At 42.0% G+C, this 282,360-nt stretch overlaps 30 protein-coding genes and 5 long non-coding RNA genes across 50 annotated transcripts; 21 read left to right on the top strand and 14 right to left on the bottom strand.

Moving 5' to 3' along the window:
* Positions 1-2,753: 2,753 nt before the first annotated feature.
* Positions 2,754-6,047, top strand: Cyp4d1 (Cytochrome P450 4d1). Of its 2 annotated transcripts, none has more exons than XM_015169948.3 (3): positions 2,754-3,378; positions 4,921-5,553; positions 5,618-6,047. In XM_015169948.3, the coding sequence occupies exons 1-3, from the start codon at positions 2,754-2,756 to the stop codon at positions 5,965-5,967; spliced, it is 1,608 nt and encodes a 535-aa protein (XP_015025434.1). In that variant the 3' UTR covers positions 5,968-6,047. The 2 variants fall into 2 exon arrangements, with proteins under 2 accessions (XP_015025434.1, XP_002057349.2); XM_002057313.4 differs by lacking the exon at positions 2,754-3,378 and adding an exon at positions 3,890-4,508.
* On the bottom strand, positions 3,296-4,993 carry LOC138911308 (uncharacterized). The gene is made up of 3 exons (XR_011416821.1): positions 4,858-4,993; positions 3,443-4,610; positions 3,296-3,373 (listed from the first exon to the last, which is right to left on the bottom strand). It is a non-coding gene; the product is annotated as an uncharacterized lncRNA (long non-coding RNA).
* A 222-nt stretch (positions 6,048-6,269) lies between the features above and the next one.
* LOC6633489 (uncharacterized) lies at positions 6,270-8,731 on the bottom strand. 2 transcript variants are annotated; one of them, XM_002057312.4, is made up of 2 exons: positions 7,529-7,547; positions 6,270-7,461 (listed from the first exon to the last, which is right to left on the bottom strand). In XM_002057312.4, exon 2 carries the CDS (start codon positions 7,452-7,454, stop codon positions 6,561-6,563), a length of 894 nt encoding a protein of 297 aa, XP_002057348.1. In that variant the 5' UTR covers positions 7,455-7,461; positions 7,529-7,547; the 3' UTR covers positions 6,270-6,560. The 2 variants fall into 2 exon arrangements, with proteins under 2 accessions (XP_002057348.1, XP_015025703.1); XM_015170217.3 differs by lacking the exon at positions 7,529-7,547 and adding an exon at positions 8,589-8,731 and having other exon boundaries at positions 6,271-7,461.
* LOC6633488 (uncharacterized) lies at positions 7,688-8,761 on the top strand. The gene is made up of 4 exons (XM_002057311.4): positions 7,688-7,930; positions 8,014-8,304; positions 8,365-8,540; positions 8,605-8,761. The coding sequence occupies exons 1-4, from the start codon at positions 7,763-7,765 to the stop codon at positions 8,672-8,674; spliced, it is 705 nt and encodes a 234-aa protein (XP_002057347.2). The 5' UTR covers positions 7,688-7,762; the 3' UTR covers positions 8,675-8,761.
* Positions 8,762-8,864: 103 nt separating this feature from the next.
* LOC6633487 (putative ATP-dependent RNA helicase DHX57) lies at positions 8,865-13,211 on the top strand. The gene is made up of 5 exons (XM_002057310.4): positions 8,865-9,025; positions 9,094-11,174; positions 11,231-12,192; positions 12,257-12,458; positions 12,522-13,211. The coding sequence occupies exons 1-5, from the start codon at positions 8,958-8,960 to the stop codon at positions 13,085-13,087; spliced, it is 3,879 nt and encodes a 1,292-aa protein (XP_002057346.1). The 5' UTR covers positions 8,865-8,957; the 3' UTR covers positions 13,088-13,211.
* Positions 13,212-17,044: 3,833 nt separating this feature from the next.
* Positions 17,045-35,313, top strand: Ork1 (open rectifier K[+] channel 1). Of its 3 annotated transcripts, none has more exons than XM_015169949.3 (7): positions 17,045-17,280; positions 26,476-26,654; positions 30,720-31,021; positions 31,093-31,344; positions 31,428-31,531; positions 31,694-31,841; positions 32,810-35,313. In XM_015169949.3, the coding sequence occupies exons 2-7, from the start codon at positions 26,513-26,515 to the stop codon at positions 34,892-34,894; spliced, it is 3,033 nt and encodes a 1,010-aa protein (XP_015025435.1). In that variant the 5' UTR covers positions 17,045-17,280; positions 26,476-26,512; the 3' UTR covers positions 34,895-35,313. The 3 variants fall into 3 exon arrangements, with proteins under 3 accessions (XP_015025435.1, XP_002057345.1, XP_015025436.2); XM_002057309.4 differs by lacking the exon at positions 17,045-17,280 and adding an exon at positions 17,419-17,980; XM_015169950.3 differs by lacking the exons at positions 17,045-17,280; positions 26,476-26,654; positions 30,720-31,021; ... (1 more) ...; positions 31,428-31,531; positions 31,694-31,841 and adding an exon at positions 32,446-32,539.
* Positions 35,301-35,914, bottom strand: LOC6633461 (uncharacterized). Its single transcript, XM_002057308.4, has one exon. It carries the CDS (start codon positions 35,835-35,837, stop codon positions 35,478-35,480), a length of 360 nt encoding a protein of 119 aa, XP_002057344.1. The 5' UTR covers positions 35,838-35,914; the 3' UTR covers positions 35,301-35,477.
* A 171-nt stretch (positions 35,915-36,085) lies between these two features.
* Positions 36,086-42,976, top strand: LOC6633459 (acid phosphatase type 7). Of its 4 annotated transcripts, none has more exons than XM_002057306.4 (4): positions 36,086-36,492; positions 39,662-39,828; positions 39,899-40,242; positions 40,316-41,131. In XM_002057306.4, exons 1-4 carry the CDS (start codon positions 36,330-36,332, stop codon positions 41,010-41,012), a joined length of 1,371 nt encoding a protein of 456 aa, XP_002057342.2. In that variant the 5' UTR covers positions 36,086-36,329; the 3' UTR covers positions 41,013-41,131. The 4 variants fall into 4 exon arrangements, with proteins under 4 accessions (XP_002057342.2, XP_015025438.1, XP_015025437.1 ...); XM_015169952.3 differs by lacking the exons at positions 39,662-39,828; positions 39,899-40,242; positions 40,316-41,131 and adding exons at positions 37,380-37,546; positions 37,623-37,969; positions 38,035-39,529; XM_015169951.3 differs by lacking the exons at positions 39,662-39,828; positions 39,899-40,242; positions 40,316-41,131 and adding exons at positions 41,296-41,806; positions 41,871-42,432; positions 42,676-42,976 and having other exon boundaries at positions 36,091-36,492.
* LOC6633457 (uncharacterized) lies at positions 42,892-44,041 on the bottom strand. The gene is made up of 3 exons (XM_002057304.4): positions 43,887-44,041; positions 43,492-43,822; positions 42,892-43,426 (listed from the first exon to the last, which is right to left on the bottom strand). Exons 1-3 carry the CDS (start codon positions 43,896-43,898, stop codon positions 43,002-43,004), a joined length of 768 nt encoding a protein of 255 aa, XP_002057340.1. The 5' UTR covers positions 43,899-44,041; the 3' UTR covers positions 42,892-43,001.
* Positions 44,042-50,462: 6,421 nt separating this feature from the next.
* LOC6633456 (RNA-binding protein 33) lies at positions 50,463-61,536 on the bottom strand. The gene is made up of 7 exons (XM_002057303.4): positions 61,130-61,536; positions 60,255-60,352; positions 59,387-60,139; positions 58,658-58,861; positions 56,838-58,438; positions 56,640-56,768; positions 50,463-55,907 (listed from the first exon to the last, which is right to left on the bottom strand). The coding sequence occupies exons 1-7, from the start codon at positions 61,141-61,143 to the stop codon at positions 54,933-54,935; spliced, it is 3,774 nt and encodes a 1,257-aa protein (XP_002057339.2). The 5' UTR covers positions 61,144-61,536; the 3' UTR covers positions 50,463-54,932.
* Positions 61,537-61,680: 144 nt separating this feature from the next.
* ATP7 (copper-transporting ATPase 1) lies at positions 61,681-75,470 on the top strand. The gene is made up of 4 exons (XM_002057302.4): positions 61,681-63,289; positions 70,671-71,917; positions 72,160-72,945; positions 73,793-75,470. The coding sequence occupies exons 1-4, from the start codon at positions 62,248-62,250 to the stop codon at positions 74,546-74,548; spliced, it is 3,831 nt and encodes a 1,276-aa protein (XP_002057338.2). The 5' UTR covers positions 61,681-62,247; the 3' UTR covers positions 74,549-75,470.
* A 260-nt stretch (positions 75,471-75,730) lies between these two features.
* Nrd1 (Nardilysin) lies at positions 75,731-80,658 on the bottom strand. The gene is made up of 4 exons (XM_070208612.1): positions 80,247-80,658; positions 78,002-79,774; positions 77,642-77,926; positions 75,731-77,541 (listed from the first exon to the last, which is right to left on the bottom strand). Exons 1-4 carry the CDS (start codon positions 80,516-80,518, stop codon positions 76,368-76,370), a joined length of 3,504 nt encoding a protein of 1,167 aa, XP_070064713.1. The 5' UTR covers positions 80,519-80,658; the 3' UTR covers positions 75,731-76,367.
* A 362-nt stretch (positions 80,659-81,020) lies between these two features.
* Positions 81,021-84,801, top strand: LOC6633453 (myotubularin-related protein 10-B). The gene is made up of 2 exons (XM_002057300.4): positions 81,021-81,320; positions 81,561-84,801. Exon 2 carries the CDS (start codon positions 81,820-81,822, stop codon positions 84,397-84,399), a length of 2,580 nt encoding a protein of 859 aa, XP_002057336.1. The 5' UTR covers positions 81,021-81,320; positions 81,561-81,819; the 3' UTR covers positions 84,400-84,801.
* A 259-nt stretch (positions 84,802-85,060) lies between these two features.
* On the top strand, positions 85,061-85,686 carry LOC6633452 (uncharacterized). Its single transcript, XM_002057299.4, has one exon. It carries the CDS (start codon positions 85,291-85,293, stop codon positions 85,627-85,629), a length of 339 nt encoding a protein of 112 aa, XP_002057335.1. The 5' UTR covers positions 85,061-85,290; the 3' UTR covers positions 85,630-85,686.
* Grx5 (Glutaredoxin 5) lies at positions 85,639-86,404 on the bottom strand. The gene is made up of 2 exons (XM_002057298.4): positions 86,007-86,404; positions 85,639-85,942 (listed from the first exon to the last, which is right to left on the bottom strand). The coding sequence occupies exons 1-2, from the start codon at positions 86,311-86,313 to the stop codon at positions 85,758-85,760; spliced, it is 492 nt and encodes a 163-aa protein (XP_002057334.1). The 5' UTR covers positions 86,314-86,404; the 3' UTR covers positions 85,639-85,757.
* A 3,553-nt stretch (positions 86,405-89,957) lies between these two features.
* Positions 89,958-154,144, bottom strand: norpA (no receptor potential A). 3 transcript variants are annotated; one of them, XM_032439632.2, is made up of 16 exons: positions 154,052-154,144; positions 153,492-153,667; positions 139,202-139,239; positions 109,125-109,882; positions 108,980-109,039; positions 101,031-101,177; positions 100,857-100,936; positions 97,001-97,237; positions 96,174-96,340; positions 95,796-96,100; positions 95,568-95,732; positions 95,134-95,497; positions 93,221-94,484; positions 93,003-93,159; positions 92,343-92,432; positions 89,958-91,161 (listed from the first exon to the last, which is right to left on the bottom strand). In XM_032439632.2, the coding sequence occupies exons 4-16, from the start codon at positions 109,302-109,304 to the stop codon at positions 91,093-91,095; spliced, it is 3,285 nt and encodes a 1,094-aa protein (XP_032295523.1). In that variant the 5' UTR covers positions 109,305-109,882; positions 139,202-139,239; positions 153,492-153,667; positions 154,052-154,144; the 3' UTR covers positions 89,958-91,092. The 3 variants fall into 3 exon arrangements, with proteins under 3 accessions (XP_032295523.1, XP_070064717.1, XP_032295522.1); XM_070208616.1 differs by lacking the exon at positions 100,857-100,936 and adding an exon at positions 100,365-100,444; XM_032439631.2 differs by lacking the exons at positions 100,857-100,936; positions 153,492-153,667; positions 154,052-154,144 and adding exons at positions 100,365-100,444; positions 149,520-149,923.
* LOC6633378 (uncharacterized) lies at positions 144,702-147,773 on the top strand. 2 transcript variants are annotated; one of them, XM_070208620.1, is made up of 5 exons: positions 144,702-144,890; positions 145,005-145,394; positions 146,068-146,424; positions 146,492-146,625; positions 147,036-147,773. In XM_070208620.1, the coding sequence occupies exons 2-5, from the start codon at positions 145,113-145,115 to the stop codon at positions 147,319-147,321; spliced, it is 1,059 nt and encodes a 352-aa protein (XP_070064721.1). In that variant the 5' UTR covers positions 144,702-144,890; positions 145,005-145,112; the 3' UTR covers positions 147,322-147,773. The 2 variants fall into 2 exon arrangements, with proteins under 2 accessions (XP_070064721.1, XP_002057331.1); XM_002057295.4 differs by having other exon boundaries at positions 144,961-145,394.
* Positions 154,145-156,173: 2,029 nt separating the features above from the next.
* mRpL33 (mitochondrial ribosomal protein L33) lies at positions 156,174-156,696 on the top strand. Its single transcript, XM_002057294.4, has 3 exons — positions 156,174-156,325; positions 156,395-156,498; positions 156,552-156,696. The coding sequence occupies exons 1-3, from the start codon at positions 156,285-156,287 to the stop codon at positions 156,599-156,601; spliced, it is 195 nt and encodes a 64-aa protein (XP_002057330.1). The 5' UTR covers positions 156,174-156,284; the 3' UTR covers positions 156,602-156,696.
* Positions 156,697-157,173: 477 nt separating this feature from the next.
* On the bottom strand, positions 157,174-160,211 carry NO66 (Bifunctional lysine-specific demethylase and histidyl-hydroxylase NO66). The gene has a single exon (XM_002057293.4). The coding sequence runs from the start codon at positions 160,092-160,094 to the stop codon at positions 157,371-157,373; it is 2,724 nt and encodes a 907-aa protein (XP_002057329.3). The 5' UTR covers positions 160,095-160,211; the 3' UTR covers positions 157,174-157,370.
* A 495-nt stretch (positions 160,212-160,706) lies between these two features.
* Positions 160,707-225,041, top strand: mei-9 (DNA repair endonuclease XPF mei-9). 2 transcript variants are annotated; one of them, XM_070207042.1, is made up of 6 exons: positions 160,707-161,033; positions 161,098-161,259; positions 161,327-161,923; positions 162,009-162,163; positions 162,228-163,063; positions 224,802-225,041. In XM_070207042.1, exons 1-6 carry the CDS (start codon positions 160,768-160,770, stop codon positions 224,847-224,849), a joined length of 2,064 nt encoding a protein of 687 aa, XP_070063143.1. In that variant the 5' UTR covers positions 160,707-160,767; the 3' UTR covers positions 224,850-225,041. The 2 variants fall into 2 exon arrangements, with proteins under 2 accessions (XP_070063143.1, XP_002057328.1); XM_002057292.4 differs by lacking the exon at positions 224,802-225,041 and adding an exon at positions 164,171-165,873 and having other exon boundaries at positions 160,708-161,033.
* LOC6633374 (uncharacterized) lies at positions 171,486-172,265 on the top strand. Its single transcript, XM_002057291.4, has one exon. It carries the CDS (start codon positions 171,588-171,590, stop codon positions 171,873-171,875), a length of 288 nt encoding a protein of 95 aa, XP_002057327.1. The 5' UTR covers positions 171,486-171,587; the 3' UTR covers positions 171,876-172,265.
* LOC6633372 (uncharacterized) lies at positions 185,518-188,129 on the top strand. 4 transcript variants are annotated; one of them, XM_015169956.3, is made up of 2 exons: positions 185,518-185,668; positions 185,983-188,129. In XM_015169956.3, exon 2 carries the CDS (start codon positions 186,004-186,006, stop codon positions 187,735-187,737), a length of 1,734 nt encoding a protein of 577 aa, XP_015025442.1. In that variant the 5' UTR covers positions 185,518-185,668; positions 185,983-186,003; the 3' UTR covers positions 187,738-188,129. The 4 variants fall into 4 exon arrangements, with proteins under 4 accessions (XP_015025442.1, XP_002057325.1, XP_015025441.1 ...); XM_002057289.4 differs by having other exon boundaries at positions 185,523-185,668; positions 185,995-188,129; XM_015169955.3 differs by having other exon boundaries at positions 185,578-185,672.
* On the top strand, positions 192,187-192,956 carry LOC26531652 (uncharacterized). The gene is made up of 3 exons (XR_001449922.3): positions 192,187-192,283; positions 192,381-192,563; positions 192,618-192,956. It is a non-coding gene; the product is annotated as an uncharacterized lncRNA (long non-coding RNA).
* LOC26531538 (uncharacterized) lies at positions 196,959-197,972 on the bottom strand. Its single transcript, XR_001449920.3, has 3 exons — positions 197,813-197,972; positions 197,210-197,752; positions 196,959-197,144 (listed from the first exon to the last, which is right to left on the bottom strand). It is a non-coding gene; the product is annotated as an uncharacterized lncRNA (long non-coding RNA).
* LOC26530536 (uncharacterized) lies at positions 201,824-202,340 on the top strand. Of its 2 annotated transcripts, none has more exons than XR_004305103.2 (3): positions 201,824-201,987; positions 202,046-202,112; positions 202,169-202,340. It is a non-coding gene; the product is annotated as an uncharacterized lncRNA (long non-coding RNA). The 2 variants fall into 2 exon arrangements; XR_001449919.3 differs by having other exon boundaries at positions 201,828-201,987; positions 202,042-202,112.
* LOC116652158 (uncharacterized) lies at positions 218,111-218,832 on the top strand. Its single transcript, XM_032440117.2, has one exon. The coding sequence runs from the start codon at positions 218,302-218,304 to the stop codon at positions 218,599-218,601; it is 300 nt and encodes a 99-aa protein (XP_032296008.1). The 5' UTR covers positions 218,111-218,301; the 3' UTR covers positions 218,602-218,832.
* A 7,780-nt stretch (positions 225,042-232,821) lies between the features above and the next one.
* Positions 232,822-235,712, top strand: LOC6633370 (mediator of RNA polymerase II transcription subunit 15). Its single transcript, XM_015169957.3, has 2 exons — positions 232,822-233,039; positions 234,069-235,712. Exon 2 carries the CDS (start codon positions 234,392-234,394, stop codon positions 235,445-235,447), a length of 1,056 nt encoding a protein of 351 aa, XP_015025443.2. The 5' UTR covers positions 232,822-233,039; positions 234,069-234,391; the 3' UTR covers positions 235,448-235,712.
* Positions 235,713-236,073: 361 nt separating this feature from the next.
* On the bottom strand, positions 236,074-236,661 carry LOC6633802 (uncharacterized). Its single transcript, XM_002057286.4, has one exon. It carries the CDS (start codon positions 236,562-236,564, stop codon positions 236,169-236,171), a length of 396 nt encoding a protein of 131 aa, XP_002057322.1. The 5' UTR covers positions 236,565-236,661; the 3' UTR covers positions 236,074-236,168.
* Positions 236,662-243,815: 7,154 nt separating this feature from the next.
* On the top strand, positions 243,816-244,326 carry LOC6633801 (uncharacterized). The gene is made up of 2 exons (XM_002057285.4): positions 243,816-243,975; positions 244,038-244,326. The coding sequence occupies exons 1-2, from the start codon at positions 243,921-243,923 to the stop codon at positions 244,298-244,300; spliced, it is 318 nt and encodes a 105-aa protein (XP_002057321.1). The 5' UTR covers positions 243,816-243,920; the 3' UTR covers positions 244,301-244,326.
* Positions 244,327-251,806: 7,480 nt separating this feature from the next.
* LOC26531134 (uncharacterized) lies at positions 251,807-252,493 on the bottom strand. Its single transcript, XR_001449918.3, has 3 exons — positions 252,295-252,493; positions 252,127-252,232; positions 251,807-252,040 (listed from the first exon to the last, which is right to left on the bottom strand). It is a non-coding gene; the product is annotated as an uncharacterized lncRNA (long non-coding RNA).
* A 7,662-nt stretch (positions 252,494-260,155) lies between these two features.
* Positions 260,156-261,396, top strand: LOC6633799 (uncharacterized). The gene has a single exon (XM_002057283.4). The coding sequence runs from the start codon at positions 260,431-260,433 to the stop codon at positions 260,797-260,799; it is 369 nt and encodes a 122-aa protein (XP_002057319.1). The 5' UTR covers positions 260,156-260,430; the 3' UTR covers positions 260,800-261,396.
* Positions 261,397-266,827: 5,431 nt separating this feature from the next.
* LOC138911301 (uncharacterized) lies at positions 266,828-267,281 on the bottom strand. Its single transcript, XM_070209504.1, has 2 exons — positions 267,194-267,281; positions 266,828-267,130 (listed from the first exon to the last, which is right to left on the bottom strand). Exons 1-2 carry the CDS (start codon positions 267,231-267,233, stop codon positions 266,955-266,957), a joined length of 216 nt encoding a protein of 71 aa, XP_070065605.1. The 5' UTR covers positions 267,234-267,281; the 3' UTR covers positions 266,828-266,954.
* Positions 267,282-267,846: 565 nt separating this feature from the next.
* On the bottom strand, positions 267,847-268,393 carry LOC6633798 (harpin HrpN). Its single transcript, XM_002057282.3, has 2 exons — positions 268,254-268,393; positions 267,847-268,188 (listed from the first exon to the last, which is right to left on the bottom strand). The coding sequence occupies exons 1-2, from the start codon at positions 268,291-268,293 to the stop codon at positions 267,977-267,979; spliced, it is 252 nt and encodes an 83-aa protein (XP_002057318.2). The 5' UTR covers positions 268,294-268,393; the 3' UTR covers positions 267,847-267,976.
* A 975-nt stretch (positions 268,394-269,368) lies between these two features.
* Positions 269,369-271,443, top strand: Muc4B (Mucin 4B). Its single transcript, XM_032440095.2, has 2 exons — positions 269,369-269,851; positions 269,971-271,443. Exons 1-2 carry the CDS (start codon positions 269,752-269,754, stop codon positions 271,308-271,310), a joined length of 1,440 nt encoding a protein of 479 aa, XP_032295986.1. The 5' UTR covers positions 269,369-269,751; the 3' UTR covers positions 271,311-271,443.
* A 1,729-nt stretch (positions 271,444-273,172) lies between these two features.
* On the top strand, positions 273,173-273,965 carry Femcoat (femcoat). Its single transcript, XM_002057279.3, has 2 exons — positions 273,173-273,271; positions 273,330-273,965. The coding sequence occupies exons 1-2, from the start codon at positions 273,220-273,222 to the stop codon at positions 273,863-273,865; spliced, it is 588 nt and encodes a 195-aa protein (XP_002057315.1). The 5' UTR covers positions 273,173-273,219; the 3' UTR covers positions 273,866-273,965.
* The last annotated feature ends 8,395 nt before the right edge of the window (positions 273,966-282,360 follow it).

The following is a 282,360-nucleotide window of genomic DNA, read 5'->3' as shown; positions in this document are numbered from 1 at the left end:
TTTATTTTTAAATGCGCGTCACACGTGGCGTATGCGCAATGCAACCAAATTGCGCATACGCAGCTTGGTCTGAATCATCAACATCTACTTCGTATGTCATATTTTCATTATTACCTATTATTATTATTATTATTATTATTATTATTATTATTATTGGAATATTTTGGCATTATGGCGCAGAATGTTTTGTTTTCTTGCTCTTGTTTTTGATGGCCCAATGCTTACATCTATATACAAAAAATGCGTGCGTGTGTGTGGCAAGTGCTGAAAGCACTCGCCAAATGACGCAAAATGTGTTGCGCCAATGCGATATTGTTATTATTATTAAAATTATTTATATTATTGTTTTTAGCCACGCAGAGTCCCTATTATAATTTGGTCAAAACATGTGGCCATATACATATATACCTGATCAATAGCTGTACATAATGTCGAAATCGGCCGAAACGAATTACCATATCATATACTAGCTGTCATGACTTATTGCACTGATTTCTTAAGTAAACTGTGCAATTTGCTTATGAACAATATTTCATCTATATCGGACAACTGCAACATCTAACTCTATGGTAAAAATCGTTTCGATCTGAGTTCAGAAATTGCTAATATCCTTACATACCTGCGGAAATCTGTCATAGAGTATTTGAATATCGGTGTGTCGCTCTCTCTCTCGTGCACCTATTGAAAACGGGTAAACGGGGTATGATAGGTTTGTGCATATGCATGTAACAGGCAGAAATATAGATACCTGATCCACTTCAGCAGTATGCATCGAAAAACTGTTAAATAAAGAATTTGTGAAGTTAGAGCCGTGGACTTTCTGGAGCATAAGGATCGGACTACAAGCAAGTGTGTGTGTGTGTTGTGCAAATGTGCATAGATGGAAAGCTGGCATATTTGTATTTGGCTCAGGGTATCTGTGGGTCGGCTATTCCCGTCGTGTAGAGCGCTCTCGTCATTTTTGCCGTTTTTCACTTTCCACTTGCTCGCACAATGGATTCATCTAGTTGTTGTTGTTGTTGCTGCGTGCAGTTTGATCGAAACGCTCGCATTGAGCACTCCATGTGGCACGTTTTGGCCCTGATGGCCCATTGGCCATGTGCAAAGCCAATGCCCAACAGATGACTCCAGGAAATTGCGGCTCTCCGGCGTCCCGTGCCGCACGCTTCGCTGTGGCCCGTCGCTGCATGCCTGATCTACGGCAAATACAATCGATTGAGTTCAAAAATTCCATGCCGCATTGAACTCTGTGGCCTGCGGCGAGCGTACGGAAAAATTACAAAAAAAAAAAAAAAAAAAATGAACAGCAAAAAGAAATAGAATTGCGAAGATATCAAAACAGAAATTCAAAAAGAAAACACACCCAAAATGTACAAAATTGGAAATGCCAATGAAATTCCAATGCGCGCACACATCGACGATCTATAAGGAATGTATTTATATATATGTATGTATATAGAAGCTATACAGATTCGACAGTGAGAAATCGCCAACTCTTGTAAGACATGTGTAAATATTTACGTTTCAATTGTGGCCGGGGGCGGCAAAATGACGTCGACGTCGACGTCGACGACCGACGCAAGAATTTTGGAATTTGGCATGCTTGAAGGACGCCTACTACTACTGATACCCTGTACTCATTGAAACGGCAGGGTATTATGGGTATTTTCTAATTATCGACGGCTGCAAAATCGATTAATTATCGGCTTGCAGATTCGTTTCTTTGAGCGGAATGTAGATCTCATAAAGTCTACACAGATCCGGAATATTTTTGAAATTTTGAAGACAGTCTTCCAAGCTCCCTTTCCTCCCATTTACAAGGATGTTATGTGTTTCTGCCTTGTCTAGCGCAATCAAGAGCTGCATACAGGGTATCTTCAGGTGAGGTACTCACCGCAAGCTGCTTTATGGCATTGTTGTTGTGTACGTAACGATCCAAATCGCGTGGGCCGCATACGGATTTTTTGGATTCGAATGATTCAGCTGGCGCCCATTGCGAATGCATTTCGCATTGGCCAAGCATTTCGCTTGGTTGCGCCCAGATCCACTTGAGTAAGTCACAAGTCCTGAACTGTTCTGTTCCAGCATCAGCAATCGTAATAACAAGACATATTTCTAGTCCTATATTTATCTTCTTATTTGCTAATTGATGTGCCTAATAAACTACACAATCTGTTGAAAATTTGCCGTTAGATGAAATACCCTCTAAAAAAGAAAACAAACGGAAATGTGAATGCTGAATGCTTAACAGGTTTCCTAAATATTCTCTACACCTATTTCCTTTTACCAATAATGGACGTTTGTTTCGAACGGGTCAACAACGAGTTGTTAGGCTAGCTGCGCACTTAAATAATATCGAATATTTATAAGTATATTTATGCATATTTACGTTCGCCCTCGCCGTCAGCTCTTTCGCTTGTGCCTTTTGCAGGCGTTGCCAGCTGGACCAAAATGGCTGACACGCTAGTGACGTCACAGCTGCCTGTTGAAACCAATAACAAAGCCTGAAAAACTGTAAACACCTAAACACCCACTCGCCCATTCCGCCCAGCGTTGCCAGCCCGGACGTGGCGTCACAGTTGCCACATTTCTGGAGCTATTTTTAGTCGAATATTCTAAATTTGGACGCGCCATGTGTCAGATGCGAATAACGAAAAAGATAACAACAAAACAACTTGAACTTGACATGGCCCAGCTAGCGGATAACCTTCTAGCGGCTGCTGCAGATAACGAGAACTTTGGCCAACAATCAAATGCACTCACTCAGTCGCAAATTGTCTCTGCTCCAAGGTGAAATGCTGTACTGCCTGCCGCTCATCATCGCCGCCGTGTGCATTGCCCTGGCTCTGGCCACGCTCAGCTGGCTGCCGTTGCGCCCGTGGCTGCGCCGGCGCCGACGAGCCCACGAGCTGGCCGCACTGCTGCCGGGACCGCGTACGCTGCCATTGATCGGCAATTTCAATATGTTTCTGGGCTTGGAGCCGTCACAGTTGCCCCAGCTAATTGGCGAACTGGCGGACAAGTATGACGGCACCTTCAAACTCAAAATGGGCACCAATTTTAGCGTTATGATGTTCAAGCCGCGCGACGTCGAAACTGTGCTGGGCAGCACCCAGCTGCTGGACAAGGCCGTTGAATACAATTTCCTAAGGGGCTGGCTCAACGAGGGCCTCCTGGTCAGTCGTGGCCGCAAGTGGCACAAGCGTCGCAAAATTATAACGCCAGCCTTCCACTTTCGCATTCTGGATCAATATGTCGAGATCTTTGATAGGCAGACGCGTCTGCTTGTCAATCACTTGGCCCAGGCTCGTGGCGATGGCAGCAATTTGGTTGAGCTGGGACATGCTGCGCATCTATGCGCCCTGGATGTCATCTGTGGTGAGTATAAAATGCGGGCGATATCTAAAGGATCCGTTCACTTCAAACAGAATTGAATGCTTACTGTGCAGATGTGTGTTACAGCCAAAAGGCAGCAGCTTCCACGCCATAATGCATACATATATGATCCTGATCAAGAACAAGTTTTGGGTAACAACACTCGTACCCCCGACTGGAGCTGTCATCTTTGCCATCGTTTGGACTTTTTTTTGGAGCTATTCGAAATTGACCTCGACCCAGACCCACTCTATCAATAATGTGGGTACGCACAGCTTGTTAACTCGTCACCGTCCAACGATTGGGCAAAGTGCAGCCGGGCGGGCGGCTCGTAAAGATGCTCTCACAGCGATTAGATAGCCGGGAACTCGAGCAGTCACTAAGTGTGTCCGTGCCGATGGCAGTTTGTGGATAAGCAGCGATTAGATTTGTGTCCATAAATATTGCTAATGTTGACGCCGACCAAAATAGCTGCAAATGGAGCAATTGAAGGGGTTTGGACTAGATATAGCTAATGATCGTTGTTTTGGGCTTTAGTGTAGAATTGCGTTGCGAGTGCTGCAGTGGAATGTTTCTAGCACTGGGTCTCTTCTTGGCCAGCGCCCTCTTTTTGGGTTTGCTCATCTACCAGCTGAAGTTCAAGCATCTCATCGAGGTGACTCGCGATTTGGCCAGCCCGCCTGCGTGGCCGCTATTGGGTCATGGCCATCATTTTATTGGCAAGGAACCGCACGAGATGATGCAAACACTTGACGATTTCATGAGACTCTATGCCAGGGATGAGACGCTCAAAGTGTGGCTGGGTCCAGAGCTGAACATGCTGATGGCCAATCCCAAAGATGTGGAGCTTGTGCTGGGCACACTTCGCTTCAATGACAAGGCCGGCGAGTACAAGGCCCTGGAGCCGTGGCTCAAGGAGGGTCTGCTCGTCAGTCGCGGCCGCAAATGGCATAAGCGCCGCAAGATCATAACGCCCGCCTTCCATTTCAAGATTCTCGAACAGTTTGTCGATATTTTTGAGCGTGAATCGCGTGTGCTTTTGCACAATTTGGATAAGGAACGCCAGCGGCAGGGCCAGACTGGCTTTAATCTATACGATTGGATCAATCTCTGCACCATGGACACCATTTGTGGTAGGTAAACGGCTCCAAAGGGCTCCCAGCTCAGGAGCTATCTTCGGCCCCATTAACATGAATCCACCATCAGAGCCTTCTATGGCACGTGCAGATAGTTTGCTGAAAAATTATCGATAAATTATCGATATATAAATGATCAGTTATCGAAATGCGGTCTTTTAAAGCTACGAAAGTGAATTTAACTTTCTAGATACCTTGGGATTTCACATTTTTATGCATTGAACATTTTCGAAAGATCGGACTATAAACTCCGAACTTATAGTGGGGCAGAGGGAAGAAGCTGGGTCTAGTTATAATTTGACGTACCCAAATGAATCCTATCTAATTTAAAACAAGTAATACATACCTATGATTTGATCTTAATCGGAGTTTGTCCACTTTTAAACAACTTGCAAATTTGTCCGTCCAGAAACTGCCATGGGCGTCTCCATCAATGCACAGACGAACGTGGACTCGGAGTATGTGCGCGCGGTGAAGACCATTTCGATGGTGCTTCACAAGCGCATGTTCAACATATTCTATCGGTTCGAGCTGACCTACATGCTGACACCGCTGGCTCGGGCCGAGCGCCGAGCGTTGAATGTGCTGCACAACTTTACGGAGAAGATCATTGTGCAGCGGCGCGAGGAGCTGCTGCGTGCGAGCAATGCCGGCGAGCCTAGTGCACAGAGTGCGGACGATGCTGACGTTGGTGCTAAGCGTAAGATGGCCTTTCTGGACATATTGCTGCAGTCGAGCATTGATGACAAGCCGCTGACCAATCTGGACATACGCGAGGAGGTGGACACCTTTATGTTCGAGGGCCATGATACCACCTCCTCGGCCATTATGTTCTTCTTTTACAACATTGCCACGTATCCGGAATGCCAGCGCAAGTGCGTTGATGAGATTATCTCGGTGCTGGGCAGGGATAAGGCGACGCCCGTCACATACGATCTGCTCAATAAGCTACACTATGTCGATCTATGCATCAAGGAGACGCTGCGCATGTATCCGTCGGTGCCACTGCTGGGACGCAAGGTGCTCGAGGAGTGCGAAATAAGTGAGTTGTGGCACTTTGCACTACCAATCCATCAAATGCACTCATTCTTTTCATATCCAAACAGATGGCAAGATCATTCCAGCCGGCACCAACATTGGCATTTCCCCCTTATATTTGGGACGGCGCGAGGAGCTCTTTAGCGAACCGGACACATTCATACCGGAGCGTTTCGATGTTGTCACCAGCGCCGAGAAGCTCAATCCGTATGCCTATATACCCTTCTCGGCGGGGCCGCGTAACTGCATTGGCCAGAAGTTTGCCACACTGGAGATTAAGGCCATTGTCGCGAATGTGCTGCGGCACTTTGAAATTGAATTTGTGGGCAATACCGCAGAGCCGCCAGTGCTCATTGCTGAGCTGATCCTGCGCACCAAGGATCCACTCATGTTCAAGCTCAAAGAGCGCATTATTTAAAGACGCCTTCATGTTGTTTTTGTTCCGTTAAAATATTGCAATAGAGATGCGTGTGGATATATAATAAATACTGAAAACTATCGATAATTGATTGACTATCGCGATAAGCGATAAGTATCGCAAGATATTTGAAATAGGGTTCAAAGTAAAATTAATTAATATGCAATTATTAAAAAATATATGCGACAAAAATAGGACTGGACAAAAATATAAAATAAATGTAAATCTAAGATGATGAATTGAGTTGAGACATACAGCAATTGAGCAAGATTGAATACGAGCTATAGAGATCCAATTTTTCGCAAGAAATATTTTGGTTGCATCAAAATATAAAGTTTTTATTCCTCAAAAGACAGAAAGAGGGTAATTGACCTAAGGGTTGGACATTAAAGCTAAATCAAAACACATATTGTTGTTAGTTTTGCCGCCCCATTTGTTGCAAAAAGTCTCGCATCCTTTTAGAATTCGTTAGCAATGGAGGAACTAAAACAAAAAATTTTTGAAACCCATTTTGAAATTGGCGAAAGCGAAGAAAATGAACAAAATATATGGAGCGCTGTCGGCGAATCGATAATAACGTATATATCAACAAATCACTCCGACTCCGAGGGATCATCCTTGGTGACCTGATCGTGAATGGCATAACAAAGTGTCTCCAGAAATGCTGGATCCATTTCGCGAATAATACTGAGTGCCGAACTAAGCAAATTTGAATTGCGGATCACGCGGCGCTGGTCACTTGTTGAACCGTTGCTCGAATTGGATCTGGCACTGGAGAGTGCTGCCATACGCATATAGGGAGCCTGTTGGCGGGCAACAGCATCGATTGCGTCCTTGCGCAGCTGGGCAACTACTGTGGCAGCAGCTGCTGCGGCAGCGGCTGTGGCAACTCGAACGTGTTGATGTGCATGCTCGTGCATTTGTTTCACCTGGCGGCGATGCTGCAGGTCATCGCTGTCCTTTGGCCGGCGCTGGTTTATGTAATCGTCCTTTGGACGACGTTGATGCACATGCTCGTCCTGGAACTGACGCTGTTGCATGCTGTCCGGTGAGCGGCGACGCTGCTTGGTCTGTTCCGGCAACAGGCTTGGTTGCATCTTGTCGTCCGGCTTGCGGCGTGGTGTTATATTGTCATCCGGCTCGCGGCTTGCCAGCACGTTATCGTCTTGTTGCCGCCTTTCTTTCGACAGTCCTGGTGCACTAGACACCAATGTTGTGGACTGTTCCTTGCGAGAGATGGGCGGCTGTGAGCTGGGCCGCATGTTCACTTGTGTTTGCCGTTTCGGTGAGAGAGGCGGCATCAATGTCGATGGCTCCTGCGGCGGCACTGGTTTGATTTCTGGCTCAGGATCGCGCAGCACTTTGTTTGGTTTAGCTGCGTTCAACATCTGCAGTTCCAGCTCAGATCGTTCGCGTTCCATGCGAAGTGCTTTGCTAGCAACGCGCTTGAACTTCTTCAGCGGCAAGGATTTGTTTCTGTTTGCCATGTTTGGGCTGTAAATAGAGTATATGTGAATTGAACAATTCAATATTTTTATGAAAGTTATTTCACCAAACATACACACACACACACACGGACACACACAAACAGCATAGACTGTTGTACGTATCTGAATATATGTGATGCTAATGCGAAGTAAATTTCAGTCATTTTTGAATAGGAACTCGATTCCTTATGGCGTTGCCAACTGTTATCGATAGGCAATACTATCGCCGCAACAGTTTCGATAGCAATTTATTGCGGCGCGCAAGAAGTTTGGCTTCTAATAATAAAGCATTTAATAGACAAAATAGCATGTCGGACTTTGATGATAATGCGACTGGCTTCGATATGGACAAGCAATTGGAATACTCAGACCAGCCGATGGAACTAATTGGAGCTGAAGCCAATCAGAAAAGCGTGGACATCCCTGAAATTACGCAGTTATTGAAACAATTTGCAGGGCTATGCCTAAACTATACGGTAAATATACATGCATACATACACACACATACATGCGTGAGGTATTAAATTTAATGCATTTTTAATAAACACGCCTTGTGCAGGATTCGGATAATAATTGTGTGCGTCAGGTGGTAACTTATGATCAAAACATATCCTCAAAAATTCTGGAAGAAAAAATGCAACTTTTGTGCAGCCTAAATAATTCAGTTAGCATTAAATTGTGCACAGTGGAACGAGTAGACAATATGCACAAGCAATTATTGCAACAATTTCACGATTTATTCAACGATGAGAACGAATATGTCCGTGCCTATGCCGAACACTGTGACCAGGCAATCAAGGCCAAAGAAGCGATCGCCGATCAAAGCGAACATGACGAATATACCGAAATGGTTAGTTTAACTGTGAAATGCTCATACAAACATATATAACATTTGAATTTGATCGACTAGCCGTACGTCCGTTTGATGGAATGCATAGCTGAACTGCAAACTCAACGAACTGCCATACATGCTGGCACTGCGGATATTGTGGCCAAATATAAGTTGCGGCTCAAGGAGAGGGACATGTTGTATAAGTCCATGTTGGACGAGACGGCAACTCTTGAGAAATACGAGCTGGAGGCAATGTAAGTGCGCTGCGGATATACGATGCAATTTGAAATTTGTTTACTTACTTATCTGCCATTACAGCGAGCTGCTCGAGCAATTGGAGTTGGAAAAGTGTCCACGTGCGTTGAACCAGGAAACACAATTGAAATAATTTAATTCTATTACACTTTTTCACACACAATTTCAAAACTATATATCTCTATATAATACATTAACAACATACACACATTTAAACTGACTTGAAATATAACTGTTACTTTTATGTTATTTGAGTTTAGTGGCAACGCTGTACCTATTATCGCCGATGACAGTTAAGTCAGCTGCTGCGCTGTTATCGATAACCATTTGGCACATTGCTCACTTGGTAGTTGATAATGCTCCGTAGGCCGTTGGGTTATTAGCTTTAATTGTGAAATCGGTTGTTAATTGTGGGCATGGACGAATCCTCACGTCAACGCATTGAAGATTGGCACCTGCGCCCGCCTAGCGATGCGCGCACAACGTGAGTACATGATTATTCCAGTCGTCAAAATGGGTTAACTCCTTTAATCCTGCTCTTCGAATGTGCAGGAATGTGCCGGCGGCGCCAAAATCAGCGCCGGATAACAAATCTCGCAAAACGGAGTTGCATGTGCTGCGCCTGAGCGATGAGTCACAGCAGCTAACCATGGACACGTTGCGTGCCATACACGGTCCAGACTTTAAGCTGGACGATATTGGCAAATACAAGGATCGCGGACGTGGCGGCAAAGGCATTAAACATGCCTATTGGGAGGATCGCGGCACACTGCAAGTGCAAAGTGTTCAGGGCGTTAGTGGGCCCAGCAGCACCGCCGATGACGATCGACTGCGTCGCTATGCGCTGCTCAAGCTGGAGAATTATGGCTTCCATCCCGTCCATTGCCTGGAGGCCTATGAGCATTGCTCTCACGATACGGAAGCGGCGCTGCTGCTGCTCTATAGACGCTATATGCGCGTGCCCAGCGATGAAACGCCCGAGCTAGAGCCGCCCGATGAGTCCGCGCTGTTGGACATGCGCGCCGACGAGAAGGAGGCGCTGCAATCCATCTACGATCGTGCGTACGAGGAGCGCGAATACAACAGCGTCTGGAATCTGAAGTTTAAGATTGAACATCTGCTGGCACACAGCCCCTCAGAGGTGCGCAAGGCGCGCGAAGCGGCCCTCGCGGCGACAGCGGCCGCCCGTCAGGCGGCATTGGACAAAAAGAAGAAGGCGCCGCAACGTTGTCGCAATTTCGATCGTGATGGCACCTGTAAATTTGGACCCAAATGCCGATTTGCGCATGTGCCGCCACAGCCGGAAGTGTCTGGGACGCCGGAGCGTAAGCGTGCCGAGAATCTGGATGAGAATGAAAATGAGCTGTGGTTCCATGTGGAGGTGCGCTTTCCACCCGGCAGCCGTTATCCATACGAGGCGCCCTACATCTACCTCAAGACCACCTGCCACGATATACCGCATGAGCTGCGGCTGCGCTTTGCGCGGCATTTGTATCGTGAGGCGCGAGAGATTTGCCGAGATGGCATACCCTGTGTTTACAGCGTCTGCGAGCTGCTGCAAACGGATGAGGGATTGGCTGGCAGTCTGGACACAGCGCGTTTTCCCTCGCCCAAACGCTCGCTGTTCTTCGATGAGCCGGCGAATGGCGCCGATTTGTTGGATGCCAACGGCGCTGCTGCATCAGCCCCACGGCCCAGCCACTATGAACGCGGCCAGACGGCGCGCAGCGACGGTGGCGCCCATCAACGCAATGCCACGGAGCTGGCGCGCGAAAATCGCCGACTGCTGCAGCTGTTCAATGAACGGCGTCGGGACGAACGCTATCACAAGCTGATCGAGGCACGCCGTAAGCTGCCCGCCTTTGCCGAAATGGAGCGCATACTGGCGCTAATTGACAGCAACCAGGTGGTTGTCATCTCCGGTGAAACGGGCTGTGGCAAGAGCACCCAAGTGCCGCAGTTCATACTGGACAATTGGTTCTTTCGGGCAACACAGCTGCCGCCCAAGTCGGATTTGCCGCATGTGGAGATTCTGTGCACACAGCCCCGCCGGTTGTCGGCTATTGGTGTGGCGGAGCGTGTCGCCGCCGAGCGTTTGGATCGTATTGGCCAGCTGGTTGGTTACCAGATACGGCTCGAGAACAAGATCTCGCCTAGCACACGCTTGAGCTTCTGCACAACGGGAATACTGCTGCGCCGGCTGGCCTCAGATCCCCTGCTGAGCAATGTCAGCCATGTCATTGTCGATGAGGTACACGAACGCTCACAGGATTCGGACTTTCTGTTGCTCATACTCAAGAATATACTGCGGGAACGCAAAGATCTAAAAGTAATTCTCATGTCTGCCACGCTAAATGCGACTCTCTTCTCCGATTATTTTGGTGGTGCGCCCGTGCTGGATATACCGGGACGCACGTTTCCTGTGCAGCAGCTTTTCCTTGAGGACATACTCGACTGCTGTGATTTTGTGATGGAATGCGATACGAAATACTGTCGCAAGCTCAAAAAGAAGGAACAGGATGTGTTGGAGCAATTGCTGGAGTTTGCTGATATTCAGGCATCCGGCGAACCGCCTGGCCAGAAGGTCAAAGACGAGAATCTTACACTGGCGGAGACATATTCCCGCTATGCGGGTAAGTTTTTGCCACAAACCAAATCGATAGCTACTCAATGCTTGATCCATTGACAGACTACAGGAAGACGACATGCAAGAGCATCTACCTCATGGAGCCCATGATGATTAATCCGGAGCTAATTGAATCCGTTCTCAAGCACATTGTGGAGGGGGAGCACGAGTGGCCGCGCGAGGGCAGCATACTCATCTTCTTGCCGGGCTTCCAAGAGATACAGACGGTGCACAATGCGCTGCTGGACAGCGCAATGTTTGCGCCGCGTGCTGGCAAATTTGTGCTGGTGCCGCTGCACTCGGCTTTGTCGAGCGAGGATCAGGCGCTGGTCTTCAAGCGTGCGCCGCCCGGCAAACGTAAAATAGTGCTAAGCACCAACATTGCCGAAACATCTGTCACCATTGATGATTGCGTCTTTGTCATCGACTGCGGCCTGATGAAGGAGAAGGGTTTCGATTCGAATCGCAATATGGAATCATTGGATCTGGTCTGGGTATCGCGCGCCAATGCCAAGCAGCGTAAGGGTCGTGCCGGACGTGTCATGCCCGGCGTTTGCATACATCTGTATACTAGCTTTCGGTATCAGCATCATATACTGGCGCAGCCGGTGCCAGAGATACAACGTGTGCCGCTCGAGCAGATTGTGTTGCGCATCAAGACGCTGCAAACGTTCGCATCGCGCAACACACTCGCCGTCCTCCTGGAGACACTGGAGGCACCCAAAGAGGACAGCGTCCTGGGCGCCCTGATGCGTTTACGTGATGTTGGCGCTTTAGATGCCGAGGATCAGCTAACACCGTTGGGCCATCATTTGTCCGCATTGCCCGTAGACGTGCGCATTGGCAAACTGATGCTGTATGGCGCCATCTTCCAGTGCCTGGACAGCGTGCTCACCATTGCCGCCTGCCTAAGCAATAAGTCGCCCTTTGTCAGTCCGCTGAATAAACGCGTCGAGGCCGACAAACGCAAGCGTCAATTTGCGCTCGATCACAGCGATCATCTGACCGTGCTCAATGCCTACCGCGTAAGTTGATGGACACGATATAAAGACTATAACTCACTTACACTGAATGTTGGCTCATCCACAGAAATGGCTGGCCGTGGCCAAGCGCGGCCACTATGGAGCCAGTCGGAATTATGCGAGTGAGAACTTTTTGTCGATCAATACGCTGGAGACAATTGCAGATCTTAAGTATCAGTATCTGGAGCTGCTCGTCTCCATTGGTTTTGTGCCCATCAATGTGCCGCGCAAGCGACCCAATTCCAGCGACAATATACTCCAGTTAACAGGTGACTTGGCTAGCTGAAACGTCCTCTTGCATTCTCAAACAAATCTCACAACTTTGCCCGCAGGCCACGAACAGAATGTGAATGGTGAGAACAATCGCCTGCTGACATCGCTGCTCTGCGCCGCTCTATATCCGAACATTGTCAAGATAATGACACCGGATCGCATCTATATACAGACCGCCGGTGGGGCTGTGCCGCGCGAGCCGGGCCATCAGGATTTGCGTTTTAAGACGCGCGGCGATGGCTATGTGCGCATACATCCATCATCGGTCAACTCTCAGGTGGCCGTCTTCCAGGCACCGTTTCTTGTCTACCAAGAGAAGGTGTGCACCAGCTCCATATATATACGGGACTGCTCCATGCTGCCATTGATTGCGCTTGTGCTCTTTGCCGGCTCCGATTTCAAAGTGGAACTCCATGACGGTGACTTTCTCTTTCTGCTCGAGAGCGGCTGGATCATATTGAAGGCGCACAATCATGAGACCGCCGAACTGGTGCAGTGTCTGCGCACCGAGCTGATCAAGCTGCTTGAGGAGAAGATCCGTGATCCGTGCCTTAATTTGCTGCACCACAAGAACGGCTGCAAGATCATCGCCAACATTACCCATCTAATCAGCAACAATTACTGATGTCCGCTTACATTTTGTTTTTTATTTTTTTTTTTTTTGTATTTGTATTCGTATTTGTATTTGCATTTGTACAATTAGCCAAGTTAATACATAGCCAATTAAAGCCAATTCATAGAGTCATTAACATCTGTTTGCAAATCATTTTTTATATTTTATACAAGAGCACAATGCAAATATACAAATATACAAATACAGAGTCGAATGTTTAACCAAAGTTTCTGGCGTCATTTTAAAGGGTGCAGCCGTTGATTTGTTTGGCTTTGATTGGACTTGGCTTACGCTCAGGTTTCCCTGCTTTAGCATATATTTATTTTGACGATCCCTAAGCAATCTAATTGAAATCTAATTGGGCCCTGTTGGAAGACTCCTGATTGGATCATCTTTTCATATGTCATAGAAATAATCTGTCGAAATTTTGAAGTTCTGGATTTGAGAATTCCCTATAGAAATCTGAAATAATATTTTTCTTAAATAAATATACCTTAAGATTTCAGAGCATAAAAAAAACATCGAATTTTCGACAATAAAACTCGTTCATATTTTATTTGCTTGATTGATTTGATTTGAATTTTGAATTGTCAACTTTTAGGCGCAGCTCGGACATCAAAGCGAATCCAATTAATCATGTTGGAATGTCGTTGTATTTAATATGAAACACTGCCGATCGATCTATAAGTCAGGTACATGCTAGGTGTCGCACTTAAAACTGAGTTGAAATTTCCCGGGCCCATCAATTACAATTCATTTGAATTTATTTAAATACACTTGATTCGCTTTGGCGCGCTGGTTTTATTTGTTGATGTTGTTGTTTTCTCATTAGTTTTTAAACAGCTCGAAATGTTGATATCAACGTCGATACATCAAAGTATCAAATGCACCTAATACGATAGTAATTAATTATACTTATCAATGATAAGCGCAAGAAATGTGCGCTCAATGCAAATGAATCACAATTCAAATCAGAATTGGCTTGCGAATTGTGAATATTTAAATTGAGCATAATGTTATTATTAACAGTTCCAGTTAGAGTGCCAGCTCATGTTCCAATTCCTGCCGACTTGCGGCTTGTCAAATCTGATTGGAATTCGGTTGTGAATATTTATGTATGTATGCTAGGCATAACGGTTAACAGCTAGGCTCTCAGTTAGCATTCGCTCTCATGCGTTCTCTTTCGCCACTACTTCGACCCTATTCATTTGTTGCTTTTTTTTTTAATCTCAATTTCGCACTTCCTTTGCTGCATCTTTTAGCACCTCGTTGAGTTATTTGCACGCTCTGATTTCGGCTTATCGGTTTTGTGCCCTAACCTAAATGCATGCGGGCTTAACGATCGGAATGTGAAGCTTGTAACATATATGAACACATATTATTTGGCATTGTGCAACACTTAAGCACTGTTAAAATCTATTAGAAATAGACAAGGAAACTCAATAAATATTAAAAAATGTTGATTGAAACGAGCTGTATTAATAGAAATATTTAATTATTGTTAATAGCAATAAGGACATTATATATTGACTTAATCAATCCAAAGAAGCGACAAGCTGCACCAACAAAAAGTTCGAAGGTTTCTTTCTAATAAACGAAAAAAGAAAAAAAATAGCTGACAAAACAAAAACATTGTTAATTTTATTTCCAATGTTTGGGGGGATGTTCAGTCTGGGATATCCAATTTTTTGTTGCCATTCTACGTCAACTTTAATTATTTCGATAAATTTCTAATCATGCGTCAAATGGCACGTGAGAAACGTTAAAACAATTATTAATCATGTGGAATTTTTGTTGTGTGTTGTTTTTTTCTTTTTTTTTTTCGGAGGGGGGGGGGGGGGGAAATACATTTCTGAAGATTTCTGTGGCATGGATATGCCGTGGCTAACGTAGGGCATTAAATGCTCCGGGCTGACCAATTGCCACCGTTCCGATCGGCACCGTTTGCTCTACTTTTTTGTTGGTTCTATTTTGTTTCTTACATATGCCTATACATACATATATGCATATACATACATATTTTTTTGCGGCTACCACTTAAGCGTGAGTTTTGTTTGTGAGCGTTAAGCTGACGCTGGCTGCGCTGCACGCTTTGGCAGCGGCGGCGGCGTCTGTTATCCAGTCGCCGAATGCGAATGTGAATGTAACTCTCGAGTGTTTATTATCAACACTATCTTTTGTTATAGATGTACTGTTGCTTCCACTTCTTTCTCCTTGCTGCTGCTGCTGTTGATGCATACACATACATACATGCACACACACACATACATATGCATTTATGTATGTGCATACACCGCTATACGCATACGTGTACAGCTATCTGTGCTCAGGTCTTGGGTAAAAACTGAGTCAATAGATTAGACTCCGAGGGAAAGGGAAATATAAAACAACAACGCTGCGATAATTCAAGTCGAATCATCAGTGTCATCAGTCTTATTATTGGCAGATGCAAGCGGAATGAGCGCTGTGCACGCGGTGCACGCGGTGCACGCGGTGCAGCAGGCACAGTGCTTGCAAGCACACTGAATTCGCTCTGAAAATCCCATTGGCTGGCTACGCATGCGCCAGTGTTGCCAGATCGAAAACTGATGACATATCATCATCATCATGTGATGAAAGCATTGTTGGATGGGTTGAACGGTGAAGGTGGGTCTTGGCGCTGCCGTTTAAAGTGTGCGCCTTCGTCGTAAAGCACTAAATCCGCAGACAAAACATTTGCGCTTCGACTGTTGCCGTGTTGTCTTTTTGCTGGTGTTGTTGTTGTTGTTGTTGATATTGTTGTGGGTGTGTTTGGGTTTGGCGTTGGCATCGGCGTCGGCATCGGCATCGACGCGTCGACGCCATTTGGGCCGGGGGAGGCCCATGGCCCGGCGACAATATAGTAGTAGTCCGGGCCCGCTGTTCGGTAAATACACTGACAAATTTTTTGCCATGCCAGTGAAAATAACAACAAACACAACAACATCTAAAGAGCATAAGAACAATACAAAGCCGAAATCAATGCCTCACTGTGCACACTGGTTGCTTGTTGTGAGTAGAGTGTATGCATGCTTCCGATTCGTAAGGCCCATTTAGCTGGGGTTGGAGAATGGCTTACACTGATGGGTAAGAATATGATTGATTAATAAAGGTTTTTGATACCAGGCTTGGGTATATATATATATATAGCTTTACAAATAAATGATCATTAAAAATCGCTTAATTATTATCGCCACACACCTGTATGAGAAAAAAAGAAAGGCTAAAGCATACATTGGGGCAATTAAAACAAAAGGATTTCAATATTTGATTCACTTGAAACACGTTTTCGTTGAAATGCGGCTCATGTATGCATGGCTATGACTTATTTTATTTTATATTGTAATTAACACTAAAGTAGGACCCAATTTAACCTATATAATTAATTCAGTTCTCACTAGTTTGCCAACCTCATTCTTATAGTTTTCTTATACAAAGCATATCTATCGAGCACGATTCTAAGCTTAAATTATTTATCCTTAAGCAGTTTACTAGTTAATAGCCACAAACAGGTTTTCATTTGCATTGAACCACTGTGCGATTGCTCTACTACCGTTCGTTGGTAGCAAAACGTAAGTTCAGCATGCTCGTATTGCTGTTGTTAAACTATGGCCATGGGGGGAGGGGAGGGCAAAGGAGATGGCGAAAAAGTGCTCGCGATTTTCGTAGTTGTCTTTTGTCGATCGCCGATTTATTTATTTTGTTTCTTTTACATTTGTAGTAGTTAGTCGTAGTAGACAGCAGTAAGCCGTGCGCTGGCTGAGCAGTTTGTCTGTGTGTGTGTGTGTGTGTGTGTCTGTGTGGGTGTGTATGCCTGTGAGGGGGATTGATGGGGCGGGGGTATGAAGTGCAGGTCGGTGCTTACTCGTCGCCGCTTGATACAAAGCACTCACTCAAATCGAGTCCCCCTTGGATCGCAATTGTCACATTCCCCGTTCGGATTCACACACGCGCACACTCAATGCGGGCGGGCGCCTTTTGCTTTGGAAGGCGCGATTAGCTCGAATGTACTCCGAACGGGGTTTGAGCTACATATTTCGGCTCAAAGTGAGTGAGCAGCGGGATCAACAATTAAATGAAAAGAAGAAGAAGAAGAAGAAAAAAAAATACGAAATCAAATAAAATAAAGTATAATAATAAAAATCTCACACATGGTTTACAAAGCAAAAGAGCGAAGGAGAGAGCAGGTGAGTGAGCGGTTAAGCGAGTGCACGAGTGCCTGTGCGTGTGTGTGTGTGTGTGTGTGTGTGCGGTAGACGAAGACGATCGGCCGTCAAAGGAGGTGTTGATAGTCGGACTTGGCTGTAACTTTAGCTCCGGATACCCGGCAGTCATATGATGGACGTATCGCGTACCGTAACGACGAAGCGAGCGTTGTGCGTTGTAGGGCAATATAGAGCATAATAGCTATAACCGTTACCGTTTCTGCCGTTTACCGTTAAGCGCGCATTAAAATTCTAATTCCTATTCGTCAACGCTGGCTGCGCAGCTGCTGCGAGCAGTGGCTGTGGCAGAGACGTGAGCTTCCAAGCATTTCAATTTAAATCAACGTCAAAACACACACACACACACGCGGCCCACACACACACACACACACACACAGACAAACATCGCATACAAAAGTGTCAACCCGCTGCCTGCAGCGCTTCAATTTCAATTCAATGCGCGCCGTGTAACGGTAACCGTCCTGTTCGTCGCGATCAACGGTTATATGCATTTGCGTTGTTGCTGCATCTGCAACGTTGTTTTTTTTTTGTTTTTTGTTTTTTTTTTTTGTACTCGTCTTCGTTTTTGCTTAGTGTTTGTAACGGTGCAAACGTAAGGAAATTTTTCACGTGCTGTGCGAAAATTTTTGATATTTTTGTTTGGTTTTCGGTTTGCTTAAGTGTGGGTATCAACCTTTATATTACAACTAATATAATTAAATAATGTTATTGCCAAAAAAAAAAAAACCCCAAAACGAAACTCCATGTAAATTGTTTGCCAGCAGGAACGCAGATCCTGTGCTAAGAGCACTTTTTGCCAGTGTTGATAACAATAAAAAAATAAAATATACATATAAATATATTTATATCAGTTTCATTACAAGTCCCATTTCTCGGTGCTATATCATTGACGGAGAGGCTAACGAACTCGGCTCCAGTAGTACATACATATACATATATAGGCAAGATCTATTGTATTCCAGCGTTGTCCAATGCAAAAGTGCGAGTGTCGAAATTAATCAATTGTATTATCATTACAAATGTGCTTACTTACAGTATGTCAATAAAGTGTTTTGACTAACGAAAAAAAACTAATTTTTTGGGTTTAGTTGAAAATAAATGTACCTAAAAGTGAGAATTTTTTTTCAATTATAATTTATTTCGATTCTATATTTCTCCTAGAACTTAATGGCAAAAAGAATTGTTAAATAACATTACCCAAACATTTTATAAAATTAAAAAACTAAAAACATTCAAATTTTATGCTGTCAATAAAGTGTTTTTACACGAAACTTTATTACTAAATAACAATGTTAAAAAAACAGGAATATTTTTTTTTAATACTTTGTGTGGCTGCCATTAGCGTCACATACAGCCTGCAATCGCCGTTTCATTGAAACAATAAGGTTTTGTATGTATGTTTCTGGAATCTTCTGCCATTCTTCCAGTACAGCAGCTTTTAAATCAGTTTTTGATTTTGGACTCCGCTTTGCGACTTTTTTTTTCAAATATGACCACACATTTTCTATTGGATTCATATCTGGACTTTGTGGTGGAGTGTCTAACACCTTTCCACAGTTGTACAACAGCCAAACTCTTACCATATGAGCTTTATGCTTCGGGTCATTGTCCTGGTAAAATTTAAAAATTGGCTTATTGTCCTCATAGAATCCAAATTTCTGTGCACTACTGACGAGATGTGTCTGTAAAATGCTCAGATATTGTCTAGCATCCATGGTATTCTCAATGAAGGTCAAATCTCCTACACCCTTGCTCGAAATACACCCCCACACCATCACTGATAGTTTTCCGAATTTAACGGTTGGAATAATATTGCGGTTTTCCAACGCTGTTAGTGGCTTTCTCCAGACTCTGGATGGCCCATCGTTGTAGAATAGCATCATCTTGCTTTCGTCACAGAATATGACGTTACTCCAAAAATCGTTCGAACTATTTACATGGACTTGAGCGAACGATAGCCGCTTCAAAATATTCGCCGCCGATAGTAGAGGTTTTTTCCTGGCAACTCGTGATGTGTAGTCATTGGAATTCAGTAATTTTCGGACAGTTTCATGTGACACATCAACACCACTTTCTTCCTTGAACTCCTGAGCAATATCCCTAAGCGAAATTTGTGGATTTTTCTCAATTTTTCTCAGAATTTTTCGCTTATCTCTGTCAGAAATTTTGCAGGGTCGACCACATACTGGCTTTGCCTCTAGCCTATCTTCCTTATTGGCTCTGTTTAATATGTTGTATATCGTTGCTTTTGATAAATTAAACATATCAGCCAGTTCCGAGACTTGACGTCCCATCTGATGGTTATAATACACCAGCTGAGCGACTTCAAAAGTTGTTCTTTTTCCTGGCATTTTATTTTTCATAAAATTAAAGCAAAACGTTATAAATTGCAATAGAAAATGACAAGAAAAGTCGAAGACACAAGAGAAGCCAAAACGCATGGGCCCAAATCTAACGGGATCACCCAAAAGAGAACGGCAAAACAATTTACCGTAGCTGTAAAAACACTTTATTGACAGCATAAAATGTGAATGTTTTTAGTTTTTTAATTTTATAAAATGTTTGGGTAATGTTATTTAACAATTCTTTTTGCCATTAAGTTCTAGGAGAAATATAGAATCGAAATAAATTATAATTGAAAAAAAATTCTCACTTTTAGGTACATTTATTTTCAACTAAACCCAAAAAATTAGTTTTTTTTTGTTAGTAAAAACACTTTATTGACATACTGTATATGTGAAATCAGCATGGGTCTGCAACGGCTGTGCTTCTGGTCATTTTGTTCAGCTTATCAGAGAGGATCCGCATTGCTCCATTCGACATAATAAACATATTTACCGAAATTTACACATTTACAGTTGTATATTTACAAATTTAAACTCGATGTTTCTGTCTCAAAAGCTGCACCGAATTGATTTTGTGCTTGAGCTGAACGAGACTGAAAGTTTCTGTTTAAAATTACAAATACTTGTTCTCTAATCAAAGCTAAATGCTTAAGATTAATACAGTTACTTTACAACGGAACAGGACTAGTTCACATAAAGTTTCGGGAGTTTAAAGAGAACCATTTCTTGGTAATCCAGTCAGAACTTTACATTTCTTATAAATATTTTCTACTGAAGATCTTAAAATTTAAAGCCAAGGCTCAATTTTTTAAATTTCTCACATTTGATTTGATTCGGGAAAGATTTGAATTCTTTACGATCCCGATATAATGAAAGATAATGTATTAAATGCGAGACTTAAGCTTCTAAGAGACTTAAGTACTTCGCTTGGAAAAAAAAATCTACTCTAAATAGAGAGACTAAGTTTAATATAAACTTTTAGATGGATCTGTCTATAAACTAAAGGCATGATTGTTTCCATATTATCGAAGAATATTTTTTGAAAAATCTCAAAGCCCCACCAGAAACGAAGAAAAATTTTGTGTATTTGTGACTGGAAGCTAAAATCTATCCTCTTGATGGCATTCAAAATGCTTGAATTCAATTTCAGGCACGTTTTATTTTCTGCCGTGTTCGATTCTCAATTTGAACAATCTAAACGATCTTTAAAATGCAACCGTGCTCCAGTTGAAAGAGAGCACGTCCATGTAGAGCTCGCACTTATGCTACTATATATGCACACGGTTATACAATATAAGTATCTCTATCTAAGTAAATGGCTGTAATCAATCAGTGTGAGGGCCTTTAACCCAAAGACTTGTGAAGAATTGAATTTCCCATGATTGCTAGCGAGAATCTTTAAGCGGACAGTCAAAATAAAATAATAACTATTTCTATAAAATAGATACTTTTCTGGCATTTAGTATTTAATCTGTGCTAATGCCTTGGGGCTGGCCAACCGTACGTCTTATCGCTGCCAAGGCTTCTTGGCGCTTTAGTATGTCAGTTGGTTGGGCATATTAGTTGCTGCCATCAATCATGTTGCCGGCAACAAATGTTGCTAGGCGCCGTGTTGCTAGCAACATGTTTGATTGCCATCAAAAATCCTTCAGGCCGTTCTATGCCTATTGCGTACCGAGTTGATGTGGGGTATGCTCGTTTTTTTGCAGACGCTTGTAACCGTTCGCTGAGTTGTTCTAACTAGATCTAGATTAAACTTAATAAGTGGGGACTTGGAATGTGAATTATTTATGTAGATACCATACGCAGTTCCAGTTTAATTCATTTTGGATCGTTTTTAGGCATCGTTTTTTGTTTATGGGGATATGTCGCATATTTTAAGGCTGCAAATCAGCCATGGGCAATTATGAATTACTAATTGAATTCTTTCATTAACATTTTAAAAGAGGTAGCAAAACAAGCCAAGTCTTGCAAAAAATAAACTAGAAAATAAACTATATATACTGAAGTTTAGAAAGTTTCTTTCGAGTTCTGATACGAATCGTCGCTCGTTTTTTTTCGATAAAGGGTATGACGTAGTCGAGCAGTCTTTTGTCGCTTAGCTATTTGGGTCGATCGCTGTTTTGTATTATCGACATTTGTCGTGTCGTGTCAGTTGGCATTATTAATTGTCGTGTTAGTCTAGGCCCTGGCACTACGTCAACTGACAAGCGGCATCAAGTTAAGAGTATCAGTCGCCGGATTCTTTCTTTCTTATCAATGGCCCGAAGACAACACGGGAGAGAGAGACGGGAGAGAAGACACGCTAAACAGGGACATTGATAGATCGAAATGCAATTAATCATGCATGTGAATTGCTTTGTTCAGCAATGTCAACATAATTAGCATTGCCCACCTCCCCAATGCTACCCATGCATGCCATTTATCCAAAAGATTCTAGTGGTTGGGTTCGTTTGGTTTGGTCTAGTCACATCTCATTCCTCATGCCGAGCAACCGGCTGCCACGTCATTGGAGTAAGCCCGTGCTGCTTCGTGGACAGCAGCAGCAGCAGCAGCTCTCTGTACGTTGAAGCGTTGTGATTATTTACTAAACGTGTTCATTTGCATTTGTTGCTATTTATTATTGATTATGCGACTGTTTAGCGTTCAGTATATGTAAATATTTTTTATTCATTCATTTCTATATTCATAATAAACCAAAAAATGAGCAAATCAACTAAATACAACTAATAATAATAGTGCATGATCATTATCATTCAAAGTGCCCGACTTAAGATTACTCTACAGTCAGTTGCATGCTAAGTTTTTGACTTTAACATGCATCTGGCTGTTAAATATTTGACATGAAGCACGCAAAGTGCCTGACTAAAGGTTTCTCTACAGACAGTTTTTATGTATTCAAAAGTTTCTTCTGTGCCTGTCACAATTTAACTGCATCTGATCTAATTACTGTTACTCTCTGACTTTAACCTGCATCTAGCTGTTAAATATTTGACATGAAGCAGGCAGGCGTTTGCCTGTCTAAAGGCTATTCTACAGCCCCGTTTTTATGTGTTCTAAAGTTTTTTCTGTGTCTGTCAGAATTTAACTGCCTCTGATCAAATTAGAGTTACTCTCTGACTTTAAACTGGATCTGGCTGTTTGTATATATTTGACATGAAGTTAAAAGCTTTGTGTAATAATAGCTGTAAGATATGTCATGCAAGATTATAGATTATTTCTGGTCCCTAATTTACATTTGAATATAACTGGAACCAATTCGATTAGCTGGCTTCAATGTCAAATACCAAGGTTACATATCATAAATTATGTAAGTTCTTAAGTTGGAACTTTACTTAACTTAATCCTAGGGTAACACCCTTATCGATAAATTGTCGGCCTTTCGTTTTTCATTTCATCATTCCGGAATTTCTACTGAAAAGATACCAAGACTTATATATTTTTTTGTTGCTGCTTGGTTTTAGACAATTCGGAGTATTCGTGTTCAACATCGAATCGGTTTGCAGCCCTGGTATTTATACGCGCATCGAACTTTTGTTTCATTGAGAAACTGTACACAAGCCGGAAAAGTTAATCACTCGCTTTGATCGCATCGATCGCTAGAACTTGATCTACAATCCTTTTCTTGGCTGCGATTGATTGCCATGGGCCGTGGGGGCCAGCACGTTGCACGTTGGTTATCAATTAGTAACCTTTATATGGCTATATTAAATGTTCTGTTGTTTTTCGCACTTAGCAAATCAAACATTGAGCAGATTAATTTACATGATCATAGATTTGGTCTTCGTCTTGGGTCGATTGGGGCCACTTGCTGTCATTTATGGGCTGCGAGCGAATTGTTAGCTTTGCCCAGAAATCGAGTAAAAGCGCACAAAAGAAAGCAACTTTGATCTACGCTTCCGTGTCCATACTATATATATATATCTCTTTTGTATATGCACACTTTTGTGGTTTGAAAATGTGAAAAAGATCGGACTTTATGCACCGAAACACATCGCGTACAGATTTTGAGCGAAATTCAAAAGAAGGAACTCATTCTCAAGGGCTGGGCCATATTTGTGGTCTGACATCATGGCACCTAGTCCGGCACACCCGACTGGAGCTACCTTATTTTGCATTTTTTTTTTGCAGAATTTTCCATTCCATTGAAAATACGGCAAGCCCAAAAATCAGGGCAACAAATGGGCTCATTAAAATGTTTGTTTTTATAAAAATTAAATAAAAGTCAAATCAAATCAAATACAATAAATGCAAACACTTCCATTGAATGTCGCGTCATCATTGACAAAACGCGCCCAATAAATGCCATTTTTTTTTTTTTTTTTTTTTTTGTTAATTTTGTTTTTGTTTTGTTATTGTTAACCAAATGCTTAGCCCAGTTTGTTGGCCATAAGCAATGCCTATTGACTTTCAACTGAAAACAAACACATATCATAGATAATTTCGGAAAAGATTCTCAATACTTGTACTACTACTATAAAATTGATAATTATAATTGAATAAATGATATTGTATGCACTGAATTATTATCAGCTCTCCACTTGACTTCAATTGCAACAACAATGGGAATCGAAAATAAATATGTATATATGTAATAGATAGTTGATGCCTTGAGAATTGTTTGGTAATGTTCCATGTATTACTTGAGTACTGGGCCAAGTTGTAATATGAAAGAAAACTAATTAGAGGAAATCAAAGAAATATCTAGAAACTAAACTAGGTTCGGAGTTAGGTCACACCAGAAATTTAGAGTAATTCCTTTTATAACATCAGTTAATATAAAATAATTATATGAGTAATGCTGATGATAATAATAATGATAATGATAATGATAATGATAATAATAATAATAATGATAATAATAATAATGATAATGATAATGATAATAATAATAATGATAATAATAATGATATGAATAATCATAATGAAAATAATAATAATAAAATTAATAATAATATTAATAATGATAATGGAAACTTTTAGCTACAAATATCTGGGGACCCATTCATTGGATTTGTGTAACCAAATGGGTTAGACGCCAATTTTGGGCAGAGGTCAAATATAGCCCGCAATTTCTTGTGAAAATATCTACGATCGGCAATATTTTCGGTAGAGCGCGGGCATATATAAATTAAAACTGGAATTCTAGAATTAGTAGCTTAATCGAATGTCAAACGAACCACCGACTTCTCTTGTGATAATTACAGGATATTTGTCAGTCCAATATACCCGCTTATCGCATTCCTATGCCCCATAACACTTATCAATTATGAGCCGCACACTCCGCTAAGTCAAACTTAAGATCAAATATACAATTTCACGTAATACTCGAGCACCTGTTGGTAAAACTCCTCCGTCTCTCTCTCTCTCTCTCTCTCTCTCTCTCTCTCTCTCTCTCACTCCCTCTCCTCATCTCTCGCTCGTTGCGCCTGGTGACAAGGTTCATAAAATGTCTGATGGGCGATACGATTAAAGAGAACTACCTCAACATGAACTAATTACGTTTGAAAATAGGTGAAATAATCTTTATGATTTTGCAAGAAGTGAAGCAGGCATTATGATACTTATTATCGGTAGTATTAATACTTGTTATTATCGCTGCATTATTTCACAAAATAACTAAAATCGAAGCATGTCGACAATTGCTGACACCCAACCGGTGCCAGAGTTGTCAACCTATCGAGCCGCTAATTAGACGCGATCGAGGTACATTTCCAAGCAGCCAAACACAGGCTGAACGCTGGCATTGTCATCAGCCTAATCCCAGACAGATAACAAGCCATGCCCATCCCATCGCCAGCGTTTGTTAACAGAAAGCGTAGAACTACGTACAAATTAGCAGCAATACTCGGCACTTACGTCTTGCCGATATGATTAGATGTGTCAATATGCTAACCCGGCCGCTTTTCTGCTCCAAATGACGTCCACTCTGCAATGCCCACTGTGACGTCGCGACTGTGACTGTGACTGAGGCAGGGTTGTCAACGTTTATCATAGACATAATAAAAAAATGCAACCAAACAATCTTAAATATTAACAAACAAGACGGAACGAAGAGATTAGCTACGGCACGCCGAACATTGAATACCCTTCTGAAGATTTTTGGAGAAAAACTGAATAGTTTTCCATAGGGAAACTCTTTTTTTTTTTAATATATATGATAAATGTATATATGTGATATAATATTTGTGATAATATGATATATAATGTATTGTATATGATATAGTAAGTCCGATGCTCATTGAACAACTTAGATTTTGTCCTATAGCAGCTATATGATATAGTTATCCGAGTTCGAGCCGGGTTCGAGCCGGGTTCGAGCCGGGTTCGAGCAGAGTTCGAGCCGGGTTCGAGCAGAGTTCGAGCCGGGTTCGAGCAGAGTTCGAGCCGGGTTCGAGCAGAGTTCGAGCTGGTTTCGAGCAGGATTGGAGCACTACCAAACATTTACTAGAACTTGGAAAACTTAGTTATACTCAGACCCCTGTCATCGAGGGCAAGTTCGAACGTACAGATCTTAAAGCTAATGCCCAACGTCGAACCCATAAGACTTTCGCCTTGCAGTGTAGCGTAGCAGCCCAAAGAATTTCATACGAATATTTATATATATACAGCATATATATATATATATAGATAGATAGTTGAGCAATCGCAATCAAGCGTCGATTAACGTTGATACAACCATAAATAATACTAATAATAACAAGAAAACGTTGACATACTTGAGTTCCCAGCCTAATGCGAGCAAACAATTTACAAGGTGTTGCGTTATTTCGTGGCTGAGAGACTCATTTGTTGGCTTCTCTGCTTGCAGCCGGATCCTCAGAGCCCAAGGAAGCGACAGGTCGAGCATGTCGCCAAACCGTTGGATACTCTTGCTCATCTTTTACATATCCTATCTATTGTTCGGCGCCGCCATCTACTATCACATCGAGCATGGCGAGGAGAAGGAGGCACGCCTCGAGGAGCTAAAGGAACGCGTTCAGATCTACGGTGGGTAGCACTTGAATATATTCCAGCAGCAGCGTCTATCGTCATCAACATATAGCATGTGTCTCAAATATCGTAGACATAAATATATTTATTATAGCATGTAAAATGCCACGGAACCGTGTGATATCTCACAACTAAACTGTCTGCCACGAATTTTTGGCCAGCCAATCGCCCACAAACTCAACTAAAGATATCTCAACATCATCACAGTTTACGTTGTATGTTAAATGCACTTTCTGCGAGCAGCTAACACAGTTCTGTCAAGCCGTTTGTAAGGCTGGTAGAAAAAATATAGTCAGTATATAGAGCCCAGCATCTATCAGGAATAGAACTTACAAGAAATACACATTAAGACACCTTCGTCTTGTTATTGTATTATTATCGAACATTTCATGAAATGCGCACGCATAAACTGGCTATCATTAGAAAATCAGTTTCACACGAGAATAATTCATGAGCTGCACAAGCGCCGTCAATCATTTTGATTAAGATATCACGAAATACACGGCATAAACATAGCATTATCTATATTTAGACACGAGAGTTATCCATAAACCATGCCTGATGTCTGAGCGATACGGATATCATGAAATCCATGGCATAGACTTAGTCAATCACTTTACGAAATTAGCACGCATAAATTGACTATCATTAAGAAATCAGTTCCACACGAGAGTTATCCATAAACCCTGTCTGATGTCATGAATTGCTAAAGAGCGATAGCGATATCATGAGATTCGTGGTATAAAGGTGCTCTACATATTGTGTATATATCGACAGCGGTCAAGCATTTCACGAAATTAGCAAACATAAACTGAATATCATTAAAAATTAATCCGATCCACACGCGAGTTATTCATAAACAATGTCTGATTTCGTGCACTAATCAAGCGCAGCCAACTTAATGTGCTAAAAACGATATCATCAATTGCATGGCATAAACGTTATTTCTGATCATATTGACTATTTATATATATATTTTTAGAGCATACCTAATTCGGTGTGTAAAAAGCGTTCGTCAATATTTACCTGGCTTTATTTTTGTTTCGCCAAACGTGCGTAAATGTTGGGAAATGTGAACTTTATGAGTTAGCAAGTGTGCGAATCTGATTCGTGATTAATTGCGTTTATACGATTGTGATGTGATTTACATGCTTCTCCCTCTCTCTCTCTCTCTCTCTCTCTCTCTCTCTCTCTCTCTCTGTTTGTGTGTGTGCTTGTGTATATCATGCACATAAATCTCACAGCGAACGTATTTATTTTGAGGGTTATTCCACTATAATTGCAATAAAATCAAATTTAAATACCACATAAAATGTGCTAATTATGCAGATAAATAAACTATAAACGCGAATTAGACACCGTCGGGCCAAGACGTGCATCGATATCTATATAGTATGTATGTACCATCAATGCGAAACGATCAAGCGATTGCACAAGTCGTAGGTCATTCGGTCGGGTAAATGACACAGCAAATACAAATATGTATATATGTATAGATATATATATCTATAACTTCTGGGTTAAATCAGTTAGCAACATTCACGATGAACGAGTTCAAGTATTCATATGAACACTCGAATCGAATCGCATCGAATCGGAAGGGTCTTACACTGAGCCCCTTTGACTAGCTGTATCCGAGGGTCTTACCATGGGTCTTAATTTGGTTATGCCCTTTCGGCAGGAACAGGCTTTATCAATCGTTCGCGTCGCCAATCGGTATCAACATTAATCTATTGGGCTTCAAAAGCACTTCAATGTCGTATAGCTGACATATCGGTATGTACCTGGTCTAAGACCATGGATCACAGTTCGCTCTGAACTGTGCACAGACATGTGATGATGGCATTTGCTGTTAGTCAGCCAAACGTCAGTTTGCTGATAGAGGCCATAAACAATTGGTTTAATGATCTAGGATATAGATATACATATAGATGAAGATTTATATACTTTTTACGTTTTCATTTTTCTAGAGTCTCAGTCTCAGTCTGAACGATCACATCCATGCGCCCTGCTGATCATTTTTTTTGTGATCCATCATATCAAATCACATTTAGTTACTTGCTCACATTTGAATGCTGAATATGATCTTGTCAGATCGATCGACTGATTTTTTCTATGGACCTTTCTTCATCACGTTCTCCTATTATCGCTCTCTTAAGAAAACTCCTTAAATTAAGCTTTTCCTTCTTCATATTCAATCTTGACTCCGTGCTGATCTTTAGGTGATCTTAAGGCTTCAGTGTTGTATGGTCTGATTTGGCTTATCGGGTTCATCCTCATATTCTCTTGCTCTTTCTTAAAATTGTCCTCGAACTCGATATCTTTAAAGTTAAGGCTTTATGTGATCTTGCATAACTGATTTTTGTCTGATCTCGACTGTTTCGATTGAGGATTGTCTAAGGGTTCTATACTTTCTCGACTTTCTCTCTCTCTAGCTGTCCCCCTAGCTGGCACACTGTTTCTATCTTTCTTGCCTAGCGATCATTAATTAAGTAAATTTATCAATTTGTTTGCCACAAACATTTCCGGCGCACGAGATAATCAAATTTAACAACAAAAGCGACAACAAGTTAATCTCATTTAACGTCAACTATTCTGTTGCTTGCTTGTGTACCGTTAAGCTTCAAAGATTTACAAGAATTTGTGCTAATGATCGACGTCTACGAACAAATTGCCGCAATCACAATCAACCCGAGGGGCACCCACAGCGACAACGACAGCGACAACGACAACAAAAGGCGACAATACCAGATCGGTTCGTCCGTCTCCTCCCATGTTGTCCCGTCGGAGAGACAGAGAGATTACGATTAGATCTACATAGAGTGCACGGGGCGAATTGCCCGCAATTGTGCACCGCCCGCTGGGCCCCTCATTGGTCTCCCTCTCTCTGGGTTTGGCTTTGTTAAATATCTGGCCGTAGCATTTATTGAATTATGCAATTCGTTAAAAGATTACGGCTAAAATTGTTGTCAGTTTTGCATTTGCCAGTGGCTTAAGGTTTATTGAATGATTGCACTCAGTTATGAATGCCAATGAATTGCACTAAATATGCGCGCTAAATTTGTTTTTTGAAAGTTAACTATGTGATATAACTGCATAGATAGTTAGATTGCATCTCTAAAGTGCCTGGCTTCACATCTGCTTGTCAGGCACATTGTAAGCCTTGACTGGCAGTTAAATTTCCCTCAATGTTTGCTTATATAAAGATGTGGCAACGCCAAAAAAAAAACAAAAAATACCTGATGCTGCCACATGCGCCTTATTGTACAAGCTGGCAACACTTCGCTGCTAACTGCTTGGTAAATATTTAACAGGTACATAAATGTTCTGCTTAAAATTAAACCAACAATACAGTTAAAGCTAAAAATAAAGGCCATAATTAACACTTTCTGAAGTTGTTTAAATGCATCTCTTTGCCGTAAACCCAAAAAAACTATATAATACGAATATCTGATCTTCCATGACGGCGTGACTTTCCTGCAGTAACTAAATGTTAATACTCGAATTGTTGTTCAGTAAACTTCAGCTCTCCGGACAATTTGATTAGCTTTAGCTTTTCATTACATTTGACGATCTTATCAGAGCACGATCAAAATAGCGTACACCCCTAATGATCCGTACGTTCCCTGCCTGCATACCACATGGTGGGCCGCATTTTAAATAGTTATGTACGCAACCGGATCAGCAATGCGGGTGGCAAATGCCCGGGCTCGGGCTCGGGCTCGGGCCCGGGGTCAGGGTCAGGGTCAGGCCCCCCTCCCCCCGTTTGTTTATTTTTTTCGATTGCCCCGATCCATGTTGTTTTCTTCTATGCTGCTCTCTTTTTTTTTTTTTTTTTTTTGATTTTTGCTTTTGATTTGTGTTTTTCGCAAAAGCGGAAGGTTAAATGGCGTTTGTAACGCGATCGCCCGCTTCCGGAACACGTGTAATAGAACTAATTAAATTTGATTTGATTTGATTCGAGTTAACGCTTCATTGCGTTTTGTATCAAAGTTTCGATTGGTTTTGTTGAGCGTTTATCTACTATGTATTTGCAATATTTGTATACCCAATACCCACCAGAATACCTAATGGAGGAGCTCTCCGATAAGAATGCGAGCACACAAAACGAAATTCTCGAACGGATAACGAGCTATTGCGGCAAGCCGGTTACGGATCATACAAAGGATGAATATGAAATACCCTATACATGGACATTCTATCATGCCTTCTTCTTTGCCTTCACCGTCTGCTCGACGGTCGGCTATGGCAACATATCGCCGACAACATTTGCGGGTCGCATGATCATGATTGCCTATTCGGTGATCGGCATACCGGTGAATGGTATACTCTTTGCCGGTCTGGGCGAGTACTTTGGTCGTACGGTATGTGCTATGGAGATAAATAACCTTTAGCTTTTCCATTAACTATTACGATTAACTGCATCTCTATCCAGTTTGTGGCCATCTATAGACGGTACAAGAAGTACAAAATGTCCACGGACGATCACTATGTGCCGCCGCAGCTGGGCCTGATTACGACCGTGGTTATAGCGCTTATTCCGGGCATAGCCCTGTTTCTGTTGCTGCCGGCCTGGGTGTTTACCTATTTCGAGGATTGGCCATATTCGATATCCTTTTACTACAGCTATGTGACAACAACGACAATTGGCTTTGGTGATTTTGTGCCCACCTTTGGTGCCAGCCAGGTGAATATTGCAGAAAACCAAATTGTCAAAAACTTGTCTATATTGCCCTTTTTTTTGTATTTGTTTTTTTTTTTTTTTGATAGCCACGCGAATTTGGCGGCTGGTTTGTGGTCTACCAAATCTTTGTTATTGTCTGGTTTATATTCTCCTTGGGCTATCTGGTCATGATCATGACATTCATAACACGGTAAGTTGGCCGCATGGATCATTGTATTGCATGATTTGGGTTGCGTTTCGTTTGCATGCGTTGGGTTTTGCCAATACATCGATCTAAACCCCATATCCATCATTCAACGCTAACATATTATTCTTATTCCATATCATTATCATTTACATATACACCATACAGCGGTCTGCAGAGCAAGAAACTGGCGCATCTGGAGCAGCAGCTCTCGTCCAATCTGAAGGCAACACAGAATCGCATCTGGACGGGTGTTACCAAGGACGTGGGCTATTTGCGACGACTGCTCAACGAGCTCTATATACTGAAAGTCAAGGTAATGCCACAACACAAGCATATCACACTAGATGAATTACCGTTACTTCAACTATAATATCGGGGCTAATAATAAACTGAATTATGCATATGCATATGTATTATATTTAAATTAGGCTATGTGTATGTAATTGAATAAGCGGAAGCATTTATTTTGTTATTTATTATAATTATCAAGTATTAATTGGAATATGTTTTGCTAAAACCTAACCTTACTTTCGGACGCTTTTTAATGCGTCTGCGTCATGCGTCTGTTTTACCGTTGCGCGCGTCAGCGCCAGGGCTGCAAGCGGCGCGCGCACAACTTTTCAAAAGAAAACCAAAAACTCAAATTTACTAACACACACAGAGACACCATAGAACATGTGTGTGTGTGTGTGTGTGTGTGTGTCTTTATATATGTATTTATGTATGTTTAAGCAATGGCGTGCACACATTTCCGTTACGTTTGCGTCTTTGCTATGCGTCACAACAACAACAACAACTATCAACTAAATGTTTGACTAAGCGGGCGAACATTAACCGTAACTCCAGCACTACCCCAACCCCCCCCCCCCCCCCCTTGCAAGCACACTTCTTTCCCAACGCCAAAAAAGTTAGTTAACAACAAATGTGATATTCTCTTTTTGTAGTTTTGTCGAAAGGGAAATAGAAAGAGCGCGAAGATTAAGATTAAGAAGACGCAGAAGAAGCGCAGGCGTAAGTAACAGAAATATATTAACATTAATAACAGGATCAGGATAGCAGCACAAGCCAGGGCTAGCGAGAGAAACAGAGACAACAATAACAACATTGAAAACTTACACTAATGCAACGCATATGCTGCGCTTTCTTTACATGTACAACAACAACAACAACTACAACAACAACTACAACAACAACAACAAACACGCACACACACATGCACGCACTCGATACCGATAACGATAACGATAACTGCACACGATATTCATCGTTTAACCAAATCAGCCCGTTTACACCGACACAGAATTTGGCTATACACTGCCCCGGTCAGCCTCCTGCCCGGAGCTCAGCATGTACCGCATGGAGCCAGCACCGATACCAAGTCGAAAACGTGCCTATTCCGTTTGTGCCGTTGTGGCAGCCAGTCAGCATCCATCTGTGATGGTGCACGCCAATTCCGATACGGAGCTAAGCAAATTCGATCGGGAGAAGACGTTCGAAACGGCCGAAGCATATCGCCAGACAACGGATCTGCTGGCCAAGGTGGTGACAGCATTGGCCACGGTCCAGCCGCCGCCGGAGGCTGATGATGCGGCCACATATGGTGGCTATCACGGCTTCTCCGATTCACAGATTTTGGCCAGCGAATGGTCCTTTTCGACACTAAACGAACAGACAACGCCGCGTCGTCCGCGCGGACGTGCCAGCTCCGATTTCAATATCGAGCCACCAAGGCGTCCGTTGCGTGTGCCGCACAATCACAACGAATGGACCTGGAGCGGTGACAATCAACAGATTCAGGAGGCCTTCAATAGTCGCTACAAGAGCCAGCTGAATGGCGCCGCCGGCGAGTCGCATGTGGTGCAGCTGGATCCGGAACCGGAGCCGGACAGCGTTGAGGAGCAGCTCAAGAAGAATAGCATGGCCGGTGCTGGACGTGTCAAGAAGTTCTCCATGCCGGATGGCCTGCGCAAGCTCTTCCATCGCAAGCGACCCTCCCAGGATATTGAACGCAAGCTGTCGGTGGTTTCCGTGCCGGAGGGCATTACGGCGCTGCCGGGCCGCTCGCCGCTGGACTACTACAACAACACGATCACGGCCAGCGCCAGCCAATCCTATTTACGGAACGGTCGCGGTCCGCCGCCAGCATTCGAATCGAGCACAAGTCTCGCCTCGAGCACCGGCAATGGCGGCATTACCAACCAGGGCTACCAGCTGGATGACTCGGAGCAGGCAACATTCAGCTCCACCGGCGCCTATCAACGCAAATCTGCCGCTGCAGCTGGCAAACGTCGCCGCGAATCGATTTACACACAAAATCCGGCGCTGGCCGCACGTCGTGGCAGCGTGTTCCCACCGACGGCAGCGGCACTCAACCAGATGCAGCGACGCGGCTCCGGCTCGGCGGCAATGGCAGCCGTTGCGGCACGTCGCGGCAGCCTGTTCCCGGCGACGGGCGCCGACATGAACGGCACAATGCCACGTCGCTCCAGCATCTTCTCGGTGACCTCCGACAAGGATATGGATGTACTCGAGCAGACCACCATTGCGGATCTGATACGCGCCTTGGAGGTGGTGCACACCCATGCGGCGCTGGACGAGCACCAGCACCAACAGCCGCCGGCGAGCGGCGGCAAATTGAGCAAGAAGCAGCGCAAGCTAGGCAATGCCGGGCTCGATCCGCCCCAGCTGCCGCCCATATTGTCACTGTTTGCCGGAGATCAGACGCGCGCCCTGCAGGCAACAGCCGCCAATCGTTTATATGCGCGTCGCTCCACAATTGTCGGCACCATGTCGCCGCAGGGCAGCAGCGCCAGCCAATCCTTGGCCTTGGCCAGTCGTCGTCCATCGGGTGTGCAGATATTGGAGCCGCCGCCCAGCTATACGGAGCGACCGCTACCGTCTACAGCGGCCAGTTCCACGCCTTTGGGACAGACCAAATTCCGGCGCCGCTTCAGCGTGCGACCGACCGCGCTGCAGATACCGCCGGGCCAGGCGCCGCCGCCGGGTGTCAGCCTCAGCGAGGAGCCCGCCCAAATGTCCAGCTCGCAGACGGCGCTGCAGCGTCGCCTGTCGCTGCGTCCCTCGCCGCTGGCGCGTGAACTGTCGCCTGCCGCTGGCCAGGATGAGGCTGGAGCCGCGCCTGCCCGCCTGATGCCAGCGGCGCTAATGCGGCCCAGCACCAGCAGCACACACTCTCCGTTGTCGCGCATTGTCCAAATCTCGCAGGCGCAGCGCAAGAGCAGCATGCCCGAAGGTTTTGCCATACGCAAGCCGAGCACAAATAACGGCAGCGGAAGCGGAAGCGGTGGTGCAACCGGAAGCGGAAGTGGTAGCGGAACCGGAAACGGAAATGCCAACGATAAATAGTTGCCAGCAAGTCTCTCAAGTGTTTTCTAGTTTGTAGATCAATTATTCTTTCCACCAATTTGCCTATTTATAAATTAACATTCCATTATAATATATTTTCGATCCGAAATGTTTGTCTAACTTTAGATAATGCCAAGAGAGAGAGAGAAAAAATGATGTTAGTGTCCATCGAAAAGGTTGCCTATGTTTACGTTTGTTATATACTATTATCCCAATTAATTGTTATACTATTATTTACAATAATTTAGAAATGTTGCTATAATAGATTAAGAGATTATACGAGCGAGCATGAACAAAATTCCGTATCATAACTAATGCATATGTCAATTATACAATTATCAATCAAAAAATATAGATAAATAAATGAAATATATATAATATTTGTATATATATATATATATGCATGTAAATGGAATGAATTAAGTGCAATTTTATTGACTGTCAGATTTTGAATGAAACTGGAAACACGTATAATGGGAATTGAGCTTGGGCTTCTCGTTTCATATCAAATTGTTGGAAATGGGAAATAATCATCTTGATTTTGGGTAAGGAATTTTCGGCCGAGTTTTTACCAAATATTAGGCTAGGGCGCCGCTGTAACAGCCTCTTCATTTGAATGTTGTTCCAATAGACTTGGTTCGCGAATGGGGGGCAAGAGATATTCGTGGGGCTCCGTAACTGGCGCCTCGTAGATGTATTCCTCGTAGGCTTGCACCTCTGGTACACCTGGCTCCTCGATGGGTGCATCCTCTATTTGGGCCTCCAATTTCGCACGGTAATTGCGATAGGAACGATAAACGAGCACGCCGCAATAAATGCCAAAAAGTGTAGCGGCCGTTATATAATTTCGTGGTTTTGGACTATGTATCAATGCGCTGCATTGTTGTACACAATTCAATTGTGTTAACGTTATAAAGTCCTCTGATAAACCAGCCATACCCATTCTATAACTTTTATTTTCCAAATAAATTTTGTTGTTCTTCCCAAATTGTAATGCCGGAAAACTATAATGAAATACTAAGCCAAATCGAAAGTAACTACAACAAACTCCCAGGGCATGCTTAGTTTTCAAATTTGTATATAAAAAACCAAAAAGTGCGCGCTGCGTGTCTGGTAACTCTGTCAACTATCGTTTGAAAATATCGAACTATCGAGGGTATCGATAACAAACAACATATCCAGTGCTACACAAGTCTTTTGTTGTTATTCTATAAATTGCTGGATGTTTCAATATTCTTCGCTCATTATTTCTGCTGCCGCCAGCAATAATTTATATATAAAACAAAAAAACACAACGTAGTTGAAAACAATTAAATACTTTGCTGCCCTATATATTGCGTGTACTGATTTGGCAATGCCATTAGATGTGTCTCAATAACTAAACGTGAATATCTAAGGCAAATAGAAAAAAAAATAAAAAACAAAAACAACAGCAATGGTAAATTTGACCTTGTTGTTCCTGTTGCTGGCGCTCTGTGTGGCCAGCACAGTGCAGCGGAACTTGGAGCTAGAGGAAGATGCAAACGTTCAGCAAAACTTGGCACAGGATCTGCAAATAGTGCACTATCAGCCAGAGCAGGTGCATCTGGCATTTGGAGGTATGTACCAAACAACAGTTACTTATATATTATACCATAGCTTTAAGCATATGCCAATTATATACACACACACATGTATATACAACTATATTTGTGTGTAACTGTAAATTTGCAAGAAGCTTAAAGTTCAAGCGCGAGTTTCTTAACCTCCAATCCCAAAAACTGTCAGTGTGCCGAAAATTGAGTGCCCTATTAGCGCTGATATCAGCGAATTGTTATAACTTAAGCACTTTTAATGTATGTTTTCATACAACTTTTTGTCATTGTCGAAACTGCTGCGCAATAGTTGCGGCCGTTGATAGCGTGTCTAAAGTCCTCACCCCCTCCCTTTCGACGCACACTTTGCAATATGCATTTACAGTTGCAGTTCCCGTTGAGCCATATTAACGCCCCTAACACAAACAATAAAAATATAAAAAAAATAAAATAAAAAACAATCACAATAGAAATGCGCGGGCGCGTCATCCGTTGAAGCAGCCACAAAACGGAGCTAAGGCTGATTTAGCTGATAAATGCGCTTAATATAGTATATACAGTATTTACCAGATTGCTAAGAACTTGTGTGTTAGGTATATTAATCATACGCTAATAAGGTCACACTCTAACTTTAGTTTAATTCTGTGTTTGTGTGTGGTCCGATCCCGGCAGGGGAGCGCGCGCGTTCGCGATAAGCAAACAAACGAGAAGCGAAACAACAAATCGAAAAACATGCCATAAAAACAATTTCAGAAGTGCGTATGAAATTTTGTTGCACTGCACGTTAGTAAAAACCTAATGAAAAACGAGATATATACAAATTTGTTATTTTGGCCAAAAACTCAAGAATTGTTTTCCTTTTTGCATTGTCTTCTCTTCCCATTTGTACCGTTTGCCTGCCGCTGCACCAGAGCGCACCGCCAGCGAAATTGTTGTCACCTGGTCAACGCGCGGCCTGCCGCCCGATACAGAAAGCATTGTCGAATATGGACTGAACGATCTAACGCAGCGTGCCGACGGCCGGGCCATTAAGTTTGTGGATGGCGGTCCCAAGCAGATGACCCAATATATACACAGGGTACGCACACACACAATCACACACGAATACACACAAACACACAGATCACAGACTTAAGATTCTGCATTCAACTTAGGTTACGCTTAGCCAGCTAAAACCGAACACCAGCTACGTCTATCACTGCGGTAGCGCCTACGGCTGGTCAGCCAAATATCAATTCCGTACAATCGCCAGCGCCGATGCTGACTGGTCGCCCTCGCTGGCCATTTACGGCGACATGGGCAATGAGAACGCCCAGTCGCTGGCACGCCTGCAGCGGGAGACACAGCTGGGCATGTACGATGCGATCATTCATGTGGGTGACTTTGCCTATGACATGAACTCAAAAGATGCCCGGGTCGGGGATGAGTTTATGCGCCAGATTGAAACGGTGGCCGCCTATGTGCCGTACATGGTTGTTCCGGGCAATCACGAGGAGAAGTTGTAAGTTGGCCAGCTGTGCGAAAGCGTAGATTGTTAGCTGATCGTTTATTGGATTCGCCTTGCAGCAACTTTTCCAATTACCGGGCACGCTTCAGCATGCCGGGCGGCACAGAGAATCTCTTCTACAGCTTTGACCTGGGCCCCGTGCACTTCATTGGCATCTCCACGGAGGTGTACTATTTCCTCAACTATGGCGTCAAGACGCTCGTCTTTCAGTACGAGTGGCTCAAGCGCGATCTGGAGGCGGCTAACATGCCGGAGAATCGGGCCAAGCGGCCCTGGATTATCATCTATGGCCATCGGCCGATGTACTGCAGCAATGAGAACGACAACGATTGCACCCACTCGGAGACGCTGACCCGTGTCGGTTGGCCATTTGTGCACATGTTTGGACTGGAGCCGCTGCTCTACGAGTATGGCGTTGATGTGGCCATCTGGGCGCACGAGCACTCATACGAACGCCTCTGGCCCATTTATGATTATAATGTGCGTAACGGTACACTGGGCTCACCCTATGAGAATCCGCGTGCGCCTGTCCATATCATAACCGGCTCGGCCGGCTGCAAGGAGGGACGTGAACCCTTCAAGGGCAAGATACCCGAGTGGAGCGCATTCCATAGCCAGGATTATGGCTACACGCGTCTCAAGGCACACAATCGCACCCATTTGTACTTTGAGCAGGTGTCCGATGATCAGCAGGGCGCCATTATTGACAAGTTCTGGCTAATTAAATCGCAGCACGGCGCCTACAGTAAACTCTAAATAGGCGAAGATCCTAGATCAAGCAAATGGACGGACGCACACACACACATTCACACACACACACACACACACAGAACTCTAGCAACTGGCAGTATTAGCGCACATTCTTTTATATATTATATAGCTCAATTTAACGCCTATTTAGCACATTTCTGTTGCCAAACAAAACCTTAAACACAACTGCAACTGCAACTGCAACTGCAACTGCAACTGCAACTGTTGCCCAGTATAAGCCCAGAACAAACTGTATTTGAATACTTTAAATTAGCCAATTTTAACTGCATGTATTTTATGTTGACGTATATATACATCGTGTTGTATATGTTTATTTGTATATCTGTTAAGAGGTCTATCCAGTAATATCAAGAGTTGTTATTTTAACACTTTCACAAATTGAATACTTTGTTTTTTCTTGTTCAATCAATGTTACCCCATAAGTTTTTTGCGTCAGAGGGTTCGAATATATATTCTTTATATATTCACCAAAGAACTGCCTTCAAAAGTGTTTTTTTTTTTTATATACGAATTGTTTGCCTTAAGCAACCTCAAATTAGGAAGGTCATAGCATCTAGTTTTGTTTTAAGAATAGAAAGACTTTCCTTTTAGCCGCATTTACCCAATAATCATGCTCTAACTTAAGTTCTGCATTGAAGAAGCGCTAACTACCGAAAATAATGCCAATTTTCTAGCATAAGTTTTGGGTACAAGACGGTGTCCAGCGTCTATTTCAATTGTTCGACTACTTTCGTGTCCGAAACCCAATTTAAATGATAAATAAAAGCATTTATCAATAACTAACGATTTTGTAAGATCGTCTATCGCAATATGTTAAGCGGTTATCGATAACCGATAACTGATTATCGATAACACCTGATTGTGCATATATCGACTGTGAATAATGGCAAAGTGTGCCGTGTGCGCTTCTCCCAGAAACTGTCCTGGACATTGTCGTCACCTGGAATACGCGCGACAACACAAACGAATCGATATGCGAATACGGTATCGATGGCATCGCCGAGCAGCGCATCAAAGCGCCCCATGGACCCAGCGCCTTTGTCGATGGCGGCGCCAAAAAGGCCAAACAGTATATCCATCGCGTAAGTAGAGATCCGCTGGCGCTGGCGGCACAGTTACACGACACTGGCACTATAGAAAACGCTTCCACAGGTGACGCTGGCAGAGCTGCGGCCAAACACCACGTATCATTACCATTGCGGCAGCCAGCTGGGCTGGTCGGCGATCTATTGGTTCCATACGCCGCACAATCACAGCGACTGGTCACCCTCGCTGGCCATTTACGGTGACATGGGCGTGGTGAATGCCGCATCGCTGCCGGCGCTGCAGCGTGAAACGCAGCTGGGCATGTACGATGCCATTTTGCATGTGGGCGACTTTGCGTACGATATGTGCAACGAGGATGGCGCCGTTGGGGATGAGTTTATGCGTCAGGTGGAAACGATTGCCGCCTATGTGCCGTACATGGTCTGTGTCGGCAATCACGAGGAGAAGTAGTAAGTGCTCGGTGAAACTACAGAAGAAGAAGAATTGATCAATATTGATTAAAATCTGCTCCGCCTGGTGCAGCAATTTCTCGCACTATGTCAATCGATTCAGCATGCCGGGCGGCACAGATAACCTGTTCTATAGCTTCAATCTCGGACCGGTTCACTTTATTGGCTTCAGCACCGAGGTGTACTATTTTACGCAATTCGGTCTCAAGCCAATTGTCATGCAGTATGATTGGCTGGAGCGTGATCTGATGGTGGCCAGCAGGCCAGAGAATCGCGCCAAGCGTCCGTGGATCATCACCTATGGCCATCGGCCGATGTACTGCAGCAATGACAATGGCGACGATTGCGCCAATCATGAGACTGTCGTGCGCAAAGGTTTGCCCGGCCTGAATTTCTTTGGCCTGGAGCCGCTCTTCTACAAGTACGGCGTCGATGTCGAACTGTGGGCCCATGAGCACTGCTACGAGCGCATGTGGCCAATGTACAACTATACCGTATATAATGGTTCGCGATCGGAGCCGTATGTCAATCCGGGTGCACCGGTGCACATCATATCGGGCGCTGCCGGCAATCATGAGGGACGCGAGCCATTCTTTAAGCATATGCCGCCCTGGAGCGCCTTCCACAGTCAGGACTTTGGCTATTTGCGACTGAAGGCCCACAATGCCACCCATTTGTACTTCGAGCAAGTGTCCGACGACCAAGGAGGCGCCATTATAGACAAGTTCTGGGTCATCAAGCATAGTCACGGGCCGTACAGACCTGCCTAAACCTATACCTAATATTCTAGTATCTTATCTACTTATATATACATATATATATATATATCTTTTACTGATTGTTGTAATTCAATCCAAAGCATTCAATAAACCGCAGTATTTACATGCAACTGGACACAGTTTAGATTCTATGGAAGCATTTAATGCTATAGGCTTTGTCCGAGCTTTCACTAATTGGGTTTACACGCTTTTTCCGCTTGTTATCGTGGATTTTCATAGAAAAAATATTCAGCTGAACCATCAAGTTGATTGTTGTCCATTTGATTCCTTGCAGACAGCCTGCAGGACATTGTGGTGACCTGGTCGACGCGCAGCTCGACCAATCAATCGATCGTCAACTTTGCCCAGGACTATGTCCACGACAAGCTGAGCGTGATCAGCGGCAGCTGGCAGCTCTTCGAGGACGGCGGCAAGCAGGCGCGCACCCAGTACATACACAAGGTGACGTTGCCCGCACTGCAGCCGGGCACGCGATACGAGTACAGCTGCGGCAGCAACCTGGGCTGGTCGGCGGTCTACAGCTTTAGGACACCGCCGGCGGGCGACAAGTGGTCACCCTCGCTGGCCATCTACGGTGATATGGGCAATGAGAATGCACAGTCGTTGGCGCGCCTGCAGCAGGATACACAGCTGGGCATGTACGATGCGATTATCCATGTGGGTGACTTCGCCTACGACATGGACACAGACGATGCCCGGGTCGGGGATGAGTTTATGCGCCAGATTGAGACGGTGGCCGCCTATGTGCCGTACATGGTCTGTCCAGGAAATCACGAGGAGAAATAGTACGTATAAATATGGTTGCCTTGTTGACCAAGTGAACCAATTCGATGCTCTCCTGCCCTGCAGCAACTTCTCCAATTATCGGGCACGCTTCAATATGCCCGGAAACGGTGACAGTTTGTGGTACAGCTTCAATATGGGACCAGTGCACTTTGTGTCCTTCTCCACGGAGGTGTACTATTTCATTAACTATGGCATGAAGCTGCTCACCAAGCAATTCGAGTGGTTGGACCAGGATTTGGCTGAGGCCAATTTGCCAGAGAATCGCGCCAAGCGACCCTGGATCATCACGTTCGGCCATCGCCCGATGTACTGCAGCGACGACAAGGAGTACGACTGCAATGGCAAGCTGGAGACATATATACGGCAGGGATTGCCGACGCTCAAGTGGTTTGGACTGGAGGATCTGTTCTATAAGCATGGAGTTGATGTCGAGTTCTTTGCACACGAACATTTCTATACTCGCCTGTGGCCCATTTATGATTTCAAGGTTTACAATGGCAGCGCCGAGGCACCCTACACAAATCCCAAGGCGCCCATACAGATCATAACTGGCTCCGCCGGCTGCAATGAGAACCGAGAGCCCTTCTCCAACAATTTGCCCGATTGGAATGCGTTTCACAGCAACGTAAGTAACGGAATCTACATTCGATAACTGCGTGTCAAGTATGTCCAAAACTATCGCATTGCAAACTATCGATACATTTCCAACACACGGGCTAGCAACAAAATGATCGATACATGTAGCACAACAATCGGCTTTGCAACATGTTGCGAAGCGCTTTGCCTATTTTTTTTCTTTCAATTTTCAATTTTCATTTCTGTGAAATTATTGTCCTTAAACTCTGTTCTGTTCTTGCCATTCTTTCAGGACTACGGCTACACGCGCCTCAAGGCCCACAATGGCACACATTTGTACTTTGAACAGGTCTCCGATGACAAGGAAGGCCAGATTGTCGACTCCTTCTGGGTCATCAAGGATAAGCACGGCGCATACGCCTAGAGAGAGAGAGAGAGTCCTGCCTCCAGTTAGCAACAAGTTATACAATTTTCTGCTTCGCTTATTTTGTTTAACATATTTCAAATATTAAGTTAGAAAAAAATATATTTATGTTTATGATAGAATGGGAGACAAAAAAAAAAAAAAAATAATAAATTGCACTAAACTTAAATGTGTTCCATGCTATGCGCCGCATCCTAGTAGACCGTGCCCGAGATGCCGGCACCATAATTGTAGCCAGCGGCGCCGGCGCCAATGGGCGGCACACCGCCCAACGCCCCCAAACCGCCGCCCACCACGCTGTTGCCATAGTTGCTGCTGTAATAGCTGGAGGGATAGCCTCCGGCGCCGAAGCGTGTATTGTAATACGGGTAGCCAGTGCCGACGCCTACGCCGGCGCCGGCGCCCAGGCGTGAATTGTAATAGGACAGCGCATAAGGATTCGAATTGTAACCGGCGCCATAGTAGCCAGCGCTGCCCAATGATGAGCCGTAGCCGCCCAGCGTGGAACCATAGTTGCCCAGTGTGGAGCCATAGCCGCCCAGTGTGGAACCATAGCCGCCCAGTGTGGAGCCATAGCCGCCCAGTGTGGAGCCATAGCCACCATAGCCGGCAGCACCATCTAGTGTTGTAAAATGCCAACAGAGATTAGTACAGTTCGCGGATTCCAGTGCCGCCCATGCTCACCTAAGCCTCCGAAACCGCGTGCGCCATATGGATTGTAGTAGCTATCCACGCCGCTGCCGTAGCCGGCGCCCAGCGTGGAGCCATATGCTCCATAGTTGCCGTAACCAGCATAGCCGGCATTGGTGCCATAGCCAGCATAACCACCATAACCACCGTATCCACCAACATAGCGCTTCTCCTGCTTCTTCTCCTGCAGCGGTGCATAGCTGCTGGCGGCGCTCAACTGATCAGCCGCTGGCGATGCTGCCACCTGCTCCTGCTGCTGCTGCTGCTGCTCCTGATCCTGTGCCAGCGTCTCGCTCACCAGCAGCATCGCTGCAACAAATACGATCTGCAACCAAATCGAATTTAGTAACGGGCTAATCCGGCTATGCGCCAAATGGCGACGCTCTTACAAAGCACTTCATGTGGTGGCTGCCTGGGTGTGGATTCAATTGGATGTGGCTGCTTCGACTGCGGACTGTTGAACCTTGCTAATGTGCACGCGTCGCCTGACACTTGTCTAATGCTCTGGCTGCCCCAAAGCCAGTCGCTTTTATACACCTGCCGCACACACACACACACACACACACACACACGCAACGAGACACTGCGAGCGAGAGAGCAAGGGAGGGAGCTACAGAGTTGGAGCGCCGCTTGCGGCTTGTGGGTGGTTTCTGTGCCTATGACACATGCCGCGACCCAATGTAGCTTCAATGTATCCATGTGGTCAGGTTATTTGGCTTGGAAAACGATGTTGGTTTTTATTTGCCAATCAAATTGGGCGTAGATCAAAAGCGCCAGCAATAAGAGAATATACATACGTACATACATACATACGCATGCATACGCACACACATGCAAACATACTCACACACATGCATACACACATATATAAAAGGAAGATGTGCAGCTAACTTAGTTGTCTTCATTTGCTTGAAAAGTTGCAAGGAAAACATGCTCGCAGAACTAATTTCCCAGAACAGAATTTCCCCTCTGAGAGAGAAAGATTGAGAGTGAGCGCGAGTAAGGGCATAAAAATGTCCCTAGCAAAAATGTGCCCAGCTTTATACAGAGGGAAATTTTAAGGCATATAACCACAGCTCTAGCCAACACACCCCCCCCCCCCCCCCCCCCCCGTTCACTCTTCCAAGTTGCCAGCGTTCCGTGCTTGGCGCGTTTTATTGCTTGATTTGATTTTGAAATATTCGCTTTTAAGACAGTGCCGTGTCACGGAGCTTACGGGTATTATCAATATTCCCACGATCTACGACAATTACGAACTATTGCCAACGAGCGCAGCGGCGATGACAAATGCTAATTGAATCATTAACTTGACCCTGGCTCAACTAATTGCCCAACATAAAACAAAGCAAAACAATAACAATAACAATAACAGCAACAACAATAAAAACAACTATAATCAGAGTCTTTAAAATGGAATCGGTGCCAGAAGATAAATAGCACATATTGCGCCTAGAAACGGATACGAAATGTGGGTCGTGAGTCATTTCGCAGAGTTTGCATTTTCACTTTTCAAAAAAAAAAGAAAAAAACAACAACAAAAACGCTCAAGACAAAAATGTCATAAAATAAAAAAGAAACTAGCTAATTTTTATTTGTTTTTCCAATTTTTTGTTTAACTTTTTTTTTTATTTTGGCAACTGTCACACAAAGCACGCAATTGTCAGCTACTGCTTCCAGTTGGAATGGTCACTGGAAGTGCAACTCATAACGGTCAGCCAACAGTTCAATGAGCAGCTCACAATCGAGCGATCACTGGAATGGCAACTGAAAGTCCTTAAGCTCACAATGAACAACAAAAAGCCCGGTTTTAGCTTTAACTTCCAGTTGAAGTTGTGACTGGAAGGCTACAATCCAATGAAAGCCGTTGGAAATATTTCAATTACCACATGTGAGCGTTAAGCTCTTACTGGAAGTGGGCCTGGAGGCAGAGGTCAGATCGGTCCACAATACAATGGGCAGTGGAATGCCTCGACTAGAATTGTGACTGGAAGTGAAACGCCAGGTCCCTAAGCAGCTCACAATGGGCAGCAAACTTCCAGCTGTAACTGGTCGAAAAATATTCATCATATTGCTAAAGCCGCAATCCAAGCCGAAGTGAAACGTATAAAGTAGTTCCTGAGCTTCTTTTCTAGTGAGCATTAGCTTCCAGCTGGAATTGCCACTCAATTCGTTGAGACCGCAATCCAATGGGCAGTGGAATGCCTAAAAATATCAAACGCTTAACATTGGACAAGAATTGTGACTGGAAGTGGAGCTCAAGTCTTGGAATGTAAGAGCTGCTAGCATCAACTTCCAACTGGAAGTGAAACTCAATTCAATGCCATTTCATTGGAAAGCAAGAAAGTGTTACCTTCCAGATAGAATTGCAACTGGAAGTGGAACTCAATTCGATTGGGCGACAGTCGCATGATTGGAAATAGAGGAGCAACTGGAAGTGGAACTCGCTACGTTCATTCAAAGTCCACGATTCAATAAGAAGCGAAATGTTAAAGGTAATTCGTTGGAAATGTAAGAGCAACAACTAAATAAATACTTGCCCATATAAATAAGGTATATGATATATGCACACATTTACATATAGACATCTATATATATATATATATTTATATGTATATATGAATATATATGCCTATGTAGAAATCGTAATTGTCATAGATGTCAGCCACGAATATGAGTGCCGCACATTGTTCGATAGATGTGAAAAGTGTTAACTCGCTTTGTGGGCGACGGCTTGGTCCGGGGCATGCCCGGCCTCAGTGCCAGCTCAGCTCGACATGGCCCTGGGAGTTTTCTCCCTCTCTCTCTCGGTCTCTTTACCTTTAGCCATAGAGCCAGACAATGATTCTTTAACGTGAATCAAGCTGCGCGGGCAACGCGCCATAATTTCTTGGGCATACACACGCACCCGGTTCGTATACGCAATGTGCACTGAGAGAATTTGTGGCGAGTGTGCCAGCCGCAAAATGCATGGCTCTTGTTGAAAAGAAAGTCAGCGGCCAAATTTTAATTCCAAAGCTTGGAAAAATTCTGAAATTTATTGTGAGATGCTGCCAAAACTTTAATAAAACACGATTTCATTAAGCTCGCCAAGTCTTTTGCTAAGTGTAAGGCTTACAACTTGGCTAACTGTACCGTTAGACCTTATGGCCCAAACACTTTTAGGCCATTTGGCTGGCTTTTAAGACCTGCACTCTTTGGGGTATATGGGTTCCAGGCAAATGTCTGTGATATATTTCGTATCAGGCGTCGATAAGCTGAGGCAATCCAGCCAAGCCAAACTGTCTGTCCGTCCATCTACTTGAAATTCAAAGTTAAATTTTCCTCTTTATCGATTTTGTTTTTGTACTTCAACGTAGCTCGACAAACTTTGTGGCTGAATGCTAAGGCAGGCATATAAGTATAAGCACTGAAAATTTCAAAAAGATCGGATCATAAGGTCCGATGTCAATCAAAAATGCATTTGCCTTGTGTGCGTGTGTATGTTTTTTTTTTTGTAGGGTATCAACTCGCCTGTTGCTTGATTTTCAGCTGTTGTGCTACTAGGAATATGTTTAATTTTTTGGCAAAGTGCAAACTGCGATTCTGGGCTGGGCGTCGTCGAGCTGTCTGACTAAACAGGTGAACAGCAATTGCGTTGTTCTAATTCAGCGAGCAAATCACGAACAGCAACAACATTGCCTCAATCGCCGTCACATTTCGCACGCCCACCAATTATATTTACAAACCCATTTTTAATTATAATTGAACAACGTCTTAAAAGAAAAAATAAAAAAAACAGCAGCAGCAGCAGCAGCAAAAACTGAGCAATTCGAACCGCAGTCAATTTCCAGGCGTCAGCAAATGAAGCGGCTAAGGGCAAGGGGCGTGGCTGGGCGGGGCGGGGCGTTGGCCAAGAAAATTGTAATGAAAAACTTAATGAAGTGAATGCCTTGATGCTTCGCGTTGAACTTGCACTTTGCATAATTGCAGTGTGTGTGTGTTTATTTTTCTTGATTTTTGCATTTTTTTTTCTTTTTTTTAAGAAGTTTCACACAATTATCCATTTATGTGGGCATTAATTCTTGTGCGAAAAACTCAGAAAACTCAGCTCACACACTTGGACTTGGCCCTGAGATTGCGACTGACTGCAGCAGCAGCAGCAGCAACAGCAGAAGTTACTGCAACTGCAGCCAAATCAATTTTGCAACAAACATAAATTTCGGAGAGTGTGCGAGTGTGTGTGTGTGTGTGGGAGTTGTCAATCGGAGTAACTACCCACCACGCCCCTCACAATTCAAGCCAAATCTAAACGGTTTCAATATATTCTGATACACTGAACAAAATGATATGCTTCCCATTTCAGGCAATTTACATTAGATCATTGTGGAATGCAATTGATCAAATGTCGGAGAATCTTTTCCGATAATCTAAAAATCATATACCATATACCTTACCTTACCTTACCTTACCTTACCGCCCTTAAATCGGAGAGCTGTTCAACGTATTTCGGAGTTTTTGGATAGCGTTCGGAGTTTTTGGATAGCGTTCGGAGTGTTTCGGAATGTGCTTTATATTCACGAATTATTTAGCAAATATTTTGAAGTTGTTAGCGTTCGGAGTGTTTCGGAATGTGTTTTATATTCACGAATTATTAAGCAAATATTTTGTAGACTCTATATTTAATTCGAGCGAACTTTTACTCTTTGAACATTTGATTCACTTGTCTAGACATGAAATTTGTCTTAGAAGTCGTCTATGTTCAGTGGATGGTTTTTTAATTTTCGGAACTGCTTTCGAATCGATTTTCGGAATTAGGTAAATTATGTGGGCAAGCCTTTGTCGCCTGCTCCGACTACAGGGAATAACATTCGGTCAAAGTCCGAATTCGGACTAAAAATACTTTTTGAACATTTGATTCACTTGTCTAGACATGAAATATGTCGCCTCTGTTTGGTGGGTGGTTTTTTAATTTTCGGAACTGCTTTGGAATTGATTTTCGGAGTTAGGTAAATTATGTAGGCAAACCCTTGTCACCTGCTCCGACTACAGGGTATAACATAGCTGCCGTCTACTCAGCTCTCCGCCATTTGACAGCTAACCGAAAATATTTAGTTGAGAAAGACATTGATAGCATAAGTGGATGCGGCTCTCAATCGAAACCCCCCTTTTTAATATACCCAACAATTTTGCCAGTTGAGCGAATTTGAATGGATCGTTAGAAGCCGCAAACAATGCCTGGGGCCTGTCTGGGGCTAAGAGCCATATATGTATGACATTTTCATAAATCTTTTGTCATGCCTGTGAGAAGAGCGAAGCGAGCATAAATTGTCATGGCATTGTCTTGACAGTGATCGAATGTCAAGTTCGCCGCGAACATGATTCAGAGTTTCTGGCAACCAAGTTTCCCAACAATATCTGAAAACCAAAATATATATATATATATTGCTCCCTGGACTGCGGATTTTGTGCAAAAGGTTTTCCTTGTATTCAATATATATAACTAATATTTAAATTAATCTAAATTCTATTCTGGCGGTATGAAAGTTTTAAGTCAGTTTTTGAACGTGCCACGGGCATCGCCTGGCAATATTATTCTTGGTCTTAAACTCATATTAAATACATATGTATGTACATTCATACACACGCTTACATACATACGTAAGAACATATATGCATACATACATACAAACATACATACATACATACATACATACATGCATACATGCATACATACATACATACATACGTACATACATACATACGTACATACATACATACATACATACATACATACATACATACATACATACATACATACATACATACATATATACATACATACATACATACATACATACATACATACATACATACATACATACATACATATATACATACATACATACATACATACATATATACATACATACATACATACATACATACATACATACATAAATACATACATACATACATACATACATACATACATACATACATACATACATACATACATACATACATACATACATACATACATACATACATACATACATACATACATACATACATACATACATACATACCTACCTACATACCTACATACTCACTTACCTGCGCCTCCTGCTCCGCCCCCTTGGTGCTCCTCCTGCTCCGCCTCCTTGGTGCTCCTCCTCCTGCTCAGCTCCCAGCGTTGAGGCCGCCTGCGTCTAATTCATGGGTGAAGCCTGCAGGCCTTACTTACATTTTTGAGAATCGAGGAGGAGGGCAGTTTTATTTTCTTATTTAAATTTGCCGCGCAACAAGACAAATTCATCTGCTGTTGCTATAGAAGATAATTTGCATGCATACCTATATAGGCTCATACATACATACGCACATACATGTTTACGCACATACATACATACATATATACGCACATACACTTATACATACATACATAATTACATAGACACATTAATACATTGTTTTTATTCACACATTCATACATTTGCACGTATACACAGACATACATACATGCATGCATACATACATACATACATACATACACACATACATACATATACACATACACATACATATAAGTAGTACAAAATTGAATTGGCATCTAAATCCGGCAACATTATTAGTCAAAATTCATGTTATCCTCAAATATACTTGGGTAAAACTTTGCCAATAGCTTGATCAAATCTTATATATAGCTAAGTCCATATAGTCGCAATCAAAGGCTATAATTGGCCCTTATATAAGAGTGAAGCCCATAACGAAACGTTGCCTTGTTGCCTTTGGGACACGGCTGTAAGTGGTTGAGAATTCGAAATGAAAACACAATTTGCAATTGGAATGCTGTAAAAAATATACATGTACACACACATACATATGTATATATGCAAGCATCCAGCGCCCATGCGTGCATATATGCATATGTACATATATATAGATCGGTTGTATATATCAGTTTTATTAAGTCTTCTTCTTTAGCAAGCTGCGCGCCGTAGTCCTTCGTATGGCATTCATTTTGAACTATGCAATGTATTTTTGTTTCTCTTTTTCTTTTTTTTTTGTTTGTTTTTAATTATTTCTGTTTTTGATTTAAATTTTGCTTTTTGCAAATAGCTCTTTTCTCTCGTAATTGGTTTTTGTTTATTTCTTTTTGATATCGTATTTTTTTTTTTTTTGTTTGGATTTTGTACGTTTTTTCATCGCGTTTTTTGTACAGAATTTCGTGCTGAAAGAAAATTAGTTTATGGTTTGGTTTTGTATTTGTTTTATGGCGTAAATTTAACATTAACTTAATGGCAACGGGTGCGAACGAGACGGAGACAGCCCAGCCACAGACTAGAGTAGCCAAGCGTTAGCCAAGTGCCAGCAGAGGGAAAGAGATAGTCGACGCTCGCATTGGCCAGGCTACAAACTTTTGAGGTTAGGTTAATATTTGTATCATTTGTGCAAATGTTGAAAAAACCGAAAAAAAAAACTTGTATGTGGAATGGTTTGAGTGGGCGCGGCTTGTACAACAATTAAACAAATCAGGTCAGTAACAAAATATAACAAATTAAATAAATACGACTAAGTTATTAGCTAGACTAGTTAGGCTCTACAAATCGTAGACACATAATCTTAAATAATAAATATGTATATATATATATATATATATATAGCTAAATATCTAAATATGTACGTTTAATTGTGCACACAACGAATTTACCAAGTTTATAACAATTTCTTCGTGTTTGCATTGTCTTGTGTAGTACACATGTTTATAAGAATTTCAATTTTCCCAATTGGATCAAGAAAATAGTTGCTACTGTTTCTTCGAGGTTATGTCACCCGAAAGCCAAATCGAAATCGAAAACGAATTCCGTTTTCGAAATCGAAATCGTTGCGTAAAATTGAAATATTCGATGTGAATATATGCGGCTGATTTACAATTATTCGAAATGAGTTTGAGCATCGCAAATGGCAAAAAAAAAAAAAAAAAAAAAACAATAATAATAACAGTAGAGGAGAAATATAGAATAGAAATGGATAAAATAAAAATTAAAAAAAAAAAATATGATTAAATCTACTTACACATAATATCAACTAGATTTGTTTTTGCTTTATCACATTTATGTGTGTGTGCACTTTTCAATTGTAACTATGGACAACACATAATTTACCATTTAAATAGATATAGTGTATGTGTGTGTATGTGTATGTGTGTGTGTATATATATGGAACTTGTGTATGAATGAATGTGCATGAATGTGCGGAATTTGAGTTCTTATAAAGCAACGCATTTTGGTTTGTTTAGTTTTTGTTGTGCTTAGTTTCTAGTTTTGTTGTTGTTTCGCTTAAGAAATAATAAAAAATATATATATATTACGAAACGTGTGAGAGTTTTAAACAATTATAACTAAGGCATATGGAATTGTAAACGTAATTTAAGAACAATCATAATCATAATTCAAATATATCAAAAAATTAATCACAGACTCGTTTGGTTTACTTGGAATACTAAAGTCTCCTCTACGATTTCAACGAGTGTTGTTTTTTTTTTCTCACGGAATTCGTTACTTTTCGTTTCTCTTACTCGTTAGTTTTTCGTTTCGTTTCGTTTTTTGTTTTGTTTTTGTAAAGGAATTATTTATATACAGGCTTGTTTTAAGGTAATAGGTATATTATATATATATATGCAATATACTTTCGTTTTTATTAGTTCATAATTTATATATATATATATATATAAATATATATATATTTGTTTTTATAGTATGTGTGTAGTGTATTATTGAATATTTATAAGACTTGTGTTTTACCAACACACACACACACACACACACACGCTGACACTACTTGTATGTGGTATTTAGGATTTTTTAGATTTGAACATTTTATAAATTCACAAAAAATTAAAAAAAAAACATCCACATTTATGTTATGTTTTTTTCTTTCTTTCTCTTTAAAGCCTTACAATAGATCTCTATATGTATATATATATCTGGGCAAATCGTAAATTTTCGCGTCACTTAAGCTAAAACAAAAAAAAAAAAAAAAAATGTGTTAAACATGTTGAGAATATTTCTCACAGCTATAAATATAAGTATAAATTAAGTATTTATGTATATATTTAAGATTTGCCTGGGCTTTTTTTTTGCTCTTACACAATTTCTAAGCTTATATAAATCTCAAGACTTGAATATATATATAATATTTCAAATACAATATATATATTTATATATGCATAAATATATATTTTAATAATTGTTATTTAAATATTGTTTTCAGTTAAGCTTAAATTAAATCTAATTTAAATCTCTTTATGCTTAAAACTAGTTTTTCGATTTTTTTTTCTCTTCTTCTTTGCTTTCATTTTACTAATTATACAGTTTATCTTTAGTTAATTGCATTAAAATTGAAATAAAATTGTATTTGAATTGATTTTGTTTGGTTTTTAAATTTAAATTTGCAATTATTTAACAATTTTCTTGTCTTTCTATATGATATCGTTATTATCTTTGTGTAATTTTCTCTATGGCTCCACACACACACATACAAACTGACACACACACACACTCTCGTGTGTGTGTGTGCGTGTTGCATGAACATCAACTTAATATTATTTATAGCCCTACGTATATATAATTATGCATGTATCTTTAAGTATGTCTATTTTTCATTAATTTTATTGATTTTTTGCATTTTTCGGATTGGTTTTTCTTTTTTTCCAGGAACAGAAAAAACTGCATTATATTGCGGTTCTAACGGATTTCCCTAACTTTTAACAGGCCATTATGGTAATGCTTTTTTGTGCTCCGCAGTTTTGGAGACACATATTTTTTTTCATATCTTTTGTTTTTTTTTTAGTTTTTCTTGTTTTTTTTTTTTTGGTTTTTTTTTTTTGTTTTAATATGGATTATTATGGAGGCCACAACATGACAGCAAAAAGGGAGCAGGAACCGACGTACAAATACAAAACACAAAATACAAAATACAAAGAAATAACACAAACATATGAGCACAGACAGAATTTCGGTACGGATCAGGAAAACAAATCGAATGAAATAAAAATCAAATAAAATGTATACACTTTAAGAAACTCATCATCTATTGCTAATATTTTGTGGATTTATATAGTTAGAAAAAAAAAATAAAATAGAAATAGAAATAGATAGTTAAAGAAAAGTTAAACATAATATTCGCTTGTTGCGTCTGGTCATATAAAATCTTTACGTGACTTAAGACTAGTTTATATCTCTATATGTCTATATGTATATGCATATAATATATCTTAGCTCTAGTTATCTATATAGATTATACAGTTATTAATGGATAGTTATTTTTAAAGTCATGCAACTAAATATTTATATTTGTGTCTCTGTGTCTGTGTCCGGGTGTGTTGTGTGTGTGTGTGTGTGTGTGTGTGTATATCTGTCCAGTTGCGGCGCTTGAAGCGCGCGAATTATATAATTAATAATTAAATTAGTCTATTGTATGATATAATTATTTTTAAATTAAATTAAATACAAATACAAGTTTCGTGGCATGGGCGTGGTCGTTATCAAGTTGGGCTTGGTTGAGATATCCGAGGGTTGTTAACAACAAAAATGTCAATTTATTAATATTTATGGTATATATATATATATGTAAATATATATATATAAATATTTAGTATAGAGATGCGTATCATTTAGTACTAGCTTTTGTGTTTTTTCTTTTGTACAGTTACAGTTAAGTTTATGCCTAATGCTAATGGTATACATACACATATATGTATATCAGATATATATATATATATATTCTAATATATATATTCGTTAATTCCTATCGTCAACACATACATCAGCGTATTCAATTAATAATTACTTATATAGTTTTTTTTTTGTTTATCATCAAGCAGTTTATAATTTTACTTAGGCCTAACATTTTCTGTTCCGTTTTTCCTGCTGTGACGCTTGTCAAATCAGATTTTCCCTTCCCTTTTACTTTTCTCTTGTTTTCTTTTAATAATGCTTCTTGTGTGTGTGTGTGTGTGTGTGTGTATATGGGTGTGCATGTGTGTGTGTATATATACAATTATAATTAAAAGGTGTTGTATGAAAAATACGTATAGCCAATTAGCTGTTGTTTGTTTGTTGGGATTAAACATTTAGAAAGAACATAAATAAATCTGCGCTTAGTCTAAGCCTCGCCTCGCCTTGCCACGCCTTGCCTCGCCTCGACAGATCACCGCTGCAGCAGCCTCTGGCCGGCAGTCGCCGCCGCTGTCTCGCTTGATCCGCTGATGCTGATGATGATGACAATTCATCTTCATCTTTATCTTAACATACACATAACATCTTTTATATATATGTCGTCTATCTATATATGCTTAATACGGATTGGCGCTTAGGGCGCTTTACGGATTAGTTCCTCGCGGCGTCGTCGCCTGCCGCCAAGTAGACTGCTGCTGCTACTGTTGCTGCGGCTGCGGCTTAATCATGCTTGAGGACAATTCGCGTTGGCGCTTTGCTGCGTTGTTTGCCGCCGCTGCCGCTGCCTCCGCCAGTTGAAGCTTGTCGCTTTTCCAAACGATCAAAGATTCCGCCACCAGCTCCAGACGTTCCAGCGGTGCTGCTGCTGCTGCCGCCGCCCTTGCGCTGCGTTAGCTGCTGCTCCTCGCGCTGGCGACGCTCTCGTTGCCTGTTGCCGCTGCTGCTGTGCGAGGATTGCTGTTCAGAGCCACCGCCGCCGCCGCCGCCACCGCTGCTGCCATTGCTGGAGGTCGGCTTAAGGACTACACGCCGTTGGCCGGGTCCAAAGTTGGCACCCGATGCCGACGTCGCGCCGCTACTGCGCACAATTTTGTGATTGCGCTTGACCACCAGCAGCTCCGGTGTGGCGGACCGCTTAACGGCACGCAACAGCGGCGGTGGCGGCGATGGCGTGGCCAGCAGCCGATCCTCCTCCTCCTCCAGCAGCAGACCATCATCGTCATAGTCCAGCTCCACCTCATCGTCGCTGGGCGTGCCCAGGCGCAGCATGCCCTTATTGGCGCTGCTGCTGCTGCTGCTTGTGGGCGGTGTGCCGCCAGCGGCTCGACCTGACATCGCTGATCCAGCTAGCTGCGCCTGCTGCTGCTGATGCTGCTGTTTGCTCGAGGGCGCCAAATGATCGGTTATGCTGCGCTTCGCCTCCGGCGCAATCTTTGCCGCCGTTAGCTGTTTGCGTCCCGTACCTGGCTGTTGCTGCTGCTGCTGCTGCTGCACTTGCTGCAACTGGTGCCGGCTGCTGCGGCCGGTGCTCGGCTCGGAGTCATCGCGACGCTTCAATGAGATAACCTTGCGCTCGCTGCCCAGCGCTGCCTGGCGCTGTTTTTGTGCGCTGCTTGGCGCTGTGCTCGCCGCCTGTCCACTGGCTGCCTCTTGATCCTCACGTGGTGCCGGACTGTGCTGCTCGGCGCGCTTTTCCTGCAAGGCGATTGATTAATGCTTTTTATAAGATCCGCCAGATTTGATGGAATTGTGTTATTAGAAAGCTAGTTTCCTTTTGATTTTGCAATAAATACACAAATATAGCCATAAAACAAGCAAGAATATCCTATCCAAATATTAGAAGCACAAGTTTTGATTTAAAGCTCGTTTTAGAGCTATTTCATTTCAGGTTTGATTCCTTCATCGTGTTATCTTTCACTAGCCGACATTGTCCAGCCAACTTTCCAAATTTAAACTGCTCCAACTTTCTCTGGAAGCTCTCCTCAATTGGTTTCTGACATCCTTATCAAGGTGTCATTCTTGTTCACAAACATCAATTCGACTCTCATGTTAAGGCCAGAATTTGTTTGGGTTTCATCAAGCGTTGATCCGTACACGACAAAGATCCTTTAAGAATCTTTGATACGACCTCTATACCGGAGTATGAATCATGTAACTGCTCACCACAATATTATTCTATCGAGTGAATCCGTGCAGATTGAGATCCTCGTGTGCGGTTAACTCCAGTCATACTCCAGCAGACTTTTGATGATTAATCTTTCTTCCTCAATTAATCGTAGAACCAAGCTTGGCGTAATATTTATTCATAAACTAATAACTGGTGCAATCGACTGCCTGCTGTTCAGGATGCTCTGCGATGATTATCACAAGCATTACAGAGTATCCTGTTCAGAGGGAAAAGGAAAATAAATATGGATGTGCACTCACCTCATGCAGTTTCTCCTCGGCGGCGCGTCGCCGTTTCAGCTCCTTGTCACGCATGATCTTCTCGCGCAGCTGCTTCTGTTTCTCGATCTCGAGGCGATAGGCGCGCGTCTCCTCGTCCTCGTCGCTGGGCTGTAAATTGCGAAGCGTGTGAGCGCAAGCTGAATAGAAATAAGCTTGGATTTAGGGCCAAGCACTTACCAAGATGCGACTGCCACTGGCGCTGCTCTCTGCGGGCCGGTTGCGCGGCTCGCCCGAGAAGGGATTGCGCGGCGCATTTGGTGAGCCGCTGCGACGACGTTTTGGCGCTGCGGCACCGGTTCCACCGCGATTCTCATCGCGCTCCCTGCTGGCGGCGCGTCGATAGCCACGATTGCCACCGCCGGCTGTTGGACGTGTTCCACCGCTGCTTCCACCTCCGCCGCCGCCTCCTCCTCCGCCAGCGCCTCCGCTACCGCCACCATAACGATCACGCTCCCGATCTCGTTCCCTCTCACGTTCACGTTCACGTTCACGCTCTCGCTCCCTCTCACGCTCCCTATCCCGCTCCCTATCGCGATCCCGTTCACGTTCACGATCAGTGCGCTTCAGAGAGGACGGCAACGGTGAGTAGCTGCGTCCCCGCGAACGGCTGCGTGTACGACTGCGCCGTCGCTCACCCTGCGCTCCAGACAGTGCCGCCGCTGAGTTGGAACTGGGCGGCGGCGGTGAGCGTTCCATGCGACGCTTCTCAAAGTATTGGCGATTCTTGTTGATGAACTCCTCTTGTTGGCGCAGCAGTTCCGCATCGCTGTTAATGGCCGGCACAAAGTGTGTCTCCTTGATGAACTTGTTGGTTGCCGCCTCGACGCCGCCCTTGAAGTTCGGATTGATCAGCACCTTGCTGACGACGCCCCGTGGTACCGCTGAGGGCGGCACCGATTGATGCTGCTGATGCTGTTGCTGCTGCTGGGAGCCGGGACCGCCAGGTACTGAGGCCTGTGCCGCTGCCTGTTGTTGGGCTTGAGTGGGCGCGCCAGGCGGTCCAGGATTTGGCTGCTGCTGCTGTAGATGCGGGGGCGGAGCGCGCATATTCATGCCATTCATATAGCTGGGCCCGCTGGACATCAAATGCTGGGGCAATGCCTGCAACGGGGGTCGTGGCATGCGCGAGCCAGGCGCATCGCCCTGTGGCCGCCAGCCGTTGTGCGGTCGCATATACTGACCGCCCAGATGCGGCTCATAGCCGGGCCCGGGTCCGCTCGGGCCAGGACCAGGACCAGGTCCAGAGCCTGGTCCATGCGGAGGTCCATAGCCGGGAGGCGGTGCATTACGATAGGGCTGTGGTGGACGCATTCCCGGCGAATGTGGCGCAACTGGCGGCGGATGTGGTCCCTGACCAAGCAGAGCGCCATTGCGATAACCGGCATTGCCATACGGCAATTGCAATGGCAACGGGGGCTGCAGCAGGCCCACGCGCACCTGGTCATGCGGATGCGAATGCGAGTGCGGATGCGGCAATAGATGCGGTGGTGGCAAGCCGTTGGGACCACCGCCACCACCGACATTATTATTGTTGTTGTTGTTGTTATTGTTGTTGTTATTATTATTGTTGTTGTTGTTGTTGTTGTTGTGTTGCTGGTGCAGCATATGAGGATTGTGTAGATGCGGGGATGGAGAGGAACCGGGACCGGGACCAGCGGTGGGAACAGGACCTGCATTGTTTGTGTTGTATGGCGACTGTTGTTGTTGCTGCTGTTGCTGTTGTTGTTGTTGTTGTTGTTGTGTGGGTGCTGACGGTGGTTGTGGTGGTGCATATTGGCCTGGAATGAATGCAGTTTTGTTCTGTGTTAGTGTTTGTTGTTGTTGTTGTTGCTGCTGCTGTTGCTGTTGCATGACGCTCGGCGTCAGCTGATGATGGCTATTTAGAGGCGTGGCCGTGGCCAAAATGCAAGCAGCCACCGGCGTTGCAACCACACCTGGCGGTGCCGCCATCAATGTGGCCATATGTGCATGTGCATGTGCATGAGCATGTGCATTACCCGGCGGCATCAGGAAACGGGCCATCGGCATGGCGCCCAGCATCCGCGGCGGATTGAACATGTGCGGTCCAGGATTGCGCAGCAGATGATGTCGTGCGCCCATCACGCGCTTATTGTTATTCTGGTTCTGGTTGTTATTATTGTTGTTGTTGTTGTTGCCTGCCATAAAACGAGGTCCGCCCGAGCCGCCCATGCGCGGTTTGTCTACAAGAGCAAAGATAACATTAATAACAGAAACGAAGCCTTTTAGCCAGAAGTGCCATTGATTAAATACTCCTGAAGCCACTTAGCCTTCCCATCTATTGAGCTATTGTTGATCTATGTTAAAAGCGGGACTTAACTCGTAAACGAATCTATATATATATATTGCAAGTATAATGGAGGCAAAATTGATGCTATTGTTGCCATTGTGCACGAGTAGAGCTGATCTTCAAATCAAAAATTGACGGAATACCGAAAAAGGGTTAAGCACAAATTGAATTTCCTAGAGATTTCTTAAAAAGTAGTTTTGAGTCCAACAATTCTCAGCAATTTTTCACATTACATTTGGTAACTTCTTTAGAAATTTCAGCTGAGAGTCAATCAAATGGAAAATATATATATATATATCTATATATAGATAGTAAAGCTCATCAATTGCGATCAACAGTTCACCTGGGATATGACACATCCTGTGGCAACACAATGTGGCAAGGGTAAGTACACAAAGGCAATTGGCAAGACATTTACCTGGATGGTGACGCCTTTGCATCTGTTGCTGCATCGAATGCTGTTGCTGTTGCTGCTGCTGCTTTTGGTTGTCGGAGCGTTCGCTGGCCGTTTTGAAATTGGTGCGCTCCTCGCGCTCGTCGTCGTCCTCGCGCGGATCGGCCAGCTCGGAGGCGGAGGCGGAGCTAGCGCTGGGCAAGCTCTCCTGCGAGGAGGCCAGCAGTGAGGTGAGCCCACCGTCCGGTATTTCGGCATCGCCTAACTCTGTCTCCGGTTTCGGTACCGGCACCGGTTCCGGCTTGTGCTCCACTTTGTTGGCAGCACTGCTGCCATTGTTCACAGTCTGACTGCTATCCGTTGCTGGCTTTGCGGCAGGCCTGTGCTCCGTCTCCGGTTTCCTAATCGCTTCGTGCCGCACTTGCTCACCGCCCGCTGATGTGGATGTGGACGTTGATGTTGATGTTGCTCTTGGTGTGTCTGCAGCCAGTTCAGTGACCTGGAGCGCTGTTTCGCTAGCAATTGGCTCTGGGTTTGTCTCGGCTGCAGTCACAACAGCAGCTCGCGTTTCTTTGGTTGCTGCCTGCGGCTTTGGTTGCTCAGCAGCGGCATTTTCAATGCCAATTGTATTCTCCTGCTGGTGCTGGTGCTGCTGTTGCTGCTGGAGTTTTGCTGCCGCCTGCTGTTCCTTGTGCTTGCGCAGCTGCTCCTGTGCCCATTCCTCGGCCTCGGCGCGCATCTGCTGCTTCACCTCGCTGGTCACATCCTTTTCAAGCTCTGGTCAACGAATACAAATACAGTCAAAACTAGGAACTAGCAACACCTGGCACACACACACACACACACAGAGAGAGAAAGACAGACACACACACGCGCGCGCTGAACAACTTACCCTCATCGGAGAGCAGCAGCTCATCCTCGTCGGCGCCAAGCAGCGCCTGGTCATCAATGTCATCGCCCAGGCCTAACTCATAGTTGAGCAGATCGTCGCTGCAATGAGATAAATTAATCAAATTATATCGATTCTATAAACTTATGTCTTTGCAATCAAAATTTCTACTGCTTCAGATTTCAATATATTTCATTTGATTTGATTTCAGATTTCAGCTAAATTTAAATGAATTACAAGGTTTGCAATTGCTGAGCCAATTTGATGTGCTTCATTTTTCTTGAACTGCCAAAAAATATATAAGAAAAAAAAAAAACAAGAAAGAAAATGTATCCAATGTCACAGTTAACATATAGTAATGAGCTTTATGCTGACAAATCGTTGCACACAATAATCGATAATACTTTTTTTTTTCTTTATTGATATCCCTGTTATTTTGATAAAAATAGCTGCCAATGAAAAAATACGTGCGTATGGAAGAGTTCCTGATGCTAGTATAGGAATTGTCTTGGCGAGAGTCTCAAATTTTTGTATGCACTGCGTATGTATGCTGGTTTATGTATGTTTTTCATGGCATGCAGGTTCTACTGGGCTCTGCACCCACACGCAAGCCCACACACACACACATACATACGTTCGCAGGCAAATGCCTTGAAAATATGTGTATGCGTGCGTATGCATGTGTGTATGCAGTATGTATGTATGTATACGTATATGTATGTACATTTAAGTGCAATCGAAATGCTGCACATTTCACTTTCTGCAGTTGCAATAATTAAATAAGTCCGTAGCCTTTGGCCTTGTATTTGTCACATTCGTTTTTTTTTTTTATATACATTTTTCTTTTTTGCAATTATTTGCATTTTCACGCAACTTACTTAATGTCCGACATTTTGACTGCGGGACCACCACCAACACCGCCACAAAGGCAGAGAGGAGGCAGCGGCAGCTGTTGTCACTCAGCGGCAGCGCAACTAAAGCGCGCGTGTGTGTGTGTGTGTGTATGTGTATGTGTGTGTGTGTGTGTGTGAGGGTGAGTGGTTGTGTGCGTGTGCGCGTTATGTGGATAAAGTAGAACAACGTTTGTCTACTTTACGTAGGCCGATTATAACATGTTTGTTTGTTTCTTGAGTTCGCACTTTTACTTAACATACGCATAAACACACTGCACGTTAACAATTATAAATCAAATATATCGCACGTAAAATTAACTGAAAACGCTGCGCTGCCAGCGTTTTCCACACGCAGTTTTTTTTTTAGTTTTCAGTACTTTAGTGAAACACTGCTCAACACTGAGTTTGCGTTGCAGTGATGCCAGATCAATAACTAAATACGCACTGTTGATTCTCGGTCTGGCGTCCATATCGATACATCGATAAGAAATGCGCTTGTCAAACAAGTCGATGTTTCGATGAGTTCCTTACATGACTACATAGTTCCAATTGGCACACGGTACACAATGTCGAGCGCCAGCAGCTGTGCGCATTAATTAGAAAAATAAATAATCGTTTCGTGCGAAAAAATTTGACAAAATTCTTAAGTAAATCGATCCGGATGTGTGGCGTAGTCATAAAACTGGATATGAGCGTCGTGATAAACGCAATTAGCTAAACTGTCTCGCCTCGAGTGGTTTCAAATCCAGCTAAAAGCGGAGAGCACACAAAAAAAATTACAAAAAAAAAATATTCAAAAAAAAAAATAATAAAAATTTATTGTGTTGCAGTTAGCCAAGTTACGACAAGAAACACAGACACACGCACACACACACACACACACCATATAAATAAATTATTTCGGCTATTTAATAAATTATTTTTTTTTTATTCATGAGCAAGTGCATTAAAACACACACAAACAAACATACCACGCACACACACACACGCGCGCGCGCCACTGATAAATTGAAAAGCAACAATAAACAAGAACAAATAAAAGTCCAATTAGACCAACAAAACAAACACCAATACGAAACGAGTCAGTGAAATGCAAATTGAAAATGAATGACGACCAAATTGCGAATGCCAAAAATGCGCACGCCACAACCGAACAGCTGACTAATCGGGCGCCAACGCCAACGCCAGCAGCGCTGCAGCCTGTTGCTGCCACCAACATGGCCAGCGTACGTTTACCCATTGTGGGCATGACCTGCCAGTCGTGCGTGCGCAACATTGAAGCGCACATGGGCCAGCAGCCAGGCGTGATTAAGGCGCGTGTCCAGCTGTCGGAGAAGGCCGGTTACTTTGACTATTTGCCCGGCCAAATGGATGCCGCACGCATTGCCAGCCTGATCGATGAGATGGGCTTCGAGTGTAGCTATCAGCCGGATGTTAGTCCGGCCAGTGCTAGCGCCAATTTGCGCATCCTGGGCATGACCTGTCAGTCGTGTGTGCGCAACATTGAGGGTCATGTGTCCAGCAAGCCGGGCGTGCAGCACATCCAGGTGCAGCTGGACGAGAAGAGTGCCCGCGTCCAATACGATCCCGATCAGCTGACGGCCGCAAGCATTGCTGAAATTATTGATGACATGGGCTTTGAGGCGAGCGTGGCCAATGAACTGACGCCCACGCCCAAATCTACGCCCACACCCAAGCGAACGGGCACGCCAAGGCATTCACCTGGCAAGCAACAGGTGACAAGCACAACAACAAATGGTGCTGCCACATTGGTGCCCGTGGAACAGGAGCTGCTCACGAAATGCTTTCTTCATATACGGGGCATGACCTGCGCCAGCTGTGTGGCGGCCATTGAGAAGCACTGCAGAAAGATTTATGGCCTGGACAGCATATTGGTGGCATTGCTCGCCGCCAAGGCGGAGGTCAAGTACAATGCGAATGTTCTCACCGCCGAGAATATTGCCAAATCAATAACCGAGCTCGGCTTTCCCACGGAGCTCATCGATGAGCCCGACAACGGTGAGGCCGAGGTGGAGCTGGAAATATCGGGCATGACCTGCGCCTCCTGTGTCAACAAGATCGAGAGTCACGTGCTCAAGCTGCGCGGCGTAACGGCCGCTTCGGTGACGCTGCTAACAAAGCGCGGTAAGTCTGCAGCTGACAATTTACATGAATATACTTATGTGTGAATGCTGACTGACTAGTAGATACCCTCTAACTAAATTGGAAGAGATTTTCAATTTGAAGTCCCGTTTAAGTTGTAGAAAAGGACACGAGTTCAAAGAGCGTTTGATTTTATTTTTGCTCACGGAACTAGTTCCAGGCAAGGTCTTACTTCGATTTGACACTGACTAGTTGATACCCTTCAATTCGATGTCTTGTTTAAGGACACGAGTTCAAAGAACGCTTGATTTTATTTTCGTTCACGGAACTAGCTCGAATTGCATCTGTCCTTTTCGTGTTGTATAACGACAAAGCTTTCTGCTCGGTTCATTGAACTAGTTCCAGGCTTGCATATGAGTTTCTTTCTAGTTCCAAGCAGAACAAAATGGCTCTTTTGATCAAAACATGCGATTTATTTGCTAAACATTTTGCTGTTGACACATAAAATGACGGTCAGCGACCTTTAAAATCGACTTAACGACTTTTATTTTGCAGCCAGTGTTGCATAATTACTTGACAATTTTTTTTATATACTCGCACTTTCAACATGCTTTAAATCAATATTTGCAACGCAATTTGAAACAATAGCACCTGCGCACCTGTGCACCTGTGCACCTGCATCATATGCCCCACACGGGCACGTCTGCTGCTCCCCATGGCGTAATACTATATACATATGTATGTACATGTATGTATGCCAGGCACCTGTTGCTCGCATTGTTGACATCACGTGCCCATTTCACAAAACAAATCGGGATGCATATAGACAATGACAAAAATGACAAAAATGACAAATATGACAAATATGTGATTAAATGCGAATGTACTTGCTGAATTCTAGGTTTAATAAAATCACAAATAGGTCGATATTGATATTAATGGGGTTAGCAGACTTTTTAAAATTGTTCCTGATTCGATCAAATGTAGAAATCCATGATTACATTTAAATTAATCATTTCTCGATTCTTCTTCTTTTTTTTAAATGCAACTGTGCCGTTATATTAGTTCCAAGTAGTTGGTAGCTGAAAATTGCAAGTCTCTCAAGTCTTACAATGCAACAAAGATAAGATATAAAAAGAAAACAATTCTCCTTGTAGAGTCGAAGATAAAATACTCTTGCACATAAAGAACTCCACATCCTATGCCAGCTATGATATACAATACGCAGTTCCGAACTAGTTCGCAACGAATCTGTTTCTTTAAGGGAATCAAACAATACAATTTTGAGAATACAATAATGATAATACTTAATAATAATAATCGAAACAATGCCCAGCTATCCAGATATACAGATACCCAATGCTGCCTGTACGATATTCATTTAAAGGGAATGCCAGTTCTTAAGAACTGTTTGCCTTTAACTAAATAAATACATACAGATACATATGTACATATGTATGTACATGCTAGCTCTTAAGTGTTACACAATGAATGCCTTTTACATGTTCAATTTCACATTTCTACAGAAACGATGTGATAAGCCGGGGCTTGGGGTGGGTGGGGCACTCAGTTAAAGTTTTAGGTACAGCCCATTATATTTAAGAGTCATCGAAAGCCCAAAGAGTGTTGAATCATTTAACAACAATGCACTCTACGCACATGTGCATGCATGTGTGTACTTTATGTGATCACAGATACGCATGCCCGTATGCATGTTTATATGTACATGCATGCATGCACACATATGTATACATGTATGCATGCATGCATGTGCATACATATGTATACATGTATGCAATCGAGGGCGCATTTGTTTTCTGTGCTCTCGATCGGATTGTTGCCTTACAGATACATGCATAAGCAGCTACGGATACGATTAGCTTTACATATATGTACATACATATATACACAGATATACAGCCAGACGCACACACACACGTCAATTGCAACGGTTTTCGTGGCCTTTTCGCCAACAAACGGTTTCTAAAGCCTTCAGCTAAAGCTTGGAGTCATCATTTTGCATTTGTTCATCCGTTCATATGAGCTGCTAGTAAAAGAGTCTCGCCCTCTCCTGTCCGCCCCATCGCGCTGTCTCCCTTCCACTCGTGCACATGCAGCATGTGTGTGTTTGCTTCTCGTCTTTTCGTTTCATTTGTTTGGATTTATTTTTGTTTGGTGCTCTTTAGCTATTTCATTCGCTGCGCATGCGCAACGTTCACGTTCACATTCACCTTCATTTCGTTGTTTTGCAGATTTGCGCTTTTGCTTTCTGGTAGATAAAAGCGAGCGATACATATTAAGTTATGCAAGAGCAGGCACCTCTGTTAGAGGTGGGCGCGTGACGTGTTTCCTTTGCGCGTACGTGTTAGGCACGAATAATAAGGAAATTATGAAAAATAAATAAATGTATTAATATATATCGTACATTTTGTTTGCTTTTGATTCGACATTTTGCCAGAAAGTATATAAACTTTCACATTCGTGAATATCAAGTATTTTTGTGTTTTTTGTTGGGCTTTTAGAGACTTAGAGACTTAAAGCCACAAATGCCTTTTAGTGTATAGACCGATTCGTATTTGTTGACATTTCTTATCTCTCGAACTTTTTATTCAAGCGAACATATTACTTGTTGTTATTTATAAAAATATACTTATATAATATAACCTTATCAAGCATGATGAATTTAAAAAGGATTCAAAAACCTCTATGAAAACTGTAATAAAGCTGGTTACATATGCATACATATACGAATGTATGTACATATATGAATGTATGTATGTATATATGTATTCATATTAACCAGCGAACTGGCAGCTGTGAAATTGTTTTGCTTTAGCTATTGCACACTTTCGTTTTAGCCTGCAGTAATTAGAGGTAAAAGCGTGAAAATTTCAACCGTTGACTGACAGCAGGAAAAGCGATCCTCGCTGCGATATATGCATGTACATATGTACACACATACATGCATGCATGCATACATACATGCATACATATGTGCATACAAATAAATAAGCTTTTCATACTTATGGCACATGCGATTTGTTATGAAATACGGATATGTTGATATAAGAGTCGAATATTTCTCATAGATACTAAATGGATAATGTGCAACTTTTCGCTTTTATGCCGATATATTTTTGATATTGTCGCTAACGTAAGCTGAGAATGGAATTTTTTGTGCATCGGATACTCCTTGCAAAGATATTGTATAAGTCGCATTTTAATCGAACTCATATTACAGACTGGATTTAAGTCTCACAAACGCAAAAAAATATTGAAATTAGGCGTTTTTGCAATTTATTATCATTATTTTACATACATACATGCATGCATGTATGTGTACATGTTTGAGCTTGAAATCTGGTTCATTACACGCACATGCATACATGCATACATGTGCTCATTAGCTTCTTATACGATATAAGAGTCACGGCATGAAGGTTGAACAGCAGCGAAATAAGCGGGAAACAAACTCATTACAATCCCAAAGAATTGTGTGATTTTTCTGGCTTTTGTGTGTTTTTTATCAAAACTTTGCCAACAACTGCGAGTTTTTTAGATTAATTGCAAAAATTCTTTTTGTTTTTCTACATTTTTTCTTTTTCTTTTTTTTGTAACCAATTTACGACACTTTTTTGTGTGTTGTGTCAAATTGGCCCACAAGTTGGGAAACTAAAAAACGTAGTGGAAGCAGAAAAATTTGTGACTTACGGTTAAGTTGTTCCAGTTGAGAGAAACATATGTTTTGCCTGCCGATGCTTATCAGATAAGTGACTCGGACGGGCCGCTAGCTAATGGGAATACGGGGGACAACAACAGTAGCGACTACAACAATGGGAAATGTTCTAAAAATGAAAACGAATCGAAGCGATAAGATGCAACAACAACAACAACAACAACAACAACGACAACGCCAGCAGGAACAGAGCAACAAGAACAACAAACAACGGTACAACGAACGGTGCGAACCAAGCAAGCAGCAAATTGAAATAATGTCTAGCATATGCGAGAGAGTAAGAGTTGGAAGCGCGAGAGGAAGCGAGATTGTCGCGCTTGTTGTATTTTGTGGGTGTACAAGATGTACACGCACACATGCACATGCAAACAAACGCACACACACACACAGAGAGAGAGAGAGAGAGAGAGAGAGAGAGAGAGAGAGAGAGAGAGAGACGAACAGCACAAAAATGTTGATTATCTTGGCTAGCGTTCGAATTGAGGACAGAGAATCGATCGATTCGTTTCGATCGATCGTCGCTATTTCGATTTGCTGATAATTAGCATTAAAAATTCGAACATGAACAGTTGATATGGTAATCCCTGCCGCCTCCGCTCGGCGCCAATGCATACAATTTTTGCACACGCCTTGCCACTGTTCAATTCGTTTCCATATCAATGCTGTTAAATACCCTGTAATTAACTACAAAATGTTAAATAGAGTACGCAGCATGGCTTCAGCAGATTTATGTCAGAGTTTCGGTTCCAGTTCGTACCCTTTTTTGATTCAAACATTTTCGAAAACGGATCTTCGTTTATTTTTTACTATGCACATCATTTAAGTCGGACATTTGCAGAAAGCTTTGATACTCATGCGTACTTGCAAATTTATGGGCATGTACTCAAAAATACTCGCAACCAATACACACTTGTACACGTTCTTAAAAATTGACCCTTTTCTTGCATTTAGTATTATGACATTTTGGAATTATTCAAATATGGTCTAAACGTATCCAGCATATCAAACTACTATCAAATATTAGGTCTATTATAGCTTATGGAAAATGTTTAAGCTTTCAAAGATATAGACTCTCATACAGGGTAAATTGCTTAACTTTTTAGATATCTTTCCGCAAGAATTGAAAATTTCAGAAGCACAGCAATGGGCTTCTGTATATAGACAACTTTGTATATCAAGTATAAGCCCTGAAAATTAAACAAAAATCTAACTATAAAGACCAGAGTTACCTAAAAGTTCGAATCCTTGTAACAGCAGCTCGCCGTTGGGTTCAGGGTATTTCCTCGGGCACTCTTTCAGAAAAATAAAAAACACATCTGCTGCAATTCGCCTGGAAACGTTTACAATGCAAGTATAAACGATTGCAAATGTCTTCGTTTTCTCATAATACCCTGTTGTGCAGTGAACAGGGTATTTAAATTGGACAATGATGGGCCTATTAATCCGCCCTAGGTAGTTTTTTGCACACGATTTGTCAAAAAAAGATGTGTATATGTATTGTATATATATATATATATATAGGTCTATATGTATATCTGAAATAAAATGATTGATGTAAGTCCCCCGACCCGGATGATTCGATTGTTGGCATGCTGAAATACTCTCTTATCTGCCATGATTCAGAGAGTCTGGACGTGGGATTTTCTTTTGTGGCAACCACAAATGCAAATTAGCTTGTGATTTTTCTGCTTATCTCACAACTGTAGCTTGAACGAAAATAACTGTACTTTCGCAGTGCCCCAACTAACTGACAATCTAACTATTAAGCCGCGCATATCTGGCTATGCATGTGTATGCATGTATGTATGTATGTGTATGTAGAAATGCGCGCCTGCAACTCCTAACGGTTAATCAGCGTCTGCAACGACAACCCCCCCCCCCTCTCTCTCTCTCTCTCACTCTCTCTCACACACACACAGACAACTATAACTAGAACGAGTTCAACTATCTTATCGTCACTTTATCTCGTATCTTAGCTTACAGCAACAATTGTCTGGCAATGCGACAATCCCCGAAAAAGAAAAAAATACAATTTGAAATAAAACATGTGGAAACTTGCTAAGCCGAAGATTTAATACCCTTGCCTTAGGTCTTGTGAGGATAATTGAGCTGCTGAGCTTTGGGGAAGATAACTTCAAAGAGAGAAAAGTTGTTCAGAGAAAACTCAATATATCGAGCGATTCTTAGTAGTCTATCTATATGATTAAGTTGATTTAGTTTAGTAGCTATAATACCCTCTAATTGTATACATTAGCTAGCAGCAGTGCCAGATTTGCCTGTCGCTTTTGCTAAGTTCAACAGCCCGTTTTGGCCCAGACACAAATACATACATAAAAACGTACATACATACAGACATAACTACATACGTACGTACATACATACACGCACACATACACAGACGCAGAAGTGAATGCATTGAAATGAAAGCCCGTTACTCGAGTGATTAACGATCTGTGTGCGACGTGGATAGAGAGTGGAAGAGGGGCGTGAGTGGGGATGGGGTTAGTTTATAGACAACCAGCTTCAGTTTGCAATCGAATCCGGGCAATGGAACCGGTTAATAATAACACAAAATCTCTATAGTAAAAAGAAACGGTAACAAAAATGGAACCTGAAAGCCAGTTGAATATGTTTGTGCTCCAATTCCAATTGGAATTGTCAAGGCAGCGTCGAAGCAAAGAGTTTTGCAAGTACAAGCACAGGCATGGCCATAAAAGTGTTGACACTCACGCATAATTCTAAAATATCAATAATCTGTTGTATTAGTTAATCCGAATATGTCAGAAGTGTTCGTAATCTGCTTTCTAGCTGCTCTAGCAGCCGTTGGAAACAGCTCTTGTTCATTAAGATAGTTTTTACGAGTTATTATATTGTTTTTTCCTTTTCTAATCTTATCTAATATTGGTTCTGCATATACATACATATTTATACATACTGTAGGTCACCTAGCCCAATATTTCATTTGTTCTACAATTGAAGCACACAAAAATCTGCGCAAATAAGCTTTGGTAAAGCACATGAAAGCTTTAAGATCAATTGTATGTGCAAAGCTGTCCATGCAATAAAGCTTCTAAAAGCTCGTGACAACTCCAAGTAAAATTGCATGTGTACTGCATATATTTAAGCTTCAATCTATCTCTGTGTGTTTCTTATTAGTTGGCTTCTAAAAGCTGATTATTAGTTTTAAGAGATTTACGAAAAATGAGCTTTAAACACGATTCATTGAGCAATACCAATTTTTAAATATAACTAGTTGGCAGTTAAGAGGAAGTACTTTTCTCACGTATCCATGGGCTGCTTAGAGAAGCAATGGCTTTCTACATGCTCAACTTTTTAGTTTATTAATGAATTTACCTTTCTGTACTTTCACTTTAAGTTCGATGTAGCAGTAGGTAGAAGGGTGGAAACGTGCCTGGCGCAGCTTTTCGTTTCGTGGGGTTCGCAGAGAGCATGACAACTCTCATGGACGCAACTGTAATGTAAATCAATCAAGCGAGTCGGATGTGTCCGACTGGAAGATACCCTAAGCACTGGACTATCGTAAGAGAATTTGTTGTTGTCCTTACCTTATATGAACATCTTATTTAAAAATCGATTTTTATCGATAACTGGCCCATCGATTATTGCATAGAAGAAGCTACGGTTAATAAGGTTAAGTCTCTGACCTGTTCATGTTGTCTCTTACAGGCAAATTCCGATACATCACCGATGACACGGGACCTCGGAGCATCTGCGAGGCCATCGAGGCGCTCGGCTTCCAGGCGAAGCTGCTCAGCGGTCGGGACAAGATGGCGCACAATTATCTGGAGCACAAGGAGGAGATACGAAAGTGGCGAAACGCCTTCCTAATCTCGCTCATTTTCGGCGGGCCGTGCATGGTTGCCATGATCTACTTTATGCTTGAGATGAGCGACAAGGGTCACGCGAACATGTGCTGCCTGGTGCCGGGCCTGTCCATGGAGAACCTGGTCATGTTTCTGCTGTCGACGCCGGTTCAATTCTTTGGCGGCTATCATTTCTATGTGCAATCGTATCGGGCCATCAAGCACGGCACCACCAACATGGACGTGCTCATCTCAATGGTGACGACCATCTCCTATGTATACTCCGTGGCGGTGGTCATTGCCGCCGTGCTCATGGAACAGAATAGTTCGCCGCTTACATTTTTCGATACGCCGCCGATGCTGTTGATCTTCATCTCGCTGGGCCGCTGGCTGGAGCATATAGCCAAGGGTAAGACATCGGAGGCGCTGTCCAAGCTATTGTCCCTGAAGGCAGCCGATGCGCTGCTCGTGGAGATCTCGCCGGACTTTGACATCTTCAGCGAGAAGACCATCTCTGTCGATTATGTGCAGCGTGGCGATGTGCTCAAGGTTATACCCGGCGCCAAGGTGCCCGTTGATGGCAAGGTTCTCTATGGTCATTCCAGCTGCGATGAGTCCCTCATCACCGGTGAATCGATGCCGGTGGCCAAGCGGAAGGGTGCTGTTGTTATCGGTGGCTCCATCAATCGGAACGGTATGCTGCTCGTGGAGGCCACCCATACCGGTGAGAACACAACGCTGGCCCAGATTGTCCGGCTTGTCGAGGAGGCGCAAACATCCAAGGCGCCCATACAACAGCTGGCGGATCGCATTGCCGGCTATTTTGTGCCGTTCGTGGTGGCCATATCGAGCGTCACGCTCATCGGCTGGATCATAGCCGGCTTTGTCAATCCCGATCTGGTGCCAGTTGCCATGGAGCATAAGATGCATATGGATCGCAATACAATTGTCATCAGTTATGCGTTCAAGTGTGCGCTCAGCGTCCTGGCCATTGCCTGTCCCTGTGCCTTGGGCCTGGCCACGCCCACCGCTGTCATGGTTGCCACCGGCACCGGCGCCACCAACGGCGTCCTGGTGAAGGGTGCCACTGCCCTGGAAAATGCCCACAAGGTGAGCACACTAATCCAGCTGCACGTCCATGTTCTCCTGCTCCATAACTATTCCCGCTTAATTTCCTTCCATATCCAATTCTTTCCGCTCCATCTCCTCCATTATCTCATCTCCGCTCGAACTCAATCTCCTCCTACATCATCTCCTCCTGCATCATCTCCTCCTGCATCATCTCCTCCCACACCATCTCCATCTTCGTCTGTAACTCTAACGGCTTCATCATTCATTCCCCCTCCATTCAGGTCAAGACTGTGGTCTTCGACAAGACGGGCACCATCACACACGGCACACCCATGACCAGCCGGGTAACGCTCTTTGTGCCGCCCCAGGTATGCAGTTTGGCCCGCGCCCTGACCATCATTGGCGCCGCCGAGCAGAACAGCGAACATCCGATTGCCTCGGCCATTGTGCACTTTGCCAAGGAGATGCTGAACGTGCAGATTAGCTTTGGCAAGAGCTCGAACTTTCAGTCGGTGCCCGGATGCGGCATACGCGCCACCGTCTCCAACTATGAGCAGGCGCTGCGGCAGGCCTGCAATGCGGAGCGGATCATCAACTATGAGAATCTGTGGCGCACCCATCCGCACAGCGAAATCGCTGTCGATAACGGCGCCAGCATTGACCAGCTCCAGCTGCAGCAAAAGTTCGTGGAGCAACAGCTGCTGGCCCTGGACGGTGCACTCGATCTGGAGCAGCAGCTGAGGCAACAACACCAGCACCAGCCGCAGGAGCAACCGCCGCTAATCGATGGACCCGAAATCCATGTACTCATCGGCAATCGCGAGTGGATGCAGCGCAATGCCATCGAGGTGCCGCTGGAGATCAGCGATTGCATGACCCGCGAGGAGCACAAAGGACACACCGCCGTGCTGTGCGCCCTGAACGGTCAACTGGTCTGCATGTTCGCCGTCGCGGACATGGTCAAGCCGGAGGCCCATCTGGCCGTCTATACGCTCAAGCGCATGGGCATCGATGTGGTGCTCCTGACCGGCGACAACAAGAACACAGCGGCGAGCATAGCCCGAGAGGTGTGTTCCAAGTAGTTGCTTAACTGTTAAACTCTTTCTACAGATTGATTGATTCACTGATTGAGCGAGCCAGCTTTAATTATCACAGTATTTGTTTCACATAATTCCACCTGCAACTGTGGAATATAAGTGGAAAGTGGTTGGTTTTAAAATGCTTTCAGGCTGTAAAGCCGGCTTGTACCTTTAATCTTTCCTTCTTTCTGTTGCACTACGCAATGTCTGATTGATTAACTGATTGATGATTGATTATCATAGTATTTGCATTACGTAATTCCACCTGCAACTGTGGAATATAAGTGGAAAGTGGTTGGTTTTAAAATGCTTTCAGGCTGTAAAGCCGGGCTGTACCTTTAATCTTTCCTTCTTCCTGTTGCTCTACGCAATGTCTGACTGATTAACTGATTGATGATTGATTATCATAGTATTTGCTTTACGTAATTCCATCCGCAACTGTGGAAAATTAGTGGAAAGTGGTTGGTTTTAAGATGCTTTCACCCTGAAGCCGGCTTGTACCTTTAATCTTCCCGTCTTCCTGTTGTCCTACGCAATGTCTGATTGATTAACTGATTGATGATTGATAAGCATAGTATTTGCTTCACATAATTCCACCTGCAACTGTGGAATATTGGCGGAAAGCGGTGGGTTTTAAGATGCCATTGAGGGTGTAAGACAAGGGCTCACATCTTGTATGCCTTCAGGGCCATGGGTGGATTCTAACCCGGCTGTTGATATGCCGGGGTTCGGATATGGCAGATGCTGTCTGTTTTGTGTCCCGTGCTAGGACTTGGCCCGGCCAAAGCCGCGCAATATTCGCCCGAATTGTCGCTGATCTTTCGTTCCGTTGCAGGTGGGCATACGCACCGTCTATGCGGAGGTGCTGCCTTCACACAAGGTGGCCAAAATCCAAAGGATACAACAGCGCGGCATCCGGGTCGCCATGGTGGGCGATGGCGTCAACGACAGCCCCGCCTTGGCCCAGGCCGATGTGGGCATAACAATTGCCGCTGGCACAGATGTGGCCGCCGAGGCGGCGGACATTGTGCTGATGCGCAACGATCTGTTGGACGTGGTCGCCTGCCTGGATCTGTCCCGCTGCACGGTCCGTCGCATACGCTACAATTTCCTGTTCGCCAGCATGTACAATCTGCTGGGCATACCGCTGGCCAGCGGCCTGTTTGCGCCATTCGGTTTCACATTGCAGCCCTGGATGGCATCGGTGGCCATGGCCGCCAGTTCGGTTAGCGTTGTCTGCTCCTCCCTGCTGCTCAAGATGTATCGCAAGCCGACGGCGAAAACGTTGCGCACCGCCGAATACGAGGCGCAGCTGGCCGCGGAGCGTGCCAGACGCTATGGCTCCTCCGAAACGGAACTGGACAAATTGTCGCTGCATCGCGGCCTCGACGATCTGCCCGAGCTATTGAATGGCAAACGGATGGCCGCATTTAAGCGTTCCAATACCTCGCTCATCTCGCGCATCTTCAGCGCCACAGCCAATGGCAATGCCAAGCACGAGGAGGGTCTGCTCCAGGATGCCAACGAGCGGACGCCAAGGATTCTGCAGTCCCGTTATCTGGGCGATACCACCGAGCTGCAAAAGCTCTGAAGCGAGCCACAAGGGATGAGCAAGAGGAAGAGCAACAGCACGCACTGCATATATGTCCATATAGAAATCCTTAACTATAAATCAAACTGTATATATAACAATCAAAAATTAACAAAAATCAAAAATCAACAACAAAAAAAAAACAACTTACTTTACGTTCATTTTTTTTTTTTCCTGTATACATATATATATTAATTTGTTGTTATTTCTCTACTCTTTTTAAGTATTCCTTTTTTTTTTGTATTTTTTTTCGACTTGAGTTTTGTTCATTCAACGTTTATCCTTAAGTTCAACTGTGAAATGTGTGAACAAAAAAAAAAAAAAAATAGGTAAAGAACAAGGACGACGATCTTAAGCAGCATAAACAAATAAACTATTGACTATATTGTTACTTATTGTTAAGTATGCAACAAAATGAAAAATGCCCCAAAAAACAAACCCTCAAGCATAAAGCTCATATCTATATAGCTGCATATATACCCATACCCTTATCCTTACGAAACAATCGAGATTTGTCCTATATACATATACATATACATATATATATATATATGTGTGTGTGTGTGTACCTAGCTTGTATTTACATATGGCATATATATTATTATTCTGGCCAGCTGCGCCCAGTAATTGGGTTGTTAAATTGTTAAACACAGACGCATTTGCTGTAAACAAATATTATTATTAATAATACTGTATCATAATCGAGCATAATTGCAAACTTTAACGAAATTAAATTGATGTTTTTCTCTTTTACTATTATTGTATTTTTATTTTTTTTTTTGTTGGTTAAAACGAACTTTTCGTAAACGCACACCGATGTAAATAAACACAAACACACACAAAGGCACAGACACGTTGTTGAATAAAGAACAAAATATATAATAATAAAAGAAAATAAAATAAACGATCCCATGCCAGCAAATCAACGTGTTATCAATTAATATTGGTAGGTTTTATGGCAAGACTGCGAACTTGTTTGGAAATGGAAAAATTGTGTATTGAATTAAAAATTGTCTAGTTAGAACCAGAATATTGGTTCAAAGATGTGGAGGCACCAGCCAACATATGTTGGGCTTACAGTCATGGATTATGTTACACAATTCGTAACCAAATCCGAGATTGAACTGCGAAGCCCCTTATTTTGGTCATGGGGTTCTCCTAAAAAATTCACAGTGATCTAAGTACTTTAAGCACAATATAATATTCCTTAGTTTATTGTTTAAACTTAACATAGATGGAAAATAATAAGAAAGATGGATGACAACTTATAAGCGACATTTCATGAATTCACAAATATTCGAGCTTTGCCCGAAATAAAACAATAACATTGCAATCATCAATCAATCCGCCAATTTTCCGCACTAGTAGGCGGAATTAAAAATGTAAACTAATCATCAATCAGTCGTCAGTCAGAGCTAAATAGTTTTTTTTTTTTATGGATAATTTATTTGATTTATATAATTTAATAACTGATTAAGGTAAATTTTGTTTTTTTTTTTGTTTTTTTGTTTTGTGTTAAATGTCGTCAGTTACAAATCGCGTGGAAATCGCGAAAGGACAAATGCATTTCTCTAGTTTTAAAACGTCAACAAATGTGTGTGCTTGTGTGTGTACGTGTGTGTGCGAGTGTGTGTGTGTGTGTTAACCTTGGCTAAAAAGACGACGTGCATTTTGAAAATGGCGCGAGCTTTTTGATTGCATTAATTTTACTTGAAAATGTCCCTTTTTAACAATTTGTTGCTATTGCTTTTTGGTGGTTATGTGTGCATTTTGCAGGGTATCTGATGTCGGTGTGAACGGAGTGCGCAAAGTGAGACGCTCACGTGTTCATAAGCGCATCCTCGAGAAGTGTGGTCTTTGTATTGTCCTGCTGATTGGGCAGGTTCGTGGGGAATAGATCCAGATTCGATTTGAAATCGGCAATATCCACAATGGTGGTGGCATCGCCCTCCTGTGGCAGGAACACAACATTTAATTTGTTGGCCAACGCCTGGAAGAGCTCATCCTCATCTTCGTCGGAGCTCTCCATGTCCTCGTCGTTATCATCTTTGTCATCATCATTTGGCTCGGATTGGGTTGGCGTTTTCTCCACATCCGCATCTGCATCTGCATCTGCATCCGCATTCGTCAGCGGCTTTGTCTTTGGCTTGGACGTCTTGTCGGGCAGGTGTCCAATGATCTGTATGGAAACTTTGCGCATATTGGTGATCTCGTTGTCCAGCAGAAAAGCGACTATTTCGCGCTTGGTCAGATTGCGCAGCACCTCAATTTGCTGCCGTCGACGGTCGAACATGTACTCCTCGTTGACAATTTCGTTCCAATTGCGGGACACTTCGGTTTCCAGAGCATTGTCGACGACCTGCTTAAGCTTGATTAGAGAGTCGCGCGTATGATCATAATCCTCCTGGGACATCTCCTCGAGTATTTGCAGCATATTGTTGCGGAACACCTCGATGCGTTTCTCCACGTGACTGGCACTTGTGTTTGTCTCCTGCGAATTAACCATGATCGAGTAGCCGGCAATGCCATAATTCATGCGGACCGTGGCGCCAACATGATAGCCCAGCTGTTCCTTGGTGCGCAGCTGATCGAACAGCGGCTCCTCCACAAACATCATCAGCAGATCGAGAATGCACTCGAGCCGCACATTATTGGGCCCGATCTGATAATAGTTGGTAATCACAGTGTTTGTATCCTGCTCGTTTAGCGCATGGCAGCGTATATAGTGGGCACCTTGTGGCAGCTGCACCGTCCGATCTTCCACATAGTAATGCTCCTGAATGGGCTTACAGCCGAGCCTTTTCAACAGCGTGTTCATCACTTCTTGTGCATGCACCTCCTTATAGTTGCCCTGCACCAGGGCCTGGACGTACAGCTGCTGCGGGAATAAACCAGAAAACTCCTGCAGATCCTTCAGCGTGATCTCATTCAGGCACTTGTACTTATCAATCATCAACCAGCGCATGTGTTCCACCACGCAGAGGCGCACATCCCTAAGGCAGAGAGTAAAAGAGGAAATTGGAATGAGCAACGATCATAAGAGCAAAATATATAGAGAGAGAGAGAGCGACGAAGAGGGAAACAGGGACTCACCTGTTGAGGGCACGTGGCTTGATTAGCGTGTTAAAATAGCTTTTGCGCTGATCCTTGACAAAGGTGGCAAGGATGTTCTCATTAAGCGTTGATTGCACGGTGACCATGGCCTGGGCAATCGACTCGACAAGCAGATGCAGTTTCTCGTTGTAGCCCTCCACCTTCAGAATGAGACCCTTCTCGCCCACGTTGAAGGTATAGTTGAGACCCGCACTGGTGGCCGGATACAATTCCTCGCTAACATGGAACTTGACCAGCTCCTCGTACAAGGCGCACATGGCATCGCTACAGTTGAGAGCAAGAGTGTTTCAATTAAATTCAGTGAGAAAGAGGGAGAGAGAGATAGAGAATGAGACTTACTTTTTGGCACTTTTGCGCTGCAGCGGTGAGATTAGGTAGAAGTACATGTATGCCTCGGGCAGCTCATATTTGTCGTCGGCACGGAACCAGAGCTCACAGATCTCCGATTGTAGCAACTTCTTGGGCGCCTCGGGCAGCAAGGGCTTGCCCATTTTGTGCCAGTAGACGCTAAAGTCTTGGGTGACAAAGCGATTGGCCTCGGGCAAGAAAAGTTCGGGCATCGACTTGGGATCCACCTCGTTCCACAAACGCTGCCACTTTTCCGGCATGGGTATGCTTGTGTATTCGGTGCCAAACCAGTTTTCGCGCTTATCAAACACCAGATCCTCGTATTTGCGTGCAGTCAGCATTAGATTGAACTTGAACTCGTTGAGATGTCCGATTAGATCGGCTAAATGCTGTTCATTGTACTCATAGTACAGATCCTTGCCGGTTAGCACATCCTTGGGCGGAAAGTATTTACAGTTTAGCACCAGCTGCTGCACATTATCCATGGCCGGACGTTGTGGCTGAAAGCGAAAGCCTGTTTCCTCGATGCCCTGCTGCTCGTCGTAGATAGTCCGCAGGGTCTGGGCATCGGCCTGGGCGAGTACCTTCACATAGGCAAACGTGGCGGCCAACACGTCGTCCAGATTCTTGAAGCCCTCATCGGTCAGGTAGATGCACACATTGAACAGGCTGTACATGGAATTGAGATCAAAGCCGTTGTCATCAATGCCAGCGACCAGCTCTAGGGCCCAAAGACGACGGCGCAGATAGGCGCAAAGGCTGCCCTTGCCCTCATAGCCCAGGACAAAGGCCAGAAACTGATCCGGCTTGCTGCGATAATACTGGCGCACACTGGGCAGCACCCAGGTCAGCTCCAGCTTGCACACGTTCTCCACGGGCTTCACGAAGAACGCATGCTCATAGAACTCGGCGCGAAAGGCATCTTTGTAGCTGAACTTGCTCAGATCCGGCGCCAGCACCCCATTGCTGGGTATATCGGCAAAGTGGCGCAACACTAGCGTCTCCAGCTCATCGATAGGCAGGCGGGCCTGCAGGCACAAGAACATACGATTGGCGGCATAATGATCGCGCCGAATCTCGTGCAGCAGCTGATGCAGCGCCTGGTCGTCGACATTATCCTTGAGGGTCTTCAGATTGCCCCATGCAAAAGTGCCGTGTGGATAGCCATCTGTGGCCAGGCTGGCCAGCAGCTGGTCACGACGTGTCTCATCCTCCTGAACGATCTGCTGGAACTCCGAGTCAACAGAGCAGCGTTCGCGCTGCATGGCCTCCTGCTTCATCAGCGGGTGCTTCATCAGTGCCGTGAAATAGTCGAGACTTGAGTCTAAATGCTTTTCGGCCACCTCAAAGTAGAAGACCGTGTCCTCGCAGTCTGTGATGGCATTAGTGAAACCGCCGCACTTCTTGATGTGTGCATCAAAGATGTTCTCTTCGGGATACTTCTCAGAGCCCATGAAGATCATGTGCTCCAGGAAATGCGCCAACCCCTGATATTCGCGGGGCTCCGCGAACGATCCGTAATCCATCAGGATGGCACAGGCAGCCAGCTTTCCGTCGCCCACCTCACTGTCCGAATCGGAGGAGCTGCGCCCGCTGCCCGATGTGGACGATGTGAATTCGCTAGAGCTGTTTGTACTCTCAGTCTCGCCAGATGTCTCGTCTCCCTCGCCCATCGATGATTCCGATGTGGTGAAGCCATCGTGCGGCACCGGACTCGGATCCGAAATGATAAGCGCATGTAGGCCATTGGGCAACAGAATTGTTCTACAAATTAATGACAGGTTAAATATAAGTTGCATAAAAACAATTGCACATATAGAAACCAACCTAAACCATAAGACTTTTACCTTAATCTCTACTGAGCCGATCTCTAACCTAAGCCTCTGTACATGCGAGATACATTACAATATGGATTATATGTGAATATTTCCATATCAAGGTTCATGCATTATTTAATGTACAAGTTTAAAAACTGGTTTGCAGCCTATCTAACAATATTTGAACCTTTCCCACGCCTCCCAGAGGTTCAGCAAAGATCTTTCAAAATCGAGTGAGACACCACCCTGGGCAGCATTCAGCTCATGTGGCATTCAATAAATGTCTTACGGTCGCCTTTCCAAGCGCCAAAACAAACAACAAACATGAATTTCTGCTGGCTCACAAATGTGCTTGCAATACATATGCAACGTGTGCATGCGTGTGGATTAATTTAATGTGTCGAGCAGTTGGCACTTACTTGTAGATCTTTTTGTCGGTAGCCGATTTGTCGGGTATATCCAAATACTGGATGTTATCTGCCATCGTGCGGTGCGTTTGTTGAAAACTCTTTGTGGTTGCTATTAGCGGTTTATTGCTACGGTTTGCGTATCGAGTGAATTGCCCGTCCGACGACAGTGACAGTTGTAAATGGCACTGGGAATTTGTTCTGATTGTCACTGACGACGACAATGATGTGACTGATGATAGGCAAAATTTGAAGCACCGACTGCTGCGGTGTAGCCAGAGCATGCACAGTCTGTATACAGTTAATTCGCAGGTTGCTTTTTTTTTTTACAATTTTATTGTTTTGTTATTTCCTGAATCGGCCACAACTCACCGTCCGCCGCGTGTTTGCCGGCCAAGTAATTTTTTCGCTGGTGTTGACAAGTAGAAACTTATCCAATACCGATGCCGATATTACAACTGCATTTTACAGCACTATACACACAATTGGTATCGAATTATCGGCATATTAAAATTAACCGGCAATAATGACAAGCACACTGCGAGCAAATTAATTAACAAGTTAATGACTTTTACTATGACATTTCGATTAGAAGTGTAAGTAAAATGAATGTTTAATTTTAAATTGGCTTGATTGTTACAACTTATATTGAACTCGTGCGATGACAGTCCACAAATTGACAAATAACTATCGTTGATGGTAAGTGTTGTTAAACACTTCAAGTGCCAGCACTGAGATCAGCTGTTTTTCATGCCAGAGCAATCGGCCGATAACGATAGCTATTTATGACATGCAATGAGTGTGCATGAGTGCGTGTGTTAGTGGCCAGCATATATAGGTATATATATGTATGTATGTATATGTTTATATATATATATGTATATATGTATATATATATATACATTTATGGCGACAACGAAAATAATAAATAAATAAATAAATGCCTTTATATGCGTGCATGTGTGTGCTGATAGATGATGCACAAAGATGACAAATTAATACACACACGTTTGCTCGCTAAATACAAACAGCAACAATACTAACACGCGAGCAATACAAAACCAGCAAAAATCTAAAATCAAATTGGTAAGCGCAACTGATAAACTTATCAAAATCGACGATAATTCTAATTTTGTCTATGCTCGCTATGCTTATGCGCCTCTGTGTGTGCGTGTGTGTGTTCGCCTGAGTACTTTGTGCGTGCATTTACACTCACACACTCTCACATACACACACACACACACACACGCACACATGTATGCACAATCAACTATCTAATGCTTTTGTTGTTCCTATTTCATGTGTTTATGCTGCGGCCACATACAGTTTGCCAACCATTGGAGGCGGCATTGGCTAACGGTTAACAGGCAGCTGCACAGTCTGCGCCCACAGCAAAAGAAACAACAACAAGAACAACAACAGCGACTCAGACGCAGACAGGAAATAAGAAATAATTAAATATTCCAAGTACGTGCGACCATATTGAAGCCACAAAATTTTCGCCCTGGCCGAATCAAGCAGCAACAGTAGCTACAACAACAACAACAACAACAATTATAGCAGCAACTACAAGCAGTGGCTGAGGATGGCCACTGGCAGCAACGATATGCCAGACCATCGGAAGCGCAACACATTCACCAGCTACGTGGCGCCCATGGCTGGGGATGTGCGCGCCACAGCGGATACGAACGAATGGTGCCTGCCCAGTGATTTGCGTGATGTGCATTTGGCCAAGCCCCGACTGCTGGCAGGCGAACAGATAGTCGCCTCTGCGCCCGCCTACATGTACTCGCCGATTGCGCCCATGGAGGGCAGCAGCGGCAGTGGGAACAGCAGTGGCAGTGGCACTGTGACTGGGATTGGCAACAGCAACAATGGGCAGAGCAACAATAGCAATAACAGCAATGGCAGCAACAGCATGGGCAGAAGCCGAAGCAGCCACAAGGAGGCCACCTTTGGCCTGCTCAGCGTTACCAATTTTAAGCTGGCGTTTGTGCCGTTGCATGGACGTGCCACGCTTTCGGCGCCGCTGGCCAGCGATCTGTATCAGGAGAATGCGTATTTGGGCCGCAACGAGGTGACGCTTAATAATATCGATCAGATCTATACGATTGCGGAGCAGGGGCGTGCGGCAAGCGCGCTGCAGGCGGCGCGCATGGCCAGCACAAGCAGCCGGCGCAAAAAGCTGGAGCCGGCCAAGCAGCACAACATCAACGGTCGCATCGTGGCACTGCATATTATCTGCAAGAACTTTCGCCTGCTCAAGTTCGCGTTCCAGCAGCAGGACTCAAAGCTGAGCGGCGCCAGTGATTATGGTAAACTTATTGCCTCGGCGCTGGCACGTTTCGCCTATCCGATGCGACATGATCTTAGCTTTGCGTACGCCTACCGTGAGCCTTACTATTCCACGCTGGTCGGCGTCAGCATGTACGGCAGCAAGAACGATTGGGCGCGTGAGCTGATACGCTGCGGCGCCAGCGAGTGGCAGGTGATCAGCGCCAGCGCTGTGCCTCAGCTGCAGAATCGACTGCAGGCCGGCAAGTACCAGCTGCCGCCACACTTTGTCATACCCAAGTGCTGTGAGGTGGAGCGTTTCCTGCAGCTATCGTTTGCCTTTTGCGATTCACGTGCCGCCTTCTGGGTCTATAGCTATGGCAGCAGCGCCGCCTCGCTGGTGCGGCTGGCGGAGCTGCAGCCAGCCTCGCAGCAGGATACCAAAATGGAGAACATTATGCTGGAGCTGGTGCGCAAGTGTGATGAGCGCAAACAGCTGAAGCTGATCCAGTTGACCGATCAGCTGCCCAGCATACAGGATGTGCAGCGCGCCTATCAAAAGCTGCGACGTCTGTGCACGCCCGAAACGCCCGAGAAGTTCATGCTGCAGGATGACAAATATCTGGGCCTGCTCGAAAAAACCAATTGGCTTTTGTATGTATCGCTCTGTCTGCGGCATGCCTCCGAAGCAGCTGCCACGTTGCGCGCTTCAATAACCTGTGTGCTGCAGGAGTCGAATGGCCGGGATCTGTGCTGTGTGATCAGCAGTCTGACGCAGCTGCTGCTCGATCCGCATTTTCGCACCATCGATGGCTTTCAGTCGCTGGTGCAGAAGGAGTGGGTGGCCTTGGAGCATCCCTTCCAGCGGCGACTCGGACATGTGTATGTATCAACAGGCGAACAGGCGCCGGACAGCGAACAGAGTCCCGTCTTTTTGCTGTATCTGGATTGTGTCTGGCAGCTGTTGCAGCAGTTCCCGGATGAGTTTGAATTCTCGCAAACGTATCTGACAACACTGTGGGATGCCTGCTTTATGCCCATCTTTGACACCTTCCAGTTTGATAGCCAGGCGCAGCGAACACGAGCCGTTAACGAGGGCCGTCTGGTCTTGCGACCCGTCTGGGACTGGGGCGAGCAGTTCTCCGACAAGGACAAGATGTTCTTCAGCAATCCATTGTACCAGCGCCAGCGTGGCGATTTGGTTGCCACCCAAAACCATCGACGCTCCTTGGCTGTGGGCGGCCACAAGCTGTTGGCGTCGGCTGCCGGCGGAGGTGGCGTCGGTCCAGGTGCAGGTGCTGCCACAGGAACAGCATCTCCATCACGCTACACCATCAATCCGCAGCTGTTTGCCACGCAATCGAGTGTGCCGCAGGATCGTTACCTGCAGCCGGCGCATCGCATACTCGATCTGTCTGTGTGGGATCAGTGCTATTATCGTTGGCTGCCCGTGCTGGATATACGAGGCGGTGGCCAACCGCAGGTGGATCTCTTTCATCGCCTGCTGCTGAGCAACATAGCCAAGGTGCAGCGTTGCCTGGAGTTGCAGAACTTCGAGGAGCTGCCCGATGCCTACTACGATGCGTTGGGCGAGCAGCGACCCAGCCAGCAGCAGCAGCAGCAGCAAGAGGAGCCCGTCGAGTATGTGGACGGCGTCGAGCGACGTCGCAAATCGATGCCAGGCACCGGCGCCGGAACACCTGGGTCCTCAGCAAATGGCCTGAATGTCGTTAATGGTGGGCCATTGCAGCTATCGACGCTATCCTCATTCTTTCCATTTGGCAACCCCATTGCTGGCGATGCGCCGCACGAGCTTTACGACATTCTGAGCAACAGCAGCGAGCTGTTACTGGACACCTCGTCTATACTGGACAAGTCATCGATTGTATGAGCCGTGCTGGAATGTTGCTCAAAAGTAGTTGGCCACACGCTACTCGCCACTCGCTACTCGTTACTCGCTGCAACGAGTTGTTCAACACTCGCTCTGGGCGGACCTTGTTCCCATTGCTATTGCTGGTTATTTTCAAAGCTGAACTTTAGAAGTATTACAAATCTACTTTTTTATAACTCCACACACACACACACACGTACACACATAAATTTATATATATACACACATACATATATATAGCTATATATATATATATATTTGTATGGCGTATCGCGTTTAACACTTTTTATTATTGTTTACTAATAGGCAAGTTATATCGCATAAGTCCCTTTTGTTTTTTTTTTTTTGTAATGTATGTATGTAACTATTTCGAAAAAGAAAAGCAACTTATTACCTACAAATCGAACGAAACAAAACAACAATAATAATTATTAATAAACAAAAGAGAAAAACAAAAGAAAATGTTTATATAACGGTAACAACAAATGTTATGTGCAAGCAATATATATACATACAGATGTATGTAAAACAAAATAACACCAACTAAATCAACATGTATTATATATATTATATATTGTAATATTTAAAAATAAATGAAACACTGTAAAAACATAAACGGCCTGCAGAGGGTTAATTTCTAAATGCAGCGCATGCAACTGTAAATGGCCACAGCTCGGCCTCAACGCAATAAGCTACTGCAGGCAGCAGGCAACGGTAAATGTCAAAAGTTGTGCACAAAATACATACATACATACATACATGAGAAGACCGAAGACCAAAAAAACACTCAACGAGCAGCGATGGGGAGGTTATGTTCCTAAAAGCTGCTGCAGGCAACGGTAAATTGTAAAATTTAAAGCTCAGCTTTGCGTGCAGCGTACAGTATTCAAAATGGCCGATCATCAGCAGCAGCAACAACAACAAGAACAGGAACCGCAGCAGACTCCCGCAAGCGGGACACGCCAGCGCCAGCGCCGACGCTCGCCGCCGCCCATGCCGTCGGACGATGTGATGCGCAATACGATAGCGCGCTGCTTGACGCAGATCGTTGTGAATATGCAAAATGCGGATATACAGCAAAGGTGTCGCGAGCTTTTGCAGGTTGAAGATTTGACTCAGGGCGCGCACATCAGAATTCTGGCTGCGCTGGAGCAGATCGATGGGCAGCGCGAACAGCGGGAACGGGCGGCCAACGAGCGCAGGCAGCGGCGTGCAAATAAATCAATTTGATATACAATATGCATTTGATAATGTGTACCTATATTAAATAAACATTTAATAATAGAACGTTGTGATTAGCAATTAATTTGTAACATTTTTGGGTTGACTGGAGTGGGGCGTTAGGGGGGGGGGGGGGTTTACTTTTTGGCTGCATCGTTGGCCTCTGCCGCCTTGAGCAGCTCCGAGACAATGCCCACCTTTTTGAGCTCCTCGATCAGGTCGCCGTTTTGATGCATCTGCATCAGAATATCACAGCCCCCGACAAATTCACCATTGATAAACACCTGCGGTATGGTTGGCCAATCCGTGTAGTCCTTAACGCCTGATTTGAGTAAATATCGATTCAGATATGTACAGGTTAGGTTGCCACAATGGGCGACACTTACCCTGGCGCAGCGCCTCGTTCTCTAGAACATCGTGTGCATCGTATGGAACTCCATGCATGCGCATTATTTGCACCACCGCATTGCTGAAGCCGCAGCGCGGCGCTTGTGGATTACCTTTCATGAATACGACCACCTTGTTGGTACGCACCAGCTTCTCAAGTGTGTCCTTGTCCAATGCGGCCGGCGGAGCGGCTGCGTCTGCACTATACCAGCGGCGTGTAGCTGTCAGCGCTGGCACTGTACGTACTGTTGTTGCCAAATTGCTGGCATAGCTCGGACGCAATAGAATTTGGCAAATTCTGTTCATATTTGTTTATATATTTTCACAAGACTCAACTTTTTGTCAATTAAAATGAATGTTGTTTTGTAATGAATTGTATGTTATGTTGACGCAATAGGAGCTAACACTGACGCAATTTAGAGTAACTGTTAGCGCAAAAATACCATTCACTCAACATTCCGTTAACATAGGCGGCACTTTGCTGCTGCTGCTTCTTCCTCTTACGTGTATCTTTTTGAATTTTCTAGCGCGCAAGGCCTGTTCGTTTCCAATTAGAATACATATATGTTAGCATTTCCATAAATATTTTATGTATTCATAGATAGATGTCTTTTTGTACATGTAAAGGTAGCAACTGCATATATATTGACTTTTAAATACCAACTTTTAAATACCATTCCAACACACTTTCTTTTAACCGATGTGTAGTGCTGGGAAACGTTTTTGTAACGTTTATTTAAAAACTTCACAATAACCAATAAATAACAAAATGCGCACTTAATGCCAACGGGTTTCATCAGAAAATTTTTATTTCCAAACTTCATAAATATCTTTTACAATTTGAATTTGTTTATATTTTTGTTTTTTTTTTTTTTCTTTTCAAGCGAGGATTCTGCTGTTTCGTTTTCGGTTTGGTTTGAAGCTTAATTTTTCTTTTCTTAGCTTGAATGCAATCTTGCGTTTCAGAAAATCAAAATCAAATTAACATACTTTTATACCTCATTTACAAAAAATTAATAAAGAAGAAAACACAATTAAGTTGTTGTACAGATATATATGCATATATGTATAGAATATATGTATACCATATGTGTGACTACTTTCGTTCAATTTTCTATATTTTTCGTAAGGAAATTGCTTTTCAAAATATGCTTATTAAAACTTAAGTATTTGCATTATATTGATGTTAATATGTCTTATATGGAACATAAATCAAATCACACACCTAAGTTTACATTTTCTTTTGTTTATATTTTATGTGCCAGCAAGGCTTAAGATCTATTGTGAAGATCAAAGTAATTGCATTAACTGAGGGAGTTTTGAGTTTGTTTCTTGCGCGAAAAATAATTTAAAAACCAAAACCCAAAGGGTTTGAAATGTAAATGAAATGTAAACAGGTTCTTAAGTGTGAATAATAAGAAGGTATTTTTTTTTAAATGTATTTTATATATTTTTTTGTATTGTGTATTGATGTAAAGTTGAAATAAATATTTTGTGATTGGATAGTGCAAAAGCGGACACATCAGCTATCAGGTTCTTGTTGTTGTTGTTGAGCAATCGATGTGCAGTTATCGATAAATAATAAAGTTGGTGTAAAATGATAATAATCATAATAATAATAATAGTAATGATAATAATAGTGTAATACATAGTTATATAGTATGTATATAATCATAAGTTCATACGCAGCATTTTTAAATAGAAGTTCATTTTCTTTACTTTCATTTTCGTTTCTCATTTTCGGGATCTTTTTGCTTTATTCTTCTTTAATTCATTATTTGTAAACTATAATTGTATGTAGTCGTAATAATAATATTTATACAGTTGCTTGCTGTTATTATTATTTTTTTCTTTTTTTTTTATAAGTGCATAATAATATATTAATCATATTAATTAAGTGCATACATAAATTTGTTTATGCATGTCTTCATACGCCAACGGGCACTTGTACCCTGTATTTGTATGACAAGAAAACAAAACAAAAAAAAAAAAGAAAAGTAGAAGCTATTTTAATTATGTCATCGTCCGGTTTTCACCGAAACAATATAAACTATATCAATTATGGCCCCTAGCGTGGGTTAACTTTGTAACAATTGTTCGTTCTAGTATCGAATACGTACGCTAAATAAAATTTATTTAAACATTTCAAAACAAATCAAAACACAAAATTGACACATTTCACTACTACATCGGCAAAATTTTGCTTTGCAAGCCTCCGCAGGCCCGCACACAGACGTAGCTCACAGACAAGCGCGACAAGGCGGCCGCAGTGTACACTCGCGGCGAGTCACCAATACAGATGCAATGGCATGTCTGTGTCTGTGTGCGTTAGTGCGCTAACGCAGCTAGCCGAAATTTTGCTGGTAAATACATATGTATGTGCCTACATTGAGGACTTTTTGTTGTTGTTGTGTTTTTAAGTTTTAGCTTTATACTTTTGACTAAGAGGCTATGCCTCTATCTAATGTATACAAACAAATAAATTTTTGTTAGAGATGTACAATTTGTTGACGTTTTTTCTTTGTTTTAGTTTCATTTTCATTTTCATTTTTTTTTTTTTTTTTTTTGGGAGGGGGGGGGGGGGGGTTAACATGGTTTTTGGGGGATTGGCACAGTATATTACATATAATACAAGGGTTATCGGTTGCGTTTGCCTTTTTTTTTTTAAGTGCACAAGATGACATATTTGCTAAAGAATTCGTATAACTTACATATCGAACTTCAAAAAAGATTGTGGTTGGTTGGAATTGGATGGGGAGGGGGGAGGGGGTGGGGTCGGAAAGGGTAGCAACAGCAACTTAGGCCACAGCATGCAAATTTTGTAAAATCTTATAAGGAGAGTTATATGCTCTCTCTCTCCCTCTCTCGTGTTGACAAACTAAATATGAAAACTAAGCAACTTTGAGAGTTGTACCATTTGCAATTAAATGTTTTTTTTGTTGTGTTTTTTTTTTTAGATTAGTTTTTTAGTTTATCACATTTATAAAACGCTCGCAATTTTTCTAAATAGATATACATGATCATAGGTAACTCGATTAAATATTTATATATATGTATGTTTGTATATATATTAATATGCATTCATACAGTTATATATCAAATTAGTAGCATTACCTTGTTCAAGTTAACTAAAAGTTGTCAATTTTTCTTCGTTAATAGCAGTTTTTTTTTTTCATTTCTTTTAGGGCACATTCAAGTGAAATAAACGCTTTTTGGACTGTTCTTAACAATTAAAAATACAATCATTTTTCTTTCTTTTTTGCTTAACTTAGTATTTTTAAAATTTCATTTTGTTTTTTTTTTTTTTTTTTAGTATTTCTCTTGTTTTTGCAACAACTACAATGCACATGCAAACAGAAATGATAAATTGTTGGAGTGCTAGCTAAAAGAACTCAATTTGAAACTTGTACGCACTATGTTGGTATTCTTTCTCAATATTTCGTTTTACTAAAAGCGGTATTTTTGGTATTTTTTAGTTCTTTCTTTTTTATTTCTTTTTTTTTGGCTAACTGTCTTGTAAAATTCGCGAAAGTATTTTTCTGTCAGACGAAGTCGGACGCTTCGTTTACTCGGTTGATATAAAGTTTAACAAGTTCGGATTTTTCGTTATAGTTGGAATGGAACTGCAATCGGGCCCATATAAAAAACCAATACATGGGGGAGTATACATATATAACTGCCGGTAGGGGTGTTTCATTTCGAATTGCTCACACTAAAAAGAGTTATGACATTTATAAACGCTTATATTTACTTTTCATTGTGTTTCGTTTTTTTTTTTTAGCAGATAATTGTTTTTGGTATTTGTTTTTTTTATATATATTATAATTTATTTGAGGTTATGCACATAGATCGTGTCGCAGTAAATGGGATGTACATTTAGTTGATTTCTGGGTTTTAAGCTTTCTGTTTAAGATATTTTGCATTTATTCAAAATAAATGCTGTTTATCTGTTTACTTATTTTTTTTTTTTAGTTTTTCGAACTTCTTTTGAAAAATACAAACATTTTTTTTTGCTGGTAGAGCACAGCGTATTAGGCCTGTCCGTAGTTTATCATGCATTTAAATACGTTTTTCTCTTTTTCGCTCTAGCTTATATAATTTATGTTCATTTTTGTTTTCTTTTTTTTTCGTATGTGGGTATTTTGTTGTTTTGTTTGGATAGTATTATTTGGTATTTATTTGCTAAGCTGTAGGTGGAAAATCGGAAACACATATGTATATGTTAAGTATTTTCTTTCTTGAAACATACGTACAACTAACGTATATATATATATATATATATATATATATATATATATATACTGTGGTTTCTAATTTTTCTCTTTCTGCTCTAAAAAAAAACATAGTTCTAAATAACAGTTACAAATAATAAATATAAGAAAAATTAAACAAAAATAAATAAAAAAAAGTACATTACTAAGGAAAAATAAAAGCGCTTTGCGCATTATATTTTCGTGATCCATGTATTTGAGAACTGGATATATATATATTTGTTGTTGTTTTTTTTTTTTTTTTTGGATACTTATGGCATGGTCTAAGCTTATCGGTGTACCGTTTTGCATCATATATAAATACCAAAAGGTTTGGTATTTTCCAAAATACCAACAGGTTTGGTATTTTCTCAAAAAAAAAAATTGTTATTTTTTACCATTAAGATTTATATAATCGTGTTTTTTTTTTGTTTTTCTTGGTAAGTAAATATGATTTGATTAGTATTTTTTGCGGTTTTACAGCAAATAATTAAATGTGGTTTTCCAAGTGTTTGGAGAAAATTTTGCATTCTTTTTGTTTTTTGAAATATATATATATATATTTTTTTTTTCCAACAATTAGATGTATTATCTATGCATATAGATATTTTTGGATAGTTATATATGCCTCGTGTTATAACGACTTAAATAAGTATAAAGCACAAAGTGTTGACTTTCTTTTCATTACAGTTTTTGAATTCTTTTCTTCAGCGTAGATTTACAATTTCTAAATAATAGGCGTAGAACTAAACTTCTTTTCTTTTTTTTTGTTTAAAAGATTCGCTTTAAATATTTTTGCTGTTGTTGTTGTTGTTACCGTTGTTACCGTTGTTGTTTAAGCATAAAATTCCGTTTTTCCTTGGGTCTTATATGCCTCCTCCTCGATTTTGTACATATCCATAAGCTGTTAATGTGGTTTGTTGTTAAGTTAGGATTGATCAGTGCGATGACAGCGGCGGCATGATATAAAATATTTTGAGTAAGGGTAAGAGAAAAAACGGGAGAAAAGAGAGAGAGAGAGAGAGAGAAAAACGAGATTTGGTTAAATTTTGACATGATCTTGGCATAATGTTAGGGCGCACAGCAAAACATTTAGCGAATAGCAGTAATTGTTAAATGTTCATGTTAAATGTTAAATGTTCATGTTAAATGTTTATGTTAAATGATATAAGGAATTTAACATTTAATGTGAAATCTATGAAATTGAAAAGAGTGAAGTTGAAAGTGGAAGCGGATGGAGACAGACAGAGAAAGAGCGAGAGAGAGAGAGAGAGAGAGAGAGAGAGAGAGAGAGAGAGAGAGAGAGAGAGAGAGAAAGAGAGAGAGAGACAGAGAGTGCGACAGAGAGTGTAACTGATTTTGCTGGGGTTCAAGCTAACTGCCAAGTACAATACTAGAGTTTTGGATGAAACCGAAACCATAAACAAAGCACAAAATCGAAATCATTGAACAAATTCAAAATTGACAAATCAAAATGTTTAAAAAGCTTGTTGAGGCGTGGAAATTGTTGGTGAATGCTGACATTAAAACAACAACAAAATTAAAGACAAAGCAAAACCAACAACAACAACAGAATATAATGCAATGCAATATGTTAGCAAATTAGGTTAAACATAAATACATATATATACATATATATATAGATATACGTATATATATACATATATAGAGAAAAAAATTGATATAGATAATTACATCTTAGCAGTTAGTAAAAATTTAGCAGCTACTCATTATTCTTTTGAAATTTGAGATTATTCGATTTTTATCGTTTATGTGTTATCTTTTTTTCGTTCTCAATTGCAAATAGTTGTTTTGTAGCGACTAGAACGTTGTGTGTGTTGGGGCGGGGGAGTACTCGCTACTCGTTACTCGTTAGTTTTGCTACTCGGCTACAATTAATTAGCAGATGGATACGAAACAGAGGCTGCACTTAGCGAAACGGTTCATCGGTTGGCGGCTAACGGTTAACGGTTAACGGCTAACGGTCAACGCATTTGGTATTATTGTTATCGATATTATTTTTGTCTAAAGTACAGTCTCAATACTGGTTATAGTGTCGGTTTGCGGCCGTGTTTCATTTAGTACCTTTTGCACGTCGGTACTAAATTCCTCAACTTGCTTAGCATGCGCCAATTTCAATTTCTCCATGGCGCGACCCTGCTTAACGCCGATTTGCTGTGAATAACGATAAACGATAATAATTAGTATTGCATAATTGTGTTAAATAATGGGGAAAGGAGTCGTAGTCATGGGAACTTATAGACAAGTCATAGGGAATATAATATATCGAATATGAAAGACGAAGAGGAATAGAATAAATATATAGAAAACATATTGAGGAAAGGAGAGAAATTATTATGTGTATAGATAAGAGAGGATTAAAGGAGCAATTGGGAGAGAAACTCGGGAAATATTATGGAATGCAAGCTAGCGAAAGAGATTAAGAGGTACTTGAGAGGGAATAAATAAAGTAATAGGAAAATATAATAGCTGGCAGAGACAAGAAACCAGAGGATATTTAGTCAAAGGCGCCAGGATATCGGAACTGTTTTGACTTAAATAAGGAAGAACAATGAATAAGGGGATAAGGAGCGGCTAGGACCGGCCTCTAGATCTATAAAGAAGCAAATAGCTTAACAGGTTATAAGGAGCTCGGAGGCAGCCAGTACTAGACGAAGGCACTACAAAGGCCCATGGTCTAGAGGGTTAGATGGGGAGGGAGGAGGAGCATATGGTGGGGCTTACCTTTTTCTCCTCCATAAAGCGCTTGACATTGTTCTGTCGCTTCTCGCGCAGACGTCGATCCTTCTCGTTTTTGGTCTTCAATGTTTTGTCATTTTGGACTTCCTTGGCGGTCTCGGCGGAGGTCTTTGCCTGCTTGGCATTCAGTTCCTTGATATCTCTGCATGGGATTTGTTTCGAGATAAGTACATATAAGTAAAAGGGTTAAGCGAATCTGTTACCTGGCATGACGTTCCTCGAGCTGTTTTATTTGCGCCGCCTGCACCGTTAACATGAGCGCCTTCATGGCATCCTGCGAGTCCTGGACATGCTGGCGCAGCATGTCCCACTCCTCCTTGCGATGGCGTGCAATCATATCGGTCCACTGCTTGGTCTGATCGTTAATTGCATTCTTGATGTTCGCATCGTTGCGTATATCATCTTTGCTCTTGCCCTTGATCAGCTTATCGATGGCCGCATTTTGGGTCTTCTGCACGGAGGTGCGCTCCTTGGCATGCTTCTTGCGCAGCGTATCTAGCTCCTTGATCTGCTTCTTGCCAACCTTCTGAAAGCCCTTCTCCTGGCGCAGCGATTCGAGTGTGACCGGCTCAAAGACAAGCGGCGGCTCCTTTTTCTCCTCCTCTTTGGCCTTGCCGGCATCGCGAGCGGCACCGCCGCTTTGCTCCTCAATGCCCAGGGCCTTCATTTGTTCGTTCTGCTGTTTGGCAGCGCCGGCAAAACCGCGCGGATCCGACAGCATGGCCATGAAATCCTCAAAGCCATCAGGTACATAAATTTTCAATTCGATGTTCACAAACAACATGGGCAACGACATCGGAAAATTGGCCTCCGTGCGTAGGGAGACATGGCGATAGCCCGGCTGAAGGCCGTCCAGCGGCAGGATGCGCTGTCCAATCATTTTGCCGCTTTCCTCATAGACGCCAAAACGAAGCACCGCCAGATCCGGTAGCACAACCTTGCGGAACACAAAGGGATCCTCGTTGTAGACCGGATTGAGGCCATTGTTAGGCACCAAACGGGTGCGGAATTCTTTCTTGACCGTGTCCGATGGCAGGCCAAACATGTCCACCTCGACGTAGGTGCCCACCTTCTTATCGGACAAGAACTGACCGGCGATTACCTTGACCGAGCACTGGGCCGCAATTACACCATCGACGGGCGCATCTGCAAACGGATCGAAATCCTTGTCAGCGCGACGCATAAAGTCTGGCTTTAGCAGATAGCCACAGCCGCCATTGTACTCGAATTTGCCCTGATTCAGCTGCATGGGCAGATCGGATGTCTGAAAATTCAATGAGACCATCTGGCAGCCGGCATTCCAAAACACCTGCGGCATATAATTGGATGAATCGGCACGGGTGCCCTTCGGATAGATGCGCGACATTTGGCGCTTGTTGTAATTGACAAAATCGATGGAGCTCTGCTTCAGATAGTTCATGCCAGCCGATTCGGCAAACGATGACATATTGTGGGCAATGTTCTTCTCTGTAAAATAGCAAGAACATATCAGATTTTTGAACAAAATATACACATATTGAGGAATCACAAGAATCTTATGATAATATTTGTAATTGCGCCTATCTTCAAATGATTTTCCTTAAGCTTAAATTCCCTGTTTTTTCTTTTTGCGTTTTCACGTTGTTGTACAACACTGTTATTTTTCGAGGCTTTCTGGATAATATTGTCAATCGCATTTGAATCCCTATCTCTATATCTGTTTATCTTTATCTTCTTTTCTTTTATTTCATTCTCTAAACATATCATTCCTCGGGTTTTCTGTTCTGTACCCTGTGTTATTGTAGTGTTGTTCAACACTGCTATTCAAAGAGCCAGCGATATTTGTGAGAAGCGTAATCTCAGTGCGTGTTTTCATCTTAGTCTCTCTCGCTTTGTATTGTCTTTTCACTTTTTTACCAGTTTCGGTTTTTTGCCATCTTCTTCTGTTGGTCTGTTTCCGTTTTTGTGTGTTTTCAACACTATTTTTTAAAAGCTCTCTGATTTGGCTTTCTACGAAATTTGCAAGAATCTTTAAACAGCCCCTCCCTCCCTCTTCCCATATCTATCATCGTCATTTACTTTTCTATAATGTCTTTAAATTCCGCCCCTTAAAGTGAATCTGAAGGATCGCATTTACCAATTGCCTTGTCGAAACCCTGGAATTTGATGGGCTGGGCATAATTGACCATTGAGGATAGCCATGGATGCACATTTGTGGTGGATCCGCTGTAATTAGCCGCAGCTGCCTCCGCTTCGGCACCGCCGGCGCCCTCGGCGGCCGCATCAGCGGCAGCTGCCTCCGGTGCTGGTGCTGGGGCAGCGGCTGCCTCTGGGGGCTTGCCAGCGCTGGCATCCTCCTCGGGATCGTCGTCGGTCTTCAGTTCACCCTTGAGCCACAGCTCCAGCTCGACTTTCTCCACTTCGGGTTTCATGCGTTTGTTTTTGATGAGAATCTTGCGCTTTAGCTTGCACGGCGGCGGCAACGGTAGACCCGGATCCAGCTGGTAATAGATGGAAATTGGATTAGTAAGCGCATGGAGAAGCATACAGAGAGTAGCTGTTGCTGCCTACCGGATGATCGGACAGCGGCTCCTTTAGCAGTAGATCACCAAAGAAGTCATCACAGTATTTAGCTAATTTGTATTGCTGGGCGCGATTGCAATGATTCTCAAAGGAGAGAATCACCGGATACTCCGACGAGACAAAGGCGCAATCCGCAATGGCCTGAATGCAATCCTACAATATGGAATAAACATTAAATATCATATGGAAATTCCCAGATTTACTTCAATAATTTACCTTAAATAAGATTTCCGTACAGTAAGCGTGTCCATGGGTAACAATGGGCTCCTCATCTTCGCCCTTGCCATTCCAGCAGTCCAGCTCAACGCAACGACATCCGGCGAGCAGCGTCTGGCGGTACATCTCGACGGAGCTCTTGCCGCCAATCTGGCGACCCGACAAATACGTATTATGCGAACTATTGATATAGTAATGGGCCAGCGGTTGATCCATTTCCATATAGAAATCAAGCCGATCCAAAAATACGGGCGCATTCTCATCGGACATTAGGTAGCGCTTGAAGCCGTCCAGTGAGAGTTGTACTGAAATTCGGGGCAAGTGGAATAGGTTTTTGGTTATTTTTTGTTGCTTATTTTTCTCTATTTATTCACCTACCGCTCTTCTTCTTCTCCTCGTCCAGCTCATAGTCGTTGATGATCTCCGTGCAGCGCCTCTCCTCATACAGCGGAAAGAGGATCTCGTTCATGCGCGGATCACGTTGCTTTTCGTTCATGAACTGTATGAACTGATCCAGACTGATAAAGTCCTGTTTACCCTTGGTGCTGCACGGACAGAGCAAAAGTGAGATATTTAGGTGTGTAAGAGGAATAGAAGTTACTTCCGTTGGGATATAGATATAGAAATCAGTGAATATAATCGCAGTAACAGTGGATTAACTGGGAACAGGAGACTTGCGGGAATATTTGAATTACTTGGTAGACACACTGTGACTATTGTAATTACTGGGAACAGTTTCAATAGCTGGGTACGGTATACAGGAATAATTAAATTACTAGGAACATTAGATCTAACTGAGTAAGCCAGACATACAGGGAATATTGGAATTACTGGGAACAATTAATATACTGGGAACATAACAATAACTAGATACGGTAGACTTATAGGGAATATTGGAATTACTGGGAACAATAGACATACTGGGAATAGTCGTATATCTGATAACAGTTACCATACTGGGAAATGTACAATTACTAATGAATAATAAGAACACTAGCAATAGTGTGTAAATCGAGAAGCAATTGAATTCGTTTTTTCTAGGTAATTATAAGAAATGGGTTAAGTGAATAAGCTAACTGGAAAGAGTTTTATTTTAAGGAGACGGTTAGGAAGAGCGAATATTTTGACCATAGTAGACAGACAAATTGACAACAGATAAATAAGTGTAAAATACTTTCCACTGTGAGCACGTTTCAGTTACTTACATCGATGTGAATAACTCCTCGATATCGTTGCGAGGACAGACCTTATGGTAGAGCGCATAAAACTTATCGAATGTAAACTGTTCCTTAGTCATGGTAGCACTCTTATCATCCGGCAAACCTGCATCTTTGATGCAGGTGTAGACGAGCTTCTCAGTTTTACCAGATGCGAATGTTTTTGCCAATGTCTTGACCGGTATTTTGCCGCTCTTTTCCACACAATAACTGAGACGCATCCAACTTGAATGATTCAATAGAAATGATTCATTAGTAAAATGTGAGCAGCACACCAAATATTGAACCTATTGAAGATATTACATTTAAACGTGCTGTAAGTACATGCAAAAGTAGATATACCATATGCATACAATATAGGGATTATACTTTACCTTAAAATAATGGAAGATTCATTTTGAGATTCGTATTAATTGTGCGCTGACTATGATTTGTTAATATTTAAAGTTCAGAATTCAAGTAACAAATTCAAATAACAAATTAAAATGCAAATGTAAATAGGATTTATGACAATAGTCTTTAAATAGAAATATAGAAAACATTTACTGGAATCGATATAATAAAGCTCAAATATGTTCGAAATTCATTTATATTTCTTTTATTAGGAAGTTAACTTACACAAAAATCAAATTTCAGAGAGAATTAAGCAGAACTTATATTGGAAAATTTGTGGAAAATGGTTTAAAAAAGAATTTCAATCAGCTATGTTCGAATATATTGGAAAATTTGTGGAAATTGGTTGAGCTAAACTTGCTTGCAATGCAAAAGGTTTTATGAAAGTCAAAGGTTCTACGGGAGAAAGTATCTAGTACGAGTTTATTGGCGGACTGGATATAGTTGACAGAAATTTGCATTGTTCAATCAATCAAAACGATTGCTAGTCGCATTGAAAGGTAATGGGTAAATAATTAAACATTTTTATGATTACAATTAAATTTTCATGTAATTTTAACATAAGGCAAAAGTGTGCTATGCAGCGCTGCGTTACTGAAGTGTAATTAAAATCGATATTGAAATTGTAATTGCAATTTGCAATTAATTGGCAACCCAAATGATCGATGGGGCAAAAGTGCAATACAATTTGCAGGGGCAGCAATTCATTAAAATGCCCTGCGATTAAATTCAATTTGTTTGCCATCTGTGTGTTCCCGCCTCAATGCAGGACATTTACTGGGCATTCATTACTTAGCGAAGGATTTGCGTGCTTCAGTTCTGTTGTGGCAGTGTTATGGGAGCTTGCAGCTGGCTAAGAGCCACGTTTAGCCCAATAACCTCATTTAAATCGGGTCCAGGTCAAGTGATTCAAGTAATTGCAGTTAATGTCTCAAGACTTTCGCCATATAAAATGCAACCGTAAAGGACACAATCAGCAATCAACCACAACAAATTCTCAAACTGGGTCAAACTGGTATTGCCAATACAGACATGATATTGTTGCCTCCGGGTGGCCCATAGAGTTCCTTATGTCAATAGATCATTGGCTGGATTAAAGATGATTTAAGCGATGGCAGCGAGAAGCATTGGACCATAAACTGAGCCTGATTGACAGCTTTGGGTGTGGAATTTCAAAGTGTGAAGTGACGAAACTAAACATATACAGTGGGTGTACAAGGGTACAGCAACAAAGCGAGAAGCGTTGAGAAGTGCTGTGTATGCGGTTTTGAAAGAAGCCTTTTGAGAAGTATATTTAAAATCTCAATGAAACATATAAAACTATAGAAACAGAGCGAGCAGCTACAACATGAATAAAGCGAGAAGCCTAAAGAGAAGTCAAGTGCGTAATAAAGGGAGAAGCGATGGTAACAGAGTGTGGCACGCCAGAGGCACTATTTAACTGGTATTTTAAAGTAACCAAAAGCAAGAATTGACGTAAGAGTCAACAACTAGGCTAAAAGTGCACAGAGAGAAGCGATGCAAGAAGCAAAGCAAACATAGGCAAGGCACTCAGAGAAGCCCAATCAGAGGTAAAGTTAGTAACAAAGCGTGAAGCAATGCAAAAGGAACAGCAATACAGTAGCTCAGCGAGAAACAGCTGGAGAAGCAAAAAGAAGCTTTTGGAAAAGCTGCAGGCGCTGTATATGTGCTCCTAATCTGTTCCTTTAGGGGGGGGGGGGGGGGGGGGGCGTAGGCGAAAAGTGAGTTAAGAGCCTTTCACAAACACGGCAAAAAGCTGCAACAGCAAGGAGAAGCCAAACAATTAGGGACAGAAACGACAAAGCCAAGTCAAATGTGTTGGAAAAGCGAGAAGCGTTCCAAAGTTTTCTACTTAAAGTTTCAGATTTGCAGCAAGGAAAATTGAAAGAAAAGCAAAGTGAGAAGCGAGTTTTGTTTTGTGTGTGTGTGGGTTTTGTGTGTTCGTGTAGCAAAAAAGTTGATTTGGAATTGTTATATTTTTAAGTTCTGTGCTCGTTCATGATTATTTGGCTTATTGTGAAGTCTTCATTGTGTATATATTTTATTTATATTGCTCGAAAGGTGGTTTGTACGCTTCGCTTCTCTCAGCCCGAACCGACTTTTGAGCGCTCATTAATCAAGAGATGTGAGAAAGGAAATGGTTTAATTTTGCTGTACAAAGCTTGAGCAGGGCAAACCAAATAAAATGAATTTTATTTAGTATTGAAACAACGCCAACTATTTTACAGAGTGGGCGGGTCGAAGTGTTCTTAGCTGGCAGCTGATGATGTCGTTTCCGTTTCCGCTGCCCACCTGCCCAGACGCGATTTGTTTAGACAATTCGCCAACAATAATAACATAAAATTTGCAATGTTTTCTTCCCATTGCTACAAGGTGCTTCATTTAGGTGGTATATACGGCATATACTTATTTGTTTGTCTTTTATCTACTTTAGAATTCGAACATCTATTTTTAATTTATGTTCCACAATTTGCTTACGCTTCGCATTGTCTGTTTCTTATACATTTTCAATTTGTTGATTAAGGCGTTGATTTGTCTGCCCAAGACATAGAGGCTATGGGGCATTTAGTGTGTCCTTCATGCTCATGCTTTGAATGTAAAAGGTACAAATTGTGCGAATATAGCAACGAATGGGCCATTTGCCATTTTCTATTTGCCTTCACCCTTTCTACAGCCTAGACATACCCAAAATTGTTTTTATGCTTTCATTCTACAGAAGATTTCGGCAGCCCTCCATGCTCATTGTACTGCAAGAATTAGTTAATTTATTCATTAACAATTGTGAAGGTTTCTACGCTTAAAAACGGGTTTTCTTTGTTACACAATACTTACCAAAAACAGTGTTGCAAACAGACTAATATAATTGATCGATACACTAATTATAAGTATTATCGATATGCAACGATAGGTTTAAGTTTATAGGAGCAACAAAACTTACTGTTTCATGAGATTGGTGCGTGGACACACGTTGGTGGCGCGATTGTTATGCGTTATAAGGCGCAAGTTCTTTTGCCAGCTCTGGTCAAGTGTGGCCAAATGCAAGGCGATAACACGATAACGATAATACAATAACAGACGATAACACAATAACGATAAGAACAAAAATAATGCGCAAGACATGCAGATTAGAAAACAAAATGATATAAATCGAACATAATTATGTACAGTCATCCATTTGACAGAGTAGATAAAAATATGTATACATATATATATATATATATAGTTGATGATTAATGTATGCATATGTACATATGTATATGAATGTATTGAAAATATATAATGTTTAAGTAGAAAGCGTGGGTTTATCGACTGAAACATAGTCAATATTTCTTCTTTTTTTTTTTTTTGTAAACAACACACAAGACGAACAGAGTACCGAGTATTTAAAGTGCGTCTATAGAATTTATGGGAACTGTCAAAGTTCACTTACTGTTTTCTCAGACACATCATGGGACAGATATTATTCGCTTTAACATTATGTGTTATTTTTCGTATGCCATCTAGCCAGATCTATAAGTACAGAGAGTATATGCATGAAATGAGCCGCCCCTCCCCCTCTATAATGAGCTCTGATCATCCGATGGGTATATCTATTTATATTCACCTTAGCTGTTGCCGCATCGGGGCAAATAACATGATGATATGTTATATTGATATAGTCCGTGTTCGAGCATATGGTCAGCGAACGTTTATCTAGTTCCGGTATGTTAGTGCCATTCTTTTTGGTTACCTTATCCAATATCTTCGGATCCTGCGAATGAGACAGATTTTTGTTTTGTTCATATTTTTTTTTGTTATTTTAAGGAATTTAGTTTTTAAGTTTGATATTTAGGTTGTGGCAATTTAATTAAATATAGTCTTATTTCTGCCAGTTGAATAAAATTATTTTTATTTCATTTTTTCTTTTTTGTATTTGAATAAAATAACATTTTTGTTTAGCTCTAGCTTGTTAGTTTTCGCATCATTATAAGAAAACTAACTAGATTTCTAATATAAAAATTAAAATAAAAAAAAAAACTCTCAAGTGCCTGGTAAATGCTCCGCCAGCCAAGGCTACGTGCGGGATTTGAACTTAACCGGTTCGCATCCGAATTTCGAATAGATTTATATTACTTTCGATAAACGATAACTTCCCCTGCTTACAGGCAATCGATTATAATTGTTATCGAAATGCTGTTTTTGAGCAAACCATTTGGCTTTAATGGCTAGAAGCAGAAACTAGACATGTCGCGCTTCTTGCTGAAAGCCAAGCTACATTTCATGGGAATAGTTCATATTTTCCTTAAGATTAATATTTAGTTTGATTCCATCAGCCGCTTGGCTCAAACATAAATTTATTGGCTTGAAAAAGGAACAGCAAGCTGTAAAAGTTAAATTAAAATGTATTTAATAGTGTTTGGGTTGGAAAATGTTACGCATACGGCCCGTGGGCGTATTTTAAATTTGCCGCTTGGCGCTCCTCAAAATTTGTTTATCAGGCCAATCATGGCCATGGGCCCATGGGTGAGGGCAGGGGGCAAGAAGCAAGGGTCTAGAACTTTTTGAACTGCAATTTGGCGTGGCAGCAGCAGCAACAACAAGAACAACAAGAGCAACAGCAACAGCAGCAGCAGCAGCAGCAACATTAATCTCAGATCGCATCATTAATCAAGGCAGCAACAAAGCAAATGTCGTGACTGCGAAAGGGGTGGGCGGGTGTGTATGATGGGGCTGCTCCAGAAGCATTTATCAACATTTGTACATTGAATTAAAAATAAATAAATCGTATAGCGAAATTCCAATAGGAAAATAGCATTTTAATTTCGTATTTGACCTTCAATAGCCGCGTGCGAGAGCATAGTAAAAATAAATAATTCGAATTCCAATGCAAAACTATCGGCAAAAACGAATTTCGCTTTTCAGTATGCCCACTTTGCTCGACTAGGGCATACCCTGTAGACACAACCAATCTATATATGCAGCTATTCTTCTCTAACAAAATTCTTTGATAGAAGTTGAGTGTTAGGCTCGGATTGAGCCCAATTATGTTAAAGCTTAGTTCCACCTGTATACAGAGAAGACATAATGTTTGTAACCTAGTTGGGCACTCCCGACTCCGATATATCGAACAGTCATCCCAAAATCTTAGATCAATGATAGCTGGATAGCCTTCACAATAAAAGCTGATCAAGTTAGAACACTGTACTATAGCCTCAACCTATAACCAACCTTTTAAATTCTATGTCAAATGCCGAAGGGCTGCTAGGATCTCTTGACTAGTGTAACTAAGAAAGTTAACAATCACTTTAACTGATTGTCAAAACAAACATTCGTTATTCATGACTTATTTCTAACTAAAACTGCCAGTCAAAAGCAGGACTTTCTGCTTTCAACCAGTTCGATTATTGGACAAGAAAATAAACGAGCTGCCAACTTATTGTCAAAATATTGCCAACTTGTTGACAGGGTGTTGCCACACTTGCAAACAATTTCAACTCAACGTTAGAAAGGGGACTGTTAAACCAAAAGAAAACAAAGTTTCATTGCATGTAAACAAACTGGTTTATTCAATAGCAAGTGACCTAATGGGGCATACGTGAAAACAAAACAAAAATCTTTCGATTTGCAGTGCAAACTTAACTTGCGGTCAATTGACATAAACTTTGCCATGAATTGAGGTTAAATAACGTTACAGTGAGAAAGTTTAACTGTAATTGGAACAGTTCTATTTTGTTTTGTTTACCGCTATGGTTGCTGCATTTAAAATAGTTAATAGTTGAGCAAATGGGCTTTTTGTTAGCTTCGTGTCGCCATGGAGCTGCAAGCCAAAGCCATGCTGAACAAACAGCCGCTGTCGCAATCAAATTAACTCAAAGGCCGCAGCTGCAGTTGCAGTTGCAGCCGCATTTGGAATGGCAATTGAAATTCGATGGCAATCAAATCGAGTGCAATTTGTTCAGCGAGGCACTTACTGGTGGGGCTTAAAAAATGGCCATTGCATATATTCAAGTGCTAAATAAGTCGGCAAATAAATAAGCCAAAAGCGTTGCCCGCTTTCAGGCGCCGTCGCCCGTTCATTTTCGATTCTCGACGTTGCCAGATCCCAAACAAAAGTCAAAGTGCTGCAAAACGTTGGGCAAATATACAAATGTGTTGCCAGCTACATATTCTTCTTCATCTTCTTCTTTTTGTACAGCTTTGATTGTGGTCGTTGTTGTTATTGTTGCTGCTGCTGCTGCTGTTGTTGCTGTTGCTGCTGTTATTGTTGCCGTTGCTTGACGTACTATACTTCGTCAGCAATGAAGCTTCGTGCATTATTGAAAGGCAACAGCAACAGCAACAAAAACTGCAATAAAGCTTAAATTTTGCGTTTTCAATATTTGTTGGCAGTTTGCTTGAACTACCCAGCAATCGAAATAGTCAACACCAGTGGGCATATTAGTTGGCCGTACTACAATTCAAACCAAATCAAGCAATTGCCAGATATCTGCAGCAGCGTATTTTTGCCAGCAACTAGGCAACAATTATTTCTATGAGAGGCGGCTCCTAAGTGTGATCAAAAAATAAAAACTATTTACATTCAAATGAACCAGTTTTTGGCCAAGTTTAAGATATTTCATTGCTATGCTTGGCTGATTTCAATTCATTTCCCTTTACAGGGTATCTTGGCAGTCTGGCAATCAAACGATGTTAGTTCTTCATTGCCCATTTTCGTTACTTTGGCTTTTGCTTTGCCAAACGAAGCAACTTTTAATGGTTCATTGTGCGACTGGCACTTACGAGTTCCCTTTTGAGTGAATATATATATACACACATGCTTACGTACGTACGTATATGTATTTATATATGTATGCCTGTGTGTGTGTGTGTGTGTGTGTATTTGTAAGTTTGTTGGTTGGTTTGTGTGGCTCGCTGATTTAATATTGATGACCAAACATTTCAAGTGCTGCCTGCACACACACACACATACACACACACACACACACACTCGCACTGACAACGAACAAGAACTTTAAGTGTAGTCTTCCATTTACGATTTTGAGAGGGTTGCCCAAACGATGTTTAACTTTTAATTATGTATAAACGTGTTTGAATTTTTTTTATAAATATTTTTAATTTTTTTTTAAATTTATAAACGATTGTTTAAGGAGCATAGCATATAACTAAAACAAAATTGATTGATCAAGGGAGAGTCCAAACTATAAGAACTATAGTTACCTTATGTGATGTTAATTGTTGACAGTTTTGGGGGGCTTCGGGAAATCCCGCCCTTAAGTGTGGAAAAGGAGCAAAAGTGTTTTGTGTACCAATTGATATTTCTCTTACTTAGCAAAGATGAGCAGAGACCTGAGTGGACTACTAAGAGCTATGGCTGTTAGTGGAAAGTTTTTAGTACAACCCACTTTAAACTCATTTAAAATTAGTCAATCAGTCAGTCAGTGTAAATTTATGTAGATTATATATAAAATGTTTTTTTTTTTTCCAGAAGGCACTCTCTTCAAATATATATGCCAGTAATTCGAGTCTGAAACTAATTATGTTTTTCGAATTGATTAACTTTGAGCTACTTTTCGAGCGACCCTCGCTAGCATGCAAGTGCAAACGGCTCACACACACACACACACACAACCAGATGTACTGTACCTATATAAATATGTATTTAGGTACATATGTGTGTATACTGTTTTGAGTGCCTGTCATTCTCACATACACAAAGCAAAGTTTTGCATTTTGTATTCAACTTTCTTCCTTTTTTCCTTATAATTTTTTTTTTTTAGTTGATTCCTTTATTAATACATATATATATATTTATTTTTTTATTTTTTATTTAGTTTTGTTGTTGCTGCTTTCCTTAAAATTTGAACGTAGTCCTCAGAACTTTTGCATGCTCTCAACTATATAAATTATACAAGGGTATGGGTTCCATTTCTTCTTCTTCTTCGTCTTTTACTTATTTACTTATATTTTCCTTGTAGATTTTGCTTTCTGGACATTATACAAATTTCATGCGGCTGCTGCGGCTGCACACACACACACACACACTTACGCACACACATGCACACATACACACACAACCACACACACACACACAGACACACTTTGGTCCATTTTTCGTATGCTTATCGCTCACTCTCTCATTGGCATTTATTTTGCATTTTAATTGAATTTATTTGGCAGCTGACATGAAAACGCCTTGCTCTAAGAATATATATATATATATGTGTGTGTGTGTGTGTCTGTGTGTGCGTTGGCCAAAAAGGATTGCAGCGAGCTGGAAAGGCTTTAAGCCAAGGGCCACAAGTTGAGCACTTGAAGCAGCAGCAGCAGCAAATGTTCCACTCGACTGGCATTTGGGATTTCGAGTGGGGAACTGGTTCCAGGTATGGGAACTGGAACAGAAAAAGCTTAAGTGAGGCGCAAAAGTAAGTGCTACACTTTGCTTGCCTGTCATTTTACAATCTCCCCCACTCTCTCTCTCCCTCTCCCCCTATCTCTCTCTCTCTCTCTCTCTCTGTCGCTCGATCTGTCTCTTTCACGCTCGCACTTCATACGTGGCGCACTTAAACGTGCGCCGAGAATTGTAAAATCTTTGACACTTTTCAATTTACAAGTGCAATGATGCGCAGCCCTCGTTATTATTTTGTGCGTACTTTGTATAGTACACTGAGCGAAAAAAACGTGAGCAAGATGGCTCTCAAGGAAATAAAAAAAAAAAAAAAAAATAAAAGGCCAGAGTGCTCCAGACGGTTGTGTTAGACTAGCAAATACCTTGAATCCAGAGCCAAGTTAACATTACAAACGTTCTTCATTCATAGCTGCTTTTAATGCATAGCTGCTTTTAAGCCGTATATACTGCATGTGAACCTATATACCAACTTAAGTGTAGCTCTTAGCTCTCGTTTTCGAGTTATGCCTCTAAATTCATAACTGAAAATCGATATTTATCGTTATAATAAAGTTTGGTGGAGATATTGTAATATTATGTATACAGCTATGTAGTGAAAATAGGTCGAAATATCGAAATATTATTTTTATATAGAAATACGATTTAATCGATCTAATGATAATGGTGAGAGATACCTAAATATTATATTGATCGATATATGCATATGGCAGAACATATCGATATATATTGAAAATGCGAGAAAATATCGAAATATTATATTTATCGATGCAACTAAAATGGTAGGCAATTAATTTTCGAGCTGACACAGACGGACAAGATAACGGATATAGCTGGATTGACTTAGCTCGTCAGCCAGTTCAAGATCTATGCACTTTATGGGTTCGGAGATGCTTCCTTCTGCCTGTTAAATATGTTAATATGCATCCTTATTTATAACTTTGAATGGGTTTTGGGCTTAAAATGTATAATATATATAAATATAAGAGTAAATATTTTAAGAGTCTTCGTGAATAACGGTCAGTGTAGTCATAAAGCAAAATGTGCCTATATGTCCTGTATGTGAGTGTGTGTGTGTGTTGTGTGTTGTGTGTGTGTGTGCTTGTCTGCTTGCTTTAGTGTGTTTGTCTGTTAATGTGTCAATGTGTCACTTTGACACTCAATGGTTTTGGCCGGCGGCAGGCGCTAGCTTCACTGCTACGCTGCGCTGGATTTATTAGCCATGGATGTGCCACGCCCACATCCTGGCATGACACATTGCATTTAGTGTGCGTGCTGTTGCTGCTGCTTCTGCAGTTGCGGCTGTTGTTGTTGTTATTGTTGTTGTTGTTGTTGTTGCCACTAAATGCAATTTATGGGCTGCAGCTCGCGCCCATATCTGCCAGTCGCCCGCCACCGACCCCCGTAGCGCTTGTGCAACCGCTCGAGTTTTTATGGCAACAGCACGTGGCCGACTGAGCCAGTGGGGCAAAAGTGCTAAAGTGGTTGCAGCGGTGCCGTGGAACAGCTGCCATTGCGCCTAATTGAGATATGCTGCTCGCTTTGGCACACATTTTAATTGTGTCAGCACCTGTTCAATTGGCAATCCTCAATGCTCAAACCCACAACCCACAACCCACAACCCATAAACCCCAACCGAACCCATCCACGACCCAGCCAAAGCGGCAAAGTCTCAGTCAACCGCACCGCCATCAATATCGATGTGCACCGCCTTGGGTCACAGGATGTGGGTTAATGCACATCAACGTGTAGCCTGTCTACTAAATGGACAACCGGTTTCAACTTAATTGACTCGGTTCAGGTAGAGTGAACGGGTGTGCACGGGTGGGCGGGTGCGGCTGCGGTTGAATGAGTGTGAGGGTGACTGAGTGCACTCTGACCCACACTGGCGGGTGCAAAACTATATGTGTAAGTGTCACATTCGTATACAAGAGTCGTGTTTAAGGGGGCGTGGCTAATAGACTTTGAAATTATGTCACCTATCATCACAACCGACCATATTGAGCAGGTCTATTTCCACAGAAAATGCCTTGAATTGAATTTAATAACAGGATTGCGTTAAATTACTAGAATTTTGCCTGACAATTGAACAGTAGGTTGGACAGCTTGTCGATTCATTATATGGTTATAGAGTTTATTATGAATAATGATTCGCATAATGTTCCCACTTCTGATACCCTCTCGTATAATAGTATAGTAAGAAGTCTTGCACAGCTACTTCTCTCGTTATTTCATATACAAATTTTGTCATTACATATATCTCTATATATATATATATTGAAATAATATAACTTTTCAGTTACTTTGAGTCTTCATTTTCGACTTAAGTTAAAAATAAAGTGAAGTCTACTTCAATTACAGTTGATATTCCCTTATGAACCTTTTGCTCTTATTGCTATTCTGTTACCTCCCCTGAAATTGCTTATGTTACAGTGTCTATTGGCATACTTTAAGCCTTAACAGATAGTTTAAGTCTAACTTGTATAGAAGACCGAAATGCTATTAAATGTTTAGGTTAAAGTGTGTGAATGGCAATTTTATATAGACCAAGTGATATACTTATGTAGGTAATTTATAGGAAGCACTTAAAGTGATGAGCACTGTTAATTTTATTGTTAGTCTGTTAACGCTCTTTTACTTAAAGTTTACATTAATATGCTTGAAACTTTTACAGAGACTGTTTGTTCATCTATAGGATAGAGACAGAGTTCGATCTACTACAGTTGCAGTCCCTGCTAAACTAATGCTTAATGTTACTGTTAAATGTATAACATATATAATTGACTTTTTTGTTTATGTTATTGTTACTATTACAGCTACTGTTACTGCTTCTAGCTACTCTTATTTCCCTTATTACCGCTACTGTTACTGTTACTTAAATTTCTGTTAATGTGAAGGTTACTGTTTCTCGTAATTCTTATCTTACTGTAACCTATAACTGACATTGCAACTGTCTCATAAATTTAACATACGCAATCGGTTCGTATTGCAATCAGCCCAATGTCTAAGTTACTTTGACTGCCACTCTAGTTGCTATTGTTGTTATTGAAACTTATCCCTTTACAGATATTGCCACTAGCAATGTTCCTATTACTGTTATGCTTACTGTTACTATTGTCATAAGCCCTTTTACTGTTATCAATTTTCATTCTTATATTAGCAGAACTTACCTTTGGAGTGCCACCTGCACGAATGTCGCTCACTTGACACAGCTCGATGACATCGCCATCCTGTTGAAAAAGAAAGCAAGCAAAATGGAATGAAAAACAAACGGAATATTCAGGTATATTAAGTTGTCGGGGCTGTAATACATACCCGTCCCTCACTCTTCCAATACAGGAAGAATCCATACTCATCGACTTTAAAGAGAGCATCGCGCTCAAAGTCATTCTCCTTGGTCTCCTTCTCGTTCTCAAACCAGCGGTCGAAGACGCAGCCAGTTGTCAGTTCCGGTGGCACCGGAATGATCCAATCGAATTCGTATTTCTTGGTCATGATATATACAGCTGTTGTTAAATACTATGTTTGTGTTTGTGGCTATAGCTATAGCAAAACATATATGCACATCTATATGTGTATGCCTAACGGTATGTTTGGTATATTGTTTGTGGCTTAGCGGTAAATCGGTTTATCGGCTTATCGGTGTATCGGTTTATTGTTTTATTGGTTTATCGGTGCTATTGAACCTACGTTTGGCTGTCGTATTGGCGTATTTGGTGTTTTCTTGGTTATGGTTACTATTTCGGTTTGGCAACACTGACACATGTTAAATGGGGCAACACATTGAGCTAACTGAGTGTTTGACAACGTATTTACGATAATTTATACAAATATATAACTATGTTTTCTTCAGTTTTTGTAGGTCACATTGTGTTCTTTTGTTACAAAGTTGAACTAATTTCCAGTTATTTTCCTATCGCTTTTTATTTTTAATTGAAATTTGAGTTCTAGTCACAAGTTTTAGTTGTTGATGTTAGTTTATAGTTAACTTTAAGCGTATTTGATTTGGTGTTGTTGTTGTTGTTGTTGTTGTTGTTATTATTGTTTTTGTTGGTTTTATTGAAATTGTTGAGCTGCAAGGAAACAAAATATAAATACAAATTAGAGAGTTTTGTGCAAAACGGAAGCCTTAAATTAAATTAAATTAAATTGCAAGGAAATATAAAACACAAAGAAATGTTCAGGAAACAAAGTGGCAACGATTTCGGCATACCCTGTAAGTATTATATCACAGCTATACCTTGACCAGGAGATGAACACAAGAATAAGACAATATAATATTTTGTTGAAAATGTGTATTTTTAAAAACAGTCAGTATACTCATGTTTTTACATATTTAAAACAAGAAACTTCGCCCATACAGCCTTTGCCCAAAAGGTGAGATCGATTTCCAGAAGTTAAAAACACGGCTCAAAATCACGTTCACAAAGATCTTAAAAAACACGTGTGAAATCGATTGGTGGATAAAAAACAGTATAATGCAATCGATTTCCAATCTTTTTTCACGCTTGCTTGGACGGATTGATATACATACATACGCCTCTAGTTAATCAATTGTTTATTGGTTCATAAAGGAGGTTTTAAATGAAGCCGTCTTTGTTTACAGCATATTCCCCATTTAGTGCTGCCATTACAGGGTATAGAAAACGGGTTGGAGAATCAAATAAAATTGAATGCAGAAAACACTTGGCTCACATACAACAAAATGTCCGTCCAGCTGTATCCTGGACTGTTATTTGGCTGGGGGTTGTGGTTGTGGTTATGTTTGCATGCTTGTCCCCTCCTCGCTGTGTGCGGTTGCGTTGCATTGCCAAACTGAACATATGAGGCGAATGTGTGTGTGGGTGTATGTGCAACATCTCAAATCTAATTGAAAATTTGAGACTGGAAATTTCAATTTCTGTATAAAGTTCTCGCATGTTCAAAAGCAGGCGGCAAAATGTTTAGATATACCAGCTTTTATTAGAATTCAAACTAAGGACTTTATTTTTAATAAATATATTTTTAGATTCTTGAATTCTTGAGAACTATATACTCAGTTATTCTTATGTGTGGCTTCTAGGGGATTGAGAAAGCCTTCTGTTATATAGCTTGAGCCTTAAGCAAAATGCTAGCAGCATATTTGTATTACAGACACAGTAGAGAGCTGCTAATACACATATAAAAATTAAAACACTTACGAGTGGGGCACAAATATTAGCTGCAAGAGATAGCAAGAGAAAGAGAGACAGAGTGAGGGTAAAAGAGAGCGAGAAAGCAAGCGGGAGTGTAACAAAGCAAAGCAGCCAGTGAAACGTTTATGAAAGAAAAGAGAATTGAAGGGAAAATGAGTTAAGGAGTTAAGTATTTGAAGAGGACTGTTTATAAGTAAATAGGAAAGATTTTTCAGTGGGTCGACTGCAGAATAGAAACAAATTAATAAAGGGAACACAAAGAGAAAGAGAAATAGATAGACAGAGAGAGAGAGAGAGAGAGAGAGAGAGAGAGAGAGAGAGAGAGAGACCATTCAGACGTTCTATGGCTAAACAAAGCAGCCAGTGAAACGTTAACGAAAGCAATCAAACGTTACACTTTAACGAGCCAAAGAAATGTGTGTGAAGTAGAGTACACTCTATAATAACCAGCAATGGTCGTTCGTAGCAGATATTCACCTTATGGCAAGCGAGGGGATTGGTGGAAGAGCCAACTGAATTGCCTATTAGCATTATACAAATGCACAAAAGCAACAATAGTAACGCACAGACTTACGAATTGTTCAATTGGCTCTGCAATTTGTTGTGCATGTGCCAAAAGAGATTTACAATTCCAATTTTTTTTCGCTTTTGCTTCACACTTTTTTATTTGACAAGCACTCGACATTGTCCTTTGCAATGCAATTGTCACGCCTCTCAAAGAGCCAGGCAGACAAAAAAAAAAAAAAACGCCTTGGACTGACTGATTGCTTGCCGGTGTGTGCATGTATAAGATGAGTGTGTGTGTGTGTGTGCGTGTGAGTGTGTGCTTTCACATGACTTCAAATTCAATGAGCTGCAAAATGTTCGCTCATTGTTAAACTTGAAGCTCGTTAGCGCCAAAGCCAGCCAGCCAGAGGTAAGCGAGTGCTGTGTCTGTGTCTGCGTGTGTGTGTGTGGATGTGTAAGTGTGTGTGTGTGTGTGGTTGTGTGAGTGTGAGTGTATACAAAGCGGATATGATTTCCCAGCGTATGTCAAAATACTTTCACGCCCAGCGAACATTTTATGAATTTACGTTCTTTGCGCTTTTGAACTTACCCAAAAAAAAGAAAAGAAAAAAAAAATAAACACCGTCGCGATTTTCACAGATCGAATCAAATGCGCAGAGATATGGAAACTTACGGCTCAAGTTTCAAATAGCTCAATAACGAGTTGATGTAAGCAAGTTTTGTGTTTACAATTTATAAAGTAATCAACCGAAACATATCCTTAAATTACTTTTACGAAATTACTTTTGCTGAATTAGATAAATTATGACCTATAGGGTGTTCTTTCGTTCTGTTTGCATTTCCACTCGAAGCTCCAACGAATTTTAATGGAATTCATACGTTTCCACTTGGAACTTATGTTTTTTTTGTATTTTAACAGAAGTTATGTGAGTTAGTTGAGGGTTTGCCTCATCATGCTTACCTCCTTTCTCTCTCTCTTATAAGCCTAAGCTCTATATATAAAACTGTTTGTTCCGACTAACTGAGCTAGGAAGCTGAAATTTTCGTCATGTGATGAAGGTGCAGTTTAAGACGGCGTTTGGGAAGTTCCACTCGCATGTGTGGAAAAACCGCGAAAATCGTTTGTATGACACTATTTTGTTTACTATCCGATAGGCTTAAAACTCATTTTCAGACTTCGCAAAAAAAATGCATTTCATTTTTACAAATGGGGATCAAGATTTGAGTCTGCATATAACATATGTGTATGCCTGTTTGTTCATATATGTATGCATGCTTGGTATGTATATATGTAAGCAGGCAAGCATGCATACATGTTTGAATACATGTCCGAATACCTACATACATGCACACATGCATACATATTTTAACATACATGCATGTATGTATGTATATATGTATGCATTTTTGCATAAATAAATATATGCATGCATGCATATATGTTGTGTGCATGTCTGCATATATATGTATGCATGTTTGTATGTATTTATATATATATATATATATATATAAATATATATATATATATATATATATATAAATGTATTCGTGTCTGTTTGTATACATGCGAACTAGCATACATACATACATATGAACTTACATATGCAAGTATGTACATATGTGCATATATACGCATGTACATTCATACATGCATGTACATTCATACCTGCACACATATATGTATGTACACGCGTACATACACTCATATATGTACAAAAAAAAAAACAATTCCAACAAATATACCAAAAATTAACAAAAAAATACCAAAAAAATAAAACAACACTACGAGCTAAGCATGGAAGTCTGCAGAGCCTACATAAAATTTTGAGAATCGAGGAGTAGAGCACTTGGTAGAAATTCGTTTTGCTTAAATTTGCACAGCGACAAATAAACTTGATCTGCTTTTGCCATTAGAAAACAAATATGCATGCATACATATAGACATCAATGCATACATACACTAACACACACACGCCCATACACAAACACACATGTATATACACACACTCAAACAGACACACACATATATAATAATTATAACACTATGCTAATCTATGCCTGCAAATCAAATTCATATTTTGATACACTCCATAACACATAAACGCATATATGCACACATAAATTCATACATACATACATAGATGCATAAACATACAAATATCTAAACGTAATTTGTTAATAAGACTTGCAAATTTGTCAATTTATTTCATGATTTTTTTTTATCTAATTTTAATATTCAATTTTATTGGAAGTTAAGCTTTATCATCTTCTTCTGCCTGTTGATGTTAATGTTCTTGTCGGTGTTAAGTATTTGACTAACAATTTGCAGCAACAATATTGTGAAATCCGTGTCGGCAGCTAATTTTCATAAGATTTCACTGGCAAACGACTAACTGACTATATATATACTCAGAAATTGATAGACATTTCTCTGATCTAATCAGAAATTAATGGAGATTTTTCTAAATGATACCAAATAATCAAACATGAAAACATGAATTTGCTGAACGATTTGAAATCGCTAGCATAATGCGATTTGAAAAGTAAATCCATCCATATTTGTGATTTCACTACAAATTTTAAGTTGAAATATATTTTCAAGTTATCATAATAAATAAAAACCTGAGGGCGATATTTTTGCCAATACAAAGCAAATTCAAAGATAGTTTATTGCAGGTAAAGAGGCAGCACAACTATTCTTAGACAAAGAGCTCCTCTAGTCCATCGTTAAGGACAGGGTATACGCACAACTGTGGGCGTTTACCAGCTGCATGAGTTCTTGTAGTTTATCGCTTGGCCTTGCCATTTGGCATTAAATGCAGACACAAAATCAAAGCATTGCCTCTCGGGTCAAACCACTGCCCCCTACCAACTAACCACACACAGTGCCACGCCCCATCGCACATAAAGCAAAGCACACCTCGCCTCGAACGCCTCTGGGCACCTGTGTCAATATATATGTATATATGAGCTGCAAAAGTTTGGCGCCCCAACTTGAAAGGTAAGCGCAGCGTTGATGGCGCCTGCAGGGTGTGGGTTGCAGTGGGTGTGAAGTAGGACAAGAAATAACTTGCATAAACTTGCCCTCAAAGGACTCTCGCAAACACACACACACACACACACACATACGTATAAACGACGCACGTACCGCTGAAAGTATGCTACAAATATGCTCATTACGTGCGCTCCAAGTGGCAGAGGCAAGCCCCTCTACCCCCCTTCGTGCCTACCCACTCCTAATTTGCTCCACCCCTTCCGCACGCACGCCCCTGACAAGCCATACGCACAGCAGCGACAATGGCTCAATTTATTATTGCATTTTTTGTGGCCATATTTCACCTATTCGCGTTTTTTTTTTTTTTATTTTTCATTTTCGGTCGCTGCAGGCGGAGCCCGTGCATTTGGTTGCATAACTTCGGGCAACTAATCGAAGATTTTAAATTGGGGTTTCATTGAATTTCAAATTTGAAATTGAGTATATAAATGAGCCGATAAGTTCCCTTCATTAGCTCTTAATATTGATAACTATTATCGAGACTTAAATAAGCCAATAATTAAAAATGCTTTGCTAAATCGATGTGAAAAGGACTGTGTATAATTGAATCAAAACTGTGGCAAATATGAAGTCATCGATAACTGTTATCGATTGCTGTTATCGAAAGGGAATTTGGCGTTGGATCTTCAAATGGCAGAAAAACAACCTTAGCAAATTCAAAGTTAGCATCAGCTTATACATTGAAATGTACAAATAAAAATAGTAAGATCAAAAAAAATTAGTCAGAAAATAATTGATAAAACAATGTGACAAGCATTGAGTTATCGATTCTCAATTTCGATTGTTGTTATCGAAATAAAATCAAGCGAAACAAATGCTTCTTGATATTTGATTATTATTATCGAAATTGAGACAAACTTGCGAATATATGTAAACGAATTGATAGATAAAAAGTTGTTCTGTTATTTCGAGAATTCGAGTGTCTGTTATGGTAATAATATATACTTGACTGTGTCAAGTTCTGTGTACGACATGGCTATTATCGATACACATTATCGATTGCTTTTATTCATTAGCATTTGCCGCCACATATACGCGTACCGATATCGTAACTGTGTCAATAACGAGTTGTGCTCTTAAAATAAACGTAAGCCATATTGAATCATGCAAGCACAATTAATTTGTGCTTTTAGGCCAAGAAAGTTATTTTTGCTACCATATTGATTACGTACAATCCCCTTCCTTCCACCATCAGCCCCTTTCACCGCGACTCATTCACAAAAAAAAAAAAAACAATGATTGTCGTCCTGTTAATGTTATTCTTGCTACTGATTAATATGTCTCCATACAGTTGTTGTAGTTGTCGTCGTTATGCCCCAAAGCCATTGCAAATGGCCTAAAAGGGTATCATGTTTTAATGTGAGCTCTTGTAACAGGCAATGGATGAGAAGTGTACTCATTCTTGTGCAAGCCCATGGAAAGCTAGAGGCAATAATTATTATTATTAGACTAGAAACTGAAGATTGAATGAGGAAATTTATATATATTATGTTGGGCAACGGAAAGATGTGCTACTTCTGCTGTAATTGTGCGTGATTTTCTGTGTGTTAATGCATGGAAGGAAGCTATAACGGAACGGCACTTGGCGCTGGATTCAGAGTATGTCACAGTCGTGCACACCTGACCTGAGCACTCTGACTTGTTATTGTAGTAGTTTCTGTTGTTGTTGTTGGGCATTAGTTTAGTTGCCAAATTGAATTTGGCCACATTGCGTTTGCGTTTACGTTTACGTTTACTTTTGTGAGTATCTGTGAAATTGGCATTTCAATATTTGATGAGCTGCTGCCACAGCGCACAGGTAATAAAAATGCTGTGCCCCAAAGGAGCTTGAGGGGCAGAGCTGGATTCTTGATTGGTTAAAGTTACAATATACTTGACCTTGTTGCGTATTGCAGGCGGAAAAGTCGAAATTGAAATTGAATTTGAGGCATTCATCAATGAAAGTCGGCAAATGCAGTGCATGACACGCACAGCCTGTCAGACAGCGGTCGAGTCCGTTAGTCAATCAGTCAATCAGTCAGTCAGTTAAGCGGCCAATCAGTGCGTCAATCAGCTGAGTTGAGCGCTCAATCAGGGCTGCCAGCAGCAACATCAATCAAACCTGAGCCTGCGACAGGGTTTGCCTTCCAGTCCTTTACGAAAATGAAGAAAGTTTGTACTTTTTTTTTTCCTCTTTTTTTTTTTTTACTCGGTTCTGCAGCAATGGAAAACTTGTTGAAATGCACATAGCCAGTGAGGGGGTGGGTGGGTGGTGGAGCTGGGTATGATTGACGGGCAATAGGTTTTGCCTTAAACAAACAAACAGCAAGTAAGTCCGTTGCAGACGAACGCCAGCTTTAATAGGCCAATAAGTAAATACCCTGTTTTGTTTTTAAAGATCCATCGATTTTTTCGATAAATAAACATATGTAAATTTTATAAACTTTCGATCTTTCTTTCACCTAGAGCTTGTTCCAAATTCTAATCTTTCTGATTTCTCCGATCATTTTTTCGATTAATCTTCTTTTTATCATTTTAATATTTCCAATTGTATGTCCCTTGCCTATATACTCTTTATCAGCTTTTGACCTCGTAATATCGTGTTTCTTTTTCTGAAAAACAGTTCAAACAAAGTTGCAAAAGAGGATGCTTGACTATGAAAATGGGCATTGCAGCCATAATAAAAGAACTGCGACTCCAGAGCTGTGACCCTGCGACCATACAAAAGTGGGCGCAACAGACAGCTATTTGCGAGTATACTTTTAATTCGGGGCAATTCGGGGCATGAAAATCCAATAAAAAAAACTGATTAAGAAACTATGGAAGGAAATAAAATGGAATGGCAATAAAATTCTAATGCCTTAGCTACAGCGCATAAATGTACTTTCATATAGTACATTTGTCGAGTCACAGATGGTGAGTGCACACGTAACCGGGCATATCCATTCAAAGCCTTAAGTACAGGGTATAAAAAACGCATTTTACACTGCAAAATGAACGCAGGAAATATGCCAAATGACTTATCAAGCAGCCAGTGCATACAATGTGAGTGTGTGTGTGTGTGTGTCTGTGTGGGTGTGCGGGTGTGTGGGTGTGTGAGAGTGTGGGTGTGTGTTGGTGTGCAGCTGGTTAAGGGTGAGCGTTGTTTATCTCACTTACATTCTCTGTCTTTTTCTTCCGCTTCTGCTGTCTCCCTCTCTCCTTCTGCCTCTCCCCATCTCCCTGCCATATATTTGTCTCACAGCCGCCCTTTGGCTGCTGCTGCGCAAAATGTCAAAGTTCATAATATGATTGCATACTTTCTGGATGGCAAATGAAATTTCTCATGAAATTAAAGTGAGCATCAACCACAACACTCACACGCGCACACACACACACGCACACACACACACGCGCACTCAGAGTTTGCTTTATTATTAAATTTGCAAAAAACACAAAGAACAAAATATTTCCCGGCAAAGAATAACAAGCGAACCGGCAGGAAGCCAACAAAGAAACGGCAAAAAACAAAGAAAAAAAAAATGAAATAAAATAAAATCAAACTGCACGAGTTCAGTTTTAACCAGAAAATGCTATGTGCATGTGTGTGCGTGTGTGTGTGTGTGTGTGTCTGTGCGTGTGCTGCAAGGGCGGAAAATTTCGTTAAAAAAATGTGTGGTATCAACAAATTGTATTTTTCTAGAGAATAATATGTGGTATCAGAGCCTTGTAATTGAGTTTTATGCCTGCTTTAGTGCTCGTAATTGATTTAAGCAAAATTTGATTTATTTACTTAACAAAAATTGCATTATGCGAAAATACAAAGCAGCTTTTCATTGTTCAATAGGAATTTGTATTCCTAGACATTCTAGGGTTAGAATTTTAAGCAAAATATTCGTTTCAACAGAACAAATGATCGATAATTTAAGAGAACATTTAGTTAGGCGCATGAGGAGTATAAGGAAGGCAAATCGTAAAGCCGTATACCCTGTAGCTATTGAGAGTGTTAAGAGTGGGGAGACACTGGGTATGATAGACCATATCCGACACCGTCAATTTCTAAGTTCTAAATCCAGTTCTAAATTATCGATAAATATCGATTTTTAGACCTGGTATTTTGAGCATTACTTGTTAATGCCAATGCCAACGTAGGTTTTCCTATAAGATACACGGATTAAGACTACTTTATTGTTCTTCTGTTTATCTCAGTCGAACCCGGCTTAACAGATCGAGCCGGCTTAATGTGCTGTATATAAATGATATATTTATGGAGTCGGAGCCAGTAGCATATCCGCCAGTTACATACACTTACAATGCTGCTGGAAAAGTGTATTGATTGGGAAACGCTACAATTTTGATAAAGTTGCGAATCTGGCAGAGTTGAAAATAAGAAAACTTAACCCATTGACAATGTTATTGCTTGTCACTTTTGGCTTTTGCCCACATTTGTATGCCACAAGTAGAAAGAGTTAATATTTGCAGCAGCGGGAGATGCGATCATAAAATCTCTTATTGCCATGGCCAATGCAGCAGTTGCCCCCTTCCCCCTCTCTGCCCCTTTCTCTGCGCTTCACACAGCGCAACCTTTGGCGCCAGTTGCCCCCTTTCAGTACCCCCCTCGCCCAACGCCTGACATAGCCAGCGACATTTTGTCACGCATATCCGTCCAGGCACGCAACAGATACCAATTCCCTCCCCCTGCCGCCCATACACGACCCCCTTCACCGTAAAAAATCAAACATACACGCCCACTTTTTGTCAGGGGGCTGGCTAACAAAATCAAAGTCTTGCGCACGGTCAAAGCCATTGGGGGCGGTGGGGTTTCGGGGACAGCAGCAGGGCATCCTTCAAACAAAACTGTCAGCAACTGTCAAAAGAAGTTAAGCGAAAACCAACAAAACAAAAAAAATATAGCAAAGCAAAAGAAAAGGACAACAGACAGAAAAAAAACGTAAAAGAAAAGAAAAAGAAAACAAAAAATAAACAAGCGATGTCAAAAGAAAACAAAAAAAAAAGCTGGGAAATTCGATTTGTCGAAGATTAAATACCCTTCTCTACAACTAAATGGAATGCCGAACCATTTGCCTTGACGAACTATAATGGGATATATCCTATATATATATTTTTTTCAAGTTTCAATTTGTTCGATCCGTGCCCTCCGAATGAGGGAAGAAGATTGCGGCATATTTACAAGAATGCGATATTCACAATGAAGGCATATTTACAATAATAGGATCTTTTCAATGATGGGAAGGAGGAATTTAAGCAATTCCGCTCGTAGATAGGTTGCCGGGGAGGCGCCTCTCTCTCTCTCTCTTTGACGGCGTATCGCCTGCTGAAGAAGCTTGTCTGATCCCCGACCTTTGCTAGGCCGGCAACCTTGCGTGCTGCCATGGCTCGTCTTAGACTACTTGGATAGACTTTAATAGCCAGTCGAGCTTTTGAAACCTCTTCAAACCTTTTGCTCTTCTTGCTGAGATCTGATCAATGGTGCCCCAGCTAATCTGATCTGATGGTGGCAAGCCACAGTGGCGCAAGCGGATTGGCCACGTTTGAGAGAAGGCCATCGTGCGAGTCCTTGTCAAACGCCTGTTTGACATCGAGAAACACTCCAACGCAGTATTCCTAATGTTCGAATGCACATGGTTGACTAACCGCTGGAGCTGCTCAGGGCAGCCGTGAGACTTCCTAAGGTCTGATTGTCCGAAGCCTGAGCATGGAATTAAAAATTCTTATTGACCCAAAAGCCAAAAAAAAACGTTGCTTCAAAAACCAAACTGTTCATGAAGATATAGTATCTCGATTCGGCTGATGGCTGCGAATGTTTATACATAAGCGTATATTCGAATAAGAAATGTGCATACCCCTTGTAAGGGTATGCAAAAACAACAAAATGCCATACACATTTTCATAGGGGCTCTCTGCACAGCCCCCTTTACCAGAGACTCCTACAGCACATGTCTCGGTTTCCCGTTGCCGGTTCCCGTTCGATATCGCCGCGAGAGATGGAGAAAAGAGGGAGAGAGAGAAACTCGGAAGAACCGGGATACCGAGCAACTGGCTCTCTGTGATTTACTGGATGGCACGTAGCAGGCGGTTTATTTTTAGCACCTTGCCACCCCCAAGCCACACACCAGAACAAAACAGAACAGAACAGAAAAAAAATAAATGAAAACAGCTCACGTATAGCACCCCGTAAAGCCGTCCCCACAAGCTCAAAGCTCACAGGCTGCGTATCTACCCAATCTCCGTATCAAAACAATACATCATCATGGTTGGGGGCGCCGTGGGCGTGGGGGGAGGGCGGTGCGGTAGAATTACGTTGTTGTTGTTGTAATTGTGAATATTAAATATATGACAATAAGCATGCTCCAAGGCGAAAGAAAGAAGATGGCGGCAAAAAACAAAGCGAACAAGAAAAAAAATACAAAACAAAAAAAAAACGGAAAATTAATAAAAATAATATAACAAAAAAGTCAGCTCCAAAAGTTTTGCGCGGGCTTGACGTATCTTGGGAAACATTTCGAATTTTGCTTCATTTTTTTCACAACCTTTTTGAGGTTATTTTTTGAGACCTATAAAGGGCATATAGAAACTTCATCCTACCCATCATGAAACAGAATTGGAATTAACAAAATGTTTTATTTTCTATCAAAGATTTAAATTTATAAATAAAATTAAATATTAAATATATATTATTATTATTAAAATTACCTATTGTTGAAAACCTATCGTTTCTATATTTCAATTTTATTAATAATAATTTCATTTCATTTTAAACTAAATCAAATTGTTCAAAATAAAAGTCAATATAAATGGAAAATGCCGTTTTTGAAACAAGTTGATTTTACTGACGGGGTATTAAATCTTCGGCAAACTTTTCTTTCGATTATGATTTGTGTTTTTTATTTTTCTTCATCTTTTTTTTCAATATTATTTCTTTTTTTTTTTTGTAGCTCTTTGACAAGGGTTTGAGCTTTGTGCTGGGGTTCAGCTGGGGCTGCTGGGACACTGCATGAGGTCTGGGAGATGGATTGGTCGCTAGGTAACAGAGCATAAAGCATTTGTACTAATTTGTCGATAATTTTGTTATGCTCATAAAATAAAAGAAAAAGAAAAAAAAAAAAAAAAAGGAATGCAAGTAGCTAGCGACAGGGCGCAAGGACGCAAAACTTGAAGTTGGGTGCTGTTCGAGTTGGGGTCCCAAATAGAGTTTATATCGATTGTTGTGCACAATTATATTTAATGAGCTTTTAATTGAATTGATTTTTTGTTATATAAATACACACACACACACACACACACAGCAAGAACGAAGGACACTGGCAAAGCGAAACCAAAGTAGAGTCCAGTGACAGAATGATGGATATTACGGGCCATCGGGAGTCGATGCTTCTGCTCGAGCGGGTCAGACAAACAGCGAGCCAATTTGGCAGTAGTTGGAGTAAAACGTAATAAGATGAAGCAAGCGGGATATATAAGTATATTAATCGTAGCCCATCTGACGCAACCAAACAAAGAGAAAGATAAAGCCGGTCGGAGGGCGAGAGGAGATTATTTCGGGGTAGAAAGAAAGATTGAAAATGTTTTAGACCTTCAAGATTGTTAAATGCAGCAGAGAGGGGAAGTAATGACAGATAGATGGAGCAGAGGTGCTTGAAAGCGGTAGCCAGAGCAGAGGTGAGAGTGTGGAGACAGAGACAGAGATAGAGACAGAGATAGAGAACATGAACATGTTGCAAAAGACATGAATTAACATGCTTTATTAAACCGAAAACTTAAGTCACAAAGAAGTCACAGGTTGTTGCTGTCAAAGTTAAGCAGCACTTTGACATGCTGTCAAGTTTGATGTCAACTCGTTCAGCTGAGCAGCGCTAACAGAGTCAACAACAACTTTAACGTGTACTTCAAATGAAATTTTATTAAAATGCAGAACCTACTCTTCTTTCCATTTGACATATTGCAAATTTTCATTCTAAGTATAATAAGTTTGGCGTTTATGAACCGTTCATAATAAGTAGAATTTTCAGAAAACAAAAAGATGACAACCAAATATTGGCAAATGCCAAAAAAATCACATCAAACTGGCAAATCGAAGACAAGGCTTGTTTTCACACTGGGTCGACTAGATAGATATAGAGAGAGCGAGAGTGCCAGAGAAGGTGCTGCAACTTAGGTCTGACATTGACTTGCATAATGAACACCAAATGTCAGCCAATTAAGTGCGTTTACGGTTGAGGTCGCAGCTTCTGTTACATCGTGCAAGCTCCCAAGTCCTTGGTTTTGACGGTATCCTTGAGCGGGCAGGCCTTGCCATTCGTGCAGTTGCTCGCATTACGGCATCTGCTGTTATTACACGCGCCTCACAGCCCGCTTAAACGTAACACGCGGGGTCATTGAGGTGACTCTGCAAATGCCTGGTCGTTGGGGCCTGCTGCTGCTCGTGTTGCATCAACATGGTCGCCTATTGTGTGTCGTCAAATGGCCTGCTTTCGGCGGGGAGGGAGTGGAGCAATATACAATGCGTTAAGCTGATAGAAGCCCCGGCCCTTGCCGCCACAGGCGGGTGGCAGAAAGTGTGTGGGATAGCATGGTGAAGCAGTAGGATAACAATGTAGATGACAATAAGCGCACAAATGGATATAAACAGCAATATTTTTTTGCACTTTATACAATTTATTGTGTGCGTTTGCCTTTCATCTGTCAACTACTACAACGTGTTGTGGCAAAGGGGGAGGCGGCGAATAGTGTTCGGCGTGTGGTGGGGATTGGGGCAATGCGGTGGGAGAATGGGTGGGGGCGGGGGGGGGGGGGGGGGGGGGGGGGGGGGGGGGGGGGGGGGTAGAGGGGGGATTTAGCTGCTAACAATGTACAGCAAATTGCAATTTCATTTTATTTGCTGCAACTTTATTTTCCTTTCTTATGTCCAAGTCATTTTATATTATCATCGCGAATTATTCACTTTAATTTGGCATTTGGCAGCGGTTGGCGGCGGTTGGCGCTACGAAGCAGCTGCTAGCTGGTCGTGTGGGTGTTGGGGGGATGGGCGACATGTCTGGCCAGTGGAAATGCACCAACAAGACTGGACAATTTTGACGATTGTGTCGTGTGCGTGTGTGTGTGTAATTAATGCGCTTAAAAGGCATTAAACGAAATTATGGTCGCAGCTGACAATGCGCAAACTGCAACAGTGAAAGCGGGCAGAGAGCATATGACGGCGCAATACACTGCGAAAAAAAACGCTTAAATACGCACACACAGAGAGAGCATTAAGCAAGACTTTCATTCAGAATATTACTTGGATGTCGCCTATTTTACCTCCTGGACGCTTGCTTTTGCATTTGCTGCATCTTAGTCTCAAAGGTCAGAGTACTCAGTTCTGGTGTGTCTGAGAAAACTTTTCGTCAATATAAATATCAATCACAAGCTTTTTTTTTGGCTTAGCCCCACATCACGTACAGGAAATGTGCTCTCAAGTAACTTCGGTGCTTATAATCCGATTCAGTACTTCAAAAGGGAAACCAAAATTTGCATATGCCAAAGCGCAAGGCTCTAAACTTATACCTTCGAGGTTTTCCAATTTCCTGGAGAGTTATCTCCATAAGTGTAAGGTTCTTAATCTTATATATACTATACAAAAAGTTGGGTGCATCTTAAAATGCTTAAAATGCTTAAAAAAACATATCTCTTAATTGATTTTAATCAATCAATCAATTAATAATTTTATATGAAAATGGGTGGAGAACTTCTGTATATACGAATATATATGTACATATATTTTAAATATAAAGTGTCTGAGATCAACTCAGTTCAATGTCTTGATCAAGTATATATAGTGCATACCTACTGGAGCTTTCTTCTGTCTGCACAAGAACATTTTACACTTTTCACTTCGGTTCAAGATTCGGATCGTGAACCTATGTAAACGTTCATGTCATACATCTTTTATATATATATAATATATATATCACTCGACAGACAGAATATCTCTTCTTTTCAAATTAAGTTTTTACAGGGTATGAAAAACACCAAAAACTAAGGATAAGCAACTGGGTTTTTGTTACAATGCAACTGACAGCGCGAAGAGGGACTGTTGGTTGGGTGGGCGGCTTTTGGGGGCAGGGCTGCAATGTGTGTGGGTTGGCGGTAAGCGGGACTCGTGCCTGGAATTAAAACTTTTGCGCAGCCAACTTTTTGACAAGCTTTTTGTTCTGTTTTTTTGTTTTTTGCCCAGTTTTTTGCGCTTTACGCAGAACTCGTGCATCGGATTTGGGTATTCAATGAGCTTCTTTTCCGCAAAATAAAGTGTGAAACCGAAAAAGGTAAAAAAGAAACTTAAATCAAATTAAAAATAAATTGAAATTAACTTGTTTTTATTTTCTTTATTTAGCAGCTCCTCGCTTCTCGGCTTGAGTGCTGCTGCGTCTGACAATTGCCCGAATGTCTTAATTATAGCGCCGGGCATAATCACAGCGAAATCCCTTTGAGTGTCTCACGTACCGCCTTGCTCGCTCGCTCTTCCTGTGCAGGTTGCCTAATAAAGTGGCTTCATAAGTAGCTTGTACATTGTTTGTTTTCCGCTTGCTATTTCTCGTTCCTCTTTCATTCCTCTCTCTCTCTTCCCTTCGCCTTTCTCTCTTCCTTGATTTTCTCTATATCTTATATTTTCTCTCACTCTCTCTTTTCGTGCCTCTCTTTCTGTCTGTTTCTTTCTCTGCTTCTCTATCTTCCTCTCTCTCTATCTCTCTCTCTCTCTTTTTCTACCTATCCTTCTGTCCTCGTAGCCCTCTTTTATTCCTTCTCTTCCTGCGCTCTTCATCTCTCTTTCCGTTTCGTTTTTTACTTTCTCCCTCTCTCCCTGTTTTAATCTCTTCCTCTTGTAACTGCACGAGTGCGATGTTCGTTTTAACTCTCTTTCACCGTCCCTTTTTGCGTTACATTCGTAATCGTTAAACTGGCAGTGCTGGTTTGTCATTGAAACATTATTAAAACCCTTTATTCACGCATTGTTCGTACATCCACAATTCGTTTGATTAGCTTCCAGATATAAATGGGCACACACCAGATAACAAAACTGTCCGCTATCAAAGGCTTTGTAATCCTCAGCTCTCACTGGTTGCCCGGTGGCAAGCCAATCGAGCGTAATCCAACTTAATTCCAATTTCCATACATTCGCGTTGCAATTCACGTAGCTGGCTGAGCTAATCAAAATGCATTTTGACTGGCATTGCGGAGCGTCCGACCTCAATCGATACCCCCTTTCGGCTATTTATTAGTGACAATCAGCAAAGTTGTCGCTAATCCCAAAAATAACAGCTGCTGCTCCCCCCAGGAATTCGTTTGTGCCAATGCTACTGGCTCGAATGCCATAAATTAGCCCAATATAGAGTGCAATGGAATTACGAATTGCATTAATTAAACATGGCTAACGATGGATTGAGGGAGGGAACCGGTGGAAGGGGGCTGAGGGCATGTTATAGCAGAGACAGGATGTGCAACTGGCAGGCAACAGAAATAACCTTCACCTGGACACCGACAGTGGCAGGGGCGGAATAGTGGGCGGCAGTGACGCCAGCGCGAATGCAATTCGAGAAATGGACACATGGCCATGAATCTGAGCTTGTATAGGTGTGCGTGTGTGTGTGTGTGTGTGTGTGTGTGTGTATATGGCGATTGCATTACGTGCGCGTAATCAGCTTAGTTGCTGTCATTTAATCAAATAATCATAGCCGGACTCCTCAAAGTCGACCCCCGTGCAATTAGTGAAGCTGCCAGGCGAGGTCAATACTGGCCGCAATGGAAGGGGATTTTGTAACCAAAATACTTCGCTTAATATCCTGTTTCCACAAGGTTCTGACGTCTGTTGGCTTTTATGCGATGACTGGCTGTTCGCACCATTAATGGCTATTATTGAAAATTGATAAGCACAATTAATTGGAGCACGCCGTTAAAGGAATGCTTCTTCTTCTTTTGAGTGCAAATATATGGCTTTAAAAGGAATATATTTAAATGCAAGGCTTTGCCTTTAACAAGTATTTACAGGCAGCTAAAAGTAAAATGTTTCTAATCAGTGTATGTTAAACGTGAACCTATCTACTCAATTTGCTGTCTCTAAAAGATATAATTTTTCGAGTTATCCCCAAAACCCTAGTTTGCAAATCGATATTTATCGATATTTATCGGTAAGGGGTAATGGGGAGATATCGAAAATGAGATAGGCTCCTTCTGATGATATATTGTATGATACAGCAGAATAAATACTTTGCATTTTGAGCGACTAGTATTTCGAGTCGACTTCATTCAAAGCACAGACGGACAGGCATATCGATATTAATCGAAACATGGCGCAGCTCAAACTTCAGCACCTCGAATACCTCCACCTTTTTCAGTACCCAGTCAAAGCGCCCTTGATAATACTCTCATAGCCCTAAATCTATATAAAACAACTGTTTACAACAGAACCCATTCCATCCGAAACGTTACACAGAGTTAGTTATCGAAACTTCTAATAATATTCAAAATTCGCAGTTTTTTTTTTCAATAGAACTTTTTGATAAGCTTGCGAGCAATGTCAGAATGTTCGCTGACCATTATGATTGGCGCCATTGCACGTCGCATGCTGCAGGATCAGGACCATAAGAAGCAGGAGCAGGAGCAGAAGCTGCAGCAAGAGCAGGAGCAGCAGCAGGAGTCTAGACCCAAGGAGTCCATGGGTTGCACGAAGCTGAAGCTACTGCTGGAGGAGATCAGCAAGGAGCTGGAGGGACGAAAATTCAACACGCTCAATTGGCAAATGGCCGAGTGCCAGGGACTGCTCGAACAGTTTCACTGCAGCAATCGCAAGATCTACAAGGATATAAAGCTCATTCGTCAAATTATCATTGAGATGCGTAGGCGAATCGATGCAACACATCTTATTGAGCCCAGGTACGGGTAGCATATGAGGCTGTATAATAATGTGGAATTTCCTTAAAGCTCTGCCAAGCACGGCAATGAAGCTTAAAGCTTTACCATATCGCCTCCACAATTGGGGACACGGGCAACCCGCAAACATATACCTACTTAAAGCTCGGCTTTTAATTTTTGTAGAACCTAAACTATACAAGGAAAATCTAAAAAGAAATAGGTGTGCTTTATGCTTTAAATGCGACCTTTTTGTTTGTTATCGATAGTCAGGTTAATTAAATAAATAAATCCTTTGTGTATTTCTTTAAAGAGCTTAATAGAATAGATAGATAATAAAAGAAAGTATGCTTGAGAAGATATAACATAAATAATTTTGAGAAAGAACAAATAAGAAAGGAGAATCTGATAAATAAGAAAATATTTTGGAGAAAAGGGTAAATATGACAAAAAACTCAAATACAAAGGGAAAATTTGAGAATAGATGTGAAAAGTTATACGAGCAGAACAGAAACAGAACAGAGAACTTAGACGAGTCTAGTTTTCATTTATTAATCGAGGGATATACAAAAAATTTACGTAAATTTAAAGGTGACAAAATAATTGTACTATAAATGTTTTTGCAAAAATATTTTATTGTATTGGATATCAACAATGGCATATAGTTTACTCTCTTTTCTTTTCCCAAAAGCCAGACTTTACAATCTGATTGCTCGCGGTCTCTCTTCCACACTCTCCTTTCGTAACGTCGCTTTCCCTTTCCCACAAGCCAAAAATTACATTTTGACAAATTGCGCTCCCTCTCTCACACTCTGCACTCATTAACATGCCAGAGAGCGCCCGCTGTGTGCTGCGTTTGATCAAAGAGAGCGCCACAAGCAGCAGCAGAAAATGCGACTAGATGAAAGAGCGAAAGTACCTAATGCCCATAAAGCTACGTAAATAAGCTTTTAATTAGTTTAATCCAAACATAATTAAATGCCAACAAAAGCAAAAACAAAAATAAATTAAAAAAAAAAAAAAAAAAAGAAACATAATAACAAAAATGTCATGTAAATTGGCTTCAAAGCGTTTTGTGTTACAGATTTAGAAACCTTAATAATGATGCCCATAATAATACTTAAGAATATGCCACACAAACCTCCCACCGCCAGACCCACAAGCACCTCTCCACCCCCGCTCAGCGGCCACTCTTCCGGGGCACATAGTGTTGTTCGTTGAGTGTTTGCAAGTCACTTGAATTGTTCTTAGAATTTCAGTTGCAATTGCCAGTGTTGAGTTATTTGCGCGGTTCGCTATTTATAGCCGCTGTCTTTTGAATGGCATTCCAGGCGGCCAAAACCCACGCAGCGGTGGGTGGTTCGGTGGTTGGGTGGGTGGTTCAATGCTTGGATGCTTGCCGCTGTTCGAGCGCAATCGTAAACACAAATTTTGCGGTTACACGTGCGGACATATTCATGTTGTTCTTGCTCTCGTTGTTGTTGTTGTTGTTCTTGTTTAGTTAGTTGGCAATTAGATAATGATTTATTTTTGCATACAACAATTTGGTGGAAATTGCTGTGTATGTGTGTGTGTGTGTGTGTGTGTGGGTGTGCGTGTGCTGTGCAGCTGCCATTTGAATTTTGATTTATTTACATGCCACACAAAGTTACACGCGGAGCTGGGCGCTTGCTGAGCACATTTTATTTTATTTCATTTCATTTTCTTCGCTGGACATTCGATTCATTGGCTCACAAGCTAATGCATTGCCCGGAAATTCGTTGCGGGAAGCTGGTTTTCCACATTCTGGCAAACAGATCTTGGTTTCCACCTTGGTCTGTCAACAAATACATTTTCCAATATCGATCAATGTATCAGTGTCTAGTATTCTGTTATAAAACCTAATCAACCTATCTAACAATAATAAATAATTAATTAGCCCACGAATGGGTATTAGAGATTCGAATGGCATTGTACATTGCGTTTCGCGTTTGCGGAAGCTTTCAGTTCTAAGCGACCACTGGCTAGTGAAACCGAATAATATCCACATTTGCTTACACCATTCGAGCAACAAATAGCTATTCGCTTATATCAAGACTTTGTTTATGCCAGATGCATAAATAAGAAATCAATTATTTAAACAATCTGCAAATTAAATTCAATAAAAGCATGCGATTCGTGTCTCGTGTTTTTGTTTGGAATTCGTGCTCGTGTTCTTTCTGCTTCTAAAGTCCATCTCCAATTACCCGAGACGCCGAATGGGGGCGCCAGTGCACGCATGCATGGAGTGCAATAGCCGTGAGCTTTTGCATGCGCATCTTTGATCTTAGCAAACATTTAAATACCTTTTGATCATGAAAACATGAAAACATGAAAATGATAAAAACAAAATACCTGAACTACGCCACACTTTTTTGTCTTCTTCTTGTTCATTATGTATTCTGCCTGTCCTTATTTTTTGTTGCTTTTAATGTTGGTGGGCCATAAAATTAATTTGATTTATTTATTAGCTGTCCATTATTTGTTTATAAACAATAAAAGCGGCCGAGAAGAATGCGCATTTCAGGTTCATGAATATTTCAAGTAACAACAGCAACAGCAACAACAACAACAACAACACGAGCTAAATAAAAGCAACAGCTATGAAAATCACAAAGAAAATGGAAAAACCAAAATCATTTTTATGGCAAATATTTATCTAACAGCATTTTAGGCGCTCGACTGCGCAAAGTGTGCTAAGGTAGGTGGGAAACGAGGGGCAGGCCAACGGACAGGGTGGAGAAGGGGCGCTGGCAAAGTCAAACAAATGCCTCGAGGTCGTTTCATGTTGATATATTAATGTGCGTTAATTAGTGAAGGCCGGCGGGGTAGCTTTTTTTTTTTTCTTTTTTGGATGGGGTGGGATGCCCATTTCTGATTATGTACTCGTACTCCCACATAGCCATGCATATAGATAGCTAAATAACTTAGATATGATACTAGCCAGACAATTGGTTCGGGCCAATGCGATAGATAGTTCCTCGAGTGGCTTGCCATGAAGTGTTCGGTGTTCGAGAAAGCGAACCATATATCGTGCATTCAGCTGTCAATCGATAAGCGTTAGATAAACCAAAGCTCTCGATTTATAGAACTTTTCGATTTACATACCGAAATCCATAAATAATTGCTTGTCCCGGCTGATTGGCGACGTGACCTCAACTGCCTGCGTGGCTTAGCTGTGCGAGCGTTGAACTAACAAGCGGAAGTCCGCTGGTTCAAATCTAGCACGCATAAAAGCTAAATTGATTTTGTGCAAATGTATATAACAGTCAGAAGGCAGCATATATATTCTCGATCAGCAACTGTCTGTCCGTCGATCTCAGAACCTGGATTCTTCTCGTGCCCACGCAGTAGTTTGTTTCCGATAATCGATAACCTTGTTTCTAAGCAATCGATAAACATAGATATCGATATCCTGTTTTTCGAGCAAATCTCTTAGGCTTTACGATTCAAAAATTCGTCATTTCGATTTCACATAGATTATACAAAAATAATTTACTCAAGCCGCCGGGCAAGGGCGGGTAATTTCTTGAAGTATATATATCGTACTCATGCGCATTATCGGCTTGTACATGCTCTAAACGAATATTTACCTTCTTCTATAGCATGTTTAACAATTTATTGCATAGTTTTGGGCTAGAATCAAGAGATTAAGCAGCTCATTGGATGATTAGAATGAAAAAGCAATATAGATAGTAAAGTAAATAGTTAGGTACGAACAGGTGTTCGGTATTTAACTGCGTAGATGTTCATATGCCCAAATCCTAACCCTATACATATGCCAAGTATCTCTTTTTATCTTCCATAGCGAGAAATCGGCGCAAAAAAAAAAACATTGTTTACTCAACAAGACTTTTTATAAGCTTGGGTGAATTAATGTCAATACGATGTAGTTATTTACATAAAAATGTTTGCGACTGTCGTATATGTATCCCCCCGGCGACACTTCTTATTATCGCCTGGACGAAATGTCGTCCATTTCCCCAAGCGCCACTTACTACCTCTGTTCGGTTCCAGAGACAAAACAATTGAAAGCAAAGTATTGAAGGTGTTCTAAGCTCGTAGAGATACTTTCACAGATAAATTGTAGAACAATCAAATGGATATTTAGTTATTGGACTAAAACATAATGTGATTATAACTGCAGTATTGTAAAACATTTGTGCTATATCAAAACAGTTAAGACTTGGTTATAAGCCCGTTCGAACTCAGTTATTATTGGAGTTACAGCTGGCAAAATTGGGATGCCCGAATAAGTGGGCTCTCAAATAATGAAATTGAGTTTCATTACCTTAAAAATTAGCGAAAAGTCCAAATATCTTACGTCTATTAACATCATTTGCATCATGTATCAATGAAGAATCAGTTCTTATTGAAGATCTCCCATAAAGTTGTTGTGCTTTTATTCAACAATAGAATACCCCCTCCCACAGAGCGCGCCTATGGGGTGTCTTATATTCTTTTTCGGGTTAAGCCAAAAACCCGAGACAGCATAAATAACGCACTTGTTTATTATTTTTGATGAAGTGCTGATTGCTTTTGTTTTCTAGCCAAATTGAAAGCTTAAGTAATTGCCAAGGCAACCAGATTATATACAACCATGCATACATATATAGATATATGTATATATATGCAGCTGCTTTGGTACATCATTTTTGGGGCTCCTTTGGCGCTTATTTTGGGGCCGCGTCAAAAGGTTAAGCACGTCAAATTTCAGACGCCAATGAGCCCGGCCTGGGACCAAAAGGTAACCAGGAACAGGAAAACCCCAAGCAATTTTTTTTTTCGTTCTGTTCGGTTTTTCTTTTCTTGTTTTTTTTTTTTTTTTGTGTTTTATTTTTTTGTTATTTTCATTTCTGGACTTGGCTAAAGTTCAGGGTCCGGTGTCTGTTCACTGACCACGCTGTGAAAATTGCGTGAGTTTAATTGCGTATCAAAACACATTTCAGCGGGGGGTTGCTTTGCCACTGGGAATTGGAATGGGAATGCATGGGTGTGTGTGTGTGTGTGTGTGTGTGTGTGTGTGTGTGTGTGTGTGTGTGCGTGTGTGTGTGAAAAGGAGGCCAGCGCAACGGCAAATAAAGTGAAAAGAAGCCAAAAAAAAAAGGCGAAGCGAAACGAAATGAAATGAGAGAGAAAACAAGTTAAATGATGATTGTGAATTGTTTTCGTACGTTTCGTTTCATTTCGTTTCGCTTCATTTTTGCTTCTCAACACTTCTCACTTCATTTCAGTCTCTTTTTCCTCATCGCTTTTTGTTTTCTTGCTGCTTTTATTTGCGTATGGACTTTTGCATAAACAGCCAGCGAGAACACAGAAAGCAATAATTTTTAAGTAAATAGCATCAAATTTGGACGTGCTAAAAGTTAATGAGCGGCCCGGAAATCATTTCCAGTGCTGGCAACAAATGATGCCTCCCAAAAATAGTCGGACATGTTTCTGTTGTTGTTGTTGTTATTATTGTTATTGTTCATTCGGGTGGGCGAATCCAAATTTGCGCTCTTGTGACTGGACAATGAACTTCCTGCGGAACGTTGACAATGGAACAAGTGAGTGGAATTAATGAGATTAAATATTGCACGCTATTTTCTTGCTGTTGGGCATCTGCAGAACGGACTATGTAAATTGAAGGGTTCCTGCTGAAGTTAAGGCTGGAACGGAATAGGAAGGAAACACCATTTATGTAAAACACTGAACGTCGGACAGCGGTCTAATATCATTTCGCTTGGAATGAAGTGGAAACGGAACAAAAACAAAGAGCTTGAATAATTTGATAATTATTTGTTTTAGTTGTACAAATATTGTGGCAATTGAAACGGAATGGAAATGGAACACCTCACACAACTGATCAAAATATATATAAACCGTGCTGGCTTAGTAACGATTGGAATAAAGTGAAATAGAACACAAGTGCATAGAGATATCGAAATATGGGTAACGATAGAAAAGTCTAGTTATTCCGAAACAAAATAAGAATGGAACAATAAATTTATTTGATTGATGTATAGCTGTGGTAAGCCAAATACGTGCGGAATGAAATGGGATTGGAACAGTATATATATCTGGTATATTCAAATACACTCTTTCATATTTATTGCTCTCTGATAAGCTACTTCTTAGAGCAATTTTAGTCATCGATTTGGGAAAGTTCACTTTTCAGTCATAAATTAATGTCTTAATAAAAATGTCTGCAGTGAATTGTCGCAGCACTTGGCTTAAATCGGCTTTAAACGGATGTGAAAATAAGTTTCGTAGACGACCCGAAAATGGCAACAGGCGCGCACACACACAGAGCACACACAGAACACGCACAACACACAAAAAGTAGACGGCGTCAACCAATGACAAATAATTAATTGCGCACAATTTTGGGCCTTGTGGGCTGACGCCATCCTTCGTCCACATTCTGTTCATCCTTTGCCTCTGCCCTCTGCCCATTCATTGAGAACATATCCATTTATAAATGGCACACACGCATATTTATGCCAAACCCCTTTGGCCGACCCTTTGGGCCTCGCGGGCAGCCACAATTGTTGCCTGTTGGCTTTTACCCCACGACACTCGACTTGAGGCGAATTGTGTAAATAATGCGATAGACTTGGCTGGGCAAAAGGACGCATCTCTCCCTCTCTCTCTCTCTCTCTGTCTTTCTGGCTCTCCCTCTTTCGCTCGCACACTACCCATCAGCCATTTCCATTCAACAATGTCTCGCATCAATGCGATATGATTTGATTGCACTTGTGAATCGGATACAGAAGCGGGCAGCTAATTGAAGAGCCTGCCAGGACGTTGATCGGGTCGATTAGACGCCGGTGCTTTGCCGATAATTGGCCTCATATCGAGATAAAGCCAACAGCCAAGTGGGCCAAAACTGTTGCCAATAGCAAAACGTTAAAGGGCACGGAAAAGATAAAACCTCGACTAGGCCTTTACTCTACAACAAGTTTCTAAATCGAAATGGAATTCGTTTATTATTCACATAAGAGCTTGTGCAAGCGCATAGACAGAATTTAAAATGCGAATTAACTATATATAGCATCTATGTAACAAATTTGAGAACTTTGACGCATAAAGTTACCAAGTTAGATGGCTGCTTTATCTAGAGGCAAGAGTTGCAGAACAAAGAGAAAAGTTCTAGTTCAACTTTTGCAAAAGTTTTGAAAGTCAATTAACAAATATTCAAAGATGTATTTAGAATTATAGATTCAGCAAACCTTAGGCCGCCTAACTTCTTCAAGCTTTCAAGTTCTACAGAAACATTTACTTGGCACATTACATAAAGTCGGGCATAAAAAACAAAAGGCAGAGATGGAAAAATAAAGCAGACTCCAGCTTGCGGCTTATTTGCGGGCCATAATGCCCCAATTTTAAATTTTCTAGACCAGCCAAGGCTGACCTTAGCTTTGGCCACATAATCCGTTGAGAAGCCTACATGCCAAATTTTGTAGGACTAGCACCAATAGATCCTGAGTTCGATGAGTCTTTATAGAATTACGGGCCGTCTTATATGGGAAGGATATGGCTCCATATCAAAGAAAGTATTTCTAGCTTTACGAATCTTGATCAAGATATGTATGCCTCACAAACGCCTGACTGACATGAATCCTTAAAGTTACAATCTTCAGATTGTAAAGGCGTCTCGGCTCGAATCCCGATGAATGATATATGTAAATAGCCTACTGCCTGTTACCCAGCAACAGTAAGCCCTTCTTCAATCATTTGCAGGGTATCAGTAGGCAAGGAGGCAAACAATGGCCGCCTTTCGGAGTCTGCATGTGACGGCAATGGCGACGCACAGCTGGAGACTTGTATTTTGTAAATCATTAGTCAACAAAATGCTGCTATTGCCAGCTGCCCCTCTCTCTCTCTCTCTCTCTCTCTCTCGCTGCCTCTCTTACACGCACTCACGCTCTCTCTCTCTTTCTCTCTCGCACTCTGTATCTGGTCTGGCCATTATGCGCGTTTGTCATCAGCAGCAGCCTGCACTAGATTAGACCGAGTGCAGTGTGCGATGTCATCAGCATTAAAGAGGCACAGGCCAGCAGCTGGAAGCTGGCGGAGAGATCGGCCAGATTCTTGGGATCTGTGAAGCATTTGCCAGCTGGGCGTGGGTCACAAAGGGTGACAAGCAAAAAGTAAGCAAAGCAAAGAAGCAGACATACACTTACATGCTCGAGTGCCCATATGCAGGTGTGTGTGTGTATGTGAGTGTGTGTGTGGCGTTAAAGATAAGCAGAAGACTGTGCTGGAGAGGTTGGCTGGCAGCAGGTGGAGCAAGGTCCTGGTGATGCTGGCTAATGATGCTAACATTAGGAGGCGCGTTTTATGTGTGTGCACGTAACGATGCTTACACAACACGCACACAATCACACACACACACACACACACACACTAACACACACGCACATACGGAAAGACAGTGTGAATGTCAAGGCAGCGTTGCGTTACATAAGCAACGCACAAATGTATGCTATGCTTTTTTTGATGGCCACGCAGCAAAGGTAAGGCAAGAAGACAGCCATTAGCGCGCTCTCTCTCTCTCCCTCTCCCACCTTCTTCCTCACTGTCTCTCTCTCTCTCTCTCTCTCTCTCGCTCACTCTGGCAGCAAGAGGTGTTGCTGCTGCTGCTGCTGTTTGTCGCCTCAAAAGCCATAAGCCTCGTCAAATTAACATGACGAAATGATGGCAACAACAACAACAACAACAACAGCTGGGCACTGAATGGATGTCAGGCTATAGATAAGGCATAAGGTGGTGGAGTGGGCGGTCTGGAGGTGTATGGTGGCAGGCTGTGATAGAGAGTTAATAGAGCCAACTGACAAAAGCTGCCAGCTCTTTGCTCAGCATGTGACAAGTGCCTCATAGATAAGAAGATACCACATAAACCATATCAATTCTAGACGTTCTCAACTAAGGCCAAAGCAAATTGGTTAACAAAATCGGTTTAAGAACAATTCACAGTTTTATCATAATTTTTTCACGAGATGACATAATGCATAACAAGAGACATCTTCGAGCGCATTAAGTATACGTATTCTAGATCAGCATCAACAGCCGATTTGATATTGCCATCAGTCCGATATGGTCGCCACGTCCGTCCAACTGTCTGTCCGTTTGTATACGAACTAGTTTCTCAGTTTTAAAGCTTTCATAGGAACGGTCCGTCGAAAAGTTGACGATTCGAACAGATATTCGACCAATAAAATGATGCGTTAACCGAGTTCTCACTGTAATTGTTTGTTTTTTTTTTATGCATATAAGTGAAGTTTTTCTTAAAGACATACTTAAATTAAGTTTATGTGTTCTGAACCTTCTCTTGTGCCGAATTAACATCAATTTATTTAATGTGCGCTAAAGTTTGGTTGGGTGTGTGCCTAAGAGGGTGTGTGCCTGTGTGCGCATGTGTTTGCCTCATGCAGTGGCAAATGCGATTGCATGCCGCAAATTCTAGGGCACAACAGTTGAGGCATTTAGGGTATTGGGCAGGAGCACATAAAAAGAGAGCGGGAGATAGAGCAAGGACTAGAGCGTGATGCATGAAATATTCAAAATATGACATGTAACTGTCATAATCAAGGAGCGGCTAGCAAAACTGTCCAACAGCCAGCAAGAAGGACGAGTGCCAGACGAAGGTGGGCCGCAGGACGCGAGAGTAGGGCAAAATGTAAGGAGCGTAAGGAGCGTAAACATAAGCTTACCCTCATAGTCATAGTTATGCCCTGAACCCATTGAAAATGGGTAAAAAGGGTATAATGCATTTGTGCATGTGTTTGTAACAGACAGAGGGAAGCATCTCTGACCTCATAACGTATATGTATTCTTGATCAGCATCAATAGCCGAGTCGATCTAGCCATGTCCGTCTGTCTGTCTGTCTGTCAGTATGTATGAATGCAAGGATATCAGAACCTATAATAGCTAGAGACTTGAAGAGACTTGATTTTAGCTGTAAGTCCTCATAGTCCATGTGCAGATCGAGTTTGTTTCCGATAATCGATAACTTACTCCGTTTCCTAGCAATCGATAAAAATCGAAATAACGACATCCTGTTTTTTGAGCAAATTGGGTGAATAATAAGAGCTAGAGTCACCAAAAGTGATATGTTTACTCAAGAATAGTATATATATATCAAGCATCTTTTATTTTATACCTATCGCCACCTTCCGGCTACCACCGCAGAGCTATAAATCAAGTTAATAACCCAGCTTGTATTGCCCACCAATTTAAGTCACAATTTTAATGCAATTGACCTTTTGAGAATACACAAATATTGTATGGTACAATAAGATATACTGTAGAAAATTTCAATAAGATCGGTTAAGAAACACACAGAAATAATTTATGTGGTTTGGCTGCGCACGTGTTTGAGGCAGCTAGCGCAAGTTCCAAGAATTTCTGTCTGCTTCGAATTCTATCAAACGCATTGTAATTGCGATGGTTTTCTGTGCTGCTATTCGTTTTTTTTTTTTTGCTCAATAAGACTTATTGTTGTGACTGTTGAGTAGAAGCAGTGGCAAGTGTTCAAGCTATAGCAACCTCTACTGCCAAGGGAACTTTTTTTTTTAAATTTATCTTTTTTAGTTTAAACGAGCGCGTAGCGCGAATTGCATTTGATGTTGGAATAAGAGGGTTCAGGGTATTCGCTAGTCGGGAGCTCCCGACTAGAACTTCTTACTTGTTTAATATCTGTTTAACATGTGAGTGGTGTTTCGTAGCACTGAGACAATTGTTGTTGTTGTTGTTGTTGCTGCTGTTCTCGTTGTTGTTTAGCCACAAAATCCCCAAAGTGATTATATTAATACAACATGAGCCACAAGTGTGCTGCATACATTCAAGCAAAACCTCAAAAACTATGCCAACTTTACACACACGCACACACGCACTCAGAGTCAAACGTTTAGTGGTGCGTGTTTGTGTGCGTGTGTGCGGTTGTGCGTGAAGTCTTGTTCAAAGCGAATCAGCATAAAATATAAAATATACATAAGCCAAATACTTAAGCAACTGTAATAAAATAATAATAAAAACACAAAAAAAAAAAAAAAAAAACAAAAGAATATTCTAGCTAAGATTGCCCGACTGGCAGATATCCTAAGCTCATCTGAAGCACTCTAGATTCCTGATTCGGCTGTTTGTCGTCCGATCCTTATGTTATTTTAAGGGTTAAAATATGACATACAAAAATGTGTTCATACCAAAGGCTGCACTCTTATGACACATATTTTTGCCGATAGCGAGCGCAATGTGGGATGATATTTATTACTGCATATGAAATTTTTTGCGTCAGGCTCTAAAAATCCTCGAGATATGTTTAAAAAAACTTGTCAATAAAGACAATGATCAACTCATCTATATATACTTGCTGCATTAATTTTATAGGTGCTAATATAACTTTTTAATAACATTTTGTTGAATAAACTAAAGTTGTTTACAACCCTTTGTGCACATTACATATGTGCAGGGTATAAAAGGTGTTCGAACCTTATAATAGAAATTTTCAACACTGTTTTTATCAAACTCACAAACAATTTAAATATGACACAACACTGTTCAACACTGTTATGCCATCTGTTTGCTATTTAGAAACACTGTTAAGTGCTGACAAATTCAGCCATATGCAATGCATATCAAGGTGGAAACTTTGTCAAATGAATAAAAAACCTATTATTAAAGCTGCTGGTAAATTTTGACAGGCAGTTTAGCTGCCATGTTACAGTGCTTGTCACCTTGCAAGGCAATGAAAGTATGTAAAAAAAAACTAAAGATTATTATTTGAACTTACGGCAACTTTTTGTTGAGTTTTGAGAAATACGTTAAGATCTGTAAAGAATAAAAAATTGTTTGTAGTCAATTTAAATGCAATTAATATAATATGATACAATTAGTATAACTATATCTGACTATATAAATCGATGAATAAATAAATATTACAAAAATTCTATAATAAAACGAATATATCGAAAAATTAGTATATTAAGACATAATTATTCAATATCAATCACAAATATAATTATTAATAATTATATTTGATGTTTTTGGTAAATTGTCATAAATATTATTAAATATTTATTTAGCTGGCTCGAGGTCCGGGATTTAATTAGTTAACATACTACATTAAAATTTCAGCTATATTTATTATATTATACTAATTATTTTTTATATATTGTTATTTGTAAAGTTCACAAATGGAAACTAACTTTCCCTTGGGTATTCAACTCAATTTGCTCCTCTGAGTCTCGTTTGCACAGCCGAATTCTGAGATTTGCTACAGTTTCGATTCATTTACAGAGCCTGGACAAAATTATGTATATGTATACATTATATATTTAAAGTATATATCAGATATATGTGTGTCTGTGTGTCTCTCTGTGTGTGTGTGTGTGCCAAGCCAAGAGTTCCCTGAACTTTTCACTCTGCACAATTGTTGCTGTAGCTGTTTGCTGATGTTGGCCTTAATTTGCCAAATCAAGCAATGTTATATATATATATATATATATGTTTTTCTTCGTTTTTATGATTTTTATGTATATATATATATATATATATATATATATATATTGTGAATGCCGAGAGGCATGAAATACGCGTGGCACTCAAAAAAAAAACGAGGAGATGGCTTCTGCACCAAGCCTTCGTGTGCGTGTGTGTGGGTGTGTGTATTTGTGTGTGTGTGAAGGTCGCCAGCGTTGCCGGGTTGCTGTTGCTGCACTCCAAATGTTGCCAGTTTTTACAGAGGCAGCGACACACAAACACACTCTCGCACACACACACACACACACACACAGACACACACCCACATTAAGAAATTGCCCCATAGCTCTGCCTAATGAACTAAATTTCCATTGCCTTGCTCGCTCACATCCAGAGGCTATCTCTTTCGCTCACGCCGTGTTGCGCGTTGGTTGCTTTTACGTTTTCTGGTTGAGCTGCTTCTGTGCCGCTGTTCTGCCAGATCTGGCAGGGCCTTAGGGGGAGGGGACTGAGCTGGCTCAGTTAGCAGCTCCCATTTCGCTGTTTATCCCTCGCCCGCTGTGGGCCACATTAACCTCTTTGTTAATCATTTATAAACAAATGCAAATCAAATAAAACACAAACAGCCAGCTGCTGGGCCAGGTAAACAGACTGGCAACCAGGCAGCCAGGCAGCCAGGTGAGCTGAGCCGCTGCTGAGCTGAAGCTGAGCCGGAGCCGGATCCGATGCCGGAGCCGGAGCCGGAGCTGAGGCTGAGCCAAAGCACGCGGCGAACGGCTATGCAAATAAACCGCCAGCAAATGAGCAGCAAAATGTCGGAAACAAAAAGGAAACAAAACATTAAAAACAAGAAAAGAGCCTTTCATTTTGAGGACTGCCCGACTTTGAGATACCCTCATGCTCAAAACAAAACAGAAGAGACAACCAAATTCCATTTTGTCAAGAACGCGAAGAGAAATATTTCTAATCTGTGTTTACCATAAAATAAACTTAGCTCGGGATCTTTGGCTCTATAAAACGTGAATGGAAAATCGATTTATATCGATTTATCGATTTTTATCGATCGATTTATCGATTTTATGAAAATGATTGACAGACAGCGAACAAGTCGGATATACCTATTGAGCATATCATTTGTATTAGTTAAGTCCAGAAAGACGGATATAGTTAGTTGAACATCCTCGACATCCTGATCCATATAAGGAGGCATATACTTTATGGACGTGGAGATGCTTGCGTCTGTCTCTTACATAAATGTGCACAAAACAGGTAGACCCTTTCGTTTTATACCATTCACAATGGGTACAGGCTATAAAAAACAGCAGCAGGAAGACAAAAGAAGACACATAATTTGCCAACAGTGGTGGGTCGAACGGGGGAGATGGGAGGGCGGGGGTCGGGGGTCGGGTACGCGGCTTAGCCTTATGCCAAGAAAATGCAGCAGCAAAAATTTAAGTGAACATTTTTATAATGCTCCACGCACCGGTTAGGGGATTAAGCCCGCCCACCTTTACCATGCTGAGTGTCTAGGTTGGGTGCGGGGGAGGGCCAAAGGGATGGGTGGGGTCGCAAGTAGGAGAGGGTTGGGCTGTCACAAAAATCATATAACCGTTGCGTGTCGAGCCGATTTTGGCAAATTTGGTAGCAAACAAGAACTTGTTGTGAGCTGTTCCTAAGACTTTTAAGGAAAATGCGCAAAATCCGGAATCTATACTTAGTTTAAGTACATATAGTACATATGGTCCGTGGAATATTTATATACATAATGTATATTAATCTTTAAAGTATTCTTTATTCATTTTTATAGACCACGCTTCTATAACCCGATGGCATAAGAAGGGGCCTATTGTCGAAATGTTTCTCTATTTAAAATACAAGTCAAATCAGCTCCAAATTGTTGTCAATCGAAATTTTGATCAACGTTGAAATCTAGATATATTTTAATATGAAGCATCCTTTAAGTTATTAACTATTTGCGTAGCTGGAAATAACAAAAAATATGGTCGCAAGTAAACTTCTGGCGCTTGTCACTAAATTTGCAGCCAAAACTGAAGAAACTTTTCAAGTTGAACTTTGCAAATAAGAATCCATAGTTTCCCTAGGCGAAATCAAGGTGAAAATGAAATTGTCACATCATTTTCTTCAATTCAGCAAACTTAACTAAAGCTGCCTGATACGCTTTAATGGCCGGGCATGAAGCTGGTTTTCATGAATATTTGCGACTTGTTTATAAATTTAAATAAGCCACGTTAACTTTGCACGGTGGCAACGCTGCAAATTGCATTTTGAGCTGTCACGCGTAGCGATTCGCTCAACTTTCTACGGTCTACAGCGGCCAGGACATGGACCAGGACATGGACCTGGCTCCGATTGACTTGCAAAAACTTTTAATCAATGTTGAAAAGTAAATGGGCCAGCGCGTGGCAGGGTTGACAGATTCTATGGCCTTTGCATGGGCTGAGTGGGTTAAGTTTTGGATGGGCGAATAGCCGGTAGAGTGTGTGGGGGAGGGTGGGGGGTGGGTGCTTGGTTTGGTCGTGGCAATTTCACAACTGCTTTCATATGCAAAAGATTCCAGTGGCGCCGAGGCGCATAATTAGTTTTGGCCAGCTGTCTATATGCGACTTGGCTTAGACTCAGCTTTCGGTTTTTCAATTCTTCAACTCTTTGGCAGCCGCCCGACCTACATATACCCTCTCGTTTTGGCATCCTGTTGCTGTTGCTGTTGCTATTGTCGTTGCCGGCAACTATTTAGCCCAGTTTTATGGGCTGGGCGTTGGTTAAGTGCGTATTGCCAGGAGTCTCGCATTTCGTTTGCCTAATGATATTTTAATTAATTATGTGCGCCAATCTTAGCAACAAGACACTTTGCTCCATTTATCGGCTTATCAATCTACCAGTTTATCAGTTTGGCAATTTGTTTTGTTGTTTTCTGGCAATTAGCTGAAATTTTGGCCAACATTTTCGGTGACATTGTGAACAGAGAACCTTGAACTTTTTCCTTTCCTTTTTTTTTTTTGTATACCCTAATCAAGCTGTGAGTCGCAAGTCGATCATCAGTCGATCCATCCTTGTCCATATAAGAACGAAAGTTTCAGGAGCTTTAGACAGCTTTCCCGCTAACAAATTGATAAATTTTGGATAAACGATCGATCTTGGAGCATATATTCTATGGTGCATACGATAACAGGTAATCAAAAGATAGTTTGAAGAGCTAGTCAGTGTTTATTTCATGCTATCGACATCCTTGCCATTTTGATAAATATCGATAAATATCGATTGGCCAACTACACTGAGCATATATATTGTATATATAATATATACGATTACATATGATCAAACGACAGTTCAAAGAGCTTAAGAACTAGTTCGAGCTTATTTCATGCTAACGACATCGTTGCCATTTTTATAAATATCGATAAATATCGATTAGCAATAGCTCTTTGAGCATATAACGTATAGAGCATACGATAACAGGAAAATAAAAGTTAGTGCAAAGAGCTTAAGAACTAGTTCAAACTTATTTCATGCTAACGGCATCGTTGCCATTTTTATAAATATCGATAAATATCGATTCAAGTCGTAGGAATAAACAATAAACGTCGATAATTAATATGGAGCACTTCTCGCAAATTTCAAAAGCAACATAAGATAACAATATTATTTTCTAGCAAATTTTCTTAGCAATAATTATGACAATATTGAGCAGCAGAGGCGAGAGGAAGCACAACTGTTGCCTAAAAGTGGAAAGCTTGCATCGCCAGGGTAGCTAATAGTCGCGCATGCCTGATTAGATAAGTTTTTCCTGTTTTTCTTTCATTTATAGTTATTGCAGGTAATTGCCTGCCAGGCGCCAACCCATCTGCCGCCATACAACCAATCCCTCCACCTCTCCATCTCCTCACCCACCCCCCACACACACACACATACCCACCCCCGAAACCGTCTGTACTTCCGGCCAAGGCTTTATCAGCAACTATGTTTGATGCCTGTCAACGCCAGCCCCCGCAACGGCGCCCCACTCCCCGCTCCACTGGCCCAATGCCATGTTTGCAGAGCGCTCAAACTGTCAAAATGGCGTGCGGCAACAACAACAACAACAACAACCAACAACAGTGTCAATAAGTCAATAATGTAATTTCTCATTTCATATTTTCTGTATATATTTGCCGTATATTTTTACATATAGATGAATTTATATACTTTTTTCTGCCCTAAATTGGTTTAAATAGCAGGCTTGATAAAAGCTTTGTAGAACTCTGTCTAACTATCCATCTATATATTTATCTATCTAAATCTTTATCTTTCTATCTATCTCTTTATCTATCCACCCATTCTTATCTGTGAGTTTTTTCTTTAAGCTCAGCCCAACTTTCTTTCAGAACATAAATTAAAGACATTCCAGCCATTTCCATCATATCTATTTCTATATCTATATCTATAATCTGATTGATTGATTGATTGATTAATTGATGGTCCAGGCACAGATCAAGATAGCTGAAATCGATCGTAGATCGTCTTTTGGTGAAAATTCAAATACCTTCGTGGAAAATGGGTGAAACCCGTATGCATGCAACATTTTTGAGAACAACCCGGCCTCAGACGAAAACAAATGAATACTTTTAAAACCTTTCAACTATCTCTTGAGATTTAATGTTAAAATTTGCCCGTGCTAGATTTGAGTAGACTTCATCAAAGTTTCATTGAAAGCATATGTGCTTTGACTTTCGATTCAGTTTGTAACAATATGATTAATATTTTTGGCTTTCATCTAATCTTCAAAATTTGAATTGAGATCAAATGTGCCGTGGAATTCGATTCAGTGACAGATGTGTGTGCGAGCGTGTGTGCTTGTGTGTTGTATATTGAGTATTCGGGCCTGATACAGGTCAAATTTGCCACTTTGGAATGAACACAAACAAACACATAAGTATACTAAAATCAAAACAATATCTGTACTTTTGGCCATCAGAATCAGAATTGAAAAGCAGCTGCCAACGGTAAGTTTACGCCAGTTCGGTAGACTTGTTGTAGACTTGTCTATTCCATGGCTTCGGCCTGCCCCTTTAGGCAAGGTCATGTCATCTCCTAACATTATAAGGGATATACCGCAGCGGCATATCGTCGGGCATACGCACACCCACAGCCACAACCACAGTCACAGTCACACCCTCATCCACACCCACACGCACACCCATAACCACAACCAGAACTGGAACGGCATGGAGCAGTCACTTAACCAGGACATCGAGGAGCTCAGCTCCACGTTTGAGAGAATGATGCGACCCCACAAAGCAAAATATGCCTATCCACGCCCAGCGACACCAACACCACAACGCATTCCGGATTCCCTCACTGCCAGCGGCATAGTGGGTCACACAATGGACATGCCCAGCCGCATGAGAGCCATCAAAGTCTTCAATGTGATGCTCGCCCGTCTCTGGCGACGACGTTGCGCCGAGGTCTGCGATTTGCATGAACTAGTTCGCAAATATCAAAGTAAGGTAAGAGGTGGAGTCATACGAGTATTCGACTAGCAGATACCTTAACTACAGCATTGAGCAGCTGTCGTTGTTATTCTATTACATCCCCTAGCTAGACTCTATGCGAATAGCTTTCCTGCCTCACTGGGCTGTCTGTGGTCCGATCTTTATGAAATGTTTTAGGGCACACGAGAGAGTGTTCATACCCGGTCGCAAGGCTCGACCTGGGTTATTCCCCAACTGTAGCTAAGCTAGGTCAATCCAGTGCCTAAAATGTTCCAGCTGTGCTTTAGGATTCAATTTTAGATGAATATTATGGAAAAGGAGTGCAGTTGTCGATATAAACTTCAAATCTGTGTAATCGATAAATATCTATAGAAGTTTTTGAGCATATTTCGCAGTGCTTGAGTCACAAAATTTATAGCAGAAGTGATCCTATAGCCGCACAAACGAAAGTTAATATAATTTCCTTAAAAATTCGTCTTATTTAACAAAAGATCGATAAATATCGATAACCAAACAATGTTTTTTTGGACATATCTCAAACACCACGAAAGTGAAAACACCAAAGCCATCTTAAACATGCTCGTAGATGCACAAGCAAGTCAAGTTATTGGACACTAACTTAGCTTATGCCTAGCTCGATAGTTATCGATACCTCACTTAAGCACAAATATCCATCCCGATTCCCCAGGCAAGCACAATGCGAGACGATCTGTTTTTGCGCAACAAGATGATATGCAAGGAGCAACGACGTTGCGATCGGCTGGAAATGGAACTGCGTCAGGTTAAATATGCGGCAGAGCTAAGCTCTCAGGGATGTGTCACAATTGAGAACGCGCTGAATGTGGTGCGCAGAAAGGAGGCGAAATTGCGAAGGGATCTGCGAGCAAAGACCCAGGAGTGCAGCAATTTTGCCGAATTGCTCAACGTAACAAAAACTGAAATGTTTCGCGAGCTAACAAAGTTCCGGCAATGTGCCCAAGAATTGGCTGAGCAACAGCGACAGAATCGCATTCTAGAGATACGCAATGCCGAACTGGAGGACGAGGTAAGTGTTGTTGATTGCAACTAAAACAAAAGCAGTTCGCATAATTTAATTATCTCAATATCCAAAGCTTTTAACACTTAAGGATCGCTTTCAGTCGCAGCATGACGATATTGTCGTGGCTGTGCATTTAAAGCAGGAGAAAATAGATGAGGCATACGAGACCCTCAAGGGCTATGAAGAGGAGCTAGCAGAATTAGAACTGTAAGTATATTTATTTCAATTTCTAACGCTCAGCTCAGCTCTGCTCTGTGAAACATTTTCAATATCTACAATAAATAGTCCTTAAATCTATAATCGATAAGTGTCAGATACATCTTACATCTCTTATCGCATCACAGAAGCTCTTTGCTATACAACTTACACTTTTCACTCTCTTCTATAACATAAAATATGTCTTCATTAAAACAAGGGAATCTCTTCTTCTATACTTGTTGTATGACAAAAGCTCTTTGCTATACAACTTACACTTTTCACTCTCTTCTATAACATAAAATATGTCTGTATCAAAACAAAGGAATCTCTGCTTTTAGACCGTGTGCATGTCAGAAGCTCTTTGCTATATAACTTAAATTGTATCTTTCCCTTTTTCTTTTCTCTTCCCCCTCGCACAGCAAACACAACGAGCTGCTGAAAGAGAACAACGGCGATGCCATACTGCAGGAGATCGGCAAAATGGAACGAAAAATCGGAATGGTTCGCTATGTGATATGCTTTATAAACACGCGTCGCTGGCGGCTGTTGCGAGCGTCGTGGCCGAACTTCAAGTGCATTGCATACGAGATAGTTGCCCGATTTCTGGACTATATACTGAACAGTCCGTTATCGATGCCAACGCTGCCAGTTACATCGGTGGGCATCTATTTGACAGTTATGTTATTGATAGGCGCCTTGTATTGAGGATATATATATATATGTATACACATATATATATAGATATTTATATATGGAGGGTATATACATATTTATCAGTTATATCGAACATGAGTTGGGAATGAAGCAGGCCTTGCCATCGGGCAATTTCTCTATATATATATATGTATGTATAGCATATGTATATATATATAATATATACATATATATATATGGATTGGTGAATGTTGTAATTTCAGTTTTAACTTCTTATCTCTTTCGTTTCCATTTTTTTTTTTCTCGTAAGTTTATCACTAGATCCAACCAAAATTGTTGTCAGATAAAGTGAACCAAATTGTCATCTGGATGTATTTCTTATCTATGTGTATACTTACGATTCCAAAGTACCCTCGTCCATCAACTAGAATATAGATCCAACAAAAACAAAAACAAAAACAAAAAACAAACTTATAATAAACATATTGACAAAAATCGGTAACCAAATTTCTATTAATAAAGTCCAATAAATCGAACTGTGTTCGTCTAGGGTATAGCTTGCCGGTGATAAAAAAAAAGAGTATCTTGGCAAAATCAATATAGCTTCTAAATATTCTTTATCAGTAACGAAATAATCTCATGCTCGCTATATCAAGATATTTAGAGGGTATCCTTAAGCCTTCTGCTCCATTCAATCAGAATTCCTTTTTTTTTTTGCCTGATTGCCTGATTTTTTCACCCTTAAGACCTCAAATTTGTATATGGATTAAAATATTCACTCAAAAATGATGAATGAACTTATTAAAAGTGTGGAAAATATTAAAAGCGGCTGTCAACAGGGTATTGCCTAGTCGTGCTAGTGTGGCTGGCACACATTAATTATTAACTCAATTAGCGCATAGTACAATAATTGTCAGTATAGTTATTGACAGGAAGGTGGGTAAGCAGGGGGGTTGGGGGTGTGTGTGTGGGGGGTATGTTGCCTCCAGCTGGTGACCACAAAGACAAACAGCTTCTGACATTTGCACAGCTCGTTCGGTGAATTGAGCTGAATGCGCAAATGGAAATGGAAATGGAAATCGAAATTGAAATGGAAATGGTGGAAAATATTCTCATCATTCTAATGCCAGGTAACAAAAACAAACAACAACAACAACAAGCATGATATGTGAAAGGTGCAAACCGCAGCGCGACTTTAATTAAACAAAATAGTTTGCAATGTAATTCAATATGCCGCGTGCTTATAACTTCAGGTGTCTGCGTGTGCGTGTGTGTGTGTGTGTTGTGTGCGTGTGTGTGTGTGTTTGTGTATGCCAGAGGCACATAAAACTATCAGCAAACACCTGTCGACTATTTGTATTGTCGAGTCGAAAACTTTTTGCGCTTGTAAGTTATAAATGTTGCTATGGAGAATATTTTAATTGTTGCTTGCATTTTATAATTCTAGATTATTATCTAATAATATCATGGCAATTATCTATCGTTAATATGCCTGAATATACGTATTATATTCGACTCGTCTAGTTTGGGGAGGTCTCTTGAGTCTAACATACCCATTAAATGTTCGTTTTTCTTCAGTTATTCGTTTTATTTTGCAGGGATTGTGAAGTAAGAATTGATTGGGTAACATTCCGACATTTTTGTACCCTGTACATATGGGGAAATTGGTAACAAGTGTATATTGCTTTTGTGCATATCTAAGCTATGTTTGCACAAAATCATTATACCCTAGAGAATAGTATGTAGAGATAAAGTATCTTCCATTTTATAGCTAATGCTGCCCCGTGCCCCATCCTGACATGAGGACAAATTGCACTTGCTGTTGGAGGGTACAGGGTATCACCTAGTCCGACACTCCCGACTAGATCACTCTCACTTCCCTAACATGTTATTTGATATGTCACATATTTTTTTTATCGCTTTTTATAAGCAAAAGGTTATGTCTGCAAGGGTATTAAGTCTTCGGCGTGCCGAAGGTATTTCTTCTTTCTCGTTCTTTCTTTTTTTTTTAATATTACAATCTTACGTTTGAGTTATTTATGAATTAATATTCTCCAGTTTAGTTAGGGTATGACACAATGCTGCTTTTACCGTTTGTAACAGTTATGAAAAGGCATATGCATATATATATACATATACATACATACTCGGCAAGAGTGCTCGCAAAACCGACCAACTCAAGTTAGGTAAAATAGTTGCATACAGTTTGAACAGCACTGTGCTCGAAAACCACACACACTCACACTCACCTGCGAGACGCTCGCAATGGCGCGCGTTCGTGCTCTCTCTCTCTCTCTCTCGCTCACGCTCTCTGGTTTGCTTTTTGCGGTTGGCTGCTCTTTAAGCAATTGCCACCTGCTTGTTGTTTTTGTAATTGCTATGCCTGGCGAATTTGTTGCACTTTTATCTAACAGAGACAAGCACACGCACACACTAGAGCAAAACAGCAACAAAAAAAGAAAAGAAAACCACGTAAACAACAACAACATTTGGAGATCAACTCAACAACATTTCGCACAGCTTCGCGTAAACTTGCATGTCTATTTGTATGTATGCATGTATGTATGTGTTTAGCAGGTTTAGGTATAACAATTAACCGTATTTGAAGCTTCTTAATTTTGCCCTGCCAAACAATCGAAACTGAAACACGTTGCCGTCGTCGCCGTGACGCGGTCTCTGTATGTTTTTTTTTTTTTTTTTGCTTTTTAGTTGTGTTGTGTTTAATAGGCAATGTGCGCGCGATTGCGAGTGCGAATGCGAGCGGGCTAACGGGAAAAGCTCAGCCAAACAACTGACCGGCTGAGAGCGCAACAATGGATACGCACGCCTTGCAGTCGCTGCTCTCGTCACTGCCGCCGCCTCCACCGCTGCCGCCGCCGACGAACAAATTGGTTTATCAAAGCACAACGAAGACGAAAGTGTAAAAGAGTTGTGTGTGTGTGTGTGTGTGTGTGTGTTGAGAGAGTAGGAAAGAGCGTGTGCGTGGGTGACGATCGAGAGAGCGAGAGAGTATAATTGCGTTCTCTCACACTATTCAACGTATTCATATCTCTATCTTGATATGTGTGTATGTGTGCAATGAGTGTGCGGCCGCTGTAACAGCAGCAATTGTTTGTTATTGTTGCTTTATTGCACAATCTTCACATCAAGCAGCCAGGAAAACAAACAAATAAAAGAGCACAGCGAATTGACCGCTGAGCAAATACCCTGCAATCAATGCACATGTCTATTCAAAGAGCTTTAAGCTCTGAAGTAGATTTAAATAACTTTAAATCAGCATGCTTGCAAATAAATATCAATTCTTTTATATCAGAGATAGTTATTTGCATATTAAACAATATATCCATTGCTTTTAAATAAGCTAGGGTATTGCCAGATCAACCAACAACATGTTTTTTGCTTCTGTTTCGCCATTTGTCTTCGCATATGTGAACATTGCTAAAGGCGGCAAAAAAAAAAGAAACAAGTGGCTGCACTGACGCCCTGTGCTGCTCAAACTGTACTATGCTGCAGCGGCCGATCCAGAGCACCGCTACCAGGGAGAGCATCGAGAGAGATGGCGAGTGCGTGTAATTCTTTTTTTTTCTATTTTTTTTTTTTGCTTATTTTTAATGGGTCTTTGCACAATTTGCTTATGTATGTGCTTTTGTGCCAGCCTTCTCGCACCTCTCACACTTCGTTCCATTCTATTGTGTTTGCGTCGGCTTTGCGCGTAAGTAAATTTCTTCTAATTTAATATTTTGTTTACATTATTTATTCATTTACTTATGTAGCTTGTGTGCCGCGCGCCCGCTACCCACTGCCACCCACCCACACGCCTCTGCTTCGGTCGCTGCCGCAGCTTCCCTGCCGACACATTTGTTTATTTACGCGTTTCACCTGCCAGTCAGCGTCGACGTCGACGTCGCTGCTTTTTGGCTGCTTATTGCTTGAGCCACAGCTTGAGCAGCGCAGTCAGGATGCGGCTGATCTTGCTGAGCTTTTGCGAAAAAAGATTTAAATAATATAACAGGTATATGAACGTGAAATATGTTAAAATTGACAGCAACTGTTATTGCTCTGTTAAAGCACTGCAGCAACTGTTATTGCGCTGCAGCAACCCTGTTAAAGCACATAGCTAACTGTAAAATGCTGCGATATAACTGTTTGTGCCGACTGATTGATTGACTAACTAAATGATTGATGATCAATGCGCAGCCCAAACCGTAAGAGCTAAAAGACGACATTTAACTAGGTAAAAATGAATTTGAAAGCCGCTTTCTAACTTTTCGCCAATACACCCCTTTCGGGTGGTAATTGGGATATGTATTTCACCTATTTTAAAATTCCACCAGCATCTGAGGAAAACGAGCGGAAAGTGATTGTTTGAGTTAGTTTCTTCGTAGAAATTCGATGTATCTGTGTGGAAAATGACCGACAAAAGTCGACCAAATACTAGAGATTGCCACAAGCCCAAGCAAATAATTGGATAGCTATTTCATGGAATTCCCAAATGCCATGCTGGAAAAGGGGGTTAAGAACGGACTATGAATGTTAAGTAAAACACTTGACTCGGAACATCAGCTGACATTGTCTCGAAAAACATAAACATAATACCCGTAATGTTACGTGGACATACATACACAGATTTCTAATTATTTCGACTCTTGTTTCAGCGATTTCTACGTAATGGATTTATTTTATTTTATATATTTCTTTTTCAATTTCTATTTTACTTCTAACTGCTTATACCTTATCAAATGTATTCCACGTATTTTCATTTGAGTTTCGCTTCTCAATTTTCTCATTAATGTTTACAATGGAAACCCTAGAGTCGACAGGTCTCATAGTCTTTCGCCTTGAAATTCAACACGCCCTGGAAACCCTTGGGCAAGTTTCTTGGTATTACAAAAATGTATTTAGCTGCTTTTTCTACCTTAAGGGAATTAAACGAATAGCTGAAATTTTAAATACATTTTGAAAAACAAACTAGTTCCGCGAATTCCAAAACAAGGGAAAGAAAAGACCATTTAATATGAAAATTGCTCGACCATTAGAAATGAAACAAAAGCCTTTCATTTCAATCACGTTCTGCAAACATGTTGCTTCTCGAATCTGTAAAGTTTATGTAGACAAGGTCTGAATATAACGGTATAGATGCTTACATAAGGCCAAGAAACGTGCTCTAAACAAAGTTACTCGACTGGCAAACACCCTATAATTAACGTTAACAATATCCCACTCCGAAAAAGTCGCTCTTAAATAACTTATTTGCTAGTTTCTGATTATCTTCTAATAAACTGAAATATTCTAGAAATGTGTGCAGCTACAAATGGAAATGGTAAATGTGTTTCAAGAAAAGATTTGAATATTGAAATAAATTTGGAGAGAGACTAAAACCAGCTTAAGCCAAACGATAAACAAGCAGAATAAGAATAGGAACAGGCCTGTACATATATATATACATATATATGCATGAAGGCGTCGCCAGTCTGTAATGCATGCTGCTCGAACAAATGGATATACCCATCATTTTCCACTGGGTGAAGGGTATGTAAAATGGAGTTTATAGGTAAATTAATATATGCCGTGATAATAGTTAAATGTACACCCAGAAATTATAATTTCTACGTAAAAGTAACAACAATAAATTAACGTGAAAATAGATTGCAAATAAAACGCTGACAACGACTACGACGCGGACGGCAACGGCGACGGCGACGGCGACGTCGACTGTAAAACTGTAAAACTGTAAATGCAATTGCGTGGGCGCATGGCCAAGGACGCTGTCGAGAGTATGAGAATGGCAATGGGCATAAATGTTAGAGAATGTTGTGGAGTTGAGGGGAGGGGGGGGGGGGGGGGCTTGGGGATTGCTAGGGACAGGGTTAGCTATGCTGCGTGCGTCTGACAATTGCGGACATTTTAATTAGTTGTTATTGTGGCGCGCTTTTTTTCGGCTGCATTTGAGTTGCGTTTGCCGAAGACGCGCCTAAAAGCGCGCTGCAAAAACATGAATCGCCGCATTCACACACACACACGCTCACAAACAAATAACAGCGAGACTTAACACAAACACAGACACACACACACACACACACATAACGGGCAGCCAGCGGCCAGAGATAGGAACAGCGCAAAAGAGAGCGCGCTGAAGCTGGAATTGTATGGAATGCAACTGTTTTTTTTTTTTTTGTTTTTTCTTTTATTATTATTTTTTTTCATTTGGTTTGAATGCTTACCGCCGTCGACGCTGACGCTGGCGTCTGCTGCACTGCCGCTAAGGCGGCGTCTACAAATACAAAATTGTGTCTGTGATTTGTTGTTTATATATAATTTGTTTTATGATTTTTGACTTTTGTTGGGCTCTGCACATTTATTTATACGGCTAGCATTTTGTTGTTGTTTAATCAAATTGCTGTTAACACATAAAAAAAAAATTGACAACAAAAAAAAAAAACCATCAGAAATAGTAAGAAAAAGTTGCCTTACGCTTTTTATTTACACGCAAAAAAAAAAATAACAAAAATGTTCTGTTATTGTTTACTGTTTACTGTTTTTTAATTTTGATTTGGACTTGGCAACAACAAGAAGAATAGCAAGAACTATTAGCAGCTCGCACTAATTGTGTGTTTGTTATTGTTATTATTGTTGTTGTTGCTGCTGCTGCTGCTGCAGGAGGCAGCAGAAATGCGCGTGCTTTAAGTTAAGCTGTTGTTGTTGTTGTTGCCGCTGCTGTTGTGCTCAATGCCTGCTTTTTTGGGCTCGCCTTCACATTTGTAAATAGGCAACTTTTTCTTACTTCTCCTGTCTACTTTTGTTTATCGCACTAGGCAGAGTATTGCGCGCGCTTCGCATCCGCCTCGCACGAGTGTCGTTGATGAACTGAATTTGCGTTTATTTACACGATGACGTTGCCGTCAGCCGTAGAGAGCTTTAGCTACAGCTTCAGCCCTATCCGCGTAAAAAGCTCTACAAGTGCGACGACAACAGCAGCTGAACATTTTGTGTGTTGTGCTTGCTGTTTGCGACCAACAGTCGTGTCCACCCAAATAGTGCACGCTCACAAGTTCAACATATGGCGGCCTAAGCTGAACATATTACATACAATTTATATATATATATTTTATTTATATCAATAAGCTACGCATGTTAGCCTGTTTGGGCACATGAATTTACATATGATATAGCACGCACGCAATATTGTTAGTCTACTTTTATGGGCTGCATTGTGACAAAGCCGCGCGTTAGCTTCCGTGTCTGTGTGTGTGTGTGTGTGTGTGTGTGTTATGCTCGCTCATGTTTTTGTTTGGTTTCTAAAGCTGGCGCTAGAAAAAGCTTGGCTGCATTCAAGGCAGCAAGGCTTTCGCACAGGTGCGAGCGAGATGCTGCACGTGCTTTTTGGCATTAGTGTTGGGCAACGTGGGTTAGCACGTGAGCAACAACAGCGCATAACGGCAAATTACCGCTCTTACAGCTGCTGCCTAAACACGCAATCTGATTATCTTAACTATTATGCACATACATACATATACTTATATTAATATGTTTGTGATTGCGTTAATTTTCGTTTATTCAGCTCTTGTTGCTGCCGATGCTGTTGACCTTACCTTCATATGGTAATAGGTCCAAGAACAGCATCACTCCCACAACAACAACAACAACAACAACAACAACAGCAACCACCAACAACAACGGCGCAGCCAGCCATCAGCGGCAACAATACCGTAACAGTCGAGTCACAGTCATTGTCGGCCGGATTACACATTTAAGCTTTTGTGCCAATTGGCGTCATTGTTTGAGGTTATGTGTGCGTGCAGACGAACCGAAGTGTGCTCGTGTTTCGTCCTCCTCTCGCTTTGACCCTGACAATGAGCGCCCCGGTGCGGCATTACTTGCTATGTATTCATTTAATTTAATTTGTATCAGCTTAAGCTATTTAACGACCAGCGCAACAAAACGGAAACGGAAAGGAAACACAACATACACACATACACACACACACACACACAGACTCACATCCCCCTCTTGATGCTCAGGCGGCGACGGCGGCGTTGGCGGCCACGTCGACGACGGAAGTCTAGTCATGCGCCTGCTGATGGTTGGCAGCGGTGTGACTTGACTTTGTCCAGTCAGCCGCAACCAAGGGCAGGGGCACCGGCGGCACCACCGGGCCCAGACACGGGACACTTTGACGCTGTTACGTGGCGTTCGCGCATTGTTTGCTTTGCTTTAAATGTACGCTAATTTGATTCGTAAGTGGATTAAGTCTTGCCTTGTGCGGGCTTCAGGGACACGTGGGTGCACTTGACTTACATATTTGCAGAGGGCTTAGTTAGGTTTAGTGCTAGTTCAAGGGCATAATTAATCAAATTGAGCAAGAGCAAATCAAATGCAAAACATTTCAAATTTTGCGCGCTTACAGCACTGGGCATACGCACTGCAATCGATAACATATGTGCTCGCCAATGTCCTTGCAGCATCAGCTGCTTGTGGAATATTGTTTTGTGCGGCGCTAACACGGATATGTACATGACTTGCACAAAAGTTGGTCATAAATTCCGATTGAATGGCGTCTTAAACTTCAAGAAAGAAAAACAGAAAATAAAATTGTTAAATAGTTGCAACTCGTTTTGAATTGCGCGCTTTTACAGCACTGAGCAATCGATAACACAAGTGCGCGTTTACCTCTTGGCAGCATCAGCCATGAGTTACATTCAATCAGCAGCTAAAGTCAAATGAAGTGAACGATAACAAGGTGTTCCCAAAACGAATAAGTAAACAAGCTAATATACTTAAGACAAAGCGAAAGAAGCTTAGTAAAAGCAGCTCGTTTTGAATTGCGCGCGTCTATTGCCAAGACCACTAAGCATACAATATATTTTCTAGTTTTACAACACTATATATCGATATACTACGCACACGTTGTCAGCTGTTTGTGGTATTTTTTAGTGCTTTTTTCTTCTGTCGGCTTGCACAACAATTTGCATGTGTTCTCTGAAGTAATTTGATAAATTCACTAAATTGTTACCAAAATGAGGCTCACTAATGTGCTGTTCAAGAAAGTAAAGAGCAAGTGAGTGATTGGCCTATAAACAAAACAAATAACCAGCCGTGCCTAATACACAAAATCGTACATTTACAGGCGCATCATGGTGGTGCTCGAGAGCGTGGTCAGCGGCCATCAGTTCAATGCGTTCCGCGAGCGCCTCGCGGACAAACTGGAGCTGATACGCTTCGATCCATACAGTGAGTGATCCACAAATATAAAGCACAATTATATTACAATTCACCTCTTACAGTACAAAAGGAGAGCTTGTATCGCGAGCGGAAGAAAATTCGCAGCGCTTAAGGTAAAACGTGAACGCGCAGACCCACAAAATGTAGTTTTTTGTTTTCTTTATACACACATACATATATTAATACATATATATATATATATATATATATATCTGTGTATCTATTCATAGTGCTCCATTGAGAAAATCTTCGTAGTGCTTCTCGCTTAGCCGCAGAAGCGTTAGCTGTTGTAATAGTAGGGTATTGAATCTTCGGCGTTATTTGTGCAAACTCCAAATATATATATATATTCCTGATCAGCATCAATAGCCGAATCGATCTAGCCATGTCCGTCTGTCCGTCCGTAGAGCTAGAGACTTGATGTAGGTGCTCCTCGTGCCTGCGCAGATCGAGTTTGTTTCCGATAATCGATAACTTACTCCGTTTACAAGCAATCGATAAAAAAAATCGATATCGATATCCTGTTTTGTGGGCAATTTTGGTCAATATGTTGCTTCTAAAATGGAATATATATATGCATTTGATGCTGGAAGAAGAGGGTTCAGGGTATCCCCTAGTCGGGAGCTCCCGACTGGAACCTCTTGTTTTTTTTGGGGTTTGCAGCTACAATCAAAAGTCGGCCAATTGTTGTTGACTAGCAAAACTAAGGCGAATCTTTAATGACAATTGTGGGATTATTGTTTATGGAGCAGGCGTGATCGCCCTCCCCCTTTGTGCGCGCAATCCAAACTGGGCTCGGGATGCGGACAAATTACAAATGTGCTAAAAAAAACTAGGTGCTTATAATACTAATAACAATTGATATATGATAGATGTGTGGGCTATTTGAATGGCTGCTCGGTCATGAGTAGACCACGCTCCCAGAGCGCAGTGGCCACCTCGATGCGACGCTCGGCGCTGCGCAGCGGCAATTTGGCAACCTTCAGATATTTGGGGTAGGCGCTCATCAGGGCCTCGACGGCAGCCGCCTCTGTTGGCTGAATCTCCATAAAGTTGGCCTCATATTTGCAAAACTCGAGCGCATTATCCACATAGTAGTAGACACGCAGGCTGCTGCCCTCGGCGACCAGCCGCAATATGTTGGCGCGCAACAAACGGACGCTGGTCCGTTCGGTTAGCTCATAATCGCACAGGCACTGGCCATGCGAATTGGCTTGGCTGCGCGAACCGAAAACGGTGCGCTCATGCTCCTCGGGCAGCACAACGGGCGGCAGGGCCTCGTGCTGGAAACGTTTCGCCAGCTGATCGACGGCAGCATCGATTTGGGCATCGCTGGGCATCAGATATTGTTGGACCAGACGCTTGGTGTTGCCCAGCAGCTCGTCGCGCAGCTCGCTCTTCTGGTCGCCCTTGGCCAGACCCAAATGCTGCCAGATGTGCAGCGGCAGGCCGCGACGCAGACTCAAATGATGCTTAATGGCGCGCTGCAGCACGGCCGGCATTAGCTCCTCCAATAGATTGGCATACGCCTGTTGCTGATAGACGCTGAGCGTGATGTGCAGCGAGTGCTGTTGCTGATCGCAGACCGCCTGGTGGACAGTGCCGCGCGGAAAATAGAGTATATCGCCCGGCTCCAGTACGGCATCGAATAGCGGTTCACCCAGCTCTGCCTGGCTATAGTTGCCGGATGAGTTGCGTGCCAGGACATCGGACGGATGCAGCGGTGAATATAAACGCCAGCGTTTACGTCCCTCCACCTGCAGCACAAACGCCTCAATGTCATCGTAATGTGGCGCAAATCCCTGGCTATTCGGTGGCGTCAAATACACATTGGCGCCGACCAGGCAATGAAAGAACTCCTGCATCATGGCGCACAGCTGGCGCACTTTTATCAAATACGTGCTCGGATTAAGAATGCGTATGCTGCAGCCATCGCTATAGAAGCCCCACACGGTTGGCGGCATGGCGCGTCCATCCGGATTATGGGTCTCGCGCATACCATTCTTATAGGTGGTCACATCGATGTTGGTGGTAAACTCCAAATGATTGCGTATCAACATTTCATCAATCAACTTAAACGAGATTAATTGTGAGAAATAATTTGGTTGCTTGCGTTTCACCTGGCAGGCATTGCGCTCCCAGTATTGGCTAAAGAAATCATCGGATGTCATCGGATTTATCAGCCAGTGCAGCATACGTTTGCCCTCCTCAATGCTGTCCTGCAGATGTACCTGCTGTCGCTGTTTTCCCTCTGGCAGCAGCTCATTTTCGCTGCGTCTACCTTTTGCCTCCTGCCGTTGCTCGTCTCGTTCAGCGCGTTTTCGTTGTTGTTGTGCCGCTCTTTCGTTCTTCGGCGGCAGCGCGCACATCTTGGCCGCCATTTTGTTTGGCGCCATTTTGTTTGCTGCCGGCGCTGACTTGCTGGGCAGCGGGCACGATTTGCGGCCCGGCTTGGCCCCCGCCGCCTCCTTGCTGGGCAGCGGGCACGATTTGGCAGCTGTTGTTGCTGTACGCTGCAGCGGACAGAAGGGTGCCGCATTTTCACGCTGCACAGCGGCGTTTGCGCGTTTCTCCTGTTTCTCCAGTTGTTTTTGTTTCAGTCTCTGCTGCACCTGTAGCTTCTGCTGTTTGGCAGCTGGCGGCGTGTTTTTATTTTTGTTGTTGTTGTTGCTGTCAATAAAATCGCTGCCATCGGAATTGCTGGCCAAATGCTCGCTGCGTTTGGTTGCCTTGCGTCTGCCGGCAGCAGGCATTACTGAAGCCTCGGGAGAGCTGGCGCTGCTGTTGCTGTTGTTGCTGCTGCTGTTGTTGTTGCTGCTGTTGTTGTTGCTGCTGCTGTTGGCGTGGCTATTCAGCGTGTATTCCTCGCTAAACTGATCGTCGCTTTCGCTACCCCAGGCACTGCCGCCTTCGCTGTCGCTGTCGCAGTCGACGTCGCTGTCGCAGTCGACGTCGCTGTCGCCGTCGCCGCACTCATTGTCGCTGTCGCTGCCGCTGCTTTTATCATAGTCCTCGCTGCAGCTTTCGCTTTCACTTGCACTGCCGCTCTCGCCGCTCATATTGTCATCGTTGTCGCTGCTGTCGTATTCGCCGTAGCTGCTGCCGCTGCTGTCGGCATCAGAGCCACAATTTTGCTCGCCGCACTCACTTAAATAGTCGGCCATCTTTCTAGCCAAGTTAACTGTATCGTCCAGAGACTCACTTTGCTCTGTATCGGACACATCGGATCTCCTGCCTTTGTTCTTCTTGGACGGCATGCTGCTGCTGCTGCTGTTGTTGTTGTTGTTGTTGCTATTCACGCCGTTGCAGTGTATGCTGCCGCTGATGCTGTCAATGCGTCTGGCGTCGGCGCTGGCGTTGTCGTGTGTGCCCAGCTTCTGAGCTTTCGGCTTCGTTTGCACGCCATTTTGCCTTTTGGCTGCAGCACCGTTATTTTGCCCATTTGCTTTATCCCCAGACGCACGCTTCGCTGTCCGCTTTGCCAGCGTCTTGGGCGTTTGCTTTGTTGTCTTCTTTGGCCAACGTTTTGCTTGCCTCCTCTTTGGTGCTTGCTTTTTCGGCAGCGTTTTGCCGTACGCGGCATACGCTGATACCTCGTCCGCCATTCTTTGGTTGAAAAGTGTTTAGAAAAGTTGTTTTTGAAAAATTGTTAATATTTCTTAAAAATCAACACGAATAGCTTGAATTTATAGAAAATACTAAGCAGAATCTTGTTGAGCGGCTCGGCACGTGCTCGTTAGGCCGGTTGAATTAAATTGTCAACAAATCGATATTTTAACCCAAATCTATCGATGAAGCTTAAAAACATAAACAAAACACGTCACAGTTCTAGTTGTACAACAGAATTGGCTAATTATTTCTATGAACATTCGTTTTTGGTCTCACTTCCAGTATTTAATATAGTCTAAATATTACAATCGGCACACTTTATCCGTCTTACCTTTATATAATTGTTTATTATAGATTTTTTGAGGTTATATGAAATGCAGATTATTAAATTTGGGGAGCAGACGGAAATAGAATAAGATCCCTAAGCGATAAGTTCATGCAACCAGCATCAATACGCTTCAAATATGCCAAAATCTCAAAAAGTAAAGTTCCTCATAAATGTTTTGGTGTAGAGTCTGCGACACACTGTTGCGCCATCAAGCGATTGTAACGTGTGTGGGCTACTTAATATTTTATCGATAACTCCCACAGTTGCATATCGTAGGCATTGGCATAATCGATATGCACATGCCGGCATTTTGTTTGGTTTGCTTGTGAAATTGTTGCGCCATGTCGGATTCAGAGGCAGATGCAACGATTGGAAAAGAAACAGAAGTGGAGCCAGGTGTGGTGCCCGATGTGGCGGCAACTGAAACAGATGCTGCGCCTGCAACAACTGCATTACCCGAGTCCTGCGACAATTTGGCGGATGAGGATTTGGCCAATCTGGTGACAGCCGAGGAATATCTGTTGCGCAAAGATGTGCAGCTGCTGGAGTATGAAAAGCAAATGTTTCTGGATCTGGTGCACGCCGATGGGCTGCTGGTGTCTGCCAAGTAAGCGGGCGACTGATAAAGTGGGCACAAACCCCCTTAAACCCTCAAATCAAACAAATTCCAGAGGTCTCAGCTACGAGCGCGTGCTACTTAACATATTAAAGGTCTATAGCGATGCGGGCAATCTGTTGCTGGTCATAAACTGCGCCGACTGGGAGGAGCAGTACTACAAGTCCAAGCTGGATGCCAAATATGTGCACGAGGTGGCCAACACAGCCACAGAGCGGTAGATAGCGCAGTGCCTACCCAGAGCAGGCAGTTCCATACCTTAAACGCTGGCTTTGTCATTGCAGTGAACGCGTCTATCTGGAGGGCGGCCTACAGTTTATCTCGACGCGCATTCTTGTGGTCGATCTGCTCAAGCAGCGCATACCCATTGAGCTAATAACGGGCATTATTGTGCTGCGCGCACACACCATCATTGAGAGCTGTCAGGAAGCGTTCGCATTGCGTTTATATCGGCAGCGGAACAAGACGGGCTTCATCAAGGCCTTCTCGTGCAGCCCGGAGGCATTCACCATTGGCTATGCGCACATTGAGCGCACCATGCGCAATCTATTTGTGAAACAATTGTATATTTGGCCCAGATTTCATGCCACCGTCCGTGCTGCACTGCATCCGTGGCAGGCGCAAACTATTGAGCTGCATGTGCCTCTCAGCACACGCATGTGCTCCATACAAACGCACATTTTGGATATTATGAACTTTCTGGTGCGCGAAATCAAACGCATCAATCGCACAGTCGACATGGAGGCGGTCACCGTGGAGAATTGTGTGACCAAAAAGTTTCACAAGATACTCCAGGCGCAGCTGGACTGCATTTGGCATCAGCTCAACTCGCAAACGAAGCTCATTGTGGCCGATCTCAAGATTCTGCGCAGTCTCATGATGTGGGTATAGCCTATTATAGGATTATGCAGACAATCAATCAGTCAATCAGCTGGTGTAACTGTCTCACATCTATCCACTACCCAGATCCACCATGTACCATGATGCAGTTAGCTCCTATGCTTTGATTAAACGCTATCGCGGCACGGAGTACGCCATCAGCAATTCTGGCTGGACGCTGCTGGACTCAGCCGAACAGATTTTCATGCTCTCCAAGCAACGTGTTTACAATGCACAAAATGGTGAGTGGATCGCCGCGCGGAGGAGGGGTAACAAATTTCATACAATTACAATTTATACGCGCAGAATTCGAACCGGAGCCATGTCCCAAATGGCAGGCGCTAAGCGAGCTGCTCACCCAAGATATACCCGGCGATATGCAACGTCGTTGTGATCGCTTGCAGCCGCCCAAGGTGTTAATACTGTGCCAAGATGCGCGCACCTGCTATCAGCTGAAGCAGTATTTGACGCAGGGCAGCGCACGCTTCCTGCTGCAGCAGGCCATGCGACACGAGGTGCTTGTCGGCAAGCTCAGCGATAAGTTTGGCCGGGAGAGTCAAACAACGGCCATGGCAGAGGCGGCAGCTAAGGCAGATGCCAAGCCGAAGCCGGCGTCAACTGTGGCTGCTGTTCAGCCAGCGGCAGCGGTAGCGGAGGCAGTTGTGGATGAACTTGCCCAGCTGCTGAACGAAACGGAGGATGCAGAGGCCCAACTGCAGCAGCAGCTGTTCGAGGAGAGCTACATGCTCACCATGACGCAGCCCATGCAGGCCAGCGATGCCGATCCGAATGCTTCCATCTTTCAGATCATACCCGAACTGGAGCAGTTCGATGTGTCCGCTGCGCTGGCTGCCAACATGCAGCCCTCGATTTGCCTGCAAACGTTCAAGACGGAACGCGAGGGCGCCATGGCCGTGGAGCATATGCTCGATCAGCTTCAGCCCCACTATGTCATCATGTACAACACGAATGTGACTGCCATACGCCAGCTGGAGGTGTTTGAGGCGCGTCGCCGTCGCCCGCCCGCCGAGCGCATGAAAATCTATTTTCTAATCCATGCGCGCACCGTCGAGGAGCAATCCTATCTGACGAGTCTGCGGCGTGAGAAGTCCGCCTTTGAGCTGATCATCGATACAAAGAGCGTAAGTGAAGCCCAAAGGGCCTTGTTATATTATTCTCAATTGTAAGCTAGAAAACCCATATGCCCATGTCCGATAGATTGATATATCATGATATATATGTAGTTACCATATATTAGTAGCAGACAGACAGACTGTGGAATATAGAGTAGAAGTCAGCGCAGGGGAAGACAGTGAGCGCGAGCGAGACAGAGAGATATAGAGTAGCTATATGAGATAAAGCTGATTGGATCGTCAACAGCACATGCATTAGCTTAACGCCTAGATTTGTAATTAGGGCATAAAAACCTGAAAAATGTTGAGTACACGAGAATCGCATGCACACATACATACATAGGAACTCACATATACAAATACCAACATGCAAATGCATTCATATATATATATATATGTACATACACACATACATGTACATATACACATTCTTACATATATATATATATATATTCATATACACATTCATACATATATGTACATACACACATACATGTACATACACACATTCATACATACATGTACATACACACATACGTGTACATACACACACATACATGTGCATACATACATGCATACCAAAGCAAAACAAACAAAAAGCACACTAGTTAAAGCATGAAACCAGCCTTACTTGAATTCATGAGAATCGAGTAGGAGGGCGACCAGTGAAAAGACTTTTCTTAAATTTGCAGCGCAGCAGAAATCAAAGTTTTTCGTCGTTTGTTACAAATGGAATACCCACACACGTACCCGCATACATACATACTTATTTAATAATTTAATAATTATTTATTATATTACCCTGCCTTGCCCGGTCGCAGTTTTTTATTTTCATTTTTAAGATTTTTGCGAATGGATTTTTTTTAAACTTATATTTTCATGAATTGTGGAGTTGGGCTCCGACTTGATTAGGAAAAAAAAGAGTTCTTTAGAGTCAGAAAGTCGACAGTTAATGAATTGGCAACAAATCCTTCTCAAGGCAGCAGCATATACGTGTGTTTCGATTCGATCAACTATTTTCTTGTCCAGGGTATCTGCTGGTCAAGCTAGCGTTTATTTGTGCGAGTTATTGTGGAACTTTTCACATCGCCATTGAAATGCCATTCACATTCACAGAAAATGGTCATACCCGAGTACCAGGATGGCAAAACGGATGAAGCATTTGTGCTCTACAAACGCTACGACGATGAGGAGGAGTCTGCAAATGCCAAAACACGACAGGGTGCCGCAATGGGCGTGGCATTGAGTAGCGCCCGCGTAACACCAAAAGTAATTGTGGACATGCGTGAATTTCGTTCGGATTTGCCGTGCCTAATCCATCGTCGCGGCTTGGAGGTGCTGCCCGTGACAATTACCATTGGGGATTACATTCTGACGCCGGATGTGTGTGTGGAGCGTAAATCCATATCGGATCTAATTGGATCCCTAAACTCCGGTCGCCTCTACAATCAGTGTGTGCAAATGCAGCGCTACTATGCGAAGCCCATACTGCTTATTGAGTTCGATCAGAATCGTCCGTTCCACTTGCAGGGCAAGTTTATGCTCTCCCAGCAGACGACAGCGACCAATGCGGACATTATGCAGAAGCTGCAGCTGCTCACACTTCACTTTCCCAGGCTGCGTCTGATCTGGTCGCCCAGTCCGTATGCCACGGCCCAGCTGTTCGAGGAGCTCAAACTGGGCAAACCGGAGCCGGATGCCCAGGTGGCCGCCGCCTTGGGCAGCGATGAGTCTGGCGGTGCGGCAGCAGCCGGCGATCAGTTGCAGTATAACAGTGCCATATATGATTTTCTGTTACGTCTGCCCGGCATCCATACGCGCAATGTGCACGGTGTGCTCCGCAAGGGCGGCAGCCTGCGTCAGTTGCTGCAGCGCAGCCAAACGGAGCTGGCCGAGCTACTGCAGTCACAGGAGTGCGGCAAACTGCTCTGGGATATACTGCATGTGGCGCATTTGCCAGAAAAGGATGAGGTTGCCGGCTCCTCGGCGCTGCTGGCGGCTAGCAAACAATTTGGTAGCGGTGCACACAATCGTTTCCGCAAGGCTGCCGGTGAGGCTAGGCGCGGCCGGCGCTGAGCAGGCGGATGAGAAGTAGCTCATGGAGGAGTTGCATGCGGAAGAGGAGGAGGAGGAGCAGTAGTAGAACAAACAGGCGGAGAAGCAACTTCTTCCTGGAGGAGAAGGAAATGCCTGAGTGACTGAGGAGCAGGAGGCTGATATTTATATTAAAGAAAAAAAAAATAGGAGACATCCTTCCATTTACTTTGATGACATTACGCGCGCATGGGGAGCATGGGGAGCGGACATTGGATAAACGGTCGCTGCAGCTGAATGCGCCGTTGACCACCGGCGTGGACGGCCAACCACCTGGGATATATTCAGCACAGCAGCAACAGTAAAATCAATTCCAATACATTTTTCATGCCGCACTGTGCCTGCTCCCAACTCTGGCTGCAGCCATCTGCCAGTCAGGCAGCCAGCAGGACTCCCCAGACGCCGCCTGTTTCAGCAGCTTTCCATTTGCATGTGCTTTAAACACCAGAGTTATTGTCACATCTTTGAAGCTAAATGCCCTGTTTTTTTTTGCGTTTCGCTTATTTATCTTCATCTAACCATAAACTACTTATTATTGCCGATTAGTACTATAAGCTTGAAGAAACTTACCAACTTCGTTAATTCGGAGTGTGTTCAAAAGTCTAATTTATTATCAGAACACAGTATTTTCTGTTTCAGGCATGAAATTTTCTACTCAATTGTTCCTTATTGATCCATAAGAAGATTTAAATATTAATCAAATTTTATGCTTTATCAAATCAAAGCTGAAATGAAAAAAGTGAGTTTCTCTTGAATACCATGTAACAATTAAAAAATGGTCAAAAAGTATGCATTATCAAGTATGTTAGTGTTACGCAGCAAAATGCATTGGAAATTCTGTTAACAATCTGCTTAGTTCCCTTTTGATGGGACTCTATCGACTCATAGATACCCTGCACTTGTTCTGTATTGTCAATCAAACATTTGTACTCACTGTTGTGCTTTATTTTCGCAGCATACATTGAAATGTTCGTTTCTTAATAAGTTAATGCCTTGCTACAGGGTATTAAGTGTTCGTGCATGCTGCCTCAGTTTAGCCCAGTTTATTGCGGTGGCCACAAAGTGCGCTCAGCGAACATCCGAAAAGTCGATTGCATATTTTCGAGTACGGCGAATTCAAGTGATGAATGCGATTACGAATAGAAAAGCGAATGGCAATGCCAAATTCAAATGTGAATGTGAATACCAATTGAATGCAGCCGCAAAGCGCGGCAATTTGAGGCTGCAAATGATGCAGTCAATTTTGTATTTGATACACTCGACAAACGGGCATTGCGATGCGAGCATAACTTTTGACCTGCCCTCAGCTCGATCAGCGATTTGATTTTGATTGAGTTCTTATTACATAATATGTTTTCTTTGCATAACCAAACAAGTTGTATGCAACCGTTTTCCGCTCAATTTCCACGCCAACGGGTGGAATTTAAGACAAAGTAACTATAGTAAAGATTTCAGATGGCGGCTTGGACTATGCCCCGATCACCTATTGGTTAAACAGGAGAATTAGTTGAATATATATCTATTTATAATCTCGGATCTAAATACTCTTTTAGGTATAAAGCAGACTCTATATAACTCGATATCGATAGAAGATATTGGGCTAAGATTGTGAAGCTCGGAATAGATTTCGTGTCTTAGTTTTTCGTTCGGTTGTTTTTTCGAGGTAAGGCTTATTGCTTACCAAACTAGCTTTTAAGTGCAGACTCTAGTTTGTGTGTAAAAAAAAGGTCGCTGGCTCAACTCGCGGCGCCCTGACTGAGGTTCGCGAAGCTGATTTTTCACAAACTCGATGCCAAAAGCGAACTGGCATTTTCTATGCCAAACAAATAAGCTTTTAGAGTGTTGAGTGTACGACTGCTGCTCCTAAAGAGAGTGTATCAAATAGGTCGTATATTCCTGTACGTGTGTTGCAAAATATCTAACGCAAATGTTGCTGTTGTTGTTGTTGTTGTTGCTATTGGCGGATGCCAATGGACTTGCAGCCGTGGGCCCAATGTCAAAGCATTTTTGCCAATTGGCTGCGCTTTGCAGCCACCCCGCCCCCTTGTCCCGCCCCGCCCACTAGCCGGATGGCCATCACGCGTAAACCGTCGCGCGATGGTCGAAACAAACAACTGGTCCGTAGTGAAACGCAATTAAAACAACATTTTGCAGTGCGAACGCTTTGGACTGATTTCTTGGCTTGTTTTTCGTGCATTTGCGGGGATGCGTTTGCGAATGCGAATGTTAATGGCCGCATCTGCATCGGGTTTGCCCGACCAAACGCCCGTCCGCCCTTTAGCGGCCCATTCGTTTTGCAACTTGGTTAGTCAGTGGGTCCTTTTGTTTGAAAGCGATTGCAAACCATTTGCCACGGGCACAATGCGCTTCATTTTGGGGCGCTTGGCCACAACAAACGTCAATTGAGAGCAACTGCATAGCAGTTGCACTATTCGGCTAGACCCCTGTGCGCCCACTGCCCTTCCCTTCCCATGTATCGCCAGCGCCATCAGCAGTCGCATCAACATGGCCCAAGGGCAAACAGAATGTGGAATGAGGTCTTTGATTTGGACATTTTGTTTCGAGTCCTTTGGGCGCAAATACAAAACGCAATCGCAGATTTGCCCTGCTCACTCACATACCCTAGCTCCTAAGACCTGAACTTGTTTTAAAATGAATAAGAAAGTGTATGTGTCGGGCCGGAGGAAGGCGAAAGCATCAAACTATATTTGTTACAGATATTCCCAAGCAGCATCAACAGTCGAGTCGACAGATTCGTATCCTCGATGCCAGGAACTCTGCGTGCTAGAGACTTACAATTTGGAATGTAGCTGCTTTCTTTGCCAGCGAAGATGAAGTTTGATTCAACTTATCGATAACTTGCCGCGTTTCCATGAAATCGATATACATTGATATGCATACAATATCGAAATTTGTCTTGTGACCTTAACTTGGATGCTCTTGGAAGTTATTAAACACAATTTTAGACCCACGACTATACTATGCGCAGGGTCAGACTATATATCTGCCTTAATGTAACTCAGGGGTATTTCAGGGTATCTGCTAGTCGGACACAGCCGGCTTGTGGCTTGTAAATTGAACTATTTTACGCTGTTCTTTGCTTGAGGCTTAAATAGCTAGATCCTTGAGCATTGAAAGGAATTTCAATGTTTAAGGAATTTACGTAATTAAATTCAATAAACAAACGCATTTCATTGACAAACGAATTAAGTTGCGGCAATCACAAAAGATAAGCAGGTCCGATGTAATTATAAGCAAATGTGAATAGAATAATATTCAATTCGAAACGTAGTCAGAGAGGGAGACAGAGAGACACAAAGCAAGAGTGAGAAAGAGAGAGAGAGAGAGAGAGAGTGAGAGAGAAATTACAATTAATTTGCATCAAATCGCATCAAAATATTTTAGATGCATTTTGACTCAAGATTTTAATTGACACAAAATGCGCCAAAGACATTTTGGGCAAAATGTACGAGGTTCTGGCCAGGATGAGGGATTGAGCGGGATGAGGGGCCTTTGGCAAATTGAAGGCTTATGGCCGTTGATTCTCACTTAAATTAGTGCATGGCATGCAATTATTTTATTGCACATCCTCTGAGCCCATGGAATTTCATTAGTCAAAGTCAAAGCCGAGCGCCCATTTGTCAGCCTGGCAGTCGAGGTGCAGCGTGCAGCGTGGGTGGGTGAAGTATGGGGGGGGGGGGGGGGGGGGGGGGGGGGGTGTGCTCGTAGAGATGTCTGCCAATCGATTTTCGGGACTTAAATTCATTAGAGAGACGCAAATTGTTGAGCGATTTGACATATTTCACGGGCAACATACCGTTTCCAACGCCAGGGCCGCTTCAAAAGTAATCCGAATATCAACTAATTAGATCTCGGATGCGTCCCGTTAATTCGCCGGATACAGATCCTTTATAGAAGCGACAGCAAGTAATCAAGTTCCATCCACCCCGAAAACGGCGAGCTGCATTATTAGCTGTAGTCTAAGGGTATCCCCCAGTCGGGCACTGTCGACTAGAGTACAGAGACTAGAGTACGACTAGAATGCAAATTGTATGGTTAAATAGGTCGTTAATAGGGCGTTGCCAGATTGCTGAAGCATTTCCCGTTAAAAAAATTGAATTTTTCCACTTACATTTGTACAGGCACATAGCCTGAGATATAGTATATATTTATACAAAAAGAATATATTTATGAGAGAGTATCGCATACCAAGCCATTGCAAGCGATTTCGATAACATTATCGATAAACGATAACTGCTTGGCATCGTTGTGCGCTAGCGCTGGCACTTTGATCAATTACTTATCGAACAGCCCCCGCAGAGTTCAAAGCTTTTCTATAGGACTGGCTTGCTGTCTGCAGTCGGTTCCAGATGATGGCCCAAACTGGTAGCGGGGCCTAAATCGAAATTAGTCACAAATATTCTGAGAGCAACAACAAAAACAAAATATCTTCACCAAAACTGTGATTAATTAACAAACATTTGTGCAGCTGCACTGAGAATTTTAAGGAGCAAGATTCTGATATACTTATGTTATTTAATGGATATAGGTTCTAGCTGATAGATCGACTTCAAGTCCTTGTATATTAAGGTCTAACACGTACATTTTTAACAAATTAAACATTTGTTTGTTAAATAAGCCAAAGAAATTGTTTCAAAAATTATATCCAACTGGGCATAGTGGTACTTTTTGGTATGCCAGCTCTTGGGACAACATCTTAACTTGGCTTTAACGACGGCAATGCAAATTGCGTGCGTTTATTTCATTTGCTGTGATATGCTCTAAGCAAAACTTTAGCATATTAAAAGCAATTTTCAAAATAGTTTAGCATTCAGTTGTGTGTGTGTGTGTGTGTGTGTGTGTCAGAGCCAATTACTAGCGGACGGCTAAGCAAATTTTCAATTACATGAAAACCAAGTGCAGCTCAAGAGGCCAGCCCCAAAAGCAGGTAGCTCCAACCGATGTGGGAAACATCTTTAAGCCGAAAACTTAAAACGCTTTTTGGCTTATCGCAAATGACAAATCTTAAAGTGTGCCTGCAAATGGCAATCGGGGCGCACAGTACGGGCAACAGCAGGAAGAGCAACAATGAGCGGCCATCTGCAGTGCGCCAAGGATTGAATACCCTTACCGACATGACGTTCCGAAGAAAAGCTATCATCGATATAGCTCTATCAGAGAAACTCTTTGATTGTATATAAGCTGTTTGGTAGATATCTGTAGAAGCAGAATAGTGTTCTCTTATGACCTATTTATCTATCAGAGTTTTATAATAGAGTAAGCCAATATTGATAGGATTTTGGCTTGTCAGTTAACACTAATCGCGAATATATATACTGGTGTTTGGGAATGTACACATATGCTTTGTTTGTCTGTGCGTTACAAGCTGCGTGAGGAACTTATAATACCCTACCAGAGAGAGAAGGAGTGAGAGAGAGAGAGAGCGCAACAACAACAATATGGCCAGCTTAAATAGGCCAATCGGCAAACATTGCCCAAAATGTCCAAAATGGCGTAATGCTCCAATTTAACTGCAGTCGCTGTAAATGTTAACGGAATAATCGCCCAGCGCCATCTGGCGGCGTGGTGTGGGCGCATGCCAGACACATGCCCCACCTGCGCACCGCCCACCTCCCACCTTCCGGCCCACCCCACAGTCCACCCACTCAGCCAAGCGAGAGTCCAAAAGAAAACGAAAAGCGACAACAAATAATCGTGAGCATAAACATTTGAGTCTCACTGTGTCTAACGGGTCCCAGCAGAGTAATCTCCCCCCCCCTGCCCCAACGTTCCCCCACCAAAAAGAAAAACCAACTGCTTAACGCCTCTGTCAGGGGGGCGGGGCGCGGCTTGTGTAATTGTCGCTAAGCTAAGTCAGGAATGTAGCTAAAAAGCAGGTAACTAACTATCTCTGAGCAAAATTTAAAATTCTATTTTTCTCCTCGTGCCTTTGCCGAGGGTATTATTAATGTTAGCATTCCTGCATAGAATTGAAAAAATGTGTATATATATTCTTGATGTGGATCGACTTTAAATGGGTTATTCCAGTCACCACATATTCTTGGTCAAAATTCACATTAAATATCCTATATTCAGATAGGCTAAAAACTCGGTGAAATCTTATCCGATTTTAATGAGGCTTGTAAATATAGCTCTTCTACGCGATTCTCACTAATTAAAGGGAGCCAGCTGCATTTTGCATCTAATAAACATTCTGTCGCCTCTTCTGTTCTTTAAGGGATGCGTTTATATCAAACTTGGCTTTCAAAGCTCTTCATGTGAATTCCATATTGAGTCTTTAATGAGTGAAAAACTCTCCAGATTTGTTTAGCTCTAGGCAGCTCATGAATCTAAGGCTGAACTATCAAAAAAAAAAATCGTTTGTGTAGGCGAAAAATTTCGGACAGCTTCGTCGAAATTGATTTGTATTCAGCTGGGCATGTCAAGATATCGCTATGGTGATCTAATACTAGAGGCCTTTATGGAGTTCCGGCGCCCAATGGCTCTCGAAGAAGTGGTGGAATATGTGGCCGAGATGGCGGACAGATCGATTGTCGAGGTGCGTCTGCCCGTGGACAATACACTGACAGCTGCCTGGCTGCATGGATTTGTACAGCGGGACAATGATCTCTATTCGCTGGTGGAGGACGTGAGGCCTCCGCCTGGTGGCACCGATCGCAGGACTCGCACCAATAGTTACACAAGCTACAGGAACAGACACAACTGAATGCCAGCAGCAGGCGTTGGGATTTTTTAGTTCGGTTGAGATGTTAAACTGGTATTGAAGAAATTTAGACTCTGAGTTTGATTGTGGATCCACAGACTTGCCAAGATCGAATTTAAGGCTTCTCGATTTCACGGGATTTCTTTATGCTGACACATTCTTTAAGGGTATAAGACGACACTCTCAATTCCAGGCCGAAGACAAAATAATTGTTGGTAGAATATTTAATCTAAGGCAAAAATCGTATTTGAACAACTCCAAAATTGTTCGAGAAAAAACGAACGAAAAAATATCAAAACCTTTTATAAAGTTGCACTTTGATTCCTTTCAAATTACCAGGCCTTAAATACAATTGTGTTTATATACTAAAGCGCAAGACGCTTCATTTCAAAATGAGCTTGTTTTCATTGGATATCGAAAAAGTGAAATATTTAAAATTTGGTGCAGCTAGTTCTTATTATTCCCGAGTCACGCTCAATTTGATCATATATCAATATCGAAATGTAGTGATATTATGAGAACGGAAGCAGATATGTATAAATGGTCGTTAGATCGTTCAGAATAGGTGCATATATATTTCAAATTTCAAAGTGCCAGCTCGCATAGTTAGGACGGATATGCCTAGATCCAAGCAGCTGTTGGTAATGCTCAAGATTGAATGTTTTTTGTGATCTGTCTGGCTGTTTCATCAATTTGCATATAACGTTAATGGCTTGTGGATAAAGAAATTATTGATTCAATTCTCAAATACGTGAAAAGAATGGGAATATAAACGGAAAAGGCCTTTTAACTCATCCGTGTAATATCTATCGTAGATCTCAGCCAAATTACAGTTTAGTTGGGATAAGATCATTTTATAATGGATGATAAAACCGTTTGTGTTCTCAGCTTAAAACCAAAATACCCATCCTTGGCTTTGTTCAGTGAAATCAGTTTAAATTGCTTTGCGACGAGTTCACGAGTGTGTGCCACTTGAATTTTGCCATAGACTTCAGCAGGTCGCCCAGCACAGCGCACCCATCGAAGTAACAAATCTACAGCTAAATGGTAAACAATTTGCATTTGTTGTTCGCTTTTAGCCCCGCCCCACTCCCCTGGACGTTAAGTTGGACGCCCAAAGGGCGGCAGTTGGATTGTCGCCTCAAATTGGTCTGTCAGGCGCTTGCGGTTTAATAGGAAAACTGCGCGACCAACTTATAACGTGCTCCACTTCCGTTTGCGCTACAGAGCCAACACAACTAGGACACTGGCCGGCAAAGCAGCTACGGTCAGGTGCCCCCGTCAGGTGCGCCGGCAGGCAGCCCGTCAGGCAAGCCCTCAGGCAAGCCCTCAGGCATTCCGGCTGCTCCCTTCCACAAAACTAAGACTATTAAATCACATTTTACGAGCCTTAAGTGCACAATTAAAAGCATTTCGTGAATGTTTGAAAATGTGGCGTTTCTTGGCTACAGTGGCCAACGCACCACCGCAGCAACTGACCCACCCGAACCCACTCGACCCACCTAACCCGCCTGCTGGCCCCGTCCAGCTACCTTGTTGCCATTTGCTGCTCTTTCGGCTGCTGTGTCTCTGTCTCTGTCTCTGTCTCTGTCTGTGACTGTGTCTGTGACTTTTCTTCTTCTCGTTTGCTGGGGCGTAATTAAATTTGCAGCTTCTGCCCCTTGAGAGGTTAGGTGAGTGGTAAGAGGAGGAGGTGTGGTGCGGGGGGGTTGTTTATTTGGGTCTTATGGGCTGCAGGTTTTGGGCTCTGAAAAACAAACAAAATCGATTATGGTTTGATGTTAATTTTTAAACAAGCAACTCGCAAGTAGAACAAGTTTTGGTTAAAAAATGCTTAAATATGGCATTGGCTCGCTTTGGGCTAGCGGCGGGGCGTTGAGGGTTAAGAGGATTGGCGTTCATTTAGAATTCCAAGCAGTTTTGACAAATGCCTTTTAAATATTTTCAAATTTGCGTGAAGAAACATGCAAACAACGTCCAAAATTGGTTTAAAATTAGCCAAGAAATAAACAACAAGGTGTATTTCTAAAGAACTAGAAAATTGTCTTGAAAATAGTTGGAAATTAATTTGTTTTTAAACCTTTGTTCGAACTGTTTTGAAAGCGCTTTCAAAATTGTTTTTGAACGATCAATATCATATCTGAGATCCTAGAAAAGCCATATTTGCTTTAAAAATGGCTTTTAAATACTTGCCAAGCTTGGGGCGAGGTGTCTTGATGAATGTTAAAAAACTGTTACATAAATGTTTTAACAGCGCTTCGACAACATGGCTTTCAATGTTGATAAGATACAACAAAGTGTAGGATATAATTACAAGCCCCACATCCAAACACCTGGCCGGGGTTCGAACCGAGCTCCTTGTTTCTGCCTTGCTGCTAATCAAAAGCCCGTCAAGACGCTGGCGCACCATCCTGTTAGAGCGGGGCAAAAGGCGGCCAGGGCCATCACAAAACGCAACTAAGTAATATGAACTTAGTAGGCGTGTGAAGTGCACACTTAATGGGCTGTTGCCTGCGGGTGGTAGGCTAAGGATAGGGCTTACATGGATGGAGAGCGTGCGCGGGGGCTTTGTGAGACTGCAGCTCGTGTCACTCACACCACTTCAATGTGCTTGACACACACACACACACACACACACAGGGAGAAACATGGCTCACCCCTGTGCCGCATCCAGCTCCAGCTCCAGCTTCAGCTCCAGCTGCAGTTCGAGCTCGAGTTCCAGTTCCACTCTACGCACACGCCTAAGTGCGGAAGCATGTTCAAGTGTGCTGAAAATGGAAAGCAATGTGTTACTAGTTCCTCTACATCTTCCACTTTTTCATCATCTACTCTACATTTGAATACCCTGTACATGAGCAGAGCGCATGTGAAGAGGATACTTTGGTACCTATCACAAATCAATCTGAGATTATTTTTCAGTTGAAAGTTTTAGAAAATAATTTCCAAAATTCATGTTTTTATTTATTAAATAAAATGTTGCAGCATGCACTCGATTTGTGTACAGGGCACTTGCAAGTCGAGCAGACTCGTCTGGCACGAGCTTAATATTTTTATACATATTTTAATTTTAATTTTGTTTTTGTTGTTGCTGTTCTTGCTGCTGTTGTTGTTGTTGTTGTTGTTGTTGTTGTGGCATGACGTCACGCCCTTGCGGCCCAGTTCAGACATTTGACGACTCAAAGCGGCTGAAACTTGCCCCCAACGGCGAAAGGCGAGGCAAAGCGGCAAAGGAGCAGCCCTGACGTTGACATTAGCTGCAGTCGCCGGCTCGTACGAGAACGTGGCAAATGATGGACGCACACAGTCGCTGGGTAGGGAGAGGGGTTAAGGCGGGGAAAGGGGCTTGCTTTCGGAGCGGTATCTATTTCACGAATATGCCAGTACTTCCGGCGCTGGCCGCCTTTCCTGGATAACCTGCTGCTTCTGGCGTCCAAAGGCTGGGCAGGATGTTGGCATCATGTCGCTACATCGGGTAGTTGGCTCAGCGTCTGTGAGTGGAGCCGCCTTGGTGCTGACTTTAAAACGCAACATTTATGTAGTTTATTGCATGTTTGGACATGTACGTGACATTTTGCCAATCGCACAGGATGCGGCCCAGCGCTGACAGCCGGATATATGCATATGCGCGCACCAAGCGACCAGCTACGGCTCTTTGTCTTTGGTCGTTAGCGATTTGCTATCTATGCACAGCTCCCGGTTTCACATTGACAAAGGCCTCAAATCCCAAGCCCAACAGTGCGCTACAAAAGTCAGCTGTCAAAGTGGCCACATTTGAATGGAAATCATGCCAAACCCAAATGCGCTCAACTATCTCATACGAAACGCGGAACGTACATGTGGAGCACAAGGACTGCCTGCAAATGGGACAGCATTAAAATGAGGGTTCCATCGTGGCATAAAGAGTTAAGTGGCTCAGTTTAGGATTCAAGCTGATGTTTCGTTTTGTTGAACTGGTTTTCATGAAACCAGCTTATCGTTGAGTTCTAATATATTCCTTAACTGAAACTGAATAGAGCTCGGTTCATTCCTAAAAACAGAAGAATCCGTACCCTTTGAACATCGGTTAATGCAAGTATATATACAACTGTGGCCTTAATGTGGGATAATGGAAGATAGATAAATCATGGACTTTTTGGATACCTTCCGGTGTTTCCACCAAAACTGGAAAATAAGCATTTATGAAGGTAGAACCTTAAGATTAAGTATGTACACACTTTTTAATGCCATTTTCGAGCCCTGAACATATCATAAGAATCGGACCATAAACAGCCGAGTTAGTCAGGAACACATTTCGTATAGGGTTGGCAATGGCAATGCAAAGCAGAAGCACGGCAGAAAGATTAAGTGTGCCTGTGTGTGTGTGTGTGTGTGATTTAGTAGATATATGTGTTAGAGGAAAGTACTATTGATTGGGACGGCTGCTCGCAAGCTGGTTACAGGGTATCTCCTGGTGGGGCACTTCCCAATTGAGCACACTCTTTTTTTAGGTATTTATACTTTCTTGCTTGACATTAGGTAATCCCCAACTGTTCGTGTGCCCTAATGCAGTGCTGGCAAGCTCAGCGTCTGAGGTCTGGCCAAAAGTGCTCAGACCCATAAAATTCACATAGCATAACTAATAGGTCTTTTGCCCCAAGTTTGTAGCTGCCTTTTGCACTGGCTGTACGCGTATCGTTTGTTTTGTCCTGCGGCGTTGTCCTTGCGTCCTGTCGATTGCAGTTCAATGCACGCGCATTGAAATTGTTTTCATTATTTCATTTCATTTGGCCACGCAATCTGCACCTGAGAGTTATGGGCCCATGGCGCTCCATGGATGGAAGCCAAGGCCCAAAGCAGCCTAAAAGCATGCAATGCCAATAAGCGTTAGCCATTCAATAAATACGACGACGCTTTCCAGCGATTGCTGGCAGAGAAGCCGGCGGAAAAATATTCGTGAAGTTCAAATGAAAATGCATAATTCAAACTTAATGCAAACGCAAACAGTTTTTCTTTAGTTCTCGCTCTACCTTCCAGCCGTTTTCACCAGCTCCCACTCCTCTCTCTCTCTCTCTCTCTCTCTCTCTCTCTCTCTCTCTCTCTCTCTCTCTCTCTCTCTCTCTCTCTCTCTCTCTCTCTCTCTCTCTCTCTCTCTCTCTCTCACTCTCTTGCTATCTAGCTCTGTGTGTACAGGTGCAACAGCGTGTGCTTAAATTAAATATTGACAGTTGGAGTTGTCCTACGTGCATGTAAGCCCCATATTATGATTGTGTGCGTGCGCTGGGTCCCTGCTCGGGCGACAGCAATAAAAACAAGCAGAACAAGGGTTTTTTTTTTTTTTAGTCCAGTCTGCCCGACTAGTCCCGATAGTCGATATTCCCGCACTCCAACCCGAACTGAGGGTATATCTAAAAAGTTTACACATTCATCAAATCTAAGTATACGTACGATATGAGAGAATGCAAACCGAACTTGGCATGTTTAGTTCCCAAAGGCTTCGATATTGGGTATGCTCATTAAGTCGAAGCACGATATCGATATTTATCGATTTCATGCAAATGGCGCAATTTATCGCTGAGCTGCGGTCAATGTTTAGTATATTGCTTAATCTTCTGTACTTTTGTATTATCTCTTATTTCGTATTTGTTCCATTTTGTTTCACATATCAAATACAGGAATACAGTCTCTCTCTCTCTCTTCAATTGGTTACTTATGCAATTACTTTTAGCTTATATCTAAATCTATTAAACCTTCAAAGTTCCATAACTTATGGCTTCTATGTGTCTGCTGTGGAGATGTAGGAGCTGTATTTTGATTTAATTTATAAATATTTTGTGAGTCTCATGTTGACAACAGAAGCAAACAAAAAAATACAATCGACACACGCCCAATATTTAAACGTATCGAACTGAATATAAACGATTTACGCAACGGATTTTTGTAGGTTTTTTACGGTCTATATAAATAAAAATTCGGAACAATTGAAAGCAAAACAATAAAACGTTGTTAAAAAAGGCCGTGGGAATTGTTGTTATTAAATTGTTTATTACGGAGCACGTAAGCGGCTTACAATTCCGGCGGAGTACCAAAAATCACAGTTGCAGTTGGCCTGCAGGGTCAGGAACAGGTGCAGTGACTGACTGGTGGTTGGTGGGTGGTGGGAGAGGGCTGGAGGGATACGGACATAGTTACAGTTACAGTTGCAGTTGCAGCTGCACTTTATTTATTAGTCGCGTCCATTTGTTTGGCCGAATTTTCAGGAACTGATTTCGCTTTGTTGGCGCATAAAATTTCATTTGCAAATATGAGGTAAGGCAAGAGGAGTGCCTAGAGGTGGGTGCAGGAGGTGGTAAAGCTGGGCGAGGGGGAAGAGGGTGGGGGGTGGGTGGTAAGGCCTTGCTGCCGTTTATTTATTTAAGCAATTGCCGCTGTCAACAATAGGGCGAAAGCGTTGCCAAAATGAGTCTAAAAACTGGGCACAAACAAAGTCTATCGATATAAGAGAGAGCGAGAGTGCTTGAGTGGAAGAGGGTTGGGGTGGTGTGGGCTTGGATGGTCTGCAAAATGAAAATCGAAATCGAAATGGAAATGGAAATGGTGAAAATGGCAACGTCAACATCTTAGCAGTCGACGTTGATGTCTGCAATTGGACAATTTTCGTATTTTTGTTTATCTAACTGCCGTTGCTCTCGCCTTCCAACTCATTTTCCTCATTTACATTTTCCTATTACCAGCCGCCATTGCCCCGCACAGCCACCCATTCCAACACATTTTCCCACCATTTGCCAAGCAAATGTTGTGCACAGCAATAAAAATACTCTACTACAAATGTCCTGGCGTCAGTTGTGGTCCTGACACTGGAATTGCAACTGCAAAATGAAACCATACGAAACCTCATTTGGCTTGATAAACATGAACAAACCGCAAATAGTTGCGTATCACGAATGCTCAATACCCTATATACACACACATGACAAAAAAGTTGACTTGTCTTAGCTAACTTTTCATTTAAGGAGTAACTATTGCGCATTTCAATATTTAAGACATTTGCTATACATCATATAGTAAGCCGATCTGTGTTCGGATTACCATATCATACAGAATTGAAAGTTCATGAATTCAAATGCCACAGCATGCACTTTGATAAAGAGGCGACAGACAAGTCTTAGAGCACTAAAAACAAAGGTGCTTCATTTCCATGAAAAGGGTTCAGGTGGGGTCAGGTGGCCATTTAAGACTAAGCACAGAACGCAAAAACCCAAAACCAAACATGCGAAGTGCATGTATTGAGAAATGGAATTCTAAAATGAAAGAGTTACCGATTTTCGTTTTTGCCCCAGAATAAAGTAGAAGCTTAATAGAGCTGAAGGCAATGCAAAAGTAACGTGCGAAAGCTAAGCTAAGGACATAACTCACAAATGTAGGCCGGCAAAAGACAAAAGTGGACTAAGGCGAATGCCAAGCACACAGATACCCTGTACCATACGATTGATTTATTAAATTTATTAAGATTTATTGCGCTGTTTCAGATGTTAGAAAATACACTTTTTCAACTTCAATTTTTTATACCCTGAACCCATTTAAAATTTGTATAAAGGATTTGGATTGTATTTGTGCAAAACCCAAATGTATGTAACAGGCAGATGGAAGCATCTCCGACCCCATAAAGTATATATACTCTTGATCAGCATCAATAGCCGACTCGATCTAGCCATGTCCGTCTGTCTGTCCGTCCGTCCGTCCGTATGTATGAACGCAAGGATCTCAGAACCTAAAAGAGCTATTGACTTGAAATTAAATGTAGGTGCTCCAAGTGCTTACGCAGATCGAGTTTATTTCCGATAATCGATAACTTACTCCGTTTCCAAGCAATCGATAAAAATCGATATCGATATCCCGTTTCTTGGGCAATTTTGGTAAATAATAAGAGCTAGAGTCACCAAACTTGACATATAGCTTCTAAAATAGAATATATATATGCATTTGATGTTGGAAGAAGAGGGTTCAGGGTATCTCCTAGTCGGGAGCTCCCGACTAGAACCTCTTACTTGTTTACAGTGTATAGATGCGCTTTTCTGTGAGCGTATCAATAAATTTATTCGCTGCCTTTTTGGGCACATTTTCAGACAGCTTTAATTGTGCATGAAAGCTTAACGGCCACGCCCCTTGGCAATGCATAATCAGCCCACTTTGCAGTAAGGTCGCTGGGCTAGGGGGCGTGGCGAAGCCTGCCAAAAAATTTAAAAAAAAAGAGAATGAATGCACCAAGATTTGCAAAAGTGTGGTGTTTGTTGGCGTAGGGGAGATGGGGAAATTCGGCAGCTAAGATGAAAATACACAACAATTTACAAGATTGTTCTAGTCGGAACTGTTCGACCCTGACCCGAGTTACTCTGTTCCGAGATACCCTGCACCCAGGGTTGACCTGCTGTTCAACTTTTTTCAATATATACATACGACCATCCTCCCCGACATGATGGGAAACACGATTTTTAGTTACTTCAGTGTCCATGAGCCGATTTACATAACATTTTCAGGAAGAGCTCAATGAGAGCCTCCATAATACAGTCTATAGCTCTTAAAAGCTCTGAGATTTCATCTAAAAACAGAATTTCCATGGAATTATCGATGTTTGATATGCGCGTGCTTTAAGAGGACTTACGTTCAAGTTATCTCTAGTTTGGAGAAGGTTTCCTACATACCGAAAGACAGACAGACAGGCGGATGGATGGACTTGGCTATAGCGTTTGGGCTGTGAATGCCGAGCAGGATTAACTATATATGGAATCTGGCCGTTGCATATAACTGCACAAAGCCTTTATACCCATTTTACGCATTTTATATGGGCTCAACGCAAAAGTCAAATGAAATCAACAAACAGGAAACCCGAGAGCTGAGCCAAGTCGAGGCCAGAACTTGCCACAACTACTTAGCGTCAGCGGCAGCCGCTCCAGCTGGTCAATGGCCGACGACTACAACACATCCGCCCTCTGTTCCATCCGCAAACAACCCGCATTCAGTTCAAATGCAGCCGCGCTCCTCTCCCGAGAAATGTGATAAATGGATGGGGGCATGCCGCAGGCCTTGCAGCTTGGACAGGGGCATGGCGGGCTAGCGGGGGCGCCCTGCGACAAGTAAATTAAATGGAATGGCGTAAGGCGTAAACTAAAATGCCGTACGCCATTTTGTTTTTAAATATATAAACACAATAAATATAAAAATAATAAAAGCGCCGGCCAAATGTTTGGGCTGTAAAAATTGTTTACGACCACTAAAGGAAAACCGCGACAACCCGACGCAGCAGCAGCAGCGACAGCAACAACACCAAAACAAAAAATAAAATAAAGCTGCCAATGCTGAGTATATGTGTGTGTGCGTCTGTGTGTGCGAGAGTGTGTGTGTGTTGTTTGTTAACCGGAAGTTTGCGGTTATGCGACAGACTAGTCGCCATATTGTGAATGTTTATGCGGTCGCTTACCGAACAATTTTATTGCGTGGGCAGATGAAGGAGAAAGAGAGAGAGAGAGATAGAGAGAGAGAGAGAGAGAGGGAGAGAGAGAGAGTGAGAGAGCGAGAAAGTGCGAGGGAGAGGAAGAAAGAAAGATGGAGTGTGAATGAGATAAATAGTGAAAGAGACGAAAATAGGCATGACTAAGAAGCCAGAGAGGGAGAGGAAAGGAAAGATATGAAGATAACGATAGAAAAATAGAAAGTGAGCGAATTTACGGGAACGAGGGATAGGATGAAAGAAAGTTGAGAAAGTGGGTAGGAAAAGAAAAGGACGAGAGAGTAATAAGGAGCTCGATAGAACAGACTGAGAGATATAGAGAGAGAGAGAGAAAAATATAGAGAGAAAGAAAGAGAAAAAGAAAGAGAGAGAGAGGGAAAGAGAGAGGAAGAGAAAGAACAATTGAGACTTGAGTTAAGTCTGCATTTGCCGTTACATTTTATTAAAAATTCCGTGAACCCAATTTTGGCATATGCCTAAAACAAGGTTTTAGTCGGAGAGCCGACTACAAATACTTCATCTGTGTGAGCTTATGTCTATACGACGCTAATAATCTTCAAGTTTGGCAATCGATATATATCGATTTTGGCTTTCTGTAAATTGTGAGGATCAGTGCTATTTTTTGTCTGCATATTTGAAGAGCTTAAATGTCTTGCATTTCGATTTCAAAATCGGATTCGCAGCGGCCAATAAAATATGGCTAGACAATTATTGAGGGCATCGATGCAGGCGCCCACGTGTTGGCAAACGAAACGGCAATTGAAAAATTATGTTAATTTCTTGGCGGCCCAAATGCAATATGGAGGAAAATCTGAGAGAAAAACCCAAAGGGTTTTCCGGCACTCCAGCACGTTGGCAATTTATTAGCACCAGCCCTGGCCGCTACCCACAGTAAGAAAAACCCCCCGTCTGTGGGCGTAGCACACTATTTAGAAATACAATACAGGCAGACACCAGGTTTAGGCAGGGGGGGGGGGGGGGGTCTTGGGTGGTCATAGGGAGGTGGATGCTGTCGCTTCCGTGATTAATGCCCGTCGTGGGCTTTTGTGCCGGCGCGCAAAATATTCGTGTAATCTACTTTAAAGCTCGAGCATTGCATAATTTTTGTATGCAGAGGAGACTATCTATGCTTTTTTTCCTATTGCAGTTTCGCCTTTCTTTTGCTTTGCTACCCGCCCCCCATCCCATCTCCTTCCCCCTTTGCTGTTGCCACTGTTTGCATGCAATTTGGAGCAGAGCAGCTGCCAGTGTGCAGGTCGTGGATGCTTCGGATTAGCCGGAACCAGGCAACTAGGCAACGTGGTGTCTCGTAAGTGGACAGCAGCAGCAGCCGCAGTAGATACCACCAAAATAGATGGGCCAAATGGATGGGACTCCAGTTGGACGCGTCGGCCCAACGGCAACTAACCAAAGCCCGAAGCTGGCTGAGATTCTGGCCTAAAATATGCCAGCCAGTAAGCGTAAAATTATGGCTTAGCCAGATATTAAGTGTAGGTGAGTGTGTGGTTGGGTTATGTTTAGAACATGTTCGTGTTGCATTTTAACATGCAGTTGAGGTTATTTGAGTTTAGGTTGAGAGATGCTGTGCAAATAGAGCATATTCAGCTGTTTGCAAATTCAGCAAACATTTAAGATAAAGCCACTCCCGCGCTATATACTGCAAGGTAAAACACAAAATCGCTTGAGGACGTGATTTTGGTAAATTCATCTCGCTTGGTGGAAAATTGAGTACTTCTGAACATTACTCTTAAAGGTAGTAGGGCTAGACTTAAATGCTTGCACGCAGAGAAGAAAAGTGAAAAGCTTAACATGTATAGAAAACCTCTAGATCCTGGTAAGGCCGGGTAATAAATGTTGTAGTACATATATGCATGTATATCTATGTATGTGCACTTGTATGTTTGCATGAACCTTTCATTTTCGACAAATTCAGACAAACCTATTTTTACAGACTCTCTATGCGATTCTCATGAATTCAAGCAAGGCCAAGATTTTCAAGTTCTGCTTTTAGTGGGTTATGCTAACAAATTATTTTGGAAATTTATGCATTTTCTATGCTAATGCCTTAATATAAGTTTGCACTTTTGCATACTCTTTCGCCTTCTTTCTCTTTTTTTTCGCTCTTCGTTTCTCTTTACTATTTTATTGAGTAATGAGTAGCTATGTGCATTAATGGCTGGGTAGAGATAGCTATATGCTTATATATATTTTATTGCAAATCAGTTTATGTTGAAACGAAGCTTCGTTTCACCCGCTGCTAGCTTACAATCACATTGAGTCCAATCATGCATGCACTTTTATCAGCTCTCTGCTGTGACTGTTATTGCATATTACATTATGAAAACAATCGTGGAATAAATGTGCTAAGAAAAACATTTACATTTACTTGTCGTCTATTATTATTTAAAATGAAGATGGAATTGTACTCGCTACTCGATGCTGGGCGCTGACAGTACTCGATGCCGGCAGCGCCTAAGGCCCTGCGCTAGCTGCTCTTGTTTTTACAGTGCTCACCAAATATTTTTCCTTTAACTCAAAGAGCGATGGCGGCAAATAAAATAAATCACGTTCGATAATATTTTTGCCCGTTCCGCTTTGGTCGCTGCTACGCTTATGCCTTTGCCTTTGCCTTCTTTTCGTTTCCTTTTTGCTGCCTTGCGGCAAAATTATTTCATTTTCTCTGGGAGGGGAACTGCTGTAAAAAGAGGAGGGGTGGCATAATAGTTATTGCTAGCGAGTTGACAGCCCTGGCCACAGATACTGTGCCTCTCTCTCTCTCTGTCTCTGTTTCACTTGTTGCTGTTGATTTGATTTTATTGCAGCGCAATGTCAAGTAAAAATATTTAATACCAATATTGTAGCTTGACAGTGTCTGTGTGTGTGTGTGTAGAGCCCATCTTATTAGCCATGTTGCCTGCAGCAGCAGTTGCAACTGTGCCAACTGGCCGTGGCATAAGCCATGTGGCATGTGGCATGTGGCAAGCCGGATGACGCAGCTAAGAAATTGCCAATCGCACACAGTCAACAGAGCAGCAGCTTTGACTCCAGCTTCCACTCCGACCCCCATTTCGACTCCCACTCCGACTCCCATTCCGACTCCAGTTGCCACCACAACTGCCGTCCTCGACTCAAGCACAAAAAGCACTCGGCCAACGAAATTGGTTTTGCGGTTACGCCAACCCCGCACACCTTGTCATAGCCCAGTTACCAGTGCCTTTGGTTCCCATTCCCGAGCAAACGATGACTGAAATGCCGCAGGTCAACTTTTGGCTCTGACATATTACCAAATTGCTTGCTGGCATTTAGGCAATACAACTAATTTGTGTTAAAATTCCATTAGCACCAAATATGCAGAAATTTGTTCAAGCAGGCGGCGAACACGAGGGCATTGGCTGATTGGATTTTGGCTACAAAACAAGGGCTGACTTTTCTAAATCGAAAATCGCTCCAAATTGAAACTGAAAAATTATTTGCTTGAAAAGGCAAACCGATTTCAACAGCTAATTTTCCACTCAAGTCACAAGAAGCCAGTTGGCAGCTAAATTGTCTCGCAGCCAACTTAATATGCGAGGCGAATTTCCGGCGCAGCCAACTTCATATGTATAGCGAAACACGCAGGCGCAGCCAACTTAACGCATGCGCCAGTGCTGCCAATTAAGCGGAAGCAAAAAGCACGCAAGCAAAGGCCAGTTGCTGTTATTGTTAACTATTCTTGCGGCTTAACCAAGTGCATATGGTAATTGGTCCGATATTGATAAGATTTTATCTACACTTATTTCTTGAGCGCTTGTTTCTATGGTGGCTATATGGATTTCAGACAAACCCATGTAAGATTTATTGACGATAATAATTGTGAGAGAGTATGAATGTGTTTGAGAGCAAGAATCTATTAGTTAAACCAGTTGCTGAAACTTAAGTCAAAGAACTTAAATTTTAATAATTTGCTAATTATATAATGCTTATTGTAAAGGGTTGTGGACCCACTTCTAGTCTCATACCATAAACGTGCCAATTAGGCTGCGGCTTCAATTTGGAATGCGAAATAGAACACAAAAATGATATATGTATAGTAGGCCAAGCCGAATGGCGAGACAGGGTCGTTTCTCGTTCGTTTCATTTGCACAAGAGAAGCAAAGCAGTTCCAGGTGACAGTTTGAGAAAATTCCTTATAACAAAACACATCAATTTTGTGACTTAATCCTCTACCCCCCCCCCCCCCCCCCCCAAAAAAAAATAAAAAATTAAAAAAAAAAGCTGAAAAAAATTGAAGCACACAAATTTCCGTGCAAAAAACCACAAATATTTCAAACAGGTGGGTAAGTGACAAAGAAACGAGCATTAAATTTAAAAAGACAACCTCTCTCGAGGAGGGTTGAACAATCGGCATATGCCCGCAGGCGTACTATATTAATTGAACGGAATACGCCGGATATTAATTGCGGGGGGTACTTGAGATGTAATTGAAAAGTGAATTTTCGATTGGAAATCTAATTTGGCAATAATGTCTTTTAATTGAAACAGCTCAAGACGCGGCACCAAACAAAACATATACATATACATTAACATATATATATATATATGTATATGTATGTGTATGTGTGTATAAATGCATATGTATTTATATAGATATATGATTAGAGCACAGGCATGGATGAGGGTAACCGCAAACTGGACATACAGGACGAGCAAATGGACGATGCCGATGGAGAGAAGATGCAGCGAGATACCACAAATTTGATGCGTCAATCGGAGAATTGCATGTTTACCATTCAGGTGGCGCCGGGCACCGTAATGCACATAAATATAGCACCCGAGACGGGTCCAATACCGGCCACCTGGTGTATATCCACATTGATCATTCACAATGGCCAGCATTATACGAATACTATACACAATTTCACCGTGAATCCGGAATTGATACAGAATTTGGGTTTGGTACAGGATCCAGCCGGTGGCAATATATTGCAACAGCTGATGATGAGTCCCCTGGACTTACCCCGTAATCCGGTGCAGTCCACGCCCCGCATTCTAGTCGGCGGCGGATTCGTTCAGCCAACGGCCGTATACCGCATGGTGGAGCACTATTGCAGTTATGTGATGCGCACGGCCAGGATATTGGATAACGTCTTTGGCTGGGTGGCGCCACAACAGAATCCCGTGCTGCCGGCCCTGGTCCAGGACATACACTTCACCAGCCAATCGCTGCAGGCGATGCTGGAACGGGTTCAGCGTTCAGTGCAGGCTGCCGAACAGCTCTTTATGCCCAACGTGGCTCCGTTGCCGGCCAAAGTTGAGGACGAGTCTCAGCAGACGGACATTAATGAGCTGCATACCGACGAGGAGATCAGCAGCGAGACCGAGGATGAAACCGAGGATGAGGGCGAGACCTGTGAGTGCACACCGGAATACGTGCCCTACGATGACTATGATGATTCGCAGATCAAGTGCGATAATGATTCGTCATCCTCGGATTCGGATATACGCAGCTCAATATTTTTAGGACCCGACTTTGAGGAGTTTCCGCAGCAGTTCTGGTCGCTGACTAGCAGCGAGGAGGAGAACGAGGAGGAACAGGGCGATGAGGAGAGCTGGGAGAGCGATTTTGAGGATGATGAATCCTTCGATGCGTACATGGTGCGCCAGTTGCGCGCCCATGCCACCGGTCTAGCCACACGCCTCAATTCCGATTGGGTTAATCTGGCCAATGAGCCTACGCAGGCGGATGATGATGATTGGGACATTGGATCGTGCGGGACCAATGGCGACATTGAGGATATACGCTCAGAGATAAGCTGCAGCAGCGAGGATCTAAACGCCTGGCAGTACAACGAGGATCGCACCTTTGAGACAGAGCTCAGTCGTCCATTCCGGCGGCTTGTTGGCGAACTGCCCGCCCAGACGGCCCAGGAGGAGCGTTATGCCTGGCGCCATACGTACGAAAATTTTAACTATCGCAGGGGTCTGCGTCATAGTCCCAACTATCGTCAATATCCAGATGAGTCTGTGCCGCTCTCCTTCTATAGCCATTGGCGTCCCCAGGAGAATCTGGCCACTTCTTCGGCCAGCTCACAAAGCGAAAGTCCGGGTCGCAGCGGTGCGCCGTATACCTTCTCCTTCTATTCGAATAATCTGGACTCCATGGACAATGTGAACGATTCCATGCAACCGAACTTATCGCAGATGCAGGACATTCATTTGGATGACTTGGATCAGGAGCGTGAGACAACGCCGGAGCCAAATTCGGACTCAGAGCCGGATGAACTAGAAATGGATGTAGATATTGAACTGGATGAGATACCGATCGATCAACAAATAGTTCCACTCGAAACTTTTATACAGCAGACGGACGAGCTAATTGCACAGATTTGGGCCAGCCTTTAAGTGTTGGCAAACAGCAGAAGATCAAACAGGAACTAGTTCGCAAGCAAACAATTGTTCTTTGTGTTCCGTCCTCTTTTTTTTTTTTTATACCAAATTTCAAATTCTTTTAACGCAATTTCTAGTTCCTAGCATTCAATTCTAACTAAACCAACTTAACCGATGTGCCTTCTGCTCAAATGACGAATGTCTTTATTGTTGTTCTGCGCAGCATTCGGCAATTTTTGCTTGGTCCTGACATGAACAAGTGCCTTCAGGACTCCGATGCGAGTCCTTTAACTATATCATCGTCACAAAAAAAAAAATTTTAGAAATAGGTTATTATATGAAATTTAAATTGACTCTAAGCTATTTGTTTACATCCACACATGACAATAAATGTTCTTGTGATCGTTTGCGTGTTCCTTAAAAGTGGTTCCATAAGGGGCAAAAAAATTGGTTTGCAGAATAAGTGTCCACTTTTGTAGCTTCATTTGTGATTGAAAATATTTCAAATGCTTTAATCGGTGCTCAAAATTGGGCTTAAACTTGCTTCAGGGCGATAGCTGGAAAACTTTAAGAGTAGAAATCTTGGTTGGAAGTTGTAATTGATGGTTGTTTGTTAAAAATGTTCTAAAAACTGGTTCAAAAATGAACTAAAATTCTAAAATCCTTGTGAATTGGTATATTTTTACATATTTGTATATAAGCTAGGTTTCTTATAGAATATGATTATCCAAATATAAAGCTATGGCTCAAAAATTGTTTTAATAGTAGTTCAGAGGCATATTTTAAATATGCATGCTAATGATAGCAAATACATTGGTAAATGCGTGAGGTCGAATATGAATCAAACTATTTGAGAGCAAATTTCGTTTTGTAAGCATAAACCGAGTTTAATTTATTTAATGCCAGAAAGTGCTAAGACGGCAACACAAAAAAGGGAAAATGTTGACAAGAAAAAAGAAAACAAAGCCTATTTCAGTTCAATTTAGATATCTTAAAATCTTATTTTATATAAATACAATTTAATCAAATTATTTTTAAAAGTTCCACACAGTTCCACACAGGCAACAAAAAAAAAAAAAAACAGACCATCAACGCGTCGGTGTGCCTTTGATATTTGCTGTGCATTGTTTTTCAGTTTTAATTAAAACAATTTATGCCGATAAATTGAATTCAATTATTTTATTCTAGTTCAGCTCCAGCAATCCAGGCAGCTAGACGAACCGGCGACTGGGCAGCCGGGCAGCCGGCCAACGGGTCGACCCACTGCACTAAAAGCGCCTTACAAATGGATTTTTATTCTTTTTGTGGTTCGTTTCTCGTTTTTTGTGCTGTCAGTGAAAGGAAAGCTGAGAATAAAGCATGGATGCACAGGAAAATAAAGCAACTAAGAGTGCTTCAGTCGGGAGTGAACGACTCTAGGGTATACCCTGTATTCGGCTATAAAGATACCGCTGTGCTTCGTCCCCAATTAGACACATTCTATTGGAAACGCATTCGTAGTTATCTTGAGTGTGTTAAGTCTATAGTTTGTGACATTTTCAGAGCTTAATGCCAAATCTAAGGGCTTGCACCTTAAATATGAGCTTCTTTCAGTTTGGTGCTCAAAACCCAAAGTTTGGCTTAAGGTCATTTCTCAAAATCGATATTTATCGATAGTTTATTAAACTGACAAAAACAAAGATAGACCTGTTCTGCTTATGCCATAGGAGGAAAAATATCCCGGAGATCGAGTCGGTCGACCTGATCAAGCAGATATATAAAAATGCTGGGCTCCTTGTTCCTTGCTTCTGCCTGTTACATGCACTGGCATAGCGGCAATCTACCCCAATCTACCATTTTCAATAGTTTGCGAGGTATAAAAACGTAGAAAGGCAGCTGCTGCGGTCGCCTTGTTAAGCTCTTGTTTTGTGCCAGAAAGAAAATGAAATAAGGCAAAGCCTGAGAAATGATTATACCATAGAATGCCAAGCATTGAATAAATCAAATATTTTTAGATTGCGGCCAGCATCACGTCGTTTAGTTCAGCTTAAATCAAAGAATCAACCCCATTTGAGCTCTGCTCTGATTGTGGCAAGTCCCTACAAATAGTTATTTAAATTTCAATTACAAGTTGTTGGCTGATTGTGCGGATTGGATTGAATCGATTTGGAATTGTTTTGGAATTATTTATTTTAATCACATGTGCGAGCGGCTGCTAAGGCTTTTGCTTTTAAATTCTTAGACCAAGTAAATCAGAGGCAAAACAATTTCAATTTTCTGATATTATGAGCGTATATCTAGGACTCAATGTGCTGAATCCCTTTAAAGTACGCCTATGTAAAACCGAAAGTAAACCTGAACCAAAGCATAACCGTGTATGGTTATAGATGGTAAAATGATATACAATCGGAATGATGTGTTGAGTTGATTTAATCATGACATCTCATCCATCCATTGTCTTAATTTTAATAAATATCGATAAATATCGATACATTGTCTTAATATCGATAAATATCGATCTTGAGATACAGTTCTTAAGCAGAACTCGAAGATAATAAGAGCTAGATATATCTGAATTGGTATGTAGCTTCCCGTTTAGTATACGCAGACTTGGAATACTCGACTTTTTGGATATTTCCATCCATACCTACCGAAATTTCAAACAACTCACCTTTAAAGATGTATGTATATTTGCATTTGAATATACTCACACAGTTGAGTGCTATCTAAGATCTGAAATTTAATGAGGATGCGACTGTGGTTTCTTGTAGGCTGTTCGATTGGAATGTCAGCTCGGATCTAGGTTCAAGGCATTCCCTGGTATTCAACACTCTCGACTTCCACTTGCTTTTCCGACTAATTCCTTGACTGTTCTCTTCCTTGTTATTCATATCTTCACCATCTTGCCGCAACATTTCTTTGTTCGCATCATTAATTTCGACTAGATGCATCTAATCCACACACGATTTCCGCCGCTTTTGCCGACTAGGAAACGCTTTACTTACATGCCACATGTTGGTCATAATGGTGGTTGCTGGCGGAGATTGAGGGGTTGGGGTTGGGGTTACGTTACGGCTCAGTTTCAGGTTCGCCTTTCGGTTCGAAGGTGGTTTTTGGGTCTTTGGTCTTTGGTGGTCTCTGGGTCGGAGTTCAGTTCGTGCATGTGTAACGCACGTTCCATGTGTTAACGAGTTGGAAAAATTATTATTACATTATTATTTTGTCTGCGGGTAATTCAGCAGCAGCACCAACAACAACACCACAAGGTGCAGTCTCTCTGTGTGCGTGTGTGTGTGTGAGGCTTACAATAACAATAAATTTCAATTCTTCACACAGAGCAAAGCGCCTGGCATTTCTAGAATGTAACTGTGGAACGGGGTGGCAACCCTTGAGCAGCTTGCGCTCAGCAATTTATGCGCTATACGCGCGTTGGCTAAATAAATTTATAACTTACACACACACACACACACGCACACACACAATCGCACACACAAACACACACACATGCAATCAGCTGCATAGTTTCGAGGCAGCCCCAACTCCCAGCCCCCTTCTCCATAGTTTAACTCTTCCACAACTTGAAACGAGCTTTTGGTTTGTTTTTTATTTATTTTTATTTTTTTTTTTTGGTCTTGGTTTATTTTACAATCCTAGGGCTACCTCCAACTGCAGACACGCCCTTCGCTCGTATTACTTTTGGCTACATTAGTAGCTTGCGTCCATTCCGACAGCGGACCCCCTTTCTACGCCCATGCTCGCTCGCCGCAGCCACACCTCCCTCGGCTTACACATATGAGTTTATCTATGTCTCTGTCTTGTGTGCGTGAATTACGAAAATTTTCTTGCAATTAAAATTTGTTGCTTTCTGGGTATCATAATTTTATAAGTTTCAAACTAGAGACAGAGCGAGAGGGAGCGAGAAGCAGGGAGAGAGAGATAGAGAGAGAGAGAGAGAGAGAGAGCAGAGAAGGACCTACTAGACGCCGTTGAATTTAACAAATTACAAAAAGCTTTGTGCATATGCTTAAAATAGATGTGCAGCTATTTGTGAATAATTATGGAAAAGTTGTAGTTTTTACTTAAAGCTTTAATATACGAAACACGTTTTGTGTGCTAGCATAACAAAATCGTACGATTGTTGACAGTAGGAGCTTCCAGGTTGCATTTGAAGCGTTTTTGAATTGAAGTCAATTAATTTTCGCAATGCACTACGAAGCTTTATGTCAATGAAAATTTTGGTTTTGCTTAAAAAAGATTAACACTGTATAAAGTATTTGAAGCTGTAAAGCTTGAGCTTGTTTTGTTACATTTGAAGAAGATATAAAGCTTAGCAGTGCCTACTCTGCAACGTTTACGGACAAGGCATAAAGAGGAATTGAAGAAAAAAGAGAGTATCAAATCAAGTAAGCTGTTTGAAATTTTAAACAATTACTAAATAAAGTTAAATTAGTTCCAATTCGTTTTTTTTTGAAAGAGACAAACATTTTTTTTTTTTTTTTTTTTTTTTTTTGCTTAAGTGCACCGTAAAAGACTTTCAAGCGGATATTCAATTGAAAGCGTTTAATTCAGCCAAATGCATATGGTAAGCAGTTGTACTTGAATATACTATTCAGATGTATATAATAACATATATACTTATATATATGTATATATTTGTACACATTGATTCATATACGTAGTTCTTGGCCCGAGCTACGTCTTGCGGAATTGGGTTAACACTAGTTAATTTTGTGTGGCAGTCAACGTTGCGATACCGAGCTGTGGAATAGGACACCATTTGTGTATATCCTTAACATTTGGCAGATCTCAGAGTCTGAGTGCTCTGCTTGCGCGGCGGATAATTGGCTGTATACGATGAACACGTGAGCTGAGTTCAAAAATATTCTTGCATTGAAATAACCATGTGAAAATTGCAGCTTTAATTCAAATAATAATGGTTGCAAGATGTCGAGACCGCATTAAGCCCAGATTTGTGGCTGCTGATTTTGGGTATATGCTGTCGCATACGAAAGCTGCACTTTATAAATTTCTAATTACACATATGCGACAATGCCTGCGGCTCAGGCAACGGCAACGGGTCAGAGCTGTGCAGAGCTTAAGGGCTGTCTATAGCGCACCTGTGGAACTATCAAATGTGTACACTGCACAAAATGCATCAGTATGCAAATGAATGAAATCTTTCATTTAACTCAGAGCTCAATTTGATCATAACGCTATGTTCATATAAAAGTGATCTAACAACCGGCTTGTATTAAGTATTTCAATCCTTTTTTTATTTATTATAAACATAAACTGGGTTTGGGGGATCACAAAGTCAAAGCCATGCTTAAACTTAAATGAGCTTTCAGCGGCTTTAGGCTGCATTTTGGCGCAGTGTATAAGACACACACACGCACATACGAGCACACTAAGGCGTACGGAGACAATCGTTTGCCTTTGTCCCTGTTAATGCCACAAATACGCCTAAAATTATGTTAAGCACTTGAGTCTGAGGCGCCCAATTGGTGGCACATGCAGCGGTAACGCGGGCAACGATGATGGCATCGGCTCATTTATAAATCGACGACAGTAAATTATAAATGGGAATTACTCCGGCAACTAAGAGGGTTTCCTTTGCAAAGCATGTGTGTGCGCGGTCGTGCATATGTGTGTGTGTGTGTGTGTGTGCACACATCAACGCCTTTGTAAAATTGAGCTGTCCTTTGTCGCACACAGACACACAGACACACATCGCACACACACACACACACCGTCGCCAACGAGGCGCATATTAAAGTTCAAAAGGCAACGACAGGCAACGGGGACAGCAACTTGCAGCTGGCAGTGTAAAATGCTGGCAGCAGCTGTCGTTGAGTGGGCGTGCAGCCAGTGTTGAACAGCGGCCAAAAAAGCCTAAGGATGACAAAGACCGCACACACACACACACACACACACACACACACACACACACCCTAGCGCACACACATTCTTAATATGCAAAAGTGCCAAAAGCAAGTTCAAAAATAAAAAAGATAGAAAATAGCGCACTCTACTCTTGAGTGCTTGACTGGCAGTTATCCTGTAATCAAGTCCCACTTGCTGTCAAAGCTAAAAAGCCCTTTAACGTGTTACATATTTCATTTAACTGACGGACAGACAATCTGAAAGGTGAAATCTAATGCATCAATATAAGATTACAATTGTTAGAGTTGTCAATGTTCTAAAGTGTTCCAGTGTTGCCACCTGTCAATAATTTGACCATATTACAGCCTTGGCGTGAAATTGCAGGCATGTTAATTTGAGAAGGATGAGAGTAGAACGCTCTTGCACATAATTATAAAATATATATTGCGTTAAAAAGGCCTATAGCTAAATGAAATTAAAACAAAGTTAATGTTAAATTTAACATGAAGATTGGCTGCTTTGAATCTAGCCTGCAAACTAATTTTTTCAATAAGAACTGAATTGAACTGAATCTTAAGCCGAGGCATACCCAAAAACCGATAAGATCCTAGTTTGTTTGCTAGAAGTTTTTTTTTGTTTTACAAAATAGCGCCTGAGTTTGTTTGGGATAGACAGATCAGATATCCAGTTTCTATGTATATTTAAAGCAAGCCAGTTTCTACGATACCCTTGCGCTTAAATGAAAGGGTATTAAAGCAACCAATGCCAGGCCATTGGCATATGGCTGGGAACAAACAAACCAGTCGACGGGCCAAAAATACAAAAAAGACGACTCAATCCAGAATCCGCACCAGATGTAAACAGTTCGTTGTGAGGATTTGCGCATAGTTGCGAACTAGAGAAAAAGCACGCGACACACACTCACACACACATACACACACTCGCGCGAAAAAGGATGCGCGATAAGAGGAGGCAGCTGCTGCTCCTGCGGCTAAGGCGGCGGCTGACGCTGAGGCTGTGGCTGTGGCTGAGGCTGAGGCTGCGCCTGATGCGGTGGTACGTAACGACGACAAGGTCGAATGGCTTAGGAAGTAATTTTAGCATTGTAAATCCTTTTCGAAAATTATAGCGACAGCCAGCTTGTATTTAGTGGCAGGCAGCTAGAGGGGTGTGGTTGAACAGGCGGTATAAAAGCCTGAGGGGGGGGGGGTTATCATAAGATCAAGCGCGGGCCAAATTGCGTTGGTTGACATCAAGTGTACGAAAATTTGTGCACAAATAACAACACACAAATTCATATATATGTATATGTAAATTTATATACCCTGCCGCACGGCATAGTGGGCTGTGTTCGTCGGCCAATTGGCACCGTGTTGCCTTTTAGGTGTTTAGAAGAAGGGACAGTGCTGTCGCTTCTCCTATCCGGCACAAGGAAAGGTGATTATGCGCGTGCTTCGTTCAAGCCCGGACTACAGGGTATGCATAATATACATATAATTATACGTACACACAGACACACACACTCAGACAGGCACACACGCCCACACACACACACGCGCATCGGCAACAGTCAAGCGCAAAAAAATTCATATGACATTTGAAAGGCTGCTCAGCCGCACCGGCAACTGGCAGGGCTCAAGACAAGCCAAGACGGCGAATTGTGCAGGGTGTAGGATGGCAAGGCTGGTAAGGATGGGATGGCCTAGGTGATGCGGAAGAGGGGACAGCAGTTGGTTTAGTGAGTCACATATAGAGATAGACGCGTACATAAATTTGCTGGGCGTTCTAGCAAAAAATAATGCATGCATTCCCAATTTCAAAGTGCCTTCATCTAAAATATGTGCGGCAATTCAAGTACGCACACACACACACACACACACAGGAATCTATGCCCGTAAATACACTTACGCACGTTACGTTATAGCTCTAGATTTATTTTGACATTTTTTTTTTTTTTGTGTGCGTCTCAAAGAGGCACAAAGTATGGAAATGCCAACTTAATGGAAAATTCAAAATATCCACTTCAATAAATTTTGCATTACGTTTACGTACGTACGTAAGCAGGCGATATGTCGGACTTCCGCGAGCTGAGCTGTTCATTCTGCAGGTTAGTTATGTTTTTAAGTTCGCAAGAGCACAACAAACTTGACAAGTGGTCTTGCAAGAGAAGCTAATATTTGTTCCGTTACGTTACGTAAGTGTGTAACGTAAGGAGAGTACAACTTGTTTATACTTTAGATTACTGAAGACAGCCATAGGAAATGTTTTAATCAGAAGTTGCATTAACGTTACGTTAACATGTCCCGAAAACAGTGGTTACAGGTTACGTACCGTAAGCTTACAACGTAAGAATCTTTGACGTAAGGTATATAATAAATGGTTACTTAGTTGTCTAATTTTGGAAATTACGTTAGCTCTACGTATTATTATGAACTTATGCTCGGCTATTTTCTAGTATCCATATGGTCAAATTCCATATGCTGCAGTAAAAACCAATTGAATTTGATAGCATTGGAAAAGTTGTACGTAACGTTATTGAATACTCGGCCACTTTTAAGTCGTAACGTAAAGTTATATATAAATTGATTTATTGTAGCAGATTGACCCATAAAAAGTTGACAATAAGTTTCTTTATTTAATGTGAAAGCACAGTAAAAAAGCAAGTTGCATCGCAAAATTTGTTGGAAAATTCGAAAGGTATCTTCAGTGAATAGAACCGACAAAACTTTGGTACATCAATCTAAAACTATCAATAATTATTTTTTTTTTTAATAACGATGTATGTGGACTAAAAAATATAAATATAAATTTATACCTAGGCATTTTTCGCACGGTGTATTTTTCGTGCTGGCAGCACGTTTTTGTTGGTTTAAAAGTTTATGAAGGGGGGCTCCTGGCTCCCGGACAAAGTTCGCAATGCGGTTTTCTGTCTCTGGATTTGTTTGCCGCTTGTTGTCTCTATCTCACGTTTGACAGTTGGCATTACGGTGGCCAGATTGAAAATCGCAAAAAATTCGGCCAGCAGCAGACGCCTAGCGCGATGGCAACTTGATATTTTATTTGAATGCAATGACCAAATCAAAGTGCCAGTCGGGTGTTGCTGGAGTGAGCGACCGACACATACCCTGTAACCAGATCTCTTGGGCTTCAGTTGGGCTCGATTACATAACATTTGAGGTGCATGTATGTTAACATAGAAGATATCAAATCGAAACACATTGTTCAGTATAGAAGCCATACACGTTTTTGTAACTGCATAAAAGTTAATTTTTTTCACAAAATGGGCAGCACTTAAATTCTGATATTGTTCTTTCCAACTTAAGACCAAGTGCACTGCTTATAGGAAAATATTTAAAAGCAAACTACTTCCTATATAACTTTTAATAATTTTGTATACATATTTATTAAAGCACAGCAAATTTTGGAAACCTTCAAATAGAGTACTTTGCGATACCAGCAAAACTTCTAATATTAATTGCAGATACAGTCCGTATCAAACAGCATCCCGTTGACATATCGAAGCTCTTTACTCATCATCATGTGTTTGCTGTGGCAAGGATCTTAAAGAATATAAAACAAACCAAATTTTTAGCGAATAGCTTACGAGCCAGTGCTGTCAACTTACCTCGTCTAGTTAGAGCGCGATGCCAGTGTTGAACGTCGTAGTGTTAGGCAATAGGTTATGGTGCATAGTTCGGTGTGTATATCAATTCGTGCAGCGAATTGTGCATAAGTTGTAGTATTGGCCAATACAAGTATGAGCATAGTTGAGTGTAAATTTAAATATTTGATTCCGAGTCAGCCTACCTCACAGTGTTGGATAGTTCGAGTGTGTGAATAGTTACATTTACATATATACATTGTAGTGTTGCGCAATAGTGAATTTCAGCATCAATTTTTTTTTATTAAGTTATGCGGCATAGTGTTAGACAATACCTATGTGTAATAAGATTGTGTTGAATTGATGGCTTTTAAGTTGTCATTACATCGTAGTGTTGGTTAATACGTTTCTGCACATATTTAAGTGTGTGAATATCAGTACGAGCTTTTAGTAATATGCATGTCGGCGTGTTAGGAAATATTTTTAAGTGTATAGACATACGTCGAAGTGTTGGTCAATGTTGTATTGTGCATAGTAAATGTCCGTGTATGCGACGAAGAAGGGGGACTGAAAGTAAAATTACCTTGGGAAAAATGTTAAATGTTGTAATACGAAATGTTAACTTACATGGAACAATACATTTTATATTATCGTATATTTTTTAAAAAATCACAATCACTTTCAGCTTAAGAACAAAATTTGAATTTAATGTATAACATTTTTTTTTTTAAATTATTTTATTTGTGTTTTTGTTAAATTCTTTTGTTGTACTCCCCATCCTTATGAGTTTTGTAGTGAGGTTTTGTAGTCTGAAGGCTCCATATGAAAATTTGAGTGAAAGTACTGTGAATGCTACTACGTTCTGATAAAATCTCTATAAAATTAAAAACTATGAGTTGAGTCGAATTTAAGATGTCAGAAGAGAGAAGAACATTATGAACATTTTTACGACGATCTTCGCGAGTGAGCTTAAACCTGATCAGAGTTAAAAAAAAACCTTATGCAATCATTTATTTGCGACTTTTAGTTAATCGGAATTTTTAGTTTTTCTTGCTAATAATTACTGAGAAGCTTTTAAAATAGTATATTAAATTGATTCGTTTAAATTGGGACAAGGCAAAGGTTGAATATAAATCAAGTTGACGTTGGGTGCAAAGTTCACGAACCGAAATATAAAATGAAATAGTTTCATAGAATATTCGTATTTTGTTTTGGACTAAGTTCGTGCCGGATACGAGATGACACTATTTCTCATCTTTGTGTGCACAGGGTATATCAACTGAATCCTGGTTAATGCAGCTACGAATAACTGCAGCTACTTGCCACACACACGGGCACACCCACACACACCCACACACCCGCACTCGCAGCCGCACACACACCTATGCCTTGGGGCTGCCTCGGAAGTAACTGTAAGGCAGCTAACGGATTTACTCGTCCATTTTGGCCAGATTACTTGTAGCCAAAGTCGATGCCGGCTGGCAATGTGCTAAAAACCATATAAGATATAGGAACTTCTAGATTTTGCTTCTCTTTTTTTATTAGTATATTTTCTACTTTTTTGTTCTAGCCCTGGCGAATTGTGGCAGCTGGTAATTGGTAGCTTTGCGCATGTAGTCAAAAAAAAAAAATAAAAAATAAGTAAGAACAAAAATGTTCAGTGAATTGCGTATACGCCTCGAAGGCCGCGGCTTAGGCAGCTGCAACAGCAGCCGAACTTGCCCAAAACGAGAAAGTTACTTTTGGCAGCAGCAGCGGAGAAGTTGAAAAATATTTTTGCTCGGCGCTAAAGTATTTTAGCAATTTTCTGAATATATTTATAAACTTGTACCAAAATGTACTCATTTAAAATCGTGCGCTACCCGCCTCCCATTCGTCCTGTCTTCACTTGACTTGCCAAAATCTTTGGCATAGTTCTCGTCCTGAGCCCTCGCTGGGATAGTTTGTGGTCCGTTAGAGCCAAAGCTCAGCTAAAGTATGCGGCAGCTGTGGCAGGTGAAAAACTTGTGAAAATTAGCAACACTGCCGTCGGGCATTTAACAACACTGAATGCCACTTGACACACTGTCTTTGCCAGTCCCAGCCAGTATTAGCCAAAACCAATGGCAATTCCTTCAAATTGGCTCAGCTTCCCGAGATTCTGCTGTCGTCGCATTCTAATCTTCTTGAAAAGCCCCAAGAGTATTTTATAATATAATTATATAACATATAATTTAAATCAAATCATTTCAGTTAAATCCCATATTTGCTAAAACAGAACACAATTTCGAAACCTCGATTCAGCAGAACTCGACCCTCGATTCTGGTATACCTATATATATATACTATATATAATATATATAGCCAATATACCATGTATTCTAACGCACTTCGTGCACGTCAAATTGTTCCTGAAACAGGAATATGCTTTTGATGGCAACCCTAAGGCAGCGTTGCCAGGGTCGATGCTGTAAAATACCGCAAAAGATTTAATTGAATACTGCTCAAAGCTGACGCGGCAATGCCTAAAGTCATATGTAATATATAAATATTTACTGCTCTAATACCCTGCATTTATTAAATGTGTGTATGTGGGTATGATAAGGTTGGGAGATTGAAGGTAAAATGAGAGAATGTTGCCCTTTCACTTCTGAGAAATGCAGAACTGGAGCGAAATACCCGAATCAAAACCAATCTTAGCATACGCCTGGGCACACAATCGTGAGAAACTGAAAACTGAAACAGCAAACATTTGGTTGGATTTGCTGCCTTGGTGGAAAGTAATATATAGTATATGCAGCAAATACCTCCAGCAGATATTGATATTCATACACCTATAGAGTATATTTTAGTCAACTGTAAAATTTCTATTCATATTCTATTAAAACTAAATAATTAACCAACACAATTTGCAGTCCATAAAAATGTATGCACATAGTTTGATTAAAGCCGTGCAAATCCTCAAAATAATTTATACATACCTGTTAAAAAGGCAAAAATTGCAATGCAATTAAATGCCGGCAGACATACAAATGCGACTATAGAAATAGCTGTGTGTGTGTGTGTGTGTGTGTGTGTGTGTGGTTATGCATGTACATACATATATTATGAGACAAGCTAAAAATCAAATGCAGCAACAACCGGATGGTGGCAACAAAATGCAAATGGACGCCAGCGGAAACCGCGCCAACCGCACACCGGAAAACTAAACACGCGCTAAAGAGACGCAGCTGTGTGCGGGGCATCGTTTGTGTGGCTGGTCGCCGGGAGGGAGGGGGGGGGGAGGGGGATGGTCAGCTTAGGCCGGCTTTCACTGGCCAGTTGCTCGGGCACCTGGCAACTCGTTAGCGCTTAACAGGCCCAAATGCTATGTCCAATATCAATATTGACATTAATTTGTGCGGCTCCACAAGCTTTGCAGACAGCCGACCGCCTCCTTGCACCGACCATCGCCCCTGTCTCTGCGTTACGGTTGAGTGGGCGGGACCTTTGGGCTGGGGTCCAGTGAAAGTGGATGCGGCGCCTCCAACTGGCAGGCTGGCAGGCAAAAGCGCTGCATTAGCCCATATCGTATATCATATGCCGGCCACTTCTACAAAAAAAAAAAAAAAATTGGTGGGAGTGCTTTAGTCGGCACTGCCCGACTAGGATATGCCCTGCTCACAGCGAAGGGACCAGCTTTCCTCTATACACACATACACAAAAGGTCACCCACACACTTCGATGTTAATTGTTCGATCCCAGCACCAGAATCTAGCGTTAAATGAAATAAATACAAGATTCAATTTTGGATGGAGGAGAGTAAGAACGTTTCATCAAGTTTCTAAGTCGTTAATTATCGATATATTGGAAACGGAAAGTGATATCGATAAATAAAGCTCTGTTTTGGAAGAATGTTTATTTCCAATTTGAAAAGTCCAGCTTTTCTAGCTGTCCAGATAGATGAGATTATCGTCCTGACCATATATAAAATTTAAAAAGTTGGAAAATGTTACCTTCGCACAAAACTTATATACCCATTTGAGCAATTTATAATGCGTTCAGGGTATCTAGAAAAAATGAAAAGCCGCGTAGCAGCATAATATGAAAAATGCCGCAGGACCGCATGAGTTTTGGGTTTGGGGCTTGGGATCGGAACCGTGCTGTTGCCCATGTTGCCATAGCTGTTGCACACACACACATATTTTTTTTTTCTGAGAGCGAAAAAATGCAACTTACTTATACCCTGTAAGCGCTTTTCACAGCATATATGTAGCTATTCTGTTTATCATTCGCTCTGCTTCACATTTTGCTCTTTGTAAAAATATATATTCAAAACGTGTTACGTTCTTTTCGGTGTGGGTTTTTGAGGACTAGGGTCGTATGAAAGAATTTCATGTTTTTGAGCGATTAGTCTTAAGCCTGATTTTTATATTTGACGTAGAAATATAATATCCACTGCGCTTTGTGCAAATGGAGCTTGAAAGGCCTAAGAAAATATTTAAGTTTTTCAACGGGTCGAAAACAATTGGGAAAGTAATTTAAAAAATGTCAATAAAAACATCTTGAGCCGCATAAAATGTGGTAATTATATTAAATTGACCTCTTTGCAATGCCCACAGCAGTTGAACAATCAGGTTTTCCTTGGCTCAGTAGGCCGAGCTGTCGGCCAGATTTTCATTTGGAGACGATATACAACAAATCGCCAGTAAGCAGCATTTATTCATTTTCATTTTTTGCAAAAAAAGAAGAAAAAAAACTAACAATTTTAAAGTGCAGTAAACATAAGAACAAAGTGATAATTTTTGTAGGTGCACTATGCTATAGTTCGTTAGGTTCAGAAGGTGAGTTGGTCGCTCTGTTATTTGATGTTCTTAATCGTTCTGCCCTTTCGCTAGCTAGTGTAAGTGTTTTAATTATCTCACCTCCGGAAACACCGAATTGAACACAGACCGACTAAACACGAATGGTGAGTTGGATGCACTAATTGTTTGTCCTTGGCCTGTTGTTCCTTGTTCCTTTCAGCTCCCTCAAATGCCTTTACTTTTGGAAGATGTCCAAATTATTTGTCATGCCCAAATTTCTGCTGATCTCAGCTTTGGAAGACTGTCAAAATTGAAGTGTTGCCAACTTTGTGAATTCAAATTATCTTTTGATTTATAATTAAAATTCTTGTGTAGTTTCTATCCTAGAGAAAGTGTTCAACGACTGTTCATATTTGCAGAAGGTACTGTCATTTAGTCAACACAAAGAATGAAAAACACTTCGCATCAGCAGCAGAAAGTTGGGACATGCAACATGTCCAAGAGGGCAACAGAATACTTGCGCATTATATGTGGAACTGCAGCAATTACAGGGTATTAAGAATCGGAGGCTTTTTTTCTTATGGCAGCGCAAAGAATCTTAAAAACAACTGCAAAGCATTTGCATTAGAGCCAATGGCGAAGGCGTAAACTGTAGTCAAAATTGGTGGGCGTGTGGCTGGAGGATGTGGGTGTGTGTGTAGGTGTATGTGTTGCAGGTCACCGTCGAGGTTATTATCATGTTAAAACTGCAAAATGCAATAAGTTAGCTGGCGAACCGCGTTCCGACCAACGGGTGGCTGGCATTCGGGCAGCAGCCCTGCTGTGCCAAGATTTATTAAGTACATTTTTGTAAATATGTATGAATATATTTTGTTATTTTTGTTTTTTCTGTTTTCCGTTAGTTTCTTTGTATACCCTGAACCCATTGAGAGTGGGTGAGTGGAAGGCAAGGTGTTTGTGCAATGTTTCCAACAGGCAGTAGAAAGCATATCGATCTGTCGATCGTCTGTCTGCCTGTTTAAAATAAGTTACAGAATTTATATATGAAACAATTATCGATTGTAAGACCTGGAATTAAGGTTCTCGTATAGTACTTATAAGTAGATCGGGAGAGTTCAAAATTTTGAATACCTTCCCCAAATTTGGTATTTGCAAGGTTTCAAATCTCTTCTAATTCGCAGGAAATTAAAACATTTTCATAATGATCTGACTTTGAGCACTTAAGAAATTAAAGCTAACATTATCCTTAGAGTCGGGCTAAGGTAAGAACTAGCATAGTCCCTGTCGAAAAGTGTAACAGGAGCTAAGGGCAAACTTTAGGGTATTTCTTAGTCGTGCATGTTTTCCTGTTTGTGTGCTATTCTCATTGGTTATGCAAAAAATCTGTTTGGAGTTTTGTGTTGCTGCGCTTTAAGCTTCGCTTTTGCAATTTAATCGGAAGTGCAAGAAGCATGCTGTGGGCAGGGCATGGCGTGGCGTGGAGTTGTCTGGGAAAGGGGTGCTGCCGCGAGGGGGTTGCCTCAGACAATGTGTCATCAGCGAGTGCTGCTTAAATTTGTTTCGCCTGTTTGTGAGCCAACCACAAAAGTCATTATCATTATCGGATGGCGTAGATGTGGCAACTCTGGCAACAAAAGTTGCCATCGCTCGCAAATTTCTTCGTTTGTTTGTTTGTTCGCTCGTCGTTGTCGTTAGGTAATATTCATAATATTTAAGTTTTTGGACGTTTCGCCCATTTGGGCCCTCATTAGGGGTAATTTCGAATGTCATTTGCATGCGAGGCGCCCGCAAGAAATATGTTTTTGTGCGCTGCCACCGCGCCCCCTCCCCGTACACTTTCTAGCGAGCCGCTGAAAATGGGCATGGGCGTGGCTGGCAGAGCCCCTACACCAGCTTAGGTGCATTTGTAATGGCAATTTAATGGGTCCTATAGCGATCGTTACAGCTGAGAACTGTACAAAGGAAAACAAATATGCATATATCAATTTGTATGTGTGCGCATGTGTGTGTGCATGTGTGTGTGTGAAGCCAAGCATTAGCCTATTGACCTATATATGCATACATATACACCTGATGGGCGTAATAAATAATATGCTGTTTAAATAGTATATTAGTACATTCACTGTTCTTGTTGAATACTCGTTGTATGGTGGGCCTTGACACAATTTTATACTGGCTTATGCTGGGCATAATAACATGGGCTTATTCCGAGCCGCACCGCCAGTTCACCAGTATTTAATATTCAAAATGATTTTAAGGCATACCGAAAATTATCGAATTGCATTGAACTGCAAGAATAAAAACTGTACTTTTAGTGGAACCAATGCAAATAATAATTTTCCTGAACAGCATCCTGAGCATCTACGAACGATCACCCATACTTTCATCAGGATTAAATCTAATTATTTTAAGAATTGTCCGATACAAGAGTGGCTTGTGACTTTGGTCATGCAACTAATTGTTGTTGTACAGGCGCCAAGAATCCATTCGTTACTTCAGCTGTAACTGTACTTACAGCTAGCTAACGAGTAAGTAACTCGCTTCTTGGCGCAGGAACTACTCGTTCCCACTTCTTAGCGTACGCAAAGGCTCGTTGTTGTACATGTGCCAAGCATCCATTCGTTTCTTCAGATAAAAGCTAGCGAGTACAGCTTCAACGAGTGGACCACGCGCGAGTGGAGAGCTCGCTGCTCAGACAGAGAGCTGTAAGTGAAGTGAGTGAATTTAATTCAAGAAACTTTTGCCTAGAAGCTGTTTCCTTAGCAGTTTGTAGCACTTGGTGCTGTAGTGGTACAAATGAGGCACTTGCGAGCGTTCTGGGTTCGTTGATCACAAAGTGAACCAATTTTGATGTCCTTCCGCGTTCTTTTGTTGGCTTGACCCGCCGTAATTAGAACGGGTTGATGTCACTTGATGTCTTTAGCGCGGCAGCTGTGACTGGCAGTGCAGCTCGTCCGCCGCTCTCCCCACCTGCTGCTCTTCCCCGCTGCCCTAGCTCCTTTGCCGGGAAATGCGCTTTGGCAACTTTTTGCACTCGCTCCGCATCTTTTGCGTTCACCCGCGCCCTGCGCGCGCCTGTCATGCCTGTCGTTTGGGAGCTGTTGGAAAAGCTTTTTGCTGTTTAATTGATGCTTGAAAAATGCAAAGGAGCAGCTTAAAGCGCAGCAAAAAGCAAAGGGAAAAGCACGCAGACACCCAGAAAATGCGCTGAAAAAAAGTAAAATTAAGTAAAATGCAAAAATTAGATAACAAGCAAAACGTCCAACAGCAAAAAAAAAATATATACTATTTTTTTTTAAGTGAATAAAGTGAAAAATACAACAACAAAAATGTGAAAAATAAACGCTTCTGCCATATTTTCTAAAACTTTTCCAAGCTGCCTTTTCGGCTCCCCTCTTGCTTTATCTGTCTGTTTCTCTCTCTCTCTCTCACTCTCTCTCTCTTTCTCTCTCTCTTTGTCGATTTTTATTACTCGTTGCGCTGTGCCATTATTAAATTTACCTGCACTTGGTTGGAGCATTGTGTTGCCACTTTCACCCTTTCCACCTTCGCGCTTCGTGCCACACACAACACACAGCCAAATGGACTGTTAGTTGTTTTTGACTTGCCACGCCCACTAGTGTCAGCCCAAATGTACTGAAAGTCCCGTCCAGTTGTGCCCTTCTGTGCGATTCCCATCCATACATCCCCCGTTATGAGTTTCATAAACATTTCGTAGGGTTTTCTGCTCGACATTGAAACGAAATTCAATTTCACTCACGTTTTGCTCTCAGTAATCATGTTTAGTGAATATTTTGTGCATTCTCCCTGAAATAGGTCGAAAATTTCTCTGCGAATGTATATTTGAAAACCAGATAGAATTTCAGAATTGGCAGCAGTGTTCAAAAAGGATTCGCATGCCGACCTGTGTCAGGAGAAAAATGCACATTTGGCGGTTTTTTGGAGATGCGGAATTTGTGTACGACTGGTTGATGCACTTGTAAAATTAACTCGTGAATAACGTGCTCGCTACCACTCCGATAATGGTCACCGATCTGTACTAGAATACAAAATACCGTATGCAATTAAAACACATTCTCTAGCATTGTGTCTACACATTATAAATTTAGCATCAAGAGATTTCAGCTTTCAAAGTTGGAAACTTAAATTTGATATACCACTTCCAATCTTAAGATTACCACAATTTGAAACAGCGGAAAGTTCTTCAAAATGGGTCTAGCGAAAGGGAAGCTGAAAGACACAAACCAAAAGAGTTTGATTTATTTTTTTTTTTTTTTTTTTTTTTTTATTTTTTATATTTTGTTTATTAGGAAATCTGGTATCCTGTTACTCTATGTTAGCAACTTTTATCAGAGTGACATAATTACTTAGCTTAGCGATGATTGTGGTTTTACAATTAGTTATACAATTAGGTTAACAGATTACAGAAACATATTTTGGTGTAATTAACGAAGCTTGTCACCTATACATAACGATCGATTAGGTCGGTTGGGTAGGTCCTCTTCAGTCGCCTTCTTCTTCGCCTCCTTAGCAGGCTCCTCGCCAGGATGTTTGGATGGTTGTGGAGCTTTGTTGAGTAGCTCGCTGCTTGCCTGTTGACTATGTCGCCCACCATTGGAACCTTGAGGTCCTTGGCGATGTCGCGTGTGCGAATATACCATTCGGCTCCAGTTATTTTGCGCAGGGTGGTTTGATTTATAGATTAAGTAACAGAGTGCTGCCAACTTACCGAATTCGTGTTTAGTTATGGGATGACAACCTGATGAACTTATAGAGCCTAGAGAGAGAAACCTAGGTAAATATAAATAAACTCAACTTGAACCTAACGAACCCACCAAGTTTTCACTTTGTACTTATGCTTAAGACACTCTACAATTTCGTTGTTTTCTTATGTTATTCTTATTTTGGTATATTTAGTGCCGATCTTAACGATGTGCCCAGTAGTACGATAAGGGTCAAAATCTGGGGGACAGCTATGCATTGAGAGTCCAAAGCGCTCTCTTAGCCAGATTATCGAAGTTATCTGTGAGTTACTCTAAGAAATCATTTGAGATGTGTTTCACATCGCAAATTCAAAGCTTCCTCGTTGGCAAGTGCGATTCAAAGATTTTTTGATATGCTTAAGAGGAGAATTGTTTCAAACCAAAAATCAACTTACAGCCAACGAGGAATACAAAATAAATATAATATGGCACATATTCCACTTTATTCTTAGATCTTTTTGTGCTTTTTCCAAAACTATTTTTTCTCATATTTGATTTCTCTAAGCGTATGGATATTAACATTAGGAGCAGCTGGACAATTGAATAAACAGGTTAACTACGCAAATTTTCGGTAGTATATAAGTATTTTGGCTTTGCATACAGGGTATCCCGGATTCGTACAGTACAGTGCAGTAGTTTTTGCTGCCTACTTTATACTGGCTTTGTGCTCACAAGCGCATTATGGAAGCAATTTTAATCTGGACTGAAATACTCGCACTCATTTTGCATTTTACATGGGAACTTAATTAATTGCGAGCGCGCATTTAAAAATCATAGAAAAAGGGGATAAAAAGCGGTCGACTTAAATATTCGAAAATGCTTAAATAATATAAATCAAATTTAATTTAAATTCCCAATTACAGTTTTAGCAAATTAATTATGCGGCCAACATGAATGCCATGTAAAACGAGTTGATTAGCTGCCAAGCGAATTATTTCCAGTGCTCAACATGGAATTAGTTTTATTTTTTCCTTTTTATTGTTTGGTTTATTATTTAATTTAAAATAAAATTCGTTTTGCTCAAATCACATTTTGGAGTGCAGCAATTAAAATAGCTTTAATGGGGCTCGTTTCGCACATTTCCATAAAACAATTTTAATTAATACTATTCCAAGTAGATAAAGTAGATTTCCAAACAGCTTATAGATATATTTGTAAAAAATTCACGCGCCTACTTATTTTTAATTGTTTAAAGCTTTATTTGAGCCTAATGCCATAAATCAAATTTGTGAGCTCTAATTCAATAGAACAGGGCAATCAGAAGCTGATATGCAAATTTAAAAGAGGTATGCGATTTTATTTTGCAATTAGTCTAGTAGGGAAAGAGTACTTTAATTGGCTAGTCAACCCAGAAGAATAGATTTCACACGTAACTAACTTAATGAATAAATATTACACAATTATTAAGAAAGGCAGGTTCATCAGCAGAAGTCTAATGGCGTATTATGGTAACCCAGTTTGAATCACAACAATAATTGTTTCTGTACAGATTCTGTCTTGCTGAAAAGAATATTGTGGCGACCAGATACATGAATACTCTGAAGTGTACGGATCGTTGAACTCATTTGGCCGTAGTTCGCTGAAACAAGAAAACAATTCTGGCCATTTTGTCCACGTTCGTTCTACTATTATACATTTTACGAACCTTCGGGCTTTACTACTTGCAAGCCCCTATTCCCGGTTGAAAGCTATAACCAATTGGGAATTATAAGCTGCATACGAAATATATGCATGCAAGTTATCTTGAGTAGAATTCAGACTTAAACCATTTATTTGAGCTACTCGCAACTGCTCCCACTCTCTCTCTCTCTCTCTCTCTCCTTCGCTCTCGCGCTCAGCCTCTCTCTTTCTTTTGGCAACACAATGCAAATTGTTGAGATGACGTCACGTCCGTTGATTTTATTTGCAATGACACAATTTCAGAACGCAGCGGCTGTGCCGGATGCTGGCTGTTTAGGGGCGGCTTGGGGGTAACACCAGGCACTTGGGCTTTGTGTGGGTGTGTGTGAGGAAGTAGAGGGGGGGGCTCTGCTGCTTGCGGGGGCGCAACTTTGTTCGCTGTTCAACTCATTTGTAATCATTTGGGCGTTAAATTTTTTGGCGCATTCATCGCTCGCTTTTGCTGCTAGACTTGGGCTACCCTCAATAGCGCTCACCCCAATCCCTACCCCTACTCCTAGCCCTAGCCCTAGCCCCAGCCATGTTCAATTCTCCGTCCGCCCGCCCGACGCCCAACTGCTGCCTGCCATCAGTGTGCTGTCGCTGTTGTTTTTTACAACCTTCATAAATCTTAATTTGAGCGCATGCAGCTAACAGAAATGGTCTAAAAGATGGCCAAAAGGCAATGAGCGGCGAATTGAGGGTGTTTTGGGGGCCGGCAAAGTGACTCGTTTTGAAGTTTTGAGCTGCACTTTTGACGTTACCAGCTGCCTGACAGCCGGCGGGTGTTGCCAGCACCGACTACGACGACGATGACGCGTCGGATGGATGAGCTAACTGAAATTTGTCGCAAGGCAACAACAGCAGCAGCAGCAGCAGCAACAAGCAGCATAACAAGCAACAGCAACAACTGCAGGCAAAAAACGGAAGACACAGACACCAAAATGGGACAAGTTTTCGTCGCGTTAAATTTAATGCTTGTCTCGCTTTTGTTTTTAAGCGCATCTTTTTGGGGTAGACCGAGTACAGCCAGCACACCCTGTGCCAGGGCCACACCCTCCACACCCTGCATATCCCACACCCACCCGCAGAGCTAAGGGAAAGTAAGGCAGTCACAGTGCCATATACAACAAATTGTGCCAAAAATTTTTGGTCAGAGTCCCAAGAAAATGTTGTGAAGGACTATGGGCTGACGTAGGCGTTGGGGATGGGTGGGGGCGTTTCGGTTCTGGCCCGAGGGTCGCCGCCTGGTGGCGCATCCAAACGCATTTTGAAAGCTTTTAGCTGTTAATGTGGCATAAATTTGTCTTTTGTTGCCGCCGCCTCTGCTGCTCCGCTTTTGTGGGCGGAAATTGAAATAAAAAATATTCAAAGCAACAGCTAAGTGGCCAAAACCAAAACGCAAACTTGAAACGTTCCCCCGGGCGCAAGTCAACGCAATGCCAGGTTGGCTGGATGTTGGTGGGACGGCGTAGGGGTAGGGGGCATGGTAACTGTCGGTGGCTGCAACAGCAGTGCGGACAGTTCAAGTGTTTTATGCAAGAGATATTTATGAAATGTATTGATTCACATTAAACGGACTGAAGCAGTTCACAAGGCGTGCTTTCTTGGAACCTGAACTGGAACTGGAACTTAAACAGAATGAGCGCTGAAGGTAAAGTAATTCCTTGATCTAAAAGCGGAACTGAAGTCGGAACTGCCTTGCATTTAGCGCTAAGCTGCATCTCAATATAGAGCTGGATTGAACTTGGACAGAAATTTTGCAGAGATGAAACTTGAGCAACGAACCGGAACTGATATCATTTGCAGCGTTTACTCTGGAATACGAACTGTAGCCTAAACTGGCCCTAATACTGAGTACACGTTCCGCTTTAAATAGCTGTCGCAGTTCAAACAGCAGGAGCAGGAGCTGGAGCTGGAGTTGAAGCAGCAGCAGCACAGGAACTGCTTCAAAATTGAGATTGATGACATGTCAATGAAATTTATTGACACGACGTTGGCGCCTCAACAGCGCAGAATGAAACGTTATATGTCAAGGCATCCACTGGTAATGCCACGCTATGGTCGCTTCTGGCCCGGCCCGGCCCGGCCCGTTCCGGCTTGGTCTGGTCTGGCCTGGCCTGGCCTGGTTTGGCGTAGGCAGCAACAAAATGGCAATGTCTGTGGTAACAGCAACACGTGCGGCGCAATTGAAGCATCAAATTGACTAATTTGTGTGAAACGAATTTTGATTTGTTTGCCACGAAAAACGTTGAATAATGAATAATGAATATCCCCCCCATTCACAGTTCCGCGCGCTAGGCAAGTTAACGCTGGATACATTTAGAAATTATTTAAGGGAACAAAAGTAACACTTAAAGCACTCGAGGAATTTATAAAAATCGATCTAAATATTTATCAGCTTTTATGAGGTTGATTTTGTATTTGTATTGTGATAAGTTTTGAAACAATTAAAAAATCGAAATCAAGCAAAGTTTTTGCCTCGTTTAGTTAGTGCGCGGTGCTAGTATTAAACGTCGTAGTGTTGGGCAATGGTTTATGGTGCATACTGCATAGTTGTTTAATACTAGTGTGTGCATATTGGAGTGGAAATTTAAATGTTTGTTTCCGAGTCAGCCTACCTCACAGTGTTGGATAATAGTACGAATATAGTGTTGCGCAAGTGTGTGCGTAGTTCAGAGTGAATTTTTGCATAATTTTTTTATTTGTTTGTTGGGCTAGTATTGAATTTAGTGTTATATATATAGTTAAGCGTGTGAATATCAGTACGATTTCTAGGTTATATACAGTTCGGCGTATTAGGCAATATTTTTGGGTGTATGGGTGCGTGTGGGCATCAATACGACTTTCGAGATGACATAAAATTTAAAATGTAAGCATAATCATGGGCAGCTCTGGAATTAGCTCTGTGATCCAGGGATGGTCTTAATATATTCCACTATGATTATTTCAGCTTGTTTATCGGACCTATTCGTTATTTACTGTGTCGATAGTGTGTTAAGCATTGATATCGAATCGTGATCGTGTTCCTGACCTCTTCCTATGTTATTTCAATGATATTCCTGTGAGTTTTTCTGCGATATTGGTTCTCCGTTCGATATGCCTTTCACTCACATTGGCATACGATTTTTTTTGGTTTAAGGTAAATTCGGCTGAGAATTGTTATAAGAACCAATATATGCCAATAAGTCAACGGCATTTTAATCATTTAATGTGTACAAAAGAAAACGGAATATGGGTGGAAAGTGTATACAGTGATTCATGCGTAAATGTTACCTGTGACCGTTAAGCCTTAGGTGTATTTGCCATTTGGCGCGTCGAATCACTCGATTGTTGTGAAAGGCATTCGGCATAATAACGGTAATTTCGCATACTTAACTGTTCATACAAATAAATTGCTGTTATGTGGCATCGCTTTAATCCGACATAAATGATAAACGCAACATATTACAACGAGCTGCAGAATATCCTTTTACAATACCCTGTAGTCAAGCATGGGCTGGCTTGGGTATACACGTATGCCCAGCCAGTTGGTAACCTTACATTGGCTCTGCGTGTGCTTAATGGAACACAGAGTATGTAGCGGCTAGAGTGAGTAGCTCTAAAGATTTTTATATGCGGAGTATGCAAGGCTGGCCTTTAAATTAATAAAAATGCATTCAAGCTTTTTAATATATTAAGTTATTTATATATTCATGTATGTATATTCTATTATGTGTGAACAATGAATTTATATAAGGAACTACTTAATAGGGTATTCGAAAGCCTACTACTGCTGATCGTAGGCTGTTTAATATGCATCTATCATTGCCGCTAAAAATGTAGGGTAACTGGGAGGTGACTATTCCACTCAAATGCATTTATACATATTATAAGCTGTTCTGCTCGCATTCCGGGCCCAATAATAATGTTGTGCATCATTTGAAAGAATGACGCTTGGAATTTATTTATTTTATGTGCGAGTGTGTGGTTGTGTATGTGTGTGTGTGTGTATTAAATGCTAGCGAAATTACACTATAAAAATGCTGTTTAATTAGCATACGGCAGCAATTAATTAATTTGTAAAATGAATGCTGCAATGCGAGCAATGAAGGGTCGACTGTAACGAGGGGCATGAATGGAGAGCGGCAGGCATTGTAAAGCGGTATTTAACATTAAATCAAAGATTATTGTATTACTAAATGCGACGGGGGCTGAACAAGCAGCAGCGGGCAGGCTGAAGCGAATACAATAAACTAAACTCAAATTTAAATTCGCAAGCGCCAATAAAAAAAGAATTTAAATACAGTTTCCATATCAGCAAGTGAAAGATACGTGAATTGGTAAGAGCCTGATTTTATGGTTCACTCATAAGTATTTCGGTCTTTACCCAAATGGTTTTTGCTGAAGCCGCATTTATTGACATCAAATAGCTGACGGCCAGCCGATTGAAACAGGCGCGGAAATTGCCCGATTTCAAAATTGGACTTTATCAGTCGTGAGTGCTGCACTGACATATACCCTGTAGCTCTTTCAAAATATAACTTTATATAAATATTTTCCATTTAGCTTGGAACACGATGGATTGAAACTCATAGAAAAATGTTCCGAAAATTTCTTAAGACTCCTGAAATCGATTTTTTGTCATTTGTCTTACTTAATATGCCTACCAAAGGCGTTGCTTCTTGGGTGATTTTAAAATTTGGAATATATTGAGTTGATATTCTTAAAAATGTGCATTCGAAAGTTCTAGTCCTTGGAGACTGTAGCTTAAATGAGCTTGAACAGTTGGCAAATATATTTTTGCTGTAACTTAAGATCAACTCCCATCTAAGGATTAACTAGACTCGATTGCAAGTAATAAACATATGCCTTACCTGTTAATTTCGGTAATTTGGTTTTTACAGGGTATTTTGAATAAATATAACTTAATACAATTGCAACGTTTGAGCCTTCCGTCAAGCAGCCAATTGAACTGGCCCACAATAAGTGTTAAATATAAAAAGTTAAGCAAACAACTATTAAGTGCAGTTGGTGATACAGCTCAACTAACAGATACCCTGCAGACAAAAAGGTATCATATAAGCAATTCATAATGGATGCGAAGTGCATTTTCAAAGGGTATCATGCGGCATGCTCAGGCACATGATGCCCGTTGTATACAATCGATTGCGTGGCATTTCATGAAATTAATGAGCGAAAAAGTGCATACACATAAATTTATATGTATACGCATTAATGCTGATTGCTTGGCAAGCAGACTCGGACTCGACTCTACATGGGTCAGCAGCAGATGACACAGTCAGCTGGAGGGGCATGTGCAAGGGCTGCGGACAGGGATGGTGTGGGTGTAGCAGAAGGTTGCTGGCTGGCAGCCACAACTGTTGACAACATAATCGACTTGAACTTAAAAAGCTGCAATGTGTTAATTGAATGTCCCATGGCACATGTCACATGAGCTTGACGTCATCAGCATTAACATCAAAGTAAATGTTATCGTTATCGATGTCGATAACGATAACGTTATTGTCGTTTTCTCTATTATGCATCATTAAAATGCCAACGATTACCTGTGCGCAATGTCTTCAAATAAAAGCAAATGTCTGGGGCAGAGGGAGAAAGTGTTGGGATTAAAGATTGCATATTTGAATCATGGACTTTTAAAGAGCTTTTTGAAATGTTGTTGTTAATGTTGTTTTCGATTGCAACAGTTCTCCTTTTAACATCGTATTTTTCTTTGGGTTAGCGACGTCTAGCACAGCTTTCCAACACTTCTTATACTCAAATATACTGGGAAGATATGAGTTGCATATATATTAATATATATAATAAGCTGATAACCTGACTTTAACTAAGTACCTAGCATACCCAGCAAAGGGCTGACGTATTGCAACATCAAGTCTTACCTGGTGGTCAATCCCAAAATAAGTTTAAATTCACAGCTGACTGAGATTTTTCCATGTAGATTCTTATCTAAACTGCTTTAGAGAACGCTTTTAACGAGAGGTCAGTGGATAAAATTCCAATACTTAGCAGCCTGAGCATCTCTGGAACTGTCATCCAGATGTGCATGTGGGGTAGACACAGAACATATCCTCAGATTAATCATCGTAAATATTTTCTCAATTTCGGCATTAAAAATACCTAAAATACCTATTATGAACTGTAAATGATCAGATGTACCCAAATTGTGGTAGTCTCTTAGTTGGCAGCAGAGTATCAAATTTTGAAAGCTGAAATCGTTAATTAAAAATGTGTAAACTCAAACCTAGACAATGTGTTAAATTTGTATAATTTTCTAGAGTATGTAATGTTTTAGTAAGGAAAAGATACTCTATGCTGAGTGCTGTTACGTTTTTTAACGTATGTTGGCCATGCCACAACTCTAGCCCAACATTGTTTGGTCTCTTTTGGTCGTTGGGAACAGTTGACTACAGATTGTTTGGTTAAACGTGAAGGCGTGTCGTTTGCGCATGTGCAACCAGCTGGAAGCGTTTGCGCTCTCACAATATCGAAACGTTGCGCAACATTTCGCGCTTAGCAACAATGTTGCAACAACAATATTGCAATGCGCATGAGCGCTGGCCACATGTTGCACGTATTGTTTTGATTTGTGCGCCTTGTTTATGTTTATAAGCTTTCCAAACCATCGCTTCATAACGACAGGTGGTTGTGCGGGCGTGTATGTGTGTGTATGTGTGTGTGTGTGTGTGTATGTGTGTTGCTGTGTGTAGAGGGAATATTTATGCATGGCAATTGCTCAATGTCGCCCGTCTGCGTCGTCCAGAAGTCAGAAGTGACGCCAGTTTGCAACCCAACTCCAAAGCTCGGCATTGTGTGCTGCCAGCGCTAAGGCATTTGTCATTTCTCCTGCCTGGTAGCTGTGTGTGTGTGTGTGTTTGTTTGTGTGTATGCTGTTGTTGTTTGTGCGCATCTATGCAGCAATTGTTTACGTTGCCGCGTGGCTTGCCACTTGGCGCAGCATTCAATTCGCGCCGTTGCCAAAAAGACAGATTTCGCCGTCCCGCTGCATACCTGTCGATAGCTGCAGAGCCCCGTCACGAGCCCACATCCGCCCACAGGTAGGTCAGGGAATGTATTTTTTGTATTTTTTTTTTTTCAGCTTCCCATTCACGGCACACTTCACACATTTTGCAGCCATCGCGCTGTCACTTTCAATCTGGTCGCAGCTCAGCTCTGGCTTTGCTCTTGCTTTGGCTTTGGCCACATGCCAGCAGTTGCCAGTTGCATGACTGGCTGCCTGCCACAAATTGGTTGCATGCAGCTGCGTTGACTGTCCTCCTGCATGCCAGCCTGCGGCTATGCAGCATAATTCGTTTTGGCTGCTGCTGCTGCTGTTGCTGCTGCTGCTTTTAAGCCGCTTACAGAAGCTGCGTGGACGCATAACTGGCCCCAGGTAGCCAAACGCCACCTGACAGCCCCCACCGCAGTCATCTCACCCACGCTTCTGTCCCGCTCAAACTGCTCCGCTGACCTTTTCTGACCCGCTTCATTCCACATAAATAAAACGTGTAACTTCGTTTGCTCTTGCATTTTACTTGATTCCAGCCGTGGCCAATGCACAGTCATGTATAGTCCAGTGTTGTGCAATGCTCTGAAGTTATGTCAATTAATTTATCAAAAGTACGAATGTATTTATAACAAATAAATCTCTGTGTATTAAAAGTTCTTTAATGCTACTTTCCTTGCTTGACTTTTTCTCTTTCCACTGCGTTTATTTACTCTACAGCATTTATTTTAAACTGCATATTCTTAAACACTGCACTAAAAACCTTTGTCTGTTTCACTTGTGCTTACCCACTTTATTGTCAATCCAAATCTCTTTCACCTACACCATGTTTTTCTGTCATTTTTACTCTGCCTCTCTCTCTCTCTCTCACTCTCTCTTTCATTTAATTTTCCTTAAACATTGCCTTGAAATTTAACCATCTTTTATTGTGTTTTTTGTTTCTGCTTTATGTCTCATCCTTATATGTTGCGCATCCTTTACAATGAGAGAAGTCCAGCAAGTTTTAGAATCAGCCCAAGACCTGAAACATCAAACAGCTTAGCTATGTTTCTTTTTTGCTCTACTAACGTATAGTTTTGAATGGCATATGTCTGCAGCTAGTCCGTCGGTCACAATCTGTTGCTTTTTGGCTACTTCGAACCAAGGACCCGGCCAGAAAGGTGCTTCATTGCGGCTGGCAGCGACCAAAAGGCTGACTGAGTCATCGACAACTGGTCATGGACTCAGCTTCACTCGCCCGTCGAGTGGCCGACATTGCTCTCCCGGCTAGTTAAGCTCCTGGCGTTCCCGTTCACCAAGCCCGGTCCGTCCCGGACCGGCATCAATGGTTACTGCAAAACACACAAAGCTAAATCGCGCACAAAGCCAATTGCTTTGCCACTCGGCTGCAGCTGAAAAGTAGCTGTCGACTGGATGGCAACCCTGCTCGCTCTATCACTCACTTCACTCCTTTTTATTTTGCTGTAGTTACGGATACTCATTTAAGTTGATTCACCGCATCAACAACAAGACACACACACGCACAAAAACAGCGACGGCAGCGTCGGCAGCGACGTCGCCAGCCAATGACACTTTATGACAATTGCACTTGGCGGCTTAAAGAAGTCTCAAATGGAGGCGGACAGTTGCTTTATCTCTAAAAAATAAAAAAAATTTAAAGAATAAGCAAATAGGGGTGCTCCTCTTGAGAGTGCTCGTCCAGCAGTTACCCTATACTCGGCAGCTGCGGACTGCTTTAGGCTTCTTCCTTCGCATCTAATTGTAGACACAGTTACACGTCGATTTACCGATATCTGTCGATTTGTAAAATATATAAATGTTATCGAAAATCGGAAATTGAAATCATGCAAATACGCGAAATTTGATGTAAGTTTAGTAAGTCAAGCAGTCTGCCAGCTTAAAAGACTTGGCGCCCTGTCTTGAGCTGCAGTATACCCGCTTGCAAGACACTTTCACTGGGTATAGGGCACACAAATAGAGAAAAAGCTAAACAAAAGCAGCCAACGGCACAAACAAGTGAAAATCGTTCAGGGAAAACTGCCTTCGCTGACGCCAACTTCAGCTTTGAAGGAAATCCGCACAAGTGGATGCTGCAGGGTGAGCTGAGTGCAGTGGAGCGGGGAAAGGGAGGGGCGAAGAGAAGGATGGGGGTGGGGTGAATCTACTGGTTAGTGATTGCGGGCAAAAATCGTAAACAAAATGCCGGAAAGGCAACAACATGGCGACATCGCAGCCACGTGCTCCACATGCCCAACCAAAATGCATGATGTGTCGCCAGTCGCGTCGCAGGACGAGCCCCAACCTGCCCCTTCCTTACGTCTGCTGCTGCTGCTGCTGCTGCTCTTCGTCTGTCGCCTTGATAATGACTTTTTGTCTTTGCTCAAATGTCACTTGATGCTTGTCCTGGCTCGCTTTGCCTCTCTGCTGTTCTGTTTCCATCCGCAGTGCTCATCCTCAAGCTCGTCCTTGTTCTTCTGCACATGCTCGTCCTGCTCTTTGTTGCTTCAGCTGCTTTTGTTGTTGTTGTTGTCTCGCCGCCGTTTCCTTTTTTTTATGCTACAAGGTTATTCAAGTTCAAATTGCAGCTGCCTGCCCTGCCCGAGACTTCCCCCGAAATTGTTGCTAGCCTTGATTAATTGGCCTGGGTGCGGTCGCTTGGGCCTTGCCCGAACTGTCGCCAACTGTCGAAAACTTCAGGCCTGCTTCCTTTGTACATTTTGGAGCACACTTACTCTCTTACACATACACACACACCCACACACATACACACAATAACAATAACACAAAAAAAAAAAATTTTAATTTATTTCTCCGAATCGAATTTTGAGGCGGATGCAACTGTAGGTCCTGTTGCTCGGTCCAGCCATATGCCTTCCGTTCTCTAGTCCAGGCCTACAGACCCTGTTCCTGTCCTGGTGTAGCATGCAGCTGGGGTACAAATTGCAGCGGGCGCCGCAGCAGCGCTGCCTGATACGCAATCTGATGCGGACCATACTCCAGGTGCTGCAGAGCTCGCAACGTCCCATGAGCGACACGGAAATCATTTCGGCCCTATCTGTGCGCTTCCGGCGAGCCGATCCCGAGTTCCAGCGCCAAGTGCGACTCAGTCTCCAGGATGCGGTCAGGTATGGCATACTGAAGCGTCAGCTAAATGTCTTCTCGCTGCGCTCCAAACGGCTGGCAGAGATCTTGGACATCCTGGTACCAAGCAGCGGCCGGTAACTACGTTGACCATGCCTCGAAAGTAACAAAAAACGTTTGAAAATAAAAAACTCAAACGCATCGATTTGCCTTTTGTTTGGCCAAGTACAGCCACGCAGTCTAAGAAAGTGCAGCTTACCGATAACTATCGATTGCACATAAAAGCAATAGCGATTGTAAAATTTCGATGAATGGACAAGTAGAGTTAAATTGCTTAGAGAGACAGTGAAGAAGGTTGTTAGTCAAGGCAATTCCTATCAATAGCTGTCGATTGCTCATCAAAGCAATAAGAGCTATATACATATAATAATCTATAGCTATCTCTCAGTCGATTGCTTATTTTTTTAACCAAGTAGATACGAATAAATGATTAATTTACTTATCGATATATTGTTGATAGTGAGTTTATCGATATACCGTACAGTTATGCAGAATAACAAACTGAAGGAAATTAGTAAAGTTCACTTTTAACTGAGGAAGCGCTCGTTCGCTTTTTCTATTCTCAATTTTCTCTAGACATAAACTTTATCGACAACCGTTGCGTAAGCTGCAAACAGATATCGATAAGAGGAGTGATATCGAAGAGAGGAAATAGGTCTCGTATAGTTTTTGTACATTGAACTGTAAATGTTAGTAAACGTCAACGGAAATCCAGTTTCCAAATCAAATCGCTTAATCGTTAACAGGAAATAATCGATAAGCGAGCGGGCTATAAAAACTAAATTAAAACATTTGAAGCGTAAGCAATTGAATTACATTTGATAAATTACACACCCCCGAAAATACAAATCTCAATGGAAATATTATTTTCGATAGATTCTGGAAAATAAAATCAAAATCAAATCCAATTGAAATGCATAAATTATGCTGAAAAGTATGCAACAAATTTTTTGTGCACATTGTAAATACATACGTGCACCTGCATACACACACACGCACACACATATGCACACACGCGTAATTTACTGTCACTGCATCTTTGTTGCATAGAGGAGGGGTGGGGTGAGGGGGGGGGGGGGGCGGTTCGGTGTTAACACTGGGGAATTTTGTCACGTTACAAATGTGAAGCGAATACATTTGTGGTAAATATTTGCGGTTATCTAAATGAAATGCGTTGCATACTTTCTGGTCGTGCGGCAAATACAAATACAACAACACCCATAAATAACGCCCAAATACAATAACGCCCTGGCTATTTGCATTGGAGCGCGAAATATGCAATTAAAGCATAAATTAAGAGTTTAAATTCAAAAATCATTTTGATAACTGTCAGCGCGAAAAGCACACTGAGCTTTACAACAGCTTACTAAATGTTTAGTTTTATTTGTCAATTATAACTGTTCCGAGGCGAAAAGCTTTTTGGGAGCATCCTTGTCTATGTAATTTTTTTTTGCTACTCTAAACTCTTTCTAGTCTCTAAGCTTCGGACAAATTTTGTAAGGGCAAAGCTTCTGGGCACATCTTAGTCTCACAGGCGATTTGGCAAGGACTTTCGATGGAAAAGGCATTGCGGAATGTCTTTACATAATTTTCATTAATATTGTCATTTAAAATAAATAACGAGTTTGCAGAAATCTGCAGTTCTTAGTTAATTTCATAAACAGCGCTTACTTTCGTCAATCGTATGAATTTGCCCACTCCTCTTTCGTAAAAGAAGATTTGCAGAACATCTTTGCAGAATTTTCTAATTCCATTTAAGGGAGAAAGTTGCATCTATAGCCTTAAGCTAATTTCAGAGGCAGCTTTCATTTTTGTCTGTCGTCAGACGCGATGTCACCTTTTCAAAATGCGTGCTTCGTTGAAACGAAATTGCGGAACATCTTCAGCTTACAAGCATTGAATTTTTTTCAAGTGTAATTTTTTTGTGGCTTCTATTTTTTGGTTTAATGTCTGCTTTTCTCTTGTTTTGTTGTGTGTTCCGTTTTGTGCTTTGTGGCAGGTCTGCAACATTGTCTAAAATTGTGAAACCGTTTTGTTTTCCATGTGTAAATCGCTGACCGCGTCGCGGCTGCCACGCCCCTCAACATTTTGGGGCGCCGGGTCGGGTATGTAAATGCAGTCGCATGCATTATTAATAAATAAGCCGCGGGACAATGAGGTGGGAGTGAGCGTGGTTGGAAGCCAACGGATGGCGGGCGGCCTTTAGCAACCATCCAGCTGTTTAGTTTTAAGTTGTGTTGTGTCCAAAATGCGAATTATCCTCTATTCGGCATCTATTAACATTTAGATAGAGTTTTATAAGGTAGAACAAGGTCGTCTACCCAGATCTGTATCACAGACTTCGAAGCTCAAGTTTGAAGGGTGCATATAGTGGAAGATGAATGTACACATGTATGTATTTGGTTGTGTGCACATACATACGTTTGTATGTATGTGTGTATGTATGTATGTATGTGAAAATATGTTCTCTTATGCCAAATACACACCAGATTTACTTTCCGCTGCGCAGAATTTTAAAGGTATACGTATTTGTCGATAAAGCCCTCCTCCTCGATTCTCATGAATTCAAGTAAGACATAGAGGTTTTCATGCTTTGTGTTAGAAGTGTTAAGTGATAACAAGGTATTTTCCCCTTAAAAAAATTTGGTGTGTGTATATAGGTATGCAGGTACAGTTGTAAACATATATGCACATATGTACATATATATATACATATACATAAACATATGCATATACATATACATATACATATACATATACATATATATACATATACATATACATATACATATACATATACATATACATATACATATACATATACATATACATATACATATACATATACATATACATTACATATACATATACATATACATATACATATACATATACATATACATATACATATACATATACATATACATATACATATACATATACATATACATATACATATACATATACATATACATATACATATACATATACATATACATATACATATACATATACATATACATATACTATACATATACATATACATATACATATACATATACATATACATATACATATAAATATACATATACATATACATATACATATACATATACATATACATATACATATACATATACATATACATATACATATACATATACATATACATATACATATACATATACATATACATATACATATACATATACATATACATATACATATACATATACATATACATATACATATACATATACATATACATATACATATACATATACATATACATATACAGAGACAGATACATTACATGATACAGAGACATATACATATACATATACAGATACATAGTACATAGACAGATACATAATACATATACATATACATATACATATACATATACATATACATATACATATACAGTATACAGAGACATATACATAGACATATACGTATACATATACATATACATATACATATACATATACATATACATATACATATACATATACATATACATATACATATACATATACATATGTGTATTTTTGCATATGTATGCATGTATGTACATATGCATAAAATATGTATGCGCAAGTATTTCCTTATACTCATATGAATGCATGCATGTAGTTTTGAATGTTAACATGTATGCACTTACACATGTATACATGCACGAATGTCCATATGTTGTCCATATGTTACGTATGCACGTACCTATGTCTGCACGCATTTATTTATAAATGAATGCATACACATATGAAAAAAGAATTACCTATAGTAATTTAATGCTCTCTCCCTCTCTATCCCTCCTTTTGAAAGTGATTCAAATGAGATCTCTAAGGGGGCCCATTTTTGTTCTTTTTGCTTAGATTTGCGGATTTTATTTCTTATTTCCGCTACGTAATTGCAAACGGATACGGAAACGCGCACAACTCATAAATTAACCCAGTTCTAGTAGCAAAATTTGAAGCCAAAAATGTACAAAAAATGGGAAACATGAAAAACTACATGACGTTATCATAAATTATTAATTAAAATAAATTGAGGCTTAAAGAGAAACGGAATATTTCAAAAATTTCAAAAACAATGATTTGTAGAAGGTTACAAATCCGTGTAAACGTCTACAAATCTATATGATGTATCTATGTATGTATGATTGATAAAATTAGAGCTGTTTCTTGAGAGATGAATGTATAGATTGATCGATTAATGTGCTTAAACAATGACGGCGTGGAAGATGTATAGGTTAAAGAATAATGATAAATTAAAGGCTAAGTGGAAGATTGATTGTTGGATTAACGAATTGATTGATTTACAAATTGATTGAAGGCTTGCTAGATTGCTGTATTATTGGAACCCCCGGCCTTGGTCATTCATATTTGTTGTCGCTGCCTCTGCAGCCAACATTTGAAATTCTCATATTTTGTAGTTCCGTCAAACAGAAACTTTACTAAGTAGTTTTGCTTTTCTAACCTATAGGGACTCTGTACTGAGCTATAAAATGATTCAGTTATACATTTATTTTCAATAGGATATATAAGCCAGGTTAGTTTTACAGTGAATAAACACCAAAAGCACAACAAAAAGAAAAACAAGAAGAGAAAGCAAAACAACAACCAGTTGACGTTTTGAGCCAGTTCAAGTGGCAAAGGCTTCTCCTTGTCGAGTCGCCAGTGGTTGGCCGGGGCAAAGTTCAAGAGTTGTGAACTTGGCAAAAAATGAAAAAGAAGAAGCAAATAAAACAACAACAATAACTACAAGAACTACAACAAAAAACAGGCGCCGCACACTTGTAAATTTCTTATGAGCTTCGTCCACACCACACACAAAGTAACCAACTAGCAGAGTGTGTGTGTATGTGTATGTCGTGTGTTGTGGATATTGCTGTTGTTGCTGCTGTTGTTGTTGCTAGCAGCACGCACAATTAAATCAAATTACCTCAAGTGCACTCAACGCTTTTTCAAAGTCTCAGCCTCAGTTGGCGGCTCAGTAATTAAGCTTTCTCTCAGGTGGGGGACGCACAGTTTTGTGTGTGTGTGTGATTGTATAGTTGGGTTGCTTCCGGTTCTGGTCATTGAACTTGAACACACACACACACACACACACACACATACATACAAACATACACACGTGTGCGCTTTTTGAGCAACTGACACTTTTAGCACTGAACTGTGAAATGGAACGCAACGAAAAGCTTTAATTGAAATCGTCTTTTTAACAGACCCTCAGAACTTAGCTTGGCCTAACTGCAAATACCCTGCTACAAATAGTCATAATATATATGGATAAGTGCTTTTTTTTCGACTGCCTGTTGGACAACTTCATGTAAATAGTTGTAAATCAAGTTATTCCACACATTAATACTGTACTTCTATACAATGCAGAGAAATGTATTGCAAAAAGTGATATTCCTTATCTGTAAATGATTGAAGTGAATCTCAATAAGATTGCCTTAATATGATAGCAAACCTGAGCTATGGGTATTAATATTTATTGTCTTCTAACAAAAGTAAGCCACCCAAATATAGAAACAAAAAATTCTGAGATGTAAATTGAACAGAAAACAATGATTTTCCTTTCCAATGATTGTCTAGAAACTAGCCAGGCAATCTATTGCATATCTAGCTATATAGCTTTATATACAAATATTTACTTGACTGACTGATTGATGGACTGACTGAATGTCTGATTGAGTGATCAACGTACAGCCCAGGCCGTCAGTAGCTGAAGCTGCACTGTATGTCATTCGAATGCATGTTATGTTGGTTTTTTAAGTAGTAAATTCCACCGATGAAAAATAATGGTAAGAAACTTTTTGGTATAGACATATGCAAAAATAAATATACAAATACATTTTTAAATATATTTTCACAAATTCATTAGGAAAATGTTTTACACTTTTCGCAAAATTCACACCGCCTGGGCGTAAATAGTTCTGGGGCAATAAAATGTTTAAAGCCTTGCATAAAAACTTTTGAATACTTAAGTCTGCAATTTGAATTAATCCACCTGTATGGTCGAAAAAAGCACGAACAATTATTGTATAAGATCCGCTTTAAATGTGAATCGTACACTTTTTTTTCACATTTACGCCGCTTGTTGGAAAATGGGGTCAAAGGTTGGGCAAATGTAAAATTGTGATCCGATCGGCTTTAAAGTTATTTGAATTTTTTTTTTTGCACGAAGTTTGCAACTTTACTCGTGCAAAGCCGGATAATAGCCGTTAGTATTTATATACTGAATGAACATGTCATAATACCCTTTGCTTTTTATAGGGTATATTAATGCCACATCGCCAGGGGAATCAAAGTGCATATGTGTGACAAGTTGGCAACGAGGGCGGATTTGTTCTGGTAACAAAGGCGACTAAAATACATATGCGATGCTGATGGAAAGAACAAGGACGATGTCAACGACAACGGCGACATGGGATGGTTGGCAGGCGAGAGAGGCGAGCCAGCCTCAACGTCAACGTTGAAAGACGCATTACGAATATGCTCCAAAGCCTCTGGGGACCGACTACAACTCCGACTCCGACTCCGACTCGGACGTTGTGCCTGAGTATCGCGTATATATGGTATGTGGTACTGTAGTGTATATAAGTAGGTTGCATGCTGGGGAAAAACCTCAAAATGTGAGAAACCGAAATTAAATTTACATCAAAAAGAGGGCGGCGGTGGGGGCGAGGCCTCTGGGCAGCAGACCAGCAACACGTGAGGGGTGCCTCAAAGCGCCTTGGGGGGTGTTCCATTGTTATTTTATTAGGTGAGAAATGTGCTGAGGGGTTAGTGCTGGAGGGGTGCTGGGGTCGGGGGAGCGAAGGTACTGATTGTGTGTGCGTATGTGTGCAACAAAAGCTCAAATAAATAAGCAAAATATGCCCGCTGGTCGCTGCGTATGCGATTTCCGTTTCCTGTTGCCGTTGCGGGGGTTGCTTGGAATGCGCCAACGGGGGTAGTCGTTGGGAAGGGCTGGTAAAGAGGGGGGGCAGGGATGGGGGTGGATACATTTGGTACATTAAATTAGTTTTGACACGTAAATGCGTTTAGAGAAAGCACCTTGCCCTCCTCAGCTGCCCCTCCTCCGAAACAGCTACCCCGCAGCATGTTAACATGAGCAGATGCAGCTGCTTAAAGGTGTTTCCCTTTTTTTTTCTTTTAACTTTTGATGCCGTGCTCTCAGAGAAAAAATGAATTTAAGAGATACATTTTGATAGGAATAGTGTGAAGGTTTTAGAGTCACACACAATCGATTTGTTGGCCTCTTCATAAACTGCTTTCCCACGAGTATCGGCTATCGATGGTTTCTACAGCTTGAGAGCCAAAATGAATATTTTTCCTATAGGTTGCAGGCCATTTCATTTGGTTTGCAGAACTACTGATGATTTCTTTCATAGTTCAAACCGCAAATGGTAGAAAAACAAATTGCAGAGCATCCTTATATTCGGCACAGCCTAAGGTTCACAATTGAAGCACAGTTTTAAAGTCCACGAATGTGCTCCGTTGCGGGTCTTCTGTTTGCACATATAATTTACAGGATATCGTTTATTCGGTCACTCACCCTCGCTCTTGCTGGTTCTGTTCAAATTTTTCAAGCTGGCATTCGCGGCATTTTGTAGCATAATTTTAGGCTGTCACTTGCTCAGCTGAAATATGCAAATAAATTACGCGGAACGTGCTGCGCTGAAATGCACAAAATTTATGGTTCGAAGCCAACCCACCCAGCCACACGCACGCACACCTCGCAGTCGGCTGCTACTCCTCTTGCCCCGCTCTTACTTCTCCATTAAAAACTGAAATACAATTAACATGAAATTAAATGCCTGTTATTATTGTGCCTGTTTGTGCCGTGTTTCTGGCTTGTTGCTTGTTGTGTTGAGTGCTGTTTGCCACGCCCCTTCCCTACAGCCCCCCTCCCCGTTTCCCTTGCGCCAACGCTTTAACAATCGCCCCTGGCGCGCGTGCCGTACAACCTTAATTGGCCACCTGCATTTAAATGCCGCCAACTTAATTGCCATTTGTTGCATGTGCGCACCTCCTGACTTGCGCTCCCAACTTTGACAAAAAATAAACCTATTTAAAAAAAAAAAAAAAATAGTTTCGGAATTAATTATATGTACTTTTGAATAGCTATTCACTGGGACTAATTTTGGGGCGAGATGTCAAAACAATATTTCAATATTCATATATAAGACTTTTTGTTGTGTTTGACAAACTGACTGCCTGATTTATTGACTGGTTGATTAACTGACTGCATAACCGACCGACGAACTAACTAACTAACATTGACATTTAAGTTTTCAAGCTTTGCACAACACAAGTGAAGTAGCTTACAGAATGTTAAGAAATGCTTAATGCTGTTTACTGATGTAGTAGCTGCATGCTTAGTAATTGCCGCCAACTTATCGCGAGGATAAACTTAACTGCTGATTAAGAGAACGGGGGTCAGTCGTTGCATCTTCTTAACGTATTCGCTCTCAATTTGCTTTATTTAACTTTTAGTTTTCACCTTGTTCGCCTTAGTACATTACTATCAGCAATAGTGCATATGTGTGGCTATTTGCTAGTTATTAAGAATTCAACAGTATTTTCGTCAGTATTTTACAGTCAACATTCGCCGAGTCATCAAATAAACTGTAAACAATTAACATTTAAACGTGGCTTTGGCCGAATCGCTCACATTTTGCTAGACAGACAAGTTAGTTGAGGATGTTTATGACCCAGACTGGAGCGGAGCAGCGCCCACAAAAAGCAACAAATGATATACGATGCGTGTGCCATGTCCTTGCTGGTCCTGGGCCGCAGCCGGGCTGGGTCCAGGTCAGAGTCCGGGTCCTGGTAACCGAATACTGGTTACTGTCTTCTCTTCACTGGAGGCTGATTTTGCTGTACGAAGAGCATTTGGTACATGGATTTTTGTGCTTATGGGCAAGATGACAATAGTTACAGCCACGGCAACAACAAGGACAACAGCCAGGACAGCACTAACAACAAGCACAAGGACAACAAATCGAGCGCTTTGCTTTGCTGCAGGCTTAACGACCCAGCTAAGCACAACAAGCGCTGCAGCCAGGACAGCTCTTATGCACATACATGCACAAGTCCAGCCCCCATATCCGTAAACCCTATTACACTCACATGCGTGCCTGGCCCCGTCCCGTCCTCCCGCCAGCCCGCATTGGCCCGTGTTGATGAGTGATATTTATGAATCACATGAGTACACTAAATCATCGCTGTTGAGTATTTATGCGAGAGCGTGTGATTAGGGCTGTCCGGCACGGTCGTGTCCTGGCACGTCCAGCGCTAGTCCTTGCTCCAGGACATGTCCACACCAGCGACAGCTTAAGCACGAATCGTGAGCTTCGCCTGTTGGTCAGGATAATTGTTAAGTTGTTGCGATTCCATTGTGTGCACTTTTGCTTCAAAGTGAGTTCAAAGCACCGTCAGCCGTTGGATGAGAGGGAGAAAAGGACACAGAGAGTTAGACAGACAGAGAGAGAGAGAGAGAGAGAGAGAGATGTGAGGGAGAAGCTGAAAGAGAAAATATTTATGAGCATCATTTAACATCGTATGGCAAAATGTTGTCTAAGCTTTAGCCGTGTCAAAATTTTCTCATTTATTCCAACAACTCTGTGGGATGTTTCTATTCCAGACTGTTCCAGCCGATAGTTCTTAGTACAACACCACTTATTTTGCCAAGTGTCATCACTAATAATCAGAGGTACAGGTGTTTGCTCTAAATGCAATGTCATCTCCAATGCAAGTGCACTGCAAAGAGTTACATCAATAACCACATTGATTCGAGGGTGATTCTTCGCTTGTGTGGCCTTTTCGATTATTTAAGTGCTAACGACATATAGTGTCATCTCTAGAAAAAGTCTCGATGTGCTGCTAACATTCATGATTCATTGTTCTTTTTAGACCTTTAGTAATTTAGGCATAAATTACAATAGCTTGTACCACGCTTTTTACTGTGAACTTTCTCCTCCCCTTTTAAATCAGAGCTTTCAGTATACCTTCAGTTGGAGCATGGCTTTAGTAATTAAAAGCTATACAATACTCCAGATATGTATACCCGTATCAAATTGGCTTGCTATATATTATATAGTTTATTTAGAATCAATCTTTTGGACATAGTTTTTGAGAGAAACATTTGTCTGCTATTTGACCAGAAATCTGTTTCGAAAAAATTCATTCTTTCTAGCTTACAGTTCAAATGAATATCTTGAAGACTAAGGGGTATTATGGAAATGGTGGTGGGGCTTGGAAGAGCATCAGAAATGCAATTAAAATACAATTCGAAATATGTTATACAAAGAACAATGATCCATGCGAAAGCCAAGTCGGTGGCGATGACCGGAGGCATAGCCCAGGCCAGGTCCGAGCCAGACAAAGGCAGGACCTGATGACGCCAGTCGCTGCCGTTGCTGCTGCTGCAGTTGCTGTCGCTGCCGCTGCCGCTGCCGCTGCCGCAGTCGCAGTCGCAGTTGGCGTCGCGTCATCATTTGCACAGTTGTTGACTGTATGCTTCATGCTGATTACCAGTTCGGTCCACAGCGGCAGCAGTTGCTGGCAGGGGGAGGAGGTGGGACTGATGGAGCCAGGAGCTGTAGCATCGATGTGGCCTTCGCTGTAGCCTCATGCCCCAATGCATTTGTCGCCGCCCGCCGCTTGGTGGCGCCACTTTGTCGCGACGCTTTTTATAATTGAAGCAAATTGTTAGCCTGCGTTGGCATTCACTTGTCCTCCGCCTGCCGCTAGCCAGTTGCGTGGGGTGGGTAGTTGGGCTGGCTGGTTGGCTGGGTGATTGGGTGGTTGGGTGGTTCACTGAACTGTGTTTACCCTGCTTGCATTTTATCAGCTGCCTCCATTTCCTGCCGGCAAACGCCGCTGCTGCTGTTGCTGCTGCTCCCGCTGCTGCTGTTTGCGCCGCATTGTCGCATTCCAATTACAAAACAATCATGATGAGCTCTAGATATTTGCAACAACAGCAGCAACAACACCCTCATAGTTACTTATTTGAATAGAGAGTCAGTAATAGCGAGAGAGAGACAATGAGAGAGAAAGAGAGAGAGCGAGAGAGACAGCATCCGCTTTCAGTGGTTTCCACTGTTGCCTTTAACAGCTCGTCAGCTCTTTAATCATCTGAAGAGCTCTCGTCGATTGTTCCTAATAAGCACAAGGCGCATTTAAATCGGACTCTCGACTTTTACTTTCAGGAATCTCAACAAATTGAGGGGTATTAATAGTACAAAGTCACACAACGCAAAGTTGATTTCGGGGAGAATAGGTTAGAGTCCTAAATATAAACTTAAATAGCTGGATGAAATTCTGTCAAGTAAAATGTCGAACTGCCTTCTATATATGTCGTGGTCCTTCCCAGTCTGTGGGAAATGCGTTCCTGCCTTACTTCGGTTTTTATTATCCGATTTAAATACAATCTCCAGATTTTAAATATGGCACACAAAAATGTGTGCATACCAAGGCTCAAGGCAATAGTTTGTAAAATTCGATTTACTGGATTTTCTCGGTGTCGGTGTGTAAAATATTCTGAATCTGTGTAATATGTGTAATATATGATTTTTGTTCCATTCGTATATATACATATAAGAGAAGATCTCTTCAAGATAACTGCATGTATAGCCAGCTAGTGAGTGCTATATAGATGAAATTTTAAATTTAGCCCCGTTTGAATTGAGCTTTTTCTTGAGAGGTAACAAGTCGATTTAGTCCAGGTCGACCCAAATTAGAGGTCGGTTGCTCCGGAAACAGAATGAACTAATTGAAACACAATTTCGAAAAATGTAACTGACAATTTCCACAGGTAAGGTGTGCCTGTGCTGGTTGTGGCTGTGTGTGTAGGTGTGTGTCTATGTAATGATGCGAAGTGATGCTGGCCAGCCGCATTGAAAAGCCTTCTGCCTCTGGTTAGAGCATATGCTGTTGACTAGCTAAGATGCCACGCCCTGTCAACATCTTCGCCCACATAGAGCACCAGCCATAACGAGTGGAAGGAGGAGCGCGGGAGGGGGGGGGGGTGTCTTGCGGGCAGCTGGTTTTGTGTATGATTTTGTGTCAGCTTTAGGCGCCAGCCGCAAATCCACTTAATGCATACACTTACACATCGACACACACACACACACACACACACACACACACACATACCCGAGAGCTTTGTGAGTGGCATGTAGCATGCCGCATGATGCATGAGGCATGAGACATGGGCCACATGGGTGTTGTTATTATTGGCGTAATTTGTTAAATGGGAGTGGCACGTACACTGATTGTCGCGCACCAACTGCCATTTAAGGGCTCTAAACAGGATACATGTGGGTTTCTACAGTACACATACACACACACACGGCTGCAACCTCACACACATATGCGGTGGGTGCATTGTTTGGCCCTGCTACAAGATGAGCTTGAGTTGCATCAACGCCTGCTGCTGCACCAACACAGCTCCCGCTGCAACGGAAGTCAGTGCATTTGAGGTTAAGTCACGCTTATGCATGTCTGTCCCCGCCCCTGGCCGCCGGCTCTGGCCCCTGACCATGTCCACTCGTGGCACGGGCATTTAACCTTTTTACACCCTGCGCACTTTATGCCACCTACAACACGGGCCCCAACTGCATCATGTGCATTAATACCTGTTTATACTGTTGCCACTCGCAGTGGGTAAGTGTGTGGGTATGGGTGCGTATTGGTATGTATATGTATTCCATTAGGTCAGCTAGTTGAAACTCATTCGGCAATACGTACGGACCACAAGCACACACAAATACCCAGGTTGAGTGTGTTGTATGAAACTTTGTGGTGCGTTATTTGAAAATTGTGGGTACTTTGCAACACTGGAAATCAAAATAGAATGCCATTGAAAGCTTAATACAGATAAAGGTCTAAATATGGTATAGGTAACGAGAGAGAGAGAGAGAGAGAGAGAGACAGACAGACAGACAGAGAAATAGAGAACCAGAGACAGCATTAATAGCAGAGGCTTCTCTGCTAAAAGATCTCGGCTGAAATATATATGCAGAGAGTCTGAGAAAGAGAGTGAGAGATGAGGGTGAGAAAAAGAGAGCGAGAAAGAGGCAGAGGCGGAGCGAACCAAAAAGTAGTATAAAGATAAAGAGAGAGAAAGGATTATACCTAACCTAACATGTCAGTATCTACGGTTCTGCTTGAATATTTTTTACGCAAGCATCAGACAGTTTATCGAACTTCTTATACAATTGTTAAGTTTTGCTTGATTTGATTTGCGAATAATCTAAGCAATATACTACTGGAGTCTCAATCGCATGGAGTACGTCCGAAAGGCATTTCCCAAACAGTTCGTATTTGCCAGTTCGTACTATGCCCCATTAAAATAACCCCTCACAAGCGGTTGCTGCAACCCTTCGCGGTGTTGATTCGCTTGAGCGACCCGTAGCCCTCGGGCCGGGCTGCTACTCCATAAGTCACGCAATTTCAATTCAACTGATTTTTCGCACCTCATCACGGAGTCCGCCCAAGGACCCTGCCGGCCTTGGGGGGTGGGGCTTCGTCTTCGTCTTCGTTTATGTTTGCGTCCCGCGCCCTTTATTTATTTGGAGCATAACTTTCTGACTTGGAAGGCATCTTGTTTTGTTGGCTTGCTTGTTTTACATTCTATCATAAACGGATTTGGTTTTGGCCCGCGGCTGCAGCCAGCACCCAACAGATTTATGATATGCCTTCAAGCCTACAGGCAGCTAAATTGCAAAACAATGTTTTCAAAGGAATGTGAATTTTGGCTTAGAGCGGGTTGTTTATGCCCTGACCTAAAAGTGTATCCTTTTTGTTACGAAATGTGTAAATATCTGGATGGAGTTGTCTCCGGTCCCATAAAGTATTTATTTGTATATATTGCTGACCAGTTAAAAACAGCCGAGTCCATATAGTCATGTTTGTCTCTCTGTTTTCTCTCCGTTTTGAAGCTATACATACGAAACTTATTTTATGTTTCTATCTTTTTTTCGACATTTACTCTCAAGAAATGATCTGCTCTAAATATCCAATGAAAAGTTTTATAATGTCAAAAACATATCTCTTGATATCATATGCTTAAGTCATTCATCGCTCCATTTATAAGAGCGAAAATCTTGGCTGGTTTTTGTATTGTAGTTTACCAGACGCAGATCAGTTTCACTAGGATTATTCGAAATGTACTGCAATTGATTTAAGTAAAATACACCCATTTGTGACATTTAATAGAAACAAAGCAACTGTTTTGAGCATCTCCCAGTCGGGGACTGTTCACTCAGTCAATGTCATTTGTTAGTTTTTATGGATTCTCGGTAGAAAAGCAGTTTCGAAAAAAATTTTCAGAATAAACTTATTTGGTTTTAGTTTTTAGATATTTGAGTAACCCCTAAATCTACACAGAGAGGACTTTTTACTTAAACTGATCAGAGGTACAACTTTGGCACATCTGTTAAGAAGTGGTTCACGTTGATTTGAATGATGCCAATAACCAATTTTACATAAACGGAGAATACGGTATGTTACACTGCCCGTTTTTTTCCCCCTTGACTAAACACACAGTTTCACACAAGAGCTGAGAGGTCGCGATCTATGAATCAGTGATACGCTTTTAAATGATTTATGGATTATTCCAATTACTCGACTTGGACCCTACTGACGCATGTATAGCTCCTTTTTTTTTTGTAAACATATGAGTAACATGGATTCAAGTTGTGCAGCCTATTGTTAAGTCTCTTAGAACTAAGGACTCACGGCTGGGCTGTTACATGTCTTGGCCTAAGACCCATAGGACTTTCGCTTGAGAGTTCTCTAGAAGTTCACTTGAACTTAGGCTCAGCTCAGCCGCAAGATGTCGTAGGTCATGCATTAATCTTTATTAAGCCTTTTACTTTTATTGGGCTGTGCCAAGTACAAGGCACTGGAGCTCTATTGGGAGCAGTAGGTTTGCAAAATGCTTCAAAAGAAACCAATTTGATTTTAGTATTAAGGATCTTCAGTTGACCTCAGTACAACACAAATGACACAGATCTTCCGGAACTCTTGTGATTGTGTAAACAGGGCCGCTCAATTTGCATGGTTACTGATTTTTACATATATAGATACATGTATAGATACATATGAATGGGTAATACGAAGGTGGGATATGATCGATTGTTGGCCTAGCAGGCCTGCTGAATGCTTTCAAGTATTCATCGAGTTTGTGTGCTGGATTTCAGTCATAACACAGACTAGATACACTTAACAACAACCAGATCCCGTTCAGATTATTCGAACGACAAAATTTTCACTTTTCGGCAACACATAGATTAAAAAACCTATTGTAAATTAGTGTAAGATCATTGTGTTCAATTGTGGGAATCTTGACAACTTGGCACTTGGCACTTAGCCCTTGGTCGCCGGTCGCTCCCGCGTTGCGTTTCAGTCCTCGATTCAAAACGATATTCAATCAGCTCAAATACAATCGCCTCGAGAATCCACAACCACCCCCAGCCCGATATAAAAAACTAAAAATAACTAATATGGAGAATCCGCTTTTAAATTCAGGTGATACGGCCCAGCAAGCGACGAATCAGCAGGCGGCAAACGCCAAGCAGCATCAGCACCAGCACCAGCACCAGCATCAGCAGGAGATCTTCATACATAGCCGTAGTTACGGACCGAAGCCTGCACTGAATCGGAGCAGCAGCAGCAGCAACAACAGCTGCAACAACTGCAACAGCAGCAATAGCCTTTTTAGCTGCAGCAGCAACAACAACAACAACAACAACAACAACAACAACAACAACAACAACAGCAGCAGCAGCAGCAACAGCAGCAACAACAACAGAAAGTTTCATCACAGCCGCAAGTCTGGCGGCGGCATACAAATGGCGTCGGGTCATATGGAGCGCAGCAGCGGCCAGAGCATGAGCAGCTCCGGCACTGGCCAACACGCCCACAATCGCCATCACAATTATACGAATGGACAGGGACAGGCACAGACACAGGCACAGGTACAGGTACAGGTACAGGCACAGGTACAGGCACAGGGCTACGGACACGGCGATTCACTGGGTACCAGCGGCAACAATGGCCGCACCAGCAATATTTCGGCAACTAGCATTGGCGGCACCACTGGCAGCACTGGCAGCATGCCGCTCTTCTATAGACACTGCTCCGAGTATCAACCGGGGCCGCATGCCAATCGGAATCCCTCAGCAAGCGTTTACAATGTGCGCTCTTGGTCCGGTTGGGATCCGCAGCAGCACCAGCAGCAGCTGCAGTTGGTCCAGCATCATCAGCTGGCCCAGCAGCAGCAGCTAGCGCAGCAGCACCATCTCGCGCAGCAGCAACATCAGCAGCAGCAGCATCATCAGCAGCAGCAGCAGCAGCAACCATTGGGCACGTCCTCGCATTTCGATATGCAACCGCTGCAGACATCGCGGTCGCATCAACTGAATGTGAGCGCACCCAGCTTTACGCCAGCTAGCGCCAGGGCTGTCGGTGGTGGCCTTACACCGGCAACGGGAATAGCTCGACGCCCGCCGATACCATTGATACCCAGTCAATCGCAGCCGCAGCTGCAGTCACAGTCCCAATCACACTCCAGAAGCCAGTCGGAACGGAGCAACGGGCGACGCCAACAGTTGCCGGATCTATTTCAAACGGTGCTAAAGCTGATGCGAGAGCTGAACCGTTCGGTCAGCTATCCGGAGATGATTGGAATGCTGTCGATGCGGCTGCAGCGTTTGCCTGTCGAGCTGAAGCGTCATATACCGCACACACTACACGGGGCCGTTGCAAATGGGTATTTACGCAAGGATGGCAATTATTATACGCTGCTCTCGGAGCAGGAGCAGAAGGAGATCATGAAGCGCAACCAGGAGGCAGCCAAGCGCGCCAAGGAGCTAGAGAAGGAGCCGCTCTCGTGGCGCATTCGTTAACGCAGACTTTCTTGCCACTCGTAACACTTGGCCGTTGCCAGGGATTCGAAGTGTAGTTCATATCGTTGATGTTTTTGTTCCCGCGTTACATGCACACCCCCATGAATCCAACGAATGTCAAATTGTTCCACATACATATACTACATACCAAACGCTGGGCTGCTGCCGAATGACATTTGGGTATTCCTCTGAAATTTAAGTTATTATTTTAATCAATTTCAATTGGCAAACCCTTCGTGTAAAATAAAAAAAAATTTAAGTTCGATCCAATCATCCACCAACTTCACTCATGTGCCCACGTCGACCCCCTCCTTATAATGGATGAAGCGGAGCAATGGACTACAGTAGAGCTTTGACGAACATTTTGTCCATCATCCATCAATGGTCGCACTAAACCCTGCTCAGGAGTCCAAGCTACAGCTGATATTCCAAGCGTGAGCATCGTTGTCCAAATTGTTCCCCTTAATCAATTAGAAGTTTTCCACCGAATAGATTTGTTGTTGGTGAGCCTTACAAACTGATCCCTGCTCGGGCTCCATTTATTCCGAGCCTTGTTCTTTTGTTTTTTTATTTTATTTCGGCTAACTCAATGCTGATTATGCTCAATTGCACATATACTAATTAAATATTCTAGTATTTGTAACAATTTATTATATTATTAGGCGAATATGTGCGGCACAGATTATGAATTTGGTTTATGGGCCAATATGATCTTACTTTATCATGGTGCACTTCCTTTCTCTGCTTTTGGCTGCTCACTTCCAGGTTCTTTTACGCGGGCCTCCTCGCGGCTTCTGTTGACCTGTTCAGGGGAAGCATTGCAACTGGAAACGTTTAGGCTTTGCTCCCGCGGCTCATTTGGATCTAAGCGACTTTGCACAATGGAGTAGCGATAGTTCCTAACCCGCAGATATCCATAGATGAGGGCATCGTGCAAATTGACGGTTATTTGACGCTTCAGCTCCTCATCGGAACGATCCAAACGTTCCGATACGGCCTCTACAATCTCGTGCTGCGTCAGCGGACGATCCGATTCGGCGACCACATTCAGTATGCTACTGAATAGATTTGGTATAAGTTTACGTCGCGGCGCTTGATTTGGACCATTTTGTCTCATCGTGATGGCCACGGAAGCAAAATTCACATCAACAAGCAGACTAATAATCTAAATAAAATATTTCTACTACCTTGATTATGAGCTCTGACAGCTTACTACTGAAAACTCACCAAGTACGAGTACTAGATTGATTGTGAAAAACGAAGGCGTGGCTTTTATGAGGTGAGTTTGCTTAAAAAGATCTGAGTGTTATTATTGTTATTAGTGAACAAATTGTATTATTTAGCCTGTCTCCTTCTAAGTCTAAGAGGCCAATTCTTGAAAAACTCTCAATATAAGTAGCAAAGGTCGATATTCCTGAACGCACAATTCTTTTTGAAAAGAATCCGTTAAGCAAATGCTAGAATCCGTTCTAACAGGGGGATTGTGAAAAGAAATCCTCATTTTTCTTAAAAAAAAGGAGCAAGTTGCCGGAAAACCATACGAGAGAAAAATCATCTAAGTATATGTTAGGTATTGAAATTCAAAGGGTATATCTATATTAGATAAAAGGATCGTTTATATGGCAATTAAGACCTATTCCGATTCCTCACCACTTCAAATTATGCCGGAAATTGGCATACAGCATGCTTTAAGAAAAACTAAAATGAATTGCTTTCAATTGGGAAAACATAAACAGCTTGAGGGTTGTTCCACAAAAGAATGCTGAAGCCAAAAGCCAAACATTTGAGAATTGTGATTAAATTGAAGCGGATGCTGGAGACACTTTAAGTGCCTCTCACGCAAAATAGAATAAGGAAAAGCGACTTTGCGGTTTCCATTTCGTTTGGCAGCAACATCTTCAGCTGCCGCATGCAAACTGAAGGACAGACTCTTCGCATTCGTCAGAGAGATGGAGAGTGAAAGACAAAGAGATAGCGAGAGCGAGTCAGTCTCCAGAGCAGAGAAAGAGATTATGTTAGGGGTCAGGCTGCGGCTGAGTCTAAGGCTGGCAGATATCGATTGGCTGTTAAAGTCGCGCAATGGACATGATACGAGGGCAAACTGTTTGGTTGGGCTAAAAAATGTGATATGCGGGCAACTCCACAATTGGAACGACAAAGAATCTGTGTCTCGGAAATTTGCATAAAGCATTGCGAGGGCGCGACAACAGATGCAGATACACAGCTATAGATACAGATACACAGATAGACTGAGCCGCAGGGGGAGATCTCTGGCGACTTGGGCACTAGGACTGGGCATCATCATTGTTATGGTCCTCCTTGTTGGCAGTTGTTGCTGTTATTGTTGTTGTTGTTGTTGCTGTTGTTGCTTTTGTTGTTGTGTCTGGCACGTGTCACAGGAAATTTAGATAACTGCAAATTTCCATTGGACGCCGCGTAACACAATAACCGCAGCCTGATTGAAATCAGTTTGAGTGCCGGCGCATTTATCTAACAGATACACAATTGAGAAGCGAGCGTACGTGTGTGTGCTTGTGTGATGCAATGTGGTGCAGCACTGCATTAACAATACAAGCGTAACTGAGCTGCATGCGCCTTAATTCATGCTTTGAGCCTCAATTAGCTGGCCAAAAGGAAGCGCTGTCAACATTTACATAACGTTCGGTTCAGCGATGGGCACGTGTCATAATATTATTGATAACGTGAAACGATAGGAACACGGGTCAGTTTATGATATTTTCATTAGTTTATTATTTTTATTATAAGGTCCTACTAGGGTTTTATCTATAGAAGGATATATCACAATAAGAAAATAGAAGCGAACGCACCTTGGAGCACGTCTCGACTCGACTCAAAAATCTTCTCCAAATACGTGTTCGGATTTTTCTGGATATCAGCCCAGCAGCCCTTTATATGAGGGAGCCTGATCATTAAAGCAGCTTCTCTTTATAATCCTCTTCTACTTGAATTTTTTATATTTTTTGATAGACACGAATAATCTGTGTCACGAGATTGGAGGCACGCGTTCATCTCTAGTTGGGTTCGCTCAGTAACTGTTCCTTTTGACTTTAGCAAACTGTCCGGCAGTTGTGCGTGGGAAATGAAGCTGGACGTGGAGATGTGGTGCTGGGCCTGTCCAGGATTCTGGGTCTTGGTCCATTTGTGCAGCTGTCGGAGTTGATTATCAACTTTGGCGCAGCTCTCAGCCAGTGACAGGCCCAAAAGTTTTGTATCCATTTCCATTTCCATTTCTAGTTGATATTATTTGGATGTGCGCACTGCGCTATACTGTTTAATTATGACTGACACTGTGGGTAAGCGCAACACAATTCGCCACTTGAAGTTGTCCCTATGCCCGAACTGCCCTGGACTAAGCTGGCGCAAGTGATTAGGCAAAGCCCCGAGTGTGTTGAGTAACAATTAAAATCAGCTCTCGCCGTGAAAAGTTTGGGCGCCCATCTGCGGAAGCCACCACAAACTAACCCTAAATGCCACACACGCCCTCGCAATTAACAGAAACTTTTACGGCGACTCAGCCAGGGCTGCCGCTTCCACTCCCGCTGATCCTGAGACAAGAATTATAGCCTGCAATCAGGCAAGCAGCATCGAGCATCTTGGCCCATTTATATACGCATCGCATATAATTCATTTTACGTTTACGCTTTGGCTTACATGATTTCCATTCCCTTCTTCCGTTTACCATTCCCATATCCACTCCGTTCCCGGCACCAGTGAAGCATGTAAGTGCCGTACTCTCGTTTCAGCCTGGTCAATAGCTGCCGCTTGGCCCAGACTCTGCTCACATAACACAATGGCGTCGCATTGGCGTCGGCGACGCTGACATCAGCCCTTTTAATGCCCCCTTCCCACAACATTGGCGCGTCGAAATTTCAAATGTCCAATTGCAGACAGTGGCAGCGGAATAAGCCTTGCAGCGGGGGCTTTCAGTTATCGATGAAAGTGAAACTTGAACGGAAAGTTTGACTCAAACATAAACTTATCTCGTGATCTAATATAAGAATGAGGTAGCGTGTCGTTGTAAGCAGACAATAAGAGAATTTCTGGCAGTTGACTATTGTCGTATACCCTGTGCGTATAGTAAATGTGTTAGGAAGTGTATTACGGTAGTGTGTGGTACCGTACGTGGAAGAAAGAAGGATTACCGACCATAAAGCATATACGCAAGATCAGATCGAAGAGCTGAATGTAAGATCTTTGTCCTCGAAATTATACATTATTCGCTAAGTGAGTTTATAATTTTATTCCGATGCTTTCCCCCATTTCCTTAACATTGGTTATTGTAAGACTAATTCGAAATTTGCTAAAACAGATAATTGATGATCAAGAATACATAGTTACTCCTTCTATGCGTTAAATTTAGCAAACACTTATTGATGCAAAATTCGTTTGGCTCTCTTCAAACGAACCCCCTTCAATCAAGCATATCGGCTGTCACTGGGCAAAGTGTTGCCAGCTGAAAGTGAAGCTGGCTCACAAATAATACTGATTCGTGTCGTATCCTTGGCAGCTGAAAGCGAAAAAGTTTCCATCATTTTGTGTTATATAAGTTGTTGTTGGTATTATTGTTGTTGTTGTTATATTGAATGGACTCGTCTATAGCCATCTTGGGATTGTAGTTTGAGTGCCGATTTGTTACTCCTCCTCCAGTTTCACTTCTCAGGCAGATCCATAAACGCAGCACGCGATGAAAAAATCGAGGAGAAGTAGTTGCGTGTTTCTTCAATGGTCAGCAATAGTAGTTGTTGTTGTTGTTGTTGTTGCAAGCACACCCTCTAGGCGTTACTAATCTAATTTGCAGTTATTGGCGTCCAGATTAGCATTCGCCACATATGTGTGTAATGCGTATCGCGTGCTCAGCGCCGACAGACTTTATTTTGTATTGGCCAACATTTGGCACACAACGGGAGCCAGCACCAAAAACACAGCCACCAACACCACCACCACCGCCCCTCTGCGCCTTAATACCCACTCCCATCTCCATTTCCACCGCCTGGCATACATTAGTCTAAGCTGTGTAAGTGCAAAACATAATGAAAATGATGTCAGTTTGATAAGATTTTCGCCGTGGGGCGTGAGTGCTATAGTATGTGTGCGTCTGTGTGTGTGTGTGTGTGTGTGTGTGTGTGCAAATCTGTGTATGAAAGCGAGTGTGCTGGGTTCTATTGCCCATGTTATTAGAAAAGTTTCGCTTATTAAAGAAAGCGCAAGCTAAAATCTACAAACAAATAACAATGCTCAAACATTAATAATTATACTTATATATTTGCTTCTGATAAATATTTCTTACAAATAACATACGCTTTAAATGTTTAATATTGAAAAATATCGATTTTAAAGGGTGATTTCTTGAGCATAACTCAAAAATGGTAATAACTAAATACCTTCAAACTACTATGTAGGTGCCCGTATATCTAATGCAGAGAACGAATCACAAGCGATCCACTTTGTGGATCCGTCCCCATATTTCTTCAAATCATTTTCTATATAATTCGATCAGTGGATTTTATTAGCGTGTAACAGTCTAGTTTGCCTATAGCTGGCCCCTGGCTGTCATGTCCGCAACAGGAACATTGTCAAAGTGTCAACGCTGCAACTGGCTACTGACAACGCCTATCAAATTAAGCAAAACAAAATTGCATTAGGGCTGAAAGTACCCACAACAGACTGCACCAGTATGCATGAGTGTGGTGTGTGTGTGGTGTGTGTGTGTATGTGTGTGTGGGTGTGTGTGTGACCAATGTCGGCACAACCAAAATTATTCATTGCACAATGCGGTCCAGACAATTTATGCTAATCAACATCAATCGATTTGCATGCCATGCATATGACCAAAGCATAAAAGCCGGTCAGGCCAATGGGTACCTCCAACTCCTGCCCACAGATGAAGTGGCAGCGGTTGAATATGGATTGGACAGGGGTTTTATTGCTGTTTATTGGGCGGCTGTGTGGGTTGTCCGGGCTATTGCTGGCATTTTGCAAAGTGTGTGTTCAGATGAATGTTCGAGTGCGCCAAAGTGGACAATCACTGCATATGGGTAATTGCATATAACGAAGTGGATGCTCTTTCAGTCAGGCGACTAGTTGCTGCTGTTCCTGCTGCTGCTGCTGCTGTTCCTACTGTCGATGCTGGTGCTGCCTGCGACAGCAATAATTTCAAACTGTTTAAAAAAATGGGGGATGAAGCACGGGCATTGGATTGCAACAACGAAGAACAGTTGCTCTACGTAAATTGTGAAGTTTCAGTATGCTTTAATTATATAGCTACTTTTTAATATATTAAAATGCATTTTTTTGGTCTGATTGTACAACAATTAGTATAACCGTTTGTGACTTTAGTAATTAATTTCTTTACAACAAAAAACATACTTTGTTTTTGTATAACAATTTTTCATAACAGTTATGTATAACATAATTTGATTTTGTTAAATTTTATTTTTGTTAACAATCATGTGATTACGTTCTTAAATTGCAAGGATATTTTTTTTAGAGCAGCTTATATAACTGTTTCGTATAACAGCTTGTTGCTAAACTTAGTCATGGCAACTTATTTTAGCCCTAACAGATTAGTATTACAGTTTATTATACCAATTTTGCATACTCTTAATTTTAATTCAGGTTCTCATTACCTGAAGTTCTGTAAGTAATTTGTTTAACTGCAGAAAACATTTTATATAACAGTCTGTTGAACAGGCTTACATTTATATACAAATTCAATGGTAGTTGCTTAACTTGTGTAGTTTACTCATTCATTGTAAACATATGCTCTGATTATAACAGTTTCCACTACCAAGAGCTTGATTGATCATTTAACTTGCCCAAGTGCACCAATTATTAATACCCTCTAGAGCGAGAAATGGCAGAAAGAGTCTCATCATTCGAACTGGCTGTATAACAGTTGCATATAACAGTTCGTGTAGCAAACAGCATGAATATAATTAATTAATCTTGAAAGGTATGCATACGACTCGCTGCAGCTGTCTGCATTGCATGCACACCCGCTGGGCAAAACGGGCCAATCCACTAACTATCCCATTCACCCATTCACTAAACCACCAAACCCACCAAACAACCATTTCATATTGGCCACCACCTGTGCCAGCCAACCCGTAACAGTTTGCAGTTTATATGCGGCTCTTAGGCACACATGTTGTCATCACTGCCATCATCATACCCCCATCACCGTCATCATCATCATCATCATCATCATCATCATCATCATCAGCCTCGTCATCGTCATCTCATGTCATTGCTGTAGCTATATGCTGGGGTATGCTGGGGCATGCTCATGAATTTGGACTGTATGGCAAATGAACTTGGAACTTGGACCAGCTGCGGAATCGCACAACGAGCCACATATCCACATTCAAAACAGCTAAAACAAATTTGAAAAAAAAAAAAAACAAAATACAAAATAAAACGCCAAAGGGAACAGTTATCTTTATATTGCCGAACTTTAAATACTCTTACTAATCTCTATATATAAAAAATGTTTCTCTAACTGACTGACAATTGATCAAGGTAGTTAGATAGATTGATTAATTAATATCTATTCACCGAAGAGGGTAATTATCTGATGGGGGTGCAGTCTAAGAGGAATTTGGAACTATTTAGTTTACCTTTCGATTGGTTACAAGCTCATTTTTGAAGATTTATGTGAAATTTCACTTGGGGCGAGTTTCACGCTTTTCGTAACATCCACGTTTCCAATCTGGAACAAAGAAGTCAAACTTGAGTACGTACTCCCATTATTATTATTATTATTATTATTATTAAGAATGATAATATTATCGCAATTATTTATAATAATTAAGGAAAACGTGCTTCAAGCTCTTGACAAAATCGTTCGACCTCTGTGTAGAGTAAAATACTGGTCATAGAAATGTGCAAATTTACTCGATTTTCGCTGTGTGTGAACAGTTTTGGAAATTTGATTTTGCTCTGGAAAGGGAAAGGGAAAGGAAGAAGGATTGGGGAACTGGGCTTGGGCTGGGCAATTTTGTAATTGTTTAGCATTCGATGCTGGGGGCACAGTCGCAATATTTGCCTGGGCATTTCGGTATGGGTCAAGCAGGCGTAGAGCTGACTGATTCGAGCAGAGGCAACTCAGGAAGCAAGCCATGGGCTTAAATCAGAAACGAAATCGAAATCAGTTCAAGCAGAGGTCGATTTTCCATTTGTATAGCTCGAAATTGTTCTTTTCAAAATTGTAGGAGTTGTGCGCCACCAAACAAAGAGCACACAAACAACAAACATAATTGATAATATAAGAGATTATATTAGCATATTTATATATAAAATATATTTATATATTTATATATATATATAAATATATATATATATATATATATATACAAAAAATATATATATATATATATACATAATCCAAATCTCAGTGGATACGCAAAAAGCTAAGGAACGGAAGGAGTAAGAAACATTTGCGCATTTCAGGATTATGTTGCTTAAGGATCAGCCATCGTTTAAGGAAGTGGCCAAGGTATTCATTGTTGGTGAGTGTAGCACTGAATTTCCGTTAAAATCGAATCCCTCCTCAATTATCAGCCACCCACAGGCTTGGCACTGCGCTCCTACGTAGCCGATGGCGATGGACAGCAACGTCGGACGTGCTTTGGGCACGAGCTGTCGCGTCGCATTTGCATGGCCGCCAATCGGCAGCGGGTCAACAATCGCCATCGCCTCCTCAAGTTCATGTCCCCGGAGCGTCTCAAGGATTATGATATGAGGAATAAGCAGCGTGCCATACAGCAACAGAGGGAGCTTAGCCACAGGGCTCAGGAGTTTGCGGCCAATACAAATCTGAATTCCAAGTTATAAACGAGATACCTAAACATAAAACCATACTCCAAGTTTTTGCTTCAATTCGGTAGTGAGCGGAGGGGGCGGGCCAGTTATCAAGGGCTCGGGGCATTGCAATTAAGTAAATCATACTATGGAGTTGTAAATTGCAACATCCTCAAGCTGCAAGCTAGGGATAGATCCAAGCAAATCTTCCTTCTGCTTGCCTCATGGAACACAGTCGATGCAGCCAGTGTTGGCATTTTGGCTTTTTGCTTGTGGTATCTAGCAATTTATACTGATTGTTAGAAAATTCTTTAAAAAAAAAGGTATTTTGCTTCTATACTTTGGTCTAAAAAGGCAATAAATGAATTCTGTCAGATGTAAGATTGCAAATGGGTTCGGTTCACGGATAAAGTTTATTGATCGTTCATCCGTATAACAATTTCTTCTGAGACTTTACACCTGGAGACTCCCAATAAGATACATCTCTGCAATGATTTATTTGGCAATTATTTAAACAAACGTCAAATATAGCTTAAGTGTTATGTTTTTTTGGTTTCATACATGAGCCACAGGCTAAAGAAGGTATCTCCGACATTGATTGATCTGGAGCACAACTACATTACACACTTTCATAGTAAGAAAGTTCATATGAAAAACTTCTCTTTTGTATACAACCTCAGCATATTCAAGCTTTATTGTGCTCCCAACATGCCTGCAAATACACAGGCTTTATATCTGCAAGGGCATTTAATATTCGGCGTGCCGAATCTAACCTCTTTCTACCTGGCTTACATTTATTTAAGCCCACGATTCTTCTTTGACCACCTTAATTTGTAGGAAACCAAATAGAATACGGCACAGCCAATCTGTCTGCTCTCTCTTCGCTCCTTTTTAGTCAGAAATTGCCGATATACAATTTGACTAGGATTTCGTGAACTATTTAATAGCAATTGTAAAGCTAACTACTTAGCAGCAATTCAGGATAAATGGGTTCAAAATTTTGGAATCTTCATCACCAACTCTCTTTTCCAATCTATCGAATATCAGACTATTAGAAAAACATGTTTTAATGTTTTTCATTTTACAATATTAACTTCAAATGCTTGCTTCACATGCTCTGTGCAAACAATGGGCTCCACATTTCCATTTCATCAGAAAATCTATGCGGCCAACTTACATAAATAAATACAACTTAAAGCCTTAAAGCTAACACTTTTCACTTAAGCTAAAATAAATATTGTACTCAATTTGCATTTTTTCATTTCTTCACGCGTTTCCCAAAAACTTAAATTGCACTCTCGACCACGATGCGAGTTGTACTGAGGATTTGTGCCTTGTAGTTACCCCCTGGAAATCTAGGTGACAGCTTTGAAGTTGCTCAGGCTACTAGATTGAGTACAATTATTGAATGACTACAAGTCAGCTGCGCAGAATAAGTCACATTAGAAATTACATCCAGCAATAAATATTATGCATTCAGAATTTTACAAACCTCTGAACACAGAGTATCTACTAGTCGATCACTCTGGCTCCAGTTGAACGTTGTGTTAATGTTTTGCTGCTCAGTAGAGTAGCAGATATTGAAATGAATATCTAATGTTATGCTTGGTGGGTGTGTTGCTTGAGGATCAGCGCTGTGAAGCCAACATAAGCTGCTCTTTAGCTAATTTCTCGCTAAAACTAGCTACTTTGACCGTCACATGCAGCGCACAGCTTAACACACTCACACACACACACAGGCTCCCACACAAAACTTGAGCTGGAGCTAAGGCTGAAGCTGAAGCTGGAACAACTTTCGGCAATGAACCTCAATGTGCTGCAGGGCAGCCCAAACGCTGGCCTAACACATCCTGCCAGGATATGCGCAGCAGTGGCCAGAGGTGTATGTGCAAAGGAGGTGCAGGTGGAGGGTAGACTCGCTGTGGCATGCATGAGCATTTGTAAAGCTTCTGTTGCTGCATTGTTCCTGCTTAATTGTCTGCAAGGACAACTGGCAGGCAGTTAGGCAGGCAGCCAGGGCTACGACAGCAGTTGCATAATTTTTGCAATTGTCGCAAGCCATAACTTGGTTGCAGGCAGCGGGCTGGCGGGCAACCAACTTGCAACTTCAACAAACACGCACACACACACACACATACACACACCTGCCAGGTGAGGCAACTGTATGCACCTGGGCATCCTGTGCGCCGCCCGCCTCAGGCTGGGACACTGCCACAACGCAACAACATCATTTTGTGCATTGCACTGCCAGCTGGCAACTTGGGCGAAACTTTTTGAGTGTAAATAATTGTCGGGGCACCGGCTAAAAGAAATACAACCGCAAAAATGTTGCAGCAGCCTTACAGGCAATTCCTTTGTTGCTGCTGCTGCTGCTGCTGCTAGAAGGTGTTTGCCTTTTTAGGTGCTCAGCATTTATGGATATTTATATGAGTTTTGCCATCCCCCCTTAACGCCCACTGGCTGCAGCCACAATTAGTCGCGCCGTAGATAAACGTCTGGCGTCGGGCTTGTCAGGGCTCTCATCTGGCCATCTGTCACCATCTGGCAGCAAAGTTGTCGGAAAATTGTCCCTCTGTCACAAGTACACACACATGTGCACACACACACGCGCACACATCACACATAAGTGCATTATTTGAATGCGGCATCTAAAACTTTTAAATGCCCAAAAAGTATTCAAAAGTGCTCTCGACTGCATGCTTGAGCATTTCCCAACACTGGCTGCAACTCTAACAGGCATGGCGCCCATAACTATTTGAAAGAGTAACTTATTTTATCATGATTTTAATTGCTTTAATTATTTATTATTTATATTGCAATTATATTCAAGGCATTACTGAATTAACGAAGGGCTAAGTTAAGAGTGACCTATTTCAGAATTAACTTTGTTCTGACTAATTGACTTGGCCAACTCTAGAAAAATCTAGACTGCAGGCAGGCTACTACCCATAAGTACTTCGAGCAAATTCTGCAGAAATTGATTTAAATTGAATATATTTTATTTCATCTTATGAGCTTAGCCTGAAAGGACTTTGGTGTCATATGTAAAGAGTGTTAATCTAAGACAGGTAATACCTTTTAGTCAGGTTCTACCAGATCTAATCTTTTATCAAAATTATAATAATAATAATAATAATTATTATTACTATTAATAACAGTAATGATTACTCACGCTCTTCAAATCAAATTTTAAGCGAGCAATCGCAGGATACCTGGCATTAAGTGTCAGACATTTGGGTTACGTGTTCTGTATTCTGGCTGACGGCTGAGAACTGAGAAACATTTCGCATAGTTCAGATCGTTATATTTTTATTGTTTTTATTGAAAAAAAAAATGGCAGACAGCATTCCCCTTTTACAACGTTCGACTCTAAACCCGGGTGCCCAAGTCTTTCAGCCCCGTGGCGGGGAAACCTTTGAAGGTGAGTGCAAGATGTTGCAGCAACAGCAGCATCAGCAGCAGGAGCCAAAGCCGCTGCACTATATTGTGCACAATAATAACAATTGGCAGCAAGTCGGCCTAGAGCCACAGCCGCAGCAGCAGCAACTGCAACAGCAACAGAAGCAACTGCACTACGTTGTGCATGGCAATAATAATTGGCAGCAAATCGGCCAAGATCAACAGCAACTTATATTGCAGCATCAGCAGCAGCACCAGAAGCAACTGCAGTACGTTGTACATGTCAATAACAATTGGCAGCAAGTCGGGCAGAAGCAGTCGCAGCCGCTACTGCACCAACAGCAGCAGCAGGTAGTCCAAATGCAGCAGCCACAGCAAGAACAACTACATTACGTTGTGCATGGTAACAGCAATTGGCAGCAGGTCGTTACAGAGCAGCAGCAGCAGCAACAATATCAGCTACAGCAGCAGCAGCAGCAGCAGCAACAGCAGCTTCAGTATGTTGTACATGGCCCCAGCAATTGGCAGCAAATCGTTCAGGAGCAGCAGCAGCAACTGCAGCAACAACAGCCACAGCAGATCCAGTATGTTGTACAAGCTAACAATTGGCAGCAGCTCGTACAGGAACAGCAGCAGCAAATACAGCAACAGCAGCAGCAGCAACAGCAGCAGCAGCCGCCGCCAGTCCAGTACATTGTGCATAGCAATAACAATTGGCAGCAACTCGTCCAGGAACAGGAGGCAGAGCAGCCAATTCAGTATGATGTACATGGTAACAATGATTGGCAACAACTGGCCCACGAGCAGCAACAGCAGATATTGTTACAACAGCAGCTGCAGCAACAGCAACGGCAACAGCAGCAGCCACTTCAGTACGTTGTGAACGGTGGCAGCAACTGGCAGCAGATCGTTCAGCAGCAGCAACAGCAACTTCAGCAGCAACAACAGGAGCAGCAGCAGCAGCAGCAGCAACCGCAGCAACAGCAACCGCGGTATGTTGTGTCCATCAACAGCAACTGGCAGCAAGTCGTCCAAGAACAGGAACAGCAAATACACCAGCAACAATTACTGCAACAGCAGCAGCAGCAGCCGCCACTACAGTACGTTGTGCGTGGCAATTGGCAGCAAATCTGCGAGGAGCAGCAGCATCAGCTGCAACAGGAGGAGCTGCAAGAAGAGCTGCATCAAGGGCAGCAACACGAGCAGCAGCAGTCACCGCAGGAGCAGCTTCAGCAGCAAGAGCAGCATCCAGATCTGCAGCAAGAGCAGGAGGAGGAGCAGCAGGAGGAGCAGAAGCAACATCCGGTTATGTGGATACCAATTGCCCAAGCAGTGCCGTCAGGCAATTCACCTTACGTGCTTATCCAGCCCTTGCCATATTATCAGCAACAGCCGCCGCCGCCGCTGCCCCACCCAGAGCTAAGTCATGATCAGTCCGCCGGCAGCAGCCCCGATAGCGACTACCATCAGCATCAGCAGCAGCCATTTCAGGCACAGCAGCAGCAGCAGACATTTCAGACAGTAAGTTATCAGCAAACGGCTGTCCAGCCGCTCACCACATATCAGCAGCAACAGCAGGAGCATCAGCAGCAGCTATCCGATGATTTCTCACGTTACCAGCAGCCCAAGCAGGCGATGACAGCTGACGTCCTGAACTATTATGCCCAGCAGGCGGGAAAGAGCTATCGGCTGCCAGTCAAGCCGCTGACCTATAAGCCAAAGCAACCAAAGCAGCCAAAACGCATCATGTACGCCGCCCGACGTGGCCAGCAGCAACAGCAATTGGCGCAACACTTTGAGCAACAGCAGCAACTGCAGCAGCATCACCAGCAGCAACAGCAGCAGCAGGCACCGCTGGGACAGCAATATCAGCCAATCAATTCGTATTCCTATTCAAAGTCATATCTGAATGCCTATCCCAATACCATATTCTATACCAATCCGATACGCATTAACGGATGCCGGGCACCCGCTCCGACAGCCGCAGCTTTGATCCAGTGGAACGAGAACATTTTGGGCGCTCTCCTCAGCCTGATGGTGGAGCAGGGTGAACCGCTAACATTTGCATTCATCCTGACCCAGCTGTCCGTGCGCCTCGGCTGCCCGGAGGAGATAGTCAAGCGTCTGGCGCCCAACGCCATGTATGAGGCATCCAACAAGGGCTACGTGCGTCGCATCAATGGCTGCTATGTCCTGGGCGTGGATCCAGCCATTGTTCAACAGCACCTGCTGCAGTAGCAGCAGCCACGAACGCAAATTATTTGAGTTAATAGTTTCTGTGAAGCCAGGAGACCCTCAAGAGTACGCCACACAAAGAGCACACCCGACTTTGCAGTGATACGGGCAAGGGAAGCGTCAGGTCTTTGGCATTTATTTGTATTGATTTATAATTTATGAAATAATAAAAAAAGAAATTTCTCCAACGGGGAAATCGGGCAATGTTCTTCGTATGCTCATAGCGTGTGCTCACCCATTAAGCCTTTTGCAATAATACCCTGCAAAAAGGAACTGGGGCTAGCATAGAGCATTTACTTTGAAAATGAAAAAATTCACGGTTCGGTTCGTGAAGACCGTTTCAGACATAGATACAGAATATCTGAAGGTGCTCCACTCGCAGCACAGCCTTTTGAAAATGTCAAGAATGACTTCCGTGCGACGTTTATCAGCTTCTGCGACATCCATCACAACGGGCTGGCAACACCCAGCGACTCGATTGTCGAGTGCTACGATTGGATCCAGTGGCAGGAACTCGGCGGGCTTTTCGTGTCGGGCATTAATTGCAAGTGAAATCACTTTGAACTTCATTAAAAAGCAACTTAATCAATTCGAGTCAAAGTTTGCCGACGCACCTGCAACACAGAGCCTCGCCACACGCTCTTCATCAGCCCGCTCCTGCCACCCTTCCCCTTCTGCCCTCCGTCTCTTAATTTTTCTGCTGAATGGCCTAAAAATTATTAATTAGCCTCGTCGCAGCCAGTTTCGCCCTGCCGTTTGCCCGCTCCGTTGCGCCCTTTGTTTACTGCAAAACTTTTTGCAAGTGAATGAGCCTCACCCTTCCCTACCTTATCGTCGGTCTACTCCCCTGCCATTGCGCCTGCTGGCTGTTCCCCGCTTGCCCCAAGTCAGGCAGCTCTTAAATATTTCATATTTAATTGCGCGCGTAAGCATTGCAACCCTCTAACACTGCGTACCCCTGAACCCCAACACACCCTCCACCCCACTTCACCCCCTTTCAACCATGCCTTACCTGGCCATGTAGCGTTTGAATGCGAAAAGGAGGTAGAGACCGTTCAAAATTGGTAACATTAATAAAATTAGCCCTGTCGACTGGGGCATGCCACATGCCCCATTCTATGACCCATTCTATGCATCATTCTATGCCTCATCCCCTGGCTCATTCCATGCCCCCACCCCCAGTGTTGAGCAGCTATTTCATTTTTCACTTGATTTCCGACACGCCCACCGCCTTACTGTGTAAGTAGAAAAATACCCTTTAAAATTATATTAGCCGGCTTGATCAAAGTGTTTAACCGCCTTCAAACGTTGCCCCGCCCGAAAATGATGCCACGCCGAATAATTGGCGGCGCCTCCAGGTGTCCAAGATGTTGCCAGATTTTCCACCCCCTCCCCCTCTTTATTTAGGTAAATCGCAAACACAAACGACTTCTTGATGAGGGTTGTCTCTGCCGCAAGTTAATGTCAAGTACTTGACAGGAGTCAAGAGGACCTTCTCGGTAGACAGATAGAGATAGTGAAAGGGTGGTGAGCAGCGGGCGGGGTGAGAGGGAGAGGGAACAATAACCTTTAAATAGTCTGTATTTCTATAATTATGGATGCAATAATTATTTAAACTAATTTTATAGCCGTCGTTTTTATCAAAATATTTTCATCTTTGATTTAAGTTGACAGCCGAACCAATACAAGGTACCATGCAGTTTTCAATCCGCTGTGCCCCGAGTTTGTTTCGTCCTCGCTATAAGGATAAATTGCGATACTCGTTTATCGTAGCCTTTTTCTGGTTATCGATTTTCTACTCGACATGATCTGGGCACAACTCTCGGCAGTTTTATATGAAAAACCAATCGTCAATCTATGTTTTCGTCAAGTACGGCGCTAAGGATTGATACAATGCGCTGAAAATCGGATATTTCTCTTCTTTCATTTTTATTTTCACTCTAAAATTTTGAACATTCAACCAAAATAGCTTACAAAAATTTAAATATGCAGCAAGTTTTATCGATATTTCAATTATTTTTCTTTTGGTATCTACACGAGACTTCCAAGACCTATGATCAGCACCAGAATTTTTGATGTCTTTATAAAAGTATTCACATGCCAGTGTAATACACATCCATTATTCTTTTAGGTTGAGTTCTGTACGGAACAGCGCAGAATTTGTGCAAGTTTTGAATAATATTATGATATTAACTAGCCAGGTGTTAACTAAGCTGCCAACTTACTTAATCTGTATTGTGTTGCTCATGTCAAGTCTTTCGCATGGCAGTGGAGATACGGGTTCGTCGTCAGGTTGCGAGCTTCAGCAATCGCCGTCTATGATTATGAGAGCTGCAAAGATTGGAGAGAGAAGATTTAGATGCCATTTAAAAAATATAAAAGACTGAAGTTACCTCTGGTAATAAAATACAAATATAAACAAGAAACTAACACGAACGAAAGGAAACGCGCACTTTTTGCTTAATATTACTTTGAAATATTACTATCAGTTTTTGGTTCCCTTTTCTTTTTTCTGTTTTCAAGTCTATTTTTCCAAAAAGTGTAAGCTGTTTTTATTTTCGATGCTAGCCTCAGCTAGATGTGAGTGGAACTGAGCAATATTCGTGTGTAGTTTCTCTAGCAAGTGCGGATGACAGCTATCAAAATTCTCAGGCTACTCAGTTCTGATTCAACTGGCTGGGTTGAGCATACAAAAACCTATAAAAAACGCTTTACTCTTTGAAAGAATTAAATTAGCCTTAAATGAGCACATTTTTTAAGCATTGCTGCCCTTTATATTGAGTACACACTGTACTGGGCTTGTACTGGGCTCAAAAAGCTAACAGGGAGCAGCTGCTGCACCTATCTTTGGCTCGCTCCCTTTCCGCTCTTTCTCTCTCTCACTCTCTCTTATTCTCTCTCTTTCTCTCTCTCTCTTTTCTCTCTCTTTCTCACTCTCTCTTTTTCTCTCTCTTTCGCGCTCTCTCTCTCTCTCCCTCTCTGTCTCTCTCCCGCGACTGCCTATCTTTGTCACAGCTTGTCAACTTCAATTTGACATTTATTTTGTTGTGCGAGTTTTTGCTGTGTGCGGTTGTGGGTTGTTGTGTGTGTGTTGGTATGTGCGTGTGTAGCTGGGCGTGTGGGTGTGCGTAATAAGCCACATTCGTTTATTTGAAACCCGCTTCAATTGTAACGCACACTCGCTGCGATTAAATAACCATTCAACCAGACGACGGCACACCCCGCCTCTCACCGACCGCGACGCCCACCCCACCACACCGCCGAGTGCACGCCTCTCGCTGTGTGTGGTCAGCAATTTGATGTTGCATATGCCCGACTGCAACTGCCACACCTCTGCAGCCGCCTAACCCTCCCACGCCAAAACCCTGTTCACATATTGTGGCTTTCATAGCTGTTTTCATTGCGGCTGAAATCCTTTTCCGCTGAGGCATCGGAGACGCGGCTTGAATGGCAATGGGCCAGCGGCAGCGGCAGCGGACGCTGGTGGTGGAGGGATTGGCTGTTGCTGCCACAATGCGATGCGGCCATGATTCAAAAAGGGGCGGGGAGGCTGGCATTCGCGTTGTTGGAGCGGGGGCGTCAGCACGCACGACTCCATTGTCAAAGTTTTGTGTGTCATTATTGTGGCGGTTGTTGTGCGAGTGTGTGTGTGTGTGTGTGTGTGTGTGTGTGTGTGTGTGTCGGTGTATGTGTGTATATGTGTGCGTCTGGGAGTACATGAGTGTGTGTTGTTGTCATTATTGTTTTTGCCATCGTTGTTTTTGCTGTTGCGAGTTATTAAAAACTTTTGCCCCCAGTGGGCCGACCCGTTGCCGAACTACGCATCCACAATGCAGCCCCCTCCTTGCCCCTGGCGCCACCCAACCCACCCGTCTCAGCCCGCTGCAGTTACTTGTTTTCATTTTCATTGTGAATGTTAATTACTACAACGGCGACAACTGGCAAAGTCAGCGGCAACTCCAGCAGCAGCTTTGCGCCCGGGTCATATAGATTCCATTGAAGTATTTAGCCCCGTCTAAAACTACCAAACCACCCCCTTCCCCTTTCCCCAAAACACCCCTCTTCTACTGTCGCTTTTTTCTCTTATTTTCTCCCGTAGCCACATAATGAAACTTGTTTACTTTATGTGACTTTTATGTGAATTAAGTTGTATGTGGATTCGCCTTTCCCTCACTCAATTTCATGTCCGTTCATCTCTCTCTCTGTTTATCTTCCTCTCTTTCTCTCATTCTCTTCCTCTCTCTCTCTCTCATTCTCTTCCTCTCTCTCTCTCGCTTTTTTTGCTTGTCACCCTTGTGTTGATGAGGTTGACAGAACTTGTTGTTGTAGTGGCTCTTAATGACCTGTGACTCATAAGCGGCCGCCTCTGATTACTCATTAGTGTAAACACCTTTCTATGCGATTTTCAACAATATTATAATAGAGTCTTATAGCTTTCACGCATCTCATTATTATCGAACATACGGAAAAGCTTAGAACATCTTCATGGCACTTTAAGGTTTAGCTTAATCGCCAAATTAAATTAAATTTTAAACAAATGGCATTATTTACATTGATTGCCAGCGATTAAGCAAAGATCGCATATTAGCAGGCACAATGAATACATTACGTTTATTAGCATGTACTTTTATATTTTTTGCTCAGGCTCCTCTTATGAAACAAAGCGCCACATGTACCACATATATAGCTTATATAAGTATGTGTGATAATGTTTAATTTATACCCCAAGCAGTTCTGTATACCCAATGTCATGTATGCTCCAAATATACCCCAATTAGGCCCAACATTTAGCCATGTATGTTCCACTATAATTGCGCTCATAATTGAATTACAGCGTACACTTATTTCCACTTACCACTTAACAGTTGCCACAGGCAACACAATCGCATGCTTGCAACTTGCTGCTGCTGTTGCATATATGCAAAAATGTCACAGCTGTTCGTTGGCGAATCTCTTGTCATGTGTCGCAGGCTTCTAGTAATATTTATTTTTTCGGGGTATCTCCGTCCAGATGCCAGGTGAAGGGCGCGGATACCATCTGGCCCCAGTTGGTGTCTCTGTCTGCGAACTCTCAGGGTCTGCGTCACAGCTGAGACCTGTCTGCTGCCTGCTGATTGCATCTCATTCTCAACTCGATGGTGCGCTCTGTTGTCTGCATGCGTCATGGCATAATGCAGACCTGCTCTCTTCTCTCGTTTTTTTCTCACTGTCGCTTACTCTCCATCTCTGTCTTTAGCTCTTTCTAGCAGCATTGCTAGATTTTCAACCAGATATGGACAGGGAAGAGAGTCGAGCTGCCTTTATAAACCTTAATATACTTTGCACAGCGGTTATGCTTCCTCTACCTTGAGCCCCAAACTGTGTTAAATACATTCTTGATAACCTATGGTGTTTCTAGTCCACAACTTTTGAAATTTAACCATCTCAAATATTGCACAAGCATGCGCATACATATATACCAAAGCCCAAGGTTCTACATGAAAAAATGAATTTTTTTTTGCCCATATTGATGTTTAAGTGTAGAAGGCATACGAAAAGCAGGCTGTGCAGACCATACGATCGTTCTGTTTCGCCCTGAGTCTTAATATCGATATTTATCGATATTCTGGATGTATGGTAAAAATTCGAAAGGTATTTATAATTTATTTATTTATTATATGTTACTACAATCATCGTGGCTATCGTGTCACGAGCTCACGCTCTCATCTCAAGTTCTTAAATAGAAGCTAAGTCAATTTATCGCTTAAGGCCAGCTAAAGTCTTAAGCTTAGCGACGTCTTCGTAGACTGTCGGAGCAGAATGCAAGTCTGCTGCCACACAGTAGCAAATCTCGCTCCCTCTTTCTTACTCTCTCCCCCCTCTCACTCTCCTTCTCTCTATCCTCTCTTTCCTGTTGGCATTGTCTTTGGTCCACGAGCGTCTACGGCTGCTTTCCGGGCCAAGTTGAACGCTGCGCTCACGTACGAAATAATTATAGCGCAAATACGTGTTCCGCATATGCAATTCGTATAGCTCACAGGCTTAGACATTGAACCTCCCCTCACGCTTGACGACACCCACGCATAAACGTCTTCGGCAAGAGCTACCCCAAATACAGCCCACCTACCCCCTTGCCGCCTTGTCAAGCCCTTGGTTGCCATTTTGTTGCCATATTTATTTTCGGCAAGCCCATTTTTAGGCATATATATTTTACGGGGATCCTTGCGCGAATTGCACCGCCACCCCCACCTCTTACCAATACCCTTCTATAAACTTGGTAAAAGTTTTGTTTTTTTGAGTATATTTTTTTTTTATTTTGGGACTTGTTTTTCCCATGTCAAATACTCGTTTTTTGTGCCTCCCTCGCGCTGGCATTGTTAATCGTGTTTTTTCGATTTCTAATATTGACGGCTTTTTATTTCGATATTAAGTTTACACACACCCACACAAAAACTTGTTTCGACCTTTTCCTTTGTCATGATAGAAAATCCAAAAGCTTTGAGATTTTTTCTTTGTGTTCTGTGGCTAAGTCGTTGATTACTTTAAGTTAACTTTAAGTAAGACTATCTGTGCCATGTATATTAATTTATCTTTATCTTGTCTAATCTTAACTTGTTGTAAAGAAAAACACGAACTGTGACAGAATCGCTTAGCACAGCTTGGAGACCAAGTTTTTGTCTCAAGCCAGAGCTTACGTTTATACTTTGTAAAATTTTGATAAAATAATACAGCATTTAAATTAGCTGTTGCCCATTCTACGGAAAATATTGCAAGCCATAAATATTTTCCTTCAGACGTTGCGGGCTATATTTGATTTCCTATATTTGCTATAGATGCTTTGGGGCTGAGACTTCCTCAACTTTTATTTACTTTGAGCCAAATCATTTTTTAAAAATAGATATACTTTTGGTTTTCGAACTTTGGAGTTTGCAGGCCTGTTAAATATACCCCAACTTCCATTATTCCTTATGCACTTTGATTTGATTGAAATGTTAAAACTCTTAAGTCTTGGACGTATAGCATGTGTGGGAAACATTTCCTGCATAATATATACAAACATATACCACATTTTTTATATGTAACTAGCCGGCTTTGGCCGAGGATCATATTGTGTTCAAAATTTTCCACTAGTATACGCCCGTGGAAAATTGAAATCTAGCCATGAGGCGAACAGTTACGGCCCATATTAGTCTTGATTTTTCATGTAGATCCTTTAAAATATCCCACTGTTGACCCCCATTTCCACAAAGAAAAGTCAGTCAGTTAGAACAAATAGTTTTATATCCAGAGATATCATCGACACCAAATTTTTTTCATCCCATCTATAACACTGAGTGACATTTCTTCAGAATAAAGTATGCATTTTTTAGCGTATGCAAACTTGTTGAGTTCCTTTGAGATGATAATCGCCTCTGCCAAGCTGATCATACCCTAATTTTTCATGACTTTAATTTGTGTTGGGGTAAACTTTGTTAGTCGCAACGACTAGAGGGGGGTTTTGCTAAGCAAGGGGTTGGTTCGGTTGGGGCAGCCAGTGTGCCACAGCTGTTGCATTCTGCGCCTAAAGTGTGCGTTAACTCAACCACAAAACACACACGCTCGACACACTCACACACACTGAACGAGGGTATCTGGGTGAGGCTAGTTGTGCGTGTGCGAGTGTGTGTGGGGGGAGGGCAGATACGAATTGCTAAAAATGGCTTCATGGCCGAAGCGCGCCAAAAACTGGCAAAACTTTGCGCCAAAGTCCAACATATGTTACTGTTCATGCATGTTAGCCTAGTTAGTCAGTCAGGGCGACAGCATAAGGGGCATAGGGTGTACGTGTGTATGTGTGTGTGTGTGTGTGTGTGTGTGTGCAGGAGTGCTTGCTTAGTTTAGGCTGTGCATCAGTACGAGCACACACACGCATACGCCCAGCTGGCTGTCAAGGCAGTGTAATTATAACAAGTTTTCAAGGCATTTTCTTCCACGTATATATTTTTTGTGTTTCGATACCCTGTAGGAGTAGCTTGAATATATTGTATGTCACAGACTTGTTGGGTAAATTTGGTGACATGAACCTGGACTTTTTGTTCTCTTTGCAATTTAAAAGTTGAAAACGCTCTTGTCCTTGGCTTATAAACTTACTTAAAAAAGCATGTGTTGGGTGTATATGCTGAACCTTGCCGTTATTTCTGTTATTTTATTTACGATACTAGATATCTTGGTTTACTGTACTTAGGAAATCTGTAAGGAATAATCTAGTTCGCCTCACTGTAGCAGGACAAGATGTTGTCCTAATACACATTTCTACATTAACCCCATGACAGTACAGGGTATTGTCAAGTCGTCTTGTTATGCTTTAACTCGCCTTACAAGTCACTTGAGTTATTCTTTTCTTTTCTTTGCAGCAGTCGTTGCCTAAAATAAGTTTTTGATAAGAAAGTTATGATGAGTTTTCTTCACACACATACACACACACACACACACACACACACTGTCGCACAGTTGAAGCATGTGTGTGCGCAGCTGTTGATTTTGGCCAAATTAGTGCAAACACGTCTTGTTTTTCAGTTACGAACGAAACATGTGCAACTAATTTGCAGCTTTTTGGCCAAAACAGAGCTTCCAGCGTTTGCAGCCGGACACGCCTCCTTCGAGCATTGAATCGCAACTGCCCTTAGACCTCGTCTCTGGCAAAAGCCCCAGCCCACCTTAAATGGTGCCCACACTTTTAGCCTGACGAACTAATTTGCATTGCAAGCACAGGTTCAGGTCGGGCAAGGTAGAACTCACGCCCGTCTGTCTGCCGACTGTCAAAAGCTTATTTATTTGACACCAACAAAAAAGTTGACACAGACACCACTGTCAGGCGCAAAGACACACACACACACACACAGCCGGTGGGCGACGGGGCGTGGCTTGTCACAATGAAATCCGATTTTTATGCCTGCCCAAAATTGGATTACAATTGAGTTGTAATTATGCGACAACAAAATGTGGTTGCTGTCACTGTTTGGGGGATGAGTGGAAGGTTGGAGGGAGGGAGGGGTTTTTGGGGGGGAGAGCAGTTTTGCCGTTTCCGCAGGCATTTCCATGCTTTCCGCCCCCAAACGCCCTTTCCCCACTACCGCTGCCCTTCTTTAGTCATCTGTTTTTCATGTTGTTGCGTCTAGCAACATCTTTTGAAATTCGCATTTTGCATTAATTAAAACTGATTTAATTAAAGCGCCGTCGTGTCGCTTTTAAGTCATTTCTATTTTGAAAAAGGAGCACAGTTTAGATGGTATCCAGAGTCTAGTACACGCCCACCACTTGCCACCTTGCCACACGACCCACCTCAGTTGAGATACAAAGTGCTCTCGACCTGCTTGCCAAAATTTCTTTCGAGCGACCCCTCAAAAAGGTGAAAGTTTAATTAAATATGCATCAAGTGTGTGCACTTTGATTAAGGACAAACTCGTGACAGCCTATGGAAAAGGCAAAGTCGCAAATGCTTTAGCTACAGTAAATACTCGAATGCTGGCATTTTCTCAAATCAAATCAAAGTTTTGCTTGGCTTGTTGCTCAGTATTTTTGACTCAACATACTTAGGCTCTTTTAGAAATGGGTGCAAATATATTCAAATTAAAGTGAATATTTTTTAGAAATTTTAACTTATGACAACTACTGCAGCAGTTTCCTGGGTAATGCTCTCGTTACATGTTAATCGTTACTTTATGCTATGCAGCCCTGGCTGCCACTGCAACGAGACGTAAGAAAACTTTAACTTTTTTTTTGGTGAAAAAATGTTTCCGTCATGTAATAAGCTAGCACAATCCCTTCTCGTTACTGTTGCAGCGAGAAGACGATGCAACTAAGTAGCAAATAGATGTTGTGAATGGCATTGATTAAGATCTCTGAAATCAGCCATATTTAAGGTAATCGATAGCTGCCATTCGCTACTTTTGCAACGAGAAGTGGTTGCTTTTGGTCTTACTTAAGCATAAAGAGCAGCAAGCTATTCGGTAAAGAACTCGTTACTTTTGCAACGAGAAGTAAGAACTCTTTGTTATGACTCAATAATCTTTCACCCAGGAGCGATTTAGGACTTATTTAAGCTTTAAGAGAAACAAGCTCTTCGGATAAGCACTTGTTACACGTTTCTTATGCAACGAGAAAACGATGAAACAATGTCGATGTAAGCCGTGCTGATCAGCATAGGCCAAGAGTCAGCTGTGTTATATTCAAAATGTATTATATCCTCTGAAAGGGCTGTTTACAAACTGAGTAGCCGCTGGGATTTCCAGTCAGAGCTACTTGGTTTAAATAGCTGCTAAATTCTTTTTAGACTATAGATCTGAACTATCAGAATTTCAAATAATTTTAAAGTTTTTACTTTTGTTTTCTTCCCCCTCCCAAATTCCGGTACAAATACAAAAAAAAAACCAAGCCAAAAAACCAAAAACCAAAAAAAGCTCAAAACACCCCCCTCCCCCCACCCAAAAAAAAAAAACAACAAAAAAAATTAAATAAAATAAAAAAAATCAAATACATAAAATTATAATAATAATAGATTAAAAACGACAATGAACCCTCCCCGGGCCAGACAGTTGAACATGCGCCAGCGTCGGCCCCAGCCAGAGCTGCATTGGGGGCCCAACGAGGAGCAGCAGCACGAATACGATAGATTCATACCACCGCTTGTGGCCGCTCGCTTGCAACACGAGAATCCGGTGGATGTAGCCAGGTTTGTCCAAAACCTGAGGATAATACTGCAGCGCCAACGCGTTCACTTCGACATGGGCGAGGGCGATGGGGTGCATGTGTGGAGCTGGCGCCTGCCACCCCGACCCATCGATCAGGATGGCGGTGGCGATGATATACGGCCGCGTCGACGGCCTCAGCCCCAAATGCTACCGGCAGCTGCTGTCCGGCTACCCGAGGTCCGATACTAAGAAGCCCCCAACACTAGCACCCGAGTGGTGCCGCAACTAACCCAAGCGGCACTGGACTCAATTTGTGGCAACCCTCGGAACTATTTCACTCACTCGATTTGTGTGCGCGCCAGTGCTGCACAGTGGCGCGTTTTGTGGATGTTACTGGCACAAAATGATCAATAGGATAAGTGGGATGAATTGGCGACTAGAATCGGGAGCTGGTACAACTCATCCATCTGGCCACTCGCCAACTCCCGCTCAGTCTCGCGCTCTTTCTCTCTTGCACGCCTACACACACTACACCATCTCACATTGTGTTTTATTATTATTATTATCCCAACCAAAACAAAAAAAAAAAAAAACAAAAACAAAAAAATAATAAAGGAATAAAAAAAAACATGTCTAGCCCCAGCCCGAAACCCCCGCCCGTACCTTCAGTTGCCATCCTATTTGGTTGTCTATTTCTGGGCAACGGGCGGCGAGAGGCCATCCAACAATATCCAAAACTGGCTGGCGGCGAACGGAGCGGACGGCGAGCGCAGAGCGCACGCATATAATAATTTCCTGTTCAATGAGCAATTACCGTAATAAAGATACATCTCGGCTACTCTATTATACGCATCGCATTTATAACCCTCCTTCCGCCCAACACAAGAACGGAGATTTGGGCTTTGGTCTAGCCCTAACAATAACGACGATGATGCTCATGTTCATAATGATTATAATGATTATAATGATGATTTTGATGACTGTGGAGTGACATCAGCTCCATTCAATTGTAACTCTCTACACTGGGCATATTGCAATTGTGTACGCTTAGCTGGGGGCCTGACAACAGCTCTGACATTATTTTTTTTTTTTCCTTTAGTTTTGTGGGGTTAGACCGTAATTGAGCAGCAACAAAGGGCAGCTAACTGAGCCAAATTCGGCAGGCAGGAGGTACAAAGTTATACAGCAAGTCGGGATGATAGAGAAAGTCTTTAGTCAGGCCTAGGCTGGTATTCGAACATAGAGCATCGTTCAAATGCACAAATGGTTGGGTCACTATGACATAGAAGAGGAGTGAGGAGTTAGGAGAGATTCCATTTGAGGAATTTTTCTTGCAATTCTTTCATTCCATTCCATTTATAGATTTTTATTACCTTCCATTATAATGAATCAGATTTTGTTATAATGAAAAGTATGAATAGTCTCTATTCTTCAGAAATTACGTAGTCTGATAATTGGACTGAAGCTCTCTCAAGTCCCGATTCTTAGAACAACTCTCCTGGCCGGTCAACTTGCCGCTGGGGCGCTTACTGACTTTACTGATTGATTTCAGAGCCGATTGGTGTTACATGAAACCACCTAGGTCAACAAGCAGCTTAACCCATAGCTATCTTCAGGTTTCTAAAAGCCTCTGCATAGACTGGATCTCCCTGGTTCGAGTGACCAGTAGAAGCTCATCATCTGTCCGCAAAGTGACGCAAAAAGGTTTGGAGAAATGAGATATACAAATTATAATTATCTAAATTCTTCCATATTTGACTCTTTTTCAGAGGGAAGGTCAATCTGCAAGCCGGAAGAAATCGTGACCTAAGCACTTCTGTCGTCAAAAAAAGGCAGTGGCAATGCCGATGACTTTAAGCATACAAAATCGCTACATCAATTATGTGAATGGGGATTGCTGACTAAGGGATTTATTTCTGTCGGAGGATCAAAAGGATTAGTCGGCAAGGAAAAGGAACATTTAATGAAGCTGTGGTTTGTATCACAGGTATGATCGATTTCTTAGATTAATAAGGCATTTATAGCTTTAAGGCCATTGAAAATCATGACGACATCTGCCCTGCCAAAGTTGCCAATAAAGTTAAAGAGCCCATGAATGCGCTTGAAACAGGGAGGTAGAATCCTTTTATACATAGTATAGGAAATCCTGAAGTTGGCTTCCTTGACGCATTTCCGATAATTGGAAATGGAAATAAAAGTGTTGGCACAAAGAAAACTAATGTAATTATTATCGATTACTTGACTTGAATACTTACAAGAACAACATAGACAGCGAGAGAGTAAGTGGGAGCGAGACGCTGCATGAAAAATAGAGCAGGAGATAGAGTGTGATGCTCATATGGAATGCAGCTTTAAGGTTTCGCCACAAAATAACGCGTGATGGATGGTAGCAGCTAGGGAGTAGTAAGAGCACAGAGAGAGAGAGAGAGAAAGCTGCCATTAGAGAGACCGACGAGAATGGGAATACTCGACAGCTCTGCAGTTGCCATTAGCAGACAGTGTCGAGCTGTCAGACAATTGAAGGCGCGTCTGTGGGTGGGAAACGGGTGAATTTGGTTGAATTGGATTGAGCACGATGTGGATTGTGGCAGGCAGTGCCGATGCTTTTGTTTCGTTCATCAAGAGCACATTTTATTGCTTTATGAGTTTAATGAAGTGTTGCCAGCCCATTCCTATTCCCATTCCCAGCCCCATACCCAACCCCTAAGATAACCCGGGCAGCCCAACTGAGTGGCAACCCTTCGCTTCGCTTTCACTTTTCGCCTTGACAGCCAGTGGCTGCCCAAGGAGCGAGGGCGGTCTTGTGCGGCTGGCAACATATCAAACAATTCTGACAGCATCCAACTGACTATGTGAGTGACTGGCTGACTGACTGACTGACTGGTTGACTGATTGATTGACTGCCTGACTCGCAGTCTGTCTGAATTTTGTTCTATGTCTCGGTCGCATGTAATGCATAAAGAATGAAGCTTAAATAAAAGTTGGGAGATGAGAAATAGGATTAACTTGTCACACAATTGAATTTAATTTTCCATACACACACACACACACCCACACACACATACCCACGCACACACACACACATCCATCCGCACACACAAAGCATCTTGAAAGCTGCTCGCTTTGTGCCAACTGCCAGACAGCTACTTCAGCCGCCTGTTTTTGGAGCTCCGGGCTGTTGTTGTTGCCTTTGTTGGTATGGTCTATTACTTTCACATTGGGGAATTGAGCAGTTTCATTTTCATCTACCTCTCTCTCGCTCTTTCTCTCTCTCTCTCTCTCTCTCTCCCTCTTTCTCTCTCTCTCTCTCACTCTCGGTGTGCCGTTTTTGTGGTAATCTTGTGCTACGGTTTTGTAATGAAATTACAAGGTTCCCAGATTTGTCAAAGCAATCAATTCTTTCATATTGAACTCTTCACTGGGTTTCTGCCCTGAGACTAAGCTTTTGCTCTGCGACCTATCCGCCCCTTAACACCACCTCTTCACACCCTTGACTACCCCTCTGACGCTCCTGTTGTTATTGTCCTGGTAAATTGTTGAAAGCTAGCTAACCTTTTTTAGTACTCACCGAAATGTTTGGCAATCTGATTGATCTCCATTTCCCGCAGGCTACGGCAAATATTTTTATGCCCAAAAATGTGTCACAATCATTTTTAGGTGGCATTACTAGTTTAGCAGCTTGAGAGTGAGCCCAGCAGTGAAATACCTTCATGTTGGACTGTATAAACACATGGAAAATATTTAAATGGCCATCAGATATAAAAACAATAGGAACGGATATCTTTGACACGTTGAAGATTAAATAACCTTCGGGAATTGTGGCCTATAAGCATGCAGATAGGTGAGAGGATTAGCGAAATGCTTAATAACTGAGCAAGTGAAGATATCTAGCAAAATAGACATATTTCTATACAAAGCAACTTTCCTTTAAGGAACTAAGTAGATAGCCAACTTGCCGCTGGGGTGCTTAATGAATTTTTCGCCTTGGTTTCAGAGCTGCTAGGTCCCATGAAAGCTTCTCTAATACACCAAGTTTACCTATGGCAGGATTTTGCATTATTAAATACCTGATACTAAAAAAAATATCATTTTTCCCGCAATGCTTTTGTATACACACATTTTTTGTATGTTATATTAAAGGGCCCAGCAATGTCATAGGGATCGGTCAGTTAGCAGCGAAGTCGTTCAATAACTCAAGCTGCTGCGTATTTAAATGATGTGAATCATCCATCAATTAGTTGACTGCAATGCTGCAAGAAACCTTCCAATTCAACCCCTTCCATGCCACGCCTGTCCAGCTGTTGCTGCTGTTATCGAAAGGACATTGGCTATGCAGCGCACATGGCGTTCGGCTCTTATCCTTTGATTAGCGACAACAAAGAGCTTCCAGACGTTCATTAACTGTCACACAAATATGGCAAACAATGGGTAGAGCGAGAGAGGGAGTGGGGAGTGGGAAAATGTGGGACATATGCTAGCTCTCAGCATTGGACAAACTGTAGTTAGGTAAAGATCAACCTTAATTAAATAGTTGGGCAATCGAAGAGCCCCTTCATCCGAAATCCTTTTCGTGGGGCAACTTTGCGTTACATTTCACATAAAAGAGTCTAATCCATTTGCCCGATACTTATGCACGCCTGCACTCGGGGGATTAATAAACTCCAGCCTCAGTCGCCGGCTCAGCATTGTCGCAACCACCGAGCGGCGCAGCGCACCACCAAAATCAATTTCAACTGTCAACTGTCAATCAGGCAGCAATTCAATCACGCAACGCTCTGGGACTTTCAGTCCTCATCTCGGCCACTTTTCCGTCTTGAAGTCGCGTTCGGGGGTTGTCGGCAACGCTCTGCGGTTCGGCTTTAAAGCATTATAAATTATGAAGAAACCACTAAAAATGGGCCCATGAAATTGGAACTGATTCTGGAACCGGTTGTTCATGTCGCAAACATTTGCTCAAGAGATTTTTATGAATTACTCGCACAATCGCCACGATTCAAGCCGCCAACCCCTCGCATATTTCTGGCCTGCACAGATTTTTTTTTTTTTTGTTTGGTTATGTATACGAGTTCGTATTACCCATTTACAACTCGACGCTCCAGCCTATGCTTAACACGGCAACAAGCTGGTCAACGGCAAACGGGTAACAGAAATCGAGCTCTCGGCTAAGGGTGGCAGAGTGGGGCTGGTGCTGGGGGCTGGTGCTGGGGTTGGGGTTGGGGTTGGGGTTGGGATCGAGGCATGGGCAAGAGTAGGGGCAGGGGCAAGCTGCTGCTGCTGCTGCGAGTCACAGCTAAAATTCACAGTCAAAACACATGTCACGTATTTTGCTCGTAATTATGGCAAACGTGAGAAATTTCGTTAAGATTTTCTTGGCACATTTGTATACTCTAACTTGGGTTATTTACAACACTTGCCTTCTTTTATATTCTGTACATAATTTTAATATTTTCTCGCTCAGGTCTGGAGCTGCAAGTCCATATGAAAATTTTCCTTTGGTCTCGAACCACATCTCAGCTTTGAGGTTCGGCTCGGTTCGGTTCGGTTCGATTCGTTGATTCGATTTTACAAATTCATAGGCATATTATATTTTGCTTGTTATATATTCCAAATAACATTGCATTTGGAAAAAAGAAATGGAGAATGTAATTAAATTAAAAACTGTTTTCCAGAGAAGTGTTAGATGTAAACAACTCGGCTGTAAGGCCTTTATGGGTTGGACTAGACATGAAGCAGCAATCAATCAATCAGTCAGACAATCAATCAGCATAAATAGTTTTAAATATGGTGATTAAAATTTAATATTTTTTATTTTTCTTTTTTGGTAAGTGAAATATAATCACTTACCAAGAATTCGAGAATTGAGGGAGAGGGTGGGGTATATTTTATTTATTTTTCAACTTGAAAGTGTATTGAATATCCTACCAGCTGTTAGCTTAATTGTTCCACTGGCGTTTGTTTGCTTTTTTTTAGCTGTTTACTTTTGCGCTCGCCTTTGGTAGGTATAATTTTTGGCATTTGCATTTTGCCTAAAGCTCAGCCTGGCTCCATCTTTGGAACCCGCAACCCGCACACTGCTTAAACCTTCGGGCGCCCCTACGAGCTGCTTGTTAACATGTGTATCCACTTGTATACTCTTACAATTGGGAAATGGCTTTTGATAAATGGCAGCCAAGTTGTGTTGCGTTGTGTTTCGTTGTGTCGTTTCGGCAAATTGTTGCCCTGTGCAGGGGATGTCTTGACCTTTGACCCTTGGCAGGGAGCATCAATCAAAGACGAGTTTGGACTTTAAGAATGCCTTAAACTCGACTGAACTAGATTTTTCCTAGCTAGTGAGGGATTTCAATTGCGTTTTTATTATTTTAACAGTTTGTCAAGTTATGTAATCTTAGATGTATGATCCTACATTAGCTGCTGTTACTGATGTTGCCGTCATTTGTTGCATTTAGCTGCTGCAACTCCTTCATCAACTTTGCTATTAGTCCCTGCACCTGGATCATAAAACTTTTCACCAGCTCGCGACGTGTTGTGCCTGTTGTTGCTGCCCTTTCTGTCGTTTGAGGCATGCCGTACGCCGCCAACACTGAAAATTTGCAAAAACAACTGTATTGTAATCCAAATTCTGTGCATGTTGTCTAACACTTACGGCTGACCACTAAAATAAAAAGTGACCATTTGTTTAACATTCTTGATGGGTTAAAATACTACTAAGGTATTAACCAAACGGGCCTAGCGCTAAATAGGTTTAGAAGGTAGCTCCCTACGTGCTGAACATGGTAATGCAACGCACGTAGAACAGCGATTGGACTGTGCAGTGTTGCATAACGTTGTGAGACGTTCAACTGGGTAATTGCTAAGAACCATTCAAATAATCATAAAACTAAAGGCGATTTCTTAGTACAAGATTCAAAATAATTTTCAGAGCTGCTTGGCTAATATTTCAGTCATATATGACTCCAAAATAAGAAAAAAAAGTTTATTCATTAAGCTGGCTTATAGTTCACTTAGCAATTTAAAATGAAAGTAACTTATGCCAGCTTTAATTTCCCGAAGCTTCAAAAAATAAGTCATCTTTCATTCTTTCTTTAATTGGTAAACATTATAACTTACTATGGGAACCAACTGAAGAAACGAATAAAATAATAAGCTTTTGTAACGTTCCCTGTATATTATTTAAAAGTACCTTAACCCAATTCCTAAGCTTGGAATTAATAGACAGTTTCTCATTTCTCCTCTTGCTCGTGTCTCATTCTTTGGTCTTGTTAATGGGAACAGCTCAAAAAGTAAAAACTCACATCATTTAGGCATGCAAATTTGTTTTATTAGACAACAAAAGGTGTACACATTTAAATAGATTAAGTTTTAGTTAATATTATAAGTATTTGGATTAGGAATTGACGCGTTCGATCATGTTTGGTGCTTTTGTCATTCAGACTCCCAGACCTTTTCCCAATGAAGTGCCCAGAGAAGAACCTAGGCCGCCACCAGCCAGGCCGCCAGTGAGGCTACCAGCGGCTCCCCCGACCGTTTGTCCAACGGAGCCAAGGGTACCAGTAGCAAGGGAAGCAGGATTTCCGAGTAGCTGACCTGCAGGTAAACCTTGCAATTGTGGGCGTGCGAAGGTGGCGCCAAGGAAGCAGGCTGCAAGCAATTAAAGTATTGGATTCAGTTAACTATCCTAAACTAGTTCAGTTGAGTTCACATACCGCACAGCATGAGGGCCACGAGGAACGTCTTGTTGAACATGTTGTACGAGTTGTTAGTTTGAACTGTTTGCTGTACTACCCAACCTGGGGTCTTTTATACGAAAACCTCTGGAATGCTGAGATCAGTGCGTAAGCACGTATTTCAGCATTGACAACGAGCTCGTAGAGCGTGATATTAGCCCAGAACTAGCACAGTGTCTCTCTACTTTTGCCGCTGCGCCTATCTCAAGCAACTACTTACTAATTGACTTGTGCATTTTAATTTCTGATGAGCAGACACATGTTTTATACTTATAATGTCATATTGTTAACGTAGCACCCTGTACGGCTCTTCGCTTGTAATTCTGTAGTTTATTTTACGTTTTTCACGTTTAATTACATGGGTGCTTCCAGCATTTTCATTTCGCCTTCCGTCACGTTTATTTTAAATAATTAAAATTTTAACAGTCGACACCGATAAATGCGTGTAAATTGTGTTCATAAGTATTCATTGTAGAAAAATGTATACCTTGCAACCAAGTTGATGTATGGGCTATATTGGACGTAGACGTTAAATAAACACATAATTTGAAGCAACCCCCACTTAGCAACAAGAAGCCTAAATATATTTATAATGGATCTCAAGCAAAATAAGAATCAGATTATTCGATATGAAGCTGCCTACAAATGCCAAAGAGATTTTATTTGTATACGATTGTAAATATTTGCATTTATTAAAATAGATTTGAACTTTAATTTCAACAAAGAGCAAGATTACAGGGTATATAGTCATCGTATACTGGTGCTTGTATTTTAAAAGGCAATTACAACATGCTTACGGCATTATGTGTCAGCATTAAATCCAAGTAGCGAATTTAATAGCTGACGTTGCTGACATCGGTGGGTCGTCGTGCTTAAAGAAAAGATTTTCCATTTGTTAGATTAAAATAATCTTTGTTTTTCAAAGGCAATTCTTGCATGCAGCAATTATCGTTGTTAGCATTTCAAATGATCACAGCAATCGCACCAGCTGCCGGCCAAGTTTACGTGCCTGTTGACCAACACCTGACCAACAACTGACCCAGTTGATAGGGCGGCCGCCCGCCCACAAAAAAAACCGACAACAAATAAAAATGGAACCAAATTGGTAACAAATGGTCTGCATGGCTTCCGGTGGTCAGCTCTTGGGTGTGAGCTCAACACGTGGTTGATGTCGTGATGTTTCCGGTATCAAAGACGCCACCGGCAAAATATGACAACAACAACAATTGCTGCTGATGAGCGTGTGTGTGGCTGATTATAATCTGGCAGACATGATAAGTAAATAGTGAAGCTCACGTACAGGCCACACGTTTCCGTGCGAAGTGTGTGTTCGCATCAATATAAAAATACATCTGATGAGCACTTGGCAAATCAGTTCAATTAACCAAATTTATAGAGCAACAGCAGCAGCAATATCAACATCAGCAGCGGCGACAACATCAGTAAACTTCCTGAGGCTAATTAAGGAACGACTAGGATGACAACAGCAGCAATAACAAAAGCAAATCGCACGATGCTGCTGCCAATTTTGACATCACGTCGACATTTAATTGCGCTCGTTGTGGTAACAACATTAGGTAATTAGTGTGCCATGTGACCGGCAGTGGTTTGTGGTCGCGTCTTTTGGGCTTCTAATTGATTTTCCAACTAACTATTGACAATTTTGTCGACTGTTGTTGTTGTCATTACATTACAGCCTGCTGCCAAATGTGTGCGGCACAGAACTCCACGTTCGTAGCAACAATTGTCAGCTCGAACAACACGTTGCAGTCGGCAAATGAGACGCGGCTCAATGAAACGATTACAATCAATATTAGCGAAATAATTGCTGCTGCTGCTGCCGCTGTTGAGCCGACAACAGCAACATCAACGACAACAGAAGCAACATCAACAACTTTAGCAGCATCAACACTAAGGAGCACACCAGCAACATCAACAACGGTGGCGACAACAACGGTGGCAGCAACAACATCAAGCAGCACACCAGTAACATCAACAACGGTGGCAGCAACAACATTAAGCAGCACACCAGTAACATCAACAACGGTGGCAGCAACATCAACAACAGTGGCGGCAACAACGGTGGCCGCAACAACGGTGGCAGCAACAACATCAAGCAGCACACCAGCCACATCAACAACTGTGGCAGCAACAACATCAAGCAGCACAGCAGCACCATCAACTACGGTGGCCGCAACAACGGTGGCAGCAACAACACCAAGCAGCACACCAGCAACATCAACACCGGTGGCAACAACAACATCACGCAGCACAATACCAGTAACTAGCACAACAGCAGCAACGGTCCCAACAACAACAGCAGCAATAGCTACAACAGCGGCAGCAGTCTCAACAAGTAGCACGACATTAGCAGCAACAACAGCATCACCAGTTTTAAGCAGCTCAACTGCAGCAGTAACATTAACATCAACAACAACAACGACAACAGCCTCAACAAGCTCGACAGTACCAACAACAGTGACAGCTACATCGACAACAACCGCAGCAAGCACAATATCTACGCCCATGACAACAGCATTGGCGACATCAACATCTACAACACCAACAGCACCTCTCATAACCACAGTCGTTGACAGCAGCAGCATCTCGGCAATCACAACGACAACGCCAGCAACAGTTGTTAATAGCACGATAGGAACAATACCAGCAACAACAGCAACAACAACTACCGAAGTTTTAGCAACAACAAGCTTAGAGCCCTTCCCAATGGCACCCTATCCCACAGTTTTTGGTCAGCTGGCAGCCATGAACATAATCGGGAAGCTGCCCGAGAAGAAGAAGGGTCGGAAGGGACGGAAGGGGCGCAAGGGCCGCAGGCGTAGACGGACCACAACGACACCCACAACAACAACAACAACAACGACGACAACACCACCTCCACGAACAACAACGCTTGGCGACAATAATATCGACGACGATGATGCCAGCATTTTGGAGGATGTGGATCTGCTCGAGCCGCTGCCAGATCTACCCCTGCGATTGGGCCACATCGACAACCAGCGCATTGATCAGTAGTTTTGCAAGCCGCAGCACTCAGTGAGCCCAAACAATCTGGAATTATGAATCGTCACTATAAATATAAAAAATTGTTTTATTTTTTATACAGCTGACATAAAAAAACAATATAATATTCACATATTTTTTCATATCTCTTTAGTGAATTCTTTTGAACTATCAGCAAAAGTTGTTAAATTCGCGAACAGCGAATAAACAAGTCATTGACAAGCTGCGAACAACAGCCACCAAAAAGTAACTACAAGAAACCAGTAAGCATGATTGAGTCAGGTATGCTCGACTAACAGATACTCTGTACTCAGCGCCAAGCTGCCATTACATACATTCCAATCTTCTACCTGAATGTGTGCCTACCACACGATGTAATGCAATTCAAATTTATTCTCTGTAATTTTTTTATCTCCAAGTTGGTTTGGGTATTGTGGTTAGGTTATATTATTTACTTGCATCTCTGACCTGCACCAAAGTTATCATTATGGAGTATAATAAGCTATTAGGACTTAGTTGGCCAACCTATCTGGTTGGAATATACCATACATAAAAGGATATTTTTACTAAATTTTCCAACTACTAAAATTAAACTGCCAGATAATAAAAGATAGCTATTGCTTTTCTCTCGCAGGCTCTTTACCAGGACAATCTCATAGTGTTTGCCATCTTTCCAGATGCCATATATATATTCCACCTCCTTCTTTTATATACACATATATTTATATATGTGAAAAAAATAAAACATCATTATGGAAACTCTTTTTCAGCTATTCAGCAACAAAGCACAAGCCTCTTTTTCTATATTGAAGCTATGTCAATTTCATACAATCTAAACTTGTTTAAAAATGTTCATGATTTACAAGCAAAAATTCTCAATTTGTTCAATTTGTTGTGCACATTCGATATGCAGTGTTATGTTTAGGCAAAAACAACATGGCTGGCAATAACAAGATCTCACACACACACACACACACACACATACTCACACTGGCAAACAACCGGTTGGCGTGCAATTAATTTAACAAATTGTTTGCTCAGCACAAATAGCCATACAAAACAAGCCAACAACAAATATTTATATATTTACTATATACCAAGCACCACACACATACACACACTTATTCACACACACACACACATGCACGCACGCACACATACTGCTGCACACACGTGAGGCTGCCACATGTGGCGCATATATTTGCTCGAAGTTCGAGTTGCAGGCAGCAGCTGGCGCACGTTTGCCCCGCCCTCTATGCCCGGCGCACTAAATAAATACAATTTAACTTCCACTTTCAACACATCAACAGCTGCCCCTGCCCCAACCCAGCCTGCTCCTATGCCGCACTCCTCACTCCGCTCCTCTAGCCCTGCTGACAAGGGCCAGCAGCCAAGTCAATTAGCGAAGCCGCTGTCCAGTTTGCCAACCCCCCCGCGACCTACCCAATGCCTACTACCAACGCATTCAATTAAAGTTGCCCCCTTGCAACCAATTCTCATCGCACACCCCGTCTTATTGTTTTTCTCGCCAAAAATTATTGCAAGCGACACAAAGAATATATGTTGATTCAGAAACTAATCAAAACTGACAGTCAAATGGGTGGTGGGTGGTTGCCGCACCACAGTGCATTGAACTGTGTGGTAAGCGTAGAAGGAGAGCAAGGTGCGTGTGGGGCCCGGGGTATTGGGCTTAACTTATCAATAAGCCGAGTGCGCACATGCCAAGAGCCAAGTGTGATTGGACGCTGTCAGCAAAGACAGACAACAAATGAACACGTGCTTATCAGCTGGAGAGCAGCACGTGCTCCGCCAGCTCTGGTCGCGACTCTCTGGTCAAGCATTTTGACATTTTGGCTTAAAAGCAACTGGCGGGACAGCGGTGTAGGCACAGAAACCATTGGCAGTTACCACAAGCAACAACATGGCAAGCATATTGAGGCAACAATTGGCGCTGCTGCTGATCGCCGTGATGGGTAAGTGGTTATTTCAGTGATAGTTATACCAGTGTGGTGCTCAAACTCTCATTGGCAGCCCTGCAGCTGTCACACGCCTGGCTGCTGAAGCTGCCCAAACTGGAGGAGCTGACGGAGAAACTGGACGAAAAGGAGCACAAGGAAGCGCTAAAGAAGCTCGATTTCCTCAATCTGTTCGCCGCCAAAGATGAGAAAAAGGAGAACGAGTGGGAGAAGATCAAGCAGTGGTTTGAAGACAAGAAGCTCAAGGAAATCAGCCTATTCGAAGCGAAAAAAGAAAAGGAACTGGAGAAACTCGAAGATAAGCTGCATAAGAAGAGTGGCAAAAAGGGCAAGAAACTAAAGTTGAGGACAACCACCGAATGCTACAACCAACACGAGTACACCACGAAAGCCAGCTATGTGCCAGAGTCCGAGGAGCACTACCAGGAAGAGGAGGAGCAAGAGGAGGAGGAGGTGTTGGTGCAGTTGCCCAAAAAGCTAAAAGACAAGAAACCCCCCTGCAACTGCCAACCAAATACTGGCTACGACCATGCGCCCACTGCGTACGATGTGCGCGAGGACTTCGAGGAGGGGGTACGCTACTTTACATAGAGTGGATGGCGTGGAGAGTGGGGCTGTGCATAGAGAGTGGGCCTCGCATGTTGCATAATTACATATACTTTCTATTTTTTTAATAAATTTTATGAAAATACTTACGTGTGTGTGGAGAGAGGAGCATACTATTTGATATTTGTCTTGTCGCCTGCATAGCATTTGCATATAAATTGAATTCCCAGGTTTCGTTGAACCAGCTCGCCTTGCCCCTCCTCCCCTTGGGTAGACAGCCAATATTTTACACATTTTATGTCAGCAAGCGCGCTCGGCGCCCGTCCCCCGTCCACAGTCCGCCGTCAAGCCTGATCCATCACTGAACGCCGACACCCACGTTCTCACCCACAGCCCACTTGCATACCCAATCCTGGAGAATCATCTGCATCGGTTCTGTCAGTGCGTCGCTTCATCAAAGTTGTCAGCGGCGGCAATGACACATTGTGCCCATTATTTGCATAAAGTACCCCTGCCCCTGCTCAGACTCTGGCCTTGTCCCTGGCCGTGCCGCTTTCCTTGCCCTGTGGCACCAAGCCATCTTGCAGTGCTGCAAAGTGGTTTATCCTGTCGTAAAGGGCAGATAACGACAAAAAATACTCGCATCATATGAGCTGTCAAAAGGATATGGGGAATGAGTAGCGACTCAGGAATGCACTTCTTACTGTCAGGTGGCAACCCTGCAGCTGTCATCGAATACTCTGTTATCGATAAGTGTGCACAATAAGATGGGGGCTCGAACCTTAATTACGATAATATAAAAATATATTGCTTTAAGAGAACATTTGTTGAGCTTAACAACCAAATAAGCTTTGTTTTAGTTGACGGTTCTGTCCGGTTCTTATTGAAACTGGTTTGGTTTAAACCGATTGGGATCAAACTCTTGGTATAAATAACTTGATCTCTACTTTATTTAATGGTGCTTACCTTAGATAAGAGAATATCGTCCACGGTAGTTTCAACTAGAATTAAGGACCTGAGCTTATGCTCTGTCGCAAACCCCTGAAAAATTTAAATATCCAAACTGTGTCGCTTTTTAGCGCTTCTTTTCTAAGATTCTTTTCAATGTTGTGCTTCGAAATGTTATCAACAGGCAGTAAAAAATATATCCGTATCAGACCCAAGATATGGTATTATATATAAGTTCATTTTTCATTTAAAAACTTTATGTAAGTAGGCTTTTCTTTAAATCTATTCAAAGTAATTCTACGTCGTGAGCAAAACGTTTAAGATTTTGTAGCACAAAAAGAACATGAAAATTGAATGCATTCTCACGAGAGCGAGGTGGAGAGAGAAAGAGAGCTAAGTGCCTTGGAAAGGGCAACGAGGGATAGGCAGAAATTGGTTTCCCGCGTCTCGTTTTGCCAATAAAAACACCTAAAGAATAATATTAATGTAATGCAACTAATAAAAATATACTTAAATCTCTTCAATCTATAAGCAATATTTTATAGCTCAGGCTGTGCAATAAGCGTGCCCAATTTAATGTCTCAGCTGAAAAATCAATAAGGTCCATTATGTGTTTTTATGGCCCACAATTAAAGAACAGTTGTACGACCAGCGAAGGGTGCCGAGGCCTGGAGCTTATTTTCTCTCATTGTAACTAGATCAGCTGCAATGGCCCTAGAGCGCCGCAGTTTCTCGATTCGCCCCAAGCGGCTGTTTGCAGTCCCCAATACAATCAGAATTTTTCGCCAAACTATGATTATTTTCCAATTGTGTTGTCTTCTGGGGGTGGCATGTAGTGAGCTGTGCTATAAGGGGGAGCGGTGGGTTTCGCAAACGAAGGGAGGGATAGTTCGTCATTCCAAGACAACTGCCGCACGAAACTTTGGACAAACTTTGAAGCCCCCAGACACCGGACAGCGGAAGCCGACAAGCAAATGCACAACAGACACAGTCTATAAGTCGAAAAATACGTATATGAACTGGCCACAACTGATCGACTTATGGGTATCCTATAAAAGATGGAGGTGGGGCCTTTTTGTCCGTAAAATTTTTAATGCACATATTTGCCGGGTGTATGATATTCCTTTTAGTGTTCGATATACTTTCGCTTGGTTTCCAAAAAAGATTCTGCCTTGCCTTGATTTTATCCTAATTAATAATCAAATTTGCCTCCTTTCATGTACAGAAATCTGTACCAGTTTCTTGCGGTTACATTTTCTCGGCTAGCATAGCATACCCAACTTTCATGCGGCCACTTGCCCTGCCACAGAAGTTGCTCCAGCTCTTGTGCAGCTTTTCGATAGCCCAATTTCTTTCATTGCTTAGCCGTAGTTTTTTTTTGGTTTGACTCCATTCAAAGGGGGACGCGGGTCAATCTTGTTAATTTCGACTTGCGCAGTGCGGGATGTGGAGAGGGAGGGGTAGACAACGTCTAGAATTGTCTGCCTAATTTCAGTACTTCTGCGTTTTGGGGTTTCCAAGCCAGCGCAGCCAAGAGCTGCGGCTCCATCTATGCTATCAATCCCAGCTACTCTATCTACTTATAAAACTCGCCGAGTGTCTGTCTGTCCGGCCGTCCGTTGGTCCGACTGCTGCTCGGGGTTACCCACGCATGTGGCGCATGGGCGGCGCTTGGGGGTGGGGCGGGTAAGGTCGGTGTCCCGTAATCGCAATTAAGATAATCAAAAAAGTTTTGACTGTGGCCTGTCGAAACGGTGTTTTTACTTTCGTCTGAGACTTACGTTTTTTTCATCCATAAACTTCCTGAGCCCTTGTCTCCCCTTTTGATTGGAATCATGCCATATAAGCAGTGTGGAGAAAGGGGGACTCGCTGCGCCGCAGCGTATGCTACAAGTTTTTGCAACGCACCCAAAACTGTCGTCGGCGTTAAAGTCGTTACCAGAGCTACGCGGCTAAACATGAGCTTGTGGCTGGGTTTGAGGTTAAGCAGAGCAAAGAAACAAATGCAAATGCTTGTGAGTAGAGTGTGCGACTAGCAGATACCCTGCAAGCGTGTCAATCTTCTAAAATATTTGTACAATTTTTTCCGAGTTAAGATTTACAATAATAATGCGTTGTTTTCTATATAAATTCTATATGCTATATGCTGAATGCATAGAAAGATATCAAAGATTCATTTATTAAATATATATACTTATGGTATGGGAACATCTATGAACCAATTTTCCTGACCCTAGAACCTATAGTCTCTGGCATCATACGGAGTCATCTAAATGAGCCAGTAAAAAGCCTGTACAGAGTTTTCTGCTTCAATCCGTCGCTAGCACTTGTAGAACATATTTTATACCCCATACGATTTGCTTGCGCTACAGGGCATGCAAACTAAAAGAGGAAAACAACTTTGTCTGGTCAAGATTGTTGGGCAGTTGCTGGGCAAGGGTTTTCCTAAGGGCTGCGAGGGCTGCCAGGCGCGTGTACTTTGTGCCCAAGTTTATGGCAAACAATGTTTTTTTGTTATTGCATACTTTGCGGCTATTACGAGCATTTGCGGCTCTCAACTTGAATTTCAAGTTTTATTGCGCGCCCAAAGAAAAGCGAAAACCAAAGTCGAGGAACAAAATACACAACCGAAACGGAAACAAAAACAGCAACTGAAACTGAAACTGAAAATTAAACAAAAAGTAAAATGCTAGTTTTTCTTCAGCTGACAATCTTGGTCAGGATTGTTGGGGGATGAGGAAGTAGAGACAGAATACAGTATATCTGACTGAAATTTTCCAACTCATGAGCAGCAAAATCAATTCGAATCAAATCAGGCAACGCATAAATCACACTCGTCCAGGTGAAAGTTGGACACCCCGCCTGGCACACACTCAAACGTACACACACACACAAACACACGGACGAAACGGAAGCAGCATTTAGCGATTTCCGCAGCAAACAAAATGAAAAGCCCCAAACGAAAGTTGGACATAGGCGAAGGCAACCCAGCTCAATGGAAATGGGAATCGACAGGCGGCGAGACAGCGCACAGACGCACAGCCCCTCCACGCCCCATTTCAGCCCTTTCTCTGCCCACTACAAAGTAGACAGTGTAAGAAGAAGCAGAAGATGTGCAAGATGTGGAAGAGTTAGACAAAGTGGCCAAGGGTTGTGTCTGTCGATTGGCGATAATCAGTGGGAGGAATCAAAGCGGGAACGTGCCGAAGTCAAAGGGTCTTGAAAGGGTGGCGGGCTGCTGGAGAGGGGCAAGTGGAAGCACTGAAATAGTTCATGCAAAATTTCCAAAACGAACTAAAGTCGCGTTCCCAGTTTCGCTTTACATCGAAATAAAAAATATATTTTGTTTACAATAGTTTGTTTTGCAACATGATCGAAGCAATCGACTAATCACAAAATTCAAACCACTATTAGATAAGATAAGCAGATACTTTAAATGATTAGTTACTGCAAATGTAGCTATGAGAGAGTATTTTTATACCCTGAACTGTAGTGAAAAGGGTATGAAGGTGTTCTGTAAATGTATGTAGCAGGCAGAAGGTAGCATATTCGATCTGAGAGCTCCTAAGAGCTAGATAATTTTGAATGACGGAACTCTTGGTGTCCTTTCAGTTTGAGTTTGTTTCCGATAGTCGATAACCTGTCCTGTTTTCAAGGAATCGATAAATATTGAATCGATATCCTGTTTTCGAGAAAATCTCAAGAATCAGAAGAGCTAGAGTCACAACTTTGCGTACAAAAATGTGCAGACTAGTTCAAGTACTTGGTATCATTTATGGTGCGTCTTTTGCGCAAGAGAAGTGCGTCCAAATCCCAACAACTGGAGTTGAAGGTCCTAGCTAAGTGCTCGTAGATGGCATTGAATATTAAAAGTAAGGCAGGCGATAATGACGAGAGTTTTGCTGAAAACATAATCGAGAGCAGCACTCACCAATGCAATCAACGGAACCCTTCACATAATAACAGGAACCAGGACTAAAAACACAAAAACATGGGCCAAGGCAAACAAATCCTTGAATCAATTGAGCCACAAAAACCGCTTCGGTCAACAGAATTTTGAGCACTCGCAACGCTTCGCTGGCCGCAACTTTCGCTTTTCCCATTCTGACCGGGCTTTCCTTCCATTTTCCCTCATTTTCCTGGTTTATCGCCATTGAAGCAAAGCAAAGTAAACAAATTAAATAATGTTAATAACGAAATCTTGTTTTCAACATAAACAGCAAATATGCAAATGTCTTCATAGCATTAAAACCTGCTGAGAGCAGCTCGTTGCGAATTACCAGAGGCGTGGGTAAATGGTGGGTTTGGGAGGTTGAGGGGCTTAAAGGCCAACCGAATCCGATTCGGTTTCGAACAGAACAGAACAGAACAGAACACGTGCCACACCCGCACTCTATGTAAATAGAATCGGCCAACACTGCAGCAGAGAGTTGAAAGAAAGAAAGAAAGGGTATTGAGAGATGGGGCCCGAGAGACAAGAGATGGATGATTGCGGACGAGAGTTGGCGGACCGAATACTTTGCATTACTTGTTGTTGTTCAATCAAAGGCTAAAAGAATATTCCTGTCCGTCAATTTGCATAGATATCCTGCTGTTGGGCAAACAACTCAGTGAATAAGTCAACGTATAACCGGAAATTTGGATTACAAAACCCAACAAACTGGTTTATTGCTGGAGTGAAGATAAACAGATAATCAATCAGTCAGTCAGTCAGTCAATCAATCAAGCAATCTGACACGCAATGCAAGCAGAACTTTATACGACTTTAAAAAGTAAGAAGAAAAATTGAGCACATTTCTAAAACTCATGAGATTCTACTTCTCATTGGAACAGAAATCATTTCAATTTTCAGATGTACATATTATCTTTTATTTTTTCTTCAGCACAAAACGAATTTTAACTGAAAATATAACTGTTAATTGCAACAATTGATGTTCATAAATGACTTCCTTCACCAGAATTTTCACAAAGTGATGCGATTTAGTTTGTACTTGTTGCAATCTGTGTAAAATGAGAGGCTTGGAGGAATAATTTTCCAGCTTAAAACTTACCTAATTTCCTTTTAGCTTGAATACAATTTCTGCCGTATTCTGTGTATTATCGTGTAGCATGCCTCTTAACTGAAGAGGTTTTCGGCGCGGATCCACAAATCTCAATTTGGGTAAAAATAAATCGTCCACTTTATTCTTAAACTGCTTTCGACTAGTGCAAGAGTATATTGTAGTCTCTAATGATCATCAGTTTGACAACTTTGAAGCAAAATCTATTTGTGAAACTTAGCTGAGAACTTTTTAATACTGCTTTCGAAAAATTTAGACGAGCCGTTTTTATTGTGATTATTATATTGATTGTGATTTTGTTTGAAAATCGATCAACTTACTTACTTTCAACAAATTAAAAGCAAAGTTAAAAAAAATGTGACCCAAAGTCAGTCTGGGTTCATGTAGATGGAGATTGGGGCATATTTTCTCTCGGTGCACCGAAGATTAGTTGCAATCGATTGCACTTGGCGCAGTGCCTGGTTTTGAAAAGAAGCTCGACCAAACATCTTTTGATATTGGGCGACGCGAAAAACGGAAATCGCATTTTGATACTGTGAAATCAAGTTTATTTATGCGAATGGACACACATACACACACACACACACACATACGGACGCGGAGGTATTACCTGATGTAATTCCTGACAGACAGAATACGGCACACAAAGTCCAATGGGGGATGTTTTTGGCGTGGGCGGACGGGGGGTCTGGTTGTGCTGGGGTCTTTTGGACTGCGGGTCCGGCTCGCGTCAGTCAGTCAAGTGTAAAATTAAAAAATGTCAACAGAAAATTCCTTTGGCGTTGCTTCAATTTTCTGTATTACACAATTTTCGTTGTTGCGCTGAATGTACTTTGTTCCTTGTTTTCCAACGGCGTCAGCGAGAAGGGTATATTGGTTATGTCTGTCTAAATTTCGAGACTGCAAACAAATGTGAAATGTGCTTACAGCTTAGCAGTCGCACTTGGAGACATGCTGCCAATACAGTTGAAAAGCATTGGCAAAGCAGTCACAGTTTAGGGTTCAGTGGTAAGATATGCACAATATAACACAAAAAGATTTAAGGCCTCTGTTTGAAAGGCTCCGCTTTAAGGTCACAGCTTTAAGGGCACATCAGATATGGGGGCCCTCAATAGTCACAGCTTGGGCAGCACAGTTTGTGCGTCACAGTTTGAAAAGAGTATTGCGCAGTCGCAAATGCTGACTAAAACGCATTAAGCGATTACTGTGCTAGGAGCTTATTCCGGTTGTGGTTGTTGTTTTTATTGTTGTTGTTGTTGCTGTGTTTGTTGCTGTTGAACAATGACAGCAACTTTCCATTGTTGTGAGCCGCTTGCAATTAGCAGGCATTGAAGAACCCCTGCAACTTGCCCCCACCGCCCTGCCTTGGCCATAATGCCCAAGCCGCACGGCTCACTGGCCAGGTAAGCCATAAAGTCATAAAGCCAGAGAGTGATAGTGCGGCGGTAGTGGGTCCTCCTTCACCACTCCTACCACTGGGGTAACCCCTGACCAACGTCACGCTGTCCAGTCTCGACTACCAGCCGAGCAAATCTCGGCAATTTGTCGGGTTTTCATTATTTTCTTTTTGTAGCCAGCATGACAAATCGCCAAAGAACCTAAAAGGATGAAGCTTCCAGGAGAAGTTTTGGCAAGGAGTGGGGTAGGAGGAGTGTGAGGGGTGTGGGTACAGTGACAGCAGCTTCTCAACTAATGTCAAAATTCAATTGGAATTGACAATATTTGCTCAAAAGGCAAATAAAAACAAATAGAAAATAATATTATGCAAATGCTGAAAGTAAGAGCAGAGAGTGGACCCAAGCAGAGGACCAAGGAACTACCCATGGACGGTCCTTTGTCGGTGAGGCAGGCGTATTGTGGGGGATGTGTGGGTACTAAGGACTGAGGGTTGTCTTGGGTTTGGGTTTGCCCTTACATTCTTATCACATTACGTAACAGGCCGCAGACTTGAGCTCGAATAACACAAAAAACCCAAGTCGGAGGGTAGCACATGCACGTGTGGGGTGTGTATAGTGTGTGTGTGTGTGTGTGTGTGTGTGTGTGTGGGTGGATATGTGTGATGGAGAACGTGGAGTGGGAAGATGGCATTGGGGTTTTCGGAATTGTGGGTTTCCATTTCGCATTCTATTCATGGGGAAAGGGGCATCGCGAATGCGGATGCACGCATCAACATTCATTTAGTTTGCAAAGATGCGGCTGGCAGATAGCAGCGGCATTTTCCTTGTGTTCCTCCACAATTTTAATGTCCTCCTTTAATTTTCAAAACATGAGTTTAAAATGCAAATTTCACTTTGCGCCGGCAGATAATCAATAGAGAGAAGCATATCCTTGCTTTAAGAAATAATAACAAGACAATCTGCTTAAAGACCTTAAAGTATTTTTAACAATAAGTAAGGCTAACCTGCCAGCGAGAAACTTAGTGATAAGCAAATTAACTTCGTACCGAAACCTACATCTTAAATTGACCCAATAGCACAGAGAAACTATACTATATCAGAAGATAAATTGTGCAATAATATCTCATATATGCAT

The sequence above is a fragment of the Drosophila virilis genome, chromosome X, assembly GCF_030788295.1.
Source record: "Drosophila virilis strain 15010-1051.87 chromosome X, Dvir_AGI_RSII-ME, whole genome shotgun sequence".
In the NCBI taxonomy this organism is placed as follows: domain Eukaryota; kingdom Metazoa; phylum Arthropoda; class Insecta; order Diptera; family Drosophilidae; genus Drosophila; species Drosophila virilis.
This window is presented reverse-complemented; position numbering and strand designations above follow the sequence as displayed.

Bases quoted from the DNA above. Each gene is read 5' to 3' on its own strand.
- Cyp4d1 (XM_015169948.3), top strand. From the start codon at position 2,754: ATGCACTCACTCAGTCGCAAATTGTCTCTGCTCCAAGGTGAAATGCTG. The intron at 3,379-4,920 runs GTGAGTATAAAA...TTGTCCGTCCAG, and splicing joins CGCCCTGGATGTCATCTGTG to AAACTGCCATGGGCGTCTCC. The intron at 5,554-5,617 runs GTGAGTTGTGGC...ATATCCAAACAG, and splicing joins GCTCGAGGAGTGCGAAATAA to ATGGCAAGATCATTCCAGCC.
- LOC6633488 (XM_002057311.4), top strand. From the start codon at position 7,763: ATGTCGGACTTTGATGATAATGCGACTGGCTTCGATATGGACAAGCAA. The intron at 7,931-8,013 runs GTAAATATACAT...CGCCTTGTGCAG, and splicing joins GGCTATGCCTAAACTATACG to GATTCGGATAATAATTGTGT. The intron at 8,305-8,364 runs GTTAGTTTAACT...TTGATCGACTAG, and splicing joins ATGACGAATATACCGAAATG to CCGTACGTCCGTTTGATGGA.
- LOC6633487 (XM_002057310.4), top strand. From the start codon at position 8,958: ATGGACGAATCCTCACGTCAACGCATTGAAGATTGGCACCTGCGCCCG. The intron at 11,175-11,230 runs GTAAGTTTTTGC...ATCCATTGACAG, and splicing joins GACATATTCCCGCTATGCGG to ACTACAGGAAGACGACATGC. The intron at 12,459-12,521 runs GTGACTTGGCTA...CTTTGCCCGCAG, and splicing joins CAATATACTCCAGTTAACAG to GCCACGAACAGAATGTGAAT.
- Ork1 (XM_015169949.3), top strand. From the start codon at position 26,513: ATGTCGCCAAACCGTTGGATACTCTTGCTCATCTTTTACATATCCTAT. The intron at 31,345-31,427 runs GTGAATATTGCA...TTTTTTTGATAG, and splicing joins CCACCTTTGGTGCCAGCCAG to CCACGCGAATTTGGCGGCTG. The intron at 31,532-31,693 runs GTAAGTTGGCCG...TACACCATACAG, and splicing joins ATCATGACATTCATAACACG to CGGTCTGCAGAGCAAGAAAC.
- LOC6633461 (XM_002057308.4), bottom strand. From the start codon at position 35,837: ATGGGTATGGCTGGTTTATCAGAGGACTTTATAACGTTAACACAATTG.
- LOC6633459 (XM_015169952.3), top strand. From the start codon at position 36,330: ATGGTAAATTTGACCTTGTTGTTCCTGTTGCTGGCGCTCTGTGTGGCC. The intron at 37,547-37,622 runs GTACGCACACAC...CATTCAACTTAG, and splicing joins TGACCCAATATATACACAGG to GTTACGCTTAGCCAGCTAAA. The intron at 37,970-38,034 runs GTAAGTTGGCCA...TTCGCCTTGCAG, and splicing joins GGCAATCACGAGGAGAAGTT to CAACTTTTCCAATTACCGGG.
- LOC6633457 (XM_002057304.4), bottom strand. The intron at 43,427-43,491 runs GTGAGCATGGGC...TTACAACACTAG, and splicing joins ACGCGGTTTCGGAGGCTTAG to ATGGTGCTGCCGGCTATGGT.
- LOC6633456 (XM_002057303.4), bottom strand. The intron at 58,862-59,386 runs GTAAATGTCTTG...TTGCTCTTGTAG, and splicing joins GCAAAGGCGTCACCATCCAG to ACAAACCGCGCATGGGCGGC. The intron at 56,769-56,837 runs GTAAGTGCTTGG...CGCAATTTACAG, and splicing joins CCAGTGGCAGTCGCATCTTG to CCCAGCGACGAGGACGAGGA.
- ATP7 (XM_002057302.4), top strand. From the start codon at position 62,248: ATGAATGACGACCAAATTGCGAATGCCAAAAATGCGCACGCCACAACC. The intron at 71,918-72,159 runs GTGAGCACACTA...CCCTCCATTCAG, and splicing joins CCCTGGAAAATGCCCACAAG to GTCAAGACTGTGGTCTTCGA. The intron at 72,946-73,792 runs GTGTGTTCCAAG...GTTCCGTTGCAG, and splicing joins CGGCGAGCATAGCCCGAGAG to GTGGGCATACGCACCGTCTA.
- Nrd1 (XM_070208612.1), bottom strand. From the start codon at position 80,518: ATGCTCTGGCTACACCGCAGCAGTCGGTGCTTCAAATTTTGCCTATCA. The intron at 79,775-80,246 runs GTAAGTGCCAAC...ATTAATTTGTAG, and splicing joins ACCGACAAAAAGATCTACAA to AACAATTCTGTTGCCCAATG. The intron at 77,927-78,001 runs GTAAGTCTCATT...TCTCAACTGTAG, and splicing joins CAGCGCAAAAGTGCCAAAAA to CGATGCCATGTGCGCCTTGT.
- LOC6633453 (XM_002057300.4), top strand. From the start codon at position 81,820: ATGGCCACTGGCAGCAACGATATGCCAGACCATCGGAAGCGCAACACA.
- LOC6633452 (XM_002057299.4), top strand. From the start codon at position 85,291: ATGGCCGATCATCAGCAGCAGCAACAACAACAAGAACAGGAACCGCAG.
- Grx5 (XM_002057298.4), bottom strand. From the start codon at position 86,313: ATGAACAGAATTTGCCAAATTCTATTGCGTCCGAGCTATGCCAGCAAT. The intron at 85,943-86,006 runs GTAAGTGTCGCC...TACTCAAATCAG, and splicing joins GAACGAGGCGCTGCGCCAGG to GCGTTAAGGACTACACGGAT.
- norpA (XM_032439632.2), bottom strand. From the start codon at position 109,304: ATGACCAAGAAATACGAATTCGATTGGATCATTCCGGTGCCACCGGAA. The intron at 101,178-108,979 runs GTAAGTTCTGCT...TCTCATTCGCAG, and splicing joins GTGCAGGTGGCACTCCAAAG to GATCCGAAGATATTGGATAA. The intron at 96,341-97,000 runs GTAAGTAACTGA...CTGTCCGTGCAG, and splicing joins GAGGAGTTATTCACATCGAT to CACCAAGGGTAAACAGGACT.
- LOC6633378 (XM_002057295.4), top strand. From the start codon at position 144,969: ATGTCATCTCCTAACATTATAAGGGATATACCGCAGCGGCATATCGTC. The intron at 145,395-146,067 runs GTAAGAGGTGGA...CCGATTCCCCAG, and splicing joins TTCGCAAATATCAAAGTAAG to GCAAGCACAATGCGAGACGA. The intron at 146,626-147,035 runs GTAAGTATATTT...CCCCTCGCACAG, and splicing joins GAGCTAGCAGAATTAGAACT to CAAACACAACGAGCTGCTGA.
- mRpL33 (XM_002057294.4), top strand. From the start codon at position 156,285: ATGAGGCTCACTAATGTGCTGTTCAAGAAAGTAAAGAGCAA. The intron at 156,326-156,394 runs GTGAGTGATTGG...GTACATTTACAG, and splicing joins TTCAAGAAAGTAAAGAGCAA to GCGCATCATGGTGGTGCTCG. The intron at 156,499-156,551 runs GTGAGTGATCCA...CACCTCTTACAG, and splicing joins GATACGCTTCGATCCATACA to TACAAAAGGAGAGCTTGTAT.
- NO66 (XM_002057293.4), bottom strand. From the start codon at position 160,094: ATGGCGGACGAGGTATCAGCGTATGCCGCGTACGGCAAAACGCTGCCG.
- mei-9 (XM_002057292.4), top strand. From the start codon at position 160,768: ATGTCGGATTCAGAGGCAGATGCAACGATTGGAAAAGAAACAGAAGTG. The intron at 161,260-161,326 runs GTAGATAGCGCA...TTGTCATTGCAG, and splicing joins GCCAACACAGCCACAGAGCG to TGAACGCGTCTATCTGGAGG. The intron at 162,164-162,227 runs GTGAGTGGATCG...TTATACGCGCAG, and splicing joins TGTTTACAATGCACAAAATG to AATTCGAACCGGAGCCATGT.
- LOC6633374 (XM_002057291.4), top strand. From the start codon at position 171,588: ATGTCAAGATATCGCTATGGTGATCTAATACTAGAGGCCTTTATGGAG.
- LOC6633372 (XM_015169956.3), top strand. From the start codon at position 186,004: ATGGATGAGGGTAACCGCAAACTGGACATACAGGACGAGCAAATGGAC.
- LOC116652158 (XM_032440117.2), top strand. From the start codon at position 218,302: ATGCAGCTGGGGTACAAATTGCAGCGGGCGCCGCAGCAGCGCTGCCTG.
- LOC6633370 (XM_015169957.3), top strand. From the start codon at position 234,392: ATGGCGTCGGGTCATATGGAGCGCAGCAGCGGCCAGAGCATGAGCAGC.
- LOC6633802 (XM_002057286.4), bottom strand. From the start codon at position 236,564: ATGAGACAAAATGGTCCAAATCAAGCGCCGCGACGTAAACTTATACCA.
- LOC6633801 (XM_002057285.4), top strand. From the start codon at position 243,921: ATGTTGCTTAAGGATCAGCCATCGTTTAAGGAAGTGGCCAAGGTATTC. The intron at 243,976-244,037 runs GTGAGTGTAGCA...AGCCACCCACAG, and splicing joins GGCCAAGGTATTCATTGTTG to GCTTGGCACTGCGCTCCTAC.
- LOC6633799 (XM_002057283.4), top strand. From the start codon at position 260,431: ATGAACCCTCCCCGGGCCAGACAGTTGAACATGCGCCAGCGTCGGCCC.
- LOC138911301 (XM_070209504.1), bottom strand. From the start codon at position 267,233: ATGTTAAACAAATGGTCACTTTTTATTTTAGTGGTCAGCC. The intron at 267,131-267,193 runs GTAAGTGTTAGA...GCAAATTTTCAG, and splicing joins TTTTATTTTAGTGGTCAGCC to TGTTGGCGGCGTACGGCATG.
- LOC6633798 (XM_002057282.3), bottom strand. From the start codon at position 268,293: ATGTTCAACAAGACGTTCCTCGTGGCCCTCATGCTGTGCG. The intron at 268,189-268,253 runs GTATGTGAACTC...AATTGCTTGCAG, and splicing joins CGTGGCCCTCATGCTGTGCG to CCTGCTTCCTTGGCGCCACC.
- Muc4B (XM_032440095.2), top strand. From the start codon at position 269,752: ATGACAACAGCAGCAATAACAAAAGCAAATCGCACGATGCTGCTGCCA. The intron at 269,852-269,970 runs GTAATTAGTGTG...ATTACATTACAG, and splicing joins CGTTGTGGTAACAACATTAG to CCTGCTGCCAAATGTGTGCG.
- Femcoat (XM_002057279.3), top strand. From the start codon at position 273,220: ATGGCAAGCATATTGAGGCAACAATTGGCGCTGCTGCTGATCGCCGTG. The intron at 273,272-273,329 runs GTAAGTGGTTAT...TCTCATTGGCAG, and splicing joins GCTGCTGATCGCCGTGATGG to CCCTGCAGCTGTCACACGCC.